General features: G+C 39.0%; 2 protein-coding genes, 1 long non-coding RNA gene and 1 pseudogene across 11 annotated transcripts; 1 reads left to right on the top strand and 3 right to left on the bottom strand.

The window, feature by feature from the left end:
- Window positions 1-4,468: 4,468 nt before the first annotated feature.
- LOC103223192 (large ribosomal subunit protein uL15-like) lies at window positions 4,469-5,143 on the bottom strand (annotated as a pseudogene).
- A 36,284-nt stretch (window positions 5,144-41,427) lies between these two features.
- Window positions 41,428-72,388, bottom strand: GCNT4 (glucosaminyl (N-acetyl) transferase 4). Of its 5 annotated transcripts, none has more exons than XM_007975515.3 (3): window positions 70,054-72,388; window positions 63,995-64,135; window positions 41,428-45,926 (listed from the first exon to the last, which is right to left on the bottom strand). In XM_007975515.3, exon 3 carries the CDS (start codon window positions 45,923-45,925, stop codon window positions 44,564-44,566), a length of 1,362 nt encoding a protein of 453 aa, XP_007973706.3. In that variant the 5' UTR covers window position 45,926; window positions 63,995-64,135; window positions 70,054-72,388; the 3' UTR covers window positions 41,428-44,563. The 5 variants fall into 5 exon arrangements, with proteins under 5 accessions (XP_007973706.3, XP_007973722.3, XP_007973696.3 ...); XM_007975531.3 differs by lacking the exon at window positions 70,054-72,388 and adding an exon at window positions 69,618-69,720; XM_007975505.3 differs by lacking the exon at window positions 63,995-64,135 and having other exon boundaries at window positions 69,618-72,388.
- An 11,615-nt stretch (window positions 72,389-84,003) lies between these two features.
- On the bottom strand, window positions 84,004-254,488 carry ANKRD31 (ankyrin repeat domain 31). Its single transcript, XM_007975603.3, has 25 exons — window positions 254,142-254,488; window positions 248,173-248,246; window positions 239,596-239,705; window positions 227,490-227,527; window positions 223,072-223,148; window positions 212,544-212,590; window positions 208,541-209,110; window positions 206,229-206,509; window positions 205,587-205,696; window positions 201,390-201,545; window positions 187,226-187,368; window positions 166,353-166,497; window positions 160,732-160,784; window positions 158,144-159,659; window positions 150,937-151,074; window positions 149,943-150,085; window positions 121,305-121,467; window positions 119,644-119,759; window positions 117,609-117,696; window positions 112,762-112,858; window positions 109,431-110,427; window positions 101,399-101,539; window positions 93,682-93,784; window positions 89,973-90,044; window positions 84,004-84,970 (listed from the first exon to the last, which is right to left on the bottom strand). The coding sequence occupies exons 1-25, from the start codon at window positions 254,243-254,245 to the stop codon at window positions 84,825-84,827; spliced, it is 5,628 nt and encodes a 1,875-aa protein (XP_007973794.3). The 5' UTR covers window positions 254,246-254,488; the 3' UTR covers window positions 84,004-84,824.
- Window positions 254,489-254,599: 111 nt separating this feature from the next.
- Window positions 254,600-287,812, top strand: LOC119628319 (uncharacterized). Of its 5 annotated transcripts, none has more exons than XR_012092747.1 (4): window positions 254,600-254,672; window positions 259,060-259,112; window positions 272,758-272,874; window positions 286,684-287,812. It is a non-coding gene; the product is annotated as an uncharacterized lncRNA (long non-coding RNA). The 5 variants fall into 5 exon arrangements; XR_012092746.1 differs by having other exon boundaries at window positions 254,607-254,672; window positions 256,155-259,112; XR_012092749.1 differs by lacking the exon at window positions 259,060-259,112 and having other exon boundaries at window positions 254,607-254,672; window positions 272,752-272,874.
- Window positions 287,813-288,358: the final 546 nt, after the last annotated feature.

The raw sequence follows: 288,358 nt of genomic DNA, 5'->3' as shown, positions 1-288,358 counted from the left end.
TGTATAATATTTGTAAATATATATAATTATATATAAATATATATATATAAAATATATATTTTTTAGAGTCTTGCTGTGCCGTCCAGCCTGGAGTGCAGTGGAGCGATCTCGGCTCACTGCAAGCTCTGCCTCCTGGGTTCACGCCATTCTCCCACCTCAGCCTCCCAAGTAGCTGGGATTACAGGCGCCCACCACCATGCCCGGCTAATTTTGTTTTTGTATTTTAGTAGAGATGGGGTTTCACTGTGTTAGCCAGGATAGTCTTGATCTCCTGGCTTCTGGATCACGATGGTCTTGTGATCCGCCAGCCTTGGCCTCTCAAAGTGCTGGGATTACAGGCGTGAGCCACCGTGCCCGGTCCATGTATTTTTTTAAAATCTTTGACTGCAAGATGTATTTTTATGTTTAATGCATAGTAGGTGCATATACTTATCCATTACCTTGGTGCATATATTATGGAGTACATGAGATATTTTGATACAGGCATATAATGTGTAATAATCCCATTATGGAGAATGGAACATACCCTCCATATTAAAAGACTTGACCAGACACTAGGGTCGTTTCTAACAGCTCCAGGCTGCACCCCAGGATGACCCTAGGCTCCCTTAAAGTACCTGCGTGAGAAAAGAAAAGGCTTCGAGGAGAATTCACTATTTGTTTTTAGCCAACCCCTGAGGATAAGCCCCACCACTTTCAGAGCATTTACTACAAAGGGCTTACAATTGAGGATCCTCTCACTGCCCCTTTGATATGTCTAGGTATCACCTACAACTCAGGGGTGTCTTCCTCAAGCATGTGAAGGTAATCCCTTTACAATGATAATCATCAGGAAGGAAGGGGCCTCTGTCTCCCAGCCTATGTGGCATCCTAACTTTGATAAATGCCAGGTGGCAGATGCAGCTGCCTCATGGGCATTTATACTGACCAACCCTTGTAATTTTTCACCCTAATTCTACTGAGCCCCACTCAGACCCTCCCTGCTGCCTCACTTTCCCTTTATTTTTTATCGAGACAGGGTCTCATTTTGTTGCCCACAGCCATGTGCCATCACACCTGGATTTTTTTTTTTTTTTTTTTTTTTTTTTGTAGTGACAAGGTCTCAACTCCTCCTGCCTGCACCTCCCAAAGTGCTGGGATTATAGGTGTGAACCACAGCACCAGGCCCATTCTCCCTTTAAAATACCCACTACTTCTGTGCAAATCAGAGTTGAGTTCAGTTCACACTGGACCCTCTTCCCTACTACAATTGTAATATTATGGGCTAAAAGCTGTCCTTACCACTTTAGTGTCCAGCTTTATTTACCTTGGATGGTGCTAAGTAAAATTACTCCCCCACCCCATTCCCTGCAGCAAAGGGTGGCCAGGGGACACTCACCTGACCACTGAGACATACGTTGAGTTTCTGGGAAGACATTTTTCTCTTGCCCTCCTGCACTCCTCCCTCACACCTTCTTTTCTGATGGCACAGGGACAGGAAGCCTAGAAACATAGCAGCCATCTGGAAATATGAGGTCACAAGCATAAGAAAGACATAGCAGGTAGCCGACTGCCTCCTGAAATTCTGCTAAGATGCTTCTTGGGCAATCAGTGACAACATGCCCAAAAAGGAACTCTAGGTCTTTCCATTTCTACCTTTGGAATTTCCAATTTTGATAAATAGCATCGCCACCCATGTGTTGTTGTTGTCAGAAACTTGGTGGATACCACTGACTGACTCTTCTCACTCCCAGTCTCCACAATTCTGCCTACCAAATATCTCCTCGAGGGCTCCTTGCATTCTTTTTTTTTTAAATTGTGGCACAGGGGGAAGGGGCGGCAGGCGCCATGTCCAGCTGCAAAGGTGGCAAGAAGAAGCCACTGAAACAGCCTAAGAAGCAGGCCAAGGAGATGGACGAGGAAGATAAGGCTTTCAAGTAGAAACAAAAAGAGGAGCAGAAGAAACTCGAGGAGCTAAAAGCAAAGGCCGTGGGGAAGGGGCCCTTGGCCACAGGTGGAATTAAGAAATCTGTCAAAAAGTAAGCTGTTCCTTGTGCCTGAGGAGATGGTGACCCTTTATTTCATCCTTATTTAAATGTCTATATTCCCTGCCATAACATCTTTTGCCACCTAAAGCTGGAATTAAGTGTTGTCTTGGAGCTGTTGTACATTTAAGAATAAACTTTTATAAAAAAAAAAAAAAAATCTTAAAAAGAAATTGTGGCACAATACACATACAATTTTCCATTTTAACCATCTTATTAAATTCTTTTTTTTTCTTGAGACAGGGTCTTGCTCTGTCACTCAGGGTAGAGTGCAGTGGCACAATCTCGGCTCACTGCAACCTCTGCCTCCCGGGTTCAAGTGACTCTCCTGCCTCAGCCTCCCAATCTTTTTAATTTTTATTTTCTTTTATTTTTTGTAGAGATGGGATTACAGGTGTGAGCTGCCACACTTGGTCATTTTAACCATTTTGAAGTATACAGTTCAGTGGGGTTTAACACATTCACAATGTTGTGCAAACATCACCATTATCTAGTTCTAGAATCTTTTCATCACCCCAAAAGAAAGTCCCATATTCATTGAGCAGCACTTCCTATTCCTCCCTTCCTCCAGCTCAAGGCACTAATTTGCTTTGTGTCTCTAGATTTGCCTATTCTGGATATTTCATAAAAATGAAACCATACAATATGTGGCATTTGTGTCTAACTTCTTTCATTCAGGATGTTTGCAAGGTTCATCCATGTTGTAGCATGTATCAGTACTATTCTTTTTGTGGCCAAATAATATTCCATTGTATGGATATACCACATTTTGCTTATGCATTCATCAGTTGAGGGACATTTGGGTTGTTTCTATCTTTTAGCTATTGTGAATAATGTTGCTATGAACATTTGTGTATATGTTTTTGTTTGACCATCTCTTTTAAATTTTCAGGTTTATATACTTGAGAGGAATTGCTGGGTCATATGGTAATCTGTGTTTAACTTACTGAAGAACAATCAACAATTTTCCATTGCAGCTACATAATTTTACATTTCCACCAGCAATATATGAGGATTCCAATTTTTCTGCATCCTCACTACACTTATTATTTTCTGGTATTGTTTTTAATTACAGTCACCCTAGTGGGCATGAAGTGGTATCTCACTGTGGTTCTAAGTTATATTTCCCTCCTGACCCATGATGTTGAGCATCTTATCATGTGCTTTGTTGGCCACTGTATACACTTTTTCTTTGTAGAAAAGTCTATTCAAGCCCTTTGTCCATTTTTATTTATTTTTAGTTTTTTGAGACAGGGCTCTGTCACCTAGGTTGGAGTGTAGTGGTATGATCATAGCTCACTGTAGCCTCAACCTCCTGGGCTCAAGTGATCCTCCCACCTCAGCCTCCCAAGTCAGTAGGCCTACAAGTGAATGCCACCATGCACAGCTAATTTTTAAATTTTTTGTGGAGATAGGGTCTAACTCTGTTGCCCAGGCCTGCCTTGAACTTCTGGCCTCAATAATCCTCCTGCCTCAGCCTCTCAAAATGCTGGGATTGCAGGTATGAGCCACCACACCCAGCTGTACATTTTACTTACTTTTTTAAAAAATGGCACCTTACTCTGTCACCCAGGCTGGAGTGCCGTGGCATGATCCTGGCTCACTGCAACCTCCACCTCCCAGGTTCAAGCAATTCTCCTGCCTAATCCTCCCAAGTAGCTGTGATTACAGGCGTATGCCACCATGCCTGGCTAATTTTTGTATTTTTAGTAGAGACAGAGTTTTACCATGTTGGCCAGGCTGGTCTTGAACTCCTGACCTCAAGTGATCCGCCCACCTCAGCCTCCCAAGGCTGAGGATTACAGGTGTGAGCCACCACGTCCAGCGTCCACCTGCACATTTAAAATGGAATTGTTTGGTTTTTAGTTGTAAACGTCCTTTATATATTCTGGATATTAGACCCTTATCAGATGTGTGATTTGGTGAACATTTTCTCTGTTCTGTGAATTGTCTTTTCAGTCTCTTGGTAGTATCCTTTGATGCTACAGGGGCCAAGGGAAAATTTCCCCTTTGCCCTCTGAAGGTCTGCTGAAAAATCACCTGAAAAAAGGCAGATTAATAGGGGAAAATGATATGCAAACTTATTAGCCTGCATGGGAAAAAACCACAGAATGATTGCCCAACCCCACAATGGGGCACAGATAGTTACATTCCCTTCTTCTTAGTGGGGAAGGGAGACAAAGAATCGTGGATAATTTTAGCGGGGATAGTAAGGGATTTTTAGGGGAATTCAATGGGCTTGAAGAACAACGTCTGTTTGAAGGACAAAGTCTGCTGAACCCACAGAGCCGACAATGGTTTGTGATAAAAGTCTGTCCAGGTGTGTTCACAGATTTCAGTCTTTCTGCGACATGAGTTCAGTCAAGGAAGGGACCAGAAGTAATTACTTTCTTCTTCTTTTTTTAAAAGTAGTTAGCATTTAATGAACCTCCCTCCATGTGGCTTCAAGCCACCAGGACACAGGACCCCCGACTCCCTTAAATCTTCTCCTCAGCTCTTCTGCTGAAGAATTTGGCCTTCACGACGACAGGCTGCTTTGGGAGCTTTTCCTTTCCCAGAACTTTGCAGTAGCCCAATCGCACCACATCAATGATGGGCGCAGCCCCAGTCTGGTTTTTAGCAGCATTCACCCGTGTCTGCTCACTCACCAAAGTCCACAGTTTGTCAAGGCTGACAGGTGGGCAGAAGCTCTGGTTCCTTTTAAGTGGTAATGCCTCATACCGACTTTCCCAAAGTAGCCTGGCTGGTATTTGTCGAAGCTGAGCCTGTGGTGATGCAGACCACCAGCATTACCGTGGCCTCTGGGGTGTTTCTGGTGCTTCCCTGTGCGGCCGTGGCCGTGGCTCACGTGGCCCCGAAGTTGCTGGGTCTTCCTCAGTCTGGATGGCATGTTGGCGGCCTGGATGAAAGAGCAATTGCTTTCTTCCTTGGTGAGTCCAGGCTTTAGGCAGATTTGCGAGAGAACTTCATCCTGAGCTTAGGGAGAGACGAAGGATGGAGAGGCAGGAGGCAGGGGAAGGTCAGAGAGACCTGGAGGCTTCTTGCTCAGTTCAGCAGGTCAAAGCGCCATACTTTGGGGTATCGATTTTTGACCCCCAACAATGTATAAAAGTTTTTCATTTTGTTGAAGTCCAATTCATCTTTTTCTTCTGGTGCTTGTGCTCTAAGTGTCTTACATCTACTTTTGAGTGTTTTATTCCATGCACAGAGCACAAGGGTATTTTAAATACCTAAATCTGATAATGACTCCCTTGCTTCACACCTTCAATAGTTTCCCACTGTATTTAAGATAAAGTTCAAAATCCTCGCTATGGACTACAAGGCTATGCATGATTTGGTCCCTGTTCTCCTTTTGGCCTCATTTTTCCTTATTTTTCCTCGCCTGTTCTGCCTTCAGTTTCTCAGGTATACCAGGCTGTCTTAAATCCCAGGAACTTCTCACTTGCCATGGTCCCTGCCTGCAATGGTCATCTTCCTCTCTTCTCTACTTCACTAATTCTAATACATTCATCATTTTAAGTGTCACGTCCACGGGAAAGCTTTCCTTAACCCTCTGCTCCAAACTTATTCCCAGCTGGCAAAAGGTGGAATTTTGCAAGCCAATTGTTAAACATTGCATTATAAATTAAGTGGCATACTTTTACAATTAAGTTATAATAAAAACAAATGCAATAAACACTCAAAACTTTTCATGTTCTAATTATTTTATTACATTCTACATTTATGCTCCTGAGGTCACAATGGAAATAGAATGGAATGTGTGGTGGAAATAGAATGGAGCGGCCTGCTACTGTGTGTGCATCCTGTGCTAGCTAACCCTGCTGTGGTGGCAGGAGAGCTTGACATCAGCCATGGTGGGAGTATTTGAGCAAAGACTACAAATCAGGCTGGCTTAGTGAGGCTTTTTGGAAAGCAGGGGTTAACATTTACACTGCCAGTCAGATTTCCCATCACATGCAGACATGGCATCTTGAACTTGTCTACTGTGGTCCTTTCCATGGATGTAATCTTTCAATTTATTATTTGAAATAGTATATTTAATGTCCGTGTTTCTCACAAGAATGTGAACTCTGGGAGGGAGTGCGGTGCACATTGTTCCCTATTGATATCTGTATCTCCAGTACCTAGCGCAGTTCTTGGCACTTGATACGTACTTAATCATTTGTTGACAGAATGTCAATAAGACCCAAGAAGCACCCAAGAAGCAAAGTCCAATGTTTTAAATATAGATGGGTCGATGGCAGGGGTTCATCTTGGAAAGTATAAAATTTTCCATTTCACTCATTGGCTACCTTGAGGGTTTAAATATTGATGATCATTTTATTATATTCAAAGCTTACCAGGTTTAAACATTTCTTTGATGCCTTTTTAATTGGATGATAGCTAGTGATGGCCAAAGGTGACTTGACCTTGGCTACGTATTAGTTTCCTACAGCTGCCATAATAAAGTAAGCCACCCAAACTGGGTAGTTGAAGACAACAGGGACACATTCTCTCACAGCTCTGGAGGCTAAGAGTCTCAAAAATCAAGGTGTTCACAAGGCCATGCTCCCTCTGAGACTCTGGATAGACTCCTCCCCTGCCTCTTCCTAGCTTCTGGTGGTGGCCAGCAGTCCTCGGCATTCCTTGGCTTGCAGCCGCATCACTCCAGTCTCCACTTCCATCTTCACAGTGTCTCCTTCTCTTGTATTTTCTCAACATCTTCTTATAAAGACACCAGTCATATTGAATTAAAGGTTCACACTACTCCAGCAGGACCTCATCATAATTCATTACATCCAATTACCTTATTTCCAAATAAGGTCACATGCTGAGGTACTAGGGGTCAGGATTTCAAGATTGCTTTTTTGGGGGACATAATTCAACCCATAATACCCTGCAAGTGGCCCGTTTCATATAGTGCATGCCCGGCGCATTACAACCAACCAGGCCAGGCAGGTGCCCGCTCATCTGCACAGCTTCATGTAATTTGTCTATAAGGCTGTTTATTTCCTCTAGCTCCAGACCTTGCCTTAGTTATGAGTGGGGAGTATCTCAGAACCCCAAAATGACCTCAAGCCCAAATATAATCATTATATTTGTTTTGTTTGAAATAAAACAACCCACAAACCATAACTGACAGGGATTGGAACCTGGCATAAAAGCACAAAGACATACTTTTAGCCCCAGGCTGGGATACCTGAGAAGAGGGAGCAATATTTGGGCCAATTCTATATAAGCATTGAAATGCCAGAAGTGATCACTACCCTCAGGACACCACCAGTGAAAGAGGTGGTGAAGGTAGAGCTAGGCGCAGCCCAGCCCTTCTGGGTCATTTCCCTATAAAAGCAGGTTACGTTTCTACATCCTTCTGGGGACATTTATTTTCAGTAAGAATTGGTATAGACAACATTTGTCAAGCTAGAAAGATCCAGAGATGTTATCCAAATCACCCCTTTATTCTACAAAACCCAGAAGGCCAGAGAGGGGGCCTGTCTTGCCCAGGGTCATCAGGTTAGAGAGTGGCAATGCCCAGGCTAGAACCCAGGTGGTCTCCATCCTGGGTACGTGCTTAATCCACTGCTTTGCCAGTAGCTTTGTGGTGTGAAGTCCACGGCTGCAATGACCAACAGCTTTTCCCTTGGTTCAAATGTAAGGTTAAAAACCCAAGGGAAGAGTATGGAGAGTGAACCAGTACAGACACGCTTCTGACATCCAGGAAACGACAGGCCTACTATGACTTCCTAATGAGAAGACAGAAAGTTACATATTCTTTTTCTTTTTTTTTTCTGTTCAATACAACATAGTAGGATTGCTACCACTAGAAGCATTATGGGAGAACAAAACACATGAGTATTAATGAGGCAGGTTTAACTCTTACTAACAAAATATTATCTTTTATATATATATATATAAAATAATCTTTGCAATCAATTCTAAAAGCACTAGATTTGGAGTTCTGCAATCCAATTTCATTTTATTTAGAGAATTAAAATTGTGAAATATGAGCAGGAAAACCATTATCATCTGCTGTAATTGTACTCTTATATCCCGGAGACCAACACAGCTCTCATTCTGCATTCCTGCGAAGGTAACTGAGCTAAAAGTGATTACCATTGTTAAACTAAATTTGGCCTGAGAAAAGCCACCATACTGGCATATCTGAGTCCTTACATAACTGCAACCAAACTTAGTATGTAATAAACTGGAAACCCGGCTTAGGAGTGTGCTTTTGTCACAGCTAGCTGAGTCTCAGCCAGTCACAGCAGCCATGCTTCAGTCAGTAGCAGGCAGCCACCTGCTCATGTTCAAATAAGGCAAGCACTGGACTGTAACCCGTCCAGTTGTTTCTGTACCTCACTTCCATTTCCTGTACATCGCATTTCTGTTTCTGTTTATAAGTGTTATTCAACCAGAGTATTAAACTCCGTCGGAGCCCCAGTTTCTCTGAAACTGTTCTGGTGCTGACGACTGCCTGATTCATGTTTTGCCCAATTAAACTCTACTAAATGTAATTTGTCAAATGTTTCTCTTTTAACATAATTATTAAGTGCTCTGATTTTTTTAAAAGGCTCTGGAAAATTTCTGGTTAAATGTGGCAGATTAGACACTTACTTGTATCTCCATTGTCTCATGAAATCCCACTAAAGTGATAGTAAAGGGGGAAAGAAGGCAAACCGCAAGTTCTAAGGGATTGGAAATGGAGACAACTGAGACAAAAAAAAAATCAACAGAAAAAAAAATTGGGAGCTGGAAAGAGAAGAATGTGCGTGTCAGACTGATTTATCAAACCAAAGGAAACAGAACCCCAAGCCTGCCGTAGGAGAAGGCAGCAAGAAGGTAACTCACTCTGCCAAACATGGCAGAACCTGGGACTCTGAAAGCAGGGGTGCAGAGAACGGCTGAAAACAAGGCAGCTTAAATCAATGGGAGCAGCAAGACTCCCAGATTTCCTCCTTGACCTACACAACAGATGATGCCCTCTCCCCAATCCTGGCAGGAGACTGGAGGTTCACTCTGTGGACAAACCAAATCAGAGAAGACTTAGGGATCCAAGCCAGGCCTGAGACACCCTATTGAAATTGGGTGAAAGTCTACATACCAGATGAAGAGATTTCATCCTCCTCCTCCTGCTGCACCCTCGGAACACCAGCAGCCAGGCATATATATAAAATCCATGCAGGAGATGAGGGGATTTGACTTTGGAGCCTCTGACCAGTCCAAGTTAGATCCCGACAAGTGGGTAGTTGGGTGTGGGGTGGTGTTCCACTGTGAAGAGATTGGGCCTTGACTGATCTCTTAACGATGGTTCTCAAACTCAGCTGCACATTAGAATCACCTGGAAAGCTTTAACATGTGCTAATGCCTGGAGATTCTGACTTAATTAGTCAGACATACAGCCCCAACTCAGGAGTTTTAAATGTGCCCCAGGTGATTCTAATGTACAACTAAGCCTGAGAAACTCTACTTTAATAAAACCTATCCCTCAACACCTTCTTGTAAGTGCCTCATTCCTGATCTTTTCAAAGAACCAACTTTTAGTTTGATTGATTTGCTCTATTCTTTGTCCATTTTCTATTTCATTGATTTCTGATCTTATTTCCTTTCTTCTGCTTACTTTGGGTTTAATTTGCCCTTCTTTTTATACTTTCTTAAGGTAGAAACTTAGAACACTAATTTTTGACCTTTTTTGTTTTCTAAAAGCTGCATTTAATGCTAAAAATTATCTTAAATCACTGCTATAGCTGCATCCCACAAATGTCGTTATGTGGGGCTTTCACTTTTGTTCGGTTCAAAGTATTTTCTAATTTCTCTTGTGATTTTATTCCTTGGCTTATGGGTTATTTAGAAGTATGATTGCTTAATTTCCAAGTATTTGGGGTTTTTCCAGATATCTTTCTGTTACTGGTTTTAAGTTTAATTGTGTTGTGGTCAGATAATATGCTTTGTATAATTTTGATCTTTTTTATGTATTAAGACTTGTTTTATGGCTCAGAATATGTTCTACTTTGGTGAATGTTTTATGTTCACTTAAAAAGAATGTGTATTCTGTTGTTGGGTAGAATGTTCTATAGTTGTCAATTAGTCAAATCAGTTGAGAGTGTTATACAAATTGCCTATATCCTTTTTTTTTTTTTTTTGCGTGTTATTATTGTCATAAATTTTACTTTACAGGTATTTTAAACCCTGCAATACTTCTTTTTTTTAAATGTAACTAATTATATTCAAAATAAAATTTAAAATAAGAAAAAAAGTCTTCTATAATTACCTACATATTTATAATTTTCAACATTCTTCATTCCTTTTTGTACATTTTATTTTCATTTATTTATTTATTTTAGAGACAGGGTCTTACTCTGTCATCTAGGCTGGAGTGTAGTGGTGCAATCATAGCTCACAGTAACATTGAACTTCTGGATTCAAAGGAGCCTCCTGCATTAGCCTCCTAAATAGTTAGGACTACAAGTGCATGCCATCACGCCTCGCTAATTTTTAAATTTTTTGTAGAGATGGGATCTGGCTATGTTGCCAGGCTGGTCTTGAATTCATGACCTCAAGCAATCCTCCCTCCTCAGTCTCCCAAAGTTCTGGGATTAGAGACATGAGCCACCATGCTTGGCCGGCATTCTTCATCCTTACGTGTAAATTCAAATTTCCATTTGGTATCAATTTATTTCCTCTTGAAGAACTTCCTTTAACATTGTTTTGTATTGCAGGCCTGCTGGCAATGAATTCTCTCTGCTTTTGGTTGTTTAAAAAAGCTATATGAGCAGCCAACAAACATGAAAAAATGGTCATCATCACTAATCATCAGAGAAATGAAAATCAAAACCACAGTGAGGTATCACCTCACACCAGTCAGAATGGCCACTATTATTATTGTTATTTTTATTATACTTTAAGTTCTAGGGTACATGCGCACAACGTGCAGGTTTGTTACATATGTATACATGTGCCATGTTGGTGTGCTGCACCCATTAACTCATCAGCACCCATCAACTTGTCATTTACATCAGGTATAACTCCCAATGCCCTCCCTCCCCCCTCCCCCCTCCCCCCTCCCTCCTCCCCCTTCCCCACAATAGGACTCGGTGTGTGATATTCCCCTTCCCATGTCCAAGTGATCTCAGCGTTCAATTCTCACCTATGAGTGAGAACATGCAGTGTTTGGTTTTCTGTTCTTGCAATAGTTTGCTGAGAATGATGGTTTCCAGCTGCATCCATGTCCCTACAAAGACACGAACTCATCCTTTTTTCATGGCTGCATAGTATTCCACGGTATATATGTGCCACATTTTCTTAATCCAGTCTGTCACTGATGGACATTTGGGTTGATTCCAAGTCTTTGCTATTGTGAATAGTGAGAATGGCCATTATTAAAAAGTCAAAAAATAACAGTTGCTGGCAAGGCTGTGGAGAAAAGGGAACACTCATACACTCTTGGTGGGAATGTAAATTAGTGCAGCCACTGTGGAAAGCAGTTTGGAGATTTCTCAAAGGACTTAGAACTACCATTTGACCCAGCAATCTCATTACTGAGTATATGCCCAAAGGAAAATAAATCATTCCACACACACAAAAAAAAAACACATGCATTCGTATGTTCATCACAGTTCTATTCACAATAGCAAAGACATGGAACCAACCTAGGTGTCCATCAATGATAGAATGGATAAAGAAAACGAGGAGCATAAACACCAGAGAATACTACACAGTCACAAAAAAGAACAAAACCATGTCCTTTGCAGCAACATGGATGCAGCTGGAGGCCATTAACCTAAGAGAATTAACACAGGGACAGAAAACCAAATACTGCATGTTCTCACTTATAACTGGGAGCTTAACATTGACTACACACGGACATAATGGAAACAATAGACGCTAGGGACTACTGGAGTGGGGAGGGAGGGGGATGTGGACTGAAAAACTACCCGTTGGGTACTATGGCCACTAACCTAGGTTACTTTGAAGATACACTTCAGTGTCTTATGAATTGTATAGTTTCTATTGAGGTCTACTTTGTTTGTTTGTTTTCCTGAGACAGAGTCTCACTTTGTCACCCGGGCTGGAGTGCAGTGGCACAACCTCAGCTCACTGCAACCTCTGCCTTCTGGGTTCAAGCAATTGTCCTGCTTCAGCCTCCCTAGTACCTGGGATTACAGGCACGTGCCACCACAACCAGCTAATTTTTTGTTGTTGTTACTGTATTTTTAGTAGAGACAGGGTTTCACCATGTTGACCAGGCTGGTCTCGAACTGGCTGGTCTTGAACTCCTGACCAAGTCAGTTTGTTTGTTTGTTTGTTTGTTTGTTTTCCTGAGACAGAGTCTCGCTCTGTCGCCCAGGCTGGAGTGCAGTGGCCGGATCTCAGCTCAATGCAAGCTCCGCCTTTCGGGTTCACGCCATTCTCCTGCCTTAGCCTCCCGAGTAGCTGGGACTACAGGCGCCCGCCACCTCGCCCAGCTAGTTCTTTGTATTTTTTAGTAGAGACGGGGTTTCACCGGGTTAGCCAGGATGGTCTCGATCTCCTGACCTCGTGATCCGCCCGTCTCGGCCTCCCAAAGTGCTGGGATTACAGGCTTGAGCCACCGCGCCCGGCTTGTGATTTTCTTAATGTTTCTTCTACTTGCAATTGAGATTCTTGGATCTGTGTATTCATAGTTTTAATCAAATTGGCGACTTTAAAAAAAGCCATTCTTTTCTCAAATATTTTTCTGTATTCCACACACCCCGCCCCTGCCATTATATGTATGTTAGAAAGCTTGCTATTTTCACACAGTTTATTGGGGCTCTATTCAATGTTTTCTGTCTTTTTGTCTCTCTGTGTTTCATTTTAGGTAGTTTCTATTGCTATATCATCAAGTTTACAGATCTTTTCTTCTGCATTATCCAATCAGTGAATCTTATCCAGTACACTTCTCATTTCAGTTATGGAACAAAATATATATGATTTGATTTTCTTACAGCAGTTTTAGGTTTACAGCAATATTAAAAGGAAGGTACAAAGACTTCTCATATACCCCCAACCCCACACTTGCACAGTCTCCCCTATTATCAACATTCCCCACAGAATGGGGCATTTGTTGCAATTGATGAACCAACATTGGCACTTCATAATCACCCAAATCCATAGTTTTTCTTGGGTTCACTCTTGGAGTTGCATATTCTGTGGATTTGGACAAATGTATGATGTGTTCCACCGTTATAGTATCATACAGTGCACAGTTGTCTCTTGGTGTACGTGGGGGATTGATTCCAGGACTGTCTGCATATAACCAAACCCACACTTACTCCGATCCCACAGTCAGCCCTGCAGAACCCACATATATGAAAAGTTGGCAGCCCATATACTTAGGCTTTGCATCCCACAAGTACTGTATTTTCAATCTATGCATATTGTTGAAAAGAATATCCATGTATATCAATCCCTCATTTTTTTTTGTTTTTTTTTTGTTTTTTGTTTGTTTGTTTTTTGTTTGAGACGGAGTCTCGCTCTGTCGCCCAGGCTGGAGTGCAGTGGCCGGATCTCAGCTCACTGCAAGCTCTGCCTCCTGGGTTTACGCCATTCTCCTGCCTCAGCCTCCCGAGTAGCTGGGACTACAGGCGCCCGCCACCTCGCCCGGCTAGTTTTTTTGTATTTTTAGTAGAGACGGGGTTTCACCGTGTTAGCCAGGATGGTCTCGATCTCCTGACCTCGTGATCGGCCCGTCTCGGCCTCCCAAAGTGCTGGGATTACAGGCTTGAGCCACCGCGCACGGCCTCAATCCCTCATTGTTAAAGGGCCAACTATAGTTTTACTTCCCTAAAAATCCTCTGTGCTCCACCTATTTGTCCCTCCCTCCCCACTAGCACCTGGCAACCACTGATCTTTTTCGTGTCTCCATAGTTTTGCCTTTTCCAACATGTCATTTAGTTGGGAACACACAGTATGTAGCCTTTTCAGGTTGGCTTCTTTCATTTAGTAATATACATCTAAGATTCTTCCATATCTTTTCATGGCTTGATAGCTCATTTCTTTTTAGCACTGAATAATACTCCATTGTCTGGATATACCACAGTTGATTCATTCACACACCGCAGGACATCTTGGTTGCTTCCAGGTTTTGGCATTTGTGAATAAAGCTGCTATAAACATCCACGTGCAGTTTTTCACATGGATATACATTTTTAGCTTCTTTGGGTAGATACCAAAGAATACAATGCTGGATCATATGGTAAGAGTATTTTTAGTTTTGTAGGAAACAGCTAAACTGTCTTTTAACATGGCTGGACCATGTTGCACTCCCATCAGCACTGCAGCAACGAGTAAGAGTTCCTGTTGCTCCACACCCTTGCCAGCATATGGTGTTGTCAGTGTTCTGGATTTTGGCCATTCTAGTAGATATGTAGTGCATTTCCCCTTTGACAGATGACGTAGAGCATCTTTTTATATGCTTATTTTCCATCTACATATCTTCTTTGGTGAGGTGTATGTCAAGGTCGTTGGCCCATTTTTAAAATTGGGTTGTTTTCATATTGTTGAGCTCTTTGTGTATTTTGGATAAGAGTCCATTAGCAGAGGTGTCTTTTGGAAATATTTTGTCCCAGTCTGTGGTTTGTTTTCTCCTTCTCTTGACATTTTCTTTCATAGAGCAGAAGTTATACATTTTAATGAAATCCAGCTTATCAATTATTTCTGTCATGGATCATGCCGTTGGTGTTGTATCTAAGAAGTCACTGCCATACCCAAGGTTATCTCGATTTTCTCCTGTAAGTTTATATAGTTTTGTGTTTTATATTTAGATCTAGGATCATTTTTAGTTAGTTTTGTGAAGAATGTAAGGTTTATGTCTAGATATATGTTTTTGCATGTCGCTGTCTAGCTGTTTCAGCACCATTTGTTGAAGAGACTATCTTTGCTCTATTCTGTTGCTTTTCTCATTTGCCAGAGATCAGTACACTATATTTATGTGAGTCTATTTCTGGGCTCTCAGTTCTGTTCCATTTGATCTATTTGTCTATCCTTCTGCCAACACCATACTAACTTTATTATAACTTCATAGTAAGGTTTGAAGTCAGGTAGTGTCAGTCCTTCACCTTTGTTCATCTCTTTCAATATTGTGTGGCTATTCTGGGTCTTTTGCATCTCTGTATAAATCTTAAAATGAGTTTGTTGATATCTGCAAAATAACTTGCTAGGATTTTGATTGGGATTGCATTGGACATATAGATTAAGTTGGGAAGAACTGACATCTGGACAATATTGGGTCTTCTGGTACATTAATATGGAATATCTTTTATTTAGTTTGCCTGTAAGGAATTAGTATAATTTCTTCCTTAAATATTTGGTAGAGGTCATCAGTGAATCCATCTGAGCATAGTGCTTTCCATTTTAGAAGGTTGTTAATTGATTCAATTTCTTTAATAGATATAGGGCTATTTATATTATCTATTTCTTCTTGTGTGAGATTTGGCAGATTGTGTCTTTCAAGGAATTACTTCATTTAATCTACGTTATCAAGTTTGTGGGCTTAGAGTTGTTCATTGTATTCCTTCATTATCCATTTGTTTGTTTGAGACAGAGTCTCACTCTGTTGCCCAGGCTGGAGTGCAGTGGCGTGATCTTGGCTCACTGCAACCTCTGCCTCCCAGGTTCAGTTGATTCTTGTGACTTAGCCTCCCAGGTAGCTGGGAAAAGGTGTGCACCACCATACCTGGCTAATTTTGTATTTTTAGCGATTCTTATGCCTCAGCCTCCCAAGTAGTTGGGATTACAGGCATGTGCTACCACACTGGCTAATTTTCGTATTTTTAGTAGAAATGAGGTTTCATCATGTTGGCCAGGCTGGTCTCGAACTCCTGACCTCAGATGATCCACCCGCCTTAGCCTCCCAAAGTGTTGGGATTACAGGCATGAGCCACTGTGCCCAGCCTAACAAATTTAAAATAATAGAATTTACACCGATGCCTGATTTCAGATCACAATGTTAAACTAAAAATCAGTAACAGAAAATTAACTGGAAAATCCCAAAATACATGGAAATTAAACAACACACTTCTAAATAATATGTGTCAAAGAAAGCTCAAGAAAAAATTAAAAATTTGTGAACCAAATGAAAATGAAGACACAACTTATCAGAATTTATGTGCTACAGAAAAAGCAGTGCTTTGAGGGAAATGTATAGCATTGAATGCATATATTAGAAAAGAAGAAAGATCTAAAATCAGTAACTTAAGTTTCCACCTTAGGAAACTAGAAAAAGTAAAGTAAATCCAAAGAAATAATAAGAATTAGAGCAGAAATAAATGAAATTGAAAACAGAAAATCAGTAGAGAAGATCAATTAAATTAAAAGCTGGTTCTTTATAACGATCAATAAATTTGATAAGCCTCTAGCCAAGCTGACTAAGAAAAAGAGAGGACATGCATTACTAACACCAGAAATGGAAGAGGGAAGGGACATCATTATAGATCCCATGGACATTAAAAGGATAATGAAGGGCTGGGCGCAGTGGCTCACACCCGTAATCCCAGCACTTCCATATATCTGTATATCTATATCTATATATGCTATTAGTTTTGTCCCTCTAAGAAAACCCTGACTAATACAGTGACAGAGTGAGACTCAATCTCAAAAAAAAATTACTAGAGTATGTTTTACGGATCAGAACATAGCCTGTCTTGGTGAATGTTCTATGTAAGCTTGAGAAGAAAGTATATCCTGCTGTTGTTGGATGAAATAGTCAATTACATCTAGTTGATTGATAGCATTACAGATATATAACAGAGTTCAACTGTATCTCAACTGATTTTTTTTTCCTTCTGGATCTGTCCATTGCTGATAGAAGGGTGTTGAAGTCTCCAACTATGATAGTGGGTCCATCAATTTCTCATTGCAGTTCTCAGTTTTTGCCTCATGTAGCTTGATGCTCTGTTGTTAGGTATGTACATGTCAAGGATTGTTATGTCTTCTTGGGGAATTGGCCCCTTTATCATTTTGCCCTTCTTAATCCCCAATAATTTTTCTTACTTTGAAGTCTGTTTTGTCTGAAATTAATATAGCTACTCTTCCCTTCTTTTGATTAGTGTTAACATCATATGCTATTTTCCATTCATTTAAATTTAGTGTGTATGTGCTATTATATTTAAAGCAGGTTTCTTATAGATAACATAGAGTTGGGTCTTGTTTTTTTGACGAACTTTGACAATCTGTCTTTTAATTGGTGTATTTAGACTACTGGTTTTCAAAGTAATTGTTGAAATAGTTGGATTAATATCTACCATATTTGTTATTATTTTCTATTTGTTGCCCTTGTTCTTTTTTTCTGTTTTTGCCTTCTATTCTTTTTCTGCCTTTTGTGATTTTATTGTATTTTATTTATCTTCTTTATTACTTCTTGCAGAGCAGAGCTAACTGACAGGCATGACCCATAGTGGAGTCAGTCCTTTTGTGATTTTATTTTATTATTTATTTATTATTGAGACAGCATCTCACTCTGTTGCCTAGGCTGGAGTGCAGTGGTGTGATCTCAGCTCACTGCAATCTCCACCTCCCCGGTTCACGCAATTCTCCTGCCTCAGCCTCCTGAGTAGCTGGGATTACAGGTGCGTACCACCATTTCTGGCTGATGTTTGCATTTTTAGTAGAGATGAGGTTTTGCCACGTTGACCAGGCTGGACTTGAACTCCTGACCTCAAGTGATTCACCTGCCTTGGCCTCCCAAAGTGCTGGGATTATAGGCATGAGCTACTGTGCCTTGCCCTTCATATGATTTTAATTGGACATTTATATTATTCTATTTTCTCTCCCTTTTTTGGCATTTAGTTACACTTATTTATTTACTTTTTCTAGTGGTTACCCTGGAGTTTGCAAAAAGGATTTACAATGAATCCAAGTCTGCTTTCAAATAACACTACGCAGGTAGCATGAGTACCTTTTAATAACAAAATATAGAATGAGCATCCCAAATCCAAAAATCCGAAACTGGAAATGCCCCAAAATCTAAAACTTTTTGAACACTGACATGGCACTCAAAGGAAATGCTCATGGGGGCATTTTGGACTTTGGATTTTCATATTTGGGATGCTGAACGAGTAAGTATAAGGCAAACATTTCAAAATCTGAAAAAAATCTGAAATCCAAAACACTTCTGTTCTCAAGCATTTTGGATAAGGGATACTCAAACTGTAATCCTATTTCTTCCCTCCTGTCCCTTGTATCTTTGCTGTCATTCATTTTACTTACATATAAGCAAGTATATACACATAAGATACATACATAAGAATAGCAATTGAATACATTGTTGCTACTATATTTTGAACAAACTGTTATCTGTTAGAAAGATGTAATTGAGTTTTTCTCAGTTCCTCTCCCCAGTTAGATGGAACAGGATGGCTACAGTGGGCCAGAGTTGAGTCTTTCCCTTCTCCAAGGTCAGTTAGGCTCTGAAAGAACCCCAGCATATAAGGATCTGGATAAATAGTTTCTCCTGAGGGCAGGCGTTGTTAAGAAGAAAATGCTTTGGCATATTTCAAAATAGTTCCTTTTCCTCTCCCCTTGCCAGAATCATAAGGGACTTTTTTTCTCCAGTATTTACCGCTGGAACATGGTCAAGCTCCTGGAGGTAAAACTCACAAAAGTGTGGCTACTTCCCTATGACTGGGTCCTCCTGGAGTTTTTTTTTTTTTTTTTTTTTTTTTTTTTATTTTGAGACGGAGTCTCCCTCTGTCGCCCAGGCTGGAGTGCAGTGGCTGGATCTCGGCTCACTGCAGGCTCCGCCTCCCGGGTTCACGCCATTCTCCTGCCTCAGCCTCGGGAGTAGCTGGGACTACAGGCGCCCGCCACCGCGCCCGGCTAATTTTTTGTATTTAGTAGAGACGGGGTTTCACTCTATTAGCCAGGATAGTCTCTATCTCCTGACCTCGTGATCCGCCCGCCTCAGCCTCCCAAAGTGCTGGAATTACAGGCGTGAGCCACCGCGCCCGGCCCCCTCCTGGAGTTTTTAACGTTCAGACTTGTCCATGCCGAGCCTCCAGAAATTCATCAATTATAGTTCAGGTTTTTCCCTCCTAAGACCGGTGCCTACAGCAGTTTCTGCTCTTGAGTCTCTGCCCAGTAAGCTGTGACTCCTTCCAGTGGCCTCTGTGTCTTTCCAGTCTTGAGGACAGTGGTTTGCCCTGTGTCCTCCCCTCTCCTACAGATCCTACAGGTGAAAAACCTACAGGTTTTTCAGCCTGTTCAGCTTTGTACTTGTTAGGATAGAGCGGCAACTTCCAAGCTCTGTACATGCGGAATGGAAACTGGAAGTCTCCATTTCAGATACTTTTCATCCCTAAAAATCTCCCATTTGATTTTTTTGTACCTTCCATTTCACTTCTCATTATGTCCATGTCCTTGGGCATAGAAAGCACATTTATAACAGCTGCTTTCATGTTCTTGCATCATCATTATCAATTCTTTTCTGTTTTTAATGACGTAATTTTCATCTAGTCATAGGCCTCACGTTCCTTCTTCTGCACATGGCTCATGACTTTTGACTGAATGCCAAACACAGTGAATTTTATATTGTCAAGTGCTGAACTTTGAATTCCTTTAAAGAGTATTGAACTTTTCCTGGCAGGCAGTTTCAGTTACTTCTAGATTAGTTTTATCCTTTTGAGGTTTTTTATCTCTTTTAAGGTAGTTCTAGAGCCTGTCACCCTAAAGCAATTTAGCTCTACTTTTAAGTCACAGCCCTCCTGGGGTCTTGGGTATTCATAAGACCTCTCTACTCTAACTGGCGGGAGCCTGAATGGTTTTCAGCCCTATGTGATATCTGAGATTATTTGTCTCAAACTCCTTGAAGGTTTCCTTCTTGGAGGTTGTTTCCTTCTTGGAGGTTGTTCTTGTCCAGCCTAGTGGAACTTCACCATATACATAAACAGATTGGTCTTCAGCCTAAATCTCAAGAGAGTCCCCATGTAGATTTCTAGAGTTCAGTGAAATTCCTGTCTTTTAGGTATTCTGCCATGAAAAATTTAGCCACTTTGACCTCTCCCAACTACAGTCTCTGTTTAGATTTCTCCTCTGTATCAGTCTGTTTTGTATTGCTATAAAAGAATACCTGAGACTGAGTAATTTATAAAGAAAGAGATGTATTTGGCTTAGAGTTCTGCAGACTGTATAAGAAGCATGGTGCCAACATCTACTCAGTTTCTGGTGAGTCCTCAGGAAGCTTTTATTCTTGGCAGAAGACAAAGAGGGAGCAAATGTGTCACATGGTGACAGAGAGAGCAAGAATGAGGGGAGAAGGTTCCAGGTTCCTTTAACCCACTAGCTCTCAGCATGAACTAATAGACTAAGAACTCGCTCATCACCAAAGGGATGGTACTAAGCCATTCATGAAGGATCCTCCACCAATGACACAAACAACTCCTGCTAGGCCCTATCTCCAACACTGGGGATCACATTTAAACATGGGATTTTGAGGTCACAAATATCCAAACCACATTGCCCTCTGTGAACCTCAGTCTTGGCATTATTTCCAGGCAGAGGCCTACGTAGTGGAAAGCTCCCCTCACTTGCTCCCCTTTTCTCCATGATCATAGCCCTATGCTTCCCACTGGCCTATATCTAAACAAAGTTTCTTCTCCTTTTTTCTTTCAGTTTTCTAATTGTTTATGGTGAGACGGTACTTCTGTGTCATCTTCCTTTCTTATCACTGGGAGAACAAGTACCTGTCTCATTCTTTCCAGCAATGGATTACCAGATTGTGGGAGCCTCCAAAAGGAAACATAGAGACTAAAACAAAGGTGGAAAAGGAACCAAACAAAATAGATAATATAGGGAATAGAAGAAAACATTTTAAAATTTATAATTAAAATTTTCAGAAACCGAAGAGAAAACACTGCATACATGAAAGAAGAACAGGATGTCATAATTTTCTTTTTACATGCAGAGGATAAGAATGTTTTTAAAATTTAAAATGTTAGAAGAAATTTAAATCTCAGTAGAAGGCATCAAATGTACAATTAAAGTTTTCAGGCAGTTGAACAAAAAGACAAACAGAGAAAATACAAAGGAGACAAAACTATTACAGTATTCATTGAGAGCCCAAATTTTCAATTAAAAAGGTCTCTAGGAAAAGAGAATAGAAAAAAAATGAAGGGCAGAAACTACGTAAAAAGAAAAAAAATTATCAGACTGAGCCTCAGTGGCATCTAGATTTAAAAGGACCACTGACTGCCCAGCTCAATGAATTTGAAAAAGATCTATACCAAGGTATACCATGATAAAGGTCTAGGACATCTGAGGAAAAAAAGAAGACTTCAAAAGCAAACAATGGATCAGAAATCAGAATGGCATAGCAACACAGGACACTAGAGGACCATGTCCCAATGCCCACAACCTCTAAGAGGACAATTTTCACCTATAATTTTATACCCAGACAAACTATCAACCAAATATGAGGATATAATGAAGACAATTTCAAACACGCAGGGTAACAAAAATTTTACCTTCTATTCCTTCTTTCTTATGAAGGAACAGGAGAATGTGCTCCATCAATTAGGCTGAAACACCCAGAGGAAGACACAGGATCCAGAAAACCAGAAACCTTTAGCAGGAGATTGTGAGAAGACCCAAAATAATGCCGAAGGGAAGCTCTGGGGTTACAGCTGTGCAGCAAGCCCAGGAACAATCAGTGTAGAATGACTCCGAGGGGATGATTTCAAAAATAAAATATACAAACTGTATTTTATTGTGTTGCAAGGAGTTTTGTTTAGCATGTTATTTAGAATTATGAAAGCAGATATAAAAAATCGTGAAAAGGACTGAAAATAATTACTTCTGGGTAGTGAAAACTGGAGATCAGGAAGGCCGGGCGGAGGTAAGCATATTTTTTGCTTCAGCTGTGTGCTTTTTGAGTTTTAAATCTTTATTCATGTATTATTTTGGTCTTTTTTTTTTCTTTCTTTCTTTTTTGAGACAAGGTCTGGCTCTACCACCCAGGCTGAATTGCAGTGGCGTGATCTTGGCTCACTGCAACCTCCACCTCCTGGGCTCAAGCCATCCTCCCACCTCAGCCTCCCAAGTAGCTGGGACTACAGGCATACACCACCATGCCTGGCTAAGTTTTGTATTTTTGCAGAGACGGAGTTTCTCTATGTTGTTCAGGCTGGTCTTGAATTCGTGAGCTCAAGCGATCTGCCCGCCTTGGCCTCCCAAAGTGCTGGGATTACTGGTGTGAACCACCATGCCTGACCAATAAATTTTTTAAAATTGAAAGGTAAGAGCAAGAAATCTTTATTTTAAATAAATGTTTATTTTTTGTATTCCTTAAAAACAAAGCAAAAATCACAAGTTTAATATGAATCCTTTGAAACATTGTACACCAAACAAAGCCACCTTACTCATGCAGCAAGCTGGTCTAAGTTCTCTTTTGTTTGCCGGATGATTCTCAATAATTTCTGCAAACAGATTCCTCTTCAACAGATTATATGCAAGAGGTAAAAGCTGGCCAGCAATTTTATGAAAATAATGTGAGTCATAGCAAAAGAGGTCCATTTTCTCAACTGAAGCCCCATGCCATAATCAGATTCATTAGCAAACTGCACAAAAGTCATCATTTCCTGAATGGGAGCAAAAGCTTTTAGTCTCTCCTCATCACTTACAGCCTCAATTATTGTCTTGCAAATTCTCTTGAGGTCAGTAGTAAGAGGCCTAGAAATCCAAGTTTGCATATACCGAAGACATTCCTTGCACAAATTCTTTCCTGATCTCCCAAAGGACGCAAGTATAACTGTTATGTGAAGTCAGACCTCATGGGGCTTTGACTCCATGGGCACAGTAGTTTAGGGCCTGGTCTTTTAGCCCTGCAGATCTGCCCCATTGACAGCCTAATGTCAAGTGATGCTGGACTGCTGAAAACTGTAGTACCCTATGTGAATTTATGAGACTGTACTGAAAAGTCAGTTTAGTCATTTACAGTGAGAAATATAACTGTCAAGAATGATTGGAAATTCTTGTTAGTAAGTCTGCACATTCTTTCCTTAATAGGGGAGCATAGTTGAGAAAATCTAATTCCATTTAGGAGTTTGCTTAATAAAAAAGGAATGAAATGGAAGAAGAGCATCATAGAGTCCTCAGAAGTATTTTAAGCAGACCATGGTAGCCTGATAAGTCACCTTTCTAAGATCAGCAATCTTTTTCTGTAAAGGATTGGAGAGTCCATATTTTCAGATTTTGCAAGCCATCTCTGTTGGAACTGCTCAACTCTGCAGTTGCAGAGAGGCATGGGTGATATGTAAACGAGTCAGCGTGGCTGCATTCTTACAGGATTCCCTCTGGATATCATGCAGACTACAGCTCCGTGGGGGTGACCAGATCTCTCCTCTACACAGTCTGAAGATGATACATTCTTACTCTCAGACCCACTTTCTTCATTTCAGTAAGCTTTTGTAATGCCTTTAAACTCTGAGACAAGAGAAAAATTGATCTGATTTTAGTTCTGAGTATCTGGGTTAGGCAAAGGAAAAATATCTTAAAGTCTATAGTTAACTGGCTTCCAAATCACCCTGTATGGAAAGTTATTTGGGAGATTTTTTTTTTTTTAGACAGAGTCTCACTCTGTCACCCAGACTGGAGTGCAGTGGTGCAATCTTGGCTCACTGCAACCTCTGCCTCCCAGGTTCAAATCATTCTCCTGCCTCAGCCTCCCGAGTAGCTGGGACTACAGGTGCACGCTGCCACGCCCAGCTAATTTTTTGTATTTTAGTAGAGATGGGGTTTCAACGTGTTGCCTAGACTGGTCGTGGACTCCTGAGCTCAGGCAATCTGCCCACCTCGGCCTCCCAAAGGGCTGGGATTACAGGTGAAGGGGTGGCCTGCCCCTCCACACCCATGGGCGTTTCTCGTTAGGTGGAACGAGAGACTTGAGAAAAGAAATGAGACACAGAGACAAAGTATAGAGAAAGAAAAAGTGGGCCCAGGGGACTGGCGCTCAGCATACGGAGGACCCACGCCGGCACCCGTCTCTGAGTTCCCTCAGTATCTATTGATCATTATCTTTATCATCTTAGAAAAAGGGAAGTGGCAGGATAATAGGATCATCCTAGGGAGAAGGTCAGCAGTAAGACATATGAATAAAGATCTCTGTGACATAAGTTTAAGGAAAAGTGCTGTGCCTTGATATGCATATGTAAACACCTCCATAAACATTTTTAGTGCATAAAGAGCAGCATTGCGCTAGCACGCCCCACCTTCAGCCCTAAGGCGGTTTTCTCCTTTCTCAGTAAACAGAACACCCAGATGTTACACTGAGATGTTCCATTGCCCAGGGACAGGCAGGAGACAGATGCTTTTCTCTATCTCAACTGCCAAGAGGCCTTCTTTCCTCTAATACTAGTCCTCCTCAGCACAGACCCTTCACAGGTGTCAGGCTGGGGGACGATCAGGTGTTTCCCTTCCCAGGAGGCCATATTTCAGACCATCACATGGGGAGAAACCCTGGACAATACCTAGCTTTCCTAGGCAGAGGTCCCTGCGACCTTCCGACCTTCCGCAGTGTATGTGTCCCTGGGTACTTGAGATTAAGAGAATGGTGATGACTTTTCACAAGCATCCTGCCTTCAGGCACTTGTTTACTTCAGGCACCTGCACAGCCCCAAATCCATTAAACCTTGAGTCACCACAGCACATGTCTCTTGCAAGGACAAGGTTGGGAGTAGGGTCACAGATTAACAGCATCTCAAATACAGAACAAAATGGAGTCTCTTATGTCTACTTCTTTCTGTACAGACACAGTAACAGTCTGATCTTTCTTTTCCCCACAACAGGCATGAGCCATCACACCCTGGGAGATTTTTTTCACAGAGGCAATGGGCATACAAATGATGAATATAAGTTCTTGTGTCTTGTTAGAGAGTAGCATTCTTCCCCCTTCATCCTTCTTCCCACCTTCATTTCCTTTCTTTCTTCCCAAATGGTCTCCTTCTTAAGCCTCTGAATTTCCAGTCATCATTGTTAATGTCTTATTTGTCTTTACCCTAAATGTTTTACAGACCTTTTGAGATACATTATTACAAGCATCTGGTGTACTCAGCTTTCCTTTGAAAAGTGGTTACAGCGTTGTTATCACTGGGAGAGAAAGGCTGCCCGTGTCAACTATGCACTTGTGTTGGGCTGGGAGGTACAACTGGGGAGCTGCCTAGCAGAGATAAATAATGTAGGCTCCATCTGTAGGGAATGCATCCTGTCCACCCTGAAGATGTCTGTACCAACAGTTACCAAAATGCTTCCCAGACCCTGCTTCAACCCCATTAGAGGGCAAGACGCTGTTTCTATATGATAAAGTGAAATATTTTCCTTACCCCCTAGTGTCACAGAGCCCCAAATCCAAGACAAAGCAGATTTTTAGAGAAATACCATATTTTCAGATCGTTCAGGAATGGTAATTGCTCCTTTTTCTAATCCCCAGGAGTCCCCAGTATTGATTCCATAAACCTGCTTCCTTGGGATTTTATCCTGGGATTTCCCAGGATATGTTTTGAAACTGCTTACTCCCTTTTACAAATTCATGTCATATTGATCCAGAGGACTGGCTTCTTATAGATACCCAGCCCCAGTGAGAGTCACAAATCTGAAGGGGATTGAGACCACTCATGTGTTCATTGATGAGCCGGGTGCTCTGAACAAATGAAGTTTATTCACTGAAAAATATATATTTTGGCCGGGTGCGGTGGTTCACGCCTATAATCCCAGCACTTTGGGAGGCTGAGGTGGGTGGATCATGAGGTCAAGAGATGGAGACCATCCTGGCCAACATGGTGAAACCTCATCTCTACTAAAAACACAAAAATTAGCTGGTCTTGGTGGTGTAAGCCTATAGTCCCAGCTACTTGGGAGGCTGAGGCAGGAGAATAGCTTGAACCCGGGAGGTAGAGGTTGCAGTGAGCCAAGATCATGCCACTGCACTCCAGCCTGGCAACAGAGCAAGACGCTGTCTCAAAAAAAAAGAAAAAAATATATTTTATACCTGCTATGTGCCAGGCATTGTTCTAAGTGGTAGGAACCCTGCTGTTAATGAAACAGCATGTTTTGCTTTAATGAAGCTTATGTTCTGCGAGGTGGGGAATGAGGAATGACACAAAACAAATAAATATAAAATGAGTCAAGTAGTGATACAAGCTATGAAGAAAAATACAGCAGGACAAAGCAGGTAGAGACCATTAGAGGTAGGAGGGGTTTCTAGTTACTTAGCAGGGTGATCGGGGAAGGCTTCTCAGATATGGTGATACTTGAGCAGAGACTTCAATGTAGTGAGAGAAGAAGCCATGTGGGTGCAGTGTGGATACAGGGTGAAGAGAGGCCTGGGCAGAGGAATCAGCGACCACAAAGCCCCTAAGGGCTGATCTGTCTCAATTGTACCCGCAGGATTTTAATTTATGGTGACTGAGTGACAACCTGGAGAGGCTAATGCCATTGAAAGAAGAATTTATTACTTATAGTTTCTGAGAGGAGGGGGCAGGCCAGGCCACACTGGGCCACATGGGGAAACAATAGGTGTGGTCAGGAGGCAGGAGCAAGGGCAAAGCATGGTTTAGAGCCTTTATTGGCATTTTTGCAAGTAAGGCAAGGCAGGGCAGGGGAGATTGCTTAGGAATGGCTAGTTTAAATAATGTCACTGAGCTTTGGGCTGTCGGGGTTGTCTTTAGTTGTCTGGTACCCGACTCTGGGTGATTTAAAGCAGGGGAAACCCTGGTGTGGTTTGTACAAGTTAGATAAGAAGGTAGTTCAGAGTATGGGATCTAGATCACAGGGAAAATGGAAACAACTTTGGCCATTAATCTGACACTAGTAGACAAATACGGAATTTAAGAAAGCACAGTAAGAATGTGATCGTGTAGGGCCTTCCAGATCTTGTTAAAATTCCTACTGTGTACAAGCTGGATATGCCTGGAAGGGCAGGAATACTTCGCTCACCACTGACCAGGCCACCAACCACAGTGAGGAGAGTGACAGCCATGCAGGGGAGTGCCAACTGCTGGTGCTCAGTTTCTGTTAAAATTCCTACCTACTTCCTGACTTCTGTTACACTCTATCCCTGTGGTAATTTGTACAAGTAATTATAAGTTTTATCTAATTGTGGCCTCCTTTAACATGCTTTGCCTTTTAATTTATATCCTATATATGCTATTGTTCCAACAAAAATAATAGTGGGACTTGCACCAGTGAACTTTCTAGAAAAAGATGTCTGTTGATCAAGATGTCAGGAAGAGCCTATTAACTTTGTTTTGTCATTAATCTTTCATTTCATGGAAGAATGTTTCATGAGATTGTTGCTTACTCATGCACAAGGACAATTTGAGGTTCTTTCTGTATACTTACTTAAAAATATCTTAAAAATTGAAGAGGCTATCTCATAGCCTAGCTGTCTTTGTATTCACTTCTTTTCACTACAGTTGAAAACTACAGCAATTACTTAATCCAGGGAACTGGGACAGCAAGAACTAATGTTTGAATCATAGAAAATGAAAATGTTACTTCCCACTTGTTGCATTCTAGTTTATTTAGTCTGGAAGCTAAAATGGCAAAATAAACAATGTTTTCCAGGAGCTGTCTCAGTTCAGATGGCAAGGAAATGTCAGTTGTAGATTTAGTCACAGAAAGACCAGAATTTCAGTCATTCAGCAAATATTTATTGGGCATTTTCTGTGTACTTGGCACACATAGGATATAATGCTGACTGAAACAAACTTTGTCCTTGCCCTCATGAAACAGAAGTCTAGTGAGGGTGACTGACATTTTAAAAAACAAAACAAAACACCTAAGTGCATATATAATTACAAATTGTGATAAGTGTCATAAAAGAAAAGCAAAGAGAGGGAAATATAATTTAGACCATAGAGGAGATAGCTAAGGAGATATCTTTGAAGACATGTTTTTTGAACTGAGCTTAAAAGATGAATGAGAATTTCCAGTTACCTATTGTTGCGTAATAAACTATCCCAAACTTAGTGGCATAAAACAGTACCATTTTATTATGTTAAAACATTCTTTAGGTCAGAATTTCAGTGAGGCATGGTGGAAATAGCATATCTCTGCTCTATAATGTTTAGAGTTTTAGCTAGGAAGACTTGAATGTCTAGGGGTAATGCAAACAGCTGGGACTGGGATCATCTCCAGGCTTCCTCACTCATATTTCAGGTACTATAGTAGGCTAAATAGTGACTCCAAAATAATATGTTCAACTCCTTTTCTTTTTTTTTTCTTTTTTTTTTTCAGATGGAGTTTTGCTCTTGTTGCCCAGGCTGGAGTGCAATGGCGCGACCTTGGCTCACCACAACCTCCGCCTCCCAGGTTCAGGCAATTCTCCTGCCTCAGCATCCCCAGTAGCTGGGATTACAGGCATGCACCACCACACCCGGCTTATTTTGTATTTTTAGTAGAGATGGGGTTTCTCCATGTTGGTCAAGCTGGTCTCAAACTCCTGACCTCAGGTGATCTGCCTGCCTCAGCCTCCCAAAGTGCTGGGATTATAGGCGTGCACCACCGTGCCCTGCCATTCAACTCCTAATCTCTGGTACCTGTCAATGTGAAATACTTATTTGGAAAAAGGGTCTTTGCAGATGTAATCAAATTAAGATTCTCAAGATCATCTTGTATTGATGGTGGGCCCTAAATCCAATAACTGTTGTCCTTAAGAGAAAAGAGAAAGATATTTGAGTAGAGGAGAAACATGGAAGAGAAGGCAATGTGGAGACAGAAGTGGAGGTGGAGATTGAAGTAATATGTCTATAAGCCAAGTGTGGGGGAGGAAACACCTATTCTACTCTCTTAGGTTCAGTAGCTGGGGCCTGCAAATCAAACTTGGAGAAGACAAGTTAACATGAGAAAAAAAACACAGAGTTTACTTATGTATACAACATGCATGCATGAAGGAGAACTCAGTGATAAATAACTCAAAAGGGGTGGTTAGAATTTCAGGTTTATATACCATTACCATCTAAGCAAACAGCAATTGGTTTATGGAGAAGTGACAAGACAGGTAAAGGGAGTTGGGCTTCTAGGGTCAGTAATTTGTGGGAAGGTAAATATATGGAGGAAACTTACGGAAGATAAAGTTAGTTTGTGCAGACAGAACTCCGTCTGATGTTCTGTCCGCAGGGATAATGGTTGTTCTCCTGATATGGCGGTGGTGTGGGGCCGGGAGGGGTGGCAGGGGGGCAGTGGGTGGTAACACCTTCAGAAAGGGAAATTTGTACCCTGCCTTTAGGCAGAAACAGGGAGAATAGAGAGATCCTTTTGCCTCAGTTGCCTTCAGCTCAAAATTATCCTTATGCCTAAGTGGCATGTTTTAGGTGGCATATTCTGATTCTCTGCATAAGGGAGATTAAAGATTGCCAGCTGCCACCAGAAGCTAGGAGAGCATGGAACCTGCTGTCCCCTCCCAACACTTTGATTGCACACTTCTGGCCTCCAGAACTGCAAGAGAATATTTTAAACCACCAGGTTGGTGGTAGTTTCTATGGTAGGCCGAGGCTGGGATGCAGCAACTACATGTGATCTCCTGTGTGGCTTCAGCTGCACGCAGTGGGGTGGCTGGGTTCTGAGATGCAGCTTCCTGGGGGCAAGAGCCCCAAGAGTATGACCTTCAAGAGCCCAAGGCAGAAGCTACAAGGCTTTGTCTTACCTAGCCTTGGAAGTCACATAATGTCACTACCACCATTCAGTCACAAGCCCACCCAGATTCAAGGAGAAGGGATAGAGACCCATCTCTCAACTGGAGGCATGTCAAAGAATTTATGTTCATGGTCCATAGCCACCTCAAGGAGTTAGCCATTTGGGGAAAGCAGTAGAGTAGAGCCACATTAATTAATCTAAATTAATTAAAATAAAAAATCAATGCCTCAGTCACACTAGCCACATTTCAAGTACTCGGTAGTTACATGTCTGTGCTGCCATATTGGACAGCACAGACATAGAACACTTCCATCATGGCAGGTAGTTCTACTGAACAGTGCTGCCCTAGACAGAGAGAACAGCATAGACAAAGGCTCTGAGTTAGAAAATATCTTGCTTGGCTCATAAGAGGAACAGAAAAAAGCTGGCTTTAGCATTATCCTGGTACCAAAACCTGGCAGAGATACAACAACAAAAAACTTTAGGCCAATATTCTTGATAAACGTCGATGCAAAATCCTCAACAAAATACTGGCAAACCAAATCCAGCAGTACATCAAAAATCTTATCCACCATGATCAAGTAGGCTTCATCCCCAGGATGCAAGGCTGGTTCAACATATGCAAATCAATAAATGTGATTCATCACATAAACAGAACTAAAGATAAAAACCACATGATGATCTCAATAGATGCAGAAAAGGCCTCTGATAAAATTCAACATCCCCTCATGTTAAAAACTTTCAATGGCCGGGTGTGGTGGCTCATGCCTGTAATCCCAGAACTTTGGGAGGCCGAGGAGGGCGGATCACCTTAGGTCAGGAGTTTGAGATCAGCCTGGCCAACAAGGTGAAACCCTGTCTCTACTAAAAATACAAAAATTAGCCAGGTGTGGTGGCGGGCACCTGTAATCCCACCTACTTGGGAGGCTGAGGCAGGAGAATTGCTTGAACCCGGGAGGCAGAGGTTGCAGTGAGCCGAGATCATACCATTGCACTCCAGCCTGGGCGACAAGAGCAAGACTTCATTTTAAAAAAGGTTTTCTTTTTTCTTTTCAATAAACTACGTATTGAAGGAACATGCCTCAGAATAATAGGTGCCATATATGACAAACCCACAGCCAATATCATACTGAATGGGCAAAAGCTAGAAGCGTTCCCCTTGAAAACCAGCACAAGACAAGGTTGCCCTCTCTCATCACTCCTATTCAACATAATATTGGACGTTCTGGCCAGGGCACTCAGGCAAACAGAAATAAATAAAAGGTATTCAAATAGGAAGAGAGGAAGTCAAACTATCTCTGTTTGCAGACAACATGATCCTATATCTAGAAAACCCCATTATCTCAGCCCAAAGGCTTCTTAAGCTGATAAGCAACGTCAGCAAAGTCTCAGTTTAGATAATCAGTGTGCAAAAATCGCTAGCATTCCTATATACTAACAACAGGCAAACCAAGAGCCAAATCACAGATGAACTCCTATTCACAACTGCCACAAAAAGAATAAAATATCTAGGAATATAGCTAACAAGGGAAGTGAAGGACCTCTTTGAGGAGAACTACAAACCACTGCTCAGAGAAATCAGACATGACACAAACAGATGGAAAAACATTCCATGGTCATGGATAGGAAGATTCAATATCGTTAAAATGGCCATACTGACCAAAGAAGTTTAGATTCAATGCTATTCCCATTAAACTACCATTGCCATTCTTCACAGAATTAGGAAAAACTATTTTAAAATTCAAATGGAACCAAAAAAGAGTCCAAATAGCCAAGGCAATCCTAAGCAAAAAGAACAAAGCTGGAGGCATCATTCTACCTGGCTTCAAACTATGCTACAAGGCTACAGTAACCAAAACAGCATGGTACTCATACAAAAACAGACACATAGACCAATGGAACACAATAGAGAACCCAGAAATAAGACTGCACACCTACAACCATCTGATCTTTGACAAACCTGACAAAAACAAGCAATGGGGAAAGGATTCCCTATTTAATAAAGAGTGCTGGGAGAATTGGCTGGCCATATGCAGAAAATTGAAACTGGACCCCTTCCTTACACCATATAAAAAAATCAACTCAAGATGAATTAAAGACTTAAATGTAAAACCCTAAACCATAAAAACCCTAGAAGGAAACCTAGGCAATACTATTCAGGACATAGGCACAGTCAAAAATTTCATGACAGACATCAAAAGCCATTGCAACAGAAGCAAAAATTGACAGATGGGATCTTATTAAACTAAAGAGCCTCTGCACCGCAAAAGAAACTATCAACAGTGTAAACACACAGCCTACAGAATGGGAGAAAATTTTTGCAATCTGTTCATCTGACAAAGGTCTAATATCCAACATCTGTAAGGAACTTAAACAAATTTACAAGAAAAAAAAAACCCCATCAAAAAGTGGACAAAGGACATGAACAGACACTTCTTAAAAGAAGACAAACATGCAGCCAACAAACATATGAAAAAGAGCTCAACATCACTGATCATTAGCCCAAAATCCATTAAACCTTGAGTCACCACAGCACATGTCTCTTGCAAGGACAAGGTTGGGGGTAGGGTCACAGATTAACAGCATCTCAAATACAGAACAAAATGGTGTCTCTTATGTCTATATATACTCTTATGTTCTTTCTATATAGACACAGTAACAGGCTGATCTCTCTTTCTTTTCCCCACAGTATCCAGGATGATCTCTTCTTGAAATCCTTGATTTAATTATATCTGCCTGACCCTTTCCCTAACTAAGGCATATCCACAGTTACCGGGGGTTAGCACTGGCACATCTCTTATTTTAAGAACATGTCTCAGAAAGCTGCACATAAAAACTTCTACTACATGCCATTGGCCAACACTTCTTACATGATGACACCTGCCTTGCAAGAGAGGCTGGGATATGTAATATTTATCCCGAGACACACACACTCAGCTTAAAAGGAGGGTTCTATTATTATGCAAGAAGAAGAGATGAGACATGAGGAGCTGTAACAATCTTTGACATAGTTGTTTGCACATATGCATTTCCCACTAGACTAGAGTTCCTGGAGGAGAGGGAGCGGTCTTATTCCTCCTCAATCCCTAGCACCTAGCGTGGTGCCTAGCATCTAATAACTCATCATCGCTGATTGTGTGCTGAACGGCATGCTTGCTCAGATTTATGGTTGTTTTTGAATCCCAACATCTTTTTCAGAAACATTTATTTCCTGGAAGCCACAGCTTTCCCCCCCCTTCCTCTATTAGAAGTATGAAGAAATTTTTCTCCAATCTTCACCCTGAGAATTTGGTGGGGCCCCTGGAGATAAAACAAAAGCTGGGGTGCGTCCCCTAGAACTGGGGCATCTGGAATTTTTAACTCAACACTGCTCACAGTGAGCACTCAGAAATTTGTCAGTTTCAGTTTCAGTGCTCCTACCTGTGTGCTCCAGATGTGGGCTTCCACTCTTGGTAAGTTGGGATCCTCTTTATTTGCCTGTGTCTCCAATTTTCAGAGTGTGGTTTGCTCTGTGACTTCAATTTTCTGATAGATCCAAGAAAAATATTGGTCTTCAGTTGGTTCAGCTTTCTTTCTTGTTGAGAAGATGCTTTGGGAAGGGGGTGGATCGGCAGAGACAATAGAGAAAAGGGAGAGCAAAGGTGAGGGACAGCGAAGGGAGGCAGGGCATGCAGAGGAACAAAGACCCTCTGGAGCCAGGACCTCCATTTTCCCGTGACCATGCCGCACCTTCAGCCCACCAGGGATTCCTCCACTGGCCACCCAATTCCTGCTGCCACTACAGCCTCCAATGTGGTGGTTTTCACTGATTATTTATTAGAATCCTCTGGGAGTTCCTACGTATCCCTGCACCAACACTAACCCTAATAAAAAGCATCCTAGGGGGGTTTAATGTGTAGCAGGTGCTGAGAACCAGTGATCTAGATTCTTGTGTTTTAAAGAGGGGTGGGTCTATGGACCAGCAGCACTGACACCACCAGGGAGCTTGTTAGAAACGCAGCACCTCAGGCCCTATCCCAGAAATACCAAATCAGAACTTTCATTTTAAAAGACCCACAAATAAGATTTCTATGCCCGTTAAAGTTTGTGAAGTGCTGTCAAAATGATCCTCTTACCTCTCCAATTATGGCTGTAATTGGACATCTCCCTGGGAACTGCTATGTGGTGACCACATGATGTAAGCAGAGAGACTCACAACTCAGCATAGATGTTGTGCCTGCTGTGAGTCACCGGCGGTAACTTTTTTTTTTTTTTTTTTGAGACAGAGTCTCACTATGTTGTTCAGGCTGGAGTACAGTTTCATGATCTCGGCTCACTGCAACCTCCACCTCCCAGGTTCAAGTGATTCCCCTGCCTCAGCCTCCTGAGTAGCTGGGATTATAGGCTCGTGTCACCACGCGCAGCTAATTGTATTTTTAGTAGAGACGGGGTTTCATTATGTTGGTCAGGCTGATGTTGAACCCCTGACCTCATGACCCGCCACCTTAGCTGGTCTCGAACTCCTGACCTCATGATCCCTCAGGCCGTATCCCAGAAATACCAAATCAGAACTTTCATTTTAAAAGACCCGCAAATAAGATTTCTATGCCCGTTAAAGTTTGTGAAGTGCTGTCAAGATGATCCTCCTATCTCTCCAACTATGGTTGTTCTCTTGAAGCAGACATCTCCCTGGGAACTGTTAGGCGAGCCAGGTGATGACCACATGATGTAAGCAGAGAAACTCACAACTCAGCATAGATGTTGTGCCCGCTGTGAGTCACTGGGGGTAACATGTTTTTTTTGTTTGTTTGTTTGTTTTTTCTGAGACGGAGTCTCACTCTGTTGCCCAGGCTGGAGTGCAGTGGCATGATCTCGGCTCACTGCAAACTCCGCCTCCCAGGTTCAAGCGAATCTCCTGCCTCAGCCTCCTGAGCAGCTGGGATTACAGGCTTATGTTAGCACGCCCAGCTAATTGTTGTATTTTTAGTAGAGAGAGGGTTTCGCCATGTTGGTCAGGCTGGTCTCGAACTCCTGACCTCATGATCCCTCCCAAAGTGCTGGGATTAGAGGAGTGAGCCACCAGTAACATGTTTTAAGTGGAGAGAATTAGATCTTCCGACAGGGGAAGGGGATTGAACTCTTTACTCTGAAATACCAGTACGGGGTTCATTAGTCTGAATTGACCAGAGCAAAAAATGCTATAAATGAACCACCACCCAGCGTTGGGGTTAGTTTGCAGGTTAGGGTTCAGTTTAAAAAACTTCAGTGGAAAAGCAGATAAAGCAAGAGGCAAAAGGGGATGAACATTAGGAGTAAGGAAGTGAGGGGAGGAAGACCAGAGGCCAAGCCAGGTCAGGGGAAGGGGGGCACCACAGTGAGGGCTGGGGATGCAGAGGAAGAATGATGAGAGAGAGGAAGTGCAGAGGGTGGTCTTACATACTGACTCCCCCGAGTCATGGGGATGCAGTTCCTCAATCCCGGCTTACTTTTATAAGCCCCTTTCCTACAAGATCTCAGTACTTTGTTGCTATAGACTGAATGTTTTTGTCTTCCCTCCCCCAAATTCATGTGTTGAAATCCTAACCCCCAATGTGCTGGTAAGAGGAGACAGGGCCTTTGAGAGGTATTAGGTCATAAGGGTAGAGCTCCCACAAATGGGATTAGTGCCCTTATAAGAAGAGATACAGAACTCTGCTCTCAATCTCTGCTCTCAGACATAATGAGGATATAATGAGAAGACAGCCATCTGTAAACCAGCAACAGAGCCCTAACCAGACACCAGATCTGTCAGCACCTTGATCTTAGACCTCCCAGCTTCCACAAGTGCGAGAAATAAACATTTAAGTCATCTAGCCTGTGGTATATTTGTTACAGCACCTTGAGCTGACTGAAACATTTGTGGAATACAATATTAATATGCATTTGTCTGGCATATTAATGCTCACCAGGACCAGAGCAAAAAGCACAGGTTGCACACAGCAATGAAGAACTTGGACTTGGGAGCCTCACAACTTAAAATTCCAATCTCAGTTCTGACAGTTATTAGCTGGTGACCTCGGCCATATCTGTTGGCCTCCGGGGGGCCCTTTCTCATCTCCTGGCATGATATTGGCAGTTACTTCATAAGGGCAAATGCAGAAAACCTGTGAAGCAAAAAGCACAATGCCTGGACTCTGTAAGATTTTATATATATACACATATTAATGCAATATATGTGTATTTAGTAATATGGACAAGGAGGTTCTTGTATATTTTGTAATCTAAATGTTGTAGATTGAAGATTGTCCACCATTCCGTATTACCTGCCTAGGTTCTTTTTAAGTGACAGTGCTAAATGAGAGTAAGATCACGTACAAAGTTATTTTCACCAAATTAATGTGTAGACCTTGTTTGGATCCTGATTTAAACAATAGTGAATTCAAAGACACATTTGATACGGTTGGAAAATTTTGAAAATGGTTTCACTGTTAGACGTTAAGGAATTGTTGTTAATTTTGTTAGGTGTGATCATGGCGTAGTGGTTATGTTAGGAAAAAAGAGTTGTTGGCAGTTAAGAGACTCATGAGGTACATGGATGTGCTTTGGTCAAGGAATAGGCTGAGGCGGAGATCCGGGCCAGAGTGACTCAGCGAGTTTAGGGCACAGGTGCATACTCCACTTGTTATATAACCCGTTTGTGCAAGTTCATACTTGGCTCTGAGCCCCTATTTTCTGGAGAAGGTATAACTGCCCTGCTGGTGCTGTGTGGGGGGCTCAGTTTGGCATGGCACAGCACAGCTCACGTGCTGCTGCCCAGAGAGAGAGTAACACTGCTGGCCCCTGTAAGCGACAGCCAGGTGCCTTGAAGGCAGGCGGAGGGGGAGCCAGGAACCGGCTTGTGCCCAGAGGGAAACAGTTAAGCTGCTGACCCTGTGGCTGGCCTTGCAGGCCAGGGAGTGCAGCTGCAAGCACGAGAGTGACAGGAGCCGCAGAGCCAGAGCAGACAGATGAGGTAAAGGCAGACAGCGTAAAAGAGCTGCTGCTGAGAGAGCTGCTGAATGAAATTACATTTCACCTGCTTACAGCCCCCTGAGAGTTCTTTCAGCTATTCGCCCATCCACCCACTTGCCTTGGACCTCAGCTGGGGCTGGAACCCAACCCCAAGCAGGACATTTGGTGTAGTCGCGGCCTTGGACCTGACACTATTGAAATATTAGGTCAGAACACAGAATATTGGCAATATTTGACCACTTTTGACCTACAAAAACAGCAGTTTCATATGGTTCAATCTATTATTAACAAGTGAAATAATGTGATATCTAGAATTCTTTTAAAATATTTCTGGGGGAAAATGGGGTGGAGGGGTGGATAGATGAAATAGGATTGTCAAAATATTGACAATAGCGGGTCTGAGTGATGAGGATGTTGGGATTCATCATGCTCTTCTCTCTCTCTGCTTGTGTTTGCTTGAAACTTTCCATAAGCTTTGTTTGGTATTCAACTGTGAATTATGACTACGAGGTAGTTTTTATGACCACAAATGAACTTTAATCTTGTGTAAATACACAAAAAGGAGAGATTGAATGGGGCTGTGTAAATGAACCTAAGGGCAGGTGGAGCTGGTGTCAGCAATGATGGATTGACTGCCTTGAACATCTCGAGGACCCTCTCTGTCATTCTCTATCTCTTCCCTGTTCCTTTTGGAACATTAATTCGCTGATACAAACTTGTCCAAGTGGTGGGGTATGGACACAGAGACAGCTGTGCTGGGCTAGCAAGCCCACATCCTTATGTTCTGTGATTTAAAAAACAAAAAGGAACAAGAGATTCTTATTCTCTGGCAGGAATTTAAAAAGTCCCAAGAGCCCTGATTAGCCCCCGCCTTTAGATCAGGTGCCCACTCCTTAGACCAATTAGTGTGGCCGTGGCTGTGAGAGGCTGTAATTGGCCTAGCTTGGGTCACCTGACCACCTCAGGGCGGGGAGGGGGCTGTTTGTGCTCTGAAGATTCTGGCATGGAAGAAGGGTTGAGCGGACAGAAACAGTAGCCACTCTTATCAGGTTTCTGGTTCTTTGCACTAGCTATTAGATTACAAGAAGTCTGATCACAGATCAGGTCTTTTTCCTTACCAGTTAATTATTTGTTTCCCCAGTTTTTATTTCAAAGTTTAAAGACGTGGTTGCAAGGCTTGTTGCAAAACAGAATCAGCATTCCTCCTTTCCTTTCCTCGGAGGTGACTAGTTGTAACTCTCTGAAGTGGTTCTTTTGGTTTTGCTTCCACAAATTGGAGTGACATCTTTCTATTCCTCTATTTAGTTTTTCAGTTACAGGTATTGTCTACCTAGTCCCATCATTGAGATGATTTTGATGTCTTTCATACCCACCCACGCTCCCTACCCAACATATTCGTCCTTTCTATCCCCTCATGTTCCCTGTAAATTATATCAGTAGCATTGATTAGGTCAATATTTAACATTTACACGATCCTGGCCATGTAAACTTTATCTCTAGCCGAGCTACACCTGCACCACTTTGTATTCTCCTTAGAGTTCATAATTTTTTTCCCATGGAAAATTTTTCTTAGCTGGATAGAGGCCGTCTCACCAGCATACATCTTTGTTTTATAGAATTACACGTAGGTCTGAACTCGAGATTTCACCCCCATGATTTCAGGTTACTCACACCCTCCAAAATTCATTTCTTTTTCATTGTATTTTATAAAATAGTTCCAAGTATGGCAGCAATGTGGTTGAAAACAATTTTAGGAGGACCTATAGTTATAGAAATGCATCAACTTTGGTCATTATTTTAAAAATATAGATAGCTACCTCTTCAACAATGTAGAGAAAGCATATAAAACAGCATATAAAATATTTCTGAACTTCTAACTGTCGTGTCTTAGGATCAAGAGGTATGTATTCTTATTGCAAAATTGTAAATACTAAATCAGCCTAATGCTTGCAATATTGAAATATTGTTCAGGAAAGATATCCTAACAGTGGTTCTCAAAGCATAGTTTAGAACAGCATCGATCTCACTTAGGAACTTGTTAGAGATGCAAATCTCCCTCCCCTTTAATGAGAAAGAGGGAACGGTGGGGAGCAATCTGTGTTTTAGAAGGTCTCCGGATGATTCTGATGCAGACTGGAGTTTGAAAACCAGTGTCCTAGACAAACATTATGTAAATTAGGGATCATGTCCAGCTGTTAGTAATAGAGACTTGAGATGACAGTGGCTTAAAGCACATACCAAGTTTTTTCTTCCATAAATAAGACTGCAGGTAGGTAGTCTTGGATGATTCAGATGCCATATAACTCCCATCCTCATGGTTTTAAAATGGTTGCTGAAATTTCAGCTGTAACAAACATTCTAGGCACAGGAAAAAGCAAGAGAGGTGGGGAGAAGGCAAGCTAGGTAAATTACCTTCCAGGTGCACTCTTAGCTGTCTGTCCCACCCAGTGACTTAGGCTTAAAACTCATTTGCCCACCACCCCATAGTTGAAAGAGAAGTTGGGAATTAACAGCTGGTTATTTTGTTGCTCAGAATAAAACCAGGGATACCAGAAAGAATGGATACTAGAAGAAACTAGCAACTTCTAGATCCTTCCTGGAATGGAGTCAGTCATCAAAGTTAAGCCTTTAAGAACATTATTCTGAAATAGCTCTTTACTACCCATGCATTAAAACACCATCTTTTATCTGCTAGAGGACAAACTACATACTTGTTTTAAGCAAAAGTCTTTGCTTACTTTGAGAATCCGAATAGCCATTTATCAGAATAATTGAATACAATTTATTTCACATAAGTAGAGGCTGTAGTTGTATACATCAATCAAGCATCCGACACGGTTTCTGAGAAGTTGATTTATAACAAACATACATGAAAAGCAATCAATTTAAAAATCCGTTCTCTTCAGTATTATAATTTCTGTCATGGAAACGCATCATAAGGAAGTAATTCAAGGAAAGCACAGCTGTATGTACAAAACTGTTCATAGCACTGTTATTTATGACAGCAAAATAAATAAACAAACAAATTAAGTAGTTTACAATTCAAATGTCCTACAATAAAGTAGAGGCTGAGTGAATTGTGGTATGACCATTACATAGCCATAAAGACCATGTAGCACATGGCAGAGTGATTGTAAAAATATTGACAGTGGGGACAAAAGTCAAAACACGTGTATCTAGATAAGAGCATTCAGAGAACTATAGTGGTTTTGTTAGGATGTTAGAATTACGAATACACGTGGTTTCTGTTTAATTTCCTTTATTTTTCTATGAGAAACAACAAAGAACAAAACAAGAAACAAGAACAAAAAATAAATGTACCTAGGTTCCTGGCCATGATTTTCCCTGAGATTATTTTCTGGCTGTTTGTTTTATGCATGATTCAACGGAGGGTACTCCAGGAGGGTGTGCTTTGCTGCTCTGTGGGAAGGCTGTATGTAAGGCCAGGTGAAGAGTCTTCCTGTGGCTTTGGTGTGTCCATGTGGGTTGACACCCTGATCATCTGTCTCTGAAGCTGTTTGTTTTACATCATCAGATTTTTTTTTTCCAGTACTGAGAGCAAATTTACAATGATCTATTCATTCTCTCTTGCCAGTTTCCTCATAATCAGTTTCATGAAACTAGAAGCCAATTGTCCCAGTTTAGATGTAGATTTGTAGGTGCCAATGGCAACAAAAAAATATGAAACTTATGTAGGAATCAAATTAGTCTTTAATATGATGCTGTGTATAGACCTGCCTCACCACCACTGGCACCAAAAAATAGTCTCCCTGTTCCTGAAATTACTGTGGATTTGCACAGTTGTCCAGCTTGGTGAGAGCTAGAATTAGCCTTAGGTTGAGTACAGTGTTTATTTTTTTAGGTTGAAGATTACCCAGATGTCCTTACTCCTTGAGATGGATTGAGATTTGTGAGTGAAATATGCAAACCCCGGGCATATCTGCATAGTAGGTAGGCTGGTGACTGTTACAGATTTAGAAATGGTGAAAGAAAAATGGCCAGGGAGCTTCTCAGGGGGTGGGGGTTGATGATAACAAATACTCAGCTCAGTAGAGCTGGGAGAACAGAGCAGAAGTTCATCAGGAATCCTCCACCAGCAAGGCCTGGGGACACTGGGGGTGTCTGTGCGCTCACAACCAAGGCAGGAGTCCTTCAAAGAAAGGGAAGGATCTCGGCTGGGCGCGTTGGCTTATGCCTGTAATCCTAGCACTTTGGAAGGCCCAGGCGGGCAGATCATGAGGTCAGGAGTTTGAGACCAGCCTGGCCAACATGGTGAAAGACCATCTCTACTAAAAATACAAAAAATTAGTTGGGCATGGTGGTGGGCACCTGTAATCCCAGTTACTTGGGAGGCTGAGGCAGGAGAATCACTTGAACCCGGGAGGCAGAGGTTGCACTGCACTCCAGCCTGGGTGACACAGCGAGACTCCGTCTCAAAAAAAAGAAAAAAAGTAGAAAGGGAAGAATCTTGATTTTCCAGGAAGTGAGGGACCTGAGATAAAAAGCTCAACTTACCCTACTGAAAACTACTTCCATAAAGTAATCAAGCAAACAAGAGTTTTACCTAATTAATCTTAGAGGAGAAACCAGCCTGAAGGAGGACGAAGACAGGGAAATCCTGGAAGACTCTTTGAGACTTTACCAAATTAAACGGCTTAAGTTCATGTGCCTATATTGTGTATAATACGCAGGCTGAATGTCTTTTACACTGAAGTGAAATTAACTCTGCTCTTTAAATACTGGGCAAGTGCCATAAACTGAAAGAATGTGGGGAATCAGCAAAACCAGAGAAAGGAAAGCTCATAAAGTCCAAGGATTTGGGTTTTTGGAGCATATTTTATTTTACAATACCAGAGAATCAACATCTAATAGTAGCATAATACAAAATGAAACACCAATCTATTTAAAACTCTCATAATGGGAACTGTATTTCAAAAATGATAAGAAAACATAGTAGGAGATTTAGAGACCAGTCAATATAAATGTATAAAAACTCTCATTCCATCATCAATGCAAACAAAAATCATTTATAATAACATACATAAGAATCCATTCACTTACATTCACAAAGTGGATTATCATTTTTATTTTCCATGAAATATGTCAAAATATATGCAAGTAGATCTTCACATTCTGAAAGGCAAGATAAATCTTCAAATTTAAGTCTGTACATTTCACTTAAATTAACCAAAATATTAAAAATAGCAGCAACACTGGTCTTTAAATACGTCTAATATCACAAGAGATTGTTCACACAGTATAGACTGTTTTGGTAGCTCTTTCATTATTAATATTGTTTAATATCCACATACAATTTAGAAACTAAGGTTCTGGTCTGATCTCTGAATAACTTAAAGTCTAGATTCAATAAATACGAAGAATAATTATAAAACACAGACTGCAGGACATTCTCAAGACCAGGGAGGAAATCATACCCAAAGGTTTTAGGGAAGAATCAGATAGGAAGGCGTACAGGAAATCTGCAGGATTTCCAAGGCAAAAAGGTGTGATCTGACGAGCTCCCTGAAATGTTAACAGACTGAGTCCAGAGAAATGTGTGAATGTCTCAAAGGCACTTTCTCCACTTCATCCTTCCATGTTCCCTTTGAATATGGCATTTAAGTGATGAACAACTTCGGAAATTTCCCAATAAACAGGGGATAGAATAAGTTCTCACCAGGAGGCAAGACACTGGATCAGGAGGTTATTTGTTTTTCAGCATTTACGTTTATTCTGATGACCAAAGCCATAAAAACCAAGATTTCAACAGGATCTCATGTATTTCATCCTAGATGGTGGGAAAAGTATCTGTAGCCCAATTCTCAATGTAAGTCACTGTACCAACCTGTAACCCTATTGGCTTAGAAAGAAACCCTAAATGGGGTTACAGGAGTTTCCTCAGATCTAGATTTGGTTACAGAAGTTGCCCCTGTGACTGGGGGCTCTTTTTATATGTCAATAGTTTTTCAGAAAAGGTAAATGTTTAAGTCTTTCAATGGGGTTGGACATTTGTTTGCCTTATACTCCTACAGGTATCATGCTCTGACATTGAAATGTCAATAGTTTGTACCTATTTTCATACCACTTCATCTACTATTTCAATCGATTCTCACACACACAAAAAAAAACCCCAAAACTTGTGTGGAAGAAGCAAGGATAGGCATCCAAGTGCTCATTTCAAATATCTGGAAAACTGAGGTTCATAGAGACCAAAGTGACTTACCTGTTCACGGTCACACACGAGTGAACTGGTATGGATCTTTTGCAGAACTTAGCTCTATACAATGTTTACTTATTCTGAAGAATGGGGCTTGGAAATAGTTATTTCTGAAGAATGAAGTAATTTGAAGGCGGTAAATAAAAAGGGAGAAAAATGAGTTCAAGAGAAGAAAGGCAACAAGAAGTGGTGTCAATTGGCAGTTAGTATTATGAACTTTAAAATGAGCAAAGTGCATTTCACATTTAGAACACAGACATTTCAAAATATGTAATACTTAAATCTTCCAAAGTGTCCTACTTTGGCCTTGATTTACTACATCTTTAAATTAATATCTGAGGCTACATCTTTATTTACTGAGGCTGCCATTGAGACATATGATGACCAAGAAATTTTTACATGAGTTCTACAATTTCCCAAGAGACTGGTGAAAATGTTCTCGCCTATTCTCAGAACACCATTCCTACCACATTTTACTTTTAGAACAATTCCATTACACACATGTATGTATGTGTGTGTGTGTGTGTGTGTGTATTACTCATTTGGTGGTTTTCTCAAGTGTGGGGTTTAGAAAATATCCTTAATGAATATTCTTGCTGTGTCCTTAGGAAAATTAGTTTTTTTGTTTTCCTCTGGAACTAAGCTGAGAAAAAGACTGCAAGAAACTTAGAGCTTTTATCACTTTAAATCTGGATTCCAGTTGGACAGTTGCCAGAGAAAAAAAAAATTTAAATGACTGTAACAATTAATTTAGAAAGCTGTCATATTTCACACAACCTTTTCAAGAAAGTTTAGTGACTCTTAGCTTGATAGTTCCATAAAACAGAATTATAATGATTCCATAGAAAGTATTCCATTGTAAAGAAACTTATCTAGAATGATAACTTACAAATTGAAGACTTAGGCTTAATGTTCTGGTGTGCGACACTTGGAGCTATTGGTCAGTTCTTACTTTTAATCAGTAAATGCATTTTAAAGAAACAGTTGAACTAAAAAGGCCATTCATGATACTGTTTTGTAACATGATAAAAATACTGTATAAATCCCTTTGCTCCTCTTTAGGTACTACCTGTCCCAACCCATATCCTCACCCCCTTCCTTAACTTTCATACACTATAAATGCCCCCCAACAGTCTCCTCAACCCTGAATTGACCAAGTAATGCACCAAAAGGCAGATTATGCTTTGGCAAGCAGGAAATTGGACTATTCTTTGAGATTTTTCTGAGGTAGTGAGTCTTTCCTCCTCTGCTCTAATGGTTAAGAAATATCTTGGAAGGTAAGTTAAGAGACAAGTGGAGTGTTGGTCACAGTACTTAAACACTACTCTGAAATGGGTGGTTTATATGATCGGATGATTACCACTTCAGTAGAATCCTGACTGTTATGTGGAGAACTTAAAGATACCGAGATTGCCATGATGAGGATAAGCCACAGTCTCTAAAAAAGTGCTTGTCATACAGTTAGGTGCTCAATAATGTTTGAGGACTAACTGAATGTTTAAGATCTCTGACTTAGCTCAGTGAGATTACAAGCAAAAACAAACATTAAAAAAACCTAGCCAACTGCAGGCTAATATCATCAACGGCTAGCTCACTTTCCCTTGTGCATGGAATTTTGGACACCTTTTAAAGTATGGGAGGACTGAGTTTAAACAGTATTGGGCATAGTATAGTGTTCAATTCCATACTGACTCAATTTATCACATACCCTCTTATTTCCATCCTGAATTTACTATCATGATGTGGTTGTGAGATTTCTATCCATAAATAACTTTTCTGAGGACAAAGTGATCCAGTCTCTCTGTTGTTCTTCAAGCTTTTCTGCCAAGCATTTAATCAAGATAGGGTCCACTTTAGAATCAAATTTATTAGCAAACCAATGTCCATCTTTGATAAGCCACCTTAATTCTGCAGCTCCATAAATACACACGCTTCGAAGGTGAGATCCAGTACAACCCGGATAGAAAAAGCCTTCGTAGTAATTCCACTTGACAAGGCGGGTCTTACTCTGCAGATCAGACACATCCTGGGCTGATCTGGAAATCTCCCCAGGTATTCCTGGAACCCGAATCAAGGTAGCCCAAAAGTGCTCATCAGGAGAGTATGTGTCTTTAGACCAGGCAAAAAAGTCTTGAATGACGGAGTTGTTGAAAATATATTTAACAAATGCTTGACTTAAAACAAAATAAGCACTGCCAACAAATATCTGAATGTTATGGGGCGGTGCTTCCTTGGAGACGTTTGTCCTTACTGGTAGCTTCACATACTCATAAGGTACCCGTCTGAGTTCATGATGGTAAGTGAATCTTTCCAATTTACTGTTCGGGGGTTTCACTGTCTCCAGCATATTTGCTCCATTGAGTTTTTTCAACTCTGACACTAATTCAAAATTTGACTTCAGGGGAAAATCTTGCCCACACAGGTTGATAACATATTTCCACTGGACTGAAGACTTCAGAAGGTCCGACAAGCAATTTAAATCAGCTTGGAGTCTGGAAATGTGGGCATATTCCACAGCCTCTAATTTGGAAGCAATGAAAATATTGGAGAAGCACTTAGCTAAATTGTTCATGGCAACTTTGAAGGAATCAGGTGCCTTACGATCATAATGGATGCAGTAAATATTGTGCTGGTTGTATATAGCATGGATAAGCCTTTCAACCATAATCGCATCTTTGTGGACAACCAAAGAATAGGCTATTGGGAAGCTTTCCTCTTCCTTTGAAACAAGCTTTTGAGCATAACCTCTTAGAGTCTGATAAATGTCACAATCACTAGTCATTGCCACAACATCATCATCCTCCAAGTCAATGATGTCCCTTCTTCTTATTTCCAGAGTCTTGCCAATTTCCAAAGGCTCCTGTTCATAGATACCCGAACAGTTAACTTCATACCTGACTTCATCCTTAACATGAGTGTATCTGTTTCTTACAAAAGGCGAGGTGCTTAGGGAGTACTCAACCAAGTAAATGTCTTTTTGCGGAAAGAGCCGTCTCACGTTTAGAAGCTTTAACAAGGAGAGCAGCCATAGGGTTAAAAACAGGATGAAAACTTTCTGCTGTAGGGTATGTTTAAAATAACATTTGAATATCTTCATTCTGTAAGAGGAGAAAGAAATAATCCAGTTGGAATAGTAAGAGAAAATCACGTCAGTTTATCCAAAATCTACCACATACTAGGCAGAATGCTGGCCCCAAAGATGAATGAAACAAGGTTTTTACCCTTGAAAGAATCCAGAAATAAGCAGATGGAATTATGAAGAATGGTGGTATTTTGGGGGTATTCTGTGTTAACTATACCTAATTTTGAGAGATGTTGATTTCCAAATAGAAGGGAAGGTAATGTAAACTCCTAAAATATAAATATAGTGTGTCTTATATTGTCTGCATTTCTGCTTAGCATATTTGAGGAGGGATTGCTCTGGCTTGGGCAGAGGTCTAGAGAACTGGATGTCATCAAGAGGGCCTCAGAGGGGCAAAGGACTCACCTGAGGCCAAAGGGAACATTTGTCTTGATTCTACCTCCAGATCCCGATTAGATCCAGGTCTGAAGTCAAACAAGGAAAGCCCAGGGAACCCCACCTTCAGAAAGAAGGGTGGTGGGCAGACACCCAAAGGAGCTATACTAAGTATTAGAGACTGTAAAATGTATAGATAACAAAATTGGGTAAACTTGCATATTTTCCTTATTTTTTATTTTGGTAACACCCATTTCCACACAGGGATTAGCCATTTAGCCCTTAAAATAAAAAGGGCCTGATTTTTCACTGAGAGTAGTAGGTGGGGCGTAAAAACTACCTTGGGGGGGAGCAATTTGGCAATACCTGTTAGTTTTAAAGATACCCACCCTGAAGATCCCCTGTGTGTGCAAAGTCAAGCACAAGGAGGTTCCCTACAACGTTTTGTATTCAGGCAAGACAGAAAATATCTCAAACATCCTTGAACATTGCATTGATCAAATTACATCCATGCTATATTATGTGAAAAGGTCTGAGACCAATCTGCATGTACATGCCAATGGGGAACAATCTCTAAGTAATACTGTGAAATAAAAATAAGCAAAATGCAGAAGCATGTATAGTATGCTTACATGTCTATACATACAAAGAACATACACTAGCAAACGTTTTTTCTTTTTTGTTTTTGAGACAAGGTCTTGCTCTGTCCCCCAGGCCAGAGTGCAGTGGTACAAGCATGGCTCAATGCAGCCTTGAACTCCTGGGCTCAAGCGATCCTCCTGTCTCAGCCTCCTGAGTAGTTGGCACCACAGGTGTGTGCCACCATGCCCGGCTAATTTTTTCTTTAGTGGGGATGGAGTCTCACTATGCTGCCCAGGCTGGTCTTGAACTCCTGGTCTCAAGTGATCCTCCTACTTCAGCCTCCCAAAGTTCTGGGATTACAGGCATGAGCCACCACCCTCAGCCTAAACTTTTTCTTAAAGGACCAGGTAGTAAATATTTTTGGCTCTGTGGGCCATACTGTCTCAGTCACAGCTACTCAACTCTGCCCATTGTGGTGGGAAAGCAGCCACAGATTATATTTCAATGAGTGGGTGTGGCTGAGTTCCAATAACACTTTATTTACAAAAACAGGCAGCTGGCTGGATTCAGCCCACAGCTGTAGTGTCTCCAAAAGGATATTGTATACACATGATGCTGGTAACAGGAGTTGCTTTGCAGGGTAGACTGGGAAAGGACTGAGGACTGGGGCCTAGGTAGGAGAAGGATTTACTTATCACTGAATATCTTGTAGTATCATTTGCCTTTAAAAATGATTATATTACTTTTTCAGATGAAAACAGGCTGACTGGGAGGAGGGTACAGATGTACTTATAGGGAGCAGCAAGAAGGGCAGCCCAGGAAGTACTAGCCCAAGGGTCCAGGACAGAAAGGCTGGCAGAGCTCCTAGGGCTGCTTCAGGAGGTTCAGATACTGAGAACTGGTGGGGTCTGAGTGCCCATGTGCAATTTCCAACATATCTCAATAAACCTTAAATGGAAGATATAATCATTGTATCCAATTTCATTCAAGAGAATTGCCAAGAACTTGGAACCCAATTTAATTTTGTAGATTTCATCTATACAGACCAATTGACAAAACTCTGCCCTGGGAATGAGATCCCACCTTCCTCATTCACCTCCACTTAAATCCCTCTGTTTAAAGAACCACACCTTCACCACCATGAACTGTACTGCAGAATCCCACCTCTCCAGCCACATCTTGTCTCTCCTCTGTGGACTGCCTCAGGTGTCTATCCTCAGCTCACTTCTCTTCTCCTGCATACTTGCCCCCTATCTGTACATTCCACCTTCCACACTGATGCCTTTCCATATTCCAGCACCTTTCCCTCCAGCCCTCACATCTTGCCCAAGCCTCACAGGTGAACCTCCAGTTGCTGGATGGACATCACCGCCTGATATCCCGCAGGCACTCAGCCTCCATGAGTCCAAAACTGAACTCGACATCCTCACCTCACCTGCGTCTTCTGTCTCAATATATGGTGAGACCATCCACTCATGGGCCATGTTTGAAACTAGAGTTACCCAACTCGTCCATTTCACTCATACCCATGTTAACATATCACCTCATAAATGTGCCTCAAATTTATCATTTCTTCTCCATCCCCACTGCCAAGTCCAGACAGCATCTTTGCTGCATCAGCACCCGGGTTAAGAGACTCCTGGTCAGGCTCATGGCCCTGGGTCTCTTGACTGGTCTCAGCTTTTTGCTCCTCCAGAGCACACCGAACAGAGTCCCATCACTCAGGCTCAAGGCCAGGGTGCTTGCTAGTTGTTCTAAAGCTGTGGAAAACTGTCCCCACTCCCCTGCCCGACGCACAAGGCAACTCACTGCAACTCCAGAAGCCTGGGCACATGTGTAGAATTGGGTGTTGTGGTACAGTAGAAGACTAATCAATCCCAAATAGGGGTGTGTGTGTGTGTGTGTGTGTGTGTGTGTGTGTGTCATTGTCTTAATTCATGATTATTAGGCATAAATAGCATGTAGCTTACAGAAATGGCTAGAACTGGAAGGGGTCTAACTCAAAGTAAATTTTGGCTATTTCTTTCCTCACTTTTAGTCCATGGAGTCTCTAATTAACGTTAGCACTTCCCCCTGACACCACAGTAGTAAAAAGAAAAGACCTCACATTCTAAAGAGATTTACCAAGTCTTGCAGAGTTGTGATTTAACTATCATCTTCACACGAATATAAAAAGACCTGCCTTGTCACTCATTTCCAGGGCCTCTTCTGCATCCAGGCATCCCTGCCCTTCCTGAGAAGGCCTGGGGCACACACGATCTGACTCTATCCTGGTTGGGAGAGTCTGAGTTGAGCAGGAGGCCATGGTTGCCTGCCCAGAGACAGGTCACAGGACATCCAGGGAATGAAGAGGTGGGAGGCACCCAGTGAGAAGTCCTTTGGAAACAGGCTCTGGGGCCCACATCTGAGAACCAGGAATGACAGTGAATTTCAAAGAAAGAAGGGTAGGAAAATAGGACAGCCCTCGCACCTCGCTTTCTGACACACCTTTGCCCAAGGCATCTTTAAGGGGGAGAATTTGTGTGGGGGTCAGCCTTTGATATCCTTTGAAAGGAGCAGCCCTCTTCAATATTACCCTGTCCCAAATCAAAATAAAACCCCTTCACCTGCTTACCATGGCCAGAAATCCATTTATTTATTTATTTATTTATTTTTTACTTTAAGTTCTGGGATACATGTGCTGAACATGCAGGTTGGTTACATAGGTATACATGTGCCATGGTGGTTTGCTGCACCTATCAACCCATCTTCTAGGTTTTAAGCCCCGCATGCATTAGGTATTTGTCCTAGTGTTCTCCCTCCCCTTGCCCCTCACCCCCTGATAGGTCCCGGTGTGTGTTGTTCCCCTTCCTGTGTCCATGTATTCTCACTGTTCAACTCCCACTTATGAGTGAGAACATGCGGTGCTTGGTTTTCTGTTCCTGTGTTAGTTTGCTGAGACTGATGGTTTCCAGCTTCATCCATGTCCCTGCAAAGGACATGAACTCATTCTTTTTTATGGTTGCACAGAAATACCTTTAACTGAAAAGTATTCCTTTCCCCAAAGAGGTGCGTAGGTGCAAAGCCACTTGGTATGGAGTTTTTGTCAAATCCTAAAAGGGGATGTTGGCCTCTTCCCAGCTGCGGTGGGCACTAATAGTGAGGGGAATGCTGGCAGGAGGTTGGAGAAGACCACGGGTCCCCAACCTTGGTTCAGCTGGCTTTGGCTTCCTCTGAAAAAAACATCTGCATAACACCCTCGGGCCCCTCCCACTGGGCTCTGCAGGGGGTACACCCCCAGAGCAGCACAGCCCCAGGGGACACAAGTTGCAGGGGGTGGAGGAACCAGGTCTGACCAGAGTCAGCTGGGCTAAGGCTGGCTGTTACGTTGGCCACATGATTCCTGGGAGACCAGGCTAGCAATGTCACCTTCTGCAAACACCACACCCAGCACTTTCCCTCTTAAAGGTTTATGGGCAGGAAGTAGGCAAATGTTTTGCTGCCAGGAAGTGGTCTTACAATTACATTACAAATAACGCCCCACCCACGGGAGAAGCAGTATTTCCCCTTCTACCTGCCCGGGTAGTCAAGGAGGTCTGACCTGTTGCAGAGTTTATTGCCACATAGGCGCAAGTTCCTAGTGATGACAGAACTGAAAAAGCTGTAGCAAGGTTTGATGGCTATAACTCAGGTGAAATATGGTCTATAATAATTCAGTAGAAACCTACTCCTCACTAAAGTCCCAATAGGGATGTTGAATGAAGCATTTCCCTCAAACCATGTTCTTCTCCCAACCCATCCAGGCATTGTTGGAGCCTTCAAGGAAGCAGCAAGAACACAGAGGTGCACCCCAGCTAAGTGGACACGACCGCATTCAGGGACACCCCAGCTAAGTGGACATGACCGCGTTCAGGGACACCCCAGCTAAGTGGACATGACCGCGTTCAGGGACACCCCAGCTAAGTGGACATGACCGCGTTCAGGGACACCCCAGCTAAGTGGACATGACTGCATTCAGGGACATCCCAGCTAAGTGGACATGACTGCATTCAGGGACATCCCAGCTAGGTAGGCACGACTGTATTCTGGGCTAAATGGCTACAACCATTAGCAGCTCTTCAACTAACTCTTCTTACCTTAGCAATTAAAAAACCCAGGACTGTCAAAGAAGTACAGATGCTTCCTTTCCCAGGGAAGAAAGGGGAATGGTACATCAAGAATGGGAGGAAGGAGACTGAGGAGAAAAGAACTGAGTAAGATTGAGTTTAGGGACCAAGAATGCCTGCGCTTTTTTCAGGAACAGGTTGTGGGGCACTGGGGAGAGAGGAAGAAAGGATCTGGGCTTGAGGATGCCACAGCCCTAGCGCTTGAGTCCCTGGATGAACACTTAGTAGCTGTAAGACTTTGATCAAACTATTTAAGCTCTCTGAAGGCCAGTTTTCTTGTTAAAATTGGGGCTGGACTGCTCTAGGAAAACATGCCCAGACTGCTTTTTAAAGCAGCTCCATGATCCTGTTCCTCCTCACCGGGCATGACCTCCCAACTGGGGTCTCCAGCTACCCCCACGCTGGTGCTTTCTGGCTGACAGAGGTTTCAGACCTCCCTGGGATGCAGCTCCCAGAGGGATGGGCAGGCCGCCATCTTTGCTGTTTTGCAAACACTGTTGATACCTGCAGGTACTGGAAAATCTGAGATTAGGGACTTCATGGCTTCTTTAAAGATCCTGCCCAGACCTGTGGCTTACTGTCCTGTTTTTCAATCTACCTCCTATTTCTCCACAAAGTCTCAACAAATTCAGTATTTTAGAATTAGTGCCTGAAGGCCTCCATGTAATGCTCTTTATTAATTTTATGGATATTCATCCCTCAGTACATGCAGAGGATTCATTCCAGGGCCTCCATGGGCCCTAACATCTATGCACACTCAAGTCCCACAGTCAGCCCTGAGGAACCTAGTATGGGAAAAATTGGCCCTCCATACACGTGAGATTTGCATCCTGCAAATACTACATTTTCAATTTGTATTTACTTGGAAAAAAAAAAAAAAAAACCTGTGTATAAGTGGACCCCCTGAAGTTCAAACCTGTGTTGTTCAAGGGCCATACTGTAGTTATTATTAATGTAGAATCATTCAATAAAGAGTTGTCACTAGGAGCACTGTTCTAAGTACTCTAGATGTAATTCAGTCCCCTCAAGAGATTGATGAGGTAGGTACTACTGTTATCCCTCTTTTATAAGAAAGGAAACTGAGGCACTGTGAGGCACCTAAATAAATGCCCAAGGTTACAGTTCTAGAAAGTGTTTTAAATGGAACCTGAACCCAGAGAGTCTTGCTCCAGACTTGCACTTTTAACCCTTTATGCAATACTGTCTCTTGGAATATAAAGAAAAAATTCTCTGTATTTCCCGCAACAGTTTTAGCACTTGACTAAATTTTCTCATTACCATGTCTTCTCTAAATGTCCTAGAACAGGAACAGGAATGGACTCCAAACATGGTCGAGGAGATCTTCCACCCTGTTTAAGAGGTGATTTCCATGGAGAATGAGCCTGGAGGAATGCTGGGTGAGGAATCACATTCCGTTTCTGTAGTCAGAGGCTGAGACCGATCAATGAGCTAATGAAGAGATTAGTCAGTCTTCCAGCCCATAGAATCAATTCAAGGAAGAGAAAGCAAGCTCATCCTGAGGGATTCTGCCATCAGTTACTCCTATCCTGTATCCTGTCACCGATGACTTTATCGATTCATTTGTTCTTATAGTTATCTGCGACACAATTTAAGCACAGAGAATTGCTAATTGCTTTAGAAAACTTTCCGGGTGAAATTTCTCTTCATGCGGAGAATATTCCCTCTTCAGGCCACCTTAAAGTTCTTAAACTTTGTATTATTACATATCAGTTTGAGAATAGAATATGAAGAGCTTATTGATCTAGAAATATTGGGGATTTTGCTTCTGTCTAAAGCCTTACTAAGAAGAATCATCAGTTAAGAAGATCAATATAAAGATGAACTCACTAAAAAGCATCCTGATCTAGTTGAATAAGCTAACATCCTGCTACTGCAGCTCCTTGATTTCAATGAAGTCACTGATTCTCCCTTGGTGACTCGCTCGTTGCCAAGCCCAGGGGATGTTCTGGAGTGAGACCATTAGGTGGGGGGATGATTCAATCAGATGTGGTTCCTCGACACTCCCACAGCACTCCAGGAGTCATGCAGAGGAGCAGAAAGACAAGTTTCTTGCCTAGATGACCTTATATTCTTATTGTTCTAGAGGAAAGATTGCAAAAGCAAGTAATAATCAGATTGTGAGCAGGTAAACATAGCAACTATGTAAAACACAAGGAGAGGTGTGACTCAGTCAGAAATCCAATACAAATTGAGGACAAGCATTTCTCAAATAATAATAAGATATGGCCTCTAAAAGGAAAAGAAAAAGATTTTCCATTCCTTTTTATAAAGTAAACACTTTCAGGCCAGGCATAGTGGCTCACACCTGTAATCCCAACACTTTGGGAGGCTGAGGCAGATCGGCCTGAGTGCAGATCACCTGAGATTAGGAGATCGAGACCAGCCTGGTCAACATGGTGAAAATCCGTCTCTACTAAAAATACAGAAAATTAGCCGGGCGTGGTGGCGCATGCCTGTAACCCCAGCTACTTGGGAAGCTGAGGCAGGAGAATTGCTTGAACTCAGGAGATGGAGGTTGCAGTGAGAAGAGATCATGTCAGTGCACTCCAGCCTGGGCAAGGCAAGATTCAGTCTCAAAAAAAAAAAAAAACCAAAAAACCAAAAAACCAAAACCAAAAAACAAACAAAAAAACCAAACCACTTTCATTTAAAAAAAAAAAAAAAAATCAGAAAAGTCCAAAAACGAAAATAAAGCTCACCAGGGGCCCATTTTGTAGACAGTATGTCCTTCCAGACTGGTTTTAAGAAACACATTTTTTTTTTTTTTTTTTTTTTTGGCTTTGCTTTATAACAGTATCATAGGCACTGTCTTATCTGTTTCTTTCATTTCACAATATACTATGAACAAGTCCTAACCTAAACTGGGTCTGTCAATTATTACAGAGTAAACAAATCCTAACAGAGGTAAACATACTTTTCTACAGGAAAAAAACCATTCAAATAATATAATTCATGTATCTAGGTCTTCTCCACCAATGCTTAATTAATAACCCACAGTTCCTGAAGAAGCCCAGAAGTGCACTATTAAAACTGAAAATAACTTTAAAGGTGATTGAGCCCATATTTCTTCTCCTCTAAATGTGCCTAGCCATCATTTAACCCCATCTCATTCCTGGGGTGCAGAGAACACCTTTCCCCCTTTACATATGTGTCTTGGTTCATTCCTGCTGCTATAACGAAGTATCTTAGACTGAATCGTTTAGAAACAATAGGCATTTATTTCTCGCAGTTCTAGAAGCTGAGAAGTCCAAGATCAAGGCACAGATCTGGTGTCTGGTGAGGGCTGCCCTCTGCTTCCAAGATGGTGCCTTGCTGCTGTGTTCTCACATGGCACAGGGCAGAAGGGGAAAGGGCGGGGAGGGGTGAATGAGCTCCCCCAAAACATCCTTTATAAGGGCACCAGTCCTATGCCTTAGGGCTCTACCCTCATGATTTAATCACCATCTATAGGCTCCACTTCTTAATACTCTCACACTGGTGATTAGATTTCAACACATGAATTTTGGGGAACACAGACCATAGCAATATCTGTCCATCCAACTGCCCTCTATCGAGCATTGGACAGAAAAGGGATGCCCAACCGCCCCTATTCAGGTCCCTCACAGTGGCATTCGGTCCAGCCTGGCTCCACTCCCCACTCCATGGAGCCTGCTCTGGCTGAAGTCAACAAAAGCCTTCATGTTGCCAGCGTCAGTGACACGTACCTGTCCCTTCCTAGTGATCGATGCTAAGAGATAGCACTATTTGCACAATCTTATTCACTGTTTTTTTTTTTTTTTTCCAGACAAGGTCTCACTCTGTGACCCACGCTGGAGTGCAATGGCACAATCTCGGCTCACTGCAACCTCTGTCTCCCAGGTTCAAGCGATTCTCCTCTCCTGTCTTAGCCTCCCTAGTAGCTGGGATTACAGGCGCCCGCCACCATGCCTGGCTAATTTTTTTGTATTTTTAGTAGAGATGGGGTTTCACCATGTTGACCAGGTTGGTCTAGAACTCTTGACCTCAGGTGATCCACCTGTCTCGGCCTCCCAAAGTGCTGGGATTACAGGCATGAGCCACCACACCCAGCCTCTTATTCACTGTTCTTATACTCCATTCAATTATCCTATATTCCATTCAGTAAATCTATGAGATAGGTACGATTATCATTATCCTCATCTTTCAGATTGAGAAATCAAGTCAGAAGATAAATAACTTACCTTAGTTCATATAGCTAGTATATTGGAGGAGCAAGGATTTTCAACTATGGTCCAATTTTCAACTATGGTCCAATTTCAGAGCCTACACTACTAACCACAATTCGAGCCTGCCTTTCCAGTCTCCTGGCAGTAGTAGCACCTGTTGGTTCTACATCCAAAATGTATTTCAAATCCACCCACCTCTTTCCACTCCATGGGAACCACTCTAATCCAAGCTAGCATCAATTCTTGCCTAGATGCAAAATAACCTTACCTGGCTTCCCTTGCTTTCCTCTAATCCATTCTCTGTACTGTAGCCAAAATGATTTTTTAAACATACAAATCAGATCACTGGCCCTCCCTAATCCCACTCCCTACATCTAAAACCCTTCACTGGGATTTCACGTCACGTAGAATAAAACAAGAAATGCTTTTCATGGCCATAAAGGCTCGGGCAGTTCCCATGGCCTGATTCTACAAGTTCTTCTTATTCTACAAGTTCATCTTATTCTACTCTGTCTTTCTCATAAAACTCTAAGCAACACCAGCCTTCTAAAAGTTCCTAGAACATCCTAGTCTCTTCCTTGCCTCAGGACCTTTGCACCTCCTGTTCTCATGTTCTCATAGACTACTTTTCCTGGATCCTGGCATGACCAGGTGCTCCAGGAAAAGAAACAGATTTTCCTCAGATCCTCTCTGATAACTCTTTTGTTTCTGAGAGCGTCTAGCACTGCCGCCCAGGCTGGAGTGCAGTGGCATGAACTTGGCTCACTGCAACCTCCGCCTCCCAGATTAACCCTTCTTAAATCTCTCTCCTATCACACTCCTTGTTTTCTTCTGAGCACTTGCTACAAGGAATAGTTACTTCACTTGTTTATTACCTGTCTTGAGACAGAAACATAAGGTCTGTGAAGGCCTCACTCACTACTTTACCCCCGGTACTAAAGACATCCATACCTGGCACAGGGTAGTTGCTCAATGGGGCAGAGTCAGAAGACCGAAGCTCTAGTCTAGGCTCTGCCACCAAAAATTCTTCAAGTGACACTAGCATATCACTTAATCTTGGCAAGTCTTTCTTTCCCATGTGTTAAATGGGATAATGTTTTTTCTATCCCACAGTGCAATTGTGAAAGTCTTATGATGTAATGCATGTGAAAGGCATGGGGAAAAAGACAACTTTGGTATGCAAATGTCAGGTATGAGGACCTCCACAAGAGGAATGGTTTCTTGGGAAAACTGAGAAAGAGTCAACATGTTATAAGTTGGTTTTACTTTTCTAAAACAGTACGTTCATTATTCCCTTCATTCTGACATTCTAATTATTATTGGGTTTTCACTACTTGACAGCATTCTTTTTTGTTAATATCTGGAGTATAAATTGTTCCTAAAGTTTCAGAATTATGTAGACATACACCTGTCTTGGATTTTGAGACAGGAAGCAATGTAATTAATCTTTATAGTTGTTTTTCTCCCCAGTATGCTCGATATTTTTCAAAAGATTAATAACCAAAAAATTTATTTAAAAGACAGCCGAGAGCACATACAACTGGTTTCATGCAGAGTTACTACTGGCTAAAGACGGTCTGTAAGTTTATGTGTTGCAAAAGCTATAAACTTTTCCCATAAGTTCATTATCTTTCACGGGCAATTCTCCAGATATTGCAAAACTACAATGACTTGTTCTTGCATCCCTGTTTGGCAAAGTCATCCCTAAGGACCATGTAACCCACAAAGCAGTACTGAGAATTCTGCAGCAATGTGAATACACAAACACACCCTCATACAGGGCCTTTGCCAGTGTTCTGTCACTCAAATCAAACATCAATGAGACTGGCTCAGCTCAGTGCATTGGGATGCCCCTCATCTAAAGGAGCTCTGTTTGATGTCCCTGTGGAATGTATGATGACTGGCAGCTTTCTCTCTAGGCCTGCAATTATGAACGCCATCATCTTCTTTAAATAAAGGACTACTTTACCTGCAAGATTTGGAGAATAGAGACCTAAAGGAAAACACTGAGCATGAAAATAATTCTATCAACCACCTCTATAGATTATAATTCTTCTAGCTAGAAACTTTACTGGATCCTCTCACATTTGGGCAGAAATAAGGGACCTGTAAGATTACATGGGAAATGAGCAACCCACATCAAGATGTATATACTCAGGCATAGACCTCTCAAGGTCATTGGAAATCTGGGCTGTAGCAATGTAACAACAACAACAACAACAAAAGCACAGAATTCAGCCACGGTCACACCAATTGGGAAACAGTACACTTGATTCTGGGCTTTATTTCATCTGGTCCACAGGGCAAATATCAAAAGCTGATTGTGTGTGTATCTAGCTGGGCAAAGCTACATGGCTAAAAAGTCTTTAGCAGGAAGTGTAAAGGGCCACATACAATGAAACTGAATGAAAAGTTTTTGTTTTGTAATAGATTGTGACCCTCAACAAGGAGTAAAACATTAACAGTTTTTTTCTAAAGAAAATTCTAAAAAATATCAGAAGATGGTGAATTTCAAAAATAGTTATGCCTTCAAATTTCAGTTTGATGAAAAAGCTCACATGAAATGTTTGCTTCTTTTTAGATGTAAAGGATTATGAAAAAGGGGTGAATGAATGAATGCATTAGATCTTTGCCTCTCAAGCTTTGTCAAATAAAGGTTTCATTCCTTCTTGGGATCCCCGTCTTCTGTGCCCTTCTTACTTAGCTTGACACAACATAAAGCCAAACTACATTTTATGTTCCAGGTTCTAAGTTAAAAATATGGGTTGAGGATATTTTGACTTCTTTTTCTATAAAGTAGAAAAACTGAATTGAAAAACATGTCTATTTTTGAAAATGTATATTTATTGTACTAAAAAGAAAATAACTTTCTCCATCTAATTTCTACATGCTTTTTTCCCCCTCAGAAATTTCTGGAAGCATTTATTTTGGTATTATATGGCTAACTCCATATTTTTTAACTGGCCAAAACTAATTCCTCAAAGATTCCATGACTAGCTGAAGAGGTATGGGTAACTGATTTCTACATGTGCATTTAAAGCAGACTCTCCAATGTCCATCACAGAGGCAGCACAGGGATAAACAGACGTGAATCAAGGGTTTGTTTTTTTTTTTTGAGACAGAGTCTTGCTCTGTCGCCTAGGCCGGAGTGCAATGGCATGATCTTGGCTCACTGCAAGCTCCGCCTCCTGGGTTCACACCATTCTCCTGCCTCAGCCTCCCAAGTAGCTGGGACTACAGGCGCCCGCCACCTCGCCTGGCTAAGGTCTGTGAAGGCCTCACTCACTACTTTACCCCCAGTACTGAAGGCTAATTTTTTGTGTTTTTAGTAGAGACAGGGTTTCACCGTGTTAGCTAGGGTGGTCTCGAACTCCTGACCTCGTGATCCACCCAGCTCAGCCTCCCAAAGTGCTGGGATTACAGGCATGAGCCACCACGCCTGGCCAAATCAAGGGTATTGATGTTAGAAATGGCCTGAGGCCAGACCACACACTTCATGAATGGATTAGACACCCTGAGTTTAAAATCATCACCCTTAAAACCCTGAGTTTTAAGTCATGAGAAGAGCTTGCTTGTTTGTTTTCTGGGTTCTTCCAATATGGTGGGAAGCTCAGCTGGAGACTTCAACATGCTTCTGCACTTCCACTGAAAAACTCAGGACTGGCAGCTCTTGGCATGACTTCATCATTTAGCTAAGATCTGTGTGTTTCTTGGCTTAAACTGTACATATTGCTCTCAGATCTTGTGTGCATATTAGACACAATAAAATTAAGACTCAGGAATTCAAAAATTAAGTTAAAAGGATGGAAGAAATAAAAATCTGCAGTGCTTGGGAAAATTCTGCCACAATAGGAATTTCAAAAGCAGAGATTTCAACCTACCAAAAGTCAAATGTAGAAATGATTCCAGAAAGCTCTCCAACCGCCATCTCCTACAAGGATCCCTTCTAGCGATGGTTTTAATTAAGTTAACAGGTCTTTTTCAATATGTAGGTTTTATTTCAGGTTAATAAAAAGTAAAAAGATTGTTTAGTTTACTAAGAGTCTAAGCCAACTTATATGTCAACTGTATACAAGGCAAAAGTAAAAACCAGACTCTTCAGATTTTCCAACAGATTATGATGTTAAAACAGTATGGTCTGGTGCCAGCATAAAGAGAGATCTGTGGGATAAAATCCAGAAACAGATCCATAGGTAAAGGTTTTTATATATGGCTCTGGTAGAGAGTCAGCTGCCTTCCAACATCCATCCTCTCTTCTTTACTAAGAGAACCCTATATTGTTGGTGGTAGAAACACATCTCTTGAAAAGACTTTTCTCTAACTTCCATTGTATAGGAATAAAATATAATGTGGGATTTTGGGAAGGTTTTCCTAAAGGGGCCTGATTCAGGTAGGAGGTATGCCATTTTGTTCTTTCTTTTCTTCTTCTTCCACTTTTCTGCCTGGAACTCCAACATGATGGCTAGAGTTGCAGCACCCACCTTGAGACCATGAGGAACAGACCAAGAGAATATCAGAGATATCAGGATACCTCAGCCCCCATATCCTTAAGCTACTGAACCAACACCAGCAAACACCCACTTTGAATTCTTGTTATATGAGAAAAGTAAGCCCTTATATGTTTAAGTAACGTGCACTTTGAAAGATGACCGTAGGAAAAGGAAATGCTTAACTAACATATACATACGCACGTCCAGGAGCCAAATTAAATTTAAATCAGATTAAAGTGGCTACTTACACAACAGTACCTTCCTATATATAGCCAAGTGCAAAATAATGTGTCTTAAATGATACTGAACTTCTCATCCATCTATATTTAGAGGCAGATGGAGGCTTTAGGTAAACATCTGAAGGAAAGCAGATGCCAAGATTTACCAAATTAACTTTGATGTTGGCAAGAACTGTGCAGTCTGCTCGCCATGCCTCAGTTAAGTACTCTTTAGCTTACGGCAAACCTCCTCTGTGTATGGTTTCTAGTCATAGGCAGGGGACAGGTCACATAATCCCTGAAGGTCACCTTGCAGGTGGGCTGTCTTCTTGAGAACGTGTTATGTAACAGGGGACTTTGGAACCTGCTTTTCAACAAATAGCCATCAGTATCATGTAGATATCAACTCAACAAGTACTATGTTGAATAGTTCTGAGCCACCCCGAATGTGCCCCTTTTCCCTCCAGTTGCTGCCTGACCCCATTCCTCTTCTTTCTGCCCCACACTGGACCCCCTCCATGTTACCTTCCTGCTTTACTTCTGTGTACATCATACAGGTTTAGAATTTAAAGCTAATGGTTCTGAACTGAAGTCCTGAGTCTGCTGCTAATAAGATGTCATTATTCTAGTAGCCTTTCGCCTCCTCATCTGTGAAAGAGGAACAAGGGCACTGACTCACATGGTTACCGTGATGACTAAATGAGCTAATGCACTGGGCACATGTTGGCAGGAAAAACAGCCTGGCACAAGGCTGGATGATGGTAAGGGATCAAAAGCATTTGAAGCAGCCCAGTGTCATTGACCAGTGGCCATTCTGTAAACAAGGACTGGGCTTCAGCTTCAGCATGCTGCGTGTACTCCCGCACTCAGACACCATCTCCAAAGGCAACAGCCATGGATTTCCGCTGGGTAGACTGGTGCAGAAACATCAAAGGCTTCCACGATTCTCATGGTCAAGGAAGAATCAGACAAGGGCCCACTTGTACTATTTTTACAATTTTTGTTCAGGTTTGACATATTTTCAAAATAAAAATGGATTTTTTTAAAAAAGAATCACAGGGATAATGGGGAGAGGACAGAATGAAAGTGCTTTAAATCTCTGCCTCATATTAGGATTCAGGCAACACATTTTTAGTAGCACAGTTTTGAATATTTTTTAGGTCTAGTGTCATTGCTGTCTTCTTGCTATAACCTATACTTTCCAAGTATTATCTGGTTCACTTCTTTGTTATAAAAAGAACTTTTCTTGTTTCTTATTTATGAATTAGTTGATGAACATATTCTTTTTTTTTCTATATGGTGGTGAAATATACATAACATTTACCACTTTAGTCAATTTTAAGTGTACAGTTCAGTGGCATTAAGTACATTCATATTGTTGTGCAACCATCACCACAATCCGTCCACAGACATGTTCATCTTCCCCAACTGAAACTCTCTACAAATTAAACACTAATCCCACAGTCTCCTGCTTCTGCGCCCTGCCAACCACCATCCTACTTTCTGTCTCTACAAATTTGATTACTCTAGGCATCTGTATCATAGGCATCATACAATAGTTGTCCAATATTTGACTGGCCTATTTTGCTTAACATGTCTTCGAGGTTCATCCATGTTGTAGTGTGTGTCAAAATTTCTTTCCTTTTTAAGACTAAATAATATTCCATTGTATGTATACATTACATTTTGGTCATCCATTCATCTGTCAGTGGATACTTGCTTCACTTCCATCCTTTCAGCTATTCTGAATAATGCTGCTATGAACATGGGTGTACAAATACCTGTTTGAGTTCCTGCCCTCACTCTTTTGAGACTATCCCCTATATAAACCTTATATTCTTAGATATCCAATTTCTATCCTGGTTGCCCATCCATCCCACAAACATTTACTGTGTGCTTGCCATGTGTCAGGGAGGCACTGTGTTAGATTCTGGAGAGATGCAACTAGAAACTCTACTGCCTGCACAAATGCAGAGAGAAATAAACAGTGAGGTCCTAGGTAACTGATAACACAATCCAAGAAATCCCAGTTATTTTGTCACATTCACATTTGAATTTCTTTTCTATAGAAATTTTCCAGAAAAGACAAGTCACTAGCTAGCATTTGGAATTTTTTTTTTTTTAATTCAGGGATTTTCTTGCCATGATGTTGAACTGATGTTCAATTCAACGATAGATGTTCGATTCAATGTTCAACATCAGTTGAAATGATGTTCTTCCTTTCTGAGGATCTCTTCTCCAGTTCTGCATCCCATCTTTCAGCTCTACAATCATTCTATTAATGTTTTTTTCACATTGTAACTTTGCAACCTAATTGGTGTCTACCTTGTGTATCATTCCATTTCTTTCTTCTGACACATCTGCCGTATGTCTTTCTGAACTTGCCAGCCTCAGAGGAGGGCAAGAGGTTGCTGGAAAGGCTAAAGGAAGAAGGAACCTGGTAGAAGGTGATGACTGGGCAGAATGAGCTCCTCTTTGTTCCACTGAGGTAGAATGTGGGGCTGTAGAGAAAGGACACAGCACAAATATTGCAAATATGCTGCAGTGACACAGACAGCAGGAGAAGGAAGGAAAAAAGGAGCCTTGGAAAGCACAGGAACTCTGCAAGGTGTTGTTCCTTCTGGTCCTGGGCCGAACTGTCCACCCTCTGCTGCCGTCTGAACGAGCTGCTCTCGAGTGGACTGTCCAGATCTTGCAGATGACCATGAGAAATGTCAGGGCTTGCAGACTCTTGGAAACAGGTCTAACCTACCCAAGAGGAGACAGGCTGACTGGACAAGCCTGGGCACAGCCAAGAAGCAATTCCTGCCAAAGGGTCATCCTTGCCACTTCTCCCCTTAACTAGATTAGAAAAAAGCCCAGAAGACCAACAAGAGAAGATGGGGTTGCACAGGGGAGGGAAATGAAAAGAACAGAAGAGCTGGAAGCACAGAGGATTCCTGGGGAAGGAGTTAAGAATATGCCACTCCAAAATATGCCACTGTGATACTGACTTTTGAATTAAGGGTACTTGAAAAATAGCAGGTATAAGATCATTCTGCCCTTCGTGCTGTTTCTTAAAAGCAGGAGATGAAATCCTTATGTGAAATGAGAATGCTGACAGATAGTCTCCTTAACAGTCTTGTCAAGGACAGAAAGTTGTGGCCGAGAAAAATTTGTACAAACTTTGTTACACAACCCTTATCCTCCTACCCGCTTCTCCCAGTTAACTACCCTAGCCCAGGCCTCTTTTTGCCTTGCTATGTTTTCATAATTTCCTATTCTTTCTCCAATCCACTATATAAGTGTTCAATTCTCACTGCATCTCTGGGGCTTCATTTCCTTACGAGGGCTCCCCTGTCCCACAAAACTTATATTAAATAAATGTGTGTGCTTTTCTCCTGTTGATATTTCTTATGCCAAGTTAATTCTCCGGCCCAGCTGAAAAACTGTAAGAGTGTAGAGGCAAATTTTTGCCTTCCCTACAATAGAGATTTACTTGAGACTACAGAGAACTTTATTATCACCAGGTGCTTTTTCAATTTTATTTATTTATTGTTGATTTGCTTACTATGGCAGGGCAGCACATGGCATCAAAAGAGGATTGGAAGCATTTTGGAGCATCTTGGAGGAGGAGAGCGGCTGGATTTTATTGAGATGTTGAAGTTTGGTTTAAGGCTGGAATTTCACTGTGGGTGGGGTTTGGGGGAGGCTTGACTAGGATTGGATAAGGATCATGATATAACAGTTTAGGACTCTAGGTAATTTTTCATGCTCTAGAAACCATGGCTAAAAGCATTCCTGCCACAGAGGTGTTCTGCCTTTTGCCTTTAAAAATGATTTTCTGCAATTATATTACCTAATTGTACTCCTTTAAGAATCATGTATGAGCAACATTTTAGGGTTTTTTTTTTAATTAAATAACCTGAATCTCTTGGTTAAATCTAGACTTTAGCACAAAACTCTTAGGTTTTAGAGCTTGGGGGAGGTAGGTAAAGCAAAGAGAAATTACAAGGCACAATTTTTGCTTCCTATTATTTTGAAGCTTCTGAATTCATCTTAATCTGACTGTAAATAAACTGAAACTTACCTTTGTGTCACCTCCAAAGAAAACCCCAGGCTGATGGTATAAACAGCATAGGGAAAGGAGCATCACCGTCAGTTACTGAGGAGGTGCTATAGATGTCTGTACTGGGACAGAGACCGAGGATGCAGTTCTAGAACATGGGCCCTATAAAGAGAAACCATGTGCAGGAGGACTTTAGAACAACAGTCATTTAAATGCAAACAATGATGGGACTGATGACAACTATTCCTCTGATGTTAACCCAGAAGGACTGCAAAAGATGCTATGGTTTTGAGCCTCATTAACTGTGAGGAAGGCCTCTAACAAAGATGCTCACGTTATTATTAACTCCTCAACCAGGATATCAGTAGCCAAATTGGCAAAGGACACAAAGGTGAGACTCAGCTTATACGGAAAATAACAGAAATAGGAACCAAGCAGATTACTTGGATCTAGTAAGATGAATTTTAACAGAGAAAAGTACAAAACTAACATGTGCAAAAAATTAACTGTATTTGTTAATGGAGAAACGTGGTTCATGGAGAATTGTGGTTTGCGGAGAAACGTGGTTGGACAGGAGCATCTCTAGAGGATAGTTCAGTGTTTTGGCTGACCGTATATTTGGCATGAGTCACAGTTTGGTTCGAGACTGTCAAAAGAAAACAAAATGCAGCAAAACAAAAACAAAAACAAAACCATTGTGGTCCTGGACAGCATGCAAACCACAAAGCTGCAGAATGAGACAGCTGAATGCAGAGTGCGAATCCCTGTTTCTATGAATAGTACCACCCAAAGAGGAAAGCATTTCCACAGTTTAGACCTTGGGACAGAGGAAGGGACCACCCCACTCTGCTCTGTCCTGAGCAGACACCCTGAGAAATGAGTTTGTGTCTGGCTACACCCGTCTGCTGGAATCGTAACTGATGGAAGTTAAGCAGCCCAGTGAGAAGCTAGCGACCACAAGAGGGACGTGGAAAGGTTAAGGCTGAAGAAGTAACAACTCAATAGAGGAGTGAAAGCTGGTTCTAAATATTTAAAGAACTTATTAAAGCACAAATTGCTGAGCCTCACAGGTTCCCAGGGGATGCTGATGTAGATGGTCCTGAGGCCACACTTTGAGAACCGCTGCTCTAAGTAACAAAATTGTAGTTTTTTTTTTTTTTTTTTAATACTCTGTAGTTCTAAGATTCCACTAAGACCCGATGGCCTGTTCCTCAGTAAATCCACATTGGGAAAAATTTACTGGTTTTGAAGCCTCACACATTTGTGGTTAAGATTGTGTTCTTTCTAACATTTCATATCGCTTAGCAGAAGTTCAATCTTTCCTTTATGCCCCTTAGTGTTTCTTGTTAGTTCAGCTTCGTAAAGCAGACTTCTGTTTCTGCTTCATCTTCTGGAATCTTTATATAGTAGACATTTTTCCTCTGGTCTTCTTCTACTTTGCCTGTATTTTTCTGTTATGTTCAGCAGATCAAGCTTCATAACCTACTAAGTTGTGAGCTACCTTTATCAAATGATATCTGGCTCCCCACATCTACAATAGTAAATACTGATCCAATCCTGTCTCTAAATGCCCACACTGAGCCCACCATCCCAGACATCTATTAGGATGGAAACGGCTGCATTCAATTCCTGATTAATTTTCTTTTCTCTTATATACTTGAAGCTTCAGTCTTTAGATCTCACTAGGAAAATTACAAGCATATGGGAATGCATGTAAATGACATGCAAAGTAATGCAAATTAATACAAAACATACATCTCTAAATTGCTTGAGAAAAGTCTATAAGCCTTAATGTTGATGTTATTTGCTTTGCTTCACTACACTCTGGCAAGCAGTGACTGGATCCTTTTATGACAGTTAATTTTATACAGCATCGAACACCTGACACTTGTTGACACATTAAGTGGAAGATGCCTTGCCTGTGAGTCAGGCAAATGGGACCCTGGCCTTAACGTAGCCACTGTTTGGCTGTATGGCCTTGGACAGGTTCTCAACATTCTCTAGGTTTCAGATTCTACAACCAGAAATGATTGCAATGGCATCATGTAATAAAACCGCCAGGACTAAGGTTTACTGAGCACTTACTATGTGCTAGGCATAAGGCACACATGATGTACACATTGTGCTTGCATAATGCACACAGGCAATCCTTACAACAGCTCACAAGGAGGTGCTGTAGAGCACGTACCCCTTAGGTGTGGTGTCATTTTAGAGACCAGGAAACCCAGACAGGAAGGTCAGGAAGCTTGGGCCTGGTCCTAAGCTAGCGAGTGACAGAGTCAGATCCAGGAACTCAGCAGTCTCACTGCAGAGGCCTTGCTCTTAGCCATGCTGCACCTCTGTAGCGTGATTATCATCCATGTTTCTCCTAAACATTACATTTGTATGATCTGTGAAGTAAATCACTCACAGTCATACGTGCTTTAAAACACTGTTTCTGTAAGATGTTGACAGCTTATATTATATAAGCTTGATGTCAAAATACCATCACAATCCAAGGGGGGGGGATCCAGACATCCTGTGTGCTCAGCTTCTCTTTCCAACTCACTCCATCACATTCCCATATGTCTAAGGCTCCCTCATCTTAAAGTACCTAGCCCTCTGTCCCACCTCTCACTCTGGGAGCAGCTTCCGGTCCTCAGCCACCATCGCCTCGCCCCCAACCCCATCCACCCCAGGATTCAGACCCCACCCCTGGTACAGATGACTACCATCTTTGGAGAGTCAGCCAGCGAGTGCACTATGTGGCCACTTAGGAAGCCATTCCACTCAGGAGCCTCGAAAGCTGCCCAGACTCAATAAAACCAAACTTGTCTTTCCTCCTCCGATGTTCCCTGTTTCTGTAAATAGCAGCACCCAAGCTTAGAGGGAGTCACGCTGCATTCTCACACCCTACACAAAACTCAGCCCCAAGTCACTCCAGAGCCAGCCTTGAATCTGCCCACTGTGTCATCCCTACTGGCACGACCTCAGCCTCAACTGCCAGGCTTCCTGCACCCTCTGAGCCAGCCCTGTCTACTTACGGGCTCCTCACGTCCATTCTCCACGCCGCAGCTGGAGTTTTGTTTTGTTTTGTTTTTAATCCATATCTCATCTGCATACTATCAGGTGTGAAACTGTCCTGAGGATCCACTCGCCACAATGCCCCTTGGCACCACCTGGCCCTGGTACCTGCTGGCCTTCCCGGTGCCATTCTCCATCCTCCCCTCAGGTCATACTGAACCTGTGTTTTCTTCCAACTCTCAGGCTTTCCTCTCCTCTGGTCTCAGCACACACCAGTATTCCCTTGGGTGGAAATACTCCCCTTTCTCACCTCTCCCGTCCCCCACGGCTGCTTAGTTTACACAGCTCCTACTCATCCTCAGCCCACCTTCAATCTCCCCAGCAAGGCCTCCTGCTTCAGCACCGATGCAGTGAGCTGCATGCAGCACATCCGCGCCTCACAGCAGCCAAAGTGCCTGGCTCACAGCCAGAGCTCAACACAGGTGGACTGAAGAACTCACTTGTCAGCCTTGCTTTGCTGATTTTTACTGTCTCACTGCTTTTTCCCACCTTGTAGCCTAAGAAGGAAATCCCCTGAAGCTGACTCCGTTTTACCTCTCCTATGTGGTGCTGTGATAAGCCTCAGGTCACCAGGTCATGCTCCCAGCACCGTGGGTCAAGGGTGAGGCAGAAACAGCACCGTCAGGTACAGGGCCCTCTACCTGCTCTCTCCCCCTCCCTTCCTGGAAAACCACCATAGGTCAAAGTCAGTTTGGGAAGCACCTGTATTTATGGCCTGCTTATCTTGAAGGCACTTGGCCAGGTGCCATAAAGTGCCAACTCTGACTGCCCGACTATGCCATTCACCCCTACCTACCTCTGTGCAGGAGATGTGACATTTAGCAAATCGGTATAAACTTTTTCCCCCAAAGAAAAGAGTATAAACCTTCCCATCCCACCACCACCCCACAGCAGGAAACTCCTTTCAGTACCCCGGAGAAAATTCGGCGGCCACACAATTCCTTGGCTATTGTTTCTCTCGTGATACCAGAAAGAGATAAATCAACATCATCTTTAATTGGTCGTTTCTCTCACAAGATTGGATCCTTAGAAAGTGCAACATAGGATATGCTCTCTATAATGATTCACTTTTAAAGATTTTACTTCCTTAAGACACTATCAACAAAAGCTGTCAAAATGAATTGTTAGTTTCTAGAATGTTTTAGGCTTATTGATGCTTTAATAGGGGCATGTTTTATGAATGCAAGATCAAAAAGGGCGACTTATGTCTACTCACATGAGACAATTAAATGCATTATATTATCCCCAACTCTGTTAATCTTCTGGTTTGTTGTTCTTCCATTATTAAAGACTTAAAAAAAAAAAAAAAAAAAAAAAAAGAAGGAAAGAAAGGAATTTAAAAAGTGCCCCAAGGCCAATATCGTCTCTCTGCCTGCCCAGCAAGGGGACAATATACTGTTTCCCAGGCTACCTGACTCGGAAAACTTCCCCGTCAGGGAAAGCTGAGTCCTTAAATTTACAAAACACCCACTCGCCCCGTTTGCCTAGCACTGTTTCCTACGTGCAGACTGCAAATGCACTCGAGCGTCCCATTTCTCGGCTCGGATCCCAGAGGCTCCCGACCCTCTGTGGTAGGCACCGCCACCTCGCAGGGGGACGATCCCGGCCCGCTCTGCGGCACAAAAACTTGACCTTAAAAAGCGCAGAAGCTGGTCTCTGGGAAGGGCGCGGCCTGGGAGGCGCGGCCCGCAGCTTCCGCCCCCAAAGAACGACTCGGAGGCCCCCTCCAGCCCCGGTTGCCCTGGCACAGAAGCCGCGGGAGCAGTCCTTTCACGCTCCCCGCGTCCCTGTCCCGAAGCCCAGGGGCGGGGGCTCCGGCAGCATCGCTCGTCCCTGCTGGTCCAGGGCTGCGGAGAAGCTGCAGGAAGCTCTGAAAAGCGAGCGTCGGGAAGCCGGGCTCAGCAGTTCCCCCGGGCCCCCTGCGCCCCGCAGCAGCGCGGGCCAGGCTGCGCAGCGCTGGGCCCCGAAGGGCCAGGACGGCGGGATGCCCCCGCTCCCGGCAAGGGAGCGCCCACGAGCCGCGTTCTTGGCACTCGGGGAGAGTCCCGGGAAAGCCCAGCGCCGGCGCGCCTGCGACTCCAGCCTGGCGGCTCCGCTCCGCCCGCGAGCCCAGGAAGCCCGCGCCGCGGCCCGCGTCCGTTATCCAGGACACACTCCGCGCCTGCCGCCCGCCGCCCTTTCCCAGCGCTGGCCTCGGGGAACTTCCCCGCGTCTGGCCGCGGACGGCGGCTGCTGCGGGAGCCGCGAAGTTGCGGCGTCTCCTAGGCGCGCGCCGGGTAGCCCACCTGGCCCGCGACGCTGTGTCCGCCCGCCGTGCTCGCTGGTCGGCCCCGGAGTTACCGCAGGCGCGGGGAGAGGCCGGGGTTCAGCCCGGGTCCCCGCGCGGCTCCGGGAGGGCGCCCCCGCCTGCCGCCTGGAGAGGGACGCGGCGCCGAAGTTTTCCCCGGCGGGAAAACGAAAGTCGTGAGGAGCAGAGGGTCTGGGCGTCCCGGCCACCCCCGGGCGGAGACGAGGCTGAGACCCGGCTAACATCTCCAGCCCCGGGCGACCCTCGCTCGCCAGCGTGGCCAAGTCGACTTACGAGAAGGAGCGGGGCAGCCCCGAACGCGGGTCCGCGAGGCTGCGGAGGCCGCCCCGGCGGTGGCCGCGGGCTGTGCTCTGGGCTCCCAAGCTCTCCGCGGCGGCTTGCTCTCGCACTGCCCCTCCGTCGCCCTGCTGGGGAGCCGCTCTCTCCCAGCCCAGGGTGGGAGAGCGCTGAGCGGCCCCCGTGACGTGCGGCGAAAGGAGGAGCACCGCCGCCGCGCTCCCGCAGAGGGAGCTCCCTGCCCTGCGCTCCCGGTCCCCGCGCCGCGCTTCGGACAAAGTTCCCAGGCGCTCGCGATGATCTCGGCTCTCCGCCGCTGCCCGGAGCGTCATCCACCTTCGGTTCCCTCCCACATTAGACAAGAAATCTGAGGTCAGGAGAGATAAGTAACTTGCCCAAAGTCGCTCAGAAGGCAGTGACAAAGCAAACTCACATCTGCGGCTCCTTTTTCCCCCCTGAACTCCGGGCTCTGCGGAGGCTCGGGCCCTGCGGGAGTCGCCCAACCAGACAGAAGGCAGCTCGCTCTCATGGGTAAGACGAAGAGTGTCCCACGCAGCCGCGAGAAATATTATCAGCAGCGTGGGAAGGTGGAGCTTTTTGCCCAATAACTAGAGTGCAAAGTTGTTTTTCAAACGGTGCCTACATGCCAAATCGGTTTGCTTTTTATCCTTAAGCGAGGGTGAGGGTGGCGGCTGTGCGGACGCCAATCGGGATCACCAAATAAGTGCACTGGAAAGAAAGCACACAGCTACTTAATCAATTGGCCATCAAGGACTCGGCCTTCCGAGCGGGTTCTTGTGAATATGCTAACCTTGTAAAACGGGCGCGCCACGCTCTGCTTGCTATTCACGCACTTCCAGGAGTCTCCCGCCAGGCTCCACGTCCTTTCGGGGCCGGGAGCTCCCAGGGCTTGCCTTTCAGGGCAGGGAGTGGCACCAGACAAGTCAATCCCAGTCGGTTTGTTCCTTACTCCTTGGTCAACCAGTATTGACTGAGGGCCTGCAATGTGCATGGCTGTTGGATGGGGAGCTGGGTCGGTAGGACCTAGGACCTCGGACCCAGTGAATCTCAAAGAGGGAGTGTCACATGGGTCCCCATATAGTTTACTCTCAGAATCTGGAATCTGCCCAAAGCAGTAGAGAGACTTTGAGTCTACCCCAATCCCCACGCCTTTTTAAAAACTCCCTGTGCTCAGAGAGCAAGTGTTTTAATATTCGTTTTACAGACTTACTTTCAAGCAAATGGCCAACTTCGCCTTCACTTCCTCCCCGTGGGACCACCTCTTTCTGGAATAATAATTTACACTTCCTGGGTCTCCCTCATTTGCACATGATGATGGTGATAGTCGTGATGGTAAAAACAACTAAGGCTTCTATTATCCACCCTGTGCACTGTTCTAAGTCATTTATGCAGATTAACTCTTTCAATCCTCACAACTTTATGAGGGAGGTGCTATTTTAATTCTGATTTTACGGATGATGAGAGGGAGGCAGGTGAGGTGAAATAACTTGCCGGGAAGTGGGTGGTCTGTCTGGTGTCCATGCTCTCAACCACTGAGGTCTCCAAGACTGGAATTCAAAGGGACCATCAGCCATCATTAACCGCAGCTGACACATCTCAAACAAGCCATGCTAGGAAATACATGCACTTCCTCCCAAAGAGGTGAATTTTACTATTTTGCGTATATCATGTCATAAAGTGGATATCCATTCACTCACTTGCTCCTCTATTTCCAACTTCCAAGTCAACTATTTTGTCCTAAAGCAAACTATTTCTTAAAAACCTATTCATCATAAAGTTTGCAATTTTTGTTTTGGATTGTTTTTTACGCTCAGACCATACCCAGCTGTTTCCCTCTCCTTTCTACTCACAGACTTGTTATGCTTTTTTTTTTTTTTTGTGAGACAGAGTCTTGCTCTGTAGTCCAAGCTGGAGTGAGCATGCCACACTGTAAGCATGCCCATTGCGCTCAGCATTCCTGTATTGTTCTTCTAGGACTGCCTAACAAATAACCAGGCAATCTCAGCTCACTGCAACATCCACCTGCTGGGTTCAAGCCATTTTCCTGCCTGAACCTCCTGAGTAGCTGGGACTACAGGTGCACACTAGCACATCCAGCTAATTTTTGTATTTTTGGTGGAAACAGGGTTTCACCATATTGGCCAGGCTGGTCTTGAACTCCGGACCTTGTGATCCGCCTGCCTCGGCCTCCCAAAGTGCTGGGATTACAGGTGTGAGCCACTACGCCTGGCCAAGTTACTCTCTTTCATCCCTTAAAACCTTGTTGTAACCAGCCCTGCAGGTCTTCTGAAAGTGGGTTGCCCAAAGATGGTAGTGGCCCCAGAATGGTCTCTGCCACACTGTAAGCATGCTCATTGTACTCAGCATTCCTGTATTATTCTCCTAGGACTGCCTAACAAATACCACAGACTGCACGACTTAAAACAACAGAAACGTATTTCCTTACAGCTCTGGAGGCTGGAAGCCTGAAATCAATGTGTTAGCAGGCTGGGATCCCGCTGTGCCCCTTCCTAGCTTCTGGTGGTTGCTGGTAATTCCTGGCATTCCTTGGCTTGCAGCTGCATCACTCCAGTCTCTGACCTTTTCCTGTGTCTCCTCTGCAAATACGTTTCCCTCTTCTTTAAGGACACCAGTCATTGCACTTAGGGCCCACCCTAATCTAGTATGACCTCATTTTAACTTGATTACTTGGCAAAAACCCTATTTCCAAATAAGGTCACTTACACAGGTTCCAGGTAGACATGAATTTTCAGAGAATGCTGTTTAACCCGGTGCAGTCTCCAAAAGTCATTTAATAAAATGACAGTTAATAAAAACATATTGCCTGAGCTAAGGATGCAAAGAGGTGTAAGTCACAGCCCCTGCCCTCCAAGAAACTCTAGTTACAGAGGTAGTCCTTGCACTGAGAACATAAAGACTGGAGTCACTAAGAGCCAACTAACTGGAGCCAAATGACAATCTGGGGACCAAATGGCAGCTGTGCACAAGGAATTCAGCCAAAGGGGCACGGTCACTGAGGATACGGTTATAGGACTGCACTCAAAGGTGAGGGTGATTCAAACACATCTATGAGGGAAAAATTGAAAAAGCAAAGAGAAATAAGGAGAGCTTATCAGAAACACAGCTCCAAGGGGAAGAGTGTGCCTGGCAGAATTTTACTTCTTGAGTTTCATGCAGAAATGAAAGACTGAAGGGATGCAAATACCTATCATACTGAGTATAAGAACATGGTGAATTACTTTTACTGTACTAATAGAATGCTGTAATGCCATAGCAATTAGCCTGCTTTAAAGTGCTCTCTTCACTGGGCACAGTGGCTCATGCCTGTAATCCCAGTACTTTGGAAGGCCGAGGTGGGAGGATCACTTGAGGTCAGGAGTTTGAGACCAGGCTGGCCAACATGGCAAAACCCAGTCTCTAGTGAAAATACAATAATTAGCCCGTGTGGGGGCGAGCACCTGTAATCCCAGCTACTTGGGAGGTTGAGGCAAGAGAATTGCTTGAACCCGGGAGGCGGATGTTGCAGTGAGCTGAGATCACGCCACTGCACTCCAGCCTGGGTGACAGAGTGAGACTCCTTCTAAAAAAAAAAAGTGCTCTCTTCTTTTAGTAATATCATTTGATCTTTATGACAATCCTGGGTGTCATCAGAGACAGGGACATCGTATTTTATAACCAAGTATCCCAAGGCTCAAACAATGAAGTAACTTGCACAGGTCAAACAGCAAATCATTTGTAGAGTTGGTATGAAGCATATTTGCCTGGATATTCCTCAGTTAGGAATATCCCCATGATGTTGGCTCATGGGCCAGCCTTCCAGTATTGATTGCTTTGTTTTTGGTCCAAAGAAAACGTTTCAAGAAAAAGAGAATCCTGCAAGAAATGGAAAGTTTTTCTAAAAGCTACGTGAATCTCAAACTGGAATTGTGAAAAATCTTCCCCAGACATCTGAACTGGTTTCACTAAACCTTCTGAGGATTTGCAAGTGTATTGAAGTCTCCTTTAGGCCTTCAGAGACTTAATAGGATCTAGTGGGCTTCTGCAGAACTTCGCTGATTATCCTAAAGAAATAGGGGTTGAATGAAACTTTGGGGGCACTCAGAACATGAGAAGTTGAGGGGAAGCTGAGTAAAAAACAAGAAATTACATTACAGGATGGTATGCCAGCAGAAATTGACAATTAAAACTCAGTATCTGATCTCACCAATGTGTAAAGTTATACACAGACGACGAGATCTTGGTATGTTTTGAAAACTTTCTGATAAGAATCTGCAACTATGACTAGCAACTGAAAGCAAGCAGGAAGTCTAGTGTTGGACTGAGTATCTGATGATTTAATGTGTTTCCCTGGATTTTCCTTTGCTTAGCAAGCAGGTAACTTGCTGAATCTTCTGCTGGCTGTCTTTAAAAGTATATTTAAGCTTGAAATGCTTTTGATTCTAGTGTGATTCATTGAGTCTTGGTTGTGCATAGTGCTACACTGGTTGCTATGGGAGAGTACAAAAATATAAAAGACAGTTCCTGACCAAAAGAAAATCCCATCTAATTTAGGACACATGAGACATATAGAATAAAAATTATATAAGTGTGTTTGCAATGGAATTTGTAAGCAGTTATTACTCAGTTCTCTGTTCAGATGTGACTTCTTGAAAACAGGACCTCCTTGGCTACACTTTTTAGAACAATGGCCTGTCCCACCTCCACATCACCTATTGGACTTTTTCCTGCTCTGTGGTCTTTATGACACTTATTTCTATCTGAAATTAAATTGTTGCTTGTTTACTCTGCTCCTAGACATACTATCTCTGAGAGCATGAACTTTGTCTTATTCTCTGCTGTATTCCTAGCCCCTGAAGAAATGTTGGTAACATAGTAGGTGCTCATTAAATGGTTGTTAAATACATGAATAAAATACATATTAACCAACTGAAAATGCGCCAGCATAACTTGGATTAATACTCCTCACATTTGCCTGATAAGACTCACCTAGGCATTTGGAAAAAAATTTGCCGCAGGTTCTGATTGAGTAAGCCTAGAGTGGGGCTCAGGAATCTATAGTTTTAAGACACATCCCAGGTATTTCTTTTAATAGGACTGTCTGGGAAACATGCATTACTACAGTAATTGAGGGTTGGTGGGAAAGAAAAGTGAACTGATAACAGCAGGTTGCAGAGGTCAGTGGCTGCTCATTGCAGTTATCTGGAGGAGGTTTTAAAAATACTGATACCCACTCCAGACCTGTGAAATTAGAATCTTTTAGGTGGGGGCAGACTTGGGCAGGGTATTAAAGCCCAAGGCAGAGCCCTCATGGTGTAATCACCTCTGAAGCGTTCCACCTCTCAACACTGTTGCACTGAGGATTAAGTTTCAAATATATGAACTTTGGGGAACACATTCAAACCCTAGTCCCTGGGACTGCTGATGCCCAGACTCATTCGCAAAGATTCTGCTGTATTGGATATAAGGGAGGTGTTTTTTTGTTTTTTGTTTTTTGTTTTTTGGGGGTGTGTGTGTGTGTGTGTGTCTGTGTGTGTGTGTGTGTGTGGCAGAGAGGAGAAAGAGAGAGAGAGACATGCAGCAGTGTTGCTAATCAGAGGTTTAGAAAGAAAGAGGAGAGTCTGGCCCATATAATCTTCATAATAACAACAGCTATCGTTTATTGAGCAGTCACTGTGTAACAGCCACTGTGATGCCTGCTTTGCACAGACTACTTCATTTAATCCCCCACAAAAACTGTAGGAGGGAGGCACATTGGCAGCCCCATTTACAGACATATGATGAGACTGGGGAGGATTACAAGGTTCTATGACTAGGGATTGGTAGAGCTGGGATGTCAGCCTAGAACCTATACTCATATCCTCTGTCCTATACTGCTTCCTCAGCCAAAAACAGGTCTGAAGAGAATGTCAACAAGGAGAAATTCTCTGTGGTAGAGGTCACGTCCAGTCATTTTAAGCTGTTTGCTGTGCTGTGTTGTGCTATAATTCTTTCCTCTTTGCCAGCAAGCCTTAAGCAAAGCTTGTTCCACATCAGCTGGCATGGGTGGTGCTGTGGGGAAAAAGAAACCAGGTGGGGTGAGGTTAGCATAAGGCAGAAGGATGGAGAAGGTGGTGACAGCACTAGAGACTGACAGCAGTGCCCAGGAACCAACCTGACGGGCAGGCTGATGGAGAGTTTCATAGAAAAGCAGTCATAGTGGGAGAATGTAACTTCTTGGGAAAATGTAGAGAAATGGGGTAGAGGTACTAAAAGTGGGGTATTAGTGGACTGCGAGGCTCAAGTTATCCCACAGGGCTTCTAAAGGAAAAGATGGTCCACAATTCCAGAGGGCTAGGGCCTCTCTGGGCTTGCATTACTACATATAAAGTTATTTGTGGCACAGAGCTGGGCTCTTCTAAATTTTACTGTCTATTTTTTTATTTACCCTGGATTTTGGGTGGGGACTAAGACACATTTTCTTAAACCTTTTCATTTCCATCATCGGCGTTTCTTTTGGGGCCATTTTTACACAAAGGAACAGTTTTGACTTTGCTCTATTTAATCATTTCATAACAGTTACTGTGTAGGCAATAAGGAACAGAGAACAAAAAAGCTATGCTGAGATAAAGATGTGAGGTGACTGGTGAGGCTCACCCACCAGCTAGGCAACTCGCCTTACCACTTCCTTGCCTCCAGCTTTGAAGGATAAAATACAACCTCATATCTCAGCCGAACTGCCATACGTCATGGAACTTTAAGATGTCTTGTGAACAGCCAAAAACATAAATGTTAACTGCTTTTAACTTTTAGAAGTACCAGTATTGACATTACAGCTTCAAATGTTTGCATCTACCATTCCTACTTTAAAGCCTAAAAAGCATCGTAGCCCAAATGAAAAAAATAGCAACTTAAAAATATGCCCAGAAATTGAGAAGTTAATCACAAATCCTGAACTAGGGGCTAAAGTCTGAGGCAAGTTGATTTGACATGGCCTCAAATTCTGTTCCTCTTATTTATATGGTTAAAAAAAATTAGGGACATAAGAACATTAAAATAAAGTTTAAGGAGAAATGAATCACATTTCTTGGCTTTCACATGTTAAGAAAGATATGTCCCTGGTTTCTTTAAAATAGGCTTCAACAAAATGAGATGAGAAAAAAATAGGAGAGGGACTCCAAAGAAACACATGCAGAGCTGTTGTGCTCTTGGCCTTCAACAGCACAGAAAATCCAAAGGGACTTAAAATCCAGGCCCACTGGGCACATGCATTCACTTAAAAGCAACAAGATAGTTCCCAGTGCACACTGAATTTGAGAAATATCTCAAACGGAATAAGCTTTGAATAAAGCTGGGTTTTTTTGTTTTTGTTTTTGTTTGTTTTTTGTTTGTTTGTTTTTTACCTGGAATGCCCTAGATTGAAAAACAGAGAGTCTCAGAGCAGGTACTAATGTGTTTATATTAGAACTTATCAGTGAGACTTCTGCATTTCATTTTCTCAGTGAGTTTATGTTTATCTTTTTGGAGACATGGTCTTTGTCACCCATGCTAGAGGGCAGTGGTGCAATCATAGTTCACTGTAACCTCAAATTCCTGGGCTCAAGTGATCCTTCTCCTTTAGCTTCCCAAAGGGTTGAAATTACAGGCATGGTCCACCAAGCTTGGCCCTCAATGAGTATTTCTGTCTGCCCTATCTGCCTTTCATTCATTCAAAGGGAGCAAAAGTTGACTTCCCCAGCATGTATAAGTGGAAGGAATCAATAGGGCTACCATTACTCAGAATGAGTAATGTTTTAATAATTTAACATATATTTTGAGGTAGATACTTTTGGTTGAGCAAGAGACATACATAGTGCCTAAAAGCACGAGCTCTGATGCCAGATGACCAGGTGTGAATCCCTGCTCCACCACCTGGTAGCTGCTGTGTGTTCACATTACTTCATCCTGCACCGCTACCTCATGTGCAAAATGGGGATAATCATAATCTCCTACCTTTTAAGTTGTGGTGAGGATTAAATGAGTTAATACATAAAAGGTGCTTATAACAATGACTGGTATATATAAGTGCTCAATAAATATTAGCTCTTACCCCAATCTCCTCCATCCTCCCTCCCCCATTTTGTTTCTGTTTGCTCATTTATTTTTTTAACTGGCAGAGTCTGGAATTTGTACAGCGGACTGCTTACCCATACATGTCCTTGTACCTCTCTAAACCAATTAAGGTAACACCACTTCCCTGGCTAGAGAGGAATGGTAGGTGGTACAATTCTGGTCAATGAGATACAAGTTTCCTGGGGTTAGGGTGTGTTCAGGGAAGATTTCTTTCCAAAATAAATATCTTGGAAAAAAGGTCTAATTCCTTTTCCTAATGATGCTGTTTCTACATGTATAACGACCTGTAACAGCACAGCCATGTTGGCACTGTGAAGAGACGAAGAAGAACGGTGAAAACAATAATGACATTGTTGAGTTGAAGAATTAATCAACCCTGCCTGAAGTTACTGCCTCTGGATCTGTTAAATGAAATGATAAATTTTCCTTCTTGCTTAAGCCATTTTGAGTAGGGTTTTCTGTTATTGTATCTGAAAACACTAACTGGTTGATATTTCTTAAACACCTACTATGTTCAAGATATTTTATAGGGAATATAAAGTGTAAAACCCTGAACCTGATCTCAATAGATTTTCCAGATACATGAGGTAGATAAACCATAAAAAGAAAACTAATAATGTCAGTGATATGGTTTGGATCTGTGTCCCCACCCAAATCTCATATTCAATTGTAATCCCCAGTGTTGGAGGTGGGGCCTGGTAGGAGGTGATTGGATCATGGGGGTGGTTTCTGATGGTTTAGCACCATCCCCCTAATGCTGTTCTCGTGATAGAGTTCTCATGTCTGGTTGTTTAAAAGTGTGTGGCACATCCCCCCACTTCCTCCTGCTCCCACCACATAAGACATGCCTGGTTACCCTTTGCCTTCTGCCATGATTATAAGTTTCCTGAGGCCTCCCCAGAAGCCAAGCAGATGCCAGCATCATGCTTCCTGTACAGCCTGCAGAAACGTGAGCCAATTAAACCTCTTTTCTTTATGAATTACCAAGTCTCGGTTATTTATTTATTGCAATGTGAGAACAGTCTGATATAGCCATGAAGTAAATGTTAAGTGGTTGGATTGGGATGGTCTGAGAAAGCAACATAGATGGTCATATCTGAGGAGAGGCCTCAAAGAATAAGAAAAACATAAATGGGCAGAGAGAGGAGGGAACATTCTAAGTAGGGGAAACAGTGTAAACAAATGTAGGGGAGAGTTAGGGATTAGTTTGCTAGGGTTGCCATAACAAAATACCACAAAATGGTAGCTTAAAACAAGTTTATTTCGCATAGTTCTGGAGGTGTGAAATCCAAGGTCAGAATGTCCACATGGTTGATTTCATTCTGAGGCCTCTCTCCCTGGTTTGTAGATGACTGCCTTTTTGTTGTGTCCTCACATGATCTTTTACCTGTGTGTGTGTATCCCTGGTGTTCCTTTGTGTGTCCCAATTTTTTCTTCTTATATGGATATCAGTTAGATTGGATTAGAGCCCACCCCGATGACCTTATTATAATTTAATCTTATCTTTAAAATACAGTCACAGTTTGAGGTACTAGGGGTTAGGATTTCAAAATATGAATTTTTGGGGTACACAATTCAGCCCATAACAGAGATGAAAAGGGAGTTTAAGGTCAAAGGTTAGAAAGTATTGGGAGGTAAAGTTGAAAGGTTATGTTAGGGCCAGATGGTTAGGTAATATTGAATACTGGGTCTAGGGTTTACTTTTGCAGCAGCAGGGAAACAACATAGATCTTTAAGAAGAAGAATTTGGCAGGAGTGTATCACAGGTGTATAATAAGAGAAAGAGTGGGAGTATGAAAAATGGGTTAGGATTGCTATTGCATATAGTCCAGACAGGCACTGGTAAGAACTGAACTCAGGAGAGGAAGTTGAAGGGATTGATGAAAGAGAAACTGAGAAGAAAAAGACAAGATGTATGTTTTAGTCTGTTTTCTGTTGCTATAACTGAGTACCTGAGACTGGGCTATTTATAAAGATAATAAATTTGGTTTTTATTGTTCTGGAGGCTGGGAAATCCATGGTCTCAGGGCCACATCTGATGAGAGCCTTCTTGCTGGTGGGGACTCTCTGGCTTACTGCCTGAGGCAGTGCAGGGCATCATCACAAGGCGGGGGAAATGACCAGAGAGAGCCAACCTGGCTTGTTATACAGAACCACTTTTGTGATAACTAACCCACTCCCATAATAACCCATTAATCCATTAACTCATGAAAAAAATTAATCAATTTATTATTCATGAGGCCCGGCCCTCATGACCCAGTCTTTTTTTTTTTTTTTTTTTTTTTTTAGAAGGAGTCTTGCTCTGTTGCCCAGGTTGCTCACTGCAAGCTCCGCCTCCCGGGTTTACGCCATTCTCCTGCCTCAGCCTCCTGAGTAGCTGGGACTATAGGCACCCGCCACCACACCTCGCTAATTTTTTGCATTTTTAGTAGAGACGGGTTTCACCGTGTTAGCCAGGATGGTCTTGATCTCCTGACCTCGTGATCGGCCCGCCTCAGCAACCCAGTCACTTCTTAAAGGCTCCATCTCCCACCACTGCTACATTGGGGATTAAGTTTCAACACGAGTTTCAGAGGGAACCACCAAGCCATAGCAGTGTATGTTTAGAATTTTCCAATAATCAAGCCAGTGGAAGCTGTGCCATAATAATTCAGCTTGTAAAAAAAAGCATTATTATCATTTAGGGTTGTGAGGCCTGGAACATAGGGGTTCCAGCTTTCTAACACCGAGGACTACCTGTTTGAAAAGGAATAGGCTTCCTTTTTGGGTACGGAGTATTCCAGAGATGTTAAAAAATCAGTTTTATAAAAAGGATAAAAGTAGCAGGTAGAAGATTGGATTATTAGATATTCTTCATCTATGGTTTAGGGTCAGAAGCCTAAAGGCTTCATTTAGAACCCAGAACAGGTAAAACATGTAGATAACATCCTAAATTGCCCAGTCTTCTCACAGAGATAGTCTAGGGTAAGGTAGTTCTCTCTAACCCTGGTTGGAGTAGACCGTTTTGTTGTTTAGTTTGGGCAATGCTCAGCATGCCTGGACAATGGATGTTATTTCAGTCACCAGTTGGTATATAAAATAGAGTAAATGGGCTTGGGAAATTAAGAATTTAATCACCAAAATGAAAACTTAGAATTGCAAGATCTTTTGTATTAAAAACTTAGCATATATGACTTTTGTAGATTGTAATCACAAGACAAAATGCCTGTTTTAAAAATTATTATCTTAAAATTGTTTGAATTACAAAAGACATGTGTGCCTGATTTCTTTTTAAAGTTGAAAGTAAACTATAAAAGTATACTTTCATCCTCCTCAGTCTAGCTTCCTTAGGGATATAAACAGTTATCCCTTAGGCACTATAAACAGTTGTATCTGTAGCATTCAAGAACTTTTACTGAACATATCCCCACCTCCACCCCACACACATAGAAACACACATTTTCAGAGCTATTTATTAAAAAGTATATATTATATATTTATATAGTATGTATATATACTTTATGTACATTTATACCAGTATATATGTATATATTATGCATGCAAAGGTATATAATTTTTCTTTAATAAAACCGGTACTTGCATTAAACATTGTCCAACAATTTATATTTTATTTATGTATAATTTAATTAGTACATATTTTCTCAAATGGCTCATATTTTAACTGTCTTCTTAAATAATAAAACAAAATACAGAATAAAGTCTCATACAGATTATTTAAGAATTAGAAAAATAGGTACTCCAAGGAAATTATAGTGAAACAATAAAATTTTCTGTTGGTTTTCAAATGTAACAATATATAGTTATTCTATCCTGAACACTTTCATTGGACTCTTGAAGGAAGAAAAATAAAATGATTTAATATGTCATTACACTTTTATTAATAGACAAACATTTCCAGGTGCTTTTTCAGATGTTTAATTTTTTTATCTAAATAGAAAGAACACACACATAGTACCATTTTCAAATTTGCCAAATGGCACATGTAGGCAAAAGTAGGTCTTTTTCCTTCGTTCTCCAACCCCATAATTTATTTCTCCACAGGCCACTGTTAAGCAGTTTCTTATATATTCTAAAGATGTATCTTAACATTCTATACATTTAAAATAAGAAAATATTCAAAAAGCAAGACCATATCACCACCCACCAAAATCACTGGGCTTGCATGAGTGCAGGCACACCTCATTTTATTGCACTTTGTAGATATTGCATTTTTTTTTTTTAACATATTGAAGGTTTGTGGCAACCCTGCGTTGAGCAAGTCTATCAGCACCAATTTTTCCAACAGTACACGCTCACTTCATGTCTGTGTCACATGTGGGTAATTCTCAAAATATTTCAAACCTTTTTGTTATTTTTATATCTGTTATGGTAATCTGTGAGCAGTGATCTTTGATGTTATTATTATAACTGTTTCGTTCCGACAATATTGAAGTTAGGCCAGTTAGTAACCCTATAATGGCCTAAGTATTCAAGTGAAAGAAAGTTGCACACCTCTCACTTTAAATCAGAAGCTAGAAATGATTAAGCTTAGTGAAGGAGGCATATTGAAAGCCAGGACATGCCTAAAGCTAGGTCTCTTGCATCAAACTGTTAGGTAAGTTGTGAATGCAAAGGAAGAGTTCTTGAAGGAAATAAAAAGTGTTACCTCAGTGAACAGACAAATGATAAGAAAGCAAAGCAACCTTATTGCTGAGATAGAGAAAGTTTGAGTTGTCTGGATAGAAGATCAAACTGGTCACAATATTCCTTTAAGCCAAAACCTAATCCAGAGCAAGGTCCTAACTCCAATTCTATGAAGGCTGAGAGAGGTGAGGAAGCTGCAGAAGAAAAGTTTGAAGCTGGTAGAGGGTGGTTCATGAAGTTTAAAGAAAGAAGCTGTCTATACAACATAAATGCAAGGTGAAGCAGCACATGCTGATGTAGATGTTGCAGTAAATCATCCACAAGACCTGGCTAGATTATTGATGAAGGTGGCTACGCTAAACAGATTTTCATTATAGATTAATCAGCCTTCTATTGGAAGAAGATGCCATGTAGGACTGTTAGAGCTAAAGAGAAGTCAATGCCTGGCTTCAAAGCTTCAAAAGACAGGTTGACTCTTGTTAGGGACTAATGCAACTGGTGACTTTAGGTTGAAACCAATTCTCACATACCATTCTGAAAATCCTAGAACCCTATGCAAAATCTACTCTGCCTGTGCTCTGGAATTGGAACAATAAAGCTTGGATGACAGCACATTTGTTTGTTTACTGAATATTTAAAGCCCACTGTTGAGACCTACAGCTCAGAATAAAAGATTTCTTTCAAAATGTTACTGGAGTACTTTTGACTTTCAAGTCTTATTAAGAAATATATTTTGTAAGACTATAGCTGCCATAGATAGTGATTCTTCTGATGGATCTCGACATAGTAAACTTAAAACCTTCTGGAAAGAGTTCACCATTCTAGATGCCATTAAGAACATCTGTGATTCATGGGCGATCAAAATATCAACCTTAACAGGAGTTTGGAGGAAGATGATTCCAGTCCTCATGGATGATTTTGAGGGGTTTAAGACTTTAGTATAGGAAGCAACTGCAAATGTGGTGGAAATAGCGAGACAACTAGAATTAGAAGTGGAGCCTAAAAATGTGACTGAATTGTTTAAATCTCATGATCAAATTTGAATGGATAAGGAGTTGCTTCTTATGAATGAGCAAAGAAAGTGGTTTCTTGAGACAAAATCTACTCCTGGTGTGGTGATGTGAACGTTGTTAAAATGACAACAAAGGATTTAAAGTGTTCTATAAACTTAGTTGACAAAGCAGCAGCAGGGTGTAAAAGGATTGACTCCAATTTTCAAAGAAGTTTTACTGTGGGTAAAATGCTATTGAAAAGCAATGCATGCTGCAGATAAATCTTTCATGAAAGAAAAAGTCTATTGATGTGGCAAATTTCATTGTTGTCTTATTTTAAGAAATTGCCACAGCTACCTCAAACTTCAGCAACCACCACCATGATTGGGCAGTAGCCATCAACATCAATGCAAGACCCTCTACTATCAAAAAGATTACAACCTGCTGAAGGCTCAGATGCTCATATTTTTTAGCAATAAAGTATTCTCAAACTAAGGTACATACATTGATTGTTTAAAGATATGCCTTTACGCACTTAATAAACTATAGTATAGTGTAAACGTAACTTTTATAGAAACTGGGAAAAAAATCATGTGACTCACTTTAGTTGACATTCGCTTTATTGCAGTAGTCTGGAAGTAAACCTGCAATATCTCTGAGGTATGCCTGTTATGTTTATTGCAATTTTGACTTCTATACCCAAAAGAAAGAGAAGGGATAAATAAGGCCATGGAGCCAAAAGCTTATTTGGGAACCTCGGGTAATGAAAGACAAGGAAAGAGTAACTTGGCTATCAAAGAATTAAGAGAGACCCTTGAGAAAACTGAAAAATCTCTTAAATATATCTCTTTCTTTAAAAAAAAGTCTTCATGATAATGTAGCAAAAGTCAAAGGTGAAGTATGTTCTATTCTAAATGATCAGACTCCAAATCAACACTTGATTCATTCTTTGTTCCAATACTTAACCACAGCTACAATACTATCTACACTAAATTTTATGAAACTTACACCTCCTTCATAATTTTACATTTTGATTTTGAGAAAAATTTCCAAGGAAATATGAAAGATATTAGGACTTTAAGTTCTTAAGGGATTCGTTTAACCTGGGTCTTTTTAGGACCAATTATCCATGGATTACTCTTACTTGTATCCTCATTTCCTTAGGCACCAATTGTTTTTTATACAAAGGTAGAGGTGTTGATTGAAAAGTTAGTTTTAAGTTTATGTTAGTAAAAAGAAAACCAGAGAGCCAATTAATATGGTCTAGTTCAAACATGCTTTTATTTCAATGGCAAAAAAGCATTAATCTTATATAATTGTTGAACAGTTAACATACGTCTTAAGAACAGTAAGCATATATCTTAAATAGCAACTCATAAAGTGTATGTTAAAATAGGCCCACCAGATTATACAAGATGAAATATAAATGTTTGTTGACAATTGGAACAAATACCTAATAAAATATTAAGAAACCAAGGTTTTAGAGTATTAGTTCCTCACATCCCACATAAAACTTCCAATGCTGATCCATTACATGGCATGGGAGAAATTCTTGATCACTGATTAATAGTATTTCATTTATTTGTAGATAACGTGGGATGCTTTGCATTGGCTCTCTGGAAGTTCCTGTTTAAAGAAGTATCAACAAATTAAAAACTGCCCTCTGAAATTTAAGATTTAAATTTTGCTATTACAAATCCCAGAATCCAATCAAGTCTAGGTGAGAGCACACATAGCAGGTTTTCTGATCAGGACCTTTTTCCTCAACCTATTTTCTGTACTCAAGACAAAGCTATGAACCAGCATTGGCTGATCTTGGGAAAGAGGGGCCTGTTTGAAGTCTAAAACATCAGCAGAAAAAGGATGGTGGAAGTTTCTGAAGATAGTTGTACAAACTCCTCTGTGCCTCAATTTCCAATAAATGGAGAATAAAACAGTTGTATTAAGTGAGATTTTGCATGTGAAATTCTTAGCATACTGCCAGGCAAACAGCAAATAATAAATACTAGATGCTGTTATCATTTAGTACTAAAAAGAGTATTAGGCTGCAAGATTTCTAGTCCTGCCTCTGCCACAAACTTGGTGTGTGATCTCAAGCAAGTCATATGGCTTTTCCAGACTTCCATCTCTGAGATGTGAGAGGAGTGATGATGAAGAGAGTTCCTTTTGGCTCTGCCAGTCTAATGGGCCAATGGTCCTAAAACTGGTTTCTTCAAGCTCCCTGACAGTCTGAGAGATTTTTTTCTCTGAAATTGGCTATATGAGCTGTACATCATTCAGTAAGTTGAATCTTATTCCACAGATAGCAAGAATATGAGCGTGACCTCTGTATGGCCAACCCTTTCTTCATACTTGGCCACGTGCTTCTGGTAGAGTTGTTTTCAGCCTCTTGATTTGCTTAGATCTACACCAATGAGTGAACAGGTATAGATTCAGGGGTCAGAACACACCCCATTCACAGGGAAGTGACATGCAATGAGATTTTTTTTTTTTTTTTTTTGAGATGGAGTCTCACTCTGTCACCCAGGCTGGAGTGCAATGGCATGATCTCGGCTCACTGCAACCTCCGCTTCCCAGGTTCAAGCGATTCTCCTGCCTCAGCCTCCCAAGTAGTTGGAATTACAGGTGCCCACCACCACACCCAGCTGATTTTTGTATTTTTAGTAGTGACGGGGTTTTGCTATGTTGCTCAGGCTGGTCTTGAACTCCTGAACTCAGGTGATCCACCCGCCTTGGCCTCCCAAAGTGCAATGAGATTTTTATTGGGTATTTTGGCAAAGAGTCACATACAGAGTCTTTTTTTTTAGACTTGAACTTGGAAGAACGTAGCCCTGGGATGATGAGAAGAAAGGCTATTAGGATGGAGCCAAAATGAGGAAATGGAGCTGAGAAATGGAAAGCAAGAGAAACTGGTGCTTTGTCAAACATGCTCTTTGAACCCTGAATGAAACCTGAAGATCTGTTCCTGGTCTTTCATGTACATGAGTCAATAAAATTCCTTTTTGAGGGGTTTAAGCCAGTCTGATTTGGGTTTCAACTCATCACTTATAATCCAAAGAATTTAAACTTTTTTACACATGTTCCATATGTAAACATAGTAATTCCCTTATTAGGAGCTTTGTTTTATAGACTTCCTGAAACAAGGTATCTCATAGAAGTTAGGGAACATTTTTTTTCTTAGGAAAAACCCATGGAAGTAAATCTTTACATATTAATTTAAATTCTTTTCATCAAATTTAGCCTAGTTTAATCATTTAAACACTATTATTTAACACTTGTCTTTTCCTCTATAAGATGCTGTCCCCCCACTTTAGTTATGATTTGAAAAACTTAATGCATCTACCATAATTTGTTTATAATTCGTAATTTATTTCTCACTTTTCACTATTCAGGTATGTGCCAATACTTCTAGAGAATTGATACTCAGAAGCAGAATTACTGAGTTGAGGGGTCTGTAAACATTTTACATTTTAAGAGGTTCTGCAACAGTATTATGAGACTACATGTGACAATACCTGTTCTTTTCTTCCACATCTTTGCCAATACTGAATGTTATCAGTCTTTTTAAGTTTTGCCACTCTGATGGTAGAAAAATTTGTCTACTATTTTCATGGGCATCTTCCTGATTAGTATTTAGCATAAGCATCTTTCATATACTTAGCATCCATTAAAGCTTCTAGGACTAGGAAAGTGTCTATTAAAATTTTTCTCTGGGGCTGGGCATGGTGGCTCATGCCTGTAATCCCAGTACTTTGGAGATGGGTGGATCACCTGAGGTCAGGAGTTCAAGACCAACTTGGGCAATATAGCGAGACCTTGTCTCTATAAAACAAAATTTGTCTGCATTGATTTGGTCAAATGTTAATCAGAGCATGGAGCTAATTAGGTCAGGAATTTAATATCTGTATATATCAAAATTCTGTTCCAAAACTATTCCTTAGTTCACTGGGCACCTTCAGTGGAGCGTAAATGTTTCCTTAAATCTAGTGTTCCAAGTAAAATACAGTTAAAAGCTCATGTTTTGGTAACAGCTCTGAAGTATCTGTACACTTAAATATTTAACTCAGCCACTGCTTTAGAGAACCACTGCTTATAGTCCTTATTCTATAAAGACTAAAATGAAGTTTTGAGGTAACTCATGTTTATAACTTTTCAACACATTAAATATTTAAATAATATTTAATATTTAATAATATTTAATTATATTAAATATTTAATATGATTTAATATTAAAACATACATCATTATTTAGCAACACATTGAAATGACTGCTGGAAGTAGCTGCAATACTTCTTATTATCCCTTTCCACAATGTTATATGAAACTGCCAGCAAAATCAACAAGATCGTAATGCCTAATTCAAGCACAGTCTAACTGACATCTGAGAAAAACTGTTCTTTTTTTTTTTTGAGGTGGAGTCTTGGTCTTGTCACCCAGCCTGGAGTAAAATAGCGCGATCTCAACTCACTGCAACCTCCGCCTCCCAGGTTCAAGCAATGCTCTTGCCTCAGCCTCCCAAGTAGCTGGGATTACAGGCGCCCACCACCATGCCCGGCCAATTTTTTCATAGCTTTAGTGGAGACGGGGTTTCACCATGCTGGCCAGGCTGGTCTCGAACTCTTGATCTCAAGTGATCTGCCCACCTCGGCCTCCCAAAGTTCTGGGATTACAGGTATGAGCCACCATCGAACAGTCGAAAAACTGCTCTTAATAAAGCACAGCAGAGATGATTAGGGGTAGGGCAGGAATCTTTTGACACCATGGCATTGGCAGTTCCTAGACATGGTGCCAAAGGTGCAGAGCAGGGAGGCATCTAGCTGAGAGGGTACACACAAAGCCCCATCACTTTATATTTGTGCTCTCTTATAGTCTTTACTCCTTCATAGCCAGCGTGACTCCAACCACATTATCCTGTTGTGAATCCACTGTGTGAATTTCCAGTGTAAAGTTTCCTGCAACGTGCCAGATTACCCAATACAATTTACTATGTCTAAATTGACATTAACTATTATTTTATAGCTTCCTAAAAAGGACTTTTGGCAGAGACTGTTAGTTTCCTCCAGTTTTGCCTTTTTGTTTTTCTCCTCATTAACAGAATCACAGGCAATGTGTCACACAGAAAAACTATTTTTCAGCCTTCTTTGCAGTTAGGTGTGGCATATGACTAAACTCTGTCTAAAGAGATATAAATCAAAGTGTTGTGTTTGACTTCAGGGAAGGTTCCTTAAGGGGACAGACAGCTAGGAAGCCCTTTTTTTGCCTCTCTACTTTCCTTCTTTCTAATGCCTAGAATGCAGATGTGATGGCTAGAGATTCATAACTATTTTGGACCATGAGTTTACTTCAAGATGTAAACCAGTACAAAGAAAGACGGAGTAGAAAGACTTGGTGACTCTGTGGTGCTGCTGTGCCTCATCTGGAATGCTATGGATCCAGACTTCTTAATGAAAGACTAAATCTTTGTGTGTTGAAACCACTGCTATTTGGGGTTTTCTGTTGCATGCGGCCAGACCTAATCCTACATCATACAGAACTTTTGAACTCTAAGAAGTAGATGAAATATTTCTGCAAAGACCACTAGGTCTGCCTTGGGGCTTTCTCTTTGGAGGCACAGAGAGATCATGAATATTTAAGCATGCAGAGGATCATGATGTGAAAAAATACAAACTCCACAAAATACGCCAATTTTGGTATCATTTTTACTATAATAACTATATTACAAAACTTCTAATACATGAGGGCAGATGAATAGATGGCTGGAAAGATGAAGACACACAGAAAAATCCATACTTTAAGGTATTGGTATTAGGATGTCGGCATGTAAGACCTGATATGTAAATGCAGCCATCTTTATGATAATTCCTATTGTTCCATAGTGATTGTTTTAGGAACTTTTCATCTCATTTGATCCTCTTGAGATGATGCAGCCACATGTGAACTTGGGGAAAGTTCGGGAAAATCAGAGCAAGGTGGACTTGTGGGCATACAACCTTAGCATTTCTCTCCAAAAGGTAAGTCTTGCTACAAAAGTTACAGGCCTAGCCAAGTTCAGTGGCTCAAGCCTATAATCCAAGCTACATGGGAGGCTGAGATAGGAGGATCACTTGAGCCCAGGAGTTTGAGGCTGCAGTGAGCTATGATCCTGCCACTGCACTCCAGCTTGGGTGAGAAAGTAAGACTCCACCTCTTAAAAAAAAAAGCCACAGGCCTAAATAAAAGTGCTTGCATTAAAGGGAGGGCCAGACACTCTTCAAATAAGGTGAGCTTCATCTTATTTTTAATAAGAAATCATCACTATGTTGTTTACACAGAGAAGATCCATCCAAAGATGTTGTTCTGTACTACCATCCAAAGTACAGAACAACAGGCAATGAGCATTTATTGGAAAGCTATGGTGTGCCAGGCATTGAAGAATATAAGAAGTAAGATTTCATAAAAATTCTGTGAACTCAAAGATCTTCTCAGTCTATCATGAAATAAAGATGATGTAACCAGCAATTATTTATAACATGGAGTGATATGCATAAGATTTGATCATCTATTTGATCTATTTGCACAATATGTAGAATCTCAACACTTAAAAAAGTGAATGGAATTGAACATTTTCTTTTTTGTTTTTTTTTTTTACCTTGTCCAAATTTTGTTTTCTCAAACATTGATTTGCTTGGTTCCTGTACTGGGTCATCTAAACAAGCAACTTCTGAAAGTGAAACAAATCGTTAGTAATAATTTTGCTGAATTAGGGGACTGCTCTGGTCAAATCAGGATGATGGTCACCCTACCGACGGGAAATATAAATAGCTCTTTCTTGATATTTTAGGCTAGATGATTTAAAAAATAAAATAATAAGATGAAAATAGCTCTTCCTAGTTCCCCTTATTCCCCAAAAACAGTATTCTAAAAAGTATGGTCATTAAAAAGCATAAGAGAACAGATTATGTTTGTGACCTGAGGTAGGCTGACGAAAGCCATACAAAATTATTATTATTTTTTTAGACTTCTGGTCTCTACAGTGTCAGAGCCATGATTTCCATGATGATATTTTGATATGTAGAAGAGGGAGAAAGATTCTCTCCTGAGTGCTTTTCTTGTAGTAGGGTTAGAGAGTTTTGCATTGTTCTAACTTGCCAGGTCTTTGGGTTTCTGTCAGGTACCACAAAACCAGCTATAGAAGAATTCTAATTAAGGAGATTCAAACAAAACTCCGACAGCAGCCTACAGAATGCCAGCAGGGCCCTGCCTGTAGATTCTTAGGTCCAGACCAAGGTAGCAAGAAGCTGGTTGGCACACTGCTACCTCCATGGTTCTTAAATTAACATTAAAATGTTCTTTTCTTTTCTTTTTTAAGACAGAGTTTTGCTCTTGTCACCCAGGCTGGACTGCAATGGCACAATAACATAACAATTTTCTGAAATATCTAATGGAAAGAAAAATCAGGATTTGTGAAAAGAAATTAATAACAGGAAAATATTTATATTACAGGCAACAGAAGTAGCAGTTCAGAACCCATTTCTGATTTCATGCTCACTTAACAGGGAGATTGTGTGCCCTCTGAGGAAGAAGATGCCTATCTAGGGTTGGAAACGCCTGCCTAGAACTAGAAAATCTGAGGAACAGATGACCTTCGTGATAGAAGGAAAAACCTACTGCTCTGCTTCGACTCTTAGGTTCGAAACCAGAAGAAAGCATTTGCTTGGTTTTCCTTCTAGTGTGTGTTTAGGGTGGGTGGCAGGGAGGGGGCAGAGAGAGAGAGAGAAAGAGAGAGAGAGGTAGAGAGAGGTAGAGAGAGAGAGAGAGAGAGAAAGAGAGAAAGAGATGGAACGACGGGGGTGGAGAGAGAGAGAGTATAGAGTACTTTAGCAATTCCAATTCCACCCTCAGGAATCAAAGCAAAGGGGTGAATATCAAGGACTGTCAAATTATTATCTGCACGAGAGATCAAATACTATTAGTCATCCAGAGTCCATAGTCAGGCTGGCTGTGTAAGAGTCACCTTTAAAAATTCAGGTTACTGGGCCTTACCCCATGATTTGATTAGGTAGATTAGATAGGTAGTCAGGTTAGGAACCAAAGGCCATGAACTACTACAAGAACTCCCTTCAATTTCTTAAGCCCTTTAACTTCCCCAAAGTTATTAATGTTACCTGTTTTAATGTTACTAGTTATGAATGTTACCAGTTATTAATGTTGTCTGTTTCCCAAAAATGATGAAAAACACTTTTGAGGCTATCTTCAGAAAACTGTGGAGAATGCACCCTATTAATGGAGCCAGTTTTTGTGACAGAGGAGGATCCTGAGAAATTAGGGTGCAAAAGTTAGGAAATGAATGTAGTTTGAATTATTGGGGCTTGTTATAGGAAAGGAACAGTCCCAGGGAGGCCCTGGGTAGGGACTTGGTGATAGAAATCCTGCTTGTTTCTTGGCCCTGGTTAACACAGTGTCATCATTTTTTGTTTTGTACCTCCTCTCTTCTGTATTGTCCCCAAATGGTCAAAGACAGGGACACTAGGAAAAAAAAGGGGATGCTGTAGCAAAGGAGGGTAATGTAACTGTAGTTATGGCTATTTTTCAGAAATGTGTGCTGCCTTTTTCCAGATCATTTCAAAATCTGCTGCTCATTGGTTTTAGTTTTCTCAGGCTAAAGGCTGTTCCATCTGATAAAGGGTATTAGTTTACTCTAATAAGCAAAGATTTATTTTAATGCCTATTTTTAGAAAATAAATAAAACCAAATCATGTCTTCTGAAAGAAAAACAATACTCATTTTTTCCTTTTATATGACACTTAAAAATCTATCCAAAGTAAGTACAGCATAGATTCAGAGAAAGGAATTATGAGGGATGGGGTCATCTTCTTAAATTCTCCTGGAATTAACTAAGGTTAAAAATGGAGTGCTATAAAACAAACAGAAAATAACAAGTGTTGCAGAGATGCAGAAAAACTGGAACCCTTGTACATTGCTGTTGGGAATGTAAAATGATTCAGCTGCTACAGAAGACAGTTTCGCTGTGCTTCCTATATAGAATTACTATATAATAAATGATGAATATCCCTAGTCCAAAACATTTGGGACCAGAAGTATTTTGGATTTTAGATTTTTTCAAATTTTGGTATATTTGCATATACATGAAATATCTTGGGGATTGGCCCGAGTCTAAACATGAAATTCATTTATGTTTCATATACACCTATACACAAATCCTGAAGGTAATTTGATCCAATATTTTTAATAATTTTGTACATGGAACAAAGTTTTGACTGTGACTTGTCATATGAGGTCAGGTGTGGAATTTTCCACTTGTAGTAGCATGTCAGCACTGAAAAAATTTCAGACTCAGATTTCAGATTTTGGATTTTTGAATTAAGGATGCTCAACTTGTATAATAATTACACTCCTAAGCACACACCTAAAAGAACTGAAACCAGGTGCCCAAACAAATATACATATGTCTATTCATAGCAGCACTATCTCTAATAGCTAAAAAGGGGAAAGCAGGCCAGGCATGGTGGCTCACACCTGTAATCCCAGCAGTTTGGGAGGCTGAGGTGGGCAGATCACCTAAGGTCATGAGTTCAAGACCAGCCTGGCTAATATGGTGAAACCCCGTTTCTACTAAAAGTACAAAAAATTAGCCAGGCGTGGTAGCACGCGCCTATAATCCCAGCTACTCGGGAGGCTAAAGCAGGAGAATCACTTGAACCCAGGAGGCAGAGGTTGCAGTGAGCCGAGATCATGCCATTGCAATCCAGCTTGGGCAACAAGAGCAAAGCTCCGTCTCAAAAAAAAAAAAAAAAAAAAAAAAAAGCCTGGGGGTGGGGGAAGCACCCAAATGCCCATCAAAGGATGAGTGGACAAATTATGGTATATCCATATAATGGAATATTATTCAGCCACAAAAAGGAATGAAGTATGGATACATGCTATGATGTAGATGATCCTCAAAAACATTATATTAAGTGAAAGAAGTCAGACAAAAAAGGTCACATATAATGATTTCATTTATATGACATATTCAGAATAAGCAAATTCATACAGACAGAAAGCAGATTGGTTGTTTCCAGAAATCAGGAGGAGTAGAGAATGGGAAACAACTGCTGAGTGGGTACAGGGTTTCTTTTTGGGGTGATAAAAGTGTTTTAGAATTATATAGAGGTGGGTGGTTGCATGACATTGTGAATTTACTAAATGCCACTGAACTGTTCACCTTGGAATAGTCAATTATAATAATTGTTAGTTTCACATCAATGAGAAAAAAGACAAAATAAAATGAGTGCTTTTCCAGTAGGTTTTGGTGTTTTTATCCCACAACGAGGAAATGAGTGTCAGTCTGTACATACCTGGAAGACAAGGTTGATATTGCTGAGGTACTGAGTTTGGTTCTGGAAGTATGGGTGCATCCTCAGAAACATACTTTAAAAGCTCCTTCCCAAGATATGTAACCTGCACATAATTAAGCACAAAATTTACAAATCATACATTCTGTAAGAAGGCAATACACTTATGTCCTGAACATTGTAATTTTTATAAGGTTTTGGCTGTTGTATGTTGTGGATTAGCAAGCTTTAGTCCATGGTCAAATCCAACCTGCAACCTTCTTTTCTATAAATAATGTTTTATTGGAATACAGTGATGCTCATTCATTTACTTAACATCTATGGCTGCTTTCATGCTATAACATAATTGACACAGACCACATGTCCATGAAGCCCAAAATATTTACTATGTGGCCTTTTACAGAAAAAATGCATTGACCCTTGTTGTGTGATATTAATTCACTCACCTATTCACTTATTCAACAACTATTAATCCAGCACCTGCTACTTTATAACTTTAAAATTTTAATGTTACATTAATAAAATTAAGCCATAAAAGTAATGGTATTTTTCAAGAAATCAGATATTTAACTGATTAAATTAATAACATTTCAGGTCTAGATATCCACTTTTTTTGGTGGTTTGTGAACTCAGATATATCGTTATCAGTGCAAAAGGTCAGAGCTTAGAAATATCTACACACAAATAGGCAGGGCTGAGGCAGAAATGGTAAATTCTGCCAGAAATGTTCTGGGCCCAAGGGTCTTTGGGTTCTTTACTCTTAGCATTAGGATAATCTATTAATATACCTCCAGATGTTGGTTGACTGTGGGCAAAGCATCAAGATTCAACTTGAACATCCCTTCCTCCAGGATGCCTCCCTATAACTTCTAGATTCAAGTAATGATCCTCCTCTAGGTTCCCAAAACTTCTTTACTCATATTTCTGTCATGGTACTTACCTCATATAAATGAAATTATGTTTTAATACATCTGTTTCTATTAAACCATAAGCTCCTTGAGGACAGGGTCTGTATCATATTCATTTGAATACTCTCAGCAGTTCACAGAGTGCCAGACGATACTGGATAAAAGACTCTGAAGTCCCGACTCTTTTTCTTTTCTTTTAATTTTTTTGTTTGTTTGTTTTTGAGAGAGTCTCACTCTGTCACCCAGGCTGGAGTACACTGGCGTGATCTCGGCTCACTGCAACCTCCACCTCCTGAGTTCAAGCAATTCTTATGCCTCAGTCTCCCATGCCTCAGCCTCCCATGCCTTAGCCTCCCTAGGAGCTAGAATTACAGGTGTGTGCCACCATGCCTGGCTAATGTTTGTATTTTTAGTAGATACAGGGTTTTGCCATGTTGGCCAGGGTGGTCTCGAACTCCTGACCTCAAATGATCCACCTGTCTCAGCCTCCCAAAGTGCTGGGATTACAGGTGTGAGCCACCGTGCCTGGCTGTGAAGTCCCAACTCTTAAGAAAGATTCTCAAATTCCCTAAGCCTCAATTTGTATTTGTAAAAAAAGTGTCTCCAGCTTATTAAATTGTTGTGAGGATTAAAAGTGATAATGCAAGAAAAGCATCTGGCATACTGTGTAGTACATTCCGAGTACTCAATAAATGTTAAATTGAACAGAGTGAGAAAGGTCTAGGGCATCTTAAAGGTACAGATACCCTTTGGGCTCAATCCTATGGCCAAACAAAGCCTGGCAATGAAAATGGAACAGACCAGCCTACTCAATGTGTCAATCCCTTTTCACTTGCCATAGAAAGTGGAGGAGAGGCCCCTGAATGCCATTTGTCAGTTCTCCAAACAACCAGTTATTGGAAATAATAGATTTTGTATGTGTTACACCCTGACAATGTCCAACACATCTCATGAATCCATCAAAGTGCAGGCTCAGTATGTTCTCACCTATATCTCAGACTTTAAAAATATTATTAGTTAGTGCTGGGCAATATAAGATGACTTACACATTCCACTGCAGGTAATTCAGATAAAGAATACAGTTTTAAGAATATCCACCGAGTTAAAAACCTATTTTCCATTAGGAGTGATTTATTGAACAGGTTAATGAATAGATCTCAAAATGAACAGACACTAGATCACTTCTAGAAAATGTGCATTTCATATTAGTGTTGTGAAAAACCTCCAGTTGGCTAAAGCATAAAGGCAGTCATTACATCTGTGTATGACTCAAACTCTGAATCCTGAACTACATTTCTCTGGATTCAAATCTAGCTCATATGCCTACTCTGACAGAGGCATGGTAGGAAGAGCTGGAGGCTAAGTTCTTAGGCTCTTGAACAACATAGCCTCCAGTGATCTCAGCAACTTCACTGTCCAAACCTATTTTGATGAAGGGCAGCTGACAGGATGCCAGATGAGAACATGTAAGAATGATGGAGCTTAGTGTAAGGCATGTTTGGTGAGGATATCTGTAGGTTGTTGTGCTGGGCCATTGATGCTTTCCCTGAAGCTCTTACAACACTCCATTATTCCTTAGAAATTAGTCTATGCTGAGACTGGATTAAGAAAATACGGCACATACACACCATGGAATACTATGCAGCCATAAAAAGGATGAGTTCATGTTCTTTGTAGGGACATTGATGAAGCTGGAAACCATCATTCTGAGCAAACTATCACAAGGACAGAAAACCAAATACCGCATGTTCTCACTCATAGGTGGGAATTGAACAATAAGAACACTTGGACACAGGAAGGGCAACATCACACGCTGGGGCCTGTCGTGGGGTGGGGAGGAGAGTGGGGGAGAGATAGCATTAGGAGATATACCTAATGTAAATGACGAGTTAATGGGTGCCGCACACCATCATGGCACATGTATACATATGTAACAAACCTGCACGTCGTGCACATGTACCCTAGAACCTAAAGTGTAATAACAACAAAAAGAGGAAATTATGCTGATTCTCCAATATCATACTAGGGAAAAGTAGGGAGTGTAGAATGTCTGTGTGTGTGTGTGTGCGTGTGTGCATGTTTGAGGAAAATAGATGACTCAGCCAGCCAGTATTCTGGAAATGTAGTTAATGAGCCAAGTGAAATTATTAATCAACTTTATTTTGGTAAGGTCTTTGGGATAAATAAAGTGCAGTATTGTCATTATTAATTGCCATAGTAAATATTTCTCTACATCATATGTAGTAATATGCATCAAAAAAGAATGAAACATAACCTGCCTTTGCATATACTTCCCTTCTGGGACTCCATTTTATTTGAAAATAGCAGCCCATTTTCATATGTCTTCAGAAAAACCATTTGTTGGTGTTGACTAATAGAAATCTGTTCATGGATGGCCAGGCATGGTGACTCACACCTGTAACCCCAGCACTTTGGGAGGCCGAGGTTAGGGGATCGCCTGAGGTCAGGAATTTGAGACCAGCCTGGTCAACGTGGTGAAACCCCATCTCTACTAAAAATACAAAAATTAGCTGGGCGTGGTGGTAGTCCCAGCTACTTGTGAGGCTGAGGCAGGAGAATCACTTGAACCTGGGAGGCAGAGGCTATAGTGATCCGAAATCGGGCCACTGCACCCCAGCCTGGGCAACAGAGCGAGACTCTGGCTCAAAAAGAAAAAGAAAAAAAAAGAAAGAAAAGAAATCTGTTCATGGATGATCAAATAACTACTTTTATTCCATTGCAAGTTTTAAGAAGTCAATCTTACAAAGTTTCACTGCTCCAAAAGGAGTAGAACGAGGAAAGAATAATTGCTTTTCACCTCAGGGTGGAAAAAGAGCAAATAAAACAATTAAAAAAACTGTAGGTTTTCTTTTAAATTCATTGTAACACAAAATACATTGTGACTAAGAAAATAAAATAAAAATATTTCTCAAATAAAATATTTCTTTAGGAATTCAGAATATAAGACAGAAAGTAGTTTCAAAGTGCAAAAACTGCCTTGGAAGAGCTGTTTCTATGGAAATGATGCAGGTAAAGCTCACCTTCATGGTACCAACCTCCCCATTCCAGACTCTTTTTTCACACTCCCAACACTCTATGTAGCTAGAGGCAAGAGAAGGCCCTTCACATTATTTACATTTTCAGGATTCAAAACTCCTGGATATTTGTATTTTAAAAGAGGTCCACATATCTAACCACCTCCTTCTTTTTCTTTGTGTTCTAAAATGTAGCTGAGTAGAAGCTAGGTTCATAGGAGGTTTGGGACACACTGAGAGTATGAGTAATTGACAGAATGAGGCTGTCTGTTGAGATGAACAATTTCCATCAGTTTCTATACTCCCACCCCAACCTTTTCACATCTTGATATTCTTAATCATGATGGTGAGAGGAATTTTTCTTTTTTTTTTTTTTTTTTTTTTTTTTTTTTTTTTTTTTTTTTTTTTTTTTGAGACGGAGTCTCGCTCTGTCGCCCAAGCTGGAGTGCAATGGCCGGATCTCAGCTCACTGCAAGCTCCGCCTCCCGGGTTTACGCCATTCTCCTGCCTCAGCCTCCCGAGTAGCTGGGATTACAGGCGCCCGCCACCTCGCCCGGCTAGTTTTTTTTTTGTATATATTTAGTAGAGACGGGGTTTCACCGGGTTAGCCAGGATGGTCTCGATCTCCTGACCTCGTGATCCGCCCGTCTCGGCCTCCCAAAGTGCTGGGATTACAGGCTTGAGCCACCGCGCCCGGCCAGGAATTTTTCTTAAAAAGTATGTGTGTGTGGCGGAAGGTGGGAGGTGAGGGGAACCACAGAAAAAAGTGATCACTAAATCCAAAGGAGTGGAAAGGGTGGAAATAAGCGTGGAAATTCAGGGAGGCATCTGGATGGGAAGTATGTTTGCAGAAGAGATCTGTCTAATGTTCCTTGAAGCACTGCCTAAAATAGCAGCCTACTTTTTATCTGCAGTAATTCACTGTTGAGTATTTACAAAAATAAACCATCATTTCCATTCATACGATTCTTATGATTTTCATCCTGCAACTGTATCACAGAAAGGCATTTTTCCTGTGGAAGTAGGCAACAGTTGCTGCACATGACTAAGGCTTTGCATACATTCATAAAGGTGGCTAGATTGTACTGTGTGCTCTTTTGAGTTCAGAGCAACCTGTTTCTAATGAAAGGAATGTGTGCCTCTCTTGTGCCATTATAAATACAGAAAAGAATGTATAGGGAATCAGAAAAACAGGTTCTAGTTCTGGTTCTGCCTGGCCTCGAGACCAAATCAGGTCATTTAACCTCCCAAATCTTTGTTTTCACATCCATGAACAGAAATAATAGTTGATCTTCCTGCCTCATAAAGTTGTATAAAACTGCTTTATAAATCAAACAGTGCTATTCAAGCTCCACAATCGCTATGTTGGAAGGGTCTTTAGATATCACCTAGCACTACTTATTTCATGCATAAGAAAGCTGAAGTTCAGAAAGGTGAAATGGCTTGACCTAGATTAATCATTCTTACTGAGGTTGCACATTAGAATTGCCTGGAATGCTTTTTCAAATATTGCCACTTGGTCTCTACATAGATATTAGATCAGAAGCTATGGGCTTGGAGTCTACTAGGCACTAGAGGTTTCTAAAGGCCCTCAAGTGATTCCAATGTGATTGAAAACCATTGCCCAGATAATATAACTTATAAAGAGTGGAACCAGGAACTAGCTTGGTCTGCTGCCTCCCACCCACAAATTACTCTGCCACACCAGAATGTTATCCAACAGCTGGGAGGCTGCAGAAAAGAAGTCAGTGATGCCCTCTCTGAGTAAGCATCAGGATTTCCTTGGCAAAGCTGTTCAGCAACTGGGTTGGAAGTTTGAGTCATCTCTGCACCTACTGGCTCTGTCGCTCTGTCAGATGCAGGGCAATATCTTGTTTTCTGGCATTCCTTGCCTGACCATCACCCACTCCTGGTCCCATACCCCACCACCACTCTCAGAACTAGTCAGTAGAAATGTTCACATTTACCCATGTAGCAAAAAGCTCCTTTCATCAAGAAGTGACTGAATTCAGGAGTTACTCCAAGATAAGAAGAGGCAGAGGTTTATGTGGTAAATTTTAAAAGACTTTAAAAGAGCCTTTTAAATACTGTAAAGAAAATCACTAGGGTAATGTTTCTCAGCTTGGGGTATTTACTAGAAGTACATCAGTGCCCATAGTAATTTTTAAAACTCTATTTTCATTTTTTTGATAATCTAAAGAAATTAAGCCTGTTTAGATATCTGTAGGAATATGTTATATCTGAGAATTGCCCTACTTTTAGTGCCCACACTCGCATGTGGCTTCACTATCACATAGGTGCTAAACAGTATGACTCTAATTGACATGGCTATGAGAAAATACTAGAGGCAATGAGATATAAATGAGGCATTAGTACAGAGTAAGCGCCAAATGATGTCACAGCCAGCTATTCAAAGGCAGGAAATAACAGTAGTTCTAAGAGAGAAACACAGTGGGCAAATGGAATCATCACCAGGCACACTGCAGCACAGGCATGTTGAGCTCAAAAGAACCTAAGCTACAGCATTCAGTATGCTGTCTGTCCTATGAGCAAAGATTCAGTTTCAGAAAAACAGTATAATCTATCATAAGTTTAAGAAATCTTGTAACAAAACGGGATTTTCATGGACAAGATGTTAATTACTAACATTTAGATACGAATTAAGAATCCATGGAAAGGATTGGGCAAAGGGGCTAAGATGAACTGAAAGCAGATGGCCTGGTGACTCCAGGAGTGGGAAATAAAAACAAACTTTGGGAAAATAAAAAGTCAGACAGACCATATAGCAGATAGAATCCAGAATGTGCTGACGTAAGTGAAGGAACTGAAACAGTGCCAGATGCACTTGCCAACAAGATCTAGGAGACCAGAATGCAGAGTTGGGCACAGAGTCTGGGACACAGAATATAGACTTTGAGGGCACAAAAGGGACTGGGAGGGAGAGTGGGTAGACCTGGGTTAAACAAAAAAGAGGAGAGAAAGCTGTGCTTCCTATTACTGGTAAACTGAGGTTTACTGTAATGGTTAGTAGAGGTTGAGTGTATCTTCTAGTCTTTGAAACACTCATGGCAGATGTCTGAAGATTCAGACTTTCCTGAAGAATCATTTTAAGACTGTTCCTGAAGTGGTGCCATGGACATCTGGAGGTGGATGAACACTAGACCTCAAGAATATCAGTCATTACTGGGCTTATAACTCAGAAGCCAGAACTGAGAGGGAGCCTACTAAGTCTAGGAGGTCTAAATGAAAGTAATTCATTTTGAAGGGCTAGCAATTCATGAATAAGGACATGTTCAAACATAAAAATACATGATAATTTCTGTGGGTCTTAGGCCTCTTGCCCATTTCTTTTGTATTTAGGAGATTTTGCTTTACTTCATTAGAATAATAACATATATTAACTAAGTTACCAATATACCAGTGGTTCCAAATTTTCCATACAGAATTACAAAGACCTGAAATCCCTTGGGAGATCAAATGGGAAGATTAAAGGCATTAACGTTCTGAGACTAGATAAGGAGTAAGAAAGGGAAGGTGCAGTCAGCTATGCAACCATGCCCATGGTGAATTCTGGCAAATAGGACTTGTGGGAGAAAGTGATGTGTTTATTCTGTGACATGCATGTAGCATGATATGCATGTAACATATACACAATGAACACATGAAAACAAAACTAGCTTGGAGATCTTTCAGATTTCCTTAAAAATACTTTCAACATAAAAATATGTACTTTTCCATTTGAATGTGAAGTTAAAGATAAACTTAAGAATGACCCACCTTACTCCAAGCATAATTCCAGGTCACATAACTGTTGCCTCCCAGAAGATCCTTGAGCCAGGTGACTGGGTTTTTATAAATCTGACCACTTTCTACCTTAATTTTACCATTCAATAAAATGCTGGCTTTGTGGGTAGTCTCCTGAAGTGAAAAATAAAAAAAAATTAGGGTCAAAAATAGCTGAAATATGTGAACTTTTGCTTCTGGCCATGACAAAGTAACAGGGACCAGATATACCCTAACACCTGATTTTTTAATTTTTGTATACAAATTTAATGTATCTAGATATAGTCATAAGGGCATGCAGCAAATCATGAACCATCTAGTCAACAAAATCTACAAAAATTGGATTAAAAAGGTGAGAGTCTATGGTATTTGAACCAAGACTGCATCTTCCCTCCCCACTCTCAGCTCTGTGAAGTGGAAACTCCACTCTAGATTGCTGTAGTCAAGACTACAGGGCTCCCTGTTACAGGGCTGTCTTCCTGGGAGGGGCATAACTTCAGCATTGCTCATCCTGCCCCTAGCCACTGTTGCTAACACTAAGTTGCCAGCAACTATAGCCAAAGGGTGGAGGCTCCCTTCTCCTGCCTAGCTGTGAGTGTTGAGACAGAGGCTCCACCTTTGGCATGGCACCACTGAGAATGCTGGGATCCCGATCACCCTTGCTTTGGCTTGTAAGGTGGTGGTTTCACATTGGGAGAGGCAAACTGAAAAGACATGAAGCTACTGCCTCCCCTCTACCAAATGCTCAGCTCCTAAAGCAAGGGTATCACTTGAAAAATCACCTTTGCCCCCACCCTCAGCTCCAGGGCCATGGCTCAGGGATTCTGCCTGAGAAGAGAAGTAGGCCTTAAAATAGATAGCTCCTAATCTCCTCCCGAAGGAATTAACTTCATTTGCAACAGAGCATGAAGAAGGCCCAGTGTGTGATGTTCCCCACCCTGTGTTCAAGTGTTCTCATTGTTCAATTTCCACCTATGAGTGAGAAAACGCGGTGTTTGGTTTTCTGTCCTTGCGACAGTTTGCTCAGAATGATGGTTTCCAGCTTCATCCATGTCCCTACAAAGGACACAAACTCATCCTTTTTATGGCTGCATCATATTCCATGGTGTATATGTGCCACATTTTCTTAATCCAGTCTATCATTGATGGACATTTGGGTTGGTTCCAAATCTTTACTATTGTGAATAGTGCCACAGTAAACATATGTGTGCATGTGTCTATATAGCAGCATGATTTATAATCCTTTGGGTATATATCCAGTAATGGGATGGCTGGGTCAAATGGTATTTCTAGTTCTAGATCCTTGAGGAATCACCACACTGCCTTCCACAATGGTTGAACTAGTTTACAGTCCCACCAACAGTGTAAAAGTGTTCCTATTTCTCCACATCCTGTCCAACACCTGTTGTTTCCTGACTTTTTAATGATTGTCATTCTAACTGGTGTGAGATGGTATCTCATTGTGGTTTTGATTTGCATTTCTCTCATGGCCAGTGATGATGAGCATTTTTTCATGTGTCTGCTGGCTGCATAAATATCTTCTTTTGAGAAGTGTCTGTTTGTATCCTTTGCCCACTTTTTGATGCAGTTGTTTGATTTTTTCTTGTAAATTTAAGTTCTTTGTAGATTCTGGATATTAGCCCTTTGTCAGATGGATAGATGGTAAAAATTTTCTCCCATTCTGTAGGTTGCCTGTTCACTCTGATGGTAGTTTCTTTTGTTGTGCAGAAGCTCTTTAGTTTAATTAGATCCCATTTGTCAATTTTGGTTTTTGTTGCCATTGCTTTTGGTGTTTTGGTCATGAAGTCTTTGCCCATGCCTATGTCCTGAATGGTATCGCCTAGGTTTTCTTCTAGGGTTTTTATGGTTTTAGGTCTGACATTTAAGTCTTTAATCCATCTTGAATTAATTTTTGTATAAGGTGTAAGGAGGGGATTCAGTTTCAGCCTTCTACATATGGCTACCCAGTTTTCCCAGCACCACTTATTAAATAGGGAATCATTTCCCCATTTCTTGTTTTTGTCAAGTTTGTCAAAGATCAAATCGGTGTAGATGTGTGGTATTATTTATGAGGGCTCTGTTCTGTTCCATTGGTCTATATCTCTGTTTTGGTACCAGTACCATGCTGTTTTGGTTACTGTAGCCTTGTAGTATCCTTTGAAGTCAGGTAGCGTGATGCATCCAACTTTGTTCTTTTGGCTTAGGATTGTTTTGGTAATGCGGGTTCTTTTTCGGTTCCATATGAACTTTAAAGTAGTTTTTTCCAATTCTGTGAAGAAAGTCATTGGTAGCTTGATGGGGATGGCATTGAATCTATAAATTACCTTGGGCAGTATGGCCATTTTCACGATATTGATTCTTCCTATCATTGAGCATAGAGTGTTCTTCCATTTGTTTGTGTCCTCTTTTATTTCATTGAGCAGTGGTTTGTAGTTCTCCTTAAAGAGGAGGTCCTTCACATCCCTTGTAAGTTGGATTTCTAGGTATTTTATTCTCTTTGAAGCAATTGTGAATGGGAGTTCACTCATGATTTGGCTCTCTGTTTGTCTGTTATTGGTGTATGGGAATTCTTGTGATTTTTGCACATTGATTTTGTATCCTGAGACTTTGCTGAATTTGCTTAACAGCTTAAGGCGGCTTTGGGGTGAGACGATGGGGTTTTCTAAATATACAATCATGTCATCTGAAAACAGGGACAATTGGACTTCCTCTTTTCCTGATTGAATTCCCTTTATTTCTTTCTCCTGCCTGATTGCCCTGGCCAGAACTTCCAACACTATGTTGAATAGGAGTGGTGAGAGAGGACATCCCTATCTTGTGCCAGTTTTCAAAGAGAATGCTTCCAGTTTTTGCCCATTCAGTATGATATTGGCTGTGGGTTTGTCATAAATAGCTCTTAATATTTTCAGATATGTCCTATCAGTACCTAGTTTATTGAGAGTTTTTAGCAAGAAGCACTCTTGAATTTTGTCAAAGGCCTTTTCTGCATCTATTGAGATAATCATGTGGTTTTTGTCTTTGGTTCTGTTTTTATGATGGATTACTTTTATTGATTTGCATATGTTGAACCAGACTTGCACCCCAGGGATGAAGCCAACTTGATCATGGTGGATAAGCTTTTTGATCTGCTGCTGGATTCGGTTTGCCAGTATTTTATTGAGGATTTTTACATCGATGTTCATCAGGGATATTGGTCTAAACTTCTCTTTTTTTTGTTGTGTCTCTACCAGGCTTTAGTATCAGGATGATGCTGGCCTCATAAAATGAGTTAGGGAGGATTCCCTCTTTTTCTATTGATTGGAATAGTTCCAGAAGGAATGGTACCAGCTCCTCCTTGTACCGCTGGTAGAATTAGCCTGTGAATCCATCTGGTCCTGGACTTTTTTTGGTTGGTAGGCCATTAATTATTGCTTCAATTTCAGAGCCTGTTATTGGTCTATTCAGAGATTCAACTTCTTCCTGGTTTAGTCTTGGGAGGGTGTATGTGTCCAGGAATTTATCCATTTCTTCTAGATTTTCTAGTTTATTTGCACAGAGGTATTTATAGTATTCTCTGATTGTAGTTTGTATTTCTGTGGGATCAGTGGTGATATCCCCTTTATCATTTTTTATTGTGCCTATTGGGTTCTTCTCTCTTTTCTTCTTTACTAGTCTTGCTAGTGGTCTATTAATTTTGTTGATCTTTTCAAAAAATCAGCTCCTGGATTCATTGATTTTTTGAAGTTTTTTTTGTGTCTCTAACTCCTTCAGTTCTGCTCTGATCTTAGTTATTTCTTGCCTTCTGCTAGCTTTTGAATGTGTTTGCTCTTGCTTCTCTAGTTCTTTTAATTGTGATGTTAGGGTGTCAATTTTAGATCTTTCCTGCTTTCTCTTGTGGGCATTTAGTGCTATAAATTTCCCTCTACATACTGCTTTAAATGTGTCCCAGAGATTCTGGTATGTTGTGTCTTTGTTCTCATTGGTTTCAAAGAACATCTTTATTTCTGCCTTCATTTTGTTATGTACCCAGTAGTCATTCAGGAGCAGGTTGTTCAGTTTCCATGTAGTTGAGCAGTTTTTAGTGAGTTTCTTAATCCTGAGTTCTACTTTGATTGCACTGTAGTCTGACAGACAGTTTGCTATAATATCTGTTCTTCTACATTTGCTGAGGAGTGCTTTTCTTCCAACTATGTGGTCAATTTTGGAATAAGTGCGATGTGGTGCTGAGAAGAATGTATATTCTGTTGATTTGGGGTGGACAGTTCTGTAGATGTGTATTAGGTCCGCTTGGTGCAGAGCTGAGTTCAATTCTTGGATATCCTTGTTAACCCTCTGTCTTGTTGATCTGTCTAATGTTGACAGTGGGGTGTTAAAGCCTCTCATTATTATTGTGTGGGAGTCTAAGTCTCTTTGTAGGTCTCTGAGGACTTGCTTTATGAATCTGGGTGTTCTCGTATTGGGTGCATATATATTTAGGATAGTTAGCTCTTCTTGTTGAATTGATCCTTTACCATTATGTAATGGCCTTCTTTGTCTCTTTTGGTCTTTGTCGGTTTAAAGTCTGTTTTATCAGAGACTAGGATTGCAACCCCTGCTTTTTTCTGTTTTCCATTTGCTTGGTAGATCTTACTCCATCCCTTTATTTTGAGCCTATGTGTGTCTCTGCCCGTGAGATGGGTCTCCTGAATACAGCACACTGTTGGGTCTTGACTCTTTTTCCAACTTGGCAGTCTGTGTCTTTTAACTGGAGCAGTTAGCCCATTTTCATTTAAGGTTAATATTATTATGTGTTAATTTGATCCTGTCATTATGATGTTAGCTGGTTATTTTGCTCGTTAGTTGATGCGGTTTCTTCTTAGCATTGATGGTCTTTACAATTTGACATGTTTTTGCAGTGGCTGGTACCAGTTGTTCCTTTCCATGTTTAGTGATTCCTTCAGGAGCTCTTGTAAGGCAGTCCTGGTGGTGACAAAATCTCTCAGCATTTGCTTGTCTTTTAAGGATTTTATTTCTCCTTCACTTGTGAAACTTAGTTTGGCTGGATATGAAATTCTGGGCTGAAAATTCTTTAAGAATGTTGAATATTGGCCCCCACTCTCTTCTGGCTTGTAGAGTTTCTGCCAAGAGATCTGCTGTTAGTTTGATGGGCTTCCCTTTGTGAGTAACTTGACCTTTCTCTCTGGCTGCCCTTAACATTATTTCCTTCATTTCAACTTTGGTGAATATGACAATTATGTGACTTGGAGTTGCTCTTCTTGAGGAGTATCTTTATGGCGTTCTCTGTATTTCCTGAATTTGAATGTTGGCCTGCCTTGCTAGGTTGGGGAAGTTCTCCTGGATAATATCCTGAAGAGTGTTTTCCAATTTGGTTCCATTCTCCCTGCCACTTTCAGGTACACTGATCAGACGTAGATTTGGTCTTTTCACATAGTCCCATATTTCTTGGAGGCTTTGTTTGTTTCTTTTTACTCTTTTTTCTCTAAACTTCTCCTCGTGTTTCATTTCATTCATTTGATCTTCAATCACTGATACCCTTTCTTCCACTTGATTAAATTGGCTACTGAAGTTTGTGCATGCGTCATGTAGTTCTCGTGCCATGGTTTTCAGCTCCATCAGGTCATTTAAGGTCTTCTTTATGCTGTTTATTCTAGTTAGCCATTCGTCTAATTTTCTTTCAAGGTTTTTAGCTTCTTTGCGATGGGTTTAAACATCCTCCTTTAGCTCAGAGTTTGTTATTACTGATCATTTGAAGCCTTCTCTCCACCCCTCAAAGTCATTCTCCATCCAGCTTTGTTCTGTTTCTGGCGAGGAGCTGCGTTCCTTTGGAGGAGAAGAGGCACTCTGATATTTAGAATTTTCAGCTTTTCTGCTCTGGTTTCTCCCCATCTTTGTCATTTTATCTACCTTTGATTTTTGATGATGGTGACGTACAGATGGAGTTTTGGTGTGGATGTCCTTTCTGTTTGTTAGTTTTCCTTCTAACAGTCAGGACCCTCAGCTGCAGGTCTGTTGGAGTTTGCTGGAGGTCCACTCCAGACCCTGTTTGCCTGGGTATCACCGGCAGAGGCTGCAGAACAGCAAATATTGCAGAACAGCAAATGTTGCTGCCTGATTCTTCCTCTGGAAGCTTCGTCTTAGAGGGGCACCCGGGTGTATGAGGTGTCAGTCGGCCCCTACTGGGAGGTACCTCCCAGTTAGGCTACTCGGTGTTCAGGGATCCACTTGAAGAGGCAGTCTGTCCATTCTCAGATCTCAAACTCCATGCGGGGAGAACCACTAATCTCTTCAAAGCTGTCAGACGGACGTTTAAGTCTGCAGAAGTTTCTGCTTCCTTTTGTTCAGCTATGTCCTGCCCCCAGAGGTGGAGTCTACGGAGGCAGGCAGGCCTCCTTGGGATGTGGTGGGCTCCACCCAGTTTGAGCTTCCTGGCCACTTTGTTTACCTGCTCAAGCCTCAGCAATGGCGGACGCCCCTCCCCCAGCCTTGCTGTCACCTTACAGTTCGATCTCAGACTGCTATGCTAGCAGTGAGTGAGGCTCTGTGAGCGTGGGACCCTCCGAGCCAGGCGTGGGATATAATCTCCTAGTGTGTCATTTGCTAAGACCATGGGAAGAGTGCAGTATTAGGGTGGGAGTGTCCCGATTTTCCAGGTACCATCTGTCATAGCTTCCCTTGGCTAGGAAAGGGAATTCCCCGACCCCTTGTACTTCCGTGGTGAGGCAATGCCCCGCCCTGCTTTGACTCATGCTCCATGGGCTGCACCCACTCTCCGACAAGCCCCAGTGAGATGAACCCAGTACCTCAGTTCGAAATGCAGAAATCACCCGTCTTCTGAGTTGCTCACGCTAGGAGCTGTAGACTAGAGCTGTTCCTATTTGGCCATCTTGGAACCTCTGATCCTTTAATCCATCTTGAGTTAATTTTTGTATAAGGTGTAAGGAAGGGGTCCAGTTTCAATTTTCTGCATATGGCTAGCCAGTTCTCTCAGCAGCATTTATTAAATAGGGAATCATTTCTCCATTGCTTGTTTTTGTCAGGTTTAAGGAAGACATTCATATGGCCAAAAAACATATGAATAAAAGCTCAACATCACTGATCATTAGAGAAATGCAAATCAAAACCACTATGAGATACCTTCTCACACCAGTCAGAACAGTGATTATTAAAAAGTCAAGAAACAACCGATGCTGGCGAGGTTGCAGATAAATAGGAATGCTTTTACACTGTTGGTGGGAATGTAAATTAGTTCAACCATTGTGAAAGACAATGTGGTGACTCCTCAAAGATCTAGAACCAGAAATACCATTTGCCCCAGCAATCCTATTACTGGGCATATACCCAAAGGAATATAAATTATTCTGTTACAAAGATACATGCACATGTATGTTCACTACAGCACTGTTCACAATAGCAAAGACATGGAATCAACCAAATGCCCATCAATGATAGACCAGATAAACAAAATGTGGTACATATACTCCATGGACTACTATGCAGCCATAAAAAGGAATGAGATCATGTCCTCTGCAGAGACATGAACACAGCTGGAAGCCATTATCCTCAGCAAACTAATGCAGGAATAGAAAATCAAATGCTGCATGTTCTGACTTATAAGTGGGAGCTGAACAATGAGAACACGTGGACACAGGAAGGGGAACAGCACACATTGGGGCCTGTTGGGGAATGGGGTTGAGGGAGGGAGAGCATTAGGAAAAATAGCCAATGCATGCTGGGTTTAATACCTAGGTTATGGGTTGACAGGTGCAGTAAACCACTATGCCACTTGTTTATCTACATAACAAACCTGCACATCCTGCACATGTATCCTGGAACTTAAAAATTAAAATTAAAAAAATAAAAATAAATGTATCAGGGCAATTTCAGAAATATGAATTCACTTGCTAAGAATACAATGGTTGTGTCCCTCCATTCAGGAAGCCCAGCAAAACCCCATTTCCCAAATCAGAGCTAAATGTCTATATTATGTGACAGCAACATTTACTAACTTATTTATAAAATTTGCATGATTTTAGAGAATATAGAATACCTGTGTTTTGAATTCCAGAATGTTATTTCCTGGGTTAATTCTTCCTAGTAATATCAAATCTTTTATCTGAATACATTTCTTTTTAGGAGCTGTACTGTAGTTTAAAGGCTTTTTTATAATATCTTGTTGCCCAGATCCAGAGGAAGAGGAGATCTGACTGTCATCTGCACGTGGAACAGCAGAAAGTGATTTTTTACGATATGGTTTCATCGGATGCACTGTATCACTGCCTAAGACAGCAACCCCTTGATGTGCCAGGGATTCTGATGCCCCTGTAGGTGATTGCCGGGAAGTTGTTTTCCTGTTTCCTCTTTTGGGATGATAATTGGAAAGGTCCTGATCACAAATAATATTTGATGGATGGGCAGAATTTTCGGCAAGGACACTTGCAGTTTCTGAAATATTTAATTTGCCGATTACTGGGGAAGGAATACAGAATTCATGGTCTTTGTCTGTAGCTTCTGTAAGATCATTCTCTTTCTCTTTCTGTGAATACTCTGTTTGACCAATGAAAGCAACAGGTTGGGATGGTAATTTATTATTCTCTGTGCCATCTGAATGTTGGGATTTTGGAAAACCATCCAAGGTACAATCACTGACATTTTGTTTAGAATTCACATCATTTCCAGAAAATTCTCCCCTTCTCACTGCCTCTGAATTTAGACAAATGTTGGTATTTTGGCTGTAGTTCCAAGTTTCCAGAGACAATTGTGTTTCCTGCATGCTTCCACAAACAGGAGAAAGTAAACCTGATTGGCGATGCTCTAAATTTTCCAGACTAGTGAGTTCTTGGTTGTCCTTTTCACTGCAGTTTTCTGACCTGGGTGGGAGCTTCCTTAAACTAAGACAAGGCAATGATGTAACATTCTTATAGTTTTGAATTTTCAGGCTTATTCTTTTCTGTTTTTTTGCCACAACTAAAAGACTCTTCTGTCTTGCCACCAAGTTGGCCAATTGTTCTCTCAGGGCTCCATGCTTAAATGACTCTATGGATATCCTATAGGAAGAAACAGAAAGAGAAAAAAATGCAGTAACAGCAGAAAACTTTTTAAAGCAGTCATTTAGAGGTCAAAGATACTTTGTCTCAATTTTAATAACTTTAAAATACACAGAACTATACCTGTGCAATTTACTGCCTTTGATTTTTTTAATCTGACCACCTGCAGCCTGTTGACACAAAATATTTCCTTTCAGAGGAAACTGATTCCTTTATTTAAGGTAAGTGTGCCCTTTTCTTAAGGAGTTGACAGTAAGGTTATCAAGATTTTATATTCATATCATTATTATCAATTGTGCATCAACTCTAAAAGATAAACAAAACTTGGATCATCTATCTAAACATCTATAGATTGGAAGGTAGCATCTATAGGTTGGAAGGTAGCAATTGGTGGCTAAGGAAAGTCATCATTCTTTAAATTTGGGGCTTGCTTACCTGTTTATTAGTAAGTACAATTTGAAAGTTCTATTCAGGTTCTCTTAGCTATGGAAGAACAAGATTGTTTTGTGAATAATCATACTTCAGCTAGACCTGAGAAATGTTTGTTCCCCAAGTAATTACCGTAATTGTATTTTGAACCTGTATGAAGACACTTCCAAGTCCAGAGGGACTACCCAGGAAAGCATCATTCTGTGTGTCTTCCCCAAACTGAATTTCTCAAGACCCTGAGGACTAAGGAAGAGGAAATGGCTTTTCACATGTTCATACTTTTGTCTTTTGATTATGCCCACCAATCCCACCCTGACCTTCAGATTATTGGATACTTTGTTTTCAGTGGTTCTCAAACTTTTTGGTCTCAGGAACTATTTGTACTTTTAAAAATTATTGAGGAACCCAAACAGCTTTTGTGTGTATGAATATCTATCAGTATTTACTGTTTTAGAAATTAAAACTGAGAAAAATTTTTAAACAAAAGAATACACAACACATTCTATCAGGCTTTATCATATATCATGTGGCCTCTGAAAAATTCCACTGTACATTCATGAGAGAATGAGAGCAAGAGAGCAATAACATCTTAGTATTATTATTAAAAAATAGTTTCGACTTCACAGATCCTGTGAAACGGTCTCAGGAACCCCACCAGGGTTCCCTGGACCACAGTTTAAGAGCTGCTGTTTTAAGGAAAAGCAATAGTATAGATATATATCTATAGTATAGATATATATCTTGCCTCTCCTATCAAAGTTTAGAGCTGATACTAAACTCCCAGCAGACTGGATGTTAAAAGAAGTAGTATACATAAGTGAAAAAATCAGCAAGAAGAAGGACTCACATTAGCAAACAACTGGTAGCATAAAATGCAAAAGAAATGCATAACATCAGACTTAAAACTATGTGAAACAAGGAGTTCAGAGACAAAACTTTAGATTACCCACACCAAGATGTGAAATCTTACAGCAATATTAATAACAATTTACATAGTGAAACTCCAATTGATCAGAAATTTTTGAAAATTCCAGGTGTAGTACATTGTTAACCACAGGACACTAAAGGAAATTCAAGCAAGCCTCTCTAAAGTCCCCTAAAATTACCCATATGTAGATTATAGAAGCTCACTGCTTTATATTGACAGGAAAACAAGGACGAAATAGAAGGGAACTTATGTTAGCTCTTCACTGGAGAAGGCGGCAAAATGGGTATTAAAAATAAAAATAGAAAACTGATTTTTAAAAATAAGTTCAGAAAAAAATTGAATACATAATAGACATTAAATGATTATAAGAGAAGAATATATAAGGACACATTTAGAAAATTGTGAATAAAGAATAGGGAGCATAAGTAGTTAAGTCTATTAAAAACTAATAAAAAATAATGCCGAAACAAGAAAAAAAAATGTAACTTTTTTTCACAAAAAATATGAGAAGAGGTATATAACCAATATAATCAGGACAAAACTCTTTAAGGACCTTGGGATTTTAGAAATACAATAAAACAGAAAATTAATCAACTGATTGATCAACTGCTTAGGACATTTGTGACAGCAAAAAGAAACATTTTTTTAGTGTAGAAAATTTGAGTGTGCTAAAGAAATAAATTTATCTGTGGGATTCACAACCAGAAAAGCTTTCATAAAATTCTCTACTGTAGACAACTTTTTAAGATATTGAAATGTTCTTTTTTGACTATTTCAAGTAATAATGTAGAAAAATACCTTTCTGGGAAGTATCATTTTCCATGGTGGTAAAAGATTAGACAACCTTATAAAGTCATTTTTTGGCCCTAAGCAATGTATTTTTGTATTCTTAAGAAATCTAGACAACTACTGCAGCTAAAAATGGAAAAATTCTAGAAACTCAGAAGCACTCTTTTTTTTTTCCTTTTTCTACTCACCTGTATTTTTTAGCCAGATCATCCCTTTCTGCTTTCTGCTTGGCAAGCACATTATCCATAATCTCTTTTATATTTAACATCTTCTCAATGTATTGTTCTAGAAACATGACAATAAAAAGTTAGCTAACTGAGGGATAGTGAATATCAAATTTGGTCATATGAGAATTAGCCCTATTGTTAATTTTAAAAAGCCATTATTCCCTATGCTCTTCCCCAGTATTAATGACCCAGATATCTCAATTAAGGCTTACTTAACAATGTCAATCTACGGAAATGCCCTGAAGTGTATAGATAAGAATACTGTAAAAGAGTAGGCCAGCCTGAGTTCTAATCCTGTTGCCCCACTGACTAAGTTTTGTGAACCTGCATAAGTCATGTAACTTACACAGTTAACTTTCTTACCTGTGAAATGAAGGTAGTAAAGGAAGATATTTTGTCTGTTAAAATTATTTTTTAAAATACAAAAGGAATACATTAACATTGTAAAATTTTTTCAAACCATATAAATATTTACAAAGATGAAAAGTAAGAGTATCCCTACTCACCCCACTGCTTTTCCTCTAATGTATTCAACAAAGGAGATTACTGTTAATACTTTAGGGGTGTGTGTGTTTGTAAAATTTGTGTTATATATTTATTATTTTAAATACTTACACTATGTATAATTATACATTATATGCACTTAAAAAATAGAATCATGCTGTCAGTTCTTGTTCTTTGCACTTATAATAACATTTACATGGTACTATATGATACCTAAGGTCACCTGTAGATCTTACAAACCACCATTACAATAATTACTTAAATTTTTCCAACTTTCTTCCTTTGCTTTCCAAGTAAAGGCATAATGACCTTCCTCCCAACACAGATCCACATGATTACCCACAAATGTGGGTTATGTACAAATCCAGATGCACAAGTAGGAAACTGAAAGGGTTAAATGCATATATTTTAATTCTTTTAAGCTACTTGTTACTTCTTTCACTTTCGGCTTTGTTTCTTAAAATTTTTCCTAATTTTTTGGACCAATGCACATTTTTCTGCATAAAGCAACTTGAGAAAATCTGTGGTAGAAAATGACATGAGGTTCAGAGGTAGAATTCGTTTCAGAAATTCCCTCAGCAAATCAGACAAATGATTTGATAAGTATTGAGTCAGTGTCCTCAGAGTAGTTTCTATCACCCTAATACTGTAGTTAAGGATTAGTTTCACAATATGATGCATATTCTAACAAAGGAGGAAAATGTGTACAATCAATAAGAATTTAGATATAACTTTGTTCAGCAGATTTGACACTGTTTATTAAAAGACATTTTAAATTATCTATATGCCCTGTCATCCCAGTTTTTCCAACTGAATTTTAAACCATAGGTAAAAATAACATACTACAGGAACTTAAAATATTCAGTATGTTTCTATAAGAAACAACAGAAATATATTTTACATATAGTTTGGTATCACACACTTCTTTATCAAAGATGATATTAATCAATGGTATATTAAAGAGAATCTATAATTGTCCTAATACGTGTAATATTTTATTACTTGATTAGGTATTACAAAACAACGAGGATGAGAGAAATTATTCAACAAATAGGGATGAATAAATGGGTTGTAATACGGGGTAAACCTATTCTATCCTTAAATACAGAAAAAAATTTCAGATGAATTACGCATTAGAATGCTTAGGGAAAATTTATAAAATATTAACAACGGCAATTTTCTGCCTCAGTTCAGTTGAAGCAGTTCAGTTGATAACTTAGAAAAGTGAATGCAAGGTCTCTTTCAGAAAAATTTTCAAAGATATACAAAATGGGACTCATTACTCAGATCCCTCAGCCAGATCAAAGCTGTAACAAGTGTCAGATGTGAAGGAGGGTGAATTTGAAAAAAGATTTCTTTAGAGAGCAGTTGCTTACCTGAGTGGGAATCTGCATATTCAGCAGCAGGAGTAAGGGGTAAAGGGTATTCTCTCCTTTACCTCAAGCCTGCTAGGGTAAGTTCCTCAAAGGATTATTTAGAGAACCTAACTGAACTCTAAGTTGAGGTGACAATGAATTGGTATCTGGCTTCCTTCTTGAATATCTAGAGACCTTGAAAAATGAGAAGCTACCCCAGCAGGGCCAAAAGAAAGTTGCTGCTGAGCTGAGAATTAATTATCTTCCCTTCTAACAGTGGGCCTGAGGTGCAAAGGTCCTGAGGACTTGTTGTGAAGCCTGCCCTGTGACCCTGCCTATGAGGGCTTCCACCTGACAGTGAGAGTCTGTGTAGGATGGTTCATCAGAAAGAAAAAAAAAAAAAAAAGAAGCTGAGAGAAGACTGAGAGGACATAGGGAAAGGGCAATGTGTATTGCCCACATCATAGGAGTTCCAACCTGATGGGCCATAGAGAAATTTCAGAAGAGTCTTAGAAAACTGCTTTCCAGAGACTGAGTTTTAAACACCTGTCAGGGAGTGGTAGAGCCAACCACAGTCAGTAATTAGTTACCATCCAAGAGCTCCAGGGTCCCACTGCCTTACCTCTCCTTCCTTAAGGGCAGTAAGACAAAAATAAAAGCATCAAGATTATTCAATGTATTGGCTATAATATAATAAAATTAAACTACAAAACCTGGGGGTGGTGGGGAGAAGCTCCTAATTTTAGAGGCATTCAAATAAATAGAAAAAGGCCGATGAATTTTTACTATACAGAATTTGTAATTGTATATATTTAAACAAAAACTAACACACATTGCAAAGAAAAAGACAAGTCCCTGAAAAAGTATTTGCAGCAGTTACGGTGGAAAAGGGGTAAGTAATTGTAACACATAAATAGGCTCCACTTGATGAATAAACAAATAATAGAAACACTTCTCAAAATAGGGAATAAAACTAGTGAAAAAGTACCATTGGGCCAGGTGCAGTGGTTCACGTCTGTAATCCCAGCACTGTGGAAGACCGAGGTGGGCATATCACGAGATCAAGAGATCAAGACTATCCTGGCCAACATGGTGAAATACTGTCTTTACTAAAAACACAAAAATTAGCTGGGCATGGTACATGCGCCTGTAGTCCCAGCTCCTAGGGAGGCTGAGGCAGAAGAATCGCTTGAACCTGGGAGGCGGAAGTTGCAGTGAGCTGAGATCGCACCACTGCACTCCAGCCTGGTGACAGAATGAAACTCCATCTCAAAAAAAAAAAAAAAGTACCACTAATAAGCAACATGGCAAATGAAAATATCAGGCATATTTTTCTTATTAAACTAGTAAGGTTATTTAAAATGAAAATACTGAGGCTACTAGCTGTGTACACAAAGACACTAATGTGTACACTGCTAGTAGCATCAGTATTTTCACTTCCAACATGAAAATTAGTACTATCTATAAAATAGAATTTATCAATATAAATCAATAGATTTAAAGTGCTTGTATAATTTGACCCAATAGTTACAATTCTGTTAATCTTTCCAAAGAAGATAATACGTCCAGAAAAAGCTACATATTGCAGAAGAACAGCAAAAAATTGGAAATAATCCAAATGTTCAACAAAAAGGGAAAAATTTAGGAAACTGTGGAACATTTATTGAACACTAGGAATGAAGACTGTGAAAAAAACGCAAAATTACCATATCTATCATGATCAAAACTATGTTTTTAAGAGTTTTACTGAGGTCTAATTGCATTATTATGTTCTCAGACAAAAAAAAAATGTGGGGCGGGAGTCTGGAAATAAAACAACAAAATATTGTGGTAGGACAATAGCTAATTTTAGCATTTTTCTCTTTTTCTTGAAGTATATCTGTATGCCTTCCATAATGAAAAAAATTATAAACTTGGAATAATCATCTTGGATGCAAAAGATATTACAAATAGTAAATGAAATAAATATACTAACTGTACATTTTTGTTTGGGGGTATGAATTATTTTCTATTAGTTTCCTCCAAACATAACACGTACCATGTTAGGCCAGGATGAAAAGTAGAAGGTGTAAAATTTTAAAGGAGATGATTTTTTTAAAGACTATACAAACATGAGTTAGGACAAGAGATGAACAGTTATATCCTGCTATACAAACGGTTGATGAGGTACTTTAAATTACCTTACTTTTAGTTACTACTTTTAACTAACTTTTACATTCACAGATCTGAATTTATCGGGAACTACTTTCCACCTTATAAATCGTAACTCAAAAAATATATATGTGAGTCATCAAGGGCTTGCATATATTCACTGAAGTTTGAGAAATTAAGATTATTAGGTCGGGGATCAGAGTCTAATTTGCTATTTTGAATCTTTAGTGTTTTGAAAACAGGAAGATATCTTTGCAGTCAGACATCCAACTGTTATATGTGCTCTTCTGAAAGTAGGAGGATTTGCTTTCCTTGTGTCACTGCTGCACCACCTTCCACTGCACTATTTCTGATCTACTTTTAAGGGTTACCATAGCTGGGTGAAGCTGACAACCCACATGGTAACAAAACTCATCTCTTGTCACAATCTTACATTTTCTGTCATAGGATTTTCTAAACATATCACTGGTATAGCTTATCTCTGATCATAGTTCTGAATGTCTCTCAAATTACTCATGCAGCACTTTGCATCTAGAAGTATCTTTAACAACACAAACTACTGGTTTGCATCATGATAAAATCAGCCTTTTAGCTATCATTAAAAGTCTACTTTGGACTTACTTTTTAAGTAAGTTACTTTTAATGATATTAATAATTCCCAGCACTTTAAATCCTCTCACATAAAAATAGAAGACCACTTTTTCAGCCATTGTGAGCTCTGAAATAAATATGTACCTTAAGAAGAAGATGACCTTGGATATCTGAAAATATCATACTTGAGTATGAGTCTATATTTACCTGCATCTTCAGGGTTTCTTATTTCAAACTCTAATAAATTTTCTTGTTTTTCTTCTATATCTTGTAGAATGGCACTGAGGGTCTGATGCTGTCAGACAAAAATATTTGAAACTTCATTACAAAGGGGTAGATATGCTCTCTGACATGCCATTGACAAACATAGAATAAATAAAATACTAAAGAAAGTTTTCCTAAAAATGCTCATTCCTCTCTATGTTCAAAATGTACTCATACTTTTTAACTGTATAAATGTTGCAGATTTGAACAAAAGCAAACAAATATATTTTGAATTATGTAGTAGATATCCTGGAAAATAGGATGTAAAAGTAGCAATCATAAGAAATCAATTTATCACTGACTTCTGTTGAAACTATAGGTGTAGGAGAAAAATAAATCACATAACATTGAAAGTACATATATACAACAAGTTCACTTTAAGGCCTTATGACTTTCACTGCACACTATTAAAATCTTATACCTAATCTTAGAAGTACAAAACACTATGCTCTCAAAAATTCACAAAGGGGACTTAATACTACTTCTACATGCCCTTGTCAGTACCAATCTTCCTGCCTTGAATGCTTTCAATTCACTCTGCCCTGATTCTTTTCTTTCCCTATGAGAGAGAGAATTGTGGAGCGGGCTCTGGAACCAGACTTTCAGGTGTAAATCCTGGCTTCACCTCTTCCTATCTGGGCGACTCCAGCAAGTTACTTATCCTCTCTGTGACTGAATTGTATAATACATTAAAATGCTAAGGACAATGTCAGCACAAAGTAAGAACTCCCTAAACAGTGAATATTATAATCATATAAAACCCATTCATACAGGAAACTTCTGACTTATCCAATCCATGCTGATTTCCTTTTTCTCAGAATTAAGAAATTCAGTGCTACATAATTTAACACTAACATAATAATGTCTTATACATTATATTTCCTCATCAGGACAATGAGATCTTGTGGGCAGAAGCATGCCTTTTATATTTGTATATGGTTTCAACATTGTGGGTTCATAGCTATTGCTCCATTAATGATGACTGATTGATTGACTCATATTACCTATCCTTTAATATACTCTCCATACACATTCATTTCTAAAACATGTAGATCCTCAAAGCCTTCTGAAATATGTTGCCCTGAAATTTTACTTTAATCTAATTATTTGGTAAAGCAATCTTACTGCTGTCATTTATTAAATGTATCCAAGTGAAATTATAAAATACAAATATAAAAAACAAGCAAAAATAAAAACACCACTAAGGTTTACCGCTTTATACAGTGAAAGATTTATGGTTATAAAAGCAAACAGAAGATGAGAATTTGTGCCCAGGCCAAGCTCTATCCACAGATTAGGACAAAAAAACATCTTTTGGTGCCAACTTTCCTTTCTGCTTTGCTCGTATCGTAAATGTATTCAGTCTTGGACACTATGGGCCAAGACTTATCCAAAATAAGGTTTCATTGAGGATGCTACCTTGGTTGAGATTTTGTGTCTAGTTAAGCTTTGTGTTTTGGTCGAACTAAGAATTTCAATCAATATATATATCTTATTAAGCAACTGCTATGTTCTTTTTTTCAAAAGCTACCTTTACATGGTGGGTTTTGCAGCAAATTGTATTACTATAAACAATATGGGATCAAGGTTAGCTAAACCAGGCTGCTTAATCCTCTTCTCTGTCTGGATTCCAGAATCTTTTCTATATCCTGCATCTCCTAGACACTTATGGAAGTGAGTAAAGACACATTTATGACAGTGGCAGTGTCTACGGACAAGAAGTAGCCAAAGAACTCAAACTAGGTGTAAAGGATAGCAGCTACTCCACAGTTCTGTATTCAAAGCATATAATTAAGAGTTAACCACACAGCATAACTTCCAGGCCCATTCTGTTCATTATCTTATCTTTTATAGTAAAAAAATTTCAATCTTTGTGTTATTAAAATGGAGAGTATTGCCGTTAGCCAATAACTAACTCGCTGGCTCAAAGAATGGCATTTTCTAAGATGAAGAACGAAGTAATTTTAACTTCACTCACCACAGAAAGGCTTTCACTTGATCTTTCTTGGTGTGAAAGGAAAGGTGAATCAATAGTTTTGCCGTCATCACAAAAACACTGTTTATGTCTTTCAGACTGGACAGCAGGAATTTTTTCTTTAAAAAGTAAAATTAGAAAATATAATAAGAATATGCAAAAATATAGTTTTATTTTTCAGTTTTAATGTGATGCAGATGAGACGGGTAAGTCAAGTCTACAACTATTATATCTTAATCAGTACTCATCATCATCAATTGGCTACTTATGGCTAACATTTACTGAGCACTTGTCACATGCTGGGTGCCAAAAAGTATCCATAAATCATCTCATTTAATCTTCATATGAACCTGTGAAGTAGGTAGTTTATTATATCCATTTTGCAGAAGAGGAAAGTGAGGCTTAGCGGGGTTCAAGAAGTTGCCCAATGTCACACAGAACTGAAACCAGATCTTATCTGATTCCAACGTCCACATGACTTGATTAATGCCTCTGTAAATTCTCTTGGACCTTACTCCCATTCTGGATTCCCTTTCTCTATATTATGATTGTACTCTATATTCTTCATCCTTCTGGGGTACCTGATCAAGGAAACAAAAAACAGTAGATATGTGGGAATAGATCTACCACTTTACAATAGATCTATCAACAACTCCAAATGCAAGACTTCCCTGATAAACTGAGCTAATCTAAATCATGGGAACTTTCAGGTATAGCTGTGAAGAGGGAGTGTGAAATGGCTGGGCCTCTGAGAAAGGCCCTGACCCTATGGACTTACTATATGGTAACAGGCAATGAAAAGAGGAAATTTGTTTCACTCTTGACCTTGACCTATCCATGATCTAGCCCACTGGTGAAATATAACACAATGAATATCCTTAGCTCTGACCAATTATATTAGTAATTCTTCCGTGAAAATCAACAGTTGGTAAGGATGTCGGTAGGCTAGGGGAGAAGTGTGTTACGCAATTGCTCTCCCCAGCATTCTCCCTCATGGTGAGAATATAAATATATTCCTGAGTATCTTCTTCTATGAGTCAAGGTTTGAGCATGAGGGAAAAGGAAGAACAATTCCCTCTCCTTAATACTTAATAAAGTATAAAGTATTGCTAAAATGGTTCATAAAATTTTGCCTGATTGTACATACATTCCCTTGAAATATTCTTTTCATTGCAAAATATATTACACATATACAAGTATATTTCCTTTAACAAATTAATATGCTAGAATACTAGATTCTTTAAAAGTTGGCATGAATCCAACTGATATATGAATCATTACAAATTTTGAAGTAATGGAATCTTAGTTGCAAAAACTTCAGTATAATGTCACCCCTTTTCCAGCCCTACTACAACTAAGCTGATCTGCCTGGCTTCAATTACATCTCTATCTCAAATATAATGTTAGGAAGATTAATGTTTGCTTGATGAATGCTATAGGTTTCATTTCAACATGTAACTCCAATCCAATAGGATCATATGATCTATAAATTACACCATATTTTTAAATGCTAATTTCTAAAAATAAATAATGGCTTTTGAAGAGTTTAATAAACATAGGACACATCTATCCTAGTTATGAAACAATTTACACAACAAATCAGAAGATTTTCCTAAACAGAGATATATCTCTGTATAAAATAGCAGCAATATTGATATACATACCATTGACTATAGCATCTCTCTCATCTCTATTATCAGTCTCAATAGCACCATAAGATTTTAGTAATTCTTTCATTTTTTCATCATCTGCTTCATCCAAAGCACTCTTCTGTTTTTGATCTTTTTGATTAGGGTTTGCTCCATTTTGTAGTAGAATCTCAGCTGCCTAGAAAGTATTTTTTCAAAGTTATCTCTATAGACACCAAAGATGAATAATTTCCGTTTTCATCACGAACACCACTGCCAAGCATTAAAAGCTATCAAAAGAAAGTTTTCAAACTCAGGTCAAGACATTTTTTTATTAAAATTGATGTGGCAATTGCAGACTAATCCAATTTGGACTGATTAGTCCTCACAAGAGAACCAAAGACATGAAAGTACAATATGCTGCATTCATTGCAGTAAGAAGTAAGCATAGGGAGGTTCAGTTCTAGATCAGTAACTGCCCAGTAGAATTTTCTGTAATAACAAAATGTTCTATATCTGCTCTGTCCAATAAGGTAACCACTAATCACATGTGGCTTTTGAGCATTTGAAATGTGGCTAATGTGACTGAAGAAATCAATTTTTTATTTAATTAATTTAAATTTAAATAGCAAAAGTAGCTAGTAGCTACCATATTGGGCAGCACAGATCTAGATGTTGTGCAGATTAAGCCACTTGCATCTTAATATGGAATTTCTGACACCCGGAAGGATTTAATCTCTCTCTCTAACACAGCTTCTTGTCCTTCTCCAAGCTGCTGGAGGATAGGGTATAATAGTGGGGTAAGAGTTGCTTCACGGCTATATTACAAACAACATTATAATTTGTGATTAGACATACTTGAATAACATTCTATTTGGACAATATTTTATGTACACTACTTGTTCAGGAGGTTTTATGAACTAGCCTAGAAACCTAATACCCATTTCAATATTCTCCATACAGAAATATGTGTCCTAAATAACAAACTTTAAAGAAATAATTTCAACTTTTATTTTAGATTTAAATGATATATGTGCAGATTTACTACATGGGTATATTGCATGATGCTGAGGTTTGGGGTATGAATCATCCCATCACCCAGGTAGTAAGCACAGTACTTAACAGAGAGTTTTTCAGCTCTTGCCCTCCTCCCTCTCTCCGCTCTCTAGTAGTCTCAGTATCTACTGTTCTCATCTTTATGATCATGTGTACTCAATATTTACCTCCCACTTATAAGTGAGAAAATGTGGTATTTGATTTTTCTGTTCCTGCATTAATTCACTCAGAATAATGGCCTCCAGCTGCATCCATGTTGCTGCAAAGGACATGATTTTGTTTTGGTTTATGGCTGCATAGTATTCCATGGTATATGTGTACCACATCTTATTTATCCAGTTCACCAATGATGGTCACCTTGGGTGATTTAATGTCTTTGCTATTGTGAATAGTGCTGCAATTAACACACAAGTGTATGTGTCTTTTTGGTAGAACAATTTGTTTTCCTCTGGGTACATACCCAGTAATGGAATTGCTAGGTTGAATGGTAGTTCCAAGTTCTCTGAGAAATCTCCAAACTGTTTCCACAGTAGTTGAATTAATTTACATTCCTACCAACAGTGTATAAGTGTTCTCTTTTCTTCACAACCTTACCAGCATCTGTTATTTTCTGACTTTTAAATAATAACCATTCTGACTGGTGTGAGATGATATCTCACTCTGGCTTTGGTTTGCACTTCTCTGATGATTAGTGGTACTGAACATTTTTTTTTTCATGTTTTTTGGCCACTTGTATACTAAATGACAAACTTCACAGAATATTAAAGATAGAGGGAAACTTAGAAACCCCATCATTTTAGATAAAAGGAAACTAAGGTCAAAGAGGATGTGATATTTTGGGGAGAAAAAAATTTCTAATATAAATAAGGTTGCTCTGAGTAACTCTTAAATTGTGTATTAAAAATAAATTTATAATTGACCAAAGTAAAGAATGGTTATTAACTAGATTAAGGTATAAGTCAGCCAGGGACAGTGGTTTATGCCTATAATCCCAGCACTTTGGGAGGCTGAGGCAGGAAATTGCTTGAGCCCAGGAGTTCGAGACCAGCCTATGTAACATAGTGAGGCCTTTTCTCTACAAAAAATTTAAAAATTAGCTGGGTGTGGTGGCACACACTTCTAGTCTCAGCTACTTGAGAGGTTGGGGCTGGAGGATCACTTGACCCTGGGAGGTCGAGGCTTCAGAGAGCCGTGATACCCTAGCCTGGGTGACAGAGCAAGACCTTGTCTCAAAAAAATGAATTATAGTATAAGTCAATTAGTGAAAAACAATGATCCCACTTGCAAAAGGCAAGCAAGTAACTCACCCCTGAAAAACCTTCTAGTTAGGAAAAGATGGTCAGGATTTTGTTAAAATGGAGACATACTATATGCCAGTGGAAAAAGTATTTTTTTAATCTTTCTGCTTATGTCCAAGGATAAAGAGGCAGATAAATTTAGGAGCAAATGAGCCAGTGGAAATTATTAAGGATAATCTCTTAGTTTTTCTACTAGCCTAGAGGTAGCATAGCATAAAGAAAAAACTGAACCAAATCACAAAGACACAGAAGAAAAAAAATGAAGAAACGAAGAATCCATAAAACAACTAGTGATAACAACATGACAGGAAGAAAACCTCATGTATCAATATTAACCTTGAATGTAAGTGAACTAAATGTTCCACTTAAAAGATAAAGATAGGCAGAACAGATTTTTAAAATGAACCAACTATATGCTGTCTACAAGAAACTCACTTTACTGGTAAAGACACATAGATGAAAGATAAAGGGCACAGTGGCTGATGCCTGTAATCCCAGCGCTTTGGGAGGCCGAGACAGGTGGATCATGAGGTCAGGAGTTTGAGACCAGCCTGATGAACAATGGTGAAACCCCCTCTCTACTAAAAGTACAAAAATTAGCCAAGTGTGGTGGCGCACACCTGTAATCCCAGCTACTCAGGAGGCTGAGGCAGGAGAATCACTTGAATCCGGGAAGCAGAGGTTGCAGTGAGCCAAGATTGTGTCATTACACTCCAGCCTGGTGACAGAGTAAGACTCTGTCAAAAACAAACAAACAAACAACAAAGATAAAGGGGTGGAACATGATATTCTATGCAAATGAAAACCAAAGTAAGCAGGAGTAGCTATACTTATAACAAATTAAACCAACTTCAAATCAAAAACAGTATAAAAAGAGACAAAGATCATTATCTAATGATAAAGGATGATATCAATTTAACAAAAGGATATAATAATATTAAATACATAGGTACTCAAACTGGAGCACCCAGATTCATAAAACAAATGTTACTAAACCAAACCTAAAGAAAGATACAGATAGCAATACAATAATACTGGGGCACTTGAACACCCCAGTCACAGCACTAGACAGATCACTGAGACAGAAAATCAAGAAAGAAACACAGGAGTTAAATTGAACTTTAAACCAAATGGACCTAATAGACACTTACAGAACATTCTATCCAACATCACAGAATATACATTCTTCCCATCAGCACGTGAAACATTCTCCCAAATAGACCATATGTTAGGCCACAAAACTAGCCTCAATAAATTTGAAAAAAATTGAAATCACATCAAGTATTTTGTCAGAACACAATGGAATAAAACTAGAAATCAATATCAAGAGGAATTCTCAAAGCTGTACAAATACATGAAATTAAACAACACACTCCTAGATAATCTTTGGGTCAATGACAAAATTAAGAAAGAATTCAAAAAAATTTTTTGAAACAAAGGAAAATGGAGACAGAATTACCAAAACCTCTGGGATACAGCCAAAGCAGTGCTAAGAGGGAGTTTTATAGCATCAAATGCCTACATCAAAAGAATAGAAAGATTACAAATTAACACCCTAACATCATACCTCAAGAAACTAGAAAAACAAGAAAAAAACAAACCCAAAGCTAGCAGAAGAAAAAATATAACAAAGATCAGAGTAGAACTAAATGATATGGAGACAAACCAAACCAAACAAAACAAAAACAAAGGATCACTGAATTGAAAAGTCAGTTCTTTGAAAAGATAAACAAGTTGATAAATTGCTATCTAGACTAACCAAGAAGAATATGTAAATAAACATAACAAGAAACGAAGAAGACATTGTAACTGACACCACAGAGATACAAAAGATCATCAGACTCTACCATACACTCACAAACTAAAAAACCTAGAGAAAATGGATAAATTCCTGGAAACATAAAACCTCATAAGACTGAACCGTGAAGAACTAGATATCCTCAACAGACCAATAACAAAAATCCTCCCAACAAAAAAAAAGAGCCTAGGTCAAGATGAACTCACAGTCAAATTCTATCAAACATACAAAGAATAACTGGTACCAATTTTACTGAAACTGTTCCAAAAAAACTGAGCAGGAGAGAATCCTCCCTAGCTCATTACAAGAAGCCAGTATCACCCTGACACCAAAGTCTGACGAGAACACAAACAAACAAAAAAAACTGCAGACCAATATCCCTGATGAAGGTAGATGCAAAACTCCTCAACAAAATACTAGCAAACTGAATCCACCAGCACATCAAAAAGATAACACACCATGACCAAGTGGGTTGTATTCCAGGGATGCAAAGATGGCTCAACATATACAAACCAATAAATGTGTTTCATTACATAAACACAGTTAAAGACAAAAATTACATAATCATTTCAATAGATGTGGAAAAAGCATTTGATAAAATTGAACATCCCCTCATGATAAAAGCTCTCAACAAACTAGGCAAAGTAGAAAAAAATACCTCAAAATAATAAAGGTCATATGCAACAAACCTATGACCAATATCATACTGAGTTGGGAAAAGTTGAAAACAATTCCCCTAAGAACTAGAATAAGACAAGAATGCCCACTTTCACCACTCCTATTCAACTTAGTACTGGAAGTCCTAGCCAAAGCAATCAGGCAAAAGGAAGAAAGAAAAGGCATCCAAGTTGGAAAAGAAGTCAGAAATAATGTATTTCTGTTCACTGACAATATGCTCTTAAACCTAGAAAACCCTAAAGACTCCTCCAAAGAATTCTTAGGTTTGATAATTGAATTCACTAAGGTTTCAGAATACAAAATCAATATTCAAAAATGAGTGTCATTTCTATACACCAATAATAATCAAGCTGAAAACCATATCAAGAAGGCAATCCCATTTACAATAGCTACAAAAAAACTATATTCCTAGCTACAAAATACCTAGGAATATAGTTAACCAAGGAGGTGAAAGAAGGAAAACTACAACACTGACGAATGAAATTTCAGGTGACACAAGCTAATGGAAAAACATTTCATGTTCATGAATCAGAAGAATTAATATAATTAAAATGAGAATACTGCCAAAACAATCTACAGATTCAATGCAATTCCTATCAAAATGCCAACATCACTTTTCACAGAATGAGAAAAAAACCATCCTAAAATTCATATGGAACCGAAAAACAGCCTAAATAGCAGAAACAATCCTAAGCAAATAGAACAAAGCTAGAGAAAGCATATTACCTGACCTCAAATTATACTGCAAGGTTATAATAATCAAAACAGCATGGTACTGGCATAAAAATAGACACATAGATCAATGTAAAAGAATAGAGAACCTGGAAATAAAGCCACATATCTATAGCTAACTGATCTTTGACAATGGTGACAAGAACATACACTGGGAAAAAGATATCTTTTTCAATAAATGGTGTTGGGAAAATTGGATTGTCATATGTGGAAGAAAGTCTCAAATCATATAAAAAAAATCAAATACAGACAAATAAAAGACTTAAATTTATGATCTGAAACTATAAAAATTCTATGGGAAAACTCTTCTTGACATTTGTCTAGGCAAAGAATTCATAAGACCTTGAAACCATAAGCAACGAAATCAAAAACAGACATATGGAACTATATTAAACTAAAAAGCACCTGCATGGAAAAGGAAATAATTTAAAAAGTGAACAGACAACCTGCAGATTGGGGGAAAATATTTGCAAACTATGAATCCTACAAGAACTAATTTCCAGAATTTACAAGGAACTCAAACAACTCAACAACAATAACAAAACAACAAATAGCCCTATTAAAAAACTGGCAAAAGACTCGAATAGACATTTCTTAAAAGAAGACCCACGAATGACCAACAAGCATACGAAAAAATGCTCAACATCATTAATCATCAGAGAAATGTTAAAGCCACAATGAGATACCATCTTATGCCAATAGAATGCCTATTATTAAAAAGACAAAAAATAACAGATGTTGATGAGTATGCGGAGAAAAGGAAATGCTTATATACTGTTGGTGGGAACGCAAATTAGTACAACCTCTATGGAAAACAGTACGGAGATTACCCAAAGAACTAACAATAGAACTGCCATTCAATCCAGCAATCTCACTACTGGGTATATACCCACAGGAAAAGTAATCATCATATTAAAAAGATATTTGTACTCAAATATTTACTGTAACACTATTCACAATAGCAAAGATATGGAATCAACCTTAGTGTCCATCAATGGATGACTGGATAAATAAAATGTGGTAAATAAACACACACACACACACACACACACACACACAATGGAATACTATTCAGCCATAATAAAGAATGGGATCATGTCTTTTGCAGCAACATGGATGGAACTGGAGGCCATCCATGTTGTTAGGTGAAAACAACTCAGGAACAAGTCAAATACTGGATGTTCTCACTTATAAGTAAGAGCCAAATAATGTGTACACATGGACAGAGTGTGGAATTATAGTCACTGGAGACTCAGAAGGGTAGGGAGTGGGAGGGGGTTCAGGGATGAGAAATTAATTAATGAGTGCAAAGTATACTATTTGAGTGATGGTTACACTAAAAACCCAGAATATATCCCTACCCAATATATCCATTTAACAAAACTGCACTTGTACTCTTTAAATTTATACAAATATATTAAAAAAGAAAAATACCCGTGTTTTAAAGCCAAGCACAAACCTCACCCCTGGTACTTAATAGCTACATCCTTAGCCAAGTTACTTATCATCGTCTCTAACTTCATTTTTATCATCTATGAGAATTAAATAGTGAGCCCTTGTAAAATGTCTGGCACATGGTAGTCTCCTAATAAAACTAGCTAGATAATACCCTGCTTTCCTTTAGAGAGTGAAAAGATCAACTGTAGTAGTGAGAGACAGCAGATAATGGCATGTGAAAAAGTATTCTGCAAAGACGTCTGATAAAATCTGCATTTGTACACCTTAGTGAAGTCTGAGTAAAGGTATGAAAAGATAAAATACTTTATTTATATATTTATTAAGATTTTTATTAAGATTTTATTCATCTGTTTTTAAAAGATAGAGTCAGAAACTACCTCAATCCAGTAGTTTCTAAGCCTGATTGATCAGTAAGATCACTTGTTGGATTCTTTCAAAACACAGATTCCTGAGACCATCCTGAGATTAATTTAGCAAACTGGAGATGTAGGCCCTAATCTGCAGAAATTTATTTCAAACATTATATGGAGGAGACTGAAAGTGAATTTCAGAAAAGTAAACTTCTAGACTCTTAAAAACATATGCTATATTAAAAATGACTATTTTTCCAGTGTGTTAAGATGAGACCTTCTCTAGGCCTTGACTTTAATATACTAAAAAAGATTCACTTAATGTATTAGTATGGAGAACACAGAGAACTCAGCTCAGAGAGAATGGGACCCTGAATAGTGTTTTTCAGTAACAGTCATCCACAGGAAAAGTCTAAACAGCAACAGGGTAAAAAGGCACTAAACAGGAAAAGCTAAAGCTAAAGTTGGGAGGGAGCTCCAGATAACATGATGGAGTGGGCCTGAGGGCCAAAGAGCTTGGCAAAGATTATGTGACCAAGAAATAGGCCTTTAATCTGTTAAAAAAAAAAAAAAAAAAAAAGCCTTCCTGAAGTGATCACTACTACAATAATGACTTAGAGACATTCTACCATCACAAAAAATCCTTTCTGCCCCTCTGCAGTCAATCACTTACCAAGACTCTTTGGTCTCTGGGAACCAATGATCTGCCTCTATTGCTTTACATTTTGCTTTTTGTAGAGTTTCACATGAATGAGCTCAGAATGTAGTTTTTGTGTCTGGTCTCTTTGACTTAGCATGATGATTTTGAGATTCACCATATTGTTGTGTATATCAACAGTTTGTTTCTCACCTGTAATCCTAGCACTTTGGGAGGCCAAGGCGGGTGGATCACCTGAGGTCAGGCGTTCGAGACCAGCCTAGCCAACATGCTGAAACCCTGTCTCTACTAAAAATACAAAAATTAGCTGGGCCTGGTGGCGCAGGCCTGTAATCCCAGCTACTTGGGAGGCTGAAGCAGGAGAATTGTCTGAACCTGGGAGGCAGAGGTTGCAGTGACCAGAGAACGTGACACTGCACCCCAATATGGGTGACAGAACAAGACTCTATCTCAAAAAAAAAAGTTTGTTCCTTTTAACAACTTAATTATTCATTTATCAGTTGATAGACATTTAGGGTCCCTTCCAGTTAGAGGCTATTATGAATAAAGCTGCTATCCACATTCTAGTACAAGTCTGTGTGTGGACAAAAAGCTTTCATTTATCTTAGATAAATAAACACCAAGGGGTGGTCCAATACTTTGTAAATATGTAATATATTTCATATAACAAAAATTGCCAAATTGTTTTTCCAAATGTTCCATTTTGCATTTCTACCAGCAATCTCTCCAATACTTGGTATTTTCAGTCTTTTAAATTTTAGCCATTCCAGAGGGTATGACTAATGATGCTGAGCATCTCTTTTTTTTTTTTTTTTTTTTTTTTTTTAAGACAGAATCTGTTCTGTCACCCAGGCTGGAGTGCAGTGGTGCCATCTTGGCTCACTGCAACCTCCACCTTCTGGGTTCAAGTGATTCTCCTGCCTCATCCTCCCGAGTAGATGGGATTACAGGTGTGCCCTACCATGCCTGGCTAATTTTTGTATTTTTGGTAGAGATGGGGTTTCAGCATGTTGGCTAGGCTGGTCTTGAACTCCTGACCTCAGGCGATCCACTCACCTTGGCCTCCCAAAGTGCTGGGATTACAGGAGTGAGCCACCATAATCAGCCTGCTGAGAATCTTTTTTAAGTGCTTATTTGCCATTCATGTATCTTCTTGGGTAAAATGTCCTAATCTTTTGCCCACTTTTTATTGGGTTGTTTGAGTTCTAACAGTTCTGTATACATTCTGGATACAAGTCCTTTAGCAGATATATGTTTTGGGAGATATATGTTCTCTCAATCAGAGTTCATCTTTTTCTTTTCTTTATTAATTTTATTTTTTATTGATACATAAGAGATGTACATATTTTCAGGGTAAATGTGATAGTTTTTCTTTATTAATTTTATTTTTTATTGATACATAATAGATGTACATATTTTTAGGGTACATGTGATAGTTTAATACATTTGTATAATTTGTAAAGGTCAAATCAGTGTAATTGGGCTATGTATCACCTTAAAAATTGTCTTTTCTTTATGCTAGAAACATTTTAATTTCTTGTAGCTATTTTGAAATATACAACAGGTTATTGTAAACTATAGTCACCCTACTGATCTTTCAAACACTAGGTCTTATTTCTTCTATCAAACTGTATGTCCATACCCGTTAATCAACCTCTCTTCATCCCCACCCCAACCCATACTTTCCAGACTCTGGTAACCACCAATCTATCTTCATGAGTTCCACTTGTTTAGCTCCCAAACAGAAGTGAGAACCTGCAGTATTTGTTTTTCTGTGCTTGGCCTATTTCCCTTAACACAATAACCTCCAATTCCATCCATGTTTCTGCAAATGACAGAATTTCCTTCCTTTTTATAGCTAAATAGTATTCTGTTGTGTATATATACCATATTTTCCTTAACCATTTATCCACTGGTGGGCACTTAGGTTGATTCCATATTTTGGCTATTGTGAAGAGTGCTGCAATAAACATGGGAGTATAGATATTGCTTCAACGTATTGGTTTTCTTTCTTTTGGATATGCACCCAGTAGTGGAACTGCTGGATCATATGGTAATTCTATTTTTAGTTTTTCAAGGAACCTCTAGTTTTCCATAGTGGCTATATTAATTTACATTCCCACCAACAGTGTACGAGAATTCACCTTTCTCCACATCATCACCAGCATCTGTTATTCCCTTTTTGACAAAATCCACTTTAATTGGGGTAAGATGACATCCTTTGTGGTTTCGATTTGTATTCCTCTGATAATCAGTAATGCTGAGCATCTTTTCATATACCTGTTAGCCATTTGTATGTCTTCTTTTGAAAAACATCTATTCAGATCTTTTACCCATTTTAAAATCAGATAATTTGCTTTTCTTTTTTTTTTTTTTTTTTGGCTGAGTTGGTTGAGCTTATATATTCTGGTATTAATCTCTCCTCAGATAGCTTGCAAATATACTCTCCCATTCTGTCAGTTGTCGCTCCCATTTGTTGATTATTTTATTTGCAGTCAGGTGAATAGCTTGCAAATATTTTCCCCCATTCTGTAAGGTAATTTTCTATATTTTGTAGATGATCTTCATTCCTTTTCATTCTTTTTTCTCTGTGTATTTTCAAGTAGCCAGTCTTTGAGCTCACTGCTTCTTTCCTTTGCTTGATTCATTCTGCTGCCGAGAGTCTCTAACAAAATTTTCAGGTCAGCAAATGTATTTCTCAGTTTCAAGATTTCTGTTTGGTGTAAAAAATTGTTTCAATCTCTGTCATATTTCTATATTAAATTCATGAATTGCTTTTCTGTGTTACCTTGGAGATCACTGAGTTTCTTTTAAACTGCTATTTTGAATTCTTGGTCAGAGAGTTCACATATTGTTGTCTCATTAGGGTCAGTCACTGGTTCCTTGCTTTGTCTGTTTGAAGAGATCATGTTTGCCTGTTTGCTGCTGCTTCTTGTAGATATATGTCTATCTTTGCTTTGAAGGATTATTTATTCCAGTTTTCTCTATCTGATTTACTTTGGTATTTATTGCATATGTTTGATTAGAGATTCTTTGTAATTTACCTGTTAATTTTCTTTCATTTATTCCATCTAGTTCTCTGCTTTCTTTTCAGCACCAGCACTTTATGTCCAGGTTTGCCTCAGTTGAAGAACACAATCAGAGTGTCACCTGTCTCAAATGGGTAAGGTCCCAAAGGAGACATCCAGTAGTGTAGAAAGGCTGGCTAGGGGGTTGTACACAAGAAAACTGTGGAATAAATCTTCTACAGAAGGCAGAAGGTGGTGCTGCTGAACGGTCACTCTGATTTGGCATCTCCTTTGGCCAAGTTATAGAGTGGAGTTTCCAGGGTTGGCAATGGTAGTCCCACCTCTGCCCCACCCTAACTTTGCCTCTGGCTGTTCTCAAGAATATTTTTCCCTTCATGCACTCCCAATGCTTCCTGTGGGTTGAAGGAGGGACAGGTCTCCTGCCAGAAAACCCAAAATGGTGGAGAAACTGGTTGTCCCACTCAGTTTCACTTTATTCAGCATAGAAGCTATGATCTGGGGGGAAGTTTTCTGTGTGCTTACTACTTGGCGAATTGAAGAGAGGGGTATGGCAGACATACAAGTCCAATTATCTTACTGCCTTCTGCCTGCTTGGAGTTTTTTCATATCTCTGTGGCCCTGGGAACTGTTTCATCTTCATATTTGAGTTACGGGGTATTACTGGTGAAAATCTTGGCACTGTATATTTGTTTTTGGTTTTCTGTGCTAAGGAATAAAGTCAGCTTGCTTCCACGTCACCATTTTGGAACCAGAAGTCATTGCCTTTTTATTTTCTTAACAGTGTTTTTGAAGAACAAGTTTTTAATTTTTATGAAGTCTAATTTATCAATATTTATCACTTAGAATTCATGTCCTTTATGTCCTACTTAAGTAAAAAAAAAAAAAAGAAAGAAAATGTGGCACATATACACCATGGAATACTATGCAGCCATAAAAAAGGATGAGTTTGTGTCCTTTGTAGGGACATGGATGCAGCTGGAAACCATCATTCTTAGCAAACTATCACAAGAACAGAAAACCAAACACCGCATGTTCTCACTCGTAGGTGGGAACTGAACAATGAGATCACTTGGACTCGGGAAGGGGAACATCACACACCGGGGCCTATCATGGGGAGGGGGGAGGGGGGAGGGATTGCATTGGGAGTTATACCTGATGTAAATGACGAGTTGATGGGTGCAGCACACCAACATGGCACAAGTATATATATGTAGCAAACCTGCACGTTGTGCACATGTACCCTACAACTTGAAGTTTAATAATAATAAATAAATTAAAAAAATAAAATAAAATAAAGTGATTATTGATTAAAAAAAAAAAAAAAAAGAAATCCTTGCCTACCTCAAAATCACTGTTTTCTCTTATGTTTTCTTCTAGGAAATTGTAACTCTTACATTTAGGTCTGTGATCCATTATTTATAATGGATATGCAATATTTGTACATCTTTATGGGAACTATGTGATATCTGGTTACATGGATAGAATGTGTTATAAACTTCCTTTTTAGCACTGCTTTAGCTATTCTTAAGTTTTGGTATGTTGTATTTCAATTTTCATTTCTTTCAAGAAATTTTTTATTTCCTTCTTAGTTTCTTCTTTGACCTAATAGTCATTCAGGAGCATGCTGTTTAATTTCTATGTATGTGTACCATCTCCAAGTTCCTCTTGTTATTGATTTCTAGTTTTATTCCATTGTAGTTTGAGAAAATATTTGATATGATTTCACTTTTTAAAAATTTGTTGTGATTTTTTCTGTGTCCCAACATATGGTCTATCCTGGAGCATGTCCCATGTGTTCACAAGAACAATGTGTATTCTCTAGCTATTGGATGAAATGTTCTGTAAATGTTCATTTGGTCTAAAATTCAGCTTAAATCCAATGCTTCTGTATTAGTTTTCTGTCTAGATAATCTATCCTATGCTGAGAGTACAGTCTTGAAGTCCCCAACTATTATCGTATTGAATTATATCTTTTAGATCTAATAATTTTTGCTTTATATATCGGCATGCCCCAGTGTTGGGCACATATGTGTTTAGAATTATTACATCCTCTTGCTGAATTGATCCCTTTATCATTACATAATGACCTTCTTTGTGTATTTTTGCTGTTTTAGACTTAATGTCTGTTTTATCTAAGTATAGCTACTCCTGCTTGCTTTTCATTTTCATTTGCATTGAATATTTTTTGCCTTCCTTTACTTTCTGTCTATGTGTCTTTATAGGTGAAATGAGTTTCTTGTAAGCAGTGTATCATTGGGTAAATTTTTCCTTTTTTTAAGAAATCCATTCAACCAGTCTATATTTTGTAAGTGGAAAATTTAATCCTTTTACATACAAGGTTATTATTTTATATGTGAGGGCTTATTCTTATTTTATTAATTGATTTATGGTTTCATATATCTTTTTTCGATTTCTTTCTCTTCCTCCCTTCCTTCCTTCCTTCCTTCCTTCTTTCCTTCCTTCCTTCCTTCCTTCCTTTTCTTTCATTTATCATTGAGGTTTGGCGGTTTTCTGTAGTGGTAACATTAAAGTCCATTTTCTTCCTTATTTGTGTTTGCTCTACCAGTGGGTTTTGTTTATACTTTCATATGTTTTCATGATAGTAGATATTATCCTTTGCTTCCAAGTGTAGGGCCAGTCTAGTGGTGATGAGTTTCCCAAGCTTTTGCTTGTCTGGGAGACTTTATTTCTTCCTCATTCATGAAGGACAACTTGGATAGTGTCCTTGGTTGACAGTATTTTTTTTCTTTTATCACTTGGAATATATCATCTTGTTCTCTCCTGGCCTGTAAGGTTTCTGCTGAGAAATCCACTGTTAGTCTGATGAAGGTTCTCTTAAGTGACTATATGTATTTTTCTTGCTACTTTTAGAATTTTCTCTCTCTGACTTTTGACAGTTTGACTATAATTGCTGTAGAGAAGACCCTTTTGAATTGTCTCTATCTGGGGATTGCTTTGCTTCCTGTGTCTGGATGTCTAAATCTCTTGCCAGACTGGGGAACTTTTCGGCTATTATTTCATTAAATAGATTTTCTATCCCTTTCATTTTCTTTTCTCCTTCTAGAATGCTGAAAATTCAAATATTTGGTCACTTCATGGTGCCCCATATATCATGTAGCCTTTGTTCACTATTTAAAATTCTTATTTATTTATTTTTATCTAACAAAGTCATTTCAAAATACCTATCTTCAAGTTCTGAAATTTTTTCTTCTGCTTGATATAGTCTATTGCTGAAACTTTTGGATGCATTTTGTGTTTCATTATATGAATCCTTCAGTTCCAGAATTTCTATTTGGTTCTTTTTTTTTTTTTTTTTTTTTTTTTTTTTTTTACAATATCTCTCTGTTAAATTTTTCATTCATATCCTGAGTTTTTCTTATTTCTTTGTATTTTTTTAAAAATTCTCTTGAATCTCACTGAGCTTCTTATTATTTTGAACTCTTTTGCTGGGACTTTATGAATTTCTTTTTCACTGGAATTTGTTGCTGGAGAATTATTGTGTCCCTTTGGAGGTGCCATACTTCCTTGCTTTTTCACATTTCTTGTGTCCTTACATTAACACCTGTGCACCTGTTCTAACAGCTACTTCTTCAATTTTTTGAATTTGCTTTCATAGAAGAGGACTTTTTCCTAAAGATGTGTTCCTATTGTGTTGCCTGGGCAAGGCATTTTGGCTTTGATTCTAGATATGTGATGTAGTGTGGTTTCTATAGGATTTCTTTACTTGTAAATAGTGTCAGTGGTGTCTGTAATTTCCTCAGTGGTTTAGGGAGCAACTGTTAGTGGGAGCTGTGGAGAAGTTTTTCTGAAGACAGGGACACCAGGTGGGCCAGTCCTCTAGTTCCATGGGTGACAACAGTGGACTGAGCATGCCTGTCCTTGGGCCCCAGGAAGGTATACGCTGGCATCACTGTTAGTGAATCCAGGTGGACCAATTCTTGGGCCTCTAAGCAGCTTGCTTGGGTGCTGGCAGTAACAGTGGTGGGTTTTGCAGGTGGGAGAATCTTCAGGCCCCTGGGCAGTGAGCATGGCATGGGTGATGGCAGCAGCAGTGGCAGGACAATCCTCTGGCTCCCAAGCCATCTATGCTGCTGTTGGTGGCTATGATGGGAGGGGTGGGCCAGTCCCCAGACCCCCAGGTGCTATCTCTGAGTGAATGCTAGCTACAGTGGTAGTGGTATGTTGGATCAGCCTGTCCTTAGGCCCCCAGGAGGAGTGCTCTGGTGCCAACAAGGGTGGATGGGGCATGGTGATTCCCCCACCCCTGTATGGTGTGCTCAGGCCCTGAGGGGTGTGGCAGATGGAGAACTGGGCTTGGGGGCTATGATTCATTTTAATTTTATATATACAAAGTTTTAATTTTATATATGATGAAAATTAAGGGTTCATTTTAAAAAATGGAAATTCAAGGATTTCAATTCCATTTGTTGAAAGAGTATACTTTCTGTATTGAATTGCCTTTGCACCATTGTTAAAAATCAACTGATTGGGAGGTTGAGGTAGGCAGATTAACTGAGGTCAGGAGTTCGAGACCAGCCTGGCCAATATGGTGAAACCCCATCTCTACTAAAAATACAAAAAAATTAGCTGGGTGTGGTGGTGTGTGCCTGTGGTCTCAGCTACTCAGGAGCCAGAGGCAGCAGAATCACCTGAACCCAGGAGGCGGAGCTTGCAGGAAGCAGAGATTGCGCCACTGCACTCCAGCCTGGGCGGCAAAGTGAGACTCATATATGAGGGTCTATTTCTCAATTCTTTTATTTTGTTCAATTGTTCTACAAGTAAAACTCAGTGCTCCTGAACTGCGGATGATTTTTGTCCCCTAGGATAAATTCAGGAATGTCTAGAGACATTTTTTGGTTGTCACAACTAGAGAATATGGCTGCTTCTGGCATCTAGTGAGTAAAGGTCAGAGAAGCTGTGAGACATCCTACAAGTACAGGACAGCACGCTTTAAGAAAGAAATATCCAGCCCCAAATGTCATTTATGTCAAGGTTGAGAAATCCTAATCTAACTTATGCTAGTAACATACTGTCTTGATTACTATAGCTATGGAATACATATCTTCACACTATAGGTAATATAAATCCTCCACTATTATTCTTTTTCAAATTTGTCTCAGCTATTTTAAGCTATTTTGATTTCCCTATCAATTTTAGAATTAGCCTAACAATTTCTACAAAAATTCCTGTTAAGACTACTGTATTTGTACTGAATCTATAGATCAACTTGGGTAGAAATGACATGTGAAAAATACTGAGTCTTCTAAGCCACACAATATAACACTTCATTTATTTAGGTCGTCTTTAATTACTCTCAACAATGTTTTGAAGTATTCAGTGTAAAGGTGTAAAGGTCTTGGACATATTTAGTAACATTTATCCCCAATTATTTAATATTTTTGATATAATGATAAATGGTATTTTAAAATTTTCAACTTCCAATTGTTCATTGCTGGTAAGGAGAAATACAGTTGAGTCCTTGTTAGATTCATTTATTAATTCTAGTAAATTATTTTATCATGTCATATGAAATAGAAGCAGTTTTTCATTGTCATATTACATGAAACAAAGACAGCTTTACTTTTCACTTTCCAAATACATGTGTGTCTTTTATTTATGTTTCTTCCATTACTGCACTGGCTAGAAACTTCAGCATAATATTGATTAGAAGTGGTGAGAGCACTACATGTTCTCACTCATAAGTGGGAGCTGAACAATGAAAATACATGGACACAGGGAAGGGAACATCACATACTGGGGGCTGTCAGGGGGTGAGGGACTAGGGGAGGGATAGCATTAGGAGAAATACCTAATGTAGATGACGGGTTGATGGGTGCAGAAAACCACCATGACACGTGTATACCTATGTAACAAACCTGCATGTTCTGCAGGTATCCCAAAAGTAAAATAATAATAATAAAAGAAGTGAGGGCGACATCTTTGTTATATTCTTGATATTAGGGGAAAAAATTCCATCTTCTACCATTAAGTCTGATGTCATCTGTAGGCTTTTTGACGGTGCTGTCTATCAGATTGAGGAAGGATACGTCTATTCTTGGTTTACTGAGCTTTTTTTCTTTTAATCATGAATGAATACTAACTTTTTTGAAGTGCCTTCTCTGCATGTATTGAAATGAAGTAGTTTTTCATTTTTAATCTGTTAATTTGGCAAACCACATTGATTTTGAAATAATAAACTAATCATATTCTGGGACTAACTCCATTTGGTCATGTAATATTTGTATGTATATATTACTGGATTCAACATGTTAATATTTTAAGGATTTTTGCATCTGTGTCCTTAAAGGATATTGGTCTGTAGTTTTGGGTTTTTGTAATGCCTTTGGCTGGTTTTGGTATAAAAATAATGCTAGCCTCATAAAATCACTTGGGAAGTGCATCCGTTTTACTTTTCTGGAAGAGTTTGTGTATGGCTCATTTGTTTCTTCCTCAGTTACTGGTAAAATTTATCAGTGAAACTACCTGCACCTGGAATATCCTTTTTGAAAAGGTTTTTAAACCACCAACTCATTATCTTTCATATATATAGGGTTATAAGGGCTATTTTTTTTTCTTTGTGGGTAAGCTTTGGTAGGTGCTTTCAAGGAATTTGCCCATTTTATTTAAGTTATTAAATTTATTGGCATAAGGTTGTAATAATAATCCCTTTTTAACTTTTTATTTTCTGTATGATCTATAGTGATGTCCCCTAATTCTTGATATTGGTAATCTATGTCTTCTTTAGGTCTTGTTTAAAATCTGGCAAAAGGTTTATAAATTTTATTCATCTTTTCAAAGAATAACTTTTGCATTTGTTAATTTTCTCTATTGTCTGTTTTATATTTCATTGATTTATGTTGTCTCTACTTATTTTACTCCTCATTTGTTTTTCAAGCTTTGTAAGGTCAAACCTGAAGTCACTGAATTTATATTTTTTTCTAACATAAGCACTGAAGTTTTACATTTCCATATAAATACTAGTTTCATTAAATCCCATAAATTTTGATATATTAATTGAGTTCAAAATACTTACTAATTTCTCTTGTGATTTCTTCTGTGATCCATGAGTTATTCAGATGTATACAGTTTAATTTCTAAATATGTTGGAATTTCCTAGAAATCTTTTGGTTACTAATTAGTCATTGCATTTCATTTTGGTGAAAGAACATACTTTGTATGATTTCATGTATCTTAAATTTATTAAAACTTGTTTTATGGTCCAACATGTGGTCTATATTGGTGAATGTTCTGTAAGCTCTTGAAAAGAATAGATTTTCTGCCATTGTTGTTGGCATCTTCAACAAATGTTAAGTAGGTAACACGGCTGATAATATTGTTCAAGCCTTCTATATCCTGGGTGTACACTTCACAAATCATTTATTAAAAGAATTGCAGTCTCCAACTATAATTGTGAATTTGTTTATTTTCATTTCCATTCTATTTATTCATGTATTTGAAATTTGTTTTCTTGTTCACACACTTTTAGAATTGTTATGTCTTTCTGGTGAACCATCTGCTTTATAATTATGAAATATGTCTCTTTATCCCTGGAAATATTACTTGTTTTAAATTTTACTTTGTCTTATGTTGCTGTATTAATCTGTTTTCACACTGCTATAAAGAACTGCTCAAAACTGGTTATTTATAAAGGAAAGAGGTTTAATTCACTCACAGTTCAGCATGGCCAGGGAGGCCTCAGGAAACTTACAATTATGGCGGAAAGCTAAGGAGAAGCAAGGCACCTTCTTCACAAAGCAGCGGAAGGAGAATGAGCATAGGAGGAACTACCAAACACTTATAAAACCATCGAATCTAATGAGAACCCACTCACTATCATGAGAACAGCATGGAGGAAACTGCCCCCATGATCCTATTACCTCCAGCTGGTCTCTTCCTTGACATATGGGGATTATGGGGATTATAGGGCATTATAATTCAAGATGAGATTTGGGTGGGGACACAAAGCCTTAAGCATATCAGTTACCAAAGCCACTCTTTCTTTTGATTATTGTTTGCATAGCACATGTTTTTCCATAAACTTAATTTACTTATAACTTATCTGTGCATATGCACATACACACACACACACACACAGAGAGAGAGAGAGAGAGAGAGAGAGACAAAGACAGAGAGAGAGAGAGAGAGAGAGAGAGAAGAGGAGAGAGGAGAGAGGTTTGTTTGTTTGTTTTTCTTTTTAGAGATAGGGTCTCACCATGTTGCCCAGGCTGGTCTTGAACTACTGGGCTCAAATTATCCTCTCACCTCAGCCTTTCGAAATATTGGGATTACAGGTGTGAATCACCATGCCTGGCTATGTGCCTTTATGTTTAAAGTGAGTTTATTGTATGCCACATTTAATTGAGTATTGCTTCTTTATCCAATGTATCTCTGCTTTTTAATTGGCGCATTTAGGTCATTTACATTTAAAATGATTATCTGTAAGGCTGGGTTTAAATCTACCTGGTTGATTTTTGTTTCTAATAGTCTCATTTTTCTTTTTGTTACACCTAGCTGGCATCTGCTACAGAACTGATTGCTTGCTTGGGGTGTAGGGAAAAACTCTCACACATGTGGTCACAGAAGTCTTCTGTGTTGACTGTCGTTATTGAGAGACTAGGAAAAAACATAGTTTGAGGTCACATTTTTCCCACTAACAATCTTTCTTGACATCATGATGCAAAAATCAACTGTGAGATAAAGGATGTCCTATGTGCTGTCATACAACTTTGCCAGAAAAATTAGGCCAATAAAACAAACTTTATTCAGCATATTGCTATTCTAGAAATTAGTATACATTTCAATTAGAACCTAAATATAACACTGTTTAGAAAAGAGTTAACATAGAAGGCCTGAAACTGTCATCCTGACAGACTGCTTGCAAGGGTGGCCATTAGCTGGCACCTGTGAACTTGGATTGTAAACAGTATACTACACTGATATAAAACGCTGCCTGATAAGGGTGGCTCATTGTGCTTAAACTGTCTACACAAGCAATGTGGTTTATGCTTCTGGGAGTTTGGGATTTTGGTATGCGATAGGCAAAGGGTACCTACAATAAAATCTTGAGCACTGAATCTCTAATGAGCTTCCCTGGGTGGAACCATAACATATATATTGCTACATTTTCACTGCTGGGGGAAGATTAAGCTCTTCATGAGGAAGAGAGCATAAGAAAACCTTCACATTGATACCTCCAGGTTCTACCTGTGTCTTTTTCTCTTATGATCTGGATGTGTATCCTTACTACACTGCTGTAATAAACCTCAGCCATGAGTACAACACACTTAAGTTCTGCAAGTCCTAACAAGTCTCCCATGTGTGGCTCTTCATGAGGAAGAGAGCATAAGAAAACCTTCAAACTGATACCTCACAGGTTCTACCTGTGTCTTTTTCTCTTATGATCTGGATGTGTATCCTTATTACACTGCTGTAATAAATCTCAGCCTTGAGTACAACATACTAAGTTCTGTAAGTCCTTCTAACAAGTGTCCAAAGGTAGGGGTGAAGCTGGTGACCTCCAACACAAACACAAATAAGAAAATTAATTTCCTTTTTCTTTTATGTGGCGTTCTTCAGGCTAATGTCGAAAAACCTGATTTTCCCACTATGAAATTTTGATCGTTAAGTGGTTTCACTTTATTTTATTTATTTATTTACTTATTCATTCATTTATTTATTTATTTTTCTGAGATGGAGTCTGGCTCTGTCGCCCAGGCTGGAGTGCAGTGGCGCAATCTTGGCTCACTGCAAGCTCCACCTCCCAGGTTCAGCCATTCTCCTGCCTCAGTCTCCCAAGTAGCTGAGACTACAGGCACATACCACCACACCCGGCTAATTTTCTTTTTTTTCTATTTTTAGTCGAGATGGGGGTTAGCCAGGATGATCCCAATCTCCTGACCTCATGATCCACCCACCTCAGCCTCCCAAAGTGCTGGGATTACAGGCATGAGCCACTGCACCTGGCCAAGTGGTTTAATTGGCCTTTTCCCTCTACAAAAAACCAGCAGGTTCATCACTTTAATAATTCTGTTTGCTTTCTTCCATTTTGTGACCATATGATCTTGATAATTTGTCTGTTCTTTTTAAATTTAAATACTGTAAAAGCCAAAGGGCTTCTAACATGGTTTGGCTTTGATTCCCCACTCAAATTTCATGTTGAATTGTAATCCCCAGAGTTGGAGGTGGGGACTGGTGGGAGGTGACTGGATCATGAGGGTGGTTTCTAATGGTTTAGCCCCATCCCCCTAGAGCAGTCTCTTGATAGAGTTCTCACAAGATCTGGTTGTATAAAAGTGTGTAGCATCATCCCCTTCCCTCTCTGTCTCCTGCTCTGCCATGTGAATAAGGGCCTACTACCCTTCACCTTCCACCATGATTTTAAGTTTCCTGAGGTCTCCTCAGCCATGCTTCCCATATAGCTTGCAGAACTGTGAGTCAATCTAAACTTTTTTCTTCGTAAAGTACCCAACTTCAGGTAGTTTTCTATAGCAATGCAAGAACAAACTAATACAGTTTCTTTTAGCCAAAATCACATCAGACATTATCCCACTCACTCTGGTATATTCTTAATCATTGATTCACATCTCTTAGCAAATCATAAATTCAGTAATAACATCCTCCACATGGCTAGGTGTAGGATGAAAACAGCAAGAATATCCTTTCACAAAATTAAATTAAAAAGTTGCCAGGCTTGTAAAATATATGGAGATGGATAAATAGATATCAATGAGGGATCCAAGGAATTTTTTATATTGTTCTTGATGGTTTCCTTAAGTATTTTTTCAAACCAATAATTATTACTGAGGAGGTTCCAAGATGGCCAAATAGGAACAGCTCCAGTCTACAGCTTCCAGTGTGAGCGACGCAGAAGACTGGTGATTTCTGCATTTCCAACTGAGGCACGGGGTTCATCTTACTGGGGCTTGTTGGACAGTGGGTGAAGCCCACGGAGCATGAGCCAAATCAGGGCTGGGCATTGCCTCACCCAGGAAGCACAAGGGGTCGGAGATTCCCTTTCCCAGCCAAGGGAAGCCATGACAGACAGTACCTGGTAACTCGGGATACTCCCACCCTAATACTGTGCTTTTTCAATGGTCTTAGCAAACGGTATACCAGAAGATTATATGATTATATAATCTTATATGATTATATGAGCACCTGGCTCGAAGGGTCCCATGCCCATGGAGCCTCCACTGCTAGTACAGCAGTCTGAGATCGAACTGCAAGGCAGCAGCGAGGCTGGGGGAGGGGTGCCCGCCATTGCTGAGACTTGAGAAGGTAAACAAAGCGGCTGGGCAGTTCGAACTGGGTGGATCCCACCACAGCTAAAGGAGGGCTGCCTGCCTCTGTAGACTCCACCTCTGGGGGCAAGGCATAGCTGAACAAATGGTAGCAGAAGCTTCTGCAGACTTAAATGTCCCTATCTGACAGCTTGAAGAGAGTAGTGGTTCTCCCAGCATGGACTTTGAGATCTGAGAATGGACAGACTGCCTCCTCAAGTGGGTCCCTGCCCCCAAGTAGCCTAACTTGGAGGCACCTCCCAATAGAGGCTGACTGACATCTCATATGGCCAGGTGACCCGCTGAGACGAAGTTTCCAGAGGAAGGATCAGGCAGCAACATTTGCTGTTCTGCAATATTTGCTGTTCTGCAGCCTCTGCTGGTGATATCCAGGCAAATAGGGTATGGAGTGAACCTCCAGCAAACTCGAACAGACCTGCAGCTGAGAGTCCTGACTGTTAGAAGGAAAACTAACAAACAGAAAGGACAGCCACATCAAAACCCCATCTGTATGTCACCATCAACAAAGACCAAAGGCAGATAAAACCACAAAGAGGGGAGAAATCAGAGTAGAAAAGCTGAAAATTCTAAATATCAGAGTGCCTCTTCTCCTCCAAAGAAACCAAGCTCATCGCCAGCAATGGAACAAAGCTGGACAGAGAATGACTTTGATGAGTAGAGAGAAGACGGCTTCAGATGATTGGTAATAACAAACTTCTCCGAGCTACAGGATGTTCGAACCCATAGCAAAGAAGCTAAAAACCTTGAAAAAAGATTAGACAAATGGCTAACTAGAATAAACAGCATAGAGAAGACCTTAAATGACCTGATGGAGCTGAAAACCATGGCATGAGAAGTACATGACATATACACAAGCTTCAGTAGTCGATTCGATCAAGTGGAAGAAAGGGTATCAGTGATTGAAGATCAAATGAATGAAATGAAGCGAGAAGAGAAGTTTAGAGAAAAAAGAGTAAAAAGAAACAAACAAAGCCTCCAAGAAATATGGGACTATGTGAAAAGACCAAATCTACATCTGATCGGTGTACCTGAAAGTGACAGGGAGAATGAAACCAAGTTGGAAAACACTCTGCAGGATATTATCCAGGAGAACTTCCCCAACCTAGCAAGGCAGGCCAACATTCAAATTCAGGAAATACAGAGAATGCCATAAAGATACTCCTTGAGAAGAGCAACTCCAAGACACATAATTGTCAGATTCACCAAAGTTGAAATGAAGGAAAAAACGTTAAGGGCAGCCAGAGAGAAAGGTCAAGTTACTCACAAAGGGAAGCCCATCAGACTAACAGCGGATCTCTCAGTAGAAATTCTGCAAGCCAGAAGAGAGTGGGGGCCAATATTCAACATTCTTAAAGAAAAGAATCTTCAACTCAGAATTTCATATCCACCCAAACTAAGATTCATAAATGAAGGAGAAATAAAATCCTTGACAAGCAAATGCTGAGAGATTTTGTCACCACCAGGACTGCCTTACAAGAGCTCCTGAAGGAATCACTAAACATGGAAAGGAACAACTGGTACCAGCCACTGCAAAAACATGTCAAATTGTAAAGACCATCGATGCTAGGAAGAAACTGCACCAATTAACCAGCAAAATAACCAGCTAACATCATAATGACAGGATCAAATTCACACATAACAATATTGACCTTAAATGAAAGTGGGCTAAATGCTCCAGTTAAAAGACACAGACTGGCAAATTGGAAAAAGAGTTAAGACACAACAGTGTGCTATATTCAGGAGACCCATCTCACAGGCAGAGACACACATAGGCTCAAAACAAAGGGATGGAGGAAGATCTACCAAGCAAATGGAAAACAAAAAAAAAAAGCAGGGGTTGCAATCCTAGTCTCTGATAAAACAGACTTTAAACCATCAAAGATCAAAAGAGACAAAGAAGGCCATTATATAATGGTAAAGTGATCAATTCAACAAGAAGAGCTAACTATCCTAAATATATATGCACCCAATACAGGAGCACCCAGATTCATAAAGCAAGTCCTTAGAGACCTACAAAGAGACTTAGACTCCTGCATAATAATAATGGGAGAATTTAACACCCCACTGTCAACATTAGAAAGATCAACGAGACAGAAAGTTAACAAGGATATCCGGGAATTGAACTCAGCTCTGCACCAAGTGGACCTAACAGACATCTACAGAACTCTCCACCCCAAATCAACAGAATATACATTCTTCTCAGCACCGCATCACACTTACGTCAAAATTGACCACATAGTTCGAAGCAAAGCACTCCTCACCAAATGTAAAAGAACAGAAATTATAACAAATTATCTCTCAGACCATAGTGCAATCAAACTGGAACTCAGGATTAAGAAACTCACTCAGAACTGCTCAACTACACGGAAACTGAACAACCTGCTCCTGAATGACTACTGGGTACATAACGAATTGAAGGCAGACATAAAGGTATTCTTTGAAACCAGTGAGAACAAAGACACAACATACCAGAATCTCTGGGACACATTTAAAGCAGTGTGTAGAGGGAAATTTATAGCACTAAATGCCCATAAGGAAAGATCTAAAATTGACACCCTAACATCACAATTAAAAGAACCAGAGAAGCAAGAGCAAACACATTCAAAAGCTAGCAAAAGGCAAGACATATCTAAGATCAGAGGAGAACTGAAGGAGAAGGAGACACAAAAAACTCTTCAAAAAAATCAATGAATCTAGGAGCTGGTTTTTTGAAAACATCAACAAAATTCATAGACTGCTAGCAACACTAATAAAGAATAAAAGAGAAAAGAATCAAATAGATGCAATAAAAAAATGATAAAGGGAATATTACCAACGATCCCACAGATACAAACTACCATCAGAGAATACTATAAACACCTCTATGCAAATAAACTAGAAAATCTAGAAGAAATGGATAAATTCCTGGTCACATACACCCTCTGAAGACTAAACAAGGAGGAAGTTGAATCCCTGAATAGACCAATAACAGGCTCTGAAGGCAATAATTAATAGCTTACCAACCAAAAAAAGTCCAGGACCAGACAGATTCACAGGCTAATTCTACCAGAGGTACAAAGAGGACCTGGTATCATTCCTTCTGAAACTATTGTAATAAATGGAAAAAGAGGGAATCCTACGTAACTCATTTTATGAGGTCAGCATCATCCTGATACTAAAGCCTGGCAGAGACACCACAAAAAAAGAGAATTTTAGACCAATATCCCTGATGAACATCAATGCAAAATCCTCAGTAAAATACTGGCAAACCGAATCCAGCAGCACATCAAAAAGCTTATCCATCATGATCAAGTTGGCTTCATCCCTGGGATGCAAGGTTGGATCAACTTATGCAAATCAATAAACATAAACCATCATATAAACAGAACCAAAGACAAAAACCACATGATTATCTCAATAGATGCAGAAAAGGCCTGTGACAAAATTCAACAGCATTTCATGCTAAAAACACTCAATAAACTAGGTACTGATGGGACGTATCTCAAAATACTAAGAGCTATACATGACAAACCCACAGCCAATATGATACCAAATGGGCAAAAATTGGAAGCATTCTCTTTGAAAACTGGCACAAGACAGGGATGTCCTTTCTCACCACTCCTATTCAACATAGTGTTGGAAGTTCTGGTCAGGGCACTCAGGTAGGAGAAAGAAATAAAGGGTATTCAATTAGGAAAAGAGGAAGTCCAATTGTCCCTGTTTGCAGATGACATGATTGTATATTTAGAAAAACTCATCTTCTCAGCCCAAAGTCTCCTTAAGCTGATAAGCAACTTCAGCAAAGTCTCAGGATACAAAATTAATGTGCAAAAATCACAAGCATTCCTATACACCAATAACAGACAGAGAGCGAAATCATGAGTGAACTCCCATTCACAATGGCTTCAAAGAGAATAAAATATCTAGGAATCCAACTTACAAGGAATGTGAAGGACCTCTTCAAGGAGAACTACAAACCATTGCTCAACGAAATAAAAGAGGACACAAACAAATGGAAGAACATTCCATGTTCGTGGATAGGAAGAATCAAGATCGCGAAAATGGCTATACTGCCGAAGGTAATTTATAGATTCAGTGCCATCCCCATCAAGCTACCAATGACTTTCTTCACAGAATTGGAAAAAAAACTACTTTAAAGTTCACATGGAACCCAAAAAGATCCAACTTTGCCAAGACAATCCTAAGCCAAAAGAACAAAGTTGGAGGTATCACGCTACCTGACTTCAAACTATATAACAAGGCTACAGTAACCAAAACAGCATGGTACTGCTACCAAAGCAGATATACAGACCAATGGAACACAACAGAGCCCTCAGAAATAATAGCACACATCTACCCCCATCTGATCTTTGACAAACCTGACAAAAACAGGAAATGGGGAAAGGATTCCCTATTTAATAAATGGTACTGGGAAAACTGGCTAGCCATATGTAGAAAGCTGAAACTGGATCCCTTCTTTACACCTTATACAAAAATTAATTCAAGATGGATTAAAGACTTAAATGTTAGACCTAAAACCATAAAAACTCTAGAAGAAAACCTAGGCAATACTATACATAGGCATGGGCAAGGACTTCATGACTAAATCACCAAAAGCAACGGCAACGAAAGTCAAAATTGACAAATGGGATCTAATTAAACTAAAGAGCTTCTGCACAACAAAAGAAGCTACCATCAGAGTGAACAGGCAGTCTACAGAATAGGAGAAAATTTTTACAATCTACCCATCTGACAAAGGGCTAATATCCAGAATCTACAAAGAACTTAAACAAATTTACAAGAAAAAATCAAACACCCCCATCAAAAAGTGGGCAAAGGATATGAACAGACACTTCTCAAAAGAAGACATTTATGCAGCCAACAGACACATGAAAAAATGCTCATCATCACTGGCCATCAGAGAAATGCAAATCAAAACCACAATGAGATACCATCTCACACCAGTTAGAATGGCGATCATTGAAAAGTCAGGAAACAACAGGTGCTGGAGAGGATGTGGAGAAATAGGAACACTTTTTTACTGCTGGTGGGACTGTAAACTAGTTCAACCATTGTGGAAGACTGCGATTCCTCAAGGATCTAGAACTAGAAATACCATTTGACCTAGTCATCCCATTACTAGGTATATACCCAAAGGATTATAAATCATGTGGCTATAAAGACACATGCACATGTATGTGTATTGTGGCACTATTCACAATAGTAAAGACTTGGAATCAACCCGAATGTCCATCAATGATAGACTGGATTAAGAAAATGTGGCACATATACACCACGGAATACTATGCAGCCATAAAAAAGGATGAGTTCATGTCCTTTGTTGGGACATGGATGAAGTTGGACACCATCATTCTGAGCAAACTGTCACAAGGACAGAAAACCAAACACCACATGTTTTCACTCATAGGTGGGAACTGAACAATGAGAACACTTGGACACAGGGTGGGGAACATAACACACCAGGGCCTGTCGTGGGGTGGGGGTAGAGGGGAGGAATAGCATTAGGAGATATACCTAATGTAAATGACAAGTTGATGGGTGTAGCACACCAACATGGCACACATATACTTACGTAACAAACCTGCACGTTGTGCACATGTGCACATGTACCCTAGAACTTTTTTATTTTAATAATAAAAAAGTAGATTTTAATTAAAAATTTTATTGTAAAATAAATACTAACAATAAAAAAATTATTGAAGTCTATATTGCCTATCAATAATAATAAGAGTTTTCTCCTATGATTTGTCAAACAAAAAGATGAGTGTAAACATCTGAAGAACTTAAGGTCGAGATTTGAAATTCAGTGTCATTGAAATAATGACCCTCATAATCTTTTCTTGCGATATTTTTACAATGGCTGCTTGACAAAGAAAAACAAAGGAGAAAAAGACACAACAAACACTCTGAAAACAAACAATTCATGTTTTTACCCCTAACCCACTGAGAAATTTTGAGTTAAAAAATCTAGCTGTCACATATATCATCACTATAATTAGACTCTTCTGTGCACAACAGCAAATTGTCTTGGACAATTAAAAATGTAATGTATTAGATTTATGGCCTGTGTGTACTTTTACTCTCTTCTGACTCGCATGAATTTTGTGATGAATAAATAATGGAAAAATGATTCATTAAGATACATAGATTTTCTAATCCATATGTATTATTGCATCTTCATTTGTAATTTGAAGCAGATTTTTAAAAAATCACTTGTTTTACAGAATCATTTTAGTTCTCAGTTTAAAACATCTTCATTTTCTTCATTCATTTTCATAAGAAATAGTAGTAAGATCTTAATGTGATGTGCACTGTACCTTTAAATGGTTGTTTGCAACAGCATCATGTAAGGGCAGAGTTCCATCTATATTTGCACAATTAACCTTAGCACCAGCTTTTAATAACTCTACAATTATATCAATAGATCCTTCATTAGATGCCTCATGAAGTGGTGTCCAACCTAAAAAAAGAAAAAGAAAAAAAAATCCTGCTTCATGCAAATCAATACTCATGTAATATCTGTATTACTAAGGTTTTGTTGCATTAATGGAATATCCATATTGATTTATATACATATAATAAGTATTGAACAAGAAATAATACTAAAAAGTATGGGCTCAACATTTATGTTTCATTTTTGAAAACAAATTGATCTCATCACAAACATTTGCTGATATAAGTGCCAAAGCAAAAGACTCACAGAATGCAAAACCTAATGAGAGTAAATACTACTCATTTTGATTTGTTTCAACTCAGATATTAAAACGTCTGACTTTCCCATGTGTATCTTTGCATTGCCACATTTCTCTTTAAAATGACACCTGGTTTAATCAACCTTTGAGTTTTTCCTTGTGGAATTCTTCAGATAAGATTCTTTTGTGCTTAAGCAAAACGTTGGGTAAATTTTTCAGAGTTTTAGAATAAAAATAAAGAAAGAGAGAAAAAAAGAACAGTACAAAAGGAGGAGAAAAGAGAAGAACGGATAGGAGAATGAGAAAACTCTGCATTCTGACCATAGTTGCAGGATAAACTTGAGGCTTCCAAGGAAAAGGCCTAACTTCCTTTACTCCCCATTCTGTTTACCCTCTCTGATGCTCCCAAATGGATGTTAAAAACTGTTTCAAAGGAAAAAGGTCTATTAACAATGATAAATCTTAGTATTCAACTAAACACTAATATAATATAAAAAATATTGTTCAAAATTATCACTTACATATCAGCCAGGAACAAATTGGAGGGAGCAGGAGGTGTTGAAATGTGTATTTCAGTGAGTTCCAATTATTAAGGTAATTAAATTAAAAGGATCCAAACCTGCATTATCGTTTAGATTCACATCTGCTCCAGATTCTATCAGGGCTTTCACTAGGGACAGATTTCCTTTTCTGGCAGCTAAATGAAGCCGGCTTTCCCCTCTGGCATTCCTCTTGTTGATCCCACCTGTTTTCATTCCTGTAAATTTGCCAAACAAGAGGTTTATTTTCTGCCAAGTGCTGACTGTTATAAAGGATCTTAGAAAATACATAACAACTTCCTCAAAATATCACACTACACAGAAACTTATACCAATTAATGTTATCATTGCTGTTACTGTTTTAATATATAATTTGTGAAGACATAATAGAACATCTAAGCACATTACTTTGTATTCATTCTAGCAGTTGGTTAATCACTCTATCACTTGATCAAAACAAATTAACTTGCTTCAGTTCTATCTACACTCATCTCATTCTCAGTAGTCCTTTAACAATGATTATTTTTAAGATAAACTGAGATATTATAAAAAATCCTCTTTCTACAGCCATTCTGTATCTCAATGGGTGTATTCCTGATCACATAGATGCCAAGTACCAAACTATGGACTATGGTTTTCTATTTTTCTTTCACAAAATGTGCTGTACAAGATCATTAACCAAAGATTTTGTTTTTTAAATCTCTTCCTTGCAATACAAGTTATACAGACTTAAGTTGGAACTAAAAGTAATGAACTGATCATGTTTTCCCCCTATTTCCTGCCAAAACCATGCTAAAATGACAGTAAAATAAAATTTAAAGTACCATATCAAAAAAAAAAAAAAAAGAGGAAACAATAAAGGACAAAGACTTCAACCAATTTGGGGGGATTAGAAAGTCACTGATGGAGAAGAGTGAACTGACTTGGCAGAATGGGGAATGCTCCAACACAAGGGAATTGTAGAGAGAGAGCCAGTCTGAACTCAAGCACTCCACACTTGGGCATATGAGGCACTACAGAAGGCAGGTGTATGGAACAGTGGGGGCAGGGGCTGGGCAGTTGGTTAATATCTTTTATATAAGATCTTTTACATAGAAAAGTTGGGACTCCAAGTTTCCTTCCCCAACCCTCAACTGACTAGCAACCACTCCTCTTATCCCAGATCTCCAACCCAAAGCCAGGAACCTGAAGGTTTGTTTTCTACAGAAACTGCATCAGGGCCAGGCACAGTGGCTCATGTCTGTAATCCGAGCATTCTACTAAAAATACAAAAATTAGCCTGGCATGGTGGTGGATGCCTGTAATCACAGCTACTGTGGAGACTGAGGGAGGAGAATCACTAGAACCTGGGATGTGGAAGTTGCCCTGAACCAAGATTGAGCCACTGCACTCCAACCTGGGAGACACAGATAGACTCCGTCTCAAAAAAAAAAAAAAAAAAAGAAAGAAACAAAGAAACTGCATTAGAGAAGGTACAGATTGAGATGCAAAGCAAAATAAATGGATACGGTGATGAAACAGAAAATATTTGTTAAATCAGTGGTATCAGCACCATGGAGGAAACTTGCTAGAAATGCAAATTCCCCAGTCTACTCCAAACTTACTTTGGAGGACAGACTAAAATGGCTCCTAATGATCCTCACCATCTGGTATTTATGACTTTGTGTACTCTTCTTCTCTTGAATAGCTTGCTTCTAACCAATAGAATATTTCAACACTGAGGGTATTTCATTTAACTGATTAGGTTAAAAGAGATTGTAACATTTTCTGTCCTGCTAGCAGACTTGCTGTATTGCCTTCAGCTTGTATGCTTTGATGATGCAAGTAGCCATGTTGGAGAAGCCCACCCAGCAAGAAACTGAGGATGGCCACCAGCCAATCACCAGTGAGAACTGAGGCCCTCAGCCAACCATCCTCAAGAAATCGAATTCTGCCAACAATCACATGAGCTTGAAAGTGTATCCTTCCCTAGCAGAGCCTTCAGACGAGACCCCAGTCCTGGCCAACACTTTGCTGCCTATGAACAATCCTGTTAGAGGTCCCAACTAAGCCATGCCTGATTCCTGACCTACAGAAAGTATGAGCTAGTAAGTGTGTAATAGAGACAACTAACACACCTACTGAATCAGATTCTTTGAGGGTAGGGCCCAGCAATCTGTGTTTTAACAAGCTTTTCAGGTAATTCTGATGCAAACTAAGGTTTGAGAACCACTGCATTAAACTTTGGGATAATCTTCTTGCTCTACTTCCTAAATGTCATCAACTATGTATATGGTTTCAGGGCAAGAGATAAAAAGATTAGAGAACTGTTCTCTAAAAAATGGATTCTTGGGTTATATGAATCACAGGGAAGAATGACAGTCTCATTTATCTTTTCCACTGGCACCCAGACAAAAACATATTGCTCTTTAGAGATTAGCAATCCAAAATTCTTTATTGGAAGAATTAAAAACATATATATATATATATATAAAAGAATATATTTGAAAATTATATCTAAGACTGTGGGACTGCAGACTGCAAGTATGAATAGAAAAATCTCTCCCAGCTGGGCACAGTGCCTCACACTTGTAATCCTTGCACTTTGGGAGGCTGAGGCAGGAGGAGTTTGAGACTAGTCTGGGCAACACAGGGAGATCCCATTTCTTAAAAAAATTTTAAAAATTAGCTGGGTTTGGTGGCATGTAGTCCCAGCTACTGAGGGATGCTGGGGTGGGAGAAGCATGTGAGCCTGGGAGGTCAAGTTTGCAGTGAACTGTGATTGTGCCACTGCTCTCTAGCCTGCGTGACAGACAAGACCCTGTCTCAAACAACAACAACAACAACAACAACAACAACAACAATTCCCAAATAATTCTTACTGTGGATGGTATAAATTCTTGTTTCTGGTGTGTTTGCAGCAAAGAAGGTAGCCATGTAATACACATTTTGGAGGAAAAATTCAAAAACTTCTCAATGTTACTAACATCATAAGTTTGTACAGCATTGACTAAAAATTTAAAATAACAAAATCTGACAGAAATTCAAAAGGAATGCTAAACCTCTTCAAAAACTCCACTGTAGTTTGGAATGTGATGTTACTATTAATAAGCATAATGCTATTAAATACTTAGATTTCTCTCCATTTTTATGTGACCAGTGTTTTCTTCTCGGAAGCTTTCAGGATCTTCTCTTTATTCCTGTTCTGAAATTTCAGTGAGGTGCCTTGTTCACTGTACAGACGCTAAGTGATACTTTCAATATGGAAATGCCTATCTCATTTCTTGTATTCTTTCTTTAATGATTTCTTCTACTGTTCACCCACTGTTCTCCCTGGATTTCCTAGAGTGATCTTTAATTTTCTTATCTTTTCTCTCCTATTTTCAGCTTTTTCTTTTTTTGTCCTTAGTAGACTTGTAAAGCTTTGCCTTGTAACCCTGCTACAGATATCTATATATTATCTATTTATTTAAATTTCTGTTTTAAACAACTAAAAGCTCTATATTGTCCTCTTATTGTTCCCTCTTGTCTATAGCTTTTTGGAAAAAAAAAATGTAGATGTTTCTTGATTCTTGTATAGTTTCTGTTTCTTCTGGGTTCCTTTGGTCTGCTTAGTTTACTTTGATATCTTTCACATTGGTGTTTTCTGCAAATACTTGTCGATCTCTGACTATCTGTTCATTCATATTTTAGTGAGGAAAACTAAAATCCTAACTGGAAATCTGTGGAGTGTGAGGGGAATGTGGCAGAACTCGGACATAGTTGAATTCACTGTCGGGTGATCAGCAGGAGGTAAGCCTGCCATTGTTTTAGGGAATCCCAGATGCCACTATCTAAAATTCTTACCTCTGGAACAGTTCAATTCTCTGCTCAAGTGGCTTACGGTCTGGTGGAATAATAGACATCTTAAAAATTACATTTAAATATGATTAAGTGCTGCTAGAGAGGTGTGAAGTTTCCTGTGGTAGCTGTAACAAATTACCACAAACTGGGTGACTTAAAACAACAGAATGTGTTCTCTCATAATTTGGAAACCAGAAATCCAAAATCAAAGTGTCAATGGGGCTGTACTCCCTGTGGAAGCTCTAGGAGAGAATCTTGCTGTGCCTCTTCTAACTTCTGATGGCTGTCAGCATTCCTTGGCTTCCTTGGCTGTGGCTACATTGCTCCTTTGCCTTCATCTCATCATCCCTTCTGTATGTTTCAAATCTCCTTTTCTTTCTCTCATAAGGACACAGTAATTAGATTTAGGGCCCACCTGGATAATCCAGGATGATCTCCTTATCTTAGGGTTCTTAACTTGAGGAAGGTAACAGTCATGCTTTTACTATATAAAGTAATAGTCGAAAACTACAGGGATTAGGATAGGGCATGTTTTGGGGGGCTAGCATTCAACCCACTATAGGAAGTATGTATAAGAAGGATTTCAGTTTACATGAGAGGGGGAAAATGAAAGAATATTCATAGAGAATGCCTAATTCAGTGTCCTTCCTACCTCTTGACCGTATGTAAATCAACAGTGAATAATGTTTAACCTGAAGTGGTCCAGCCTATTGTTTATGACAGAACTATCTCCAAGACCTATCAAAGGATGCTTAGCTTGTCCATACTGTGAAACACACACAGTTCATTCATGTGACATAAAACAAAATAATGGCTATGTTTCTTTGATTTCCCTTATGTTAAAAGGGCTGAATGGAAGTATCTAAAGAATCTGACACATTTCACGCCTGCTGTCCCCACTGAATATTCTTGCTGTCTGCAGTTTACCTTATCTCCTCTAATATGATAAATTAGAAGTCATAGACAGAAGTATGACATGAATATATTTAAAGATTATCGGATTCTCAAGTGGTGCCTTAACAACAAATATCACTGAAATAGTCATATAAGTCAGTGAATAACTACAAAAAGAAACAATATATCTGAAAGTTTAGAAATTCCTTGAAGTAGACTGAATTGCTGCGCTTGATTTTGTAAACTTTAACCTATACAATTATAGGAATGCAAAGGTTGCAGGTCGTTTTTAAGAAACTTTGTTTTTTTCCGAAATTCTGAACTGTTTTGTGTTCTTGGCTATTAGCAGGCATGTGCATTTCTGACTCTGTTTTTTCTTTTACCTCCTCACAATTTCTTATAGTTATTCTGTCTCCACTGATGTTATCAGTTAATTCCTCATCTGAAACAAACATTTTGTAATATCAGTGTTGTTGTTCTCCTACCTGGTTATACAACCAGAAAATAGAATTTCTAACTTTTTTTTTTTTTTTTTTTTTTGAGACGGAGTCTTGCTCTGTCGCCCAGGCTGGAGTGTAGTAGCCGGATCTCAGCTCACTGCAAGCTCTGTCTCCCGGGTTTAGGCCATTCTCCTGCCTCAGCCTCCCGAGTAGCTGGGACCCAGGCGCCCGCCACCTCGCCCGGCTAGTTTTTTGTATTTTTTAGTAGAGACGGGTTTCACCGTGTTAGCCAGGATGGTCTCGATCTCCTGACCTCATGATCCGCTCGTCTCGGCCTCCCAAAGTGCTGGGATTACAGGCTTGAGCCACCACACCCAGCTGGAATTTCTAACTTTTTAAAGTTTCTGTTCCATGCTGGACTGTTTAAGGAAATGGAAGCTTTTAAAAATGTTTTTATGTAATAGACAAAAAGTTTGCTGGTTGCAGCTCTGATGGGAATACAGTAGATAGTTGAAATGAATAGAACTAACAATTTCCTGCTATCAAAATATTGTTAGGTTTCCTGATGCTAAATAAGTACTATATTAAAAAGCAACAGAAAGAGTGATAGAAATACTGTTTATTCAATCAATGGGAAAAGGATTCCCTGTTTAATAAATGGTGATGGGATAACAGGCTAGCCATATGCAGAAAACTGAAACTTGACCCCTTCCTTACACCTTAGACAAAAATTAACTCAAGATGGATTAAAGACTTATAAACGTAATACCCAAAACCATGAAATCCCTAGAAGAAAACCTAGGCAATACCATTCAGGACATAGACATGGGCAAACACTTCATGACTAAAACACCAAAAGCAATGGCAACAAAATCCAAAATAGACAAATGGGATCTTATTAAACTAAAGAGCTTCTGCACAGCAAAAGAAAGTATCATCAGAGTGAACAGGCAATCTACCGAATAGAAGAAAATTTTTGCGATCTATCCATCTGACAAAGGGCTAATATCCAGAATTTACAAGGAACTTAAACAAATTCACAAGAAAAAAACCCCATCAAAAAGTGGGCAAAGGATATGAACAGATACTTCTCAAAAGAAGACATTTATGTGGCCAAAAAACATATGATAAAAAGTTCATCATCACTGGTCATTAGGGAAACGCAAATCAAAGCCACAATGAGATACCATCTCACGCCAGTTAGAATGGCGATCATTAAAAAGTCAGGAAACAACAGATGCTGGAGAGGATGTGGAGAAATAGGAATGCTTTTACACTGTTGGTGGGAGTGTAAATTAGTTCAACCATTGTGGAAGACAATACAGTGATTCCTCAAGGATCTAGAACCAGAAATATCATTTGACCCAGCAATCCCATTACTGGGTATATACCCAAAGGATTATAAATCATTCTACTATAAAGACACATGTACATGTATGTTTATTATGGCACTGTTTACAATAGCAAAGACCTGAAACCAACCCAAATGCTCATCAATGATAGACTGGTTTAAAAAATGTGGCACATATACACCATGGAATACCATGCAGCCATAAAAAAGGATGAGTTCATGTCCTTTTCAGGGACATGGATGAAGCTGGAAACCATCATTCTCAGCAAACTAACACAGGGAAGAAAACCAAACACCACACGTTCTCACTTATAAGTGGGAATTGAACAATGAGAACACATGGGGAGGGGGACATCACACACTGGGGCCTGTTGGGGGGTGGGGGGCTTCTGGAGGGATAGCATTAGGAGAAATACCTAATGTTAGACGATGGGTTGATGGGTATAGCAAACTACCATGGCACATATATACCTATGTAACAAATCTGCAGGTTCTACACATGTATCCCAGAACTTAAAGTATAATAATAATTATATTTTAAAAATACTGTTCATTACCATCAGTCAATATCAGCTTAGCAACCATCTTTGATAATATTGTTTTGACTTTCAAAGTAATCACTATTACTTAACTACTAGGCTTAGTGGCATCTCAAAATATGGCCCACATATCCTCATTCTTCTCAGTTTGGCCATCGGTTGAATACAATTCAGTTGGAAATTTCTATAAAAATAGTAAATCTATAGGAAATGTGTACAGATTAAGCAATATTACTAATACCTGGTTTGTGAGAAATTTCCTTCTTTTCTCTTTGACTAAGTTGTGAGATGTTGGCCAATTCTTTATTCATATTGTCAGTGGAATGAGAATCTATACCATGTATAGTCTCACTTTCCAGATGGTTTTGTCTCCTTTTTTCAACTTTAGTAGTTTCTATTACTTGAGAATGAACAACTAAGGATAAAGGCTCATTTGAATAAATTATTTTTTTGTCTCTGTCAGTGTAATTTCTTTCAGTGTCACAATTCTTTGCCACCTCTTCCACAATATGTGTATCTGCTTGTTTCATTAAAAAAGTTGGTTCTCTGGGAATATAATCCTGTGGCTTTTTGAATAGCTCCACATGGTTAGTCAACTTTGAAACCTCATGTGTTGAAAGTGTTCTCATACAAGCCAGGGAATTTTGCTCAGGATTGCCATGTGAGTGATCAAAAGAAGGTCCAAATATGCATTGTTCATAATTTGCAACATGTTCAGAAATAACTGCATTATCTGAATGAGAAAAATTAACAGCTTCCTGTTCTGGAAGTGTGGTTAGGCTGACTGCTTGTAACTCATTCTCCTGTGAAAAATGATCTTCAGAAACTAAAAACTGTTGAAAATCCTTTTCTCTTCTATTTGTTAAATTCTCCTTAAAATTACAGTGTTTTTTGCAGCCTGTAGAACACATCACCTTTTTAGATGTTACAGCCTTCTCAGAGGTACAGCAATCATCATCATCATTATCAGAATTTCCCTTTACAAAGGAAAGGAAAGAATTTTCCCATTTGTTAAATCTCTCATCTTTTTGGACCAAGTTACTGTTTTCATAAGATTTATAAAGTACATGGTGTTGTTCCTGGAGAGTGTGAGGCTGCTTATCTGTAGTAACTAGTGGTAACATGATTTCTTTATGTAATGAAAGTCCTGGGAAAGAAACAGCTTCAGTTTGGTCAATGGATTCTAACTCCAAGCATTGAACTTCTTGACTATCTGATAAATCCAGGTTCTGGATGTGTGTCTCTTTGGAAACCGAACAAGCCTCAGTACTATTATCTAATCCATTTTTCAGGCTTGACAGAGTTAAGCTGGAAGGTTCACACGATTCTTCTGGAAGGTCATTAAGGGTTTCTAGAATACACTGCTGATAGGTAACCAATCTGTTTATTCTCCTGGAAGGAGAGACAGCTAGTGTCTTTCTTGGATTACAGTCTACATCATCTACTTGAGTCCTTTTACGTTGTGTTTTTCTTCTTCCTATACCTTTTGGCACATTTGTGTTGGGATCTTTGACGTTATGGAGATTGCCCTTCCTGAGTCCTGTAGAGTATATCTGGTTAAGAGTTGATTGTTTATGCTTGGATTTACCAAATTTTGTGTTTTGGGGATCTTTTTGGTAATGTTCATATACATCTTCTTTATTTATAAATAAACTCTCTTTGCTTCCTTTATTGACTTTTACATGTTCCAGCTTCTGTCTGTTGGAATTTTCATTATAAACATGCCAAATGTGACTTTTAGAACTGAATTTTGGTTTCTATAGGAAAAAAATATATAGTTAGCTTTAAATTTCAGCTGTAGTACTATATCAACTCAATCTGGATTATTGATAAATAAACTATTATTTGATTCAAACTATTATTTCTAATTCAATCTAACCACAGATCCTGCTGGGATATAGCCAACCTGATATTTGGGAAACATAGACTAACAGAAGAAAGGCAAATGTAATAGAGTTAGACTCTGCATGTATACTAATCTTTATTTTCTACTGTAGATTTTAATTCCTTCTTGCCAGTATTTTAGCACTACTAATCTTATTAAACATAATAAAAAAGTTTAATCTACTTAATTTGTATAGGCTTTTAAAGTAATCAGATCAAAGTTTCCTTTACAAGGAAACTCTGTGCTGGTGTACATCTTCTGTGTCTAGTGGGTTGGAGCTATTCCTTTGAGCTGTAAACAAAAAGAGAAAATCAAAGAAAGCAGATTCCAGTAGTCAGACTCTAAACTTTACAACGAAGCTTTACACAGATGCTTTAGAAACACTCTCCTCTCCCAATTGTTATATAGGCGGAGCTAGAATTAGGGGTTTCTTCTTCTGGTATCTAGGAGAACTATGGGATAGAAGCAGAAAAACTGACTTAAAAACAGGAAGACAGATATGCTCTTCAACTGGTCTGTATGAAAAAATTATTATGGGCTGCTAAGATTAAAACAGGAACACAGCTTCCTCTCATTCACCACAATTCAAGTACCAGATGAAGAGTAACTGCCCACCATGTAAAGTTTGAAGGGATGGGCTAATACCTTTGACTCCTTCCTGTACTATGCTTAGGCCACAGGAAATTAGACATGGTTGATAAACCTTAGGCTCCATAAAGAGGAGGAGGAAGTAAATGATTACCAATATATTAGAGTGCCCAGATATGCTACAAACTAACAGCCCAGAACCCTCTGATTCTCATGCAATTATTCTAGTGTCTTAAAAGCAAATGTGAAGTCACTATTACTAAAGCTTCAGCAGTCTTTCTCTTCCCTTTGATAATCTATAAAACAACCAGAAGTTATATCCCTATAAAAATGTTTATTACTAAACATAGATATACCTTGTGTTGGTATACATCCTCTATGTCTAGTGGGTCAATGCTACTCCTTTGAGCTGTGAACAAAAAGAGAAAATCAATGAAAACAGCTTATAGTGTTTAGACTTTAGACTTCTAAAACCCACCAGTCCTTTGCCATGAGAAAACCAAGTGGAATAAATGAAATTATGCAAACATTTTATATTAAAATTGGCACATACAACATTCCTATAATTTCCATATTAGAAATCAAATACTATCTTAAGAGAGCTAAAACATTTATATAGGGAAAGCAAAACAGATCTAACAAAATAACTAATACTAAAGATTGGCACTAAACTCAGTATTTATTTTCCCCACAGATATATCCAGATACGACCTCTTCATTCAATAGATTATGTAACTGTGTGCAAGCTACTTTTATAAAGTGAAAAATTATTTTATAATTAATTAGATTATCATCTCCTAATATGTCTGCTTAATAAAGTCCTAACTGAATGCTGCATTCTCTTCAAAGTAAAACATACACAGATGGAAAAGGCCAATCATCTTATGAATGTACAGGGTGAAAAAGATTATTTTTTAAAAGCCTAAGTTGATAATAAAAAGAATTATTTTAGTGTCTCTTTCATAGCCTCCTTTACATACTGAAAGTAGCATTAAAGTTACCTATATATGCATTTGGCTACAAAAGATAAAAACCTAGAAACAATGACTTACACACAGGAAATATTCAAAGAATATTTGACAGAGGAAGGAATAAATTAATGAACATCTTAGATGTGATACATAACACAAATTTCCCTAAATATAAGCTAGAAATGTAAAATATTTTAATGAGGATGTAATTCGAAAACAGAGCAATTTAATTTATTTCTTGGGGACAATTTTCATGATAGCAATCAAATTATGAGCTGCATAATGAAGTCTGACATTGATTCATTCATGTTATACAGGTGAAAAAAGTCAAACATAATGTCCTTTTACCAAGCAAAAAGGAGCTATTCCTTTGGAGCACCGTCGCTGGGGACTCACTCCAGAGTTTCAGTCTTGATTCTCATCTGCTTACCAGCTGGCTGATCTTGAGCAAATTTCTTAATGTCTCTGCCTCCATAAAATGCCCATAAATGAAAGCCAATAATAATTTCAACCTTATAGAATGGTGAAGATTAAATTATATAATCCATGTAAAGTGTTTACATGAATACTAGGTATAGAGAAAGTGCTCCATTATTATTGTTATCATTTTCTAAGAGCAAAAGGACACTATACCTTCTCCAAACCTTTGATCTTAAATAAAAGAGTAGAAAAATCATATTTTCCAGAAACCACCCTGCAAGGGACATGGTTCCTAAGAGAATCTGGAAGGAAGAACAGGGCTTTATTTTCTCTCAGTTTTAAGACTTTACACTCCCTAACACAACCAACTTAATACCCAGGTATAAATTCTGAGGTGGTGAAATTTGGTGATATAGCTATATTATTTTTCCTCTGCCACTCTGAGTTCCCATAAGGTACTGGGAACTGTGTTGAGATATTTACATATATTAACTTCAGTAGTCACATTAACAATCCCATAGGTAAACAGAGGCATAGATATTATAAACCCAAGTTTACAGATAAGAAAATTAGAAATGTTAATTCACCCTATAAGCTTTATAGCCTTTGAGCCTATAAAGTTAGGACTGAACCTTGTCCTACATCAAAGTAGATATATTTCACTTTAAGCTAGAAAAGCAGCAAATATATTTTATATGAAGAAAGTTCTTTATTCATCATTCCCATACTTGAAAGCTCTCCATCTGGAATTTAAAAATGAATATTTTCTTTATTTAAGTGAAATAATATTCTCTATTTACATACAAATATTCTTAATGAACCTAATTTTGCATTCATATTGAAAAGTAGGCTGATAATTAATCCTGGAATTTGAAAGTTCAAACTTAAGAAATATTCAAACCATCTGGTGAAGCATGATAATGCAACACATCAACCCATCTTAGTAAATTCTCTCACAAAGGAAGAGTGGGAGCTTAGTACCATGGAGAAATGTTTGGAATTCCTTTACATGAAATAAATTTCACTGGGTAGGAATAGATTAAAAGTGGGCACTGGCCAACAGGGGATTCTGGATTTGGAGAAAGGACTAGAATGCTGTAGCAAGCATTCCCAGAAGAGCAAAACAATGCATGTTGTAATTATTTAAAATAGAGAAATCAAGCAGTTAAGCAGATTATCAAAGCAATAATTTAAAAATATACTTTTGCCTCCAACTTAATAGTTTATTTGCAATTTTCCATATAGCTTAAAATGTTAATATGATTGTTTTAATAATTTATCTTAATGTGCTTTTACAGACCTGGCTTCAACAAGTTACTGTCTGTCTCATTTCTCATGCAATTTGGCTACTCGGAAGGAAGTCTTTTGCTCTAATGAACCACTAATTAATTACTCCTGATAGCCTTCAATTATCAATGAAATTTTCTCTTTACTATAAAAGTAGAATATTTTGATCCAGGACTTAGTTCTCAGTCAATAGCATTCAGACAACTGCATTTCTTGATCAAGTATATTATTTATAAAATAAGTGGCCATAAAATAATAAATAGATCCATTAACCCTAAAGAAAAACTAGTCTCATGACTGGTTGTTAGATTGCTCAGTTGCACCTAATTTTCAGTAACAGACACACCCAACAATAATTGGAATAACTGTTTTATATTAAATAGAATGCAGCTGGGAAGATTGATATGGTTTGGCTGCGTCCTCATCCAAATCTTTCTTGAATTGTATCTCCCATAATCCCCATGTGTCACGGGAGGAACCCAGTGGGAGGTAATTGAATCATGGGGGCAGGTTTTTCCCATGCTGTTCTCCTGATAGTGAATAAGTCTCACAGCATCTGATGGTTTTATAAAGGGCTGTTCCCCTGCACTTATCCTTGCTGCTGCCATGTGAAGAAGGATGTGTTTGCTTCCCCTTCAGCCATGATTGTAAGTTTCCTTAGGCCTCCCTAGTCCTGTGGAACTGTGAGTCAAGTAAACCTCTTTCCTTTATAAATTACCCAGTCTCAGGTATGTCTTTATTAGCAGACTGAGAACAAACTGATACAGAGATGTACTTTAAATTTCATTTAAAACCATTTAGATCAGGAAAAGATCTTTTCTAATAGATTTATCAAAGGGTTTGTGTTGGCATTTAATCATTAACCAAGATAGATATGTAATATCTGTCCTGTTATCCTCTTGGACATGAAGGAGGCTGGGTTATGTGTCTTTGTTATGTATTCTCATAGGGCCTGAGCATTCTTTTATCACGTTCTTCATTGTAATTGCTTGCTATCCCTGTTTCTTATTCATCTTGTATTATTAGGCTGTAGCACTATTTAGTGTTTGACACATAGCAACCCTGATAGAATGAATGAATGAATGAATCACTTTCCACAGAAAATAAATTCCAGTGGAGGTGGGTTAGAGAGCATCTGTTGTTTTGCCTGCCCAGCACATATCCTCAGAGGCAGCTCTCTGAAGAGAGATACCATTGGTTCCTGCTGCCTAGATCCCTGGAGTTCCTTTTATTCTTGACCTTTCTAAGGTCTGGATCTTCAGTTTTTCCTTTAATTCTCGTGTTGTTCTGTCAAAAAGCTCCCTTTTCAGCCTTAGGTTGATTATTTGCTGTCAAAGAACTTTGAATTTATATTTGTATCAAAGAAGTGACAACAGCCACAGCGGTATTATTTGTCCCCAGGAAGACACAGAGCTTTAGCAGAGGATAGGTTTCCACTGCCAGCCTAAGTTTTGTTCTATTAAGGGAGAACTACAGGACGTGTACAGAGGCCCACTCACTTCACGGTTAGAAGGATTTTTAGACTAAACTTTCCTGCGCACAAAGGGGGAACTGAAAACGTAGAACCCTTTGTTGTTAAAGATAATAATATATAAAAGCCTTTGGGAGAAAATATCTGTTGGGGAAATTTTTTATTAAACTATAGTTTAATAAATGGCAATAAAGCATATATTGATCTGTTGAATGGAAAGAATTTGTTTTTGTTTTTGTTTCAGAGGACTGACAATATTTATTCAATAAATATTTGCTGAATGCATGCTATATACAAGACACTTTAATATTAATCAGTAGACAAAGCAAAGATCCTTTCCTTCATGGAGCTTAGATTCTGGAGGAAAAAGACAGAAAATGAAAAATAAGTCAACTATCTAATGTGTTAGGTGATAAGTGCTATGGGGAATGTCCAAGCAGAGCAGGGTCAGAGGGAATGGAGTGTGTATAATGATTCTAAAAATATATCCATAGATTTTGTGAAACTCCTCCCTTTAAGAAGTGGAGCTTAATTCTGCTACCTTTGAGTGTGGACCAGACTTAGTGACTCACTTCTAACAAACAGAATATGGCAAAAGTGATGACATATCACTTTTGAGATTAGGTTATGGAAAGACTGGCTTTTGTCTTAGGTACATTCTCTTTCTCTTAGGTCACCTGCTCTGAGATAGCTGCCAGGTTGTCAGCAGGCTTATGGAGAAGCTAATGTGGCAAGTAGCTAAAGCCTTCAGCCAACAGCCAGCAATGATCTGGGGCCTGCCAACAATCATTTGTGAGTTTGAAAATGGATTTTCCTGTCCTAGTTGCAACGTCCTAGTTGCAACTTGAGATGACTACAACCTGTGACTGTCATCTAGAACCACTCAGTTAAACTGCTCCCAGAAACCTGACCTTCTGAAGCGATGTGAGATAAAACATGTTTGTTGTTTTAAGCTGCTAAGTATTAGGATTCATTGTTACATACTGATAGATAACTAATATAGTGAGGGTAAGAAGGAGGCAGTTACAGTATTAAATAGGGTGGTCTAGGCCTCGTTGAGAAGGTGACATTTGAACTAAGACTTGAAGGATGCTGGGGAGGCATATCTGAGGAAAAGCAAGGAGGCCAGCATGACTGAAGTTGAGTAACGGTGGTAGAAAGTACTAGTAAAAGGGGTTAACCAGTAGGGTGGCCAGCTGATACAGGAACTTCTAGGCTATTGTAAAGGATACTGGCTTTTCTTCTAGATTAAAGGGAGAGTCATTGCAGAGTTCAGAGCAGATGAATGTAGAGTTGTTACCAAAAAATCTAACAAATGTATTAGAGAGTAAAAACAATATGTCATGTATTTAAATTATGTTTACATAATTTTTTATTGAAAACTACAGATCAAGTTCTTTTGTTGTTCAATTTAATAGAGCAGTAGATGAGAGGGAAAAAGTATAGCCATAAGAAAATATTCTTAGGGAATGAATATAAATAATCCTGGCCATTTTCACTGAAAAGGATATAACCAAATTTAATTTACATCATATCATGTTATTTAGTCAATGGATTTTGGGGAAAAGAAACAAATTCATAAAAGGTTTCTTAATTGTTTACAATGTACAACCTGCAGAAAAATATTACCTTTCTTTTTTCTTTTAGAGTCCTTTGTGCATTTGCAAACAACTCAGTGTGATTTATTAAAAGAATGAAGAAAAGACACTATTGAATGGATTTTCTCAACACTCATGAGAAAAATAAATTTAATCTCTTTAATTCTAAACTAAATTTCTGTAACTTTACTGATGTGACAAATAGTTATAACAGGGCAGTTTAATCTTACCTGATGTCAGGCATTTTTGATGTTTAGGGATATATCTCTCAAGGAGACGCTTCATACATAAATCCTTGGCCTCATCCAAAGCACATTTTCCATCATCATTTCTAAATAATGGATCAGCTCCATTCAAAAGAAGTAACTCTGCCACCTAGAAAAAGGTTGCTTATATAAGGGAACCCAGATTGAGGGTATATTACTGTAAATGTGTGCTAGCAGACAACTCTAAGTAACATCAAATATATCTTTTGAAAACACAGTTTATATTTATCTATAAAGCCTTGTCCAATAAAAAAAGAATTAATGTAGTTGCTATTGAATTTTAATTTGTTGATACATGAGTTTCTTCTCAATAAAAAAAACTAAAGGAAGAATGAAAGGGAGAAAGAAAAAAAAAGAAGGTGGGAAGAGAAGAAAGGGAGAAGGAGGTAAGGGGGATGGAAGGTGGGAAAGCAGGCAGGCAGAAAGACAGGAGGCAAGAAAGGCTGAGGTAGAAATGTTGGTGGCTCAGCCACTAGTGAAATGAAGTTACCAAATACACAAATAATTAGTACTGGGCTCTATAGTAGTAAATACAATTTTAACAGGTTCCAGGAGATAATTACATCTTCCATCTATACCTGCGCTGCTGCTGCTCCTCCTCAGACTGTTGGGGAAAAAGTGATCAATCTGTTACTACTGTTACTACTTCTCAAACAACCTCCTCTATGCAGCTCTCCCTGAGCTCTCCCAATGTCTCACCACCCGCTGCTGCCCAGAGAAAAACGACTTCTCCTTCCTTTCACACACATGTTACTGCCCAATATACTCTATATTATGCTTATTTCTTTCATATCAGTCTCTCCTAGTGTACTCTAACTTTCTTGAGGGTGGAACTATGTTTTTCTTTCTAAAAATAATTTATTATTTTTCAGCAGGAAATTAATGAATATGGTTCAAAATACAGAAGGCTCAGACGAAAATACAATGTAAAATAAGTTTCCCTCCTCTACCCCTGTACTATTATTTTTTCCTCAGTCAGCCCTGGTTAGTTTATTCTGAATTTTTCCAGCAATAGTCTAGTCTAATAGGCATATATATATATATATGTATATATGTATGTATACATAATATGTGTGTATACATATTTTTCTTACACAAATGGTCATATATTATATACACTCTGTATTTTGCCTTCTTTCCCCCACCCTCCCAACAAGTCCTTAGAAACTGTTCCATATCAGTGTAGACTACACTTCCTCATTCTTTTCAGCAGCTAAGTAATAGTATACTATATGAACGTACTATAATTTATTTCACCAGTACCCTATTAATGGATATTTAAGTAGCTTCAAAGCTTTTACTACAGATATATGTCTTCATATTCCCAGAGACTATCTTAGTGTCTTACGTGAAGTAAATACTAAAAAGTATTGTTTAGTAAAAGAATGAATGTAGGGCAGGAAGGATATGGTGAGTAGGCTTTAAAGTAACATTATACTAAAAGAAGCCTAAATTTCCATGTTAATGTATGGAATGAGAGGAAGGATATAAATTTCTATATAGTATATGTACCTAAAAATTAAAAGTACATATATATTTCCTTTTATAATAAAGCATCCTAGTCTACTAAAATAGTTTGAATCTTTCTCTCTTATCTTTGATATTATCTAGTTTGTGCCATTCATAAACACAACAGCTACACTTTCCTCATCTTCCTACAATAAAATGATTAGCACAAATTTATATTAGTCAGTTTTGTTTTGTTTTATTTGAGACAGTCTCCTTCTGTTGCCCAGGCTGGAGTTCAGTGGCATGATCTTGGCTCACTGCAAACTCTGTCTCCCATGTTCAATCGATTCTTGTGCCTTAGCCTCCCAGGTAGCTGGGAAAAGGTGTGCACCACCACGCCTGGCTAATTTTTGTATTTTTAGTAGAAACAGGGTTTCACCTTGTTGGCCAGGCTGGTCTTGAACTTCTAACCTCAAGTGATCCACTCGCCTTGGCCTCCCAAAGTGTTGAGATTACAGGTGTGAGCCACTGCATCTGGCCACTGTGTCAGGCTTTTAAAGAAGACATATATCTCTCTTTTGAGATAATAACTAGATGGTCTCAGGTATACAACATCTCTTTTGAAACTACTTTTTAATCACTTCGTACTCTGAGGTGTGTGTGTATGTATGTGTGCATGTTCTTTTAGTGTTAATTCATGTTTAATTTTAACATATTAATTCATGTTTAAAATCATAAACGCAATATTCGTACATTGCAAAAAAAGTTAAAAATTACAGAAAGGTATTAAATGGAAAGTCAAGGTCCCTCCCGCACTTACTGTGGTAGGCTGAAAATGCCCCCTCATCCACCCTAACCAAAAGATACCAATGTCTTCATCTCTAGAACTTGTAAATGTCAACTTTATTTGGAAAAAAGATCTTTGCAAATATGATTAAGTTAAGGATTTTGAGATTAGGGGCTTATCTTCAATGATCTCACTGAGCTTTAAATACCATCACAGGTATCCTTAAGAAAGAGGCTGAACAGGATTTCACATGTACACACAGAGGAAAAGGTGATGTGAAGTCAAGGAAGAGGTTGAAGTGATGCAGCCAAAATCAAGGAAGGCCGGTGGCCACTAGAAGCTGAAAGAGGCAAGTAACAGATTATCCTCTACAGCCTCTGGAGGGAGTCAAGCCCCACTGACATCTTGATTTTAGCCCAGTGATTCTGATTTTGGACTTCTAGTCTCTACAGCCGTGAGAGAATAAATTTCTGTTGCTTTAAGCCACCCAGTTTGTGCTGGGTTATAGCAGTCATAGGAAACCCATACAGATTTGGGTACCAGAAAGTGGGGTGCTATTGTAACAAATACCTAAAAATGTAGAAGTGGCTTTGGAACTGGAAAGCCTGGATTGTCTTGAACAGACATCTGGTAGAAATGTGGATGTTAAAGATCCTACCAGTGAGGGCTCAGGAGGAGCACATTAGAGAGAACCTGTGTCATCTTAGATAATGCATATATCATCATAAACAGAATGTTGGTGAAAAAATGAACATTAAAGGCATTATTGGCAACGGCTCAGAAGGAAATATAGAACATGTTTTTAGAAGCTGGAAGAAAGACATTCCTTGCTATATAATACCAGAAAGCCTAGATGTGTCCTGCAAGTTGTGTAAAAGCAGAACTTGTAAGTGCTAAACTTAGAGGTTTAGCTGAGGTGATTTCCAAGTGAAGCACTGAGAGTGCAACCTGGTTTCTTCTTAGGCATTATAGTAAAATGTGAGGAGAAAAAGATAAATTGAAGAAAGAACTGTTAGGCAAAAAGGATGATTTGGGAAATTCTGTCCATCAAGATTGGAAAAGATGGTAAAACTTGGAGATTCCTGTAAGAAAAGTGTGCTTTGTAGAGAAGACCAAGGGCATAGCTGGAAAACCTTTGTTAATGCTGAAAAGAGTAGGAATATGACTCACGGACCCATTCAACCATCTCAGCAGAAGCCAGAAATATAGGTGGGCCTGTGGAAAGATCTGTGAAAGATCCTGTTGTCTAATGGCATGAATCCCTGTGACACACATGGTAAACTCACAAGGTTTTTTGAAAATGCTGTCTCAGAAACACTGCATCTTAGACTGAAAGAGACAGAATGAAATGAAGAACTGCCAAGATTTTAGAGACAGTAAATAGGATAATGAAACTACTCACCTAAAAATGTATGCTACCCGTTAAAAGAAAAGAAAAGATAACACCAAGAACAGAAAGTTAGCAATGAGTGAAGAGTAACAGATGGCTGTGATATAATAGAGGCAGACTAGTCAGAAGCTTAGGAGATTAGCAAATAGATAGTTAAAGAGAGCCTGGCTAAAACTATAGTCCATCTTGGTGGTCCAGAAGAATGCTGTGTATATCCAAGGCAATGTCCTTTAAGGAGATGTTGGAGAGGAAACTTCTGAGTTACTGGTCCCTGGCTAAATGTAGGCCAAACTCAAAACTCCCTGAAGAATACACATAGTCTGTAAGCCACACCAGATCCAACAGTAAAATGTAAAAACCTTTCTGATTCAGGAAGATTAAACACGACCTCTAACCAATCAATAATTGACCACTAAATGGTCTTGAAGCAAGGGTATTCTGTTGGAAACCAGGATAAAGATAAAAACAAGAAAAAAACAATTTTGCAAACAGGGTCACAAGGTTGCAAATGGTGAGAGAAATAGATTTCACAATTTATCAAACAAAGAAGCAACCCAAGTTGGGCATGTGGGTCAGGGGGACTCAGCATCCAGAGTTGCTATAATAGATTATCTTAAATGTCCAATTTTGGCTGGATGTAGTGGCTCATGCCTGTCCCAGTGCTTTGGGAGGCCAAGGCAGGAAGATGACTTGAGGCCAGCAGTTCTAAACCAGCCTAGGTAACACAAGCAAGATTCTATCTCTACAAAAAATAAAAGTAAAAATAATTTTTTAAAAAGCTGGGTGTGGTGGTGCATGCCTATTGTCACAATCACTCAGGAAGCTAAGGCAGGAGGATCACCTGTGCCCAAAAATTCGAGGCTGCAGTGAGCTATGATCACATCACTTCACTGCACTCCAGCCTGGGCAACAGAGTGAGATTCTGTCTCAAGAGAGACAGGGAGAGTGAGAAGGAGAGAAGAAGAGACATGAAAAGAAACACTAAAGTATGACCCATACATAGGATAGAAAGCAGTCATAGGAACTGCTTTGAGAGGGCCTATATTTGCAGAAAAACACTCTAAAACAGCTATTACAAATATGTTCAAAGAGCTGATGAAAGCCATGTTTAAAGAATTAAGAAAAAACATGGTGATAATGATTTATAAAATAGAGAATATTAATAAGCAGAAAGTTTTTAAAAAATCAAATGGAAATTCTGGGATTCAAAAGTATAATAACTTCACCAGAGGCCTCAACAGAAAGTTTAAGCTGACAGAAAAACAGAATCAGTGAATTTGGAGAGACAGATTAATAAAGATTACACAATCAGAAGAATAGATTTTTAAAAGAATGAATAAAAATGAACAGAACATCAGAGAAATATGGGGCATGATTAAGCACAACAACATACACATTACAGGAGTTCCAGAAAGACAGGAGAGAGAAAAAGGAGCCGAAAAAAAAATATTCAAAGAAATAATAGCTGAAAACTTCCCAAATTTGATGCAAAGCATTAATACACACATCTAAGAAGCACAGCATATTCTAAAAAAGATAAACACAAAGGGATATATATCTAGACATAATCAAAGTCAAAATGTTAAAAGTCAAAGATAAAATCATGAAAGCAGCAAAGGAAAAATAACTTATCATTTAGATAAGAACCCCAATAAAATTAACATCTCACTTATTAGAAACAATAAGGTCCAGAGACAATGGGATGAGACAGTCAAAATGCTGAAAGGAAAAAAAAAAACTGCCAAGCATGAATCTTATATCTAGCAAAACTATCTTTCAAAAATGAAGGCAAAATAAAGACATTCACAGATAAACAAAAGCTGATAGAAGATGGCCGAATAGGAACAGCTCCAGTCTCCAACTCCCAGCGCGAGCGACACAGAAGACTGGTGATTTCTGCATTTTCAACTGAGGTACTGGGTTCATCTCACTAGGGAGTGCCGGACAATCGGGGCTGGTCGGCTGCTGCAGCCCGACAAGCGAGAGCTGAAGTAGGGCGAGGCATCGCCTCACCTGGGAAGCGCAAGGGGGAAGGGAATCCCTTTTCCTAGCCAGGGGAACTGAGACACACAACACCTGGAAGATCGGGTAACTCCCACCCCAATACTGCGCTTTAAGGAAACGGGCACACCAGGAGATTGCATCCCACACCTGGCCGGGAGGGTCCCACGCCCATGGAGCCTCCCTCATTGCTAGCACAGCAGTCTGTGATCTACCGGCAAGGCAGCAGTGAGGCTGGGGGAGGGGCGCCCGCCATTGCTGAGGCTTAAGTAGGTAAACAAAGCCGCTGGGAAGCTCAAACTGGGTGGAGCTCACAGCAGCTCAAGGAAACCTGCCTGTCTCTGTAGACTCCACCTCTGGGGACAGGGCACAGTAAACAATAACAAACGCAGCAGAAACCTCTACAGACGCAAACGACTCTGTCTGACAGCTTTGAAGAGAGCAGTGGATCTCCCAACACGGAGGTTGAGATCTGAGAAAGGACGGACTGTCTGCTCAAGTGGGTCCCTGACCCCTGAGTAGCCTAACTGGGAGTCATCTCCGACTAGGGGCAGTCTGACACCCCACACCTCACAGGGTGGAGTACTCCCCTGAGAGGAAGCTTCCAAAACAAGAATCAGACAGGTACACTCGCTGTTCAGCAATATTCTATCTTCTGCAGCCTCTGCTGCTGATACCCAGGCAAACAGGGTCTGGAGTGGACCTCAAGCAATCTCCAACAGACCTACAGCTGAGGGTCCTGACTGTTAGAAGGAAAACTATCAAACAGGAAGGACACCTACACCAAAACCCCATCAGTACGTCACCATCAGCAAAGACCAGAGGCAGATAAAACCACAAAGATGGGGAAAAAGCAGGGCAGAAAAGCTGGAAATTCAAAAAATAAGAGCACATCTCTCCCGGCAAAGGAGCGCAGCTCATCGCCAGCAACGGATCAAAGCTGGACAGAGAATGACTTTGACGAGATGAGAGAAGAAGGCTTCAGTCCATCAAACTTCTCAGAGCTAAAGGAGGAATTACGTACCCAGCACAAAGAAACTAAAAATCTTGAAAAAAAAGTGGAAGAATTGATGGCTAGAGTAATTAATGCAGAGACGGTCATAAACGAAATGAAAGAGATGAAAACCATGACACGAGAAATACGTGACAAATGCACAAGCTTCAGTAACCGACTCGATCAACTGGAAGAAAGAGTATCAGCGATTGAGGATCAAATGAATGAAATGAAGCGAGAAGAGAAACCAAAAGAAAAAAGAAGAAAAAGAAATGAACAAAGCCTGCAAGAAGTATGGGATTATGTAAAAAGACCAAATCTACGTCTGATTGGGGTGCCTGAAAGTGAGGAGGAAAATGGAACCAAGTTGGAAAACACTCTTCAGGATATCATCCAGGAGAACTTCCCCAACCTAGTAGGGCAGGCCAACATTCAAATTCAGGAAATACAGAGAACGCCACAATGATACTCCTCGAGAAGAGCAACTCCAAGACACATAATTACCAGATTCACCAAAGTTGAAATGAAGGAAAAAATCTTAAGGGCAGCCAGAGAGAAAGGTCGGGTTACCCACAAAGGGAAGCCCATCAGACTAACAGCAGATCTCTCGGCAGAAACTCTTCAAACCAGAAGAGAGTGGGGGCCAATATTCAACATTCTTAAAGAAAAGAATTTTCAACCCAGAATTTCATATCCAGCCAAACTAAGTTTCATAAGTGAAGGAGAAATAAAATCCTTTACAGATAAGCAAATGCTTAGAGATTTTGTCACAACCAGGCCTGCCTTACAAGAGACCCTGAAGGAAGCACTAAACATGGAAAGGAACAACCGGTACCAGCCATTGCAAAAACATGCCAAAATGTAAAGACCATCAAGGCTAGGAAGAAACTGCATCAACTAACGAGCAAAATAACCAGTTAATATCATAATGGCAGGATCAAGTTCACACATAACAATATTAACCTTAAATGTAAATGGACTAAATGCTCCAATTAAAAGACACAGACTGGCAAACTGGATAAAGAGTCAAGACCCATCGGTCTGCTGTATTCAGGAGACCCATCTCACATGCAGAGACATACATAGGCTCAAAATAAAGGGATGGAGGAAGATTTACCAAGCAAATGGAGAACAGAAAAAAGCAGGGGTTGCAAAACTAGTCTCTGATAAAACAGACTTTAAACCATCAAAGATCAAAAGAGACAAAGAAGGCCATTACATAATGGTAAAGGGATCAATTCAACAGGAAGAGCTAACTATCCTAAATATATATGCACCCAATACAGGAGCACCCAGATTCATAAAGCAAGTCCTTAGAGACTTACAAAGAGACTTAGACTCCCATACAATAATAATGGGAGACTTCAACACTCCACTGTCAACATTAGACAGATCAACGAGACAGAAAGTTAACAAGGATATCCAGGAATTGAACTCATCTCTGCAGCAAGCAGACCTAATAGACATCTATAGAACTCTCCACCCCAAATCAACAGAATATACATTCTTCTCAGCACCACATCGCACTTACTCCAAAATTGACCACATAATTGGAAGTAAAGCACTCCTCAGCAAATGTACAAGAACAGAAATTATAACAAACTGTCTCTCAGACCACAGTGCAATCAAACTAGAACTCAGGACTAAGAAACACAATCAAAACCGCTCAACTACATGGAAACTGAACAACCTTCTCCTGAATGACTACTGGGTACATAACGAAATGAAGGCAGAAATAAAGATGTTCTTTGAAACCAATGAGAACAAAGATACAACATACCAGAATCTCTGGGACACATTTAAAGCAGTGTGTAGAGAGAAATTTATAGCACTAAATGTCCACAAGAGAAAGCAGGAAAGATCTAAAATTGACACTCTAACATCGCAGTTAAAAGAACTAGAGAAGCAAGAGCAAACACATTCGAAAGCTAGCAGAAGGCAAGAAATAACTAAGATCAGAGCAGAACTGAAGGAGATAGAGACACAAAAAACCCTCCAAAAAATCAATGAATCCAGGAGTTGGTTTTTTGAAAAGATCAACAAAATTGACAGACCACTAGCAAGACTAATAAAGAAGAAAAGAGAGAAGAATCAAATAGACGCAATAAAAAATGATAAAGGGGATATCACCACTGACCCTACAGAAATACAAACCACCATCAGAGAATACTATAAACACCTCTATGCAAATAAACTGGAAAATCTAGAAGAAATGGATAATTTCCTGGACACTTACACTCTTCCAAGACTAAACCAGGAAGAAGTTGAATCCCTGAATAGACCAATAGCAGGCTCTGGAATTGAGGCAATAATTAATAGCCTACCAACCAAAAAAAGTCCAGGACCAGATGGATTCACAGCTGAATTCTACCAGAGGTACAAGGAGGAGCTGGTACCATTCCTTCTGAAACTATTCCAATCAATAGAAAAAGAGGGAATCCTCCCTAACTCATTTTATGAGGCCAACATCATCCTGATACCAAAGCCTGGCAGAGACACAACAAAAAAAGAGAATTTTAGACCAATATCCCTGATGAACATCGATGCAAAAATCCTCAGTAAAATACTGGCAAACCGGATTCAGCAACACATCAAAAAGCTTATCCACCATGATCAAGTGGGCTTCATCCCTGGGATGCAAGGCTGGTTCAACATTCGTAAATCAATAAACATAATCCAGCATATAAACAGAACCAAAGACAAGAACCACATGATTATCTCAATAGATGCAGAAAAGGCTTTTGACAAAATTCAACAGCCCTTCATGCTAAAAACGCTCAATAAATTCGGTATTGACGGAACATACCTCAAAATAATAAGAGCTATTTATGACAAACCCACAGCCAATATCATACTGAATGGGCAAAAACTGGAAAAATTCCCTTTGAAAACTGGCACAAGACAGGGATGCCCTCTCTCACCACTCCTATTCAACATAGTGTTGGAAGTTCTGGCTAGGGCAATCAGGCAAGAGAAAGAAATCAAGGGGATTCAGTTAGGAAAAGAAGAAGTCAAATTGTCCCTGTTTGCAGATGACATGATTGTATATTTAGAAAACCCCATTGTCTCAGCCCAAAATCTCCTTAAGCTGGTAAGCAACTTCAGCAAAGTCTCAGGATACAAAATTAATGTGCAAAAATCACAAGCATTCTTATACACCAGTAACAGACAGACAGAGAGTCAAATCATGAATGAACTTCCATTCACAATTGCTTCAAAGAGAATAAAATACCTAGGAATCCAACTTACAAGGGATGTAAAGGACCTCTTCAAGGAGAACTACAAACCACTGCTCAGTGAAATAAAAGAGGACACAAACAAATGGAAGAACATACCATGCTCATGGATAGGAAGAATCAATATCATGAAAGTGGCCATACTGCCCAAGGTAATTTATAGATTCAATGCCATCCCCATCAAGCTACCAATGAGTTTCTTCACAGAATTGGAAAAAACTGCTTTAAAGTTCATATGGAACCAAAAAAGAGCCCGCATCTCCAAGACAATCCTAAGTCAAAAGAACAAAGCTGGAGGCATCACGCTACCTGACTTCAAAGGATACTACAAGGCTACAGTAACCAAAACAGCATGGTACTGGTACCAAAACAGAGATATAGACCAATGGAACAGAATAGAGTCCTCAGAAATAATACCACACATCTACAGCCATCTGATCTTTGACAAACCTGAGAGAAACAAGAAATGGGGAAAGGATTCCCTATTTAATAAATGGTGCTGGGAAAATTGGCTAGCCATAAGTAGAAAGCTGAAACTGGATCCTTTCCTTACTCCTTATACGAAAATTAATTCAAGATGGATTAGAGACTTAAATGTTAGACCTAATACCATAAAAACCCTAGAGGAAAACCTAGGTAGTACCATTCAGGACATAGGCATGGGCAAAGACTTCATGTCTAAAACACCAAAAGCAACGGCAGCAAAAGCCAAAATTGACAAATGGGATCTCATTAAACTAAAGAGCTTCTGCACAGCAAAAGAAACTACCATCAGAGTGAACAGGCAACCTAGAGAATGGGAGAACATTTTTGCAATCTACTCATCTGACAAAGGGCTAATATCCAGAACCTACAAAGAACTCAAACAAATTTACAAGAAAAAAACAAACAACCCCATCAAAAAGTGGGCAAAGGATATGAACAGACATTTCTCAAAAGAAGATATTCATACAGCCAACAGACACATGAAAAAATGCTCATCATCACTGGCCATGAGAGAAATGCAAATCAAAACCACAACGAGGTACCATCTCACACCAGTTAGAATGGCCAGTTATCATTAAAAAGTCAGGAAACAACAGGTGCTGGAGAGGATGTGGAGAAATAAGAACACTTTTACACTGTTGGTGGGATTGTAAACTAGTTCAACCATTATGGAAAACAGTATGGCGATTCCTCAAGGATCTAGAACTAGATGTACCATATGACCCAGCCATCCCATTACTGGGTATATACCCAAAGGATTATAAATCATGCTACCATAAAGACACATGCACACGTATGTTTACTGCGGCACTATTCACAATAGCAAAGACTTGGAATCAACCCAAATGTCCATTAGTGACAGACTGGATTAAGAAAATGTGGCACATATACACCATGGAATACTATGCAGCCATAAAAAAGGATGAGTTTGTGTCCTTTGTAGGGACATGGATGCAGATGGAAACCATCATTCTCAGCAAACTATCACAAGAACAGAAAACCAAACACCGCATGTTCTCACTCATAGGTGGGAACTGAACAATGAGATCACTTGGACTCGGGAAGGGGAACATCACACACCAGGGCCTATCATGGGGAGGGGGGATGGGGGAGGGACTGCACTGGGAGTTATACCTGATGTAAATGATGAGTTGATGGGTGCTGACGAGTTGATGGGTGCAGCACAGCAACAAGGCACAAGTATACATATGTAACAAACCTGCACGTTATGCACATGTACCCTAGAACTTAAAGTATAATAATAATTAAAAAAAAAAAAAAAAAAAAAAAAAGCTGATAGAATGTATTGGTAGAAGACCTGCTTTAAAGGAAATACTAAAGGTAACTGGGCTGAAAGCAAGTGATAATAACTCAAATTCACATGAAAAAGCATATGAATAACGGTAATTATACAGATAATTATGGGAGATGATTGTATATTTATTTTCCTTTATTCCCTTAACTGATTTAAAAAGCAATGGCATAAAACAATATGATATTGTATTATAAGGCCTATAACATTTATAAATGTAATATACTTGACAATAATACCACAAAAGAGGCAAATCAGAATAAAGTTGAATTGGAGTAAAACAATGATACCAGTTGGTAACTTGAATCTACAGGAAAACATGCACAGAACCAGAAATGTAAAATAGGAAGCTTAATAAAATAAACTCTATAAGTAAATACTTGCTCTTATCTCAGCTTCTTTAAGAGATATAAGATCATATAAAGTAATATTTGTAACAATATATTGTATTTATAAAATATACAAACATAATATGTATAACAGTCAAAGAACAAAAATAGGGAAAAATAATTTTGCTATACAGAAACAATGTTTCTATATCTCACTGGAAAAAGGTTAGCAAAAGAATGAAGTCAGTTCTGATAACTTAAGATGTATATTGTAAGCCCTAGAGCAACCACTAAGAGCATAACTCAAAAATACACTGAAAAAACATTAAAGGAATTAAATTGTTACACCAGAAAATATTCACTTAATGTAAAACAAAGCAGTATAGGTGGGAAAAACACAAAAAAATGAGATAGACTGAAAACAAAAAGAAAAATGGCAGGTATAAATCCAACCATATCAATAACAACATTAAATATGAATGGATTAAACAACCTAATCAAAAGGCAGAGATGGTAAGATGTGATTCTTTTTAAAAATATACTATCTGAGACATACATTAGATTCAAAGATAACAAACAAGATGAAAGTAAAAGGATGGAAAAAGACATACCATGCCAATGGCAAAAGAGACCTGGAGTGCTGGTCTGGTTTGGCTCTGTGTCCCCACCCAAATCTCATCTTGAACTGTATTCCCATAATTCCCACATGTTGTGGGAGGGACCCAGTGGGAGATAATTGAATCATGGGGGTGGTTTCTCCCATATGGTTCTCATGATAATGAATAAGTCTCATGAGATCTGATGGTTTAATAAGGGGAAACCCATTTCTCTTGGCTTTCATTCTCTCTCTTGCTGCTGCCATGTAAGAAGTGCCTTTCCCCTTATGCGATGATTGTGAAACCTCCCTAGCCACATGGAACTATAGGTCCATTAAACCTCTTTCTTCTGTAAATTGCCCAGTCTCAGGTATGTCTTTATCAGCACGTAAAAACAAACTAAAACAGTCAATTGGTACCAGTAGAGTGGGGCACTGCTGAAAAGATACCTGAAAATGTGGAAGCAACTTTGGAACTGGCTAACAGGCAGGGTTAGAACAGTTTGGAGGGCTCAGAAGAAAACAGGAAAATGTGGGAAAGTTTGGAACTCCCTAGAGACTTGTTGAATGGCTTTGACCAAAACGCTAATAATGATATGGACAATGAAATCCCAGCTGAAGTGGTCTCAGATGGAGAGGAGGATCTTGTTGGGAACTGGAGCAAGATTGACTCTTGTTATGTTTTAGCAAAGACACTGGTAGCATTTTGCCCCCGCCCTAGAGATTTGTGGAACTTTGAACCTGAGAGATGATTTAGGGTGTCTGGTGGAAGAAATTTCTAAGCAGCAAAGCCTTCAAGAGGTAACTTGGGTGCTGTTAAAGGCATTCAGTTTTATAAGGGAAGCAGAGAATGAAAGTTTGGAAAATTTGCAGCCTGACAACGCAACAGAAAAGAAAATCCCGTTTTCTGAGGAGAAATTCAAGTCAGCTGCAGAAATTTGCATAAGTAATGAACAGCTGAATGGTAATCCCCAAGACAATAGGAAAGATGTCCCCAGGGCATGTCAGAGGTCTTCACAGCATCCCCTCCCATCATAGGCCCAGAGGTCTAGGAGGAAAAATGGTTTCATGGGCCAGGGCCAGGGTTCCCAATCTGTATGCAGCCTAGGGACTTGGTGCCCTGTGTCCCAGCTGCTTCAGCCATGGCTGAAAGGGACCTATGTAGAGCTCAGGCTGTGGCTTCAAAGGGTTCAAGCCCCTAACCTTGGTAGCTTCCACATGGTGTTGAGCCTGCAAGTGCACAGAAGTCAAGAATTGGGGTTTGGGAACCTCTGCCTAGATTTCAGAAGATGTATGGAAATGCCTGGATGCTCAGGCAAAAGTTTGCTGCAAGGGCAGGGCCCTCATGGAGAACCTCTGCTAGGGCAGTGTGGAAGGGAAATGCAGGCTTGGAGTCCCCACAGAGAGTCCCTACTGGGGCACTGCCTAGTGGAGCTGTGAGAAGAGGGCTACTGTCCTCCAGATCCCAGAATGGTAGATCCACTGACAGTTTGCACCATGTGCCTAGAAAAGCCAGAGATACTCAGCACCAGCCCATGAAGGCAGCCAGGACAGAGGCTGTTCTCTGCAAAGCCACAAGGGTGGAGCTGCCCAAGACCATGGGAACCCACCTCTTGTATCACGGTGACTTGGATATGAGACATGGAGCCAAAGGAGATCATTTTGGAGCTTTAAGATTTGACTCCCCCAATGGATTTCGGACTTGCATGGGGCCTGTAGCCCCTTCATTTTGGCCAATTTCTCTCATTTGGAATGGTTGTATTTACCCAATGCCCATATACCCCCATTGTATCTACAATGTAATTAACTTGCTTTTGATTTTACAGGCTCATAGGTGGAAAAGACTTGCCTTGTCTCAGATGAGACTTTGGACTGTGGACTTTTGAGTTAATGCTGAAATGGGTTAAGACTTTGGGGGACTACTGGGAAGGCATCATTGGTCTTGAAATGTGAAGACATGAGATTTGGGAGGGGTCAGAGATGGAATTATATGGTTTGGCTCTGTGTCCCCACCCAAATCTCCTCTTGAATTGCACTCCCGTAATTCCCATGTGTTGTGGGAGGGACCTGGTGGGAGATAATTGAATCGTGGGGGCAGTTTCTCCCATACTGTTCTCGTGTTATGTTTTAATGAAAAATCTACTGGGTGCTAGGTATGCTCATTGCTATTGAATGTTATTGCTTTTAGATATTTTCAGTGAAATATATCCTTTTAGAAAGAAAAAAAGTCTTGAATTCATACTGATATTTTCATTTCAGACTTCATTGTATAGATTTACGCATACCTTTGGTTCTCTACCTACTTGCATGTCTTTTTTTAAAGCTAAACATTTGTTTCTTAATACAGTAACTGAATTACCTATTTCTTTATCATCTAATATACTTACAATATTACTGTTAACAATGCCAGTATTACTATTAACAATGAAACTACTAACAATGTTTATTTTGGTAGTTCTATTTCTTACAGTATATTCCATTAGGGATGAAGAGTCAGAATATTGTCTTTTGAAGTACAAGTTAAATATTCTTCATGTGAAACGCTTGGGACTAGTTTAGAATTTTGGATTTTGGAATATTTGCACTACCCTACGGGTATGATGCAGGCCTTTTTGACACTTTCAATAACATATTTATACCACAGAGCAGAAAATAAGCAAAAAGCCCATAGTGAGTAATGCACATAGGTCTTGGCCCCATGTGGGGCACCGTCAGGTGTTGGTGTATCTGGTCTGAACATGAGCTATTTTATTACCCTTTGTGGATGAGTTTGCATGAGGGAATTTGGGCATGTCCAGAAAAGCTGAATTGCAGCTGAAGGGAGCTAAGAGGATCTTTTTCTCTTAGGGTGACTGAATAAATTGTATGTTGTGTGCCAGTGTGTTGACTGCAATCATCACATGAAATCAGGTGTGAAATTTTTCACTCATGGCATCATGTCAACACTCAAAAAGTTTTGGATTTCTGATTTTTGGGTTAGGGATGCTCAACCTGTACTTGAAAGAATTTTGTTCTCTATCCTACTAACTTCTTATGTAAGAAAGTCAGCTGATTCTAGAGGGAGGAAAGTACTTGATTCAATAGTATGATCAAAGGTGAAAATCCATGGGCAAGCTTTAAGTAGAAGTGTATTTCCTTAAGAGGCCTACTGTTTAAGCTAAATAAGTGATGACTGTGATGCCAGCCACTTACTGAAATTTCTCTTCTTGTTCCAGTGAATAACCCTTGTTGGCTTTAAAATATGTCTACAAATTTAACATTCCTACCTCCAAAGGTAGAGCCTGATTTCCCTCCTCAAAAGTGCAGGCTGGAGTTTTAGTGGCTTGCTTTTAACAAATAGTATATGGCAGAAATGACAGTATGTGACTTCTAAGGCTAGGTTAAAAAGTATTGTGGCTTCCTCCTTGTTCTCGATCTTGATTCATTAACCCTGGCAGATGCCAGTTGTCGTACTGTGAGGACACTCAAGCAGCTCTATGGAGGCATCCATGTGGCAATGAACATGGCTCCTGCCTATAGCTATGTCAGTGAGCCACTTTAGAAAGAGATCTTGCAGCCCAAAACTTTTAGTTGATTGTGTTCCCAGTCAACATCTTGACTACAAACTCATGAGAGACCCTTAGACAGAACCACTCACCTCTGCCACTCTGAAATTCCTGACTCACAGAAACTGCAACATGATAAATGTTTATTATTATTTTAAGTTTTATGGTAATTTGTTAGGTAGCAACAGGTAACTAACGCAGAACCTAAATGTAGGCTTAAAGTAGGTAGATACTCAATGAAAGTCATTTATTACTCTTTGGTGAGGGGAGAGCTTTTTAAAGGTAGAGAGTACATAAGCAAGCTTCAGAATTCCAAGTATTGGGCTACAGAGGAAATTGGTAAGTGCAGACAGTTGGTGAACGGACTGCCAAAGTATTAGTTACTGCCAAAGTAATGTATTCACTCCCTTGGAATCACCAACTGGATTTCCAGAAGATTGAGGCTCTAGCTTCTGCCTTTTCCCTTCCTCCATACCTCTTTTTTCATGCTCCTTGATTCTGAATTTGACACAAAACCTCCAGAGATAAACACCACAGCTCTTAAAGCAACCTCCTTATAAAACTAATTTTCCTGAAAGAAACCAGTGCATTCTGTATTTTCTTTGCTGAACAAAATGTGAATACCCAGGCATAAATTCTTTATGTTTTGTTTGTATATGGCTTGTATATGAATTAGAGATTTAATTGTATCTACCATTGCTTTCAGTTTCCCTAGCTAGTCTTAAATTCCCAATGTAAAGGAGTTTGAAAGGTAGAATTTTTAAGTTGCTGTGTCTTAATAATTTTTAAGGGATTTGACTCATATTGTCCCTGTGATATGGCATTTTTCTCTCCAAGACATTTTATAGATTTTCCAGTTAGATTGTGCCCTTTGTTGTGATTCAATGTCTTATGCTTTCAGAGTTGTAATTTTTTGTAATCACTTCCATGGTATGGACCATTTGATCATAAAGATTTAAAGTCCAAATATTCCAAAATCCAAAAAAAAAAAAAAAAAAATCAAAATCCTAAACACTGCTAGTCCCAAGCATTTCAAACAAAGAATATTCAACTTGTACTTCAAAAGACAGTATTCTGACTCTTCATCTCTAATGGAATATACTTTAAGAAAAAGAACTACCAAAATAAACATCATCAGTAGTTTCACTGTTAATAGTAATACTGGCATTGTTAATAGTAATATTATAAGTTTATTAGATGATAAATAAATAATTCAATTACTGTATTAAGAAACAAATGTTTAGCTTAAAAAAAGACATACGAGTAGGCAGAGAACCAAAGTTAAGCATAAATCTATGCTATGAAGTCTGAAATGAAAATATCAGTATAAACTCATGATTTTTTTTCCTTTCTAAAAGGATACAGTTCACTGAAAATACCTAATAGCAGTGGTTGCACCCAGACTATGGTCTCTAAGTAGATTTTCCATTAAAACATAACGATTTACAGAAAATACATGAAGAAATAAGCTAAACAATACCACAAAGAAAAAATGAGCCAAAACCAGAATTTGGGAAATTCTACAAGACAAATAAGCCACATTTTTCAACAAACAGGAGACATAAAACCCCTAAAATATAGAAAGGACTGCTGTAGATTAAAACACATATAAGATACATAACAAATACATATGATATATGAAGCTTGATGTGTTCTAATTCAAATTAAAACTTTCTATAAAAACACATTTTTTAGATAACCTCAGAAATTTGGATATAGACTGGATGTTAAATGGTATAAAGAAACTTAACTTTTATTAGGTGAAATGATATTGCAAGTATGAAAAATTGTTTTTTATGGGTAAAATAGTATGATGTCTGGGATTTCTTTAAAATACTCCAATAACAAAATCAGTTCATGTTCTAGCCAAACAGGCCAGAGTTCTACTGCATAATAGAATGTATAATCAATTTTCACAAGAGAGTTTACTGAAAGGCCAGGCACGGTGGCTCATGCCTGTAATCCCAGCACTTTGGGAGGCAGAGGTGGGTGAATCACTTGAGGCCAGGAGCTCAAGACCAGCTTGGTCAAACTGTTGAAACCCCATCCCTACTAAAAATACAAAAACTTAGCTGAGCATGGTGATATACGCCTGTAACCCCAGCTACTCAAGAGGCTGAGGCACGAGAAGCACTTGAGGCCAGGAGGCAGAGGTGGCAGTGAACGGAGATCACACCACTATACTCCAGCCTGGTTGACAGAGGGAGACTCTTGTCTAAAAACAGAAACAAAAACAAAAAATAGTTAACTGTAAACCCACATAAAATGAATAATCACCATGTCTGAGGTCTATTTTTTCAATATATGTGAATCCCCAAATCAATGCCAACAAACCCCTTCAATTCAACATCCCATACACTCACAGATTACTGGATACTTCAAATAAAATCTTTGTTAAAGTTTTGATAGCTTATTTCAATGCCATTGCCTTCACCTACTAACAAAGTAAACCTAATAAAAGAGAAATAAAGGTTAGTCTGGCATGACTTGTTCTTAGTGATGCCTATGATTTCCAAAGAGCACTACATTCTTGCCTATATCTTCTAACCATATATTTAATAACTTGTTGCACATTTTCTAAAGAATAACGCTGAGCTGATCATTTGTAATTCTAAAATTCCAACTTTTCTACTCTTTTAAAAATGTATTTATTAACACTTTTATTAAGATGTAATTCACATGCCACACAGTCTACCTATTTAAAGAATATAATTCATTGTTTTTTAGTATATTAAGATGGTTGTACAACCATTACCACAATCTAATTTTGGAACATTGTCATTCCCCCTAAAAGAAACCCTTTAACCATTAGTTGTCACTCACCATTCCCCACCCTCTAGACCTCCCATCTCTAATCTGTCTCTATAGATTTGACTATTATGGGTATTTCAAATTAACAGAATCATAAGATGTGGATTTTTTTAATGGCTTTTTCACTTTTAGAAAGCAGGATATTATCTTTTAGTATCTCTCCAATATAACAACTAAGACCTGTAAGATAATATATTCTAGTTCCTTTAACTCTCCAGAATGCTTAAAGAAGCTCACACTCCCCAGACAGTAAGACAAGCATTGGGTTCCCAAGGCTTCCCTGTTTGACATCTTTACTCCTGTGACACCAAAGGCATTTGAGCAATCCAATTCCTAGGGCCTAGGCCATTTCTCTGATCATCCTTGCCTCACGTCACCCCAACTACTGATTTCAGCTTTTAATTTTCATGACTGGTCTCTAGATTTCCACTCCTGTCTTGTCATTCTCATTTTCTCTCACCACTAGTCAGGATATGACATGGTGCCAGAAGCATATGAATCACAGGGAGATGGGAGGATGGCAAGAGGGAATGCAGTAAGTGGGGAAACTGGATTCTGGGAATAGAGGCCTGTGTCTTTGGTTCCTTTAACATCACTGAAGGAACTAATTATTTCACATATGCAAAGGCCAAATAGGAGACAGCCAATGCTAGACTGTGAGGCAGAAATGGATTGGAGCCAAGTTCGAGGTGGCGCAAAGGAACAAATAGGAAAGAAAAGAAGAAAAATTAAAATCCTCAGGGCTCACTTTATTCAAAGGAAGAAAAGACTCTTGATCAGTATAGGTCAGCCCTGGAAAGTAAGGGCGCAAATGGGCTATGGGGTTAGACAGAAGACGTGCTTTGGCATGAGGTTTCTCTGCTTTCTGACAGAGAAAGGATTCACACTGTCACACATCCAAGCCTGCATTCTTCTGGCCATTAAATTGGATCCTGGGAAGAATTATCTCCTCCTAGTCCTCTAAACTATATGCAAAAATGACCACCCATCACAAAGATATACATTATCAAACAAATAAACAAACAATGAAAAACAAACAACAAAAAAACTGCCTAAACCCTTCTGAAGTACTGTTTCATACTATGAAGGAATGCGCCCTATCTATTCCCATGGATCCCAGCAGCCTTCTCCACCTCTGCTTGTGTTAGGCATTTCTTCTGGAAATAGGCAGAACAAATCTTGATCCCAGGTGGTTAATACCCTTTCCCATCCTAGAAGTTTTTAAACACAGAGGGCAACTTCTAATACATGAAATAAATAATAGGATACCTTCAGCAAGTGCCTCAGCCCTGCAATGTTGTTCCGGGACCAGAGAAAATGTGTAGTAAGCTAATATGGTTTCTGAGATAAACCTTGTATACTAGAATTCATAATCTTAATGTTACCATTTATTGCAGTTACTATTAACCAACTGGTATGCAATTATAGTAGTCTGATATTTTAACCTGCAGTACAGTTCTGCTGATATATCCTGGCTGATCATTAAGCTGAACTGATCAGAAACATTCTCCTGTCTTAGGCCGATTATGAAAGGGACACTAGACTCCATAAAGCTGTAAATCTCCTGTCAGGACTGGACATAACTGTGTAACAATCTATAAGAAGGAAACATTCTTCTAAACCCTATAAAGCACCATACTGAAGGAGTTTTAAAGGAGAACAAGTTGAAAAAAATACTGTGTAATCAAAAAGCTCTGTATGGTTATTAAAAGTAACATGTAAAATGACACCTATCATATTACACACAACAAACCCATCACATAGTAAAATTTCATTATAAATTCTAAGTATTTATTAGCAGAATGAAATTAAACTAAAATTTCTGTATGTTTTTCTATTGTGTGGTTCCAGAGATATTTGCAAAATATATTATTTGTTCTGCAAATAAAAGCATCACAGTACCTTATAATGTCCACTCATCACTGCATCATGTAGGGGAGTAATCTGGTACATTCCTTTGATATTTACATCTGCTCCACCTTTTAATAGTTCACTTGCTGTCCGATAAAATCCTCCTACACTAGCTTCATGAAGTGCTGTCCAACCTATCATACAAAAAGATAGGGCATTTGTTTATATTTGGCATCTTAATAATGTTTTGTGCTTGCCCTTAAAAAACAACTCTGATTCTAAGTTGTTTCTTCAAAAATATTTTGATTATATGAGTCAAGATAGTATCATCTGAAAGCACACTGTATTATTTGGTAGGTTCAATAAACCTGAAGGACAAATCAAACTCCTACCCCTCAATTCTGCTGTGCAAAAATGTGAAAAGAAACAAAATATTTGAAAGTAATCCTGACCTCTCCAAATAAACAGGCTGTGGAGGAGTCATTATCAACTCAAAGAGAATACTGGTTGCAGGCTGCTTTTCTGCAGAGATGAGGGGAGAAAAGCTTTATTTCTAGTTCAAGGTACTTCCATTAAAGTATCCAACTGGCTGGACTACATATCACTCGATTCAAAATGATATATTCATTTTTTTCTCCTTCTTTACAAAAAACTTTTTATAGTAGTTTAACAACCACAAACTGCTCCAAGAAAACTAGTCATACAGGCAAATATTCTTTTTCTTTATTGGCCAAAGACAATGGTATAAGTTATAGATTTTTTTTTTTTTTTTGAGACGGAGTCTTGCTCTGTCACCCAGGCTGGAGTACAGTGGTGCTATCTCAGCTCACTGCAAGCTCCGCCTCCCGGGTTCACGCCATTTTACTGCCTCAGCCTCCTGAGTAGCTGGGAATATAGGTGCCCGCCACCACGCCCAGCTAATTTTTTGTATTTTTAGTAGAGATGGGGTTTCACTGTGTTAGCCAGGATGGTCTCGATCTCCTGACCTCGTGATCCGCCCGCCTCAGCCTCGCAAAGTGCTGGGATTACAGGCGTGAGCCACCACACCCAGTCTAGATATTTATTAAATTCCAGTAAATCATATGACAGATGTAAGAAAACTTGAAAGTTGCATGTCAAAAGAGAATTTTGCTAGCTCTTCTCAGAACATTCATCATAAAACGGATCCCCAGTCTCAGCTTATGTTTCTTAGTTGTTAGGAGTTTCACAGAATGTTTACCAGTATGCCTGGCCTCAACCCACCAGATGACAGTAGAAACTCCTATCCTAGTTGTAACAGTTAAACATGTTTCCAGAAACTGCCAAAAGTCCCCTGAGGGGGTGGGAGCAAAAGCACTCCAGTTGAGAACCACTGCCATACAATATTAGGGGAGGAGTTTCTCCTATAGTATTAATTACTAAGTTTTGAGGAAGAAATGAAGAGACCCCAAAATTGTAAATATATAGTTAATAAGGTTTTTTCCCTATAAATTTCCTTAAAATGAATATGGCTTGTTTAAAGCAAAAGTTATGACATTTATAATGTCTGTAGATATGATACATATGATAGCTATAGCATAATGGATATGGGGAATAAATGGACTACATGTATTCAATATCCTCATATTTCATATGAAGTATTATAATATTAACTCTAAGATGACTATGAAACATTAGAGGTGTATACTTAATCCCTAGAGTAACCTTGAGAAAACACTGCAAAGACAAAGAAAGAAACAAAAAACAGATTAAGCACACAGAAAACAATTAGTAAAATGGCAGACCTAAATCCAACCATTTATGTTAAATGTAAATTGACTAATCACACTAATTTTCAATTAAAGGTAAGACTGTCAGAATGAATAAAAAAGCAAAACTATCTGCTGTTTACAAGAAACATAGTTTATTTTTGTTCCAACTTTTCTTTTAGGTTAAGGTTGTACGTGTGCAGATTTTTTTAATGGGTAAGTTGTATGTCACTGAGGTTTGGTGTATAAATGATCCCATCACCCAGGTAGTGTGCAAAGTACCCAATAAGCAGTTTTTCAACCCTTGCCCCACTCCCTTCCTCCTCCCATAAGTAGTCTCCAGTTTGTACTGCTCCCATCTTAAGAAACATGCTTTAAATATAAAGACACAGATAGGTTGAAAATAAAAGGATAGAAAAAGATATAGTAAAAGGATAGAAAAAGATACAGTAAATAAGCAGTAAACATAAGAAGGCTAGATGTCTATATTAATATTATATATAGTAGAGTTCAAGATAAAGTATATTACCAAGCAATAATGACAGACATTTCATGATAATGAAAGAGTTAATTTATCACAAGACATGACAATCATAACTGTTTATGTATCTAATAACAGAGCTTCAAAATATAAGGAGCAAAAACTGCCAGAATCAAAGAAAGAAACAGACAATTCCACAATCCCAATTATGAGGATTTTAACATCTCTCTAAAAAAAAGTAGATCAACAAGACATAAAATCAATAAAGACATAGAAGAGCTGAACAACATTATCAACACCTTTACCTAGCTGAAATTTGTAAAACATTACATCCAACTAAAGAATAAACATTCAAGTACACCTGGGATATTCAACATAGGAGATAATACATTATGCAATAATCAATTCTCAGTAAATGGAAAAAGGTCAAAATCATATAAAATGTATCCTTTATGTTCTTTTTGGTCAAATTAGAAATCAATAACAGAAGAGTATCTGGAGAATCCACAGACATTTAAAAATTAAACAACTTCTAATACAATCACTGAATCAAAGAAGAAAGCATATGAGAAATTAAAAATATTTCAAACTGAATTACAATGAAAATAAAACGTACCAAAATCTGTGAGACGCAACTACTAAAGTAGTTCTTAGAGGTAAATTAAACCTCTAAATGCTTATATTAGGGAAGAAGGCACAAAATCAGTGACTTTATTTTCCACCTTATTAAAGCTAAAAGAACAAAAAAAGCCAAAATAAGTAGACGGCAGAAAAAGAGCAGAAATCAATAAAGTATAAAACAAATAACAAAGAAAACTAAAAAAGCCATAAATCAATCCTTGAAAGAAATCAATACAATTGATTAATACAGCTAAAAAAAAAGCCACAACCTACCAAAACAGACATAACATGGAACAGAAAATCTGAATAGCCTATACCTATCAACGAATTTATTATCAAAACTCTCCCACAAATAAAACAATAGGCCCAGATGGTTTCACTCCTAATTCTATCAAACATTTAAGAAAGAATTAAAAAAAAAAAAAAAACCTCAATGTTAAACAAACTCATTCAGAAAACAGAAGAGGTGAGAAGACTTCTTAATTAATGAGGCCGGCATAACCCTGATACCAAAACCAAAGGCATTGTAAAAATATTATAAACTACTTATTATATACCTATATAGATTTTTTTAAATCCTTAACAAAATATTAGTAAATCTTGATAAAAAGGATCCAGACAAAAGCATTATCTCCCCCCCCAAAAAAATCACAGACAAAAGAATTATCCACCTCCAAAAAATTATAGGCCAATGTTATTCATGAATGTAGATGCAAAAACCCTTACTATACCAAATCAAATCCAGTCATATATAAAAAGAATGATACATCATGACCAGATACCATTTATTCTAAGAATGTAAGGTTGGTTTAACATTTGAAAATCAATCAACCTAATTCACCACAGTAGTGAAATAAGGGAGAAAGTTTATATGGCCATATCAATAGATGTAGCAAAAGTACATGAGAAAAACTAGCATCTACCTGATTTAAAAGAAAACTCTGCACATTAAGAATAGGTTCCGTGATAGATATACAAAAAAAAAAACTCTTCAAAAAATCAATGAATCCAGGAGCTAGTCTTTTGAAAAGATCAACAAAATTGATAGACTGCTAGCAAGACTAATAAAAGAGGAAAAGAGAGAAGAATCAAATAGATGCAATAAAAAATGATAAAGGGGATATCACCACCAATCCCACAGAAATGCAAACTACCATCAGAGAATACTATAAACACTTCTACGCAAACAAACTAGAAAATCTAGAAGAAATGGATAAATTCCTGGACACATACGCCCTCCCAAGACTAAACCAGGAAGAAGTTGAATCTCTGAATAGAATAATAACAGGCTCTGAAAATGAGGCAATAATTAATAGCCTACCAACCAAAAATAGTCAAGGACGAGACGGATTCATAGCCAAATTCTCTCAGAGGTACAAAGAGGAGCTAGTACCATTCCTTTTGAAACTATTCCAATCAATAGAAAAAGAGGGAATCCTCCCTAACTCATTTTATGAGGCCAGCATCATTCTGATACCAAAGCCTGGTAGAGACGCAACAAAAAAAGAGAATTTTGAGACGGGCAGATCACAAGGTCAGGAGATCGAGACCATCCTGGCGAACACGGTGAAACCCCGTCTCTACTAAAAAATACAAAAAAACTAGCTGGGCGAGGTGGCGGGTGCCTGTCGTCCCAGCTACTCGGGAGGCTGAGGCAGGAGAATGGTGTAAACCCAGGAGGCGGAGCTTGCAGTGAGCTGAGATCCGGCCACTGCACTCCAGCCTGGGTGACAGAGCGAGACTCCATCTCAAAAAAAAAAAAAAAAAAAAGAATTTTAGACTAATATCCCTGATGAACATTGATGCAAAAATCTTCAATAAAATACTGGCAAACCAAATCCAGCAGCACATCAAAAAGCTTATCCACCATAAGCAAGTAGGCTTCATCCCTGGGATGCAAGGCTGGTTCAACATATGCAAATCAATAAACGTAATCCGTCACATAAACAGAACCAAAGACAAAAACCACATGATTATCTCAATAAATGCAGAAAAGCTCTCCGACAAAGTCAACAGCCCTTCGTGCTAAAAACTCTCAATAAAGGTATTGATGGAACGTATCTCAAAGTAATAAGAGCTATTTATGACAAACCCACAGCCAATATCATACTGAATGGGCAAAAACTGGAAACATTCCCTTTGAAAACTGGCACAAGACAAGGATACCCTCTCTCACCACTCCTATTCAACACAGTGTTGGAAATTCTGGCCAGGGCAATCAGGCAAGAGAAAGAAATAAAGGGGATTCAATTAGGAAAAGAGGAAGTCAAATTGTCCCTGTTGCAGATGACATAATTGTATATTTAGAAAACTCCATCGTCTCAGGCCAAAATCTCCTTAAGCAGATAAGCAACTTCAGCAAAGTATCAGGATACAAAATTAATGTGCAAAAATCACAAGCATTCTTATACACCAATAATAGACAAACAGAGAGCCAAATCATGTTGAACTCCCATTCACAATTGCTACAAAGAGAATAAAAACCTAGGAATCCAACTTACAAGGACCTCTTCAAGGAGAACTACAAACCACTGCTCAACAAAATAAAAGAGGACACAAACAAATGGAAGAACATTCCATGCTCATGGATACAAAGAATCAATATCATGAAAATGGCCACACCGCCCAAGGTAATTTATAGATTCAATGCCATCCCCATTAAGGTACCAATGACTCTTCACAGAATTGGGAAAAAAACTACTTTAAAGTTCGTATGGAACCGATAAAGAGCCCGCATTGCCAAGACAATCCTAAGCAAAAAGAACAAAGCTGGAGGCATCACACTACCTGACTTCAAACTATACTACAAGGCTACAGTAACCAAAAGAGCATGGTACTGGTACCAAAACAGATATACAGACCAATGGAATAGAACAGAGGCCTCAGAAATAACACCACACATCCACAACCATCTGATCTTTGACAAATGTGACAAAAACAAGAAATGGGGAAAGGATTCCCTATTTAATAAATGGTGCTGGGAAAACTGGCTAGCCATACGTAGAAAGCTGAAACTGGATCCCTTCCTTACACCTTATGCAAAAATTAATTCAAGATGGATTAGAGACTCAAATGTTAGACCTAAAACCATAAAAACCCTAGAAGAAAACCTAGGCAATACCATTCAGGACATAGGCATGGGCAAAGACTTCATGACTACAACACCAAAAGCAATGGCCACAAAAGCCAAAATAGACAAATGGGATCTAACTAAACTACAGAGCTTCTGCACAGCAAAATAAATAAATAAATAAATAAATAATAATAAAAAACTACCCTCAGAGTGAACAGGCAACCTACAGAATGGGAGAAAATGTTTGCACTCTACCCATCTAACGAAGGGCTAATATCCAGACTCTATAAAGAACTCAAAAAAATTTACAAGAAAAAAACAAACAACCACATCAAAAAGTGGGCGAAGGATATGAACAGACACTTCTCAAAAGAAGACATTTATGCAGCCAACAGACACATGAAAAAATGCTCATCATCACTCGCCATCAGAGAAATGCAAATCAAAACCACAATAAGATACCATCTCACGTCAGTTAGAATGGCAATCATTAAAAAGTCAGGAAACAACAGATGCTGGAGAGGATGTGGAGAAACAGGAACACTTTTACACTGTTGGTGGGAGTGTAAATTAGTTCAACCATTTTGCAAGACAGTGTGGCAATTCCTCAAGGATCTAGAACTAGAAATACCATTAGACTCAGCCATCCCATTACTGGGTATATACCCAAAGGATTATAAATCATGCTGCTATAAAGACACATGCACACATATGTTTATTATGGCACTATTCACAATAGCAAAGACTTGGAACCAACCCAAATGCCCATCAATGACAGACTGGATTAAGAAAATGTGGCACATACACACCATGGAATACTATGCAGCCATAAAAAAAGGATGAGTTCATGTCCTTTGCAGGGACATGGATGAAGCTGGAAACCATCATTTTCAGCAAACTGTCACAAGGACAGAAAACCAAACACTGCATGTTCTCACTCATAGGTGGGAACTGAACAATGAGAACACTCGGACCCAGGGTGGGGAACATCACACACCAGTGCCTGTTGGGGGATGGGGGGCTGGGAGGCTAGAGGAAGGATAGCATTAGGAAAAATACCTAATGTAAATGATGAGTTGATGGGTGCAGCAAAGCAACATGACACATATATACCTATATAAAAACCTGCACATTGTGCACATGTACCCTAGAACTTAAAGTATATATATAAAAAAAGAATAGACTCCTCAAACTCCTCAATCTGATAAAGAGCATCTACAAAAACCTATAGTTAAAATCATGTTTAGCAGTGAAATATGCTGAAATATTGAAAGAAGAAAAACTAATACAGAGTGAAAAATACCAGAACAGTAGTGGCATCTTGAGAGTGAGGAATGACTGAGGAGAGGCATGACAAAACTTTCTGGGATAGTGTATCTGTCAAAATTAATCAAATGGCACAATTAAGATTTGTAATTCACTATATGAAAATGTTACCTGAGAAAACACACACACACACACACACACACATACACACATACCCTTGAACTCTAATAATATTCATGCTGAGGTGTTTAGTGGTGAAACACACTGATGTCTATAATTTCTTTGAAATGCATCAAAATAAAGATGGATTGATGGATGGACAGAGAGATTTCAAGATGGATAGGTATCTAATAAAATAAATATGTAGAATCTAGATATTAATTATATGGATAAACAGGTCACGTGAACGTTTTGAATATTTTACAACTACCTATTTTTAAAATGTATATACAAAAACTATTTCCTCCAAATACTGTTTCTTATAGAAGGTATGAATTCACTGCTGTTTAGGTTCTGGAACCTGTGAACTAGTGAAAATTTGCTTACCAATATGTACATTGGTTAACCTGATTATATATCACAGGTCCCAGTTAGATGGGATGAAAAATTAAGTACCAGAAACTCAAAAGTCATTAACTTTGGAATGCAGATGATGATTTTCCTCCTATAAAACTTCCTTTCCTTGTCTAGATTTTGCTCAAACTACAATAAAAATTAGTTTCCTAAAGAAGACGAAAATGGGCCAGGCAAAGTGGCTCACGCCTGTAATCCCAGCCCTTTGAGAGGCTGAGAAAGACAGATCACCTGAAGTCAGGAATTCAAGACCAGCCTGGTTAACATGGTGAAACCCTATCACTACTAAAAATAAAAAAATTAGCCGGGCGTGGTGGCAAGCGCCTGTAATCCCAGCTACTCGGGAGGCTGAGGAAGGAGAATCTCTTGAACCTGGGAGGGGAAGGTTGCAGTGAGTCGAGATAGCACCATTGCACTCCAGCCTGGGTGGCAAGAGTGAGATTCCATCTCAAAAAAAAAAAAGACTAAAATGTTTACTATAGAAATGAGAAAATAACCACAAGCAAATATTACATTTCTCCTTGAGCCCAGAATGACTGAAAGATAAGGTAAATATAAAAGTAAACATATGGCTTCCAAGGAAAAGCCAGTATCCTATTTTAAAGTTACTGAAGAAAATTCCCAAAGAAAACAAGATACAAGCATGAGGGATCCAAAGTCAATGATGGGGCAGGGGGAGGAGGTGCTTAAAAATGAATCCCCAATATGCCTGATAAACACAGGGGCAAAATCTTCAACAAAATACCAGCAAACTGAATTCAACAGTACATTAAAAAGATTATTCACTATGATCAATTGGGATTCATCCCAGGGATACAAGAGTGATTTAATATGCACAAACCAATAAATGTGATATATCACATTAACAGAAAGAAAGGCAAAAGCCATACGATCATTTCAAAAGATGCAGAAAAGGCATTTGATAGAATTCAACATTCAACATCCCTTCATGATAAAAATTCTCAACAAATTAGGTACAGAAGGTATGTATATCAATACAATAAATCCCATATATGGGTTTTATTTTTACCCATAGCTAACTTCATATGAAAGAGGGAAAAGTTGAAAGTTTTTCCTTTAAGATCTGGAAAAAGACAAGAATGGCCAGTCACCACTTCTAGTTAGTATTGGACTGGAAATCCTAGTGAGAGAAATTAGGCAAAAGAAAAAAATAAAGGTGTCCAAATGGGAAAGAAGGAAGTCAAATTGTCCCTACTTGTAGATGATACGGTCTTATATATAGAAAGTCCTAAAAACTTCACTAAAAAACTGCAAGAACTAATAAAGTCAATCAACTTGCAGGATACAAAATCAACACACAGAAAGCAGTGTTTCTATATGCTAAATAGTGGACTATCCAAAAAAATAATGCAAGAAAACAATCCTATTTACAATAGCTACCAAAAAATAAAATACCTAGGAATAAATTTAACCAAGGAGGTGAAAGATCTCTACACTGAAAACTATAAAACATTGATGAAACAGATTGGAGAGGACACATATAAAGGTAAGTGTATCCCATGTTCATGGATTGGAATAATTAATTCTGTCACAATAATCTACAGATTCAATATGATCTATAGATTCAATGCAATTTCTATCAAAATATCAATGACATTCGTCACAGGAATAAAAAATACCTAAAATTCATACAGAACCACAAAAGACCCCCGAACAGCCAAAGCAACCTTAAGCAAAAAATTTTTAAAAAACAAAGGTAGAGGCATCACATTACCCTACTTCAAAATACACTACAAAGCTCTATTAATGAAAAGAGCATCATATTGACATAAAAATAGACACATAGACCAATATAACAGAATACAAAGCCCAGACATAAATCCACGCATCTACAGCCAACTGCTTTTCAACAAAGGTGCCAAAAATACACACTGGGGAAAAGACAGTCTCTTCAATAAATAGGGCTGGAAAAATTGGATATCCACATGCAGAAGAATAAAACTAGATCCTTATTTTCAACATACACAAAATTCAACTCAAAGTGGACTAAAAACTTAAATGTAAATACTGAAACTATGAAACTGCTATAAGAAAACACAGGACAAATGCTTCATGACACTGGGCAATAATTTTTTGAATAAGACCTTAAAAGCACAGGCAACAAAATAAAAAAAAAATAGACGAATGACATTACATCAAACTAAAAACTTTCTGCACAGCAAAGAAAACAATCAACAGAGTAAAGAGAAAACCTACAGAATGGGAGAAAATATTTGCAAACCATGCATCTGACAAGGGGTTAATATACAGAATATATAAGAAACTCAAACAACTCAATAGCCAAAAAATAATAATAATAATTATATTTTAAAATGAGCAAAAGATCAACAGGTATATGAAAAAAGTGCTCAACATAATTGACTACCAGGGAAAAGCAAATCAAAACCACAATGAGATACCCCCTCATTCCAGTCAGAATGGCAATTATTAAAAAAACAAAAGATAAGTGTTGATAAGGATGTGGAGAAAAGAGAACCTTTACACTTTTGGTGGGAACATAAATTAGTACAGCCATTATGGAAAACAACATGGAGATTCCTCAAAAATTAAAAATAGAACTACCATAACCAACAATCCTACTACTTGGTATATATCCAAAGGAAATGAAATCAATATGTCAAAGAGATATCTAAATTCCCATGCTCACTGTAGCACTATTCACAATAGCCAAGATATGGACTCAACCTAAGTGTCCATCAACAGAAGAATGGATAAAGCAAATGTGGTATATGTATACAATGGAATACTATTCAGCCACAAAAAAGAACAAAATTCTTTCATTTGCAACAACATGGAAGAAACTGGGGGACATCATGTTAAGTGAAATAACCTAGACACAGGAAGACACATACTGCATGTTCTTTCTCATATGCAGAATCAAAAAGCTGATCCTAGCTCTAGATCCTTGAGGAATCGCCACCCTGTCTTCCACAATGGTTGAACTAGTTTACAGTCCCATGGCACATGTATAGATATGTAACAAACCTGCACGTTGTACACATGTATCCTAGAACTTAAAGTATAATAAAAAATAAATAAATAAATATATTTTTAAAAAAAGTTGATCCTAAGAAACAGTGAATAGAATAGTGGTTACTACAGAGTGAGGAGAGTAGCGGGAGGGGAAAAATTAGGAAGAGACGGTCAATGGGTACAAAGTTGCAATTAGAAATGAGGAAGAGGCAGGTGCAGTGGCTCACGCCTGTAATCCCAGGACTTCGGAAGGCTGAGGCGGGTGGATCACAAGGTCAGGAGATCAAGACCATCCTGGCCAACATGGTGAAACCCCGTTTCTACTAAAAATACAAAAATTAGCTGGGCATGGTGGCAGGCACCTGAAATCCCAGCTACTCAGGTGGCTGAGGAAGAAGAATCGCTTGAATCCTGGATGCAGAGGTTGCAGTGAGCCAAGATCACGCCACTGCACTCCAGCCTGGCAACAAAGTGAGATTCCGTTACACACACACACACACACACACACAAAGAAATGAAGAATAAGTGATGGTATCCTATTGCACAGTTGGGTGACTAGAGTCAGCAAAGAGGTATTGAATGTCTCTAAATAGTTAGAAAAGGAGATTTTTCAATGTTCCTACCACAAAGAAATGATACATGTTTAAGGTGTTGGATATGCTAATTACTCTGATTTGATCATTACACAATGTATACATGTATTTAAAAATCACATCGTTCCCCATAAATATGTATAATTATGTATATTTATAATATAGACCATATATAATACATATAGTTATTTGTTATATAATAATTACGTATCCATTAAATGTAAAAAGTAAATAGTGTCCAATTCCAGAAAAAACAATGAATGCTACCTGAAGTGAGACTTAAACAAGGATGACTCAGTAAGGAAGAATTATCAGTTTCAGGGTTGAAAGAAATTCCCAGTGTCAATAAAGCCAGAAGGAGCTTTATTCTACAGAGAAAGCCACCGAAGACCACAGAAATCGCTACAGATTACAGAAAGAAATCAAGTGTAACAGAGAATTTTCCTTCCCCTAAGGATTATGCCTTCTGCATTGTAAAACCACCCCTCCAAAATAAAGATGGAACACATTCTACAACAGATCTTTTACTACCTCTCAAATCTGCAGGTTGGGAGATCCCAAAAAAAACTTATTTAAAAAAAGAAATTAACTATCATGGAGGAAATCTCTTTAAAACATGAATATAGTTATAAATTTCCTTTAAAGAGAACATAATATAATACATTTTTTAAAAAGATTTACAATTACAATAAAATTTGTTATATGCTGTAATGTAGCCATTGTTAACACTCACAGAAGAATAACGCACACTCCTTTCTACATTACATAGTCCTAAACAGTTTTGTCTCTCATATTTTATGTTATCTATTTCTTGCTTTGTTATTGACTTAAACTTCAGGCTATTATTAATACCCTGGTCTGGGCCAACCTTTCTTTTTCAGTTCTAGTGTGTTACAGGTATAGGAATCAGAAAGAGTTCTGCATAAAATAAAGCTCAAGGCATTGATCCCAGAGGTTTTTGGCAAAAACTTAAAATGTGATCTATTTTGAGTATTCAGAGCTTTTTTTAGCCTACTTCATGACTGTCACCTTTGCCTTTGGAAAAAGAATTAGTATTCTTTCTGAGCTCCCTGCAATTTGTTTTTTAATCAGAGACAAAATTTCATAAAATGTAAGTGAGGACTCATAAAATTCAAAATGTTACATATAAAAGACCATTGGTCCATTATTACATTTTGTTCATTTCTCACAGGGCAGTGGGCCTCTTTTTTAATTGTACCACAAAATAAGTACACTTAAATCTTCCTACTGGAGATTATTAATCTTTTTGTTTTCACAGCATCTGATACATAGAAGGTATGTAAACAGTATGTAAAAGCTCACTACATCGAACTAACATGTTAGAGGTCATACAGCTCTTGCCAGTCCTTGACCTTTACTGAGACAGTAAGTGTGTGTGTGTGTGTGTGTGTGTGTGAGAGAGAGAGACAGAGAGAGAGAGAGAGAGAGTGTGTGTGTGTGTGTGTGTGTGTGTGTGTGTGTTTTGGGAGGTGAAATGATGGTTGCATTTTAAGCAAATATTGCAGGTGATTCTGGGGTGTGTGTGTGTGTGTGTGTGTGTGTGTGTGTGTGGTTTGGGAGGTGAAATGATAGTTGCACTTTAAACAAACTTTGCAGGTGATTCTGTTGAAAATGGAAACACTGTCCTCTGTAATTCTGTGGGATGTGGTAGCCAGAAATAAAGATAGAGCTAAGACGCAAAGTAAGAAGGAAAAGTAGAGAACAAGTAAGTTCAAAATGCAGGAAAATATGATAGGGATAAAGAATTCATGAAGGTCACAGAAGTAGCTGGGACAATGAGGAAAAGGTATATATTAACTGGCTGAAGACAAGAAGGGAACAGTCACTGAGAATGTTAACAATGGCACAGAAAAAGAAAAGGTTAATAAAAAGAAACATGTTAAGAGATGCTTGGGAAATCCATAAAGTCAAAACTGGCTGCATGTAGGGCTACTCTTGAACTCAATGGGCAGACAAAGAATACCAACAGAAAGAACCACATATCTCTTGAAATCAAGAGAGTAAGTGCTGTGGCTGGCAAATAAGGATCCAATGTTGAGGGTTATAGGGCCATGACCTGGGTATGACATTTAAAATAATATCCTGTTAAAATCCTGATTATAGTGTAAACCCAGGCCTTGCTAAGGTAAAGTACTGGGGGTGCACTTGAAATCAGCTGCTTGTCCATGGATTTTACTGTGCCACCTCTGTGCACCATAAGACTCTTTGCACTGTTTCTAAACTGAGCAAGTTTAGAAACATCAGGAAAAGTATGGACACCCAAAAGCACCATCCAGGCTATCCAAGTATTGTTCAGTGTAAGTACCTTTAAGCAATCACTCTTCTCTAGCACAACATGTCACATTCTACCCACAGGGAAGACTGTCCCAGTGACCCAGCCTTGCAGAAACACAGCTCTTTCTGAGCTCCCTGTCCCAAGCTCTGTACTTCATACCGTATTTCCATTTCCCTGGCCACTGCTCCTGCTGTACATCTACCATTTCATCATGAATTTTCCCCTATAGCTCAGTGCACCATCAGTTTCTTCCAGTGTTTGACATCATTTCTCCTTCATTCAAGGCTGAGTCTCATAGTAACAATGACCTTGCAAAGCCAGCCCCAGGTACCTTCTGGATGCCACTGCACATAACCCACCTGGCATAATCTTTGAAGGAGAAACATAATGCTCTTCTCCTGCCACCCAGTCTTCTCATCCCGCCCTCTTCCCTGAAAGATAATGGTGAGGAGCTACTTAAATAGGAAAATGACCTGAAAGTCTTCTGTTTGGAACTTACCTTAGGCTCACTTTGCTATACTTTCCTAAGAGTGATTCAGCTGAAACTACAAACCACTCTTAAGATAACTGTGGGAGGTAATCCTAACTTACCAGCATAACTTGGCTGATTAACATTTCCACCTTTTTTTATACAATGATGAACAAGATCAGCATCATCGTTCAGAGCAGCCTTATATACTAAGTTCTCTCCAAAAATGTTTCTCCGGTTAATGCTACCAAGAGATATTTTGTTCACCTTCATTTTTTCTGAAATGAGGGAATGAACAAAAGGAAAAAAATCATTATTTGAATATCAGAAGGAATATGAATTACAAACCATCGATTTCAAACTACAAACTTTACGAACATAGGTAACAGGATTAACTCAGTCAACAGTCTAGAAGTAAAGTATATTATATTATGAGAATATTCATCCATTAACCCAACTATAATATTATCTACATACAAAAAGGAAAAAGAGACAAATGTCACTAGTTTTAAAATATTTGAAGTAAACTATAAACCATGATAAACAGTGTATGTTGATTGAAAACCCATGAAAGGTGCATATATGAAAAGACTAACAGATAATCTTCTTAAAAGCTCTGGTGAAAACGATTATTTAAACCTAGAATAATATATTATCAAATTTAATAAAACGGTATATTACCAGATGTCTTACAAAACCATGAGGAGAAAATCTCAGCGGCATATAAGATACAAAAACTAATCCCAGTGAGACTGGAAAAAGGAATGCAAAATTCTCTTTCTTTGCTAAAAATAAATTAATGAAATTAAGCAGAGAATCATAGCCTGATCTTTGCAATTGTTTTTATTTACTAAGTCAGCAGAAATGCATGATTAAAATACTTTTCCAGATAATGTATATCAACTATCAGTTCTCCACTGTGCCTCCTAAAATACTGAAGCTCCTCATTTACATGTTCCAAATCCTGTCAATTTGGAGGGCAATACTCATTTGGATTTTCTGAATTTCAGAATAGCTTGATGATAGCTTTTCCAATTTTTATATAGCTAACCTGCCCCATCCTAAAACCTTACAAAGGTAACTGAGTACTGCAGCAGCCTTCTTAATAGACTACATAAAACTGCCTTGCCTTTTGACTCCCTTGATTCAGTCCCACTGCATAACAAACTAAACTGCTGAACTTTGAGTCTACCTTCTTGTATACCAGACTACAAAGCATTCTTTTCCCACTAGACAAATTGTATGCTTACCATAATCAGAGCAGTCTTTATTTCCAAATCTGTCTGTGCCAGTTGTACTTGTTATATTATAATTATGTAATTTTCTGATCTTAGGAGGAAAGCATTTAGTCTTTCACAATTAAGTATAAAACTGTATGATTTCTGTAGACGTCCATTGTCAGGTTGAAGTTTCCCCTCTATTCCTAGTTTGCTGAGAATTTCCACTAGGAACAGATGTGTTAGATGTTGTCAAATGCTTTCTGTGCATTTATTGAGATGATCATATGGTTTCTCTTTTTTAGCTTGTTAATATAATGAATTACAGCGATTGGTCTTCAAGTGTAAAACCAATCTTGCATTCCTAGGATAAATACCACTTGGTCATGATGTATTATATAATGTTGGATTTGATATGCTCAAGTTTTGTTTAGAATTTTTTTTTCTGAGACAGGGTCTTGCTCTCCATATTCTTCTCCAGGGTATTGCCCAGGCTGGAGTGCAGTGGTGCAATCATGGCTCATTGCAGCCTCAATTTCCCAGGCTCAGGTAATTCTCCCACCTCAGCCTCCTGAGTAGCTGGGACTACAGGCACGCACCACCACGCCCAGCTAATTTTTTCCATTTTTCGTAGAGACAGGGTTTCGCCATGCTGCCTAAGCTGATCTCAAACTTCGGGGCTCAAGTGATCCACTCGCTTCAGCCTCCCAGCATACTGCGACTCTAGGCATCAGCCACCATACCTGGCCTATTTAGAATTTTTGCATCTATATTCATGAAGGATATTTAGTCTAATTTTCTGTTTTATAATGTCTCTGATTTTGGTATCAGTTTAATGATGACCTCATTAAAATGAGTTGAGAAGAGTTTCTTCATTTTTAATTTTTTGGAAGAATTGTGTGGAGAACTGGTATTATTTCCCCCTTATATATTTTGGAGAATTCACCAATGAAGGTGTTATAGAATGAATGGTGTCCTCCCAAAACTCAAACTTGAATTCCTAGACCAATAGGAATGGATTGAGGTGCTTATGTGTATGTGTGTGTGTTTGTGTGTGTGTGTATTTCTCTTTCTGTAAACTGCTTGTTCATGTTCCTTATCTATTCATGTTCTTTTTACTTTTTTCCTCCAGTTTAAAATTTTTAAATTAATTATTGTTATTATTATTATCTGACATGTAAAAAGGGATATTTATTTAATGTATACAATTCAACATACTTGGGGACAAGTATATACCCATGAAACCATCACCACTGTTAAGGCCATGACATACACCCCCTGTTCTTTATCCTTACTGTTTCATAAGAGCTTTTTGCATACTAATGCCATTAAACCCTTGTCAAATGATGCTAATATTTCTTAGCTATTTAATATTTGATTCTTCTTTCAGGTATATTTCTATACAATTTTTTTAAATGTATGTAGTTAATTTTATCATTCTTTAAAAGAATTTTTACCATTATTTTAAAGGTATGCAGTTAATTTTATGATTTTAACCTCAGAAACCAAGACGGTTTAAAAAGACTTTTTCCACACCAAGGTTACAGCAAGATTCACTTACATTTTCTTCTACAACTTCCATTTTTCATTTAAATCTTTGATCAATCTGAAATTAAAGTTAGTGTAAGGAATGTTATGGAAACCCAATTTTGTTTGTGTTTTCTGCTACTTATTGTTTAGTCTTTCTTTTCACCACAATTTGAGATGCCATCTATATTACATATCTGTCCCATGTCTCACTGTAGCTGGCTTCTAATCTAAACTCTCTATTCTGTTTCACTGAGTTATCTGTCTATTCCTGCTACAGTGTCAAATGACTTTAATTTCTGTAGCTTTCTAATGTGCTCACATATTATGGAGAACAAGGTCCTGCCACTCTAACTTTTTGTTTTTATTTTTCAGAATTTTCTTGGCTAGTCTTTTATATTTACTTTTCTAGGTGATATTTAGTATTACTTTGAAACTTTCTCATAGCTACTCTCTATCCCTGTAAAAGCAATACAAAATAAAACAAAAAATTTAGCAAATAAATAAAAATCTGTTTTTGATGAGATTTCATGCATTTCTAGAATAATTTAGGGAGAACCTTCTTACAATGCTGAATCTTTCTAGTCAAGAACAAGGTTCTTCTTTCCATTTATTCAAGTATTTTTTACATCCCTCAGTAGAATTTTTAAACTCTTCTTATAAATATGACACATTTCTTATTAGTTATAAAAGTATTTTCTTTTTGTAACAATTATAAATGAGATAATCTTTTACATTTTCTAACAAGTTCATGCATACATATATGTGAAAGGCATTAATTGTTGACTCCAGCTTATCATATTTTTAAAACTTTTTCATTTGAAATAATTTCAGACTTACAGAAAAGTTATAAAAATAGAACAAAAGACTCATCCCTTGTTGACATTTTACCATTGACTTTAAACCATTCTTTTTTTACAGATACATATGCATCCAGACACATGTATATATAAAAAGTAACTTTTATACATCATGCCCTTTTACTTACTAATACTTTAATGTGTATTTCTAAGGACAAAGATGTACACTTATATCACTGCAGTATTATCAAATTCAGAAAACTTACCTCTGATACAATATTATTTTTTCATCTACAACCCATATTTCAGTTTTGCCAGTTGTTCCACTATCTATTATTTTTTAAATAGTGTTTCTAGATTCTCTTATTGCTTCTGAGAGTTTTTTAGTTCAATCTTTTGGATGGTATAGGAACACAGAAATAAGATCTAAGAAAATAACAGTTGTGCCTTGTCCTTTCCTTTATTCCTCCTGATATGCTTTTTCATAGCCTTATGCTAGGTTGGTTACACATGTAAATTTAAAAAGAGGTCTGTAACTACTGTTTCCAAAGCAGAATTATAGAAAAAAGTACTAACCTATGAGTCAGAAGTTCAGGATCAATTCTCAATTATGCTACTAATGAGCTGTATGATGCTGGGAAAAACCCTTAACCTATCTGAAATTCAGCTTCCTTATCAATAACATTAGAAAGTTGAGAAAGATAATCTCTGAATCCTTTCTACCAAAATTCTGTTTCTGTAAAAGAAATAGAAAAATACTCAAACTATGCATCACCTTTTTTTCCTGGAAATTGTTCATTTTTCCTGATTTGTTTTCCATTCTTGAACCTGCGTGAATGCATATTCTTCTCTTTACTATCAATCATTAAAGCCGGATCCTGCATTCTTGAAAAACAATGTATTTTTAAAATGGCTATAACGGTTTTTACAAACATTAACAGAGAATTATACCAAATTTTGACTATAATATTAAAACTCCAGGGTATTTTACTGAGCTGTTCTCAAGTGGTGTGGCAGTTCTTAAAATGGAGATGGCTCCTGCAGGTAATTCTGCAGCAGGCATGCCAGTCATCATGGCTTCTAGCCCTCTCTTTGCACTACCTGTGGGTTTTTCTTCTTTAGGATTAGTCATTTACAAGTGCGAGTATACTGAATCTCCTGCTCTTCACTCCCCAAGTTGGCATGTCACTATCCACTCTATTCACCCTCTAGAGAAAAAGATGCAGGCTCTTTGCAAGGAAAAAGCCTTGCTGTGTGGTATGGCACTGACCAAAAGCTGCAAAATAAAAAAAGCAATAATATAAAAAATAAAGCTCTTTACCCTGTGTTAACTGTATACTGACCCTGACCCCAAGCACATAATTATCTATAATGTCTACAGCATACATGGAGATAAACACATAATTTCACTGCATACCTGAAATTCTGAGCTGAAGAGTTATTATTTGTTAGGTCCTCACAGCCAAGGATTTTTGGTAAAATCTTTTCTGGCATCTTATACATGTGATCTGAGTACTTTGCATCTCTGCTTACTTTCAGTTTTTCTAGTCTGGATGATCTTCTCAACACACACGCAGTTTCCTGGTCAGAGCTATTTGTCACTGAATGTGAATTTCTCTTATTACTTAGTGGTTCACAAGAAGTGATATTTTGATGAGCCAAAGTTTGCAACCCAGATGGATCTGGGTCTTGCAGAGTCTGCAAATACGTAAATACATCCACAAACAATTACAACACTGCAAAAAAACTTAAAACTGTAAGAAGCTAAATTTTGTCTTGACTTTTGATTAAATTAAAATGCCTATTACAGGATCCAAGTACAAGAATTCATAGACATATGTGGACATAATGAAAGATTTTATAACAATTAATGTAATAAAGGACAATGCAGATTTAAAAGCTTAAGAGCATAAGTAAAAAATGATTTTGATCAATATTTATTTTGAAAATTCAAGGGCAAATCTATGGTCACTCTGGGAGCTTTAATTTTGCAAGAAATTGGGAACGTAGAATGATGAGAGATCTACAGAAACATTAGAAATGTCACACTAGGCTAGATCAATGGACTATTCAGCCCAGGGTTTTGTTATCTGACAGCAGCAGTAAGTGGTATTTTGTGGAACAAGATAGTATATAACCTCCATTACGTTGATTTTAAAAGGTTAACAGTATATCAGGAATTGTTTTCTAACTTTCCCTTAATAATTCATTATAGATTTAACTTCCATGAGCATATGTATTCTTTATATGTATCATCTAAACCTTTCTTCAGCCTACTTACATATCCATCTTGCAAAGCTTCTAAAGGTAACAAGCTCCATATTTTTATTACAGCTGAGTAAACGAGTATATTATTTGATCTGTTCTAAATAAGCCTCCTTTCTACTTAAGAGGGTTTCTTTTTTCTTTCCTTTTGAAGACTTGCTAAATTCATATTCACTGTATTAATATCAATCATAATTTCCTACACTTTACTCATATTCCCTCTTTCCATATTTAATCTTCATGTCCTAGCTCCATAATTAGTTTCTCTTTTTCTGGTTTTTAAAAAATCCTATTTCAGTTTTGAGATTTGTTAACCAGAACTTCATGCAGTATTATTCCAGGTATGTATGCTGCAACCTGAGCTCAGCATTTTGTTATATAAATCTTCACAAGGATGTTCACAGAAACATTTTGGTAATCGGAAGATAAAAAGAAAAGAAAGAAAACAATCCAAATGATATCATTAGTGAATTGATTAAATAAATTACAATATATTTACATAGTGGAATACTATTCAACAAATCAAAAGATTTAAGCAGTGCTACGTTTGCTGACATTGAAAGATAAACAAAATATATTATTAAATTTAAAAAATAAGTTGGAAGGTATTATATATAATACAATCCCATTAGTATAAAATGAACTAATATAGAATATGATGGAAATAACTGGAGAGAGATACACCCAACTGTTAACAGTGATTATCTCTGAAGAGTGAAATTGTGGAGGATGTTTGTTACTATATTATTGTGTAATTCTGTCAGGTTTAAAATTTGTTTTATAATGAGGATGTATTATTATTATAATCAAGAAAAAAACAATAAAGATTATTTTTAAAAACAAAGAAACTGTCAATATGACAAAGGGACTTTGTGAGTGATAGGCCACTACAGGGCTTCCAGGCATAATACTACAAGAATTCGAAACCCCAAGAGCTATGCCACCTGGCAGTATTCTCAGACATAGAAGGCAAAATTCTGCTTAAGCTAGGCATATTTTTTTCCCCTCCCCTGCATCCCTGCATATATTCTGTGTCAAAATGTAAATTAATGTGGGGTATCCCATCAGTACTCTGCACCCAGGTAGACATAGTGATTTTCTGAGCTAACAGAAAATTTTAGTAAAGAAATCTTTCCTTCCTACATGTAAGCAATGTAATGATATGTCTTCTCAGGCCTGTTGGGAAGAAATCTGTCTATTCTAACTTCCTAACTCCCAGAAAACTCTACCCTAGGAACTTCTAAAAAGATCACTCTATGCTTCCAAGTCACAAAGTATCTTACAGGTGTTGATATTTGGGTAAATTTGATTTTAACACAATGAAAACTTGTTGAAGTTTAAAAGGCAAAATCATAAACTCATATTTTCAGCTACTTGCTCCACTGAAAGACGCCTGCCCTATAGCTCAGCTAACTTGGAACCATGTTCAAATGGTGGAGTAGAACAAAGAAATTCAAAATTCACCTCTGCTATTTGTGTACAATCTTCATTGGTCTGAGACGTATTGAACTTCACTTCTAAACATTCATTTCTAGCAATGAGACTGCTGCCTCCCTCTTTTCTGTGACAGATGGTTTCCATCTTGGCTTCCGACAATGTGTTCAGGGCTTCCAATAACTCAGCTGGCAATGCATCATCCTTTGCATTTTCTAGTGAATCTCTATGACATGCCGACCAGGCATTCAAAGGTATTGATATGGAACTAAGAGAGTCACTCAATGGGTCCATCAATTCTTTACGATCAAAATCACTTACTAATTCAAACAGTCTTTCCTCCTGGGTGCTTTCTGGTGATGTAAGTAACCTTTCTAAGGCAGACACAAAGGTTTCAAGAGAGCTTTCTTCATCCTTAGTTTCTTCAGGAGTCATGGTCAATATGACTTCCTTTCTAGGCTCAAAAAATGTATTTGGTGCTGCTAAGATCTTCTCCGGCTCTATTAATGATGTCTCCTTTACAGCAACCATATCAGATACTGTAATAGCAGTGCCTGAGAGAAGGCTAACTTCAGGAGAATCTCTGCCTTCACTTAGTTCCTGTGTATTACAAATAGAAATTACATCATTACAGCATATACAATAAAGTATTTAAAATGAAAACTTTACAGTTTTATAGTTTATCTTGTTTGTAAGCTACCCTCAAAATTTATCATCAACTTTCCTTCCCTTCCACAAATAAAGAGAATACTCTTTATTGCTTTCCTATACCAAATCACTAATTACTGAATACATGGTTAAACGTTTAATAATAGACCAAGAGCATAACTGGCTGGACCATAATTACAGATGGCAAATTATTCATTTAAGTTTAAATTATCTGCGCTAACAGAAGAAGCAGAGAAGGCATGGATAGTTAAATTAACAGATGATCTCAAAGCTTCATAGCAATTCATGGTTATAAACTTCTTTCTTGCCAAAATTTCCTATTTGGTTTATGAAAATTATTAACTAGGAACAAAATTTCACCTTCTTTTTATTGCCCCACCTTTGCAGGAATAAGTAAATGTAGAGTAAAGGGGACAAAGGACAAAAGGTCAGAGGGAAAAGGTAAAGAAATGAGGGTACAGTTCTGTATAAATATTACAAGCCCTAGCTGTAAATGAATGGCTCTGAGTTGTGGTTATTTTAAGCAAAAAACCCCACAAAAACTTAACATTTCTAAATGACTATTATTTCTCTAAGACATCACCTTAATAGGTTATACCTGTTCTCACAATGTTTCTTTTTTTCTTTTCTCTTTTTTTTTTGAGATGGAGTCTCACTCTGTCACCTAGGCTGGAGTATAGTGGGGCCATCTCGGCTCACTGCAACCTCCGCCTCCAGGGTTCAAGTGATTCTCCTGCCTCAGCCTCTTGAGTAGTTGGGATTACAGGGGCCTGCCACCAAGCCCTGCTAATTTTTTGTGCTTTTAGGAGAGATGGGGTTACACCATGTTGGTCCAGCTGGTCTCAATCTCCTGACCTCAGGCGATCTGCCCGCTTTGGCCCCCCAAAGTACAGGGATTACAGGCATAAGTCACCGTGCCCAGCCTCACAAAGTTTCTAATACTCAAAATACTGTTAGAATCCCTCTTTTGAAATTGCTTTCAGAATGAGTTTATAAGCCATTCAAGAAAATGAGGTGCTTTAAAGGCACTAAAAATTTTTCGAACACTAAATAATTTTTATTGGCCTTAAAAAACAGAATGGGTTTCAACGACTTTAGTTTTTTTCCAAAAATCAAATCCACCATACCTTTGACAGGATGTGCTGTAATTTGTAAGCCTTCTAATATTCTAATCTGGTATGACTGAGAAAAGCAAAACCACTTTATTCTTCCTCCTGTCCTTTTCTACCTGCCACCTTTATGTACTCAGTATATATTAATAGCATACAACACTTAAGAAAACATATTTATTTGTTATCAATGCTAACTATAATTTTCTCAGAAAGATAAAAGGAATATGCAAGAAATTCAAGAACCAGATCCTACTCACTCTCTAAGTCTCAGTTCAAGGCCTCCCCACTATTTGAAGTCCTTACATCTACTAAATTCAAAGCACCAGGTATAATAAAGTATATACATTGGGCTCTGTCCTAAAGCAATTTATTTCCAACTTAAGATTCAAGATATAAAAAAAAAAAAAGATTCGAGACATAAATACCTAAGACATTAAATAGAATACAAATAATGTCATAGAACACTTATGAAATCAAATGAATGGCATAAACTAGTGTATATCAAGCAGTTCCATTTATAACCACAGAACCAGCCCAAACTGGCCCTACTTTGTTGGTAACAGAATGTCAAGTCATCTTGCAGGTATAACAGGGCCAAAAGTGCAAGTCATGTAGCGCAGCCAGAATCTTGAACAAAGAAGACTGAGAAATGACTGGAACCTGACCACTGGTACTCTTTCTGAAGCAAGAGGTCTGCTGGACACAAGATTTGGTGCTAAAATCCGCCTAAATATACCTTACCGTAAATGGTCAAATTTGAAGCCTTCTAATCAGACTCTGTCAAACCAACATTCCTAAGTCCTTTCCCTTACCTTCTGCCCCCTTAAAATCTGTTCCAGACCCCAAATAGAGGACATAAATTTGAACTGCCTCTCCTGTCTCCTTGCTGGCCTGTCTCACAATAAAGCCTTTTTTTTTTTTTTTCCTCAAAAGCCAGTGCCACAGCATTGGCTTCTATGCACATCAGGCAGCAGGCCCATTTGCTTGATAATATACAAAGCCTAATGTCTTGCAAAAATGAGTTTTCTGGGGAAGAAAAAAATGGAGGCAGTAGAGGACGACAGGACTTTCCAAACCATGTGCATTGGGGGAACTTTAGGACACAGTGTTCTCCAAACATTTTTGTCCAAAAAATCCTTTTCCTCAGAAGATCTATTAATATCATAGAGTACAAGTGATTTGGAAATAATGATATAGTCAGTAAATAATGAATGCTAGAGAGGGAGCAATTACTTTGGTCAAGATTGCCAGAACTATCTGAAATAGATCCACAGAAGAACAGGTACTTACGCCAGAAATTAAAGATTTGTGGAGTGAAAGAATGGAGGAACACACATTTACTGAGCACCAACTAGGTGCCAGACACCATGAACCATCATTGCTCGGTCCTCACAATACCTGTAAAACAGCTATCGCTGTCCCTATCTTACAGATACAAACAGTTATCCTTGGAACCTAGACCTATCTGGTTTCCAAATTTTATGTTATTTCCCATCTTCTGGCTCTGATTCAAGCAAAAGCATGAAGGCAGGAATGTGTAAGGTATGGCTGAGATAAAGTAAGCTACAGGGACAACCCTGGGTGAGATGCCAAGACCCAGTCTCTACAAAAAAAATTAAAAGAAAAAAATTAGCTGGGTGTGGCAGTATGGGCCTGTAGTCCCCGCTACTTGGGAGGCTGAGGTGAGAGGATCTCTTGAGCCCAAGAGTCCAAGGTGGCAGTGAGTTATGATCGATCGCACAACTGTACTCCAGCCTGGGCAACAAAGTGAGACTTTATCTCCAAAAAAAAAAAAAAAAGTAGCTATGGGTATACTGGGCTAGCTTGGGGAGGTCCTTGATTGCCCAGTATCCCTGAGGAAAGTGTGAGTTCATTGGGAGCACAGCCAATCCTACAGTCCTCTGATTCTCCATAGCACCAAGTACAAAGCAAATCCAAAGCAGGAAGGAACTTTGTTACATTATCTCAGAAACTAGTTTGCTAATAAGTTATGTATTTCTACTCTAGATAAAAAGTAAGAGACTTACAGTACTGGATAAGAAACACAGATCAAGAAAACACTTTTATCAGCAATAAGGAAGAATAAATATGAAAGAGGTGATTAGACAAAAATAGATTTCTATCTACTGAAATGGTTTAGTCATATTCCTGCCTAGGTGAGGGTCTAAATGAGCTTAATACTTTAATTGACACATTTTTTAAAAAATCTAAATCCGCAATCTACATAGTTAATTTCTGTTATACAGACCAACCTTTTCTATGTGTGGCAAAACTTCAGGAGTTTCATCAGCCTCAGGCCCTAGAAAAGAACAATGAGTTTTCACTCCAGTTTTACGAAAGCACTAAAAACATACCTTCTCAGTCGGCATTTCATAATCATATAACTTAAACTCCCTCAGTCAAGTGACACATCTTATATTTTATTAATATTACATAAATTTATTGGTATGAAAGTATTATTTTGGAAATGAAGTTATAAAATTCTTCCATTTCTTAAAAAATATTTTATATAGCTCCAAAAAAAACCTGTAACTATTTGGAATTATTTTAGCTAAAAACCAAGAACCCTATTTTGGCTGAATTATTCTAAGTACAGCATTTGTAACTACATAAAGAAAAGACTATCTACTTTCTCAGTGTCATTATCTCTTCCACTACAGGTACTTAAAGCTTAAATGAACTCATGCTGTCTGGAGTTAGGCATGAAAAGAAATGCCCCTTATAGGAGTCAAAAGGACAGGAGGTCATCCTAGACACTATGGAAGATTGCTGCATTGCCTCTGCGACTGCAAATTCACTATCCACTCTCACCCTGTCCCCTCTGAGCCAAGCTGGCAAACAGCAATTCACACCCAAGTTAGGTTAAAGGAGGATCTGGAAAAAAGATAGTTCTCCTATGTTGTTCCTTTTACATTTTTCTTTCTTTCCTTCCTTCCTCCCTCTCTCCCTCCCTCCCTCCCCCCCCACCTGACCTCAAGTGATCCACTTGCCTTGGCCTCCCAAAGTGCTGGGATTACAGGTGTCAACCACTGCACCCAGTCCATTCTACTTTCATCATCAAGACCCAAGTATTCTGGCCAGGTGCGAGGTCAGGAGTTTGAGACCAGCCTGGCCAACAAGGTGAAATCTCGTCTCTACTAAAAATACAAAAATTAGCCAGCATGGTGGCACATGCCTGTAATCCCAGCTACTTAGAAGGCTGAGGCATGAGAATTGCTTGAACCTGGGAGGCAGAGGTTGCAGTGAACCGAGACTGTGCCACTGCACTCCAGCCTGGGCAATAGAGCAAGACTTCACCTCAAAAAAAAAAAAAAAGAAAAGAAAAGAAAAGAAAAAAGACCCAAATATTCTGACACACTTGAGTAGGAATTCAATTTTGGTTTATTTTGATTAGGTAATGTCTACATAGCTAAAGTAAAAGCAAGTAATTATCTACTGAACCTCAAAATGCATCCTCATAAGCAAGAGGGGTGTTTCAGGGGGAAAAATAAGCATAAATATTCTTGCTGAGCTTCACATCCTAAAAGATAATAGTAATAAACCCATTTTTTCCCTCACTTCACCTTTGCAATTTGATGACAAAAAGCTATAGCATGATAAGCAAAATGTCATAAGAATAAGTAATTTCTTATGCTTGGTTTAGAATTATTCCTGTCAACAAGTGATGACATATTTCATGTGTATATCCTACTTAACATTTTGTATCTCTACTTGCTTAAAATTTTAATACCAATGAAAGAAACATTTTAAAATAATAGATACATCAACTATCTTTGCAAGGAGAGGTTTTTTTAAATAAAATTTCAGATTCTTGGGGGATTAGAATTCAAAAACAGAAAAAGAGATTTCACTTTTCTTCCTTCTCTGAATCATAAAGAAACAACTCTCATAGACATTTTCTCCCATGTTGTCTTTAACAACTTCATCTTCAAAACTATAAAGCCAAAAAAAAAAAAAAAAAAAAATCAAAGGCTCCCAATCATCTGAATGGACCCTTCTTGGCCATGGGCATTCCAAAGCTGGTTCAGGCCTTGAAGGGAAGAAAGGGTCACACGTGCCTCATTACACCCTCCTCCCTTTTGGAATTCAGGAAAAGCCAACCAGCGTTAACATCAACACAGACCTTAAGTCTGTTAAAAAACATTTATAATCTGCTCTGTCTGAACCCTGCTACCTGTAAGCTTCATCCGCATGATAAAACTTTGGTCTCCACAACCCCTTATCATCATAACCCAGAGATTCATTTCTATTGATTCCAGGTCTTTAGATAATAACTCTTTCAACCAATTGCCAATCAGAACACCTTTGAATCCACCTATAAACTGGAAGCCCCTGCCCCCACCTTGCTTCTGGTTTGTCCCACCTTTCCAAACCAAACCAATGTACTTCATCTTACACATATTGATTGATGTCTCACGTCTCCCTAAAATGTATAAAATTAGGTTGTGCCCTGACCAACTTGGGCGCATGTTCTCAGAGTCTCCTGACGGCTGTGTCACAGGACATGGTCACTCATATTTGGCTCAGAATAAATCTCTTCAAATATTTTACAGAGTTTGACTCTTTTCGTTGACAAAATGATCATTCTTTTATGCCGACAGTTACTATTTTATAAACTTACTTAATAAAATATTTTACAGTAATTTGATTACTATATTAAAAATAAACACATTTAGAAGGAATTATCTTTTCTAACTACAAATTTTACTTAAGAGTTTTTACAAATACATAATTCTTGAATTTTTGTCTATCCTTTAATAAACCATAAAAAGAATTTTCTTTCTTTTTTTTATTATACTTTAAGTTCTAGGGTACATGTGCACAATATGTAGGTTTGTTACATATGTATACATGTGCCATGTTGGTGGGCTGCACCCATTAACTCGTCATTTACATCAGATATATCTCCTAATGCTATGCCTCACCCTCCCCCTCCCCACAATAGGCCCTGGTGTGTGATGTTCCCCTTCCTGTGTCCAAGTGATCTCATTGTTCAATTCCCACCTATGAGTGAGAACATGTGGTGTTTGGTTTTCTGTTCTTGTGATAGTTTGCTGAGAATGATGGTTTCCAGCTGCATCCATGTCCCTACAAAGGACATGAACTCATCCTTTTTCATGGCTGCATAGTATTCCATGGTGTATATGTGCCACATTTTCTTAATCCAGTCTGTCACTGATGGACATCTGGGTTGATTCCAAGTCTTTACTATTGTGAATAGTGCCACAATAAACATACATGTGCATGTGTCTTTATAGCAGCATGATTTATAATCCTTTGGGTATATACCCAGTAATGGAATGGCTGGGTCATATGGTATTTCTAGTTCTAGATCCTTGAGGAATTGCCACACTGTTTTCCACAATGGTTGAACTAGTTTACAGTCCCACCAACAGTGTAAAAGTGTTCCTATTTCTCCACATCCTCTCCAGCACCTGTTGTTTCCTGACTTTTTAATGATCACCATTCTAACTGGTGTGAGATGGTATCTCATTGTGGTTTTGATTTGCATTTCTCTGATTGGCAGTGATGATGAGCTTTTTTTAATGTGTCTGTAGGCTGTATAAATGTCTCCTTTTGAGAAGTGTCTGTTCATATCCTTTGCCCACTTTTTGATGGGGTTGTTTGTTTTTTTCTTGTAAATTTGATTGAGTTCTTTGTAGGTTCTGGATATTAGCCCTTTGTCAGATAAGTAGATTGCAAAAATTTTCTCCCATTCTGTAGGTTGCCTGTTCACTCTGATGGTAGTTCCTTTTGCTGTGCAGAAGCTCTTTACTTTAACTAGATCCCATTTGTCAATTTTGGCTTTTGCTGCCGTTGCTTTTGGTGTTTTAGACATGAAGTCCTTGCCCATGCCTATGTCCTCAATGGTATTACCTAGGTTTTCTTCTAGGGTTTTTATGGTTTTAGGTCTAATATTTAAGTCTCTAATCTATCTTGAATTAACTTTTGTATAAGGTGTAAGGAAGGGATCTAATTTCAGCTTTCTACATATGGCTAGCCAGTTTTCCCAGCACCATTTATTAAATAGGGAATCCTTTCCCTATTTCTTGTTTTTGTCAGGTTTGTCAAAGATCAGATGGTTGTAGATGTGTGGTATTATTTCTGGGAGCTCTGTTCTGTTCCATTGGTCTATATCTCTGTTTTGGTAGCAGTACCATGCTGTTTTGGTTACTGTAGCCTTGTCGTATAGTTTGAAGTCAGGTAGCGTGATGCCTCCAGTTTTGTTCTTTTGGCTTAGGATTGTCTTGGCAATGTGGGGTCTTTTTTGGTTCCAATGAACTTTAAAGTAGTTTCTTCCAATTCTGTGAAGAAAGTCATTGGTAGCTTAATGGGGATGGCACTGAATCTATAAATTACCTTGGGCATTATGGCCATTTTCATGATATTGATTCTTCCTATCCATGAGCATGGTATGTTCTTCCATTTGTTTGTGTCCTCTTTTATTTCATTGAGCAGTGGTTTGTAGTTCTCCTTGAAGAGGTCCTTCTCATCCCTTGTAAGTTGGATTCCTAGGTATTTTATTCTATTTGAAGCAATTGTGAATGGGAGTTCATTCATGATTTGTCACTCTGTTTGTCTGTTATTGGTGTATAAGAATGCTTGTGATTTTTGCACATTGATTTTGTATCCTGAGACTTTGCTGAAGTTGCTTATCTGCTTAAGGAGATTTTGGGCTGAGACAATGGGATTTTCTAAATATACAATCATATCATTGCAAACAGGGACAATTTGACTTCTTATTTTCCTAACTGAATACCTTTGATTTCTTTCTCTTGCCTGACTGCCCTGGCCAGAACTTCCAACACTATGTTGAATAGGAGTGGTGAGAGAGGGCATCCCTGTCTTGTGCCAATTTTCAAAGGGAATGCTTCCAGTTTTTGCCCATTTAGTATGATATTGGCTGTGGATTTGTCATAAATAGCTCTTATTATTTTGAGATACATTCATTCAATACCGAATTTATCGAGAGTGTTTAGCAAGAAGGGCTCTTGAATTTTGTCAAAGGCCTTTTCTGCATCTATTGAGATAATCATGTGGTTTGTTTATATGATGGTTCTGTTTATATGATGGATTACATTTATTGATTTGCATATGTTGAACCAGCCTTGTATCCCAGGGATGAAGCCCACTTGATCATGGTGGATAAGCTTTGTGATGTGCTGCTGGATTCGGTTTGCCAGTATTTTATTGAGGATTTTTGCATCGATGTTCATCAGGGATATTGGTCTAAACTTCTCTTTTTTTGTCGTGTCTCTGCCAGGCTTTGGTATCAGGATGATGTTGGCCTCATAAAATGAGTTAGGGAGGATTCCCTCTTTTTCTATTGATTGGAATAGTTTCAGAAGGAATGGTACCAGCTCCTTCTCATACCTCTGGTAGAATTTGGCTGTGAATCCATCTGGTCCTGGACTTTTTTTGGTTGGTAGGCTATTAATTATTGCCTCAATTTCAGAGCCTGCTGTTGGTCTATTCAGGGATTCAACTTCTTCCTGGTTTAGTCTTGGGAGAGTGTATGTGTCCAGGAATTTATCCACTTCTTCTAGGGTTTCTAGTTTATTTGCGTAGAGGTGTTTATAGTATTCTGTGATGGTAGTTCGTATTTCTGTGGGATTGGTGGTGATATCCCCTTTATCATTTTTTATTGCGTCTATTTGCTTCTTCTCTCTTTTCTTCTTTATTAGTCTTGCTAGCGGTCTATCAATTATGTTGATCGTTTCAAAAAACCAGCTCCTGGATTCATTGATTTTTTGAAGGGTTTTTTGTGTCTCTAACTCCTTCAGTTCTGCTCTGATCTTAGTTATTTCTTGCCTTCTGCTAGCCTTTGAATGTGTTTGTTCTTGCTTCTCTAGTTCTTTTAATTGTGATGTTAGGGTGTCAATTTTAGATATTTCCTGCTTTCTCTTGTGGGCATTTAGTGCTACAAATTTCCCTCTACTTACTGCTTTAAATGTGTTCCAGAGATTCTGGTATGTTGTATCTTTGTTCTGCTTGGTTTCAAAGAACATCTTTATTTCTGCCTTCAAGTCGTTAAGTACCCAGTAGTCATTCAGGAGCAGGTTGTTCAGTTTCCATGTAGTTGAGAGGTTTTGATTGAGTTTCTTAGTCCTGAGTTCTAGTTTGATTGCATTGTGGTCTGAGAGACAGTTTGTTATAATTTCTGTTCTTTTACATTTGATGAGGAGTGTTTTACTTCCAACTACGTGGTCAATTTTAGAATAAGTGTGATGTGGTGCTGAGAAGAATGTATATTCTGTTGATTTGGGGTGGAGAGTTCTGTCGATGTCTATTAGGTCCACTTGGTGCAGAGTTGAGTTCAATTCCTGGATATTCTTGTTAACTTTCTGTCTCATTGATCTGTCTAATGTTGACAGTGGGTGTTAATGTCTCCCATTATTATTTTATGGGAGTCTAAGTCTCTTTGTAAGTCTCTAAGGACTTGCTTTATGAATCTGGGTGCTCCTATATTGGGTGCATATATATTTAGGATAGTTAGCTCTTCTTGTTGAATTGATCACTTTACCATTATGTAATGGCCTTCATTGTCTCTTCTGATCTTTGTTGGTTTAAAGTCTGTTTTATCAGAGACTAGGATTGCAACCCTTGCCTTTTTTTGTTTTCCATTTGCTTGGTAGATCTTCCTCCATCCCTTTATTTTGAGCCTATGTGTGTCTCTGCATGTGAGATTGGTCTCCTGAATACAGCTAACTGATGGGTCTTGACTATTTATCCAATTTGCCATTCTGTGTCTTTTAATTGGAGCATTTAGTCCATTTACATTTAAGGTTAATATTGTTATGTGTGAACTTGATCCTGTCATTATGATATTAGCTGGTTATTTTGCTCATTAGTTGATGCAGTTTCTTCCTAGCATCGATGGTCTTAAAAGAATTTTCAAATTTTCTACTTTCACTTTAGAGAGGCAAAATATAATGATATACATGAGAAATAATTCTAAAGCATCAAATTCAAAGAAAATGGCCAGAGAAGCATGGTTTAACTTATACACAAAATTTAACTTATACACAGGTGTTTTAAGGCCAAAGCTATTATATTTGCTTAAGATAGTTGGCTTATCTTTGTCTTTCTACAATTTGGTTAGAATTTACCCTTTGAATTGGGACAAAGGTCTGTATTAGAACACAGTCAGCTATAAAAGCTAATAATTTAATAATTTACTTGTACGTGATTTAACCTATAGTCTGGAATTATAATAAAATGAGCTTCTTGTTCTGAATACTCTGAAAGGAGTAAAGGCAAGAGAGAGCTGCAATGAAGTGCCAGAATGGAAGAGAACTACCAGTTCTATGGATCTCTAGTCACAGCTGCTTTAGGGCAGCAAGAAACACACAAAGCAATAATCCTGGTGCATGTGGCACTATATTTTTATTTTTTATTTTTTAGAGGTGGGGGTATTGCTTTGTCACCCAGGTTGTAATGCAGTGGCACAATCATAGCCCACTGACACTTCAAATTCCTGGGCCCAAGGGATCCTTCCAATTCAGTCTCCCTAGTAACTGGGACTATAGGCATGCACTACCTGGCCATGTGGCACTTTTAAAGGAACAGCCTATGAGACTTGTGACTCAGAAGTTCGAGGAGAGTGGTGACAACAGTGCACAGATGCCAATGGCATCACAAGGCATCAATGGTTGGCAATCAGGAGGCCAAATGGGCAGGAGGTTGGAGTTATGGGAATATAGGATATAGTGGAACCCTGTTTTAAAATAAATACTAGAATTGGGTATGAGAAAAATAAAAATAAATTTTTGTGTAAATATTGATGACACCTGCTAAAGTCAAAACCCAAAGGAGAGGCCAGGCGCGGCGGCTTACACCTGTAATCCCAGCACTTTGGGAGGCCGAGGCGGGTGGATCACATGAGGTCACAAGTTTAAGACTAGCCTGGCCAACATGGTGAAACCCTGTCTCTAATAAAAATACAAAAATTAGCCAGGCATGGTGGTGCGTGCCTGTAATCCCAGCTACTCTGGAGGCTGAGGCAGGAGAATCACTTGATCCCCGGAGATGGAGGTTGCAGTGAGCAGAGATCGTGCCACTGCACTCCAGTCTGGGAGACAGAGAGAGGCTCCATCTCAAAAAAAAAAGAAAAAGAAAAAAGAAAATACTCAAAGGAGAAAGGAATGCCCAGGGCATGACATTATCCATGACACCTCTATCTGAAATTGTTCAATACATTATTACAAAGAAAAAAAAAAAAGACTTCACCCTCTAAGATGATATAATTACAGCTTTATAAGCACAATTCTTTTTGTTTAATCTATAACTACATCTTGTAAAAAGTGCTAAATAATTTTTACTAAATTTGGAGGTTATATTTGGCATACTCTGAATTATATTAGGCCATTTGATACTTATTAAACCTTTTAAAAATCACAAAGTTTTTTTATATTTAAAGAGGAACATTAATTACCACTTGTACCTAGATTTGTTTAATGATTAATTTATTAAACTTCCATATCTAAGACAGGAAGACTTGAAAATTACTATTTAACATTTAAACATTGATAACAAACTTAAATTTCCTTAAACAATTTAAACTAAAAAATTGACATAACTTTTTACCATTTCAAAGATATAAAAGACTCTTAAACTAATTCTAAAATAACAGTATCATTGGTGTAATTCATTCTTCTTTATTTCTATAGTTATTCTTATACCTTTTTAAGATTAAAGTAATACTCTGACACCTTTCCAGGGTTACAGACTACCTGATATTTTGTTGGGGCATGAGATTATTTCTCTCAAAATTATTCCATCTGACCAGCCAATTATCTGGCTTTACTTGAAAATAAATACCTTAAACTTCACAAAGGTTACTTTTTGTAATCTAATGTTTTGTCCCAGAATGCTTTAAGTTTTACTGGTTGGTGTTACAAAAGCTTTTGTCTTGTCACTTATTATGTCCTGATAAGTTATGTAGTATTATTAGAAACTTATTCCTGCCATTTAGTATCTTATCATGATAGGCAGGGCCATCTAAGGCTTTTATTTACTAAGAGATAAGGATCTAGTCTCTGCAGAAAAGTCTCCTTAATTGGATACCAGGTTAATTTGTCATCTGTGGACACAGACCCCACTTTATACGTTTTATATGTCACTGCTGGTACTGTGTGGTGGGCCTTTCTTTCCTTGGTACAATTCTTACTTTTTCCAGGACTGCCTGACTCTTTCCCTACTTAAACAGTGATAAACAAAAAATCCTATGATTTATAAATAGATATGTATTTAATTAAAAAATCAAAATGCACAGATATTAACAGGCCGCCATTTCTTAGTCATTAAAACTTTCTTTTTTGAGATAGGGTCTCACTCTGTCACCTGGGCTGTAAACATGGCTCATGCAGTCTCAACCTCCTGGGCTCAAGCTATTCCTCCCACCTCAGTGCAACATGCACCACCATACCTAGATAATTGTGTGCATGTGTGTGTAGCGACAGGGGTCTTGCTATGATTCCGAGGCTGGTCTCGAACTCTTAGGCTCAAGCAATTATCCTGGCTCAGCCTCCCAAAGTGCTGGATTACAGGTGTGAGCCACCACATCCAGCCCATTCTTAAACATCCTGCTATAGTTGCTTTTCTTTTTGTATTGAGACAATCTTTTGTACACTCTTAACATTTTTTGAGTATCATTATGAACTCATAGTCTTTTCACAAACTTATTTCTATGAACTCTAAATTACTGGGTTTTTATCCCTACTTAATGTATCAGTTTGGCCAGTTTATCACAGTTTGGCCACAGCACCATTGAGCTAACCATTTATTACTCCAGCACTAGCCTCAGACATCCTTGAAAGCATCCTTGCTTTTCAGTAATAATGGTACATTCAGGCTCATCCTGATATTGTCATGCTCCAAAATGGATCAGCTACCCTTAGGAATCCCTGGTTTATTTAGCATTCACACCCTTGGCACCCATATGCCTGGTATATAGCAGGCTTAATAAATATTTGTTAAAAGAATAAACCATATTAAAGACCAAACTCTAGACACTAAAAGTACACATAAGAGCTGGTGGTGGGCAAAAGTGGTAATGCTTTGTTGCTGTAGCAACAGAGCAAGAGAAGACAGAGCTTTTTAAAGTTATCTTTCCAAAATGTTATCAAGTCCTTGTGTCCTTTTCTTATAATACTAGGTTTCATTGAACACTATAAATATTTACTACACTGTGACACAATATACCTGACATTCACTCTGGAGGAAGCATTGGTAGACACCGCAAAAAGATAGACAGCTATCCTCTAATATAGCTCAAACCAAGGCAAAACTGGCCTGTGTGACTACCAGTCAAGAAAAACATGAAATTCTTATTAAAAATCTTATGAACATAGGAAATAAACTTTGTTTTCAAATTTCAGCCCCCAAATCACATTTTGAGTAGCAGATACTAATGGCACCTGAGCTGCTACTCCCATAGGTAACTCTATTAACCATGATCTAAGTCAATAGCAACACTCATTTCATATTTATAAATGTAGGGTAAGCCAGGCTCAGTAGAGCATGCCTGTAGCCCCAACTATTTGGGAGGCTAAGGCAGGATAATTTGCCTGAGCCCAGGAGGTCAAACCTAATCTGAGCAACATAGCAAGACCCCATCTCTACCCAAAAAACAATCTATATATATCTCTATATATCTAGATAGATATATAGATATATATAGTTGACCAGACTAGTTGTAAATAAATGTATATCTAACTAAGTCTTCTATTTTTAGGCAAAGACTAATTTCCTTTATACAACTCTACCATGAAAACATACCTTCACTATTTTGGTGGTTCAGTGAAAGTCCAGACTGGCAAAACGACCCAATAAACATTGAACAATTTTTTCTAGTCCTAAAAAATCAATTAATTAATAAAAAAAATTTTAAAGTGAAAGAAAAAATAATGTTTCTCATTCAAATACAATTTAATTTTTCTTTTTCACTTAAAAGGCCTTCCAAATAGGATACTTTTTTTGCTATATCATTCCAATTATTTTTACAATTATTACCAATTTTTTAACATTTTCATTTCAAGTAACTGCAAAAATGAAGGAGAGAGCTGAAAAATAATAAATGACCTAAGGAGTGTATACAAGCTAAAATACATTTAGGTCTAAAAGTGACTTTGGACATGACTGTCTGCCAAATAGCGGTAGGAAGGTCAGGGAGAAAATGGTCCTGAAATATGTAGTTTGTCTATCTACATCATCAAATACACTGATAGTTTGTCATTACAGTTTTAGATGTAAGCAAGAGTCATTAATGATAAATTTCTCCAGGCATTACTTACCATTCTTGTATTTCACAGCAGGCAAAGAAAAGGTAGGGAATACCAAAGGGAAGAAGTTAAAAAGCAAAATAAGGGTCATGCCTAATCTGCAATTTTGATCATCTGCCCTGTGATAATTAAAAGCTGATTAAAGAAAGGCAATCAGCTAACTATATTTTTTCTCAGCCTAATTTACTGCATAAATGTAATCAAGACACCTTCCTTTAAAAAAAAAAAAAAAAGCCTCTCGTTTCAGCTGTTTTAAAAGCAGTTTTTAATGCAGCAGGCACAGCTACTGGAGTCCTATGCAAGAATAATAAATTAACCATTCTCTCCTGTCCAAAAACAGAAGTGATCAGTATAAGCTGCCTTCAAATAAAAATGAGACATTCATGTAGAATGATAATTTTTGAAGCAAATAGAAAAGAATGCTTATTTTTTTCCTAAAGTGTGATTCTTTAAGAACAAGCTGATTGAAAACAAAATAAAACTATAGTTTGAGTTAACAACAGAATTTTTTTCCCTTAATTGCAAGAGTATTTAAGACACAATCTGAAAATTGAGCAAAGCATCATCTAAATTACTACAAATAGTTATTTATATCAGGTAAGACAACAAACAACATAAAGGTCCAGTAGTAGAGGAATAATTAAATGAATTATAGTAAAGTCAGTAATACAATAAGGTATTATAAGGTCATCAAAATTCACATTTTTAAAAACATTATGCAACAAGAAAATAACTTTGACAAACAATTACTTAAAATTTAAAAACAGGATACAAAACTATCTGCAAGATGATCCCAATTTTATAGAAAGTATGAACAAAAGCAAAAATATAAATAAAGCCTAACATAAAATGCATCAAAATGTTAACAAATGGTTCTCTAGGCGGGGAGAATATGGATGCTATATTAGTCTTCCTTCGTCTTTTCTTTTTTCTACTTCTCTAAATATTGGTAGCTGGGGCAAAAGAGTTATTTTACAACAATAGCAGTTTTCAAACTTTTTGATCTTCAGACTCCTTTATACTCTTAAAAATTATTGGTGTCTTATACTTATTTATATTTACATATTAGAAACTAAAATGAAGAACAAAATTAAATACACATAAATTTTTAAATGACAGCAATAATCCAGGAACATATTAATATATTTTTATGAAAAATTATCTTTCCCAAAATGAAAAAAACTAGTGAGAAAAGTTGCAATGTTTGACATTTTAAAAAATCTCTTTAATGTGTGGCTTAAATGAAAGATGACTATCATCCTATATCTGCTACTGCATTCAATTTGTTGCCATATATAATTTTATTTGAAGTATATAACAAACATCTGGTTTCACACAGATATGGAGTTGGAAAAGGGAGGAGTATTTTAGTAGCCTTTTTGGATAATTGTGAATATTGCCTGGGTACAGAAAATAATACCCCAAAATATGATACCATGTCATGCTGAGTACTCTGAATTAAAGAAAATTGAAAGGCCTGAGAAATAAGCTTCAGAACCAAGGTCTCCATCTGACCTTCCCTCTCACCCCCCACCCCATTTCTCTGATCTTTTCTTTATTGAAGCACCTGAAGGGACTCTCTCCAGAATTTCCTTATCTGACTGAAAAACTTTCTTGAAAAAATAAAATAAAATGGTCTTAAAATCCCCTCCCTAGGAATCTCATTAAAAAACCAGGAAAGATTAACCATCAGAGAAAACACTAAAAGTCTCTAAGGCCAGGACAGGACACCATGTCCAGACAAATTCTTTATCTATTCTTCTGACAGCAGCACCAAGAGATTACTCAATACTTCATCTGCATAAGACAACCTTTGTTCAGAATGAAGTTCTGCCTCTCATCTTCCCATCAGTTCCCCCAAAACTTAGAGGAACTTGTCCCAGGCCATTGTTTTTTGGGCATATTCATTTCCCCTGAAAATCATTTACTGCTATAACCTCCATCTCCTCTTCCCCTATGAATAATGGTGTATAAACATCTGGACCTCACTGGGTTATTGGGTAACCACACTCCTGTGATTTTCCCCCATGTACATTAAATAAACTTTATATGCCTTTTTATTCTATAAATCTGTCTTTTGTCTGTTCATTTTCAGCAAACCTTCATTGGGGGTACAGGACGCTTTCCCCCTCTACCCCTAAAATATTCTTTTTCAATATTACAGCAAAATTATTTAATCAACAATACTTTCCTAAAAGGGAAATGTAGGAAACTGAAGCAAAATTAATGAACTTTTTGCATTCTATTACATTAAAACCCACAGTCTATCCTGCACTTTTGAATGGGTCTTTTACCTATACATGATTTTGTAACATCATGCATTGGTTTTTTAGAAAATACTTATGCACTGAGTTATGTACGTTTTCTTAATGTTGACACATTTCATTATAAAATATCAAAAAAATCACCTCTCAAGTTAAAAAAAAAAAAGATGAAACCAGTTTTCTTCCAATGCTTACAACTCAAACAAGTGCACAGGTGTTTTACTCAAGATAAACATGACGGCTGCACACAGTGGCTCACACCTGTAATCCCATCACTGTGGGAGGCCCAGACGGGTGGATCACTCGAGGCCAGGAGCTCAAGACCAGCATGGCCAACATGGCAAAACCCTGTCTCTACTAAAAATACAAAAATTAGCCAGACAAGGTGGCGCACACCTGTAGTCCCAGCTACTTGGGAGGCTGAGGGACAAAAATTGCTTGAATCTGAGAGACAGAGGTTGCAGTAACCCGAGATCGCACCACTGCACTCCAGCCTGGGTGACAGAGTGAGACTCTGGTTCAAAAAACAGATAGACATCACATATCAGTATGCACAGAAATGCTTTAAGCATACTTTCCATTTCATCACACAGAATATTAAAAATATATGTACTCAAAGGTGGAGACTTACTAAAATTAATAATTTTCCTGCCTCATCAAACACAAATTCTATTAAGTGAAACTGCCTTCTTTTTATTTTTGTAACTGAGAGCACATATCAGTGAAAAAACACAATGACTACTAGTATTCTTTGGTGCCATTGCCTTGATTCCTACTAAGACTCCAGCATTTTATCCACCATTACTATAGCACTATTGTGCAAATGTAGATACCATGAAATAGGCAACTAATGTGTTAGTATTATTATGAAAATAGTTTTGACCTCACAGACCCTCTAAAAGAATCTCATGGACTCCCAAAGTGTTCACAGACCATACTTTGAGAATCATTGTTTTAAAAGAACTGAAAGGATAGTTTCTTTTTCTTTCTTTCTCTCTCTTTTTTTTTTTTTTTTTTTTTTTTTTTGAGACAGAGTCTCATCTCACTCTGTTGCCCAGGCTGGAGTACAGTGGCACGATCTCAGTTCACTGCAACTTCCACTTCCCAGGCTCAAGCAATTCTCATGCCTCAGTCTCCCAAATAGCTGGGATTACAGACGCCCACCAACACGCCTGGCTAATTTGGTATTTTTTATTAGAGATGGAGCTTCACCATATTAGCCAGGCTGGTCTCGAACTCCCGACCTCAGGTGATCTGCCTGCCTCGGCCTCCCAGAGTGCTAGGATTACAGGTGTGAGTCACTACGCCTGGTCGAGTTTCTTAAGGTATAATAATTGTATGAAGTCTAATTTCAGTAAGTTTTACAAATTCTTCCTTCATGCTATGCTTTTATTTGCAACCCCTTCATAAATTTGCTATGCTTTAAATTAGCTTTTAAAATAATAGAGAACTAAGTTAATCTGATTTAATGCTTCTTATGAAATAAAACTTACCTAGAACGTGTGTAAAATAACATATTTTTGCTACAAAATGGGCAATTATTCAAAAATATACAACAATTCTAAAACTCTTAAAAATGAATATTCATCTTAGATGTGCAAAATGACAAAAATACCTACAACGTAATGAAGCCAAAAACTAGTGTACTTACTGTAACAGAGCTTGACTTCGTTCTGTTTCATCTTGAGACTGCCAGGAAAAAAAAAAGTTTTTTCCAACTGATAAATGTTAATTCAACGCAACAAGCTAAAAAAATTAATATTTAAAGTAATTTTTGTGTTATTCTTCCTTAGTTTATTTTTATTGTGGTAAAATACACATAAAATTTACTGTCTATTTACTATCTGTACATTTTTAAGTATACAGTTCTCTGGCATTAAGTATACTCACACTGTTGTACAACCAAGACCACCATGCACCTCCAGAACTTTTTCATTTTCCCAAACTGAAACTCCATGCTCATTACAATAACAGTAACTCCCCACTCCCCTCCCACAACCCATGGCAGCCACCATTCTGCTTTCTGTCTTTATTGATTTACTACTCTAGAAACATCATATAAGAGATATAAAATTTTAATCATTCTGTGACTAGCTTATTTCACTTGGTAGAATATATTCAAGGTTAATCTATGTTGTGGCATGTATCTGCATTTCCTTCCATTTTAAAGCTGAATAATATTCTATTGCATGTATGTACCACATTTGGTTTACTCATCTATCGATGGACACTTGCAGTGCTTCCACCTTTTTTGGTTACTGAGAATAATGCTGCCATGAACATGTGTATACAAATATATCTATTCAAGTCCCTGCTTTCACTTCTTCAGCATATACAATCAGAAGCGAAATTGCTAAATCATTAAGGTGATTCTATGTTTAACTTTTTTAAAGAATAGCCATACCGTTTTCCACAGCAGTTGCATCATTATACATTCCCATCTGCTATGTACAAGGGTTCCAATTTCTCTACATTCTTGCCAACACTTGTTATTTTTGGGTTTTTTGGGAAAAAAAAAAAAAAGTCATCACAATGAGTGAAAAGTGGTATTTCATTGTGATTTTGATTTGCATTTCCCTAATGATTAGTGATACTGAGCATCTGTTCATTGACCATTTTTATATCTTATTTGGTGAAATGTCTACTTGAGCCCTTTACTCATTTTCTAATTCAGTTTTTTTTTTCCTCTTGTGGAGTTGTAAGAACTCTTTATATATTCTGTAAAGCATGCATGATTTGCAAATATTTTCTCCCATTCCATAAGATGCTTTTACACTCTGTTGATGGTATACTTTGATGCTCAAAAGTTTTTAATTTTTATGTAATCTAACTTATCTATTTTTTCTTTTGTTGACTGTGCTTTTGGTGTGATAACTGAGATATCGTTGCCAAATCCAATGTCATGATACTCTTCTCCAATGTTTTCTTCTAAGAGTTTTATAGTTTTGGCTCTTCTGTCTTTATCATAACTCCTTTCCACAAAAAAAAAAAGAAAGAAAGAAAAAAAAAGTAGAACTTAAGTGAAGAGAAAGAGAAGTGTTCTTTTTTTTAATTCCTAGTTTTTTCTTCTTCATTAATATGTGATGATTCTGAACAGCCATTCTTGTCCAATTCTGAGTTTTAATATTTCCCCTAAGAACCAGAAATTATATGACCTCTGTGTTACAGTGTAGAATACTAACTGGGCAGGGTGCAGTGAGTCACATCTGTAATCCTAGCACTTTGGGAGGTCAATTTGGGCAGACAGCTTGAGCCCAGGAGTTGGAGACCAGCCTAGGAAACATGGTAAAACCCAGTCTCTACCAAAAAAAAAATACAAAAAAATTAGCCAGGCATGGTGGCCCATGCCTATAGTTTCAACTGTCTAGGAGGCTGAGGTGGGAAGATCACCTGAACCCAGGGAGGTTGAGGCTGCAGTGAGCTATGATTGCACCACTGCATCCTAGCCTGGGTGACAGAGACCCCATCTCAAAACTGATTCTGCCTAATTCTTAATTAATATCAGAAAATCTGAAGTTGTTGTGTCCCTTTCAAAAAAGATAAAATGCACTGACAATATGCTTCCATTTTAAGAGTTCACAACATACTGGCTTTTGTCACTTCAAAAGGAATCTTTACTGTTAATATGTTGTTAGCATCAAAGATCTTTAGTAAAAGACTTCTCTTTAGGGGCCCTTTATGTTTGTTTCTAAGATCAATTATAAAGCTCTCTGAAAATAAAGCCATTAGGCTGAACTTGCAAGCATTTTCATGATTACACTAATACCAACACAGAGCTAATGCCACTCCATACAGGTGGGGGCTGGAGATGTTAACTCGTTAATTAACAATATGCAAATTATGTCCAAAAATACAAACAAAGCAATGTGATAACCTCAACCTTCTCCAACTAATGCTCAGTATTATTTATTGATAATGCATCCCTAAACACTCCAAAGTTACATTAGTTTCACACATATATACTTCTAAGCAGGCTTTACAGAGCTCAGAGGCCAGAGATAAGAAGAAATGTCAAGAGACAAACCCAGACGCTTCCAAGGATTAATTCAACAGGGTATACTTACACACAAGATATTTCTGTGTCTCTGCAAAGTAATTTTTCAAATATTTGTAATATTCACTTCATTTATCTTACTAAAGGACCAGTGACTTTTCCTGTTGAGGACTAATTATTCGTTTGACTCTACCTACATAAGGTTCTACACTGAACTCCTGGGCTCAAGCTATCTGCCCATGTTGGCCTCCAAAAGTACAAAAGGTAAATGCAAAAGGTAAGAAAGCAAGTAGGAAGGAAGGTTGCTCCTGACAGCTGATTTTTTTCCTCCTCTATAGACAGAACTACCAACCAAGAGCTAATGCCATTGAATACAAGTGGGGGCTGGAGCTGTTAATTTGTTAATGAACAATATGCAGGAATACATGTCAATCAATTTTTTCATAAGAAACACCAAATTGGTATCTATCTTTTTAATACATGTGACTGCACTTTCCCCTGTCTTTACCCCACTGCATTTTGACAAGGCCATTAAACTGTAGTTTTCTTGTTGTTGTTGCTGTTGTTGTTGTTGTTGTTTTGGAGCTAGGATGTGAGAGGTAAGAGAGGTTAATTGTGTTAATTTAGAGGATCTAGAAAAGAAGCAAATATATTTCTATACCCTCAACCAAAAAAGCAATCTCCTGCTATGTGAGAACATCGTCTTTCACTGATTTATGGATAACTGGGAGTGGAGTGGAAGAAGTCTGGCTTGCCGGATCAGCCCAACCAATCCTGGCTCTCCATGACACACTGAATGTCTCACACAAACTACCTTCACATTTGATAGACCAGAATAGCAGTTACTGGTATTCAGTAAGTGTCTGAAGTACCTGGATGAATTGCTAATAACATTTGCTTAAGATATCTTTCTTTCAGAGTGAGGTACCCAAACGTGGCCATCTATATAAATATTTTAAAATATTTCCAAATATCCATACAATTGCCTTTTAGAGGGTTCCCTCTGGACATATGGTACCATCTGTGTACTGCTTCAGTATTCTTAAATGTTGACATCCACTCACTAGGATCTAAACACAACTTAAATACACAGCGATTTAACCACTGAATGAGAATTGTCTTTACTCCAGCTAAGTTAGGTGCTAAAACCCCATTTTCATCCTACTTCTTCCCAGAAATATTCTTTTTTTTTTTTTTTTTTTTTTTGAGACGGAGTCTCGCTCTGTCACCCAGGCTGGACTGTAGTGGCTGGATCTCAGCTCACTGCAAGCTCTGCCTCCCGGGTTCACGTCATTCTCCTGCCTCAGCCTCCCGAGTAGCTGGGACTACAGGCGCCCACCACCTTGCCAGGCTAGTTTTTTGTATTTTTTAGTAGAGACGGGGTTTCACCGTGTTAGCCAGGATGGTCTCGATCTCCTGACCTCGTGATCCACCCATCTCGGCCTCCCAAAGTGCTGGGATTACAGGCTTGAGCCACCGCACCTGGCCAGAAATATTCTTAAGTCATTGCAACTTCTGAACAGAGACAGCAATTTTAGGAAACAAGTTAGGATGAGTTAAAGAGCCAGGAAAAGTATACCATTGGCAGTAGTGATAAGCTCAGTAGAGTCAGGGGTACCCAACTTTAGAAAAATGACATTGCATTTGAGTAGCCCAGCAATCTATTACTCAGTGAGGCAGCTAGGAGGAGAGAATGTTACCTGCCCACTGGGGCTTTAAAAGACCATGCAGTGCATAATCTCTCCATTAGTTCTGGCCTTGCCATCCCTGATCCTTCTTCTATTACACACTCATCAGACAAGCCTGTGGTTATTTATTTCCCCTTCAAAGTTCTCTTTAATGCTCATTTTAACTGATTCTCTCTCTGAATCTGGATAAACGTAGAAGATGGAGGCTGCTAAAGGGAAAAGGAAAGTGAGATTCAAGTTGTATTTACAACTCTCAGATAAATAGTCTTGAGGTAAAAGAAGCAGCCTACTGGTAATAATTGTATAATTCAGTTAATCATTACTCCCTGTCAACAAGTATCTTCTAGATGACCAAAAACTGACTATGAGACCAGTGATGCCCACTGTATTAGTCAGGATCCTCCAGAAAAACAGAACCAACGGGATGTGCACATATGTAGAAAGAGATTTATTATAAGGAATCGGCCCCCACAATTATGGAAACTGGCAAGTGCAAATATGCAGTGTGACCTGTCAGGCTCGAGAGACAGAGAGCCAATGGTATAGTTCCAGTCAAAGGTCACCAGGCAGAGAAGCAGAACAGCCAATAGTACAGATGAAATTTAAAGGCCAGCAGGAAATCATCTGGGAGAGCTAATGGTGCTGATAAAATCTAAAGACAGTCTGCTATAGAATTCTCTCTTACAGGGAGAGGCAGGTCTTTTTGTTTTACTCGGGTCTTCAACTGATGAGGCCTACTCACATGATGGAGGGCAGTCTGCTTTACTCAGGTCCACTGACTTTAATGTTAATTTCATTCAAAAACACTCACAGAAATATCCAGAATAATGTTTGACCAACTATCTGAACATTCGGTGACCCAGCCAAGTTGACACATAAAATGAACCATCATGCCCCCCTAATTTTGACACACCTTTGTCTCCATTATCTCTCCAGGCATATCACTAAACTCTCCAAACAAACCAAAATCTATTCATATAAAATTTTAAAACTGCTTGCCATATAGCATACATGTAAAGAACTAGAAATGGTATTTTATAAGACCCAACAAAAATGAGGAGAATAAAATATTTTTAAAGATTGCTGCCTACATTTAAAAAAATCAAGATGACATATATCAAATCAAAGATCCTCTATTTCTTCATTGTTTGTTCTTATTTAAAATAGCTCATCATTTCTAAAATGTCTTCTTTAAAGTTGAAATGTCAATACTGGTATCTGGGGAGAATTTATTTAGAAACCTGTTTCATAATTATTTAGAATTTACTTAGAAATCTAATTCCAGGCCGGGCGCGGTGGCTCAAGCCTGTAATCCCAGCACTTTGGGAGGCCGAGACGGGCGGATCACGAGGTCAGGAGATCGAGACCATCCTGGCTAACACAGTGAAACCCCGTCTCTACTAAAAAATACAAAAAACTAGCCGGGCGAGGTGGTGGGCGCCTGTAGTCCCAGCTACTCGGGAGGCTGAGGCAGGAGAATGGAGTGAATCCAGGAGGCGGAGCTTGCAGTGAGCCGAGATCTGGCCACTGCACTCCAGCCTGGGCCACAGAGCGAGACTCCGCCTCAAAAAAAAAAAAAAAAAAAAAGAAATCTAATTCCAGTTGCAAAACAACAAATTAAAAAAAAAAAAAACTCTGAGAAAGTGCCTTTTCAGGTATCTTAATTTCTTTATCTGATAAAGTCAGTTTCTCTCATATAGTTAAATTTCAAAAGGTTTATTTTGATAGGATAAAAGAAAACAATGAAAGAAGCAACATTTATCAATTTATAAAAGAGTATTAATTAAAATTTACTACAGATGTTCACACACTGGGATTACATTACCTTTTACTGTAGACAAAAGTGGGGATATAAAAGAAAGTTAAAGGAGGTATCTATTTTTCCAATGAAAGTTTTTAAAAAATAAACAAATATCCAATACTTCACTTATCCTTCTTAACGTAATTTTACAAGCCCATACTCAGCAGATGGCTAGTTTACTATCTGATGATAAAGTTTTGAAGAATACATTTATTAACTCTTCAAGTCCTTTAAGGCGATTGTTCCAAGCTGACTGAATATTAGAAATTAATTGGAAGGTTTTTGAAAACTGAACATTCCCAGGTTCCACCCAAGTATGGGTCTGAGCATCCATATATTTAAAAAGCTACCCAAATGGGTCTGATAATCAAACTTTTTAAACCATGTTCTGAGGTATAATACAGTTCCTGGGACAATAATCACATAGCAAATGTTTCTGAAATAAACAGAAAGAAAAATAATTATTACCTCCTATTTCACAATTACTGAAGCCAGAGGAAATAAATGTTATGTTTTCTGATCTCAGAAGTTACAAAATTAATTTTTAAGTGAGTTATTAGAAGCCAAATATAGAGCTCTCAATTTCAAGGAAAGATATTTGGTGTTAAATGTTTTGGTTTTTATCAGAGATCATTTATTTGATACACTTTCCTAGGTATGATATTAAGTAGACCTTCATATTAACTTTTGGGAAATGCTGTCAGTTTCTGCTACTACAATGTATGTATCTTTCCTTCCTTTCCTTATCTCTGGTTAGCTAACTTATTTATACCAAGGTGCTAACAGAATCATTCCTTACTTTTCCCCATGACATTTACTTTAAAAAAAAAATACATATATATATATACACACACACACACATATATATATATATGTATATATATATATATTTGAGATCTTTCTAACTTTTTGATGTGGGTGTTCAGTGCTATAAATCTCTCTCTTAACACTGCCTTAGCTGTGTCCCAAAGATTCTGGTAAGTTGTGTCTTCATTCACATTAATTTCAAAGAACTTCTTGATATCTGCCTTAATTTCATTATTTACCCAAAAGTCCTTCAGGAGAAAGTTGTTTAATTTCTGTGAAATTGTACGGTTTTGAGCAATTTTCTTGGCCTTGACTTCTATTTTTATTGCGCTGTGGTCCAAGAGTGTAGTTGGTATCATTTCAGTTTTTTGAGTTTCCTGAAAATTGTTTCATGTCTGATTGCAGGGTCAATTTTAAAGTATGTGCCATGTGGCAATGAAAAGAATGTATATGCTGTTGTCTTCCAGTGGAGAGTTCTGTAGATGTCTACTAGGTCCATTTGGTCAAGTGTTGAGTTCAAGTCCTGAATCTCTTTGTTAATTTTCTGCCTCAATAATCTGTCTTATACTGTTGGTGTGGTGTTGAAGTCTCCCAGTATTATTGTGTGGTAGTCTAAGCCTCTTTTTAGGTCTCTAAGAACTTGCTTTATGAATATGGGTGCACCTAAGTTGGGTGCATACAGATTTAAGACAGTTGGGTCTTCTTGTTGAATGGAATCCTTTACCATTATGTAGTGCCCTTCTTTTTCTTGCTATGGACTAGGGAAGGGAATGCCCCTCTTTGTCTTTTCTGATCTTTGTTTCTAAAAGGCTGTTTTATCTGAAATTAGGATTGCATCACCTGCTTTTTTCTGTTTTCTATTTGCTTGGTGGATTTTTCTCCAACCTTTTATTTTGAGCCTATGGGTATCACTGTATGTGAGATGGGTCTCTTGAAGACAGCTTATCTCTGGGTCTTACCTCTTTATTCAGCTTGACACTCTGTGCCTTTTAATGGGGACATTTAGTTCATTTATATTGAAGGTTAGTATTGATATGTGTGGATTTGATCCTGCCATCATGTTGTTAGCTGGTTATAATGCAGATTTGTTTGTGTGGTTGCTTTATACTGTCACTGGTCTGTGTACTTAAGTGTGTTTGTGTTGTGGCTGGTAACAATCTTTACTTTTCATATTTAGTGCTTCTTTTAGGAGCTCTTGTAAGGAAGTTCTGGTGGTAATGAATCCCCTGAGCATTTGCTTGTCTCAAAAGGATCTTATTTCTCAAATTAACAATAAAACATCACAACTAGAAGAACTGGAGAAGCAAGAGCAAAGCAACCTCAAAGCTAGCAGAAGACAAGAAATATCCAAAAATCAGAGCTGAACTGAAGGAGACAGAGACACAAAAACCATACAAAAGATCAACAAATCCAGGAGTTGGTTCTTTGGAAAAAATTAATAGGACAGACAGAATTCTAGGTAGACTAATAAAGAAGAAAAGAGAGAATATCCAAATAAACATAATTAGAAATGGCAAAGGAGATGTTACCACTGACCCCACAGAAACGCAAATAGCCATCAGAGACAACTATCAACACCTCTATGCACATAAATCTAAAATTCTAGAAGAAATGGATAAATTCCTGGACACATACATCCTCCCAAAACTAAATCAGGAAGAAACTGAATACTTAAATAGACCAATAATGAGTGCTGACACTAAATCAGTAATAAACAGCCTACCAACTAAAAAAAGCCCAGGACCAGAGAGATTCACAGCTGAATTACAACAGATGTACAAAGAAGAGTTGGTGCCATTTCTACTGAAGTTATTACAAAAAATTGAGGAGGAGAGACTCATCCCCAACTCATTCTATGAGGCCACCATAATCCTGATACTAAAACCTGGCAGAGCCACAAGAAAAAAAGAAAACTTCAGGTTAATATCCTTGATGAACATAGATGCTCATCAAAATTCTCAACAAAATACCAACAAACCAAAAGTGAATTAGCACAACAAAAAGCTAATTCACCAGGATAAAGTAGGCCTTATCTCTGGAATGCTTCAACATATTCAAATCAATAAATGTGACTCACCACATAAACAGAAATAAAGACAAAAACCACATGATTATCCCAACAGATACAGAAAAGGCTTTCAATCAAATTCAAATCATTTCATGTTAAAAACCTTCAATAACCTAGGCATTGAAGGAACATACTTCAAAATAATAAGAGCCACCTATGACAAAGCCGCAGTCACCATCAAACTTCATACTGAATGGGCAAAACTTGGAAGCATTCCCCTTGAAAACCAGAACAAGATAAGGATGTCCTCTCTCACCACTCCTATTCAACATAGTATTGAAAGTCTTGGCCAGAACAGTCAGGTAAGAGAAAGAAATAAAAGGCATCCAAATAAAAAAAGAGGAAGTCGAACTAATCCCTGTTGGCAGATGACATGATTCTATATCTAGAAAACCCCACAGTCTCTGCCCAAAAGCTCCTTGAGCTGATAAGCAACTTCAGCAAAGTTTCAGAATACAAAATTGATGTACAAAAATCAGTAGCATTTCTGTACACCAAAAGCAACACCAAACTGACAGTCAAAAGTAACACAGTCCCATTCATAATTGGCAAAACAACAACAACAAAACAAAAACAAAAACAAACAACTAGGAATCCAGCTAACTAGGAAGGTGAAAGATCTCTACAATGAGAATTACAAAACACTGCTCAAAGAAATCATATGTGACCCAAATAGAAGAATATTCCATACTCATGAATAGGAAGACTCAATATTGTTAAAATGGCCATATTACCCAAAGCAATTTACAGATTCAATGCTATGACATCCTTCACAGAACCAGAAAAAACTATTCTAAAATTCATATGGAACCAGAAAAGAGCCCGAATAGCCAAGGCAATTCTAAGCAAAAAGAAAAAGCAGGAGGAATCACATTGCCTGTCTTCAAACCGTAAAAAGCTACCATAACCAAATCAGCATGGTACTGGTACAAAAATAGAAACATAAACCAATGGAACAGAAGAGAAAGCCCAGAAATACAGCTATACACCTATGACAATCTGATCTTTGGCAAAGCTGACAAAAACGAGCAATGGGGAAAGAATTTCTCATTCAATAAATGGTGCTGGGATAACTGGCTAGTATATACAGAAGGTTGAAACTGGACCCCTTTCTTATACCTTATATAAAAATCAACTCAAGATGGATTAAAGATCTAAATATAAAACCTAACACTATAAAACCCTGAAAGATAACCTAGGAAATACTATTTTGGACATAGGAACTGGCAAAGATTTGATGATGAAAATTCCAAAAGCAATCACAAGAAAAACAAAAATTGACAAATGGGACCTAATTAAACCAAACAGCTTCTGCACAGCAAAAGAAACTATCAACAGAGAAAACAGGCAACCTACAGAATGGTACAAAACGTTTGACAGGCAACCTACAGAATGGGAGAAAATGTTTGCAAACTATACATCTGACAAAGGTCTAATATACAGAATCTACAAGAAACTTACACAAATGTATAAACAAAAAACACCTCCATTAAAAAGTGGGCAATAGCCGGGCACGGTGGCTCACGCCTGTAATCCCAGCACTTTGGGAGGCCGAGGCGGGCAGATCACCTGAGATCAAAAGTTCAAGACCAGCCTAATCAACACGTAGAAACTCCATCTCTACTAAAAATACAAAAAAATTAGCCGAGCATGGTGGCCCATGCCTGTAATCCCAGCTACTCGGAAGGCAGAGGCAGGAGAATTGTTTGAACCTGGGAGGCAGAGATTGCGGTGAGCTGAGATTGTGCCTTGCACGCCAGACTGTGCAACAAGAGCGAAACTCCATCTCAAAAAAAAAAAAAAAAAAAAGTGGGCAAAATACATGAACAGACACTTTTCAAAAGAAGACATATACATGGTCAACAAGTATACGAAAAAATGCTCAATGTCACTAATTATTCAGGAAATGCAAATCAATGAGATACCAGCTCACACCAGTCAAAATGGCTATTAAAAGTTAAAGAATAACAGGCCAGGTGCAGTGGCTTACGCTAGTAATCCCAGCACTTTGGGAGGTCAAAGTGGGCAGATCGCTTGTGCTCAGGAGTTTGAGACCAGCCTGGCCAACATAGCAAAACCCTGTCTCTGCTAAAAATACAAAAATTACCCAGGCATGGTGGCACGTGGTAGAATACTATGCAGTCATAAAAAAGAATGAGATTATGTCTTTGCAGCAACATGGATGGAACTGGAGGCCATTATCCTTAGCAAACTAATGCAGAAACAGAAAACCAAGTAATGCATATTCTCACTTATAAGTAGGAGCTAAATCATGAGAACACATGGACAGAAGGAGGGGAAACACAGATACTGGAGCTTGCTTGAGGGAGAATGATGGGAGAAGGAAAAGGTTCAGAAAAAAAAAACTGTCAGGTACTATGCTTAGTACGCAGGTGATAATAATCTGTACACCAAAAAAATTTGATTGTCAGAAATCTACATGCAGTTTGAAATGACATAAATGTCAAAATCATATTTTAAAAGACAAAAAAAAGTAAAAATTCTTAGTGTGTGTGTGTGTGTGTGCACATACACATACATACACTCACACACAAGACAACAGAAGTGTCTTTTCAGTGGCCTATATCTCAAATTATACCATACAGGCTATATCTTCTTCACAAGTTTAAGAATAATCCCTAATATAAAATGGAGATGAAAGTCATAATTATTACATCCTATTTTAACCTCTATTCCTCTCATATCTGCATCTCTACTAAAGGGCGAAAAACATAAGAGGTGTAAGAGTAAACAAAAGAAAACACAGTTCACTTTTGAACAACACAGGCTTGAACTGTGTGGGTTCACTTACACATGAATTTTTTTCAACCCCTGCCACCCCTGGGAAAGCAAAACCAACCCCTCCTCTTTCTCTCTTTTTCTTCCCCAGTCTACTCAACGTGAAGATGATAGGATGAAGATCTTTATGATGGCCCCCTTGCACTTAATGAATAGTAAATATATTTTATCTTCTTTATCATCTTAACATTTTCTTTTCTCTGTCTTACTGTGTTGTAACAATACAGTATATAATACATATAAAAGACAAAATATGTATTGACTATCAGTAAGGCTTCCAGTCAACAGTAGGCTATTAGTAGTTTAGTTTTGGGAGAGTCAAAAGTTGTATGTGGATTTCTGACTGCACAAAGGGTCAGCATCCCTAACTCCCAAATTGTTCAAGGGTCAACTGTATTTTAAATCCTCCCTCCTAAAACAATTGTTTTCATCAAAGTTTCAGCAAAGAAATAGAATGACTGGTTAAGAAAGAGGTAAAAATTAATAAGAAAAGAGGAAAGAAGCAAAATAATAGACAAAAAGAATAAGAATTAGCAATTTGCCACTCTGATAGCATTTCCAATTTTTAATGAGTATGTATTCAATCAACACGCTACACACCTGTAATATCGTATCCTCGCTAAGAATAGGCATCACCCTATTTTTACTCATTTGCTCTTGCAGATCCTCTTTGAGCTTAAATCCAAGTTGAATCTCAGGAGAAGGCATGCCTAGAAAGAAACATAATCATAAAACATTGGCAACAGTTTTATTGCTCTGCTTGGCAATGGCCCAAGAATTTTATAGGCATTCAAAATGTCATTAAGAATCATCTAGAATATCATAATTTCTTTTTTTATTTCTTCTTTAAAAAAAGGCGGATATATGTGCAGAACGTGCAGGTGTATGTGTGCCACACATAGGTATATGTGTGCCATGGTGGTTTGCTGCACCTATTGATGCATCCTTTAAGTTCCCTCCCCTCACCCCTCAACCCCCAACAGGCCCTGGTGTGTGTGTGTGTGTGTTCCCCTCTGTGTGTCCATGTGTTCTCAATGTTCAACTCCCACTTATGAATGAGAACATGCAGTGTTTGGTTTTCTGTTTCTGTGTTAGTTTGCTGAAGATGATGGTTCCCAGCTTCATCCATGTCCCTGCAAAGGACTGAGATTGTGGCTGCATAGTATTTCATGGTGTATATGTACCACATTTTCTTCATCCATTGATGGGCATTTGGGTTGGTTCCAGGTCTTTGCTATTGTAAACAGTGCTGCAGTAAACATACATGTGCATGTGTCTTTATAGTAGAATGATTTATAATCCTTTGGGTTTATACCCAGTAATGGAATTGCTGGGTCAAATGGTATTTCTGGTTCTAGATCCTTGAGGAATCGCTGTACTGTCTTCCACAATGGTTGAACTAATTTACATTCCCACCAACAGTGTAAAAGCATTCCTATTTCTTCACAGCCTTGCCAGCATCTATTGTTTCCTGACTTTTTAATAATTACCATTCTGACAGGCATGAGATGGTATCTCCTTGCGGTTTTAATTTGCATTTCTCTGATGATCAGTGATGTTGAGCTTGTTTTATATGTTTATAGTATATCATAATTTCTTAACTGCCACTTTTATCTGTTAATATTTTTTAATTATTAAGAGGAAACACATATACTACATTGAATGAAATAATACTTGATATTTCTTTGTCTCAGGATGAATAAAGGCAATCAATACGCATAGAAAGTACATAGACTTAAACACCACAAGAATAATTTTAAATTTCTTTTAAAATTCATTTTAGATCGTTTTTTGAAACACATAATGCTAGTACATAATCCAAAAAAGCCAGTTTCTGTTTTCAAAATGGCAAACTGAGCCCATATTTTAACTTTAACTTTCCAAGTTCATAGAAAAATATCCAAAGAAATTACTAGATTTTTGGTTTTTGAACATCTGAAGCAACAACGGAAAGGAAAGGAATATAGAAATATACCCCCATATAGATCACAAGATGAGAATGGATTCAAGGAAATCCAAACAGTAGTAAACAGCTTGTTATAGACCAAATGCCTGTGCACACCTGCCCCAGCCAAATTCATATGCTGATGCCCTAACCGCCAATGTGATGATAATAGAAGGTAAGATCTTTGGGAGGTAGTTGGGTTTAGATGAGGTATTGAGGGTGAAGCCCTCGTAATCACTCCTGGAATTAATATCCTTATAAAAAGAGAGAGAAAAACCAGACCTCTCTCTCCCTAAGCACAAAGAGGAGGTCATGTGAGCACACAGCAATGTAGCAGCCATCCGCACAATCCAGGAAGAGGGTCCTCACCAAGAACCAAATCTGCCAGCACCTTGATTTTGGATTTCTCATCCTCCAGAACTGTGAAAACTACATGTCTGTAGATCAAACCATCCAGTTCATAGTATTTTGTTATAGCAGCCCAAGTTGACTAAGACACAGCTCATCACACAACACAGGAAAAGGAAGAGATCTCTCAGAAATAACTATCTATCTATCTATCTATCTATCTATCTATCTATCTATCTATCTACACATACATTTCTTCCATTAGAATTCCAGAAAACCACCCAGTTCAGAGAAAAACCCACTAACAAAAGTTGGAAGAAGGTAAATTGGAAGAACACTGTGATTAATGTCATACTGCATTGAGCTTGCTGTTTGTACCAAAGAAACTTAGGATGAATGCTGTGGCCAATTACTCTGTATAACAGGATATCTTCCCTACCATATATAGAAATATATTATACTAAAGCTAAGGATGATAAAATAATGTAGTGACTAAACAATCACAGAAACAGTCAAACAGGTCAATGAAACAAAACAATAAGTAGAAAATGGACATACATACATACATATATATGGAAATTTAATATATGACAATGGTATTTTAAACCATGGCAACAAGATGGATTATTCAATAAATGATATTGGGAAAACTGGTTAACCATTTCAAAAAAATAAAGTTTGAACCCTACCTTTCTCATATGCCAAAATACTCCAAATGTTAAAAATATAAAAGCTATAAATATAATCAATGGAAATAAAGATTAAAAATATCTCTTTATGGTTTTGAGGTCACTGAAGTATTTCTAAGTCTGATAGAGAAAGAACAAACCCTAAAAGAGAAGACTAACATCTTTTACTACACAAAAACTTAAAATTTCTTCACTGCAAAATATATCATGAATAATATTAAAAGATAACCAGAAAACTGGGTAAAACTATTCACAATATATATGACAAAGATTTGCTATCATTAATATATAAAATGCTCTTATAAATCAATAATAAAATGAAAATAATTTGGAGACAGATGCAGGCAATTCACACACAAAAAATAATTATGAATTATCAATATTAAAATAGGCCTAACACTGGTATTCTTTGAAAATGCAAAACTAAATCAGATACTTTTTATTTGACACAGACTGAATTATGTCCTGCATTGATTGTAGGGAGAAGGAGACATCTTTTTAGGGGGAAATATATGTCAAGAGCTGAGCACAAAGTTTTAGATAGTTATTCTATGAAAATAATCAGAAAAGCAGGCAAAGGTATAACTATTAATATATTCATATTTTGTAATAGTATTGAAAAACATTAAATATCATTAATTCATTAAATAAGGTACATTCATACAATGGAATTGTTGGGAATAGGCCCCCCAAAATCTGGCCATAAACTGGCCCCAAACCTGGCCATAAACAAAATCTCTGCAGCACTGTGACATGTTCATGATGGCCAAAACGCCCATGCTGGAAGGTTGTGGGTTTACCAGAATGAGGGCAAGGAACACGTGGCCCACCCAAGGCAGAAAACTGCTTAAAGGCGTTCTTAAACCACAAACAACAGCATGAGCAATCTGTGCCTTAGGGACTTGCTCCTGCTGCAGATAACTATGCCAACCCATCCCTTTATTTCAGCCCATCCCTTCATTTCCCATAAGGGATACTTTTAGTTAATCTAACATCTATAGAAGCAATGCTAATGACTGGCTTGCTGTTAATAAATATGTGGGTAAATCTCTGTTCAGGGCTCTCAGCTCTGAAGGCTGTGAGACCCCTGATTTTGCACTTCACACCTCTATATTTCTGTATGTGTGTCTTTAATTCCTCTAGCGCTGCTAGGTTAGGGTCTCCCTGACCAAGCTGGTCTTGGCAGGAATAATACGTAGCAATGTAAAAGGATGAGGTAGACTCCAACATGGACCTAGTACCTCTTTTGTATACCAGCAGGTGGAGAGACTCTGTTGATCGCCATGGTCAACAAAATCCCTAAGGACTTTTTGTTGACCAAGGAGTCAATACTAAGAACAATGACCATATTAATTTGAAGGTAGCAGGCAGGATGGTCATGTGGTACAGTTTAGGATTAGGAGTCATACACCACTTAGTAAACTAATGAAAGCCTATTGTGAATGACAGGGTTTGTCAATGAGACAGATTAGATTCCAATTTGACAGGCAACCAATGACACAAGCACAAATGTGGATGAAGATACAATTGATGTGTTCCAAGAGGAGATAGGAGGTGTCTACTTAAAAGAAAACCTAAGACTGTGACATGTGGTTTCAGGTGAGACCTAGCATACTGACAGCTGTGGTGGCTATGGTGAGAAAGGTGGAGGAGGCCTTCTGCTTGAGAAGGGTAGAGGGAAAAGTAAAGGGGACTTTGTCTTACACCTTAGGTACGCACTCAGCCACAATGCATAGAGCACCAAGGAGGCTTTTGGGATCACTGACTCGAGAAGACCTTGAACAGCATTTCTGGACCTGCCCTGGGCCAGAGGGGAGCCCAGTGCCCTGAAGGGTGGGTTCCAGACCTGACAGCATTCACCACAAGCTGACTGAAGAGCCCTAGGGCATTAAGTGAACACTGGCAGTAGCCTGGCAGTATTCCGCCTTGGACCTATGGTAGTGGTGGCCATGGGGTTGAGGCTCTTCCACCTATGGAAAGGGGAAGGAAGAGTGGGAAGGACTGTGTCTCTTGGTTTGAATGCCAGCTCAGCTACAGTAGAATAGAATACCAGATAAATTTCTAAGGGTTTTTATTCCAGTCTCTGGCTCCCAGACAGCATCTCTAGACCTGCCTGAGGATTAGGGGAGCTCACTGCACTGAAGGGAAGGACACAAGCCTGGCTGGTTTTGCTACCTGCTGATTGTGGAGCTGTAGTGAACATAGGTGGTAGCCAGGTAATGGCTACAGCAGGCCTTGGGCAAGACTCAGTACCCTGCTGGGTTCAGGTCTGAACCAGTGGTGGTGGCTACGGGAGTACTTTAGGTCTATCCCAGTGGTGGACAGTATTACCCTGATATCACAGAATGGGAGAAAATATTTGCAAACTATCCATGTGACAAGGAATTAATAACCAGAATACCTAAGGAGTTCAAACAACCCTATAGGAAAAAAATACAATAATTGGATTTTAAAATGGTCAAAAGATCTGAACAAACATGTCTCAAAAGAAGACATACAAATGATAAACAGATATATGAAAAGGTACTCAACATCATGGATCATCAGAGAAATACAAATCAAAACTACAATGAAATATCATCTCACTCCAGTTAAAAATGGCCTTTATGCAAACAACAGGCAATAACAAATGCTGGTGAAGATGTGGAGAAAAGTGAACCATCATACACTGTTGGTGGGAATGTAAATTAGTACAATCACTGTGGAAAACACTTTGGCAATCCCTCACAAAAACAGAAATATAGCTACCATACAATCCAGCAATCCCACTCCTAGGTATTTGGGATTTTCCTTTCCAAAAGAAAGAAAATCGGTATATTAAAGAGATATCTGAACTCCCATATTTATTTTAGCACTATTCACAATAACCAAGATTTGCAAGCAACCTAAGTGTCCATCAGCAGATAAATGGATAAAGGAAATGTGATATATATACACAGTAGAGTACTATTCAGCCATGAAAAAGAATGAGATTCTGTCATTTGCAACATGGATGGAACTGCAGGTCACAAGTGAAATAAGCCAGGAACAAAAATACAAACTTTACATATTCTCACTTATTTGTGGGAACCAAAAATCACAACAATTGAACTCATGGAGATAAGAAGTTGAAGGATGGTTACCCAGAGGCTGGGAAAAATATTGGGGGCTGAGGAGGATGTAGGGATGGTTAAAAAATAGAAAGAATGAATAAGACCTACTGTTTGCTAGCACAACAGAGTGAGTAGAGTCAAAATTAATTAATTGTACATTGTAAAATAATAAAAGAATACAATTGGGTTGTTTGAAATATAAAGGATAAATGCTTAAAGTGATGGATACCCCATTTACCCTGATGTGATTATCATGCCTAAATATCTCATATACCCCATAAATATATACACCTACTATGTACCCACAAACTTAAAAATTAAAAATAAAAAAAAGAAAGAAAACCTGCTACTTTACTCCATAACTCTATTTTTACAGACCAGAAATACATTCTCAGTTAGAAAACAATTTCATTCTACCATATCCTAATATAGCATAGTTTTCTTTATTGTTTCATTTTTCCTTCTCTATTCCTTTACTGCAGGGGTCACCTATCCCTGGACCACGGACCAGAACCCATCCGTGGCCTGTTATGAATCAGGCTACACCGTAGAAGGTAAGCAGCAGGCGAGCCACCATTATTACCTGAGCTCCACCTCCTATCTGATCAGTAGTAGCATTAGATTCTCATAGGAGTGCAAACCCTACTGTTAACTGCACATGCGCGGGATCTAGGTTGCACACTCTTTATAAGACTCTAATGCCTGATGACCTGACATAGATCAGTTTCATCCTAAAACCATACCCCCAACCACCATCCTTGGAAAAATTATCTTCCATGAAATTGGACCCTGGTGCCAAAAAGGTTGGAGACCGCTGCTTTACTGTACATAAAGTAACTAGTGTATGTACACAAACATATTGCATTCTTTTGTTTTACTATATGGCCAGTGAAAGGTTTTGACTGACATCAAATGAAGTTAGGATGGAAAAAAACACTGGCTATGTGAAAATACCCACTTTCTCCATTAGTAGCATGCTCACTCAGCTCTTACCTTTATAATGCAGTAAGTTATTTTGCTCTATTTTAACACACACACACACACACACACACACACAAACATAAAAATCCTTGCATGCCTTGTTTGACTGGAGAATTTTAGTGTTTTTCATTTATCTTTGCAAAACCAAGGACAATTTTATAACTTTTTTCGTATGTAGATGTTGAATGTAGAGCAATCTGTCATTTAGTAGAAATAAATGAGTCTAAAAAATGATTGCTAGTTTTCCTTTTGAATCATGGATCTTGTGCTTAAATAAACTTCATTGGGAGTAGAATTATAGGGAAGAGTAAGGAACATGACCTTTCATTTTCTACATGATATACTTTTATATTTTAATATTTTTAATAACCAGCGACATAGTAAAGATTTATCCATTTGGAAAAGAAAAGAAAAAAAATTAAACTTGGTTGGAATATTGAAACAGACCTCTAACTCCTTTCTAGTGGTACTTTATACATCATAAGAAGGCATCCTGGAGATCAATATTATACACTGTCCCTTCCAATGACATGTGAGAAAAAGCACTCCAAGATGAAACTGTAACTTCCCACTTAGGTATCAGGTGAGATGATGTACAGTGAAAAGACTGTGAACCATAAATACACAAAAGTTAGAAGACCTTTGTGGATGTTTAGGAATTTTTTTTTTTCTATTTCACACTTTTTTCCACACATCCTCCAAAAAAAGATTTTTTAAAAGGCTCACAGGAAGAAACTATAAAGAGAAACAACCTATCATTTAAACAACTACCACAGAATTGGTCTTTCTGAACAGGGACTATCGGTGATAGATTTTTCTAGAAATGTTTAAATCAACCTAGAAGTGGCCTCAGGAAGTTTGGTGAATTGGTAGAAGAAAGGCACGTTTACAATACATATTTACTAAGGATGTGTGTGCCCTAATTTTAATCTAGAAAAATAAGACTGGTTATTAAAAAGCATTATTTACTTTTACAAATAGACAGGTTCTAGGGTTAGGCTAGAGATTTGGAAAAGAAAAAAGGCTATATGGGTGGCACTTCAATACCTCCGTTGCCCTTTCTAGGAATCTTTAGCATCTTCTGGAAGTTATGATCCCCAATGCTGTCCCTAGTCTAACAGGCCCTAATAAACTAAGTCTTAAAATTAAGGAATAAGACTAAGGATGAAAAGAGAAGTTAATGAAATGGTAATCAGCAGGTCCTTGAATAACTTCATTTCAACATTGATTTTAAAAAATCAACTCACGCCTGTAAACCCAGCACTTTGAAAGGCCGAGGTGGGCGGATCACAAGGTCAGGAGTTCGAGACCAGCCTGGCCAATATGGTGAAACCCCATCTCTACTAAAAATACAAACTTCAGCCGGGTCTGGTGGTGCACACACATAGTCCCAGTTACTCGTCAGGCTGAGGCAGAAGAATCGCTTGAACCAGGGAGGCAAAGGTCACAGTGAGCTGAGATCATGCCACTGCACTCCAGCCTGGGCAACAGAGTGAGACTCTGTCTCAAAAAAAAAAAAAAAACACATCAATTCCCAGCATGGGCCACTGTCTGTGCAATTTGTATGTTCTCCCCATGTTTACATGGGTTTCCTGCAGGTACTCCAGTTTCTTCCCACATCCCAAAGATGTGCCTGTTAGGTTCACTGGCATGTCTAAATGGTCCCAATACAAGTGTGTGTATGTGTGTCTGTGTGTGTGTGTGTGTGTGTGTGCATGCATTCTTCAATGGAGTGGCCTCCAGTCCAGGGTTGACTCCTGCCTTGAGCCCTGAGCTGCCAGGATAGGCTTCGGTGACACTCAACCTTGAAGTGGAATAACTGGGTAAACAATTACGTTACTCGTTTGTATTAATCTTTCTTAAATGTATATATAGCTCACATTTATTTCAATGTTTACTATCAGAAGTGTGTTGGTATTTATTTAGGTTCGGTGATGTTCTTGTGACCAGAAATACATTATAGAAACTTAACGGTTATTTATAACAATTAGCTTATGGTAAAATTGGTTTCCTTATAATTCATTTTGCTTAAAGTCTCAGTTTCCAAGAACCTATCAATGACATTAAATGAGGACTTACTGGGAAACTAAAGGGACTACTTAATGAAAAGAATCATTCTCACCTTCGCACATTCCTCTTGTATCAGGATGCAGACTGAACTCAGATTTAAGAGCTGCATCTTGATCAAACAGCAACCTTTCAAATACCAAAAGGGAAGACACAAGTTGTTAATGTATCTTAAACAAAGACTACATTTTAACCATCATTTGTATTATACCAAAGCTTGCTAAAATTCTTAGTTATACCACTATTAATGTTTCTATTTCAAAGTGTTATTTCAGAAATGTACAATTTGATTGAAAACACATCCAAGATGAAAAATAAAGACTCATGTATATAGTCATGTTAATTTTACAAATATTCTGTTATTATTTTTTAATATTTGGGGGTAAGGGACAAATATCACTGTCCCTAGTCTAATAAACCTTAATAACTTTTTGAAAAGAGATAAAACAAGATCATTTGAGGGACCAGTGCTCACGGCTTTTTTTCCTTCACATTTCTCTATACCAGAGAACTTGAGATTAATATTCCAGGATTATATCTGAGTATATGTTTTTATAGTATGCACTGACAGAATTCCTTTATTTATTTTGAGACACGGTCTCTCTCTGTCACCCAAGCTGTAGTGCAGTGGCATGACCTTGGCTCACTTCAAACTCTGGGCTCAAGAGATCCTCCGGCCTCAGCCTCCCAAGTAGCTGGGACTACAGGTGTGCACCACCATGCCTGGCTATTTTTTTAATATATTTTTTTGTAGAGCCAGGGTCTTATCATGTTGCCCAGGCTGGTCTTGAACTCCTGAGCTTAAATGATCCTGCCTTGACCTCCCAAAAGTGCTGGGATTACAGGAATGAGTCACCATACCTGGCCCAGAATTCCTTTAATTTTGGGATTTACTTCTTACTATGTTCAAGGGAACATCACAGTAACAAAGAGAGAAGACACACAGTCCTTGCCCCCAGGAGGCTCCAAATCTAGTAAAGGATACAGAGCTATGAAAATAAGCATGATATGCCATGAGTATGCTATTAGGCAAACTAAAATATTTATCTTTTCTATTTAAATGGGCAGAAAATGGACAAAAGACTTGAATAGACATTTCTGCAAAGAGGAAATACAAATAGCCAACAAGTACATGAAAAGATGTTCATCATCACTAATTGTTGGGGAAACGCAAATCAAAACCACGATATACTACTTCATACTCATCAGGATGGCTGTTTATGAAAAAATGAAAAATTAAGCCAGGTACTGTCACTCATGCTTGTAATCCCAGCTACTCAGGAGGTTGAAGCAAGAAGATGGCTTGAGACCAGTTCAAGGCTGCAGTGAGCTATGATCAGGCCATTGCACTCCAGCCTAAGTGACAAAGTGAGACACTATCTCAAAAAACAAAAACACACACCCAAAACTTTCCAATAGTTCTCAACATCAGAAAAGTTGGCAATGAAAATGACTCCAGTCCTTAACTTTTCTGTTATAACACACCCTCTGTGAGAGTGAGTACAGGCTCCTGCTATAAGAAGAGAAGCATTTTCTTGGCTCTTTTCTATTGACCATTACTAAGGATTAAAAATTTATTATTAGAATATGAATTATACCATAGCTATAGTGCATTTTTCCAAGAAGTAAACCATCTATTAATGTCCCTCCAAAAAGTAAAACTGTCTATTAATGTTCCTAAAAGTATAAGTTTACCTCTTAAAATGTTGTGAGATTTTTGTTTGTTTGTTTGTCTGTTTATTTCTTTTCAGACACAGTCACTCTGTCACCCAGGCTGGAAAGAAGTGGCGCCATCTCAGTTCACTACAGCCTCCACCACCCAGGTTCAAGTGATTCTCCTGCCTCAGCCTCCTTAGTAGCTGAGATTACAAGTGCCTGCCACCAGGCCCAGCTAATTTTTATATTTTTAGTAGAGACAGGGTTTCACCATGTTGGCCAGGCTGGTCTCAAACTCCTGACCTTCAGGTCTCAACCTCCCAAAATGCTGGGATTTTGGGTGTGAGCCACTGCACCCAACCAAATTTTGTGAGTTTTTTTTTTTATTTAAAAATAACACAAAAGGGGTACAGAAGAATTTTAGGGGATAATGACACTATTCTATATCTTGATTGTGATAGTAGTTACACAATTATGTTTGTCAAAACTCAGAATTGTATGCTTTAAAAGGTGAACTTTACGTAAATTCCTCCTTGAAGGGTGACTTATTTTGCCACCCCAAAATAAGCCACTGTGACATACGGATTACTCTGAGCTAAAGGCAACTTGAAAAACAGCAGATGCTTCCCTTTTTCTTCTTGAAAACAGGAGATAAAAACTCCTATGTAAAAGATGCCCTCCCTGTAGAAGGAGAAAAGAAACATTTTTCAATAGCCAAGAGAATTCTGTACAAACAGATCTTGTTAAAATAATTCGTATCTTCCTTTAGCCTCCCTACATAATTTAGTTACTTTTCCACAACTGCCTCTCTGTTTAACCTAATACAAAAGCATACACGTTTTGCCATTTCTTTTTTTTCTTTTTTTGAGATGGGAGTTTTGCTCTGTTGCTCAGGCTGGAGTGCAGCGATATGATCTCAGCTTACTGCAACCTCCACCTCCCGGGTTCAAGCTATTCTCCTGCCTCAGTCTCCCGAGTAGCTGGGACTACAGGTGCATGCCACTATGCCCGGTTAATTTTTGTATTTTTAATAGAGACAGGTTTTCACCTTGTTGGCCAGGCTGGTCTCGAACTCCTGACCTCAAGTGATCTGCCCACCTCAGCCTCACAAAGTGTTGGAACAACAGGCATGAGCTACCATGCCCGACCAGGTTTTGCTATTTCTTTGGGTCTTCATTTCCTTATAAGGACTCCTGTATCCCATAAAACTTATTTTAAATTTACAGAAGTTTTAATATTTAAAGTATTTAATCTATTTCATATTTAATTCTTAGGCTTAACCAGGGCCCTATGAGGGGAAAGGCAGAATTTCTGCCCCTACTACAATCTTAATTAAAAATGAAAAAATTAATATAAATATGTTAATATTCCAACATGTAAACAAAAAAAATTAACATTATACCAATAAAAGTACCAATAAGGGCCGGGTGCAGTGGCTCATGCCTGTAACCCCAGCACTTTGGGAGGCTCAAGTGGGGAGATCACTTGAAGTCAGGAGTTCGGGACCAGCCTGGCCACCATGGTGAAACCCCATCTATACTAAAAATACAAAAATTAGCTGGGCATGGTGGTGTGTGCCTATAGTCCCAGCTACTCAGCAGGCCCAGGCAGGAGAATGGCTTGAACCTGGGTGGGTGGAAGCTGCCGTGAGCTGAGATCATGCTACTGCACTCCAGCCTGGGTGATAGAACGAGACTCTGTCTCAAAAATATATATATATAATAAAGTCCTGATTCTTTCCTAAGGAAATTATTTTTTAAAACCCCAACATTTAATGTTTAAGGAAATTATCTCAGTTATTTGCAATAACAAAAAATTTAAAAAACAAAATGTTTTGTTTTAGAATCATATAATGCTTCAATAAATTATATCTTTATGACAGAAGACTATCAATAATTTAGGGAAGAATTTTAATGACATTGCAAATGTTTAAAAATAATGTTAAGTAAAAACTGTAAACTTGTACAAATTGATTCAAACTTTGTAAAAGAATTATAGGTGCACACACAAAAGCCTATATAGAAAGCTGGAAGAAAATATACCAAAGTCTTAATACAGGTAGAATTAGATCAGATTTCTATCTCATTCATGCTTCTTTTTATTGCCCATGTTTCCTATAGTGTTTTTGAATAGACAGTATATTTATATGGTTCAAAATTCAAAAACCAGTATAGACTGGGCATGATTACTCATGCTCATAGTCCTCACTACTCAGGGAGCTGAGGCAGGAAGATCACTTCGACCTAGGAGTTAGAGGCTTCAGTGAGCTATGATTGCACTATTGCATTCCAGACTGGACAACAGAGTAAGATCCTGTCTCCAAAACAAACAATATAATAGGGTATGTAGTAAAGTATCTCCCTGTCCCCTCAAATATGAACTTTCTTTCCCACAGGCAACCAAGGTATTTGTTCTGTAACCCTTTCAGAGATATTTTCTAAGTGTATATATGTTGGAGGACAGAGGTAAAACTATTTTCTAAAAATAGAAGCACTGTGTCAAAGAGTATATGTGTTTTTAATCTTGATAATTGAAATTTTTTGAGTTTTGTATTATAATTATGCCTTTCTTCCTCCACAGTTATAAAAGAATCCCTCCTTGGCTTCTTGTAATACTTTTTTTTTTTTTTTAAACATTAAAATCTTTGATTCTTATGGAATTTTTTTGGAGCACAGTGTAAAGTATGGATTCAACTAAACTATTTTCTACATATATCCTTCATTGTCCCAATATCATTTTTTGAAAAATCCCATCATTTCCTCACCGGTTTGAGATGCCACCTCTTTAATATACTAAAATCCCATATGTATGTGATTTTATTTTGGGGGCTTTTATGCTGTTTATTGATCTGTCACTTTATGTGCCAGTATCATATTTAAAATATTTTATATCAGAAAATATTTTAATATCCTGTAGGTCATTACCTCCTTATTGTTCTTATTTTTCAGACTTTTCCTAATTGCTCTTAATTATTTTACCATACAAACTTTGGAATCAGTTGTCTAGTTCAACAGAGAGTCTTGCTGGTACTTTTATTTTGTTATTTTTTTTTTGAGATGCAGTTTCACTGTCGCCCAGGCTGGAGTGCAGTGGAGTCATTTTGGCTCACTGCAACCTCTGCCTATTTCTCATTACAATCAAAAACTATGAATGAGTATTTTTTTAAAACTACTTGAGAACCTTGAAAAGTAAACAATAGCAGGTAGATTGGGGACTGAAGTTGAAATCTGAATAACAACCCCTTTATTGATGAGTTTCAGTTTGTTTTCGGTTTTGTTTTTTAGTTCTTTTTTGCCTTTCAGCTTTGAACCATCCAGTGGGCACAGACGGTAAACTTATTTTTATCCAGAAGACCAAGGAAAATGACCCCTGCATGCCAGAAGGTATAGGGGAAAGCCCAGGGTTTTATTTTGTTTTCTCTCTTACCTCCCAGCCCTGCCCCAAGGCTGGCCCTAGCCTCAGAGCAGGCACCAACCATGCCACCAACCATGGCAACTGGGGAACTTAAAACTCAAGAGAAAATGTCTTTCTACCAGAGGAACTGGGAAAAGGGATCTGTATTGCCTGAAAAGCGTGGAGAAAATCCTCCTTTTTTCTCTCTTTTCTTAACTCTTTGTGCTGAAGGCTGTCCCCGTTGTAAGGACCTGCTCTATAGTGAAAAGGCTAACACTCAAAGAAACCTGTCTTTCTGATCATATGAACTGGCAAGTGGGTATGATGAGGAAAGGGGGCAGGAGAATCCTGGAGAGGAGAGAGAGGGAAAGGAGAATCGACTAATTCTGTGTATGATCCAACTTAAGTCCCAGACACAGCCCTTCCATGAAGCAGACCTAGTGGCCTCATCCCTGCTCTTTTCCCTGTGTCTAGCACAGAGAATATGCTAGAGAAAGGTTTTGATAACCTCAAATATCGACTTTATTGGATTCGTATGAAACTATTCGCTTCCAGTTTGGCAGGGTCCAGTTTCCCCATCACATATTCTTTTTCTTGAGAGAAACCGTTACCCATTTTCCCAGAACTGAGCTACAAGTCTCTTGAAGCAAAATGCAGTTAAGTTCAGACCCCAGATCTTTTTTGCTTGTGCAAAAAGACTCAAAGCCCCCAAAAAGGAAAGCCTTTTGAAAAATGCTACAAAGCCACCTAGTACAAAACTCATTTTGTCCCCAGCTGGTTGGGGGTAGGTGGGGACAGACTGTGGTTGCTTATTTACGAGCTCTCAGCTCAGGCACGGCTGCCCCACAAGGCTCTGATCCTGCCCACAAGCACATGTTCTGGTCATGATCTCCACTCAAAACTCTGACCCTCTCAGAGGGCACCTGGGCCGCCCTGGCGCGAGGGTTCGGGCACTGTGGCCCTAATGATGGTCACCTTCTCCAGCGCAGCTCCTTTTCTTCCAGGTCGCTCTCCGTCACTGAACCCTCTATCACGGTTTCATCACTGTCCCAGTCTGGGTCCTGGACGCCTTCCTCCATCTTTGCCTCACATTCAAAGTCTTTTTTACCCTCCTCTAACTCCCTCTTGCCCGCAAACAAAAAAACGCTTTGAGGGCCAGAGGAAATTGTGAGTTAAAAATAAAAATAATATAATCGCAGCAGGAGCCAGGCCTTGTCGCAGGGCTGCTGAGGAGGCTGCAAAGGGCCGCGAGCGCGGCGGGGTCGTCGTCCGGGAAGCGGCCCCCGGGTCCCGCCGCTCGCTGCCGGCAGGGGGCAGCCGCTCGCCACACGTCGGAGCCCTGCGCAGCGCTCGGCCCCTCCCCCAGCTCCCGCGACCGGAAGTGGGCGGCGGTTCGCGCAGGCCTGCTCTGGGCGTGGCCTGCCGCAGCCTGTCTTTTTCGCGGTTTCCCATTCTAGGTCGTTAGGCGTAGAGGGAACTGGGTTTGCTGCTGCAGAGACTGGAAAGGTAGGCGGTCCGCACCCAGAACTCAGGCGAGCCTGCTTAACACCCTTGGCCGGGAGGGTGACCTGCCATGCACCTGATGCTTGTGAGCCCCAGATACGGGAAGAGCTGTCAGCTCTGCCCGCCCCAGGAGCCCTGGCATTCTGGAGCCAGAATGCGACCTTAGACCTAACGAGTGTTTTTGCAGCCCACTAAGCGCTTCCTTTCCCTTTAATCCCTTGACAGCCTCTTTTCAAGTGTCCCCTGAGGTAGACAAACAGATATGTTTATCAGAAGTTTTAGCTCTCAACTAATCTCAGTGATGTATTTTGTATTTTTTTTTCTCTCAACAACTCTTTGGTTACCTGAAATACAGATAGATTATGCAGGAAAGGCAGGATAGATGCTTTATTTTTTCCCCTTTGGTCAGTTTTTAGAATAATAATAATGCCTAGCAACCTCCAAAAGTAGTCAATTGTCTTTTAATGAAGTACTAGAATTGTACATATTTGATGTGTTTCAGTCTAGTTGAACATTTTTAATTCAAACTAATTCAAAACAAAGCCAAGTGAGCTTCCACTTGCCGAGTGAGAAGGTTCAAGAAAAGACCAAGTTGTTTTCCCATAGCAAGCGCTTAGTATTCACCTTGGAGTCTCCAGCATCTGGCACATATGAAGTATTAAGTTTTGTCATAAATGGATGGAGCTAGAGATTTCTGTCTTCCCAATTCATTGCCCTTTTCACTTTATGGAGTAGCTTTGCCATTATTAATATTTTGTGTTTTTACTATTTATATTTAAGCCACTACTATTTAAAATACTTGATTGGTGATTATCTTCTAAACTTGAGGCTGGGGGTGGTGGCTTATACCTGTAACCTCAATGCTGTGGAGGCTGAGGCAGGAGGATTGCTTGAGACTAGAAGTTCAAGACCAGCCTGGGCAACATAGTGAGACCCCTATCTCTACAAAAAATTTGTTTTAATTAGCAGGGCATGGTAGCATGGGCCTGTAGTCCCTGTTACTCAGGAGGTTGAGGCCGGGGATCGCTTGAGCCCAGGAGTTTGAGGTTCCAATGAGCTATGATTGAGCAAACGCACTCCAGCCTGAGCAATAGAGTCATACCATGTCTCAAAAAACAAAAAATAAAAAATAAATAAACTTACTTGAATAAGTAACTTACTTAAATAAAATTCCTCACCTCAACTCCGTAAATTAGGCAGAACAGTAATAATATGCAAAGAATTAGACCTGGTTGTTTTTTTTTTTTACAGTAGTCCATTTATGCCCTCCATGTCTAAATCAGACCTCATTTCCTGTCACCTTTCCTGCTCACCCACTGTTTAATTAATTCATTAGTTCATTCTTCTATGTTGCTCAAGCTGGTCTCCAACTCCTGAGCTCAAGCTGTCCTCCCACCTCACCCTCCCAAATAGCTGGAACTACAGTTTCATGCCACTATGCCCACTTCACCCATTCTTTTTAATTATCCAGCTCTGCTTTCACAGGAATTGGGGGATGCATACCCAGTAAATGGTGGTGAGTGGCTCCATTTGCCCCAGAGGGAAAGATGACTCCACCAGTAACAGCACTTGCTCCAAACAGCTGATAACAAGCTAAGTACAATAAGTCCTCACTTAATGTCTGTCAGTAGGTTCTTGGAAACTGCGACTTTAAGCAAAATGACTTACAAGAAAACCAATTTTACCATGATCTAATTGATATATATGAGAGTTAAGTTCTTATAACATATTTCTGGTCACAAAAACATTACCAAACTTGCAAATAAACACCAAAACACCTTTAATATTAAACATTGAAATAACTGTGAGCTATATATATAAAAAATATATATTTGAGAAATGTCTTAAATATATATTTAATAAATATATATAGGAAATGCCATATATATTTAAGAAAGATTAATAAAAATATGTATTTAAGAAAGACTAATAAAAACAAATAAGATAATTATTTACCTAATCATTCCAGTTCAGGGTTGAGGGTGTCTGGAGCCTGTCCTGGCAGCTCAGGGCTCAAGGCAGGAGCCAGCCCCACACAGGAGGCTGTTCCATTGAAGAGCGCGCTCACTCACACACACACACTCACTCATTCTGAGACCATTTAGATAGGCCAATGAGCCTAACATACACATCTTTGGGATGTGGGAGGAAACTGAAATACCTGGAGGAAACTCCACGCTGACATGGGGAGAACATGAAAACTCCACATATACAGTGGCCCTGACTGGGAAGTATAATAATTTTCTTTCCTCATCAGTGTTGAAACACCATTGAAAGAAATGTTATTCGAGGATCTGCTATAGATAACCTTCTGGGCCTGAAATTCACATTCTTTTTAAAAACACTTTCTCCTTTGGTGGGAAAAAGTCAGTTATTTTTGCATCATCTATTCTCCTTTTATTCAAGAGAGTTGCTATGATTCAAAGAATGAAAAATAAATGGCAGAGATGAGCCTCATAAGTGCCAGTGTGATTTTAAACAAACCTTTTTTTGTTTGTTTTTATAAAATCCAAAGTTTCAGTGCAGGACAGAGGTGGAAAAATGGACAGAAGATCTGTTTTTAGGAATCTAAGCTGCAGTACAATTCAAACTGGTTTAAGCAGGTTGAGTTGAATCATGTAACTGAACCAAGGAGAGGTTTCCCAGGTATTTCAGGAATGACAGGAATCAGGTACTGAAACTGTGTTTCAAAGGAAATAGAGCTCAGCTTTCTTTTGAATTAGTTTGAATTTTCAAATAGATTAAAACGTTGCCGAATATGTAAAAGCCTGTAAACATTATTGTTAAAAAATAATAATTGCCTACTTTTGGAGGTTGCTAGACACCATTTATTATTCTAAAATTAATAATGAAAAAAACCTTTATCCTGCCTTTCCTACACAATTTATATTCAGAATAACCATAGTTGATGAGGGGAAAAAAAATTTTTTTTTTTTGAGACAGAGTTTCGCTCTTGTTGCCCAGGCTGGAGTGCTATAGTGCGATCTTGGCTTGCTGCAACCTCCCTCCTCCCGGGTTCAAGTGATTCTCCTGCTTCAGCCTCCCGAGATTACAGCTGGGATTACAGGCATATGCCACCTCACCCGGCTAATTTTGTATTTTTAGTAGAGACGGGGTTTCTCCATTTTGGTCAGGCTGACCTCAAACTCCTGACCTCAGGTGATTTCACCCATCTTGGCCTCCCAAAGTGCTGGGATTACAGGCCTGAGCCACCACACCTGGCCATAATTTTTAAGAAATATAATTAAATTTTACTTGCTCTACTCCATTTAGGCTATAATCTTACAAGAAAAAAGTCCTCTTGGGGAATTCTTGTTGTAAAGGTGAATTAAAATTTTTTTTTTGATGATTAAAAAGAAAAAGAAGGCTCATTATTTTGTGATTACACAATATATTTTGCTTTTATAATTAAGATTCTTCCCTGCCTATAGCTTCATATTATTTATTTCCTATCCAGGTTACTTTAGATCCTAGAACTGTAAGAGATGAGACTTTCATGGAAGATTCGATTTATCATAACACAACATGAATCTCTAAGAGACTAAATCCAACAGCCACTTTTCACCTTAGTAATATTTCTCCCCAAAATAAAGCTATATGAAGTATTTTACCAAGTATTCCATAAGTATTTTAAAATACAGTTTCCCGACAGGGTACAGTGGTTCATATTTGTAATCCCAGTACTTTGGGAGGCAGAGATGGGAGGATCACTTGAGCTGAGGAGACTGGGCAACATAGACCCCCATCTCTACAAAAATAAAAATAAATTAGCCAGAATTGGTGGCGCACATTTGACCCAGCTACTCGGGAAGTTGAAGCAGGAGGATCCCTTGAGCCCAGGAGTCGCAGTGAGCTATGATTGCACCACTGCACTCCAGCCTGGATGACAGAGTGAGGCCCTGTCAAAAAAAAAAAAAAAAAAAAAAAAACACTTTCCAAAAGAATAATTTTCTCAAAGACTTAGACTTCTTTGTTAAACAAAAATAAGTTACTAATCCATTAACCCAAGCAATTTCACATGTTTGGCACAAATTAAAACTGTCATGTAAACTTTTTTAATGGATGGGAATAAGTATGTAACTGAAAAATCAGGATATATGAAATTGTAAAGGTAAACTGAGGCCGGAGCCAAACTGGGAACGAAGACACAAGGTAAATGACAGTGAGAATAGCCTTTATTAGGGCTTGTGGGCGAGGTTCCTTGGTCCAAAGGTGCAGGCCAAGGAAGTCGCACTGAGGGAGGAGGGTAAGGACCTTTTATAGCTTGAGCGATGGGGAAGTTCATTGTGCAAAACAAGTCCTGGGGGGTCTTGAAACTGCAATGTCATGAGGAAGGGGTCTTTGGAGACTGTTTAACTGAAACTGCTGTTTACGAACTTGTGAAATGCAGGTGAGCTGCGGGTCATGGGGGAATGTGGTTGCCCAACCAGAACTCTGACGCATGTAAGTCTGCGGGTGTGTACAAGGGTGAAGGGAGTCGTTAACAAAAGGTCTGCTACGCCGGGTAATGCCGCCATGTTGGGTCTAGATTCCTGCCTAACAGAAATCTTTTCTCAAAAACTGCAAAATGTTGGAGCACACAAAGACAAGTTTAGACATGATTAAGTGTTGGTTCAGTACCTAAATTCGTTTTTATATTTATTTATTTATGAGATGGAATTCCACTTTTGTTGCCCAGGCTGGAGCACAATGGTGCAATCTTGGCTCACTGTAACCTCCATCTCCCAGGTTCAAGCAATTCTCCTGCATCAGCCTCCCACATAGCTGGGATTACAGGCGTGTGCCACCACGCCTGGCTAATTTTTGTATTTTTTTAGTAGAGACGGGGTTTTGCCATGTTGGCCAGGCTGGTCTCAAACTCCTGACCTCAGGTGATTCACCCACCTCAGCCTCCCAAAGTGCTAAGACTACAGGGGTAAGCTACCACACCCGGCCCTAAATTTGTTTTTTAGCGATCATTATAGCTGATTCATATGTGTGGGGATATGTCAACCACAACTCCTATAGGCTGTCCCTTCTTAGTGCAGAATTTAATAATTCAATTTTAATTTAAAATGGCATGAAATAGATATAAAACACTTCAGAAAGTTAGAAGTACTGTAACCACCCAATGGGTTCTCCTTGCCTGCTGCCTAGACAGAGGCAATTTATCAAGACAGGGGAAGAGAGGGGAATTGCAATGAGAGTAATTCACGCAGAGCCTGCTATGCAGGAGACCAAAGTTTTGTTATTACTCAAATCACTCTTGCCGAGCATTTGGGGATCAGAGTTTTGAAAGATAATTTGGCGGTAAGGGCTTGGGTAGTGGGGAGTGCTGATTGGTCAGGTTGGAGATGGAATCATAGCAGGTGGAAGTTAGGTTTTCTTGCTGTCTTGTGTTCCTGAGTGGATGGCAGAACTGGTTGAGCCAGCTTAATCGGTCTGTGTGGTGTCAGCTGATCCATCAAGCTCAGGGTCTGCAAAATATCTCAGGCACTGATTTTAGGTTTTATAATAGTGATGTTATACCCAGGAGCAATTTGGGGAGGTTCAGACTCTTGAAGCCAAAGGCTACATGACCCCCAAATTGTAATTTCTAATCTTGTAGCTAACTTGTTAGTCCTGAAAAGACAGACTGGTCCCAGGCAAGAAGGGGGTCTTTTCAGGAAAGGGGTATTTTCAGTTTTGTTTCAGAGTCAAACCATGGACTGAACTCCTTCCCAAAGTTAGTTTGGCCTACACCCAGGAATGAACAAGGACAGCTGAAAGATTAGAAGCAAGATGAAGTTGATTAGGTTGGATTTCTTTCACTGTCATAATTTCCTAAGTTATAATTTTGCAAAGGTGGTTTCAGTACTGTGAAATTTCAGATGATAGCCTGTATATAATTAGTATTTCCAAGATGAAAAACCTCTGAAGAATCACTAATGGCATCTATTATTCTGGCAATTGATTAAAAGATATATTATAATGAAGCCCATAAAATCAGAAGAGGATGATTGAAAAAACACTTGGCATTTCACAAAGGAGAATCAGAGGACTAGACACACCTAGAGGTAAATTATAACAACCCTCCCAACCCATTGCTCCAGATGCCTGCAAGATGTTGTTGCTATTCTATGTGGTCTCTACTATTACAGTTATTCGTTGTTTAGTCTATTAGACTATAAATAATGTTTCTTTAGAAGCAGAAAGGGGCAATTGTTAAGGGGCAATAGTTATACACTGATCTTCTGTCTCAGAAGAAATACCTTACAACATTGTGTAATTTATTATGATGTGAAAAAAACAATATTAGAACACAGACAATAAATGACTATTATGTATCATCAAGATTTTTTAAGGATTCTTAGATTACTTTCTCCTTAGAAACACAATGTAATGTTGGCATCAAAAATTGGCAAAGTACGGTGGCGGGCGCCTGTAGTCCCAGCTACTCGGGAGGCTGAGGCAGGAGAATGGCGTGAACCCGGGAGGCGGAGCTTGCAGTGAGCTGAGATCGGCCACTGCACTCCAGCCTGGGCGACAGAGCGAGACTCCGTCTCAAAAAAAAAAAAAAAAAAAAAAAAAAAAAAAAAAAAAAAAAAAAAAAAAAAAGAAAAGAAAAAGAAAAAGAAAAATTGGCAAAGTAATAAGGCCATGACAGAGTCAAAAAGAATTACAGACTCAAATGCAACAGCCTAGAGAACATGACATTGGTTTTGTCAACTAGTTTAACAAGTTTGACAGCTTCCTCCTTGTCTGCTTGTCCAGACAAGTGATACTCATTGATGGCCCAAATGCTAAGAAGTCTGTATTTCAGAGTCTTTCCATTTCTGTTCCTCCCCACATCTGGTCTTTTTCTGTGATAGTAACTGATTAAAACATTGGATTTTAAAACATACTTAACCTAAGTCATAATTAAAGAAATAAACATTAAAACAACCAATGACACATTTATTGGTTTATTTTATCTATTAGTCTGGCAAAGATTTTTAAAAAAGATTGATAATGCTCAGCACTGGCAATGATTGGGGAAAATAGGTGTTCTCCTATACTCGTGGAGGGAGAACAGATGAGTTCAATCTTTTTTGGAGAGCAGTTTGGCAACATCTATCAAAGTGTTTCACATGGGCCGGGCACGGTGGCTCACGCCTATAATCCCAGCAGTTTGAGAGGCTGAGGCAGGTGGATCATTTGAGGTCAGGAGTTTAAGAGCAGCCTGGCCAACATGGTGAAAACCTGTCTTTACTAAAAATACAAAACCTAGAAGGGCATGGTGGCACATGCCTGTAGTCCCAGCTACTTGGGAGACTGAGGCAGGATAATCGCGTGAACCTGGGAGGCAGAGGTTGCAGTGAGCCGAGATTGTACCACTGCACTCCAGCCGGGGCAACAGAGAGATACTCCCTTAAAAAAAAAAAAAAAAAAAAAAAAAGTTTTATATGTATATACCCCTAGAGATAGCCTTTCAACTTTTAGCAATTTATTCCTATATTACCAATATGCTTATGCCAACTGCAATTTTGAAAAGTTGGAAACAAAGTAAGTGTTCATCATTAGGGTATTATGCAGTGAAATACTCTGCTGTCATTACAAAGAATGAAATACAGCTGTGTATTAGGACTATCTATACAGCTAGAGATAACTGCTTACATAGCATATTTGTGGCTTTATCTTCAATTCTGTGTTTATTTGTGGTTATTTAGGAAAGTTAAAGAGATAAGAAGGTATAAATAAAGCCCTCCACATATACCAAGACACCACCTGATCCTGATACTGCAGAACAACACAATTTTTTAATTTCTTCCTTTTATTGAGGTATAATGGACATACAGTGAAATGCACAAATCTTATGTGTTCAGTTCAATGTGTTTTCTGAGCCATTCTATATTTCTATATTTATTTCGTTTAACAGCATACTCAACTCTAAAGGAAGAGAATGGGAGTTGTAGGTGGGAAAAAAAGGTAATACATAAGCAATAGGTTGAATCTTAAAAGTGTAATTTACATGAATAACACATAATAAAAAGAAATTGTAATAACTTCTGGACTGATAAGATTGCCAAATAAATACATGATAATGAGATCTTCTTTGTGTAGACCTGAAAGAGCCATATAAACAGATTTAGACTAATGTATTAGTAGGTCTGCCACTGTAGAAAAAAATACCAGCTATACCCACAAAAAATCCCAGCCACAAGAGGTTAATCAGAATCTTCACATAGTAAAAGAATGCAGTTCAATGATTTTTGACTCTCTCTTTGTGCATGTACACACACACACTCAACCACCTAAGTACTTAAAACAAGATCAAGAATATTTCCATCACTCCTGCCCTGTCCTCAAAATCCACCTACGAATAATAGTTTTTCATATAAATGGAATCACTCTGTATGCACCTTTTTAAACTGATTTCTTTTACTTAGTTTTCTGTTTTCGAGATTCGCCTACATTGTTTGCACCAGGTCATTCCTTTTTGTTGCTGAGGATTGTTATATTACACAAATAGACCGAATTTGTTCAGTGCATTCTCTTGTTAATGGACCTGAGTTATTTTCAGTTTGGACACTTTAATGAATAAGATTGCTATCAACATTCCTATTGAAATCTTTTTGTGGGTGTATATTTTCATTTCTCTTTGGGTACATAAATACATGATGAGCAAAATCCCTGGTCATATGATAGGTATATGTTTAACTTTATTAAAAAACTGCCTTATAGTTCTCCAAAGAGAGTACCACTCCCAACAGCAACATATGCAAGTTCCCTTTGCGTCATATCTTCACGATCATTTGGTATTGTCAGTCTTTTATGTGCCAGCCATTTCAATGGATATGAAATAGTATCTCACTGTAGTATTAATTTGCATTTCCCTCATGCCTAATAATACTAGCAAATTTTTGTGTGCTTGTTGGCCGTGTCTATTCACCTTTTGTGAAGTGTCTATTCAGATTTCTTGCACACTTTTCCATTGGGCTGTTTGTATTTTTATTATCAATTTCTAACATTCCTTTACATATTCTGGATATGAGGCCTTTATCAGATATCTGTATCATGAATATTTTTTATTAGTGTCAGGCTTGTCTATTTTTTTTTTAAAACAGATGAGGTCTCCCTTTTTCACCCAGGCTGCTGGAGTGCAGTGGCATGAACATGACTCACTGCAGCCTCCACTTCCTGGGCTCAAGTGATTCTTCCACCTCAGCCCCCTCCACCCTTCCAAGTGGCTGAGACTACAGGCACACACCACCATGCCTGGCTAATTTTTTTATTTTTTGTAGAGACAGGGTTTCGTCACGTTGACCAGGCTGGTTTGAAACTCCTGGGCTTAAGCAATCTGCCCATCTAGGACTCTCAAACTGCTGGAATTAGGTTTGTGCCACCACACCTGGCCTTTTAATAGTGTCTTTTGATGAGTAAAAAGGTTTTAATTAGGATACTTTCCAATTTATCAGTTTTTTTTCTTTTATGATCAGTGTGGGTATTAGTTTCCTAAGGCTGTAATTAACAAATTGCCACAAACTGGATGGCTTAAAACAACAGATATTTATTTTTTAATTATTTATGTATTTGTTTTTTAAGACGGAGTTTCACTCTGTCACCAGGCTAGAGTGCAGTGGTGCAATCTCGGCTCACTGCAACCTCGGCCTCCCGGGTTCAAGCAATTCTCCTGCCTCAGCCTCCTGAGTAGCTGGGATTACAGGCACACGCCACCACACCCAGCTAGTTTTTGTATTTTTAGTAGAGACAGGGTTTTACCATGTTGGTTTTACCAGGATGGTCTTGGTCTCCTGACCTCATGATCCACCTGTCTCAGCCTCCCAAAGTGCTGGGATTACAGGCATGAGCCACCGTGCCCGGCCAACAGTGAGATTTGTTATCTCACCCTTCTGGAGGCCAGCAATCTAAAATCAAGATGTGGATGGGGCCATGCTCTCTCTGAAGGTTGTAGAGAACAATCTGTTCCATGCCTTTCTCTTAGCTTCTGACCTTGGCCACAATTCGTGGCATTTCTTTGCTTGTAGATGCATCACTCCAATCTCTGCCTTCATCATGACCTGGTGTTCTTGTCTGTTTTTGTCTCTGGGTCTCTTCTCTTCTTACAAGGACACCAATTGTATTGGATTAGGGTCCACCTTACTCCAATATAAACTCACCTTAACTAATTACAACTGCAATGACTTTATTTCCAAATAGAGTCACATTCTTTTTTTTTTTTTTTTTTTTTTTTTTTTTTTTTTTTTTGTGGTCAGAACAATCTTGTTCTGTCACCTAGACTGGAGTGCAGTGGCACAATCTCAGGTCACTGCAACCTCCTCCTCCCAAGTTCAAGCAATTGTCCTGCCACAGCCTCCCAAGTAGCTGGGATTACAGGCATCTGCCACCACAGCCAGCTAATTTTTGAATTTTTAGTAGAGATGGGGTTTTGCCATGTTAGCCAGACTGGTCTCGAACTCCTGACCTCAGGTGATCCACCCACCTCAACCTCCCAACGTTCTGGGACTACATGCATGAGCCACTGCATCCGGCCAAATACAGTCACATTCAGAGGCTTTACAAAGGAAATAAATTTTGGGGGGATACTATCAAACCCAGTATAGTGTTTTTTGTGTCTTGGGTTAGAAATCTTTGCTGAAGCCAACGTCACGAAGATATTCTCTTATTCTCTTTTGTTTTCTCCTGGAAGCACTATGGTTCTAACTTTACATTGAGTTCTGTTTATCTCAGTTCTTTTGTGTATGTAATGAGGTAAGGAACAAAGTTTATTTTTTTTCCATATGGATATCCAGTTGTTACAACACCTTGGGTTAAAAAGATTAGCCTTGGGCGACTGGCAAGATGGCCAAATAGGAACAGCTCCTGTCTGCAGCTCCCAGCGAGATCAACGCAGAAGGAGGGTGATTTGTGCATTTCTAAGTGAGGTACCCGGCTCATCTCACTGTGACTGGTTAGAGAGTGGGTGCAGCTCATGGAGGGTGAGCAGAAGCAGGGTGGGGTGTCATCTCTCCTGGGAAGGGCAAAGGGTCAGGGAACTCCCTCCCCTAGCCAAGAGAAGCCGTGAAGGACTGTGCCTTGAGGGATGGTGCTATTCAGCCTAGATACTACTTTTTTCCATGGTCTTTCCAACCCACAGACAGGAGATACCCTCGGGTGCCTACACCAGCAGGGCACTGGGTTTCAAGCACAAAACTGGGCAGCCGTTTGGGCAGACACTGAGCTAGCTGCAGGAGTGTTTTTTCATACTCCAGTGGCACCTGAATGCCAGCAAGACAGAACCATTCACTCCCCTGGAAAGGGAGCTGAAGCCAGGGAGCCAAGTGGTCTGTCTCAACGGATCCCACCACTATGGAACCCAACAAGCTAAGATCCACTGGCTTGAAATTCTCGCTGCCAGCACAACAGTCTGAAGTTGACCTGAAATGCTCCAGCTTGGTGAGGGGAGGGGCATCTGCCATTACTGAGGCTGGGTTGCTGAAGAGCAACCCAAAGGTACGTAATCATCAGATTCACCAAGATTGAAATGATGGGAAAAATGTTATGGGCAGCCAGAAAGGTCAGATTACCCACAAAGGGAAGCCCTTCAAACTAATAGCAGATCTCTCTGCAGAAATCCTACAAGCCAGAAGAGACTGGGGGCCAATGTTTGACATTCTTAAAGAAACAAATTTTCAACCCAGAATTTCATATCCAGCCAAACTAACCTTCATAAGCGAAGGAGAAATAAAATTCTTTACAGACAAGCAGAAAATGCTGAGGGATTTTGTCACCACCAGGCCTGCCTTACAAGAGCTCCTGAAGGAAACACTAATATGTAAAGGAAAAACTGGTACCAGCCACTGCAAAAACATACCAAAATGTAAAGACCATTGACATGGTGAAGAAACTGCATTAACTAATGTGCAAAGTAACCAGCTAGTATCATAATGACAGGATCAAATTCACATATAGCAATATTAACCTTAAATGTAAAAGGGATATATGCCACAAATAAAAGACACTAACCAGCAAATTGGATAAAGGGTAAGGACCCATTGGTGTGCTGTATTCAGAAAATCCGTATCAGTGCAAAGACACACATAGGCTCAAAATAAAGGGATTCAGCAATATTTACTAAGCAAATGGAAGGAAAAAAAAACACAGGGGTTGCAATCCTAGTATCTGATAAAACAGACTTTAAACCAACAAAGATCAAAAAAGACAAAGAAGGGCATTACATAATGGTAAAGGGATTAATGCAAAAAGAAGAGCTAACTATCCTAAATATATATACATCTATTACAGGAGCACCCAGATTCATAAAGCAAGTTCTTAGCGACCTACAAAGAGACTTAGACTCCCACACAGTAATATTGGGAGACTTTAACACCCCACTTTCAATATTAGACAGATCAATGAGACAGAAAATTAACAAGGATATTCAGGACTTGAACTCAACTCTGGACCAAGCAGACCTAATAGACATCTACAGAACTCTCCACCTCAAATCAACAGAATATACATTATTCTCACCACCACATCACACTTATTCTAAAACTGACCACATAATTGGAAGTAAAATACTTCTCAGCATGCAAAAGAATGGAAATCATAACAAACAGTCTCTCAGACCACGGTGCAATCAAATTATAACTCAGGATTAAGAAACTCACTCAAAACCACACACCTACATGGAATCTGAACAACCTGCTCTTGAATGACTACTAGGTAAATAACAAAATTAAGGCAGAAATAAATAAGTTCTTTGAAAACAATGAGAACAAAGACACAATGTACCAGAGTCTCTGGGACACAGCTAAAGCAGTGTTTAGAGGGAAATTTATAACACTAAATGCCCACAGGAGAAAGCGGAAAAGGTCTAAAACCAACACCCTAACATCACAGTTAAAAGAACTAGAGAAGGAAGATCTAACAAATTCTAAGGCTAGCAGAAGACAAGAAATAACTAAGATCAGAACAGAACTGAAGGAGATAGAGACATGAAAAACCCTCCAAAAAATCAATGAATCCAGCAGCTGGTTTTTTGAAAAGATTAAGAAATAGACCACTAGCCAGACTAATAAAGAAGAAAAGAGAGAAGAATCAAATAGACACAATATAAAATGGTAAAGGGGATATCACCACTGATCCCACAGAAATACAAACTACCATCAGAGAATAATATAAACACCTCTACACAAATAAACTAGAAAATCTAGAAGAAATGGATTAATTCCTGGACACATACACCTTCCCAACTCTAAACCAAGAAGAAGTCGAATCCCTGAATAGACCAATAACAAGTTCTAAAATTGAGATAGTAATTAATAGCCTACCAACCAAAAAAAAAGCCCAGGACCAGACAGATTCACAGCTGAATTCTACCAGAGGTACAAAGAGGAGCTGCTACCATTCCTTCTGAAACTATTCCAAACAGTAGAAAAAGAGGGACTTCTCCCTAACTCATTGTATAAGGCCAGCATCATCCTGATACCAAAACCTGGCAGACACACAACAAAAAGAGAAAATTTCAGGTCAATATCCCTGATGAAGATCGATATGAAAATCCTCTATAAATTACTGTCAAACTGAATCCAGCAGCACATCAAAAAGCTTATCCACCACAATCAAGTTGGCTTCATCCCTAGGATGCAAGGCTGGTTCAACATACACAAATCAATAAACATAATCCATCACATAAACAGAAACAATGATAAAAATTACATGATTATCTCAATAGATGCAGAAAATGCCTTCGATAAAATTCAACACCACTTCATGCTCAAAAACACTCAATAAACTAGGTATTGATGGAACGTATTTCAAAATAATAACAGATATTTATGACAAATCCACAGCTAATATAATACTGAATGGGCAAAAACTGGAAGCATTCCCTTTGAAAACCAGCACGAGATAAGGATGCCCTCTCTCACCACTCCTATTCAACATAGTATTGGAAGTTCTGGCCGGGGCAATCAGGCAAGAGAAAGAAATAAAGAGTATTCAGATAGGAAGGGAGGAAGCCAGACTGTCTCTGTTAGCAGATGACAAGATTGTATATTTAGAAAACCCCATCATCTTAGCCCAAAAACTCCTTAAGCTGATAAGCAACTTCAGCAAAGTCTCAGGATACAAAATCAATGTGCAAAAAATCACAAGCATTTCTATACACCAATAATAGAGAGCCAAATGTTGAGTAAACTCCCATTCACAATTGCTACAAGGAGAATAAAATACCTAGGAATACACCTTACAAGGGACATGAAGGACCTCTTCAAGTAGAACTACAAACCACTGCTCAAGGAAATAAGAGAAGACAAACAAATGGAAAAACATTCCATGCTCATGGATAGAAAGAATCAATATCGTGAAAATGGCCATACTTCCCAGAGTAATTTATAGATTCAATACTGTTGCCATCAAGCTACCATTGACTTTCTTCACAGGATTAGAAAAAAACTACTTTAAATTTCATGTGCTACCAAAAAAGACCTAGTATAGCCAAGACAATCCTAAGCAAAAAGAACAAAGCTGGAGACATCATGCTGCCTGACTTCAAACTATACTGCAAAGCTACAATAACCAAAACAGCACGATACTGGTACCAAAACAGATATATAGACCAATGGAACAGAACAGAGGCCTCAGAAATAATGCCACACATATACAACCATCTGATCTTTGACAAACCTGACAAATACAAGCAATGGGGAAAGGAGTCCCTATTTAATAAATAGTGTTGGGAAAACTGGCTAGCCATATGCAGAAAACTGAAACTGGATACCTTCCTTACACCTTATACAAAAATTAACTCAAGATGGATTAAAGACTTAAATGTAAGACCTAAAAATCACAAAAACCCTAGAAGAAAACCTAGGAAATACCATTCAGGACATAAGTATGGGCAAAGACTTCATGACTGCAACACCAAAAGCAATTGCAACAAAAGCCAAAATTGACAAATGGAATCTGATTAAACTAAAGAGCTTCTGCACAGAAAAGAAACTATTATCAGAGTGTAGGCAACCTACAGAATGGGAGAAAATTTTTGCAATCTATTCATCTGACAAAGGGCTAATATCCAGAATCTACAAAGAACTTAAACAAATTTACAAGAAAAAAACAACCCCATCAAAAAGTGGGCAAAGTATACGCACAGACACTTCTCAAAAGAAGGCATTTATGCAGCCAACAAACACATGAGAAAAAGTTCATCATCACTGGTCATTAGAGAAATACAAATCAAAACCACAATGCGATACCATCTCACACCAGTTAGAATGGCAATCATTAAAAAGTCAGGAAGCAACAGATGCTGGAGACGATGTAGAGAAATAGGACTGCTTTTACACTGTTGGTGGGAGTGTAAATTAGTTCTACCATTGTGGAAGACAGTGTGGTGATTCCTCAAGGATCTAGAACCAGAATTACCATTTGACCCAGCAATCCCATTACTGGATATATACCCAAAGGATTATTAATTATTCTACTATAAAGACACATGTACACATATGTTTATTGCAGCACTGTTCACAATAGCAAAGACCTGGAACCAACCCAAATGCCCATCAATGATAGACTGGATAAAGAAAATGTGACACATATACACCATGGAATACTATGCAGCCATAAAAAAAGTTGAGTTCATGTCCTTTTCAGGGACATGGATGAAGCTGGAAACCATCATTCTCAGCAAACTAACACAGAAACAGAAAACCAAACACTGCATGTTCTCACTCATAAGTGAGAGTTGAACAATGAGAACACATGACACAGGGAGGGGAACATCACACACCGGGGCCTGTAGGGGCATGGGGGCTGAGGGAAGGACAGCATTAGGAGAAATACCTAATGTAGATGACAGGTTGATGGGTGCAGCAAACCACCATGGCACATGTATACCTATGGAACAAACCTGCATGTTCCACACATGTATCCCAGAACTTAAAGTATTAAAAAAAAAAAAAAAAAAAAAGCCTTTCCTCATTTAATTGACTTAGTGCCTCCACTTACTTTAAAAACAATCACACATGTTTCCTGACAGATGACTGCTGTCAGAGTTAATTATTGATGAAATATAATTAGACTATATTGTGGATGTCAGTCTCATATTGTCTGCATTAGGAAAAAATGTGAATGTGTGTTCTTTAGTTTAAAACATCATGTGATAGAAAATGATTATGAAAGTAGAGATGTGGCTCAGTCAAGGAAAGCATTAAACAAGATGACGGAAGATTGAAGGAGTAGTTTTCTAGACAAAGAAGAAAGAAAGGCCACACTGGGTAGAAAGATTAACCACCATGGCACAGGCACTGAATGACGTAAAACCAAAGCTGGCTCTACATTTGGAAGTGCATCCTAGCAAAGAGAAGAAGAATGTGATTTCTTTACGGCAGTTCAAAGTTGAGTCCTAGTTAATTATTATACAAGCAGTGAAGCAGTAGTCAGCCAATGCTGTCTGCAGTAACCGAGGTGGGTTATGCATAGGCAATGCAATCACAACTAACATAAGCCCAAGTAGAGTAGGCATTATTTTGTTTTGTCTCCTTTCTTCTTCAACTTTCTTTTTTTTTCTTTCTTTCTTTTTTTTTTTTTTTTTTTTTTTAAACCAAGTCTCATTCTGTGGTCCAGGCTGGAGTGCAGTGGCACAGTCTCGGCTCACTGCAACCTCTGCCTCCTGGGTTCAAGTGATTCTCCTGCCTCAGCCTCCCAAGTAGCTGGGATTACAGGCGTGCACCACCACTCCCAGTTTTAGTATAGACAGGGTTTCACCATGTTGGCCAGGCTGGTCTTGAACTCCTGACCTCCAGTGATCCGACTGCCTTGGCCTCCCAAAGTGCTGGGATTACAGGCGTGGGCCACCGGGCCCAGCCATCAACATACATTTTATCTTGTCTTTCTTTCTTACTGCCCTCCTCCAACTGTCCACCTTTTACATGGTTCTCTAATATAATGTCTATATTGTTGAATGAAGGACTAACTCACTCTCCTTCAAGTAGGGCTCTCAGAGAACTGAGACTGCTAAAACTTATTCTACATATTATTATTTATTCTTTCCTGGTTCTCCTTCTCCTTTTAGCTAATCACGAAGTCTGACCCTTTTAGTATTGGAGTGTGGGGAGGACAGAAAGATGGAGAGAGGGAGGCAGAAAAGTTCTTACTAGATTAGTGTCAATGGTGTACTGGAACCAGCTCCTACTAGCTTGTAAGAACTAATTATTAAATTTTCAGGAATTTTCAATTCAGTTATTACATACAGCCATTAATGTACATAAAATTAAATTAAATAACTTGTATTTAAAATAAATGCAATAAATACTAAAAACTCATCACTTCCTAATTATTTTGCTACATTTTACTCTGGGATCAGAGGAGGACAAGAGCCAGGAAAGAAACAAATAATAATGTAAGGGAAGAATTTTAGAATATTTACACCACAAATAACTTACAAATCAGGGCTATCCTGACAAAGATTCTTTGCTTAGCCAAACCTTAGTCAGGAGCCTTCCCCTGGGTCCATCTGAGAGAGACATCGTAAAATCCAGTTTTAGCAAAAAGCGCTGCTATGTCAGTTTAGCGAGAACTTTTCAGTCTTAATATCTGATCACCCTTGATGTCTGATGAGGTTCCTCACCCTCCACTATACCCCCAGGCGAGGTCTGATCACACTGGCCTGTCTTTAGCAAGAATATTGTTAGGTTGGCTTAGCCAGAATCTTACCCTTGATGTTTTGCCTCTTAGTAATTTTCAATCCACTGACCCCACCCTACTCCTTGGCTATAAATGCCCACTTGTGCATGCTGTGTTCTGGGGTTGAGCCCAAGCTCTGTCCCCCACTACAAGACCTTATTGCAGTGGTCCTGAACAAAGTCTTCCTTACTGTGCTATAACACGTGTCACTGAATAATTTTTTTGTTTAACAACCTCCCCCTGGTTGTTAAACATTTACCAGCACACAGCTGAGTAGTATTGTTCTAAGGCAGTTTTGCACCCTCTGAGTATGGCATTGGTTTAAAGCTGACTCTATCATAAGGAATTCTGTAATGCCTTTAGAGACCTGACCCACCATTAGTAGGTAATCCTTCATATTCAGTTCACTTGATCTGCGAGAATGTAAATTCTTTTTTTTTTTTTCTTTGAGACATAGGTTAGCTCCTGTTGCCCAGGCTGGAGTGAAATGGCACGCTCTCAGCTCACAGCAACCTCTGCCTCCCGGGTTCATGTGATTCTCCTGCCTCAGTCTCCCGAGTAGCTGAGATTACAGGTATGCACCACCATGTCCGGCTAATTTTATATTTTTAGTAGAGACGGGGTTTCTCCATGTTGTTCAGGCTGGTCTCGAACTCCCGACCTCAGGTGGTCCACCTGCCTCAACCTCCCAAAGGGCTGAGATTACAGGCATGAGCCACCGCACCCGGCCAGAGTTTTGCTCTTGTTGCCCAGGCTGGAGTGCAGTGACATGATCTCGGCTCACTGCAACCTCTGCCTCCTGGATTCAAGCAATTCTCTTCCCTTAGCCTCCCAAGTAGCTGGGATTACAGGCACGTGCCACCATGCCCAGCCAATTGTTTGTATTTTTTAAATAGAGACAGGGTTTCGCTATGTTGGTCGGGCTGGTCTCGAACTCCTGACCTCAGATAATCCACCCACCTTGGCCTCCCAAAGTGCTGGGATTACAGGCATGAGCCACCTTGCCCAGCCTCAAAGATTCTTTATTTCATCCTTGGAATACAGAACATAAAGTCCATCTCCATCTTCCCTACTGAGAGCTATTCACCCTTTAAACTGCCCTATGAACAGGATTTAACCACGCTGGTTCTCGCTTGAGCACATCTCCTATGTAGCTTGTAAGGAATACTTGTTGCCTGAATAAATTCTGGCAGTACACACTGATCATTCTTTTTGCTCTACCATCATGCCATTTATGATCAGAGTCATAGTTTCTTATCCATTAGGTTTCTCAGGTGTGAATCAGATACCAGTCTTCTGTGTCCCTAAATGCAGAAGACATATGTCAAGCCTTCAAGAGATTCTACCGAAACCCCTTTCACTAGACTTGACTGGGGGAGAGAGACAAGTCACAGCCTACCTGCAGCCCACCTGCAGATTTCTCTAAATAAATCATCACAAAAATCTCTTGCACGTCTCTCCTTTCTCAAACGTTTAATATCCTCAGTGTAGATGACGGTTGTTGTTCATCCTGTGTTGAAATTCCTGTAGTGTGGTTGATCTCACAATTAATTATAGTGTATACCTATTGTTTCTTTTTTTTTTTTTTTTTTTTTTTTTTTTTTTTGAGACGGAGTCTTGCTCTGTCACCCAAGCTGGAATGCAATGGTGCAACCTCGGCTCACTGCAACCTCCACCTCCTGGGTTCAAGCAATTCTCTGCCTCAGCCTCCCGAGTAGCTGGGATTATAGGCGCCTGCCACCACACCTGGCTAATTTTTATATTTTTAGTAGAGACGGGGTTTCACCATCTTGGCCGGGCTGGTCTTGAACTCCTGACCTCAGGTGATCCACCCCCCTTGGCCTCCCAGAGTGCTGGGATTATAGGCGTGAGCCACTGGGCCCGACTTATGATATCTATTGTTTCTTGGTGTCTTATTCAAAACTTTCAATTTAACATAATAGAATATCTTTATAAATTCAGACAAGGAGAGACTTCTTTTTTTTTTGTTGTTGTTGTTGTTGTTTTTGAGATAGAGTCTTGCTCGTCACTGAGGCTGGAGTGCAGTGGCACAATCTCAGCTCACTGCAACCTCTGCCTCCTGGGTGCAAGCGATTCTCCTGCCTCAGTCTCCCAACTAGCTGGGATTACAGGCGTGTGCCACCACACCTGGCTAATTTTTTGTATTTTTTTTTTTTAGTGGAGACTGGGTTTCCCTGTGTTAGCCAGGATGGTCTCGATCTCCTGACCTCATGATCCGCCTGCCTCGGTCTCCCAAAGTGCTGGGATTACAGGTATGAGCCACTGTGCCCAGCCAAGGAGAGACTTCTTAAACAAGATACAAAATCCATCATACACACACAAGAGTCAAGACTGATTAATTGCACACAAATCATGTGGTAATATTATGCCCTTCTGGGCCAGGTCTAAGCCATGACAGACAATTCGTTTTTTTTTTTATTAATATTTATTTTTAAAAAATAAAAAAATGATAAATTGTACAACATGAAAATTAAGAACTTCTGTTTATCGAAAGACATCATTCTCTTTTCCAATTAGAAGATACTTAAAACACATATAACTAGGAAAAGATTAAAATCCAGAATATATAAAGAATACATAGCCAGGCGGGATAGCTCATCCCTGTAATCCCAGCACTTTGTGAGGCCAAGGCAGGTGGACTGCTTGAGCCCAGGAGTTCCAGACCAGCCTGGGCAACACAGTAAGATCCCATCTCTACAAAAATTACAAAAAATTATCCGGGGATAGAGGTGCGTATCTGTAGTCCTAGCTATTTGGGTGGCTAAGGTGGGAGGATCGCATGAGCCAGGAAGGTTGAGGCTGCAGTGAACCATGACTGCCACTATGCTCCAGCTAGAGTGAGAGTGAGACCCTGCCTTTAAAAAAAAAAAAAAAAAGGAATATCTGTACATCAACATCAATAAGAAAAAGATGAACAACCCAGTAAAAATTGGGCAAAAGCCTTAAATAGGCATTTCAAAGAAGAAAAGACACATATGACTAATATATTAAAAGCTTAAATCGGCTGGGCGCAGTGGCTCACACCTGTAATCCCAGCACTTTGGGAGGCTGAGGCAGATGGATCATCTGAGGTCGGGAGTTTGGGACCAGCCTGGTCAACATGGCAAAACCCCATCTCTACTAAAAAGACAAAAATTAGCCGGGCATCATGGAGCATGCCTGTAATCCCACCTACTCGGGAGGCTGAGGCATAAGAATCTCTTGAACTCGGGAGGTGGAGGATGCAGTGAGGTGAGATTATGCCACTGCACTCCAGCCTGGGCAACAGAGTGAGACTCCATCTCAAAAATAAGAAAATAAAAGATGAAATCATAGAAATGCAAATTAACACCATAATAAGAGGCAATTTCATAATTAGCAGATTGACAACAATTTAAAAGTCCAAGAACACCAAGTGCTGGTCGGGTCACAGAATAGCAGGAACTCTTACACACCACTAGCAGGAATATAAAGTGATGCGAGCACTGTGGGAGCAGTTAGGCAACATTTCCTAAATTGAACATGCATCCTACAACCTAGTAATTCCACTCCTAGAAAAATCCCTACAGGACACCAGGACACATGCACAACATTTTAAAATAGCTAAAAAGTAGAAACAACCCAATTGTCCTTACATGGAAGGAACAGATCTAAATATTCATCAAGAGGAGAATGGACACATAAATTGCAGTACTTTATATGACAGGGTATCTTATGACTGAGAAAATGAGTGAAGATATCAACGTGGATGAATTTTAGAAGCCATTCTTACAAAGTTTAAAAACAAAAAAAAACTAAGTAATATGTTATTTAGGACCCATTTATTTGTGGTAAAACTTGAAATAAAAGGAATAAATTATAAACAAAATTTAGAGTAGCAATTACTTCTTGGGAGAGGCAGATAAATGGTATGGGGAAGAAGTCTCAGAGGACTCCAAAACATTAGTAATACCCTCCATCTTGAGTTGTATTATGCATCACAGGTGGGTTTTTTTGTTATTATTATTCATTGCTTCCACAGGATGAAGATATAATATATAATTAATATGTTATTATGTATGTTAATTGTAAAGTATATAACCGTATATAATATATACTATATAATTAATACTAATATACTATATATAATGAATATATACTATATAAATTAACATATTGTATATTAGTATTAATTATATAGTGTATTATATAAGTCATCCTGAGTGGTGGGGTTCTACATTGTAATTTTCTACATTTCCCATGGGCCGGGCATGATGGCTCACACTTGTAATCCCAGCACTTTGGGAGGCTGAAGTGGCCAGACCACTTGAAGTCAGGAGTTTGAGACCAGCCTGGCCAGCAGGGCGAAACCCCATCTGTACTAAAAATACAAAAAATTAGCTGGGCATGGTGGCGCACACCTGTAATCCCAACTACCCAGGCGGGTGAAGCAGCAGAATCGCTTGAACCTGGGAGGCAAAGTTTGCAGTGAGCTGAGCTCGAGCCACTGCACTCCAGCCTGCGGGGACAGAGCACAACTCTGTCTCAAAATAATAATAATAATAATTTTCTACACTTCCCTAGTTGCTTTAATATTAATGCAATACTTTCATGATCAAAAGATCGTGTTTTTTAATAATGTCTAGAATGTTTGCACGTTTTTTGAAATTTGATCTGAACCTTCAGTCTAGTTTCATGCTATGGGAGGGATAATCTCTAAAGATTTGACATTGCTATCTAGTTGACAAATAGGTGTCAAAATGCTAATGCACAAATTTCAGCTATGCCAACATTGCCTTTATTTATTTAATTGCTTTAGTCAGAATCTCACTCTGTCGCCCAGGCTGGAGTGCAGTGGCATAATCTCAGCTCACTGTAAACTCCACCTCCTGGGTTCAAGGGATTCACCCTACCTCAGCCTCCCAAATAGCTGGGATTACAGGCATATGCCACCATGCCCGGCTAATTCTTGTATTTTTAGTAGAGAGGGTTTCACCATGTTGGCCTGGCTAGTCCTGAACTCCTGACCTCAGGTGGTCCACCTGCCTCAGCCTCCCAAAGTGCTGGGATTACAGGCATGAGCTGCCGTGCCCAGCCACTAACATTGCCTTTAAACATTCAGTATTCCTTAGTCAGTATTACTTCCTTCCTATCTTTTGAAGATATACTTCCCATTTTTATGTTGAGGTTTTTATCCTTCATATTTCCAACATCTCTAAGGTTCCCTTGAACTCTGAAATTCAGTGACTCAGAAGCCTTGGATGAAAACTAAGATTCTTTTTTTCCCCTAGCCCTTTAGCAACATCTAGTGGGTATTTAGAGACAGGACAAGACAAACTTTTTCCTACATAAGGATCAACCGTATAGATGGCAAATTTGACTTAGCAAAAAAAAAAAAAAAAAATAGCCTTAAGTCTTCAAACAAAATCTCTCCTGTGATTAAGTAATTTGCTACATGCATGGGTGTGTATGTAAACACTTAAGATAAGTCCAGCTGACATTTCCTCATTTAGCCTGCTGTAAACATAGACAAGAGTTGTTACTACATTAGTTGTTACTACATTACATCATGTAGAACCTCATGAAATGTCTGAAGCAAGAGTACCAGTACAGTGTGTAAACCTCCAAAAGCCAAAAGGAAGAACTCGCGTAGAATGGCATCTTTCTGGAACAGAAGTCTCTAGGCATAGAAGCAGAGAGTAACAGAGGAGAGAGAGCAGGAGGGGTGGGTTAGGGAGGGAGCACAAGAAAAGAATAAAGCAAAATCACTGGGAAAGATAGATTTATAGAATCCAGAGTTCTTATCCTAAGATAACTGCAGCCCAGTCATTGCTCACTTAACCAAAAGTAGGTTTCTCTTCATCCTTCAAGCCTGCTCCCCCAAAGAACTTTGCCATCTTTCCCTTTGACTTGCTGCCTTACCTATCTCATCTCACTTTCACTGGAGGTTCTGGTCCTAGGTAGATGACGGCTGATAACTGATGACTGAGAGAAAAGAAGCTCCTAACTTCTGTCTATAGAAGTAAATAAGGAAACTATGACTGCAACCTCTCCTATTCCCACCAAAACTTGAGTCCTAACAAAAGCAGCTCTTTTCCTAGAAAGCTGGTAACACATTCCTAAAATTAGTTTGCATTCTGACCTTTACAACATAGGTGGAGACTCTGTCAACATTATCCAGTTATAAGAAGGGGATGGCCTGAGAGTCAGACACCCTGGGCTCTTTAGCCTCATTACTTTTTAACCCTATTATCATAGACACTTTATCTAATCTCTCTGTGTCTCAATTTCTCTATCTACAAATTAGATATGATTAATCATATCCTTGCAATTTTCATAGACAGTTCTCCATGATCAATTAACATTTATGAAAATGCTTTCCCCATAGAAAAAAATCCATGAAGCCAAGGTAATAGTATCAGCATTCTCATGAACACCTATGAAACAAGTACCTGTTTATGGCTATCAACATATGGTGCTGGGCTGAGCTCCACACAAGTTAGGTAAACCCAGTTTTGCAATCTAGGACTATGTTGTTCCAATTTGGCTTATGACAGGAGAACATAGAACATTGTGGAGGAATTTTTGAGGCAGTATGTTGGGGAGTCAGCAAATGTGAGTTAGGGGAAAGGAGGACTTGTCCTATCAGATATTAAAATACATTTTAAAGCTCTGTTGGTTAAAATATCATGATATACTGGATCAGGGATAGACAGATAGCTCACTGAAAGGTAATGGGGACCCCATAACAGATCTATACATGTATGAAATGTATGAAAATGCTTGGCAATGTAGATCAATAGGGAAAGGAGGAAATATTTAAGACACAATGTTGGAACCATTAGTTATTTGTGTATGAAAAATTGATTCTGGATCCATACCTCAAACTGCACACAAACTCAATTCCAGATGGAATGAAAAAGCCAAATTTTTTTTTTAAATTTGGAAGAAAATACAAAATATCTTTATATAATCTCAAGATAGAGAAGGATTTCATAAACAAGACACAAAAAACAAAATTCATGAAGAAATGATTGATAAGCTTTGCTCCATAGAAATTAAGGAAACATGTAATTTTCTTGTAAAATACAGCATGACCCATATGCAGAAAATCCTCAAATTAGCCTCCTCAGCCTTTTATAACTAAGCAGAATAAAGAGGAAAGGGCTAAGGAGAAAGAAACACACAAGGACAAGAGGCAGGCTCTAGCTTTGGCTGCTTTACAAGCCCTCAGCCCCCTCCAGCTTGCTCTAAGGACACTCCTTCAGGTAATTGCTACTGGTGCAGAAGGCCAGGCCATTGAAAAGTAAACTGCCTTAATAAAATAAATGGGAAAAAGCCCCACACCGTTTCCCCTCAATCTGCCAGAAGCTTGGCCACTGGAAACAGGACTGCCCTGAGGGCTAAAGGGACTCTGGGACAGTATCCCAATCCTGATGGTCTTGAGCTAAAGGGGCTCTCTGCTCCAGCTGGCTTTCAAATCAGACACTGTCATCAACAGGACAAAGCCAAAGGCACTCTGGAGAGGACAAATGAAATTATAAATTTCCCTTTTGAGTTCAAACACTGCCTACTCTGCACTAATCTTCCCTGAGCAACTGTCCTCCAAATCCTGCTGGGTGATGAAGGCAAATGGCATCCCCTCCCTCCAAAAAGAAAAAATTCACATCCCTTTATATTACTTAAGGGACCAATGGCCATTCTCCCACCAGTTTCTGATAACTAAATACCTTACACCCTTTTAGGGCAAAAATATGCTTTCCAAGATAGGTGCCTGCTTAATATTTACCCAACTTCTGAATTCATCTCTCCCTCTAATAGCCCTGTTTCTCCTGGGAAAACTGCCTAAATTTTTAACCAATAATTTCAACGTAAACAGCTCTACTTCAAGGGTTTAAAATAGCCCACACTTATTCAGACAACCCCTAATAAAAACATAACTGAATAATCTCTTGTGGGAAGATAACTTCTACAGTATGTAGAAAACCTCCTCATTTGCTCCCCCTTCACAGAACTTGCTCAGCAACGTGCAGTACAAATCTTAACTTCCTAACAAAAGGAAAATGATTTTTGTCTAATTCAAAGGTTATTTAAAGGTTATATATAAAACAAGGTAAAAGGAACCAGGAAATAAAAGAGACGTAAGTAAGGTTATAAAGGCAAAGAGGTATTTTCGATAAGGAAGGTTATAAAGTAAAGAAATTTTATATGAGAAAATATATTGTATGGCAAATTCTTGTCGAAAAATAAAATAAGTTTTTTTTAAAGAAAGAGGTGGGCAACCCCCTTTGGGTTCCCTCCCATTTTATGGAAGTTCTGTTTTCTCTCTATTAAATCTTGCAATCGCGCACTCTTCTGGTCCATGTTTGTTATGAGCTGAGCTTTCGCTTGCCATCCACCACCACTGTTTGCTGCCGTCACAGACCCACCGCTGACTTCCACCCCTCCAGATCTGGCAGGGTGTCCGCTGCGCTCCTGATCCAGCAAGGTGCCCATTGCCGCCCCTGACTGGGCTAAAGGCTTGCCATTGTTCCTGCATGGCTAAGTGCCCCGGTTCTTCCTAATCAGGCTGAACACTAGTCAATGGGTTCCACAGTTCTCTTCTGTGACCCATGGCTTCTAAGAGAGCTATAACACTCACCGCATGGCCCAAGATTCCATTCCTTGGAATCCGTGAGGCCAAGAATCCCAGGTCAGAGAACAAGACGCTTGCTGCCATTTTGAGAGCAGCTGCCACCATCTTGGGAGCTCTAAGAAAAAGGACCCCCCGCCTCGCCTGCTGCCACCGGTAACGTTTTGGCAACCACGAAGGGACCTCCAAAGTGGTGAGTAATATTTAACCACTTTCACTTGCTATCCTGTCCTATCCTTCCTTAGAATTGGAGGACAATACTGGGCACCTGTCAGCCAGTTAAAAACGATTAGTGTGGCCGCCGGACTTAAGACTCAGGTGTGAGGCTGTCTGGGAAACCCTTCTGGGTTGGGAGCGTGGTCTGCCTGGAACCAGCTTCCACTTTCAGTTTTCCTGGGGAAGCTGAGGGTCGACTAGAGGCAGAAAGCTGTCACCCTGAATTCCTGGCATTAGCCAGTTGAGATTATGGCACAGCCAGAAGTCTCTACTCAACAATCGCCCATGCGTGTGCCCCTACGTTTCCTTCTGACCCATACCTCCTGGGTCCTGACCACTAATTTCTTGAAAGTGTGGCCCCAAAATTCTCCTTACCTCTGAATCTACTTCCTCTGATCCCTGCCTCCTAGACACTAATGTTTCAGACTTTCACTTCCTCTCCCGAGTATTAGAACAGGTTGTATCTCATCTAAGGAAGCTCTAAGCTGCATCTTTAGGCCCCTAGGCTATGAACCCAGGGAGTCTTGTCCCTGGTGTCCCACCCAATTTAGGCATACAGCTTTCGACATGGGCAGTTATGTGGGACCCGTTCCCCACCACCCTTGCCAGGGCCTTAGAACTGATAATCCAGTACTGTAACAACTGGAACTGGGTCTACAACAACGTAATAGATCAGGATGAAAGCAAATTGAATAAATAAAAGGGAGGCACATATTCCTATAGTGGCAAATGGGGGCAACATCCTTCCACTGTGTTTCCAAAAATCCATCTACAAAGACAGAAAGAAGAAAGAAAGAGAAAGATAGAAGTAGTAAAGAAAAAAGAGTGTACCCTATTTCTTTAAAAGCCAGGGTAAATTCAAAACCTGTAATTGATAACTGAAGGTTTTCTCCGTGACCTTATAACACTCCAATACCACTTTGTTGTCAGTGTAAATAAGGGCGTAATCCGAAAGCACTGAGGCCACTGACAACCAGTAGCCTTCCTATCAAAAATCCTTAACTCAGGAACCCATGGGTGGCCCAAATGCATTCAATCTGTAGTGGCAACTACTTTGCTAACAGAAGAAACTAGAAAATTAGCCTTTAGAGGAAACCTCATTGTGAGCACATCAGAACTATCCTAAGTCAAAAAAGCAAAAAGGTAGCTTACTAACTTAAAAATCTTAAAGTATGGGGCTGTTCTGTTTGACACAGATAATTTAACATTAACCACTGAAAATTCCCTTAACCCAGCAGACTTCCTAACAGGGAATTTAAATCTTAATTACCATACAAAGGTCCAACCAGACCTAGGAGGAAATCCCTTCAGGACAGGACAATAGACCTTCCTCCCAGGTGATTGAGAAAAAAACACAATGGGTATTCAATAATTGAGGGAAACTCTTGTAGAAGCAGAGTTAAGAAAATTGCCTAATAATTGGTCTGCTCAAAGTTCGAGCTGTTTGCACTCAGCCAAGCCTTAAAGTACTTACAGAATCAAAAAACTCTATCTCAATCCTGACTCAAAAGGTTACCCACACCCTCTCTGAAATGAATTTGCATAAGAACTGTTGTTTGTAGGAATGCATCTTGATGGGGCAACTGGGTTACTGTGAAATATTCAGAAACCCAGCCCAGCTCTAGAACTCACCCCTGAGTGCAAAGGCAATGTCAGGCACACTAGTAAAGGACCACTAGAATCCAGCAGCCTAGACCCCTTTCTTTGTGGTTAAGAAAGGTGGGAAAACAGGTGCAGGACTGCTACATCAGTGAATGTAACTAATCCAATAAGCAGAGGTCCATGGATGGTTATGCACGCCGGAAAGGAGTAAGTATTAGGACCATAGAGGACTCTCTAAGACTAATGTTCATCAGAAAATGACTAGCGGTGCTGGTATCCCTATGTTCTTTTTTCAGATGGGAAATGTTCCCCCCAAGGCAAAAATGCCCCTAAGATGTATTCTGGAGAATTTGGCCCAGCCAGAGTGTATGTACCTTTTTCCCTCTCAGACTTGAAGCAAATTAAAATAGACCTAGGTTAATTCTCAGATAACCCTGATGTCTATATTGATGTTTTACAAAGGTTAGGACAATCCTTTGATCTGACATGGAGAGATATAATGTTACTGCTAAACCAGACACTAACCTGAGATGACAGAAGTGCCACCATAACTGCATCCTGAGAGTCTGGAGATCTGTGGTATCTCAGTCAGGTCAGTGATAGGATGACAACAGAGTAAAGAGAACAATTCCCCACAGGCCAGCAGGCAGTTCCCAGTGTAGACCCTCACTGGGACACAGAATCAGGACATGGAGATTGGTGCCACAGATATTTGTTAACTTGCGTGCTAGGAAGCAGCCTATAAATTATTCAATGATGTCCACTATAACACAGGGAAAGGAAGAAAATCCTACTGCCTACTGGGGAGACTAAGGGAGGCATTGAGGAAGCATACCTCTCTGTCACCTGACTCTATTGAAGGTCAACTAATCTTAAAGGATAAGTTTATCACTCCGTCAGCTGCAGACATTAGAAAAACCTTCAAAAGTACGCCTTAGGCCTGGAGCAAAACTTAAGAATCCTATTGAATTTGGCAACCTCATTATTTAATAATAGAGATCAGGAGGAGCAGGCGGAATGGGGACAAACGAGATAAGAAAAAGGCCACCACTTTAGTCATGGCCCTCAAGCAAGCGGACTTTGGAGGCTCTGGAACAGGGAAAGCCTGGGCAAATCGAATGCATAATAGGGCTTGTTTCCAGTGCAGTCTACAAGGACACTTTTAAAATGATTGCCTAAATAGAAATAAGCCACCCCCTTGTCTATGTCCCTTATGTCAAGGGAATCACTGGAAGGCCCACTGCCCCAGGGGACGAAGGTCCTCTGAGTCAGAAGCCAGTAACCAGATGATCCAGCAGCAGGACTGAGGGTGCCTGGGGCAAGCGCCAGCCCATGCCATCACCTTCACGGAGCCCTGGGTGTGCTTGACTATTGAGGGCCAGGAAGTTAACTGTCTCCTGGACACTGGCGCAGCCTCCTCAGTCTTACTCTCCTGTCCCAGACAACTGTCCCCCAGATCTGTCACTATCCAAAGGGTCCTAGGACAGCCAGTCACTAGATACTTCTCCTAGCCACTAAGGTGTGACTGGGGAACTTTACTCTTTTCACATGCTTTTCTAATTATGCCTGAAAGCCCGACTCCCTTGTTAGGGAGAGACATTCTAGCAAAAGCAGGGGCTATTATACACCTGAACATAGGAGAAGGAACACCCGTTTGTTGTCCCCTCCTTGAGGAATGAATCAATCCTGAAGTCTGGGCAACAAAAGCACAATATGGATGAGCAAGTTACCCTATCCTGTTCAAGTTACCCTAAAGGATTTCGCCTCCTTTCCCTAACAAAGGCAGTACCGCCTTAGACCCGAGGACCAATAAGGACTCCAAAAGATTGTTAAGGGCCTAAAAGCTGAAGGCCTGGTAAAACCATGCAATACCCCTGCAATACTCCAATTTTAGGAGTACAGAAACCCAATGGACAGTGGAGGTTAGTGCAAGATCTCAGGATTATCAGTGAGGCCGTTGTCCGCGTATACCCAGCTGTACCTAACCATTACACTCTGCTTTCCCAAATACCAGAGGAAGCAGAGTGGTTTATAGTCCTGGACCTTAAGGATGCCTTTTTCTGCATCCCTATACATCCTGACCCTCAATTCTTGTTTGCCTTTGAAGATTCTTCGTACCCAATGTCTCAACTCACCTGGACTGTTTTACCCCAAGGGTTCAGGGATGGCCCCCATCCATTTGGCCAGGCTTTAACCCAAGACTTGAGCCAGTTCTCATACCTGGACACTCTTGCCCTTCAGTACATGGATGATTTACTTTTAGCCACCTGTTCAGAAACCTTGTGCCATCAAGCCACCCAAACGCTCTTAAATTTCCTCACCACCTGTGGCTACAAGGTTTCCAAACCAAAGGCTCGGCTCTGCTCACAGCAGGTTAAATACTTAGGGCTAAAATTATCCAAAGGCACCAGGGCCCTCAGTGAGGAACGTATCCAGCCTATACTGGCTTATCCTCATCCCCAAACCCTAAAGCAACTAAGAAGCTTCCTTGGCATAACAGGCTTCTGCCGAATATGGATTCCCAGGTACGGTGAAACAGCCAGGCCATTATATACAATTAAGAAAACTCAGAAAGTCAATACCCATTTAGTAAGATGGACATCTGAAGCCAAAGTGGCTTTCCAGGCCCTAAAGAAGGCCCTAACCCAAGCCCCAGTGTTAAGCTTGCCAACGAGGCAAGACTTTTCTTTAAATGTCACAGAAAAAACAGGAATAGCTCTAGGAGTCCTTACACACATCCGAGGGATCAGCTTGTAACCTGTGGCATACCTGAGTAAAGAAATTGATGTAGTGGCAAAGAGTTGGCCTCATTGTTTACGGGTAGTGGCAACAGTAGCAGTCTTAGTATCTGAAGCAGTTAAAATGATACAGGGAAGAGATCTTACTGTGTGGGCATCTCATGATGTGAACGGCATACTCACTGCTAAAGGAGACTTATGGCTGTCAGACAATCGTTTGCTTAAATATCAGGCTCTATTATTGAAGGACCAGTGCTGTGACTGTGCACTTGTACAACTCTTAATCCAGTCACATTTCTTCCAGACAATGAAGAAAAACTAGAACATAACTGTCAACAAGTAATTGCTCAAACCTACGCCACTCGAAGGGACCTTCTAGAGGTTCCCTAGACTGATCCTGACCTCAACTTGTATACTGATGGAAGTTCCTTTGTAGAAAAAGGACTTTGAAAAGCGGGGTATGCAGTGGTCAGTGATAATGGAATACTTGAAAGTAATCCCCTCACTCCAGGAACTAGTGTTCAGCTGGCAGAACTAATAGCCCTCACTTGGGCACTAGAATTAGGAGAAGGAAAAAGGGTAAATATATATACAGATTCTAAGTATGCTTACCTAGTCCTCCATGCCCAAGCAGCAATGTGGAGAGAAAGGGAATTCCTAACTTCTGAGGGAATACCTATCAAACATCAGGAAGCCATTAGGAGATTATTATTGGCTGTACAGAAACCTAAAGAGGTGGCAGTCTTACACTGCTGGGTCATCAGAAAGGAAAGGAAAGGGAAATAGAAGGGAACTGCCAAGCGGATATTGAAGCCAAAAGAGCCGCAAGGCAAGACCTTCCATTAGAAATGCTTCCAGAAGGACCCCTAGTATGGGGTAATCCCCTCCAGGAAACCAAGCCCCAGTACTCAGCAGGAGAAATAGAATGGGGAACCTCATGAGGACATAGTTTCCTCCCCTCAGGATGGCTAGCCACCGAAGAAGGAAAAATACTTTTGCCTGCAGCTAACCAAAGGAAATTACTTAAAACCCTTCACCAAACCTTTCACTTAGGCATTGATAGCACCCATTAGATGGCCAAATTATTATTTACTGGACCAGGCCTTTTCAAAACTATCAAACAGATAGTCAAGGCCTGTGAAGTGTGCCAAAGAAATAAGCCCCTGCACTGCAGGCCATACATTTCAACTCCTGTATCTTTAACCTCCTTGTTAAGTTTGTCTCTTCCAGAATCGAAGCTGTAAAACTACAAATTGTTCTTCAAATGGGGCCCCATATGCAGTCCACGATGAAGTTCTACCACGGACCCCTGGACCAGCCTGCTAGCCCATGCTCCAATGTTGATGACATCAAAGGCACCCCTCCTGAGGATATCTCAACTGCACAACCCCTACTGTGCCCCAATTCAGCAGGAAACAGTTAGAGCAGTCATCAGCCAAACTCCCCAACAGCACTTGGATTTTCCTATTGAGAAGGCGGACTGAGAGACAAGACTATCTGGATTTCCTAGGCAGACTAAGAATCCCTAAGCCTAGCTGGGAAGGTGACCGCATCCACCTTTAAACATGGGACTTGCAACTTAGCTCACACCTGACCAATCAGGTAGTACAGAGAGCTCACTAAAATGCTAATTAGGTTAAAACAGGAGGTAAAGAAATAGCCAATCATCTATCACCTGAGAGCACAGGGGGAGGGACAATGACCGGGATATAAACCCAGGCATTCGAGCCGGCAATGGGTACCCCCTTTGGGTCCCCTCCCTTTGTATGGGAGCTCTGTTTTCACTCTATTAAATCTTGCAACTGCAAAAAAAATTAAAAAAGGAAAGAAAGAGAGATGTTTAGGACAAGTCAGAAAGTCCGAGAATGTCATAGATGGTCTGTGTAGGTCATGAGAAAATTCATGAAAGGAAATTTATAAAAGGAATGTATGTAATTAAGATATAATCTTTTCTAACATTGGTCTCCTATGTTAAAACAAGATTTTCTTAAGGAATCTGCTCTTAATAAAATTGCAAGAAGTTTTACTTTCAATTTTCTAAATGTTTCTTTTAAAAAAAACTTCTCAGAATCATATCTCAGAAGTTCAACTTTTTCTGTGTTCTGCTGCTTTCAGCTTTTTCTCCCTTGAAGAAGGCCTATGATAATAACTCTCTCTTTCACCTTTTGTCAGGTTCTGCAACTTTTTCCTCCAGTTCTAACTGTTATTATGGCCTAATGCTAAAATATTTCATCTTGAAGGTCAAAAATTTAAGCAATGCTTACCTCAGGCCTAACTTAATTCTGTACCCTTGGCTTTTCTTGATATGTCTAAATCCTCAATGTAATAAAAAAATTCTCATGCTGTTTCTAAGAGTCATGTATTCCCCTGCTCTACTCATAATCCTGAACACACTTTTCCTGTGTCTAATGAAATTCAAACACTTTTTGTTGAGTTTAACTTCCAAGTTATCTAAATGAGCTTCCAATAAGGCAAAACAGGCACACTGAAAAAGGGTTTTCTTTGCCTTTTTAGCAACTGGCTTAAAAAAAAATTTTTTTTGGTCCAGGTGCAGTGGCTTATGCCTGTAATCCCAGCACTTTGGGAGGCTGATGTGGGTGGATCACCTGAGGTCAGGAGTTTGAGACTAGCCTGGCCAACATGGCAGAACCCCATCTCTACTAAAAATACAAAAATTAGCTGGGTGGAGTGATGGTTGCCTGTAATCCCAGCTACTCAGGAGACTGAGGCAGGAGAATCACTTGAACCTGGGAGGTGGAGGTTGCAGTGAGCCAAGATCATGCCATTGCACTCCAGCCTGGGTGCCAAAAACGAAACTCTGTCTCAAAAAATAAAATAATAATAATAATCTTCCAGAACTCAATAGTTTTACCTTGAAATGATGCTGTGAA

The sequence above is a fragment of the Chlorocebus sabaeus genome, chromosome 4 (assembly GCF_047675955.1).
Source record: "Chlorocebus sabaeus isolate Y175 chromosome 4, mChlSab1.0.hap1, whole genome shotgun sequence".
Taxonomy (NCBI): domain Eukaryota; kingdom Metazoa; phylum Chordata; class Mammalia; order Primates; family Cercopithecidae; genus Chlorocebus; species Chlorocebus sabaeus.
The sequence above is the reverse complement of the archived record's forward strand: the minus strand, read 5'-3'. Positions and strand labels throughout refer to the sequence as shown.

Excerpts from the sequence above, each read along its gene's own strand:
- GCNT4 (XM_007975505.3), bottom strand. The coding sequence starts at position 69,952 with ATGACGCTCCGGGCAGCGGCGGAGAGCCGAGATCATCGCGAGCGCCTG. Across the intron at positions 45,927-69,617 it reads GGGCTGCCCCGCTCCTTCTC|AATGAAGATATTCAAATGTT; the intron begins GTAAGTCGACTT and ends CTCCTCTTACAG.
- ANKRD31 (XM_007975603.3), bottom strand. The coding sequence starts at position 254,245 with ATGGAGGAAGGCGTCCAGGACCCAGACTGGGACAGTGATGAAACCGTG. Across the intron at positions 239,706-248,172 it reads TACAAGAGGAATGTGCGAAG|GCATGCCTTCTCCTGAGATT; the intron begins GTGAGAATGATT and ends GTTTCTTTCTAG. Across the intron at positions 201,546-205,586 it reads ACAATTTCCAGGAAAAAAAG|AAAAAATGAAGGTGAACAAA; the intron begins GTGATGCATAGT and ends CCCTCATTTCAG.